Source organism: Varanus komodoensis, unplaced genomic scaffold (assembly GCF_004798865.1).
Source record: "Varanus komodoensis strain SLA01 unplaced genomic scaffold, ASM479886v1 scaffold1, whole genome shotgun sequence".
In the NCBI taxonomy this organism is placed as follows: Eukaryota; Metazoa; Chordata; class Lepidosauria; order Squamata; family Varanidae; genus Varanus; species Varanus komodoensis.
In genome coordinates this window covers 85,749,195-85,975,180 of record NW_025335268.1, presented here as the reverse complement: position 1 = coordinate 85,975,180, position 225,986 = coordinate 85,749,195, and the positions used below count along the sequence as shown (strand labels likewise).

At 43.2% G+C, this 225,986-nt stretch overlaps 1 protein-coding gene and 1 pseudogene across 3 annotated transcripts; both read right to left on the bottom strand.

Moving 5' to 3' along the window:
- Positions 1-34,320: 34,320 nt before the first annotated feature.
- LOC123033296 lies at positions 34,321-35,108 on the bottom strand (annotated as a pseudogene).
- Positions 35,109-76,077: 40,969 nt separating this feature from the next.
- ATP10A (ATPase phospholipid transporting 10A (putative)) lies at positions 76,078-212,968 on the bottom strand. Of its 3 annotated transcripts, none has more exons than XM_044433342.1 (21): positions 212,109-212,968; positions 152,072-152,276; positions 130,783-130,868; positions 124,884-124,990; positions 124,654-124,785; positions 122,868-123,001; positions 120,171-120,423; positions 109,906-110,123; positions 106,605-106,799; positions 104,082-104,643; positions 101,007-101,110; positions 100,331-100,457; positions 95,635-95,819; positions 93,954-94,269; positions 91,813-91,889; positions 87,472-87,597; positions 85,083-85,283; positions 82,823-82,903; positions 81,475-81,579; positions 79,946-80,133; positions 76,078-78,759 (listed from the first exon to the last, which is right to left on the bottom strand). In XM_044433342.1, the coding sequence occupies exons 1-21, from the start codon at positions 212,546-212,548 to the stop codon at positions 78,048-78,050; spliced, it is 4,554 nt and encodes a 1,517-aa protein (XP_044289277.1). In that variant the 5' UTR covers positions 212,549-212,968; the 3' UTR covers positions 76,078-78,047. The 3 variants fall into 3 exon arrangements, 1 of the variants encoding a protein (XP_044289277.1); XR_006415045.1 differs by lacking the exon at positions 76,078-78,759 and adding an exon at positions 82,161-82,228 and having other exon boundaries at positions 80,110-80,133; XR_006415044.1 differs by lacking the exon at positions 76,078-78,759 and having other exon boundaries at positions 80,092-80,133; positions 81,475-82,228.
- Positions 212,969-225,986: the final 13,018 nt, after the last annotated feature.

Below are 225,986 nucleotides of genomic sequence, written 5' to 3'. Positions count from 1 at the left end.
AATTCTCCAAATTGCATGAGAATCCTTCCTGCCCATGACAAACATTGGTTTCAATTACTTTGAAGTGAAATAGACCTAGGATATCTCTAAACACAGCCTTAAAATGGAATTCCAAATGCTGGAGACAGACTTGGTCATGCGTCAGTCCCATAGATGTTAGAGTCTACTCTAAGCACAATATAGCTGGATCTAGAGCCAAATATTTGATGGAGTTATTGTTCTTTGGTTTTTGTTCCTTGTAAGCCATCCAGAGACTTTTAGTAATGGGTCGGCATATAAAAACTTTAAATAAATTAATTATTTGAACTGTACCCCACCTTTTACCACAAAGTAAAAATAAAAATAAAGCATGACTTGCAAGGTTGCTTATATACAGGACATCTACAGCAGAAATTGCCCAGTACCAGTAAGTCTGAAGTCAGGAAGAATTCACCCAATAACTGATGTGGAGGCAGGAATCAGGTGCAGTCCATGCAATCAATAGATGCTCCATGAGGAGTCAGATACTGAAGCACTATCGGAATTATGGGTAGTGCAAGGATCATAGTGCCAAGACCAGCTCTCAGGCCACCACTTGCTCTGAAAAATACTATATTTTGAATGAACCCTCCTAGCTTTATACGAATTCTATTTCCCATCCCAATCTCTGCCTCCTCACTGAGTAGTTAGAATCATGGAGGAGTGTCCTAGACTGACCAAAGTCTTGCACTCCATTGTCACTCTGTAGTTTCCTGATGGGTTTTTTGTGAAATGCGGAAGAATATTAAGAAACTCGTGTGCAGTTCCTCAGCGGAGGGAGGGGTCAAGACTGGCAGGGGGCAGGGTTTAGGGTTATGCTTGAAGGTTCAGAAGGGTTAGGAGGGCTGCCCTGGGTCCTGGCTGCTATCATCCAAGGGGTCTCTTCAGCACTTCGTGGTTCTTTGCTGTATGCAGCTAGTATGATGCAAGGGCTATAATGGTACGGCCTGATTATTATCAAACAAGGGTGATTCTGTTGAGTGATTAGCAACTCATATTTGCAGAGATACTGTGCATAAATGTATAACTCTATTATCTGACCGTATTTGGCTAGTGGAGGGAAAGCTACCTTGAGAATCACTTAATAACATGAGGGCTTATCTACATAAGGTGCTTAATCTGCTGCTTTGCTGAGGTGTCATCTTCCATTTTCTTTGTGAGAAGGAAAATGTGTCCTTTGTATTTGTATTTTTCTGCCTTGCTATGTATTCTGCTAACCAAGCACAAGGTGGCACCATGCTAAAACCTCACTCAGATTTCTGACATCTCAGAAGGCATTTGTGCCAATGTGTTGTAGTTTAAAATTAGACTTTGGTCACTCTAAAAAAACACACTGAAGAGGCAGGAAAAGATGGGATAGACTCTAGAGGATGACAACACCATGAAAAGGCCCCACACACTTCCGTGAGTGAGGGCAGAGAAATGTAGAAAAGCCCATAATGGAAGTTGCAGACAACTTTTGGAATACTTGCAAACACTTTATGAAAACCATGTTGGTTCTCCTAGAAGTTATCTGTCAGTAGAAAAAAATATGGGAAAAGCTGGGATGACCATCATGTGAATCCAAGTATTATTTTACCAAGGATCTCCACATATTCATGGACATAACTTTAATTTGAGTCGTTGAAGTTTGATGACTGGAAGCACCATTTGTGAATAGAGACAACAGAAAAACCCTTTCATCTGAGGAAATAAAAGCATTGTCTGTATGCTGGAATGTGATGGTTGAACTTATCTAATCTAATATCTATCTAATTAGATAGATATCCTATCTATCTAATTAGATATCCAACCTATCTAATATCTAATTATCATGAATCAGTACCAGAATGTGGTCCTAATAATCAGTGAAGGAGATCCAAGGGCAAGTCTCTTCATATGGTGTATGTAGTGCCAATTAAGTGATTCAGTAGCATTATGGTTGTGATCCATGTTAAAGATTATATGAATAGTGTACCAGGCAACTCAAAAAGCTGCCTGGTTTTAGGAGGGATGGAATACATTTCATTTAGAGGAATACATTTTTCCCCATATGCAATGTAATGGGTTTGGAGAATGAAATACTTAAGAGGTCGATATCGTGATAGTGCACTACATCATTTCCATAGGCTTTAAATTCTCACCAAATCCTGCATAAGGCTTTCATTGAATAAAGTTCACTATTTCTTATACACTCACTGCTCTCTGCTTCACCAAAGGTCATTAAAAAGTGCCTTCCATACTTTGCAAAATGCAGATCTGACATACTCAAAGGAGTATTTCTGCTCTAAGGGTTTAACTGTAATTGGAATATACCATGGTGACTCAATTAAGCTCAGGGGAGACTGTAGCTGGAGAGATGAATTTGTCAGAGTTTAGGAGGGTAAATTAGGCCAGATGCAGGTCTGGAAAAGACAGAAACATGACATGTCTTCTTTTTAGGCTAGTAATCCGATGTTCAGATACTAAGAAGAAAGTCTGACAGATTAAACACAGCGGGAATTACTTTAGAGTAAACATGCATATGATTGGACTGTGCAGTTACATATAAAGATGATCATACATAGCCACAAACATCAAGTCAGGGCCAAACTAGATCTGATATTAAAACAGTCAATTTATTTCACATGCACTTAAAGCAAACAATAATAGCAAGGGGTGCAGGTGGGGAAGCGGCAAATCAGTTTTGGAATTATAGCACTGAGTGGAGAAGGGTTGGAGGAATTAATCCTTTCTTTTCCTGACCAAAAAATGGTCCTGAGAAGCTCCCAGTTGCATGGGGAAGGTTGTGCTTTCAGAGGAGGGTTTTCCACCAGGATTACAGCAGAGTAGGAAAGGGTTGAACGCCACCTCTCCAGCAGCTTCATTTTTGGAAATTAGGCATCCACCCCAGCGGCTGCCAGGTGCATTTTTAAAAAATGTGCACATTCATGCAAAGACGAATCTAATGTCACAGCAGCTCTTTTCGTCCCCAGGGAAGGAATGATACAAGCGTTGTGCAAATGCCATAGGCAAAGTGAGAATCCAAGGCTGATGTCCCCTCTATGTACTGCATAACATGAGGCCATTTGGATGCAAGGTAATCTGTAGAGAAGTGGGCTGGCCCTAAGACTTTGGACCTACCTCAGAGCCTTGGAGAAGCTCCCCCGCCCGCACCAGCTTGAGACGCAGGCAGCTTAATTCCTCAAAAATGGTGCAGAATGAATGCTTTTATGCCACCGAAGGCACAATCCTGTACATGCTTAAAGAGGACAGAGCCCTACACGCCTACATGCTCCAGTCAGCCTGGATGGCTGAGGCACGCTGGCCGTTACTTGCAGGACCCTTTTCTGTCTGAACATGCATAGAGTGGTTCCAAGAAAATGCTTTGTCCCCTGGACACCTCCCACCCACAGCACCCTCCATCCTAGCCAATGCCACACTTGACAAAATAACGTTTTAAGCTGCGTCTTGGCTCTCTCCTCTCCTGTAGGGAGCGATGTCAACAGAAGCATTCAGTCATGCAGTTTCATTGTCCAAGCAACGCAGTGAACGTAAATTCAGTAATACCAGCAGTCTTGCCAGACCCAGTAAAGACAGGAGGATGTGTGTGTAACAGAGACAGCCTTCCCACACCAGTGGCATAAGGGTATTTTGTTTCTTTCTCACACATCCAAACATGGCTATTTCTGCAGAAACAGGGAACATTTTGCTTCCTGTGGCTTGGCTGACATCATGGGACAGGCCTCCTGATGTCATCGGATCCCCAGTTGAAATGGTGGCTTCATTCTCAGTCAGGGAGCCTGCATTGCTCCACATTAACAGGGTGAAGCCAGTTCCCGGTCGAGCTAGAGGAGCTCTGAGAAGAGCCCATGTGAAACAAAGCCCACGGAGGGTTTGCCTCTCCGTCAGCTTCATCATGGCGGGAACTCAATGGAGGAGTGAAGTGGACTCAGCCACCGTTGCCCCTTCGTCCCCTCTCCATTCTGAGGAGCCAGGTCTTTGGGGTGGGGAAGGTCATTGCCTGAGGCTCCGTGGAGCACTCGTGCTGGCCCAGCAGGCCAAATTTTGCCCCAGTGCCCAGGCTCTCTTCTCTAAAATAAAAGCTTATGGCTCAATATATTGTGCTGTAATCCGTATCTCATCTCGACAGGTTGTTAGCATCACACATATTAACAGTAAAAAAAAATCCTATGCTGGTTGGCAGATTTTTTAAAATATTCCTTTTGCACATGCTCAGCGAGAGGATTTTAAAAGCTCTTGCTCAAGGACACAGAGAGCATTGGACAAAAGGAACAAAACGCTGGATTTGCTTGGGTGAATTCCCACATGCCTTTCCAAGTGCTTTACTGATCAGTGAAAACGTTAGTTAATGTTAGTTAATGCATATTACCATTGATCAGCAGCTATACTTAAATAGAAGGAATATCACCATACTCCTCTTAGTTCCCCCATGAATAGCATATGCCACAGTGGGGTGGCAGGGCGCAAGGAAAGGGATGCTTCTGTGCCCCCTGGCAAAGCTCCTGTGGCCCCCTCTCAGCCTCAGCCCCTCTCACATTCCGGCATTTTCTCCCCACTCACCCAGCACCATTTCTTTCTTTGTTTTCCTCACTCTTCCTGGTTTCCTAGGAAATGAATGCAGTTTTGGGCAAAGGTCCTCCCAATTTTTCCATCCCTCTCTGAGCTGAATGAAATTGATAAAATTGGGTAATAGCTCTGTTAGTTTCACCAAAGGCCCTGTCCCAGTCCCTTGGGAAACTGACAAGGCTGGGAAGAAGCACTGTTAATTTTACCAGTGTTTATTTTTCTCCTTTGAAATGACGCACATATGTCAGTACCCAAGCTGATGTAGACTTTAAGAACAGTAATTCTTACTCCAAAGTGAAGCGAAGCACAAATTGTATGAGGCATTGATGAAACTGACGAGGTTTTCACATGACCATAACAATTTGTGGGAGTGTTGAATTGCTCCAGGAAGCTATGCCCATTGCCAGTGAAGTAGCAGAGCAAGGGGTCCTAGGGTTTCCAGGATCTTGCAAGGGGCCTTCAGAACCAAACTGCAATTGCTATGATAGCTTGGAGAGGAGGAAAACAAGTTTTCCCAGAGACAATATAGTATTGTTATAATATAAAGTAGGGCCAGGCCTATCATGAGGCAAGGTAAGGTGACCACCTCAGGCAGCAATGTTGGGGGTCGGTACCAAGGTGTTAGGGGACACAACTTCCATGCCCTGCACTGCCTATTTTAGGGGATGGAACTGTCCCATCATCAGAGTGGAAGAAAGAGTCAGCTGCTAGTCCAGCTGGCTTTTGCACATTGAATGGCATGGGTTCCATCATCCTTCTCTCAGGCAGCAACCTGTCTAGAGTGGTTCCTGATTTAAAGTATTTAGGGGTAGGCAATCAAGACCCATTAGTTTTACAGAAGACCTTCTCCTAGGAGATGAAAATTCCTTGAACTGGTTTGTTGCTGCAACCAAGACAGCTGCCTACCATTTTGGAGTCTCCTGGGGAGTGTGACTAGGATGAACACCTGTACTTCAAAACGTGCCACTGCGCCTCTGTATATCTCTCACTAGTGGACAAAGAGACATGCCTTGATGCAGTGAGGAGGGGAAAATGAAGGAAAAGCTATTCTCAGACATATGCAACTCAGTGGGGAAAATGCAGGCAGAGATCTAAAGGTGTAGTTCAATCAGAAATGTTCAAGTGTCACAAAAATGCAAGGGGTTGACATGTAATTGCACAGCCACCTTCCTACAGGCCCTTAAATTGATTTAAAAATCTGATAGAAGTGCATTTAAGACTATGTTTCTTCCCTTCATGCATGTGGAGCAGCAGAAGGAAAGGAACTTTAAGTGGCATGTGGAAAATTGGCTTTATTTCAAATGTTTGGATAAGGGGAGAACTCTAAGCAAAGTTACAAAGCACACAGATGTAACAGATCAATGTGCAGCACAGAAATATATATATTAAAAAGGATCTAAAAATTAACTTTTATTACTGGGTTGTAATCCTGCACCTGGTCATGGGGGTTAAGCCTAATTGACTTCAGCAGAACTAAGTATGTCTTCCTGAGCACAAAATTAAATCCTTAGCTCCCAAATTATTAAAATTAGCATTTAAAAATATGTTGATGTGAAAGTGTTACCCGAAATTTTGCACCTGCATCTAGAAGCAGCTGTATCCCAGCAGTGGAATGGTAATTATGCAAACAAAATTCTAATGAAGCAGATGCTTTTTAATCTCTCTTCCACCCCCAGAATGAGAAAAGCACATTTGTATTTGTTCAAAAATTAGCAAACATTGGCACCATCCTTCGAATGACAACCATTTCAGGTATAAATCCATTGCTTTTTTGAACAATGGTTGTGAAACAGGCAGAACAACCATGCTACTGCCCACACAATGAAGCACAGTAAAATATACAAACCCAATTTGCATATAGCAACTACCAAGAGTTTGGAATGAATATGGGTTGTCATTGCGTGTGGGTTGTTGTTGCATGTGAACTCTGTGCTGTAGTGTGACAATGGGTTGTTAACTATGAACAATGAGTTGTGAACTCTGGATTTTTCTTGGTTAACAATCGATAGTTAAATCATAGTAGAGGATTTGCATATAACACTCCAGTATTCAATCCATGATTCAAAGATGACTCATACTCCACCTTTACTCTGACTGTTGGGACATGGGAACCAGGCCATAGGACAGATGTATAATAGTCATAGAATCACAGGATGGTAGAGTGGGAAGGGGCCATGAAGGCCATTGAGTCTAACCTCCTGCAGCTGCAGGATACCAAGTTACACCGTCCCACTCAGATGGCCATCCATTTTCTTTCTGGATGTCTCTAGTGTGGGACAGCTGGCTCCACTGTTGTACTGCTGCGACAGTGAGGAAACGTTTCCTGATATCTAGCCTGAATTTGGGTTGTTGCAGCTTGAATTCATTATTCCATGTTCTGCACTCTGGTATCAGTGAGAAGAGATCTTGACCTTCCTCTTTGACAGCCTTTGAGGTACTTATAGAGGAATATCATGTCCCCCCACCCAGTCTTCTTTTCTCGAGGCTGAACATGCCCAGTTCTCTGTCTCTCATCATAGGGCAGTGTTTCCAAACCCTGGACCATTTTTGTTGCCCTCCTCTGGACCCTTTCTAATTTACCTGCATCTTTCTTAAATCTTGGTGTCCAGAACTGAACACAGTATTCCAGGTGAGGTCTGACTAGTGAGGAGTATAGAGGAACTACTACTTCTCATGATTTGGAAGAAATACTTCTGTTAATGCAAAATAGCATTTGCCCTTTTGGTGACTGCATCGCATTGTTTGATGACAACATCACATCTCATGTTTAGCCTATTGTCCATAATTACTGCCAGATCTTTTTCTTTTTCAGTTCTGTTTAGCCACATATTCCCCATCTTGTATCGATGCCTTTGGTTTCTTTTTTCAAGGTGGGGAACTTGGCACTTTTCCTTATTGAATCTCATTCTTTGGCTTTCAGTACAGTGTTTAAATTTATCAAGATCGCATGGATATTCATTCTGTCTTCTATGGTGCTTTCTACTCCACCCAGTTTTGTATCATCTGCAAATCTGATTATCTTTCCACTGAGCATTCCACTGGACCCTCTTTTCAGGTTGTTTGAGTCTTGCACTATTAAGCCAGTTGAGCCACTGGCTAATTAACAGTGCAATCCTGTTCTGTCCTCTAGAATAAGATAGCAGCAACCAGCACAGTCTTGACTCCCAGATCCAGTGGGTGGTTGAGGATTAGAAACATAGAAACAGAACAAGTCAGAAGGGGCCTCCCGGGCCACCTAGTCTGACCCCCAGCTCCAGCCAGCTCCGCTCAAGACATGCCCACCATGTGCATGTCCAGCCTATCTTTGAACACCCTCACCGATGGGGCCTCAACAACCTCCCGTGGAAGCCCATTCCACACCCTCGGGGTCCTAACTGTCAGGGAGTGCTTCCTGGCATCTAAATGGAACCAGGATCCCTGAGCTTTGCTCCATTGGAGCGTGTCCTGCCTTCCCCTGCAGGGGAGAACAGGTCTCTACCCATCTCCGTGTGACATCCCCTCACATACCTGTATGTCACCAACATATCCCCTCTGAGTCTCCTCTTCTCCAGGCTGAAGAGACCCAGTTCCCTCAGTCTCGCCTCATACCCCATCCCCTGCAAACCGGCCACCAACCTTGTGGCCCTATGCTGCACTGACTCTAACCTGGCTATATCCTTTCTGTAATGAGAGGCCCAAAACTGAGCACAGTACTCCAGTTGCGGGCACACCAGAGTCGTATAGAATGATAGTAATACTTCTCTCGATCTAGAAGCCACACTTCTGGCTATGCAACCAAGGGTGGCGTTCACCCTCTTGACCACCGCATCACACTGCTGACTCATGTTTAGCTTGCAGTCAACCAGTACCGCGAGGTCCCTTTCACAAGTGCTGCTCTCCAGCCACTTGTCCCCTAACCTGTACTTATGACACCTATTCCTATGCCCCAAGTGCAAGACCTTGCACTTATCCACATTGAACACCATCCTGTTGTCTCCTGCCCACTTCCATAGTCTGTTCAGATCCTTTTGGATCTGGAGTACCTGCTCCTCAGTTATGGCCACTACTCCAATTTTAGTATTGTCTGCGAATTTGATGAGCAGACTGTTCACCCCTTCTTCCATGTCATTTATGAAAAGATTAAACAGAGCCCTGGGGGACCCCGCTTGTCACTGGCTGCCATCTCAATGATTTGCTACTAATGGTCACCCTCTGCTTTCAGTCAGTCAACCATGCCCTAATCCACCGGACAGTGCTTTGGTGTATCCCAGAACTCCTCAGTTTCTCCACCAGGATATCATGGGGCACTTTGTCAAAGGCCTTGCTGAAATCCAGGTATACCACATCCACTGCATCCCCTCCATCTAGCCATCTAGAACTCCACAAGGTTTTTCTGGAAGGGCCTGTTTTTGCAGAAGCTGTGTTGTGTGGCTGTCAGCCTCCCTTCCCTATCTAGCATCACTAGATCTCTCTGTTTTATGAGCCTTTCCATTGTTTTTCCTACAATAGACATAAGGCAACATGTCTGTAATTCCCCATGTCCCTTCTACTACCATTTTTGAAAATTGGGACCACTGACGCCACCCTCCAGTCCTCTGGAACTTTACCAGTTCTCCACGAGGCCTCAAAAATGGAGGCCAGCGGGCATGAGAGAACCCCTGTCAACTCTCTAAGTAGTCTCAGGTGTAGCCTTCAGGGCCTGGCACCTTTGTAATGTCCAATGCCCTGAGGAGCCCCTTGACTTCAAGGGGGGGTGACTCTAATCTGTGCCCCTAAGGCCCAGTCTCAACTAATCTATGCGGATCTCCCCTGTCCAGAGGCACAGAGGCAAAATAGTCATTTAACATCTGTGCCTGTTCCCTCATATCAGTCACTGGATTTCCTTCCTCCTTATTTAGTGGTCCCACCACTTGTCTCCCTTTCCTCTTCCTATTTACATGCTGAAAGAAGCCCTTTTTGTTGCTCTTGATATTCTTGGCAAGTCTCAGCTCATAATCAGCCTTAGTCTTGCGAAGAATCCTTCTGCAACAGGCTTTCTCCTCCCGGTATACCCTTTTGTCTATTTGCCCCAGTACCCATTTCCTATGGTGGTTCCTCTTTCATCTAATCCCTCTAACCACCTCCTTTCGCATCCATGGCGGCACTCTCCTCCACCTCCCCACCTTACTAACTAGAGGTATCGTCAAGGCTTGAGCCTCCAAAACCTCCCCTTTGAGTGCCATCCACCCCTCCTCAACTCACTAACCTTCCAGTAACCTATCCCAGGAGACTTTCCCCAGTCTGGCCTTCAGTTGGCCAAAGTTGGCCCTCCTGAAGCCCCAGCTTCTAGTGCTCGACCTGCTGCACGTCCCCAGTCCCGTGATCTCAAAGTAAAGGATGGAGTGATCACTCGCATCCAGAACTCCCCTAACCTAACTCCCCTAACTTCATCTATCAGCTCCTCTCTATTGGTCAAGACCAAGTCAAGGATGTTCAAGGATGTTCCACCCCTTCGTCGCCTCTTGGACACTCTGTGTGAAAAACCCTCCCTCTATAGCTTCTAGGAAGCAACGTGACCTGGCTGTCACCACTGAGTGAGTCTCCCAACTAATATCTGGGAGATTGAAATCTCCCATAATTACTGTGTCTCTCCCCTGAGATATCCTTAGAATCTTGTCAGTCAGGACATCATCCAGTGTCTCAAGTTGACCTGGAGGGTGATAACATACCCCCATTGTCAGGTCACTTTCTCTGTCAAAATCCCTAAGTTTCACCCAGACGGCCTCTGCTGAATCCCCATCTGTGCTGCATTCTATCTCACTGCATCCTACCCCTTCCCTGATGTATAAAGCCATGCCCCCACCCCTCTTTCCCTTCCTGTCCTTTCTAAAAAGATGATACCCCTCTATGTTCACATTCCAGTCTTACCTTTTATCCCACCAAGTTTTTGTGATTCCCTCCAGATCATACTCTCCTATTCCCAGGACAGCTTCAAGCTCTTTCTGCTTATTACCCATGCTCCTAGCATTGGTGTACACGCACCTCAACTTCTTTCCACCACTTCCTTTCCTTGGAGTTCCCAGCCTCCTCCTTCCTCCCATTCTCCCTGATACCTAGCCCCTCTCTGTAGGAGTCCTGTCAGTCCCTTCAGTGCCTCTAAAACCCTGCTCCCAGAGCCGTGATCCTCTCCCCACACTTGCCCAGTGCAGACACGTTTCTGGGGGTCCTGAACCCACCCACCCCGGCTCAGTTTAAAGTCTTCCGGATGAAGCTCGCTAGAGCATCTCCAAAGGACCTTTTCCCTATCATCGTGAGGTACAACCCATCCCTTGCCAGAAGTCCATGGGCAAGAAAGCAGGTCCGTGGTCGAGGAACCCAACACGTTCCTTCTGGCACCACACCCTAAGCCAGTCGTTCACCTCGGAGACCCTCCTGTCCCTTCCTGGCCCAAAAAAACCCTGGACTGGTAAGATCAATGAGAAGGCCACTTGGGCCTTTAGCTCCCGGAGTTTCTTCCCCAAGACCTCGAAGTCCCTGGTGATCCCGACCACACCCTGCCTGGCTACGTCGTTTGTGCCCACATTGATCATCAGGAGCAACTGGTGACCCCCAGAGCGAACAAGACACTCCACTCTGTCCTTCACATGCCGGATGTGTGCACCTGGCAGGCAGCAATCCTCCCTTGTCTCCAGGTTGGGGCGGCACACCGCTGCCTCAGTGCCCCTCAGCAGGGAGTCCCCAACAACAATCGCCTGCCACTGTGTCTTCCTGGTGGTGGTGGGTGGCCGTGCCCTGGCCCTCACCTCTCCTGCAGCGGCCCCCTTGCCGCTTGTGGTCCCAGGCTGGGGGTCCTGCTGGTCCCCTGAGGCCTCATCAGCCCCAGCCTCCCCAAGTGGAGAGAACCTGTTTCCCAGCTCCAGATTGGTGCCAGGAGGAGGAGGAGGCCGTGCTGGCCTCCTCCTCCTGTGAGTGACATGCCTCCATGTGTCCCCGGCTGCTCCTCCCATGGCCTCTCCCTCAACCCTCTGTCCGGAGGGGTCTGCTCCCGAGGGGCCTGGAGAGCTCTCTCGGCCCTCAGGCACCTCAACTCCTCCTCTAGCAGGACCACCAGCTTGCACCAAAGGCGAGTGTATCCCTGCCACTCCTGGGAGAGAAGGGAGAACATGTTGCAGCTGTTGCAGCAGACAACAACACCCGTGACTCCCATCAAGGCCATCTTCTGTTCTGCCATTTGGATCCCTTCCAAGACCCTACCTTGACCCCCCCCACCTTGTCTGCCCTGCAGTACCTTGCACTCGCCCAGTTCTCCCAGACAAAAACCCACCCACACACACACAAGGATAAAATAAAATATAAATTGCAGGAAAAGCAAAACAAAGCAAAGCAAAAACAAACAAAGAAAGAAAAACAAAGCAATAAAGCAAAAGACAAAATCCTCAGCCTCCCTGGGAAGGCCTCAGCTAAGGAACGCAGACAAGGGACGACGCCAAGAGGCCAGAGCCAAAAGGGCTGGCAGTGGCAAAGCGCAGCCTTATTAGTCCCTCAGGCTGATGGCCCCGCCTGTCTGCTTCCTCCTGGCCCCTCTAGCCTCTCTGGCCCCGCCCCCTTCCTCTCCGCTGCTCCTGGCCCTCTGCTCCCCTGCCCAGCTCCTACCTTGCCTTCGCCAGTCCCCTGGCCGCGCAGCCCTCTCTCCCAGCCTCTGCTGCTCTGCCAAGAGGCAAGAGCCAAAAGGGGTGGCAGTGGCTGAGCGCGGCCTTATCAGTCCCTCAGGCCGGTGGCCCCACCTGTCCGCTTCCTCCTGGCCCCTCTAGCCTCTCTGGCCCCGCCCCCTTCCTCTCCGCTGCTCCTGGCCCTCTGCTCCCCTGCCCAGCTCCTCCCTTGCCAGTCCCCCGGCCACTCAGCACTCTCTCCCAGCCCGTGCCTCTGCTGCTCTGCCAAGAGGGTGCAGAGGTGTCTCTTTGCTTGGGCCGGGGCATCTGTTGGTGGTGATACATCCATGGGAAGCTCCCCAAGCCTCTACTTGCCAGGCCCTGAAGTGAGCCAGGAAGCTACGATGGGCTTTGAAAGAAGGCAGTGAAAGAAAGAATCCCCTTGTTATCTCTGATCTCAGACTGAAGATAGCAAAAGGTCTCCCCCATGTTGCTCCACCTTGCAGTGGAATCCCCTTGTCATCTCCCCTCACAGATCACAGATAGCACGAGGCTTTGGCGAATGGCTCATATTCTGCTTTCAGGACCTGCATTGAGTAAGCTCTGCTAGTTCTTCAGCCTCTCCCACATGGAGAAGCTGTGGGGCAGGAAAGGTGGCATCATTATGGCATCACGATGTCGACGGCAGCCAACTCCAGTGGCCAACGCCGCCCACCGGCCCAGGTGATCGGGTGCGCGCGGTGTGTGACGGGGCGGGACTCGGAGGTGCCCTGCGGACACAAAGCAGCGGCCGCGGCCAGGGCCGGCGGCCGAAGGGTGGCGGCCGAAGGGTGGCAACCAAAGGGGGTCACCGCCATTTGGGTACCGTTCGGGGGATGAGAGGGGGGCTGGGCTGGCCAAGGACTCTTGTTGAAATAGGCTTGCCTACTGCTGAATCTTAGGGAAGGGGAAGGATTCCCCCCCCCCTTTCTTTTTCTTTTTATCGTTCTTTTTTTCCTCCTCCTTCGACCTACTTTATAATTTTACCCTGCTTTAATCAGTGCTTTGAGTCATCCCTGGCCATGTCGACGTTTATATATCCTGGGGAACACATGGGTGCTGCTATTGGCGTGGTCACGGGCAATGGTCGTTACAGCAATAGGGGCTTAATGTGTCCACGTAGAAGAAGGCTGGACAGATGGCTGACACCTATCCCTCCTTCTGGTTCTGCCCCCAACCAGAGGGCGCCAGGTAGCCTTGTCAACCACCCCTCGGGCCTGACGGTGCTGCTGCTCAATGCCAGGTCGGTCAATAATAAATCTTCCCTCATCCATGACTTGATTGTGGATGAGGGGGCCGACCTGGCTTGCATAATGGAGACCTGGGCGGGAGAGGGAGGGGATGTTGCCCTCTCCCAATTGTGCCCGCCCGGGTATCTGGTTCAACACTGTTCACGCCCAGAAGGGAGGGGAGGGGGAGTCGCGTTGGTTTACTGAGCCTCCATCTCTCTCACGGGTCTTCCGGTCCCTTCGAGACCAGGGCTGGAGTGCCTCTACTTGGTGTTGGGCGAACGAGACAGATTGGGGATTCTATTGGTGTACCGTGCACCCTTCTGCCCAGCAGTCTCCCTATCTGAACTAACAGAGACCGTCTCGGACCTGGTGTTGAGGACCCCCAGGATGTTGGTCCTGGGGGACTTCAATCTCCATGCCGAGTCTGGACTGACCGGGGCGGCTCAGGACTTCATGGCCTCTATGACGGCCATGGGCCTGTCTCAACACGTCATCGGCCCGACCCATGAACGTGGACACACTCTGGACCTGGTATTCACGACGGGGCAGGAAGAGGATGACCTGAGGGTGAGGAACTTATGTTTGACTCCCCTGTCATGGTCAGATAACCTCCTGGTGAGGTTTGTGCTCGAGAGCGGCCTCTCCCTCTATAAGAGTGCGGACCCGATTGTATGGGCCCGCCCCCAGAGCCGGATGGATCCGGATGGATCCGGATGGATTCCTGAAGGCCCTGGGGGAGTTTCCGGCTGACAAGACTGGTGCTCCTGTCGAGGCTCTGGTCGAACTGTGGAACGGAGAGATGACCAGGGCTGTGGACACGATCGCTCCCAAGCGTCCTCTCCCACCGGGCAGAGTCCACTCTTCCCCTTGGTATACACCTGAATTGCGGGCGATGAAGCAGGTTGGGAGACAACTAGAGTGTAGGTGGAGGAAATCACGGGATGAATCTGACCGAACACACTTGAGAGCCCACTATCAGGCCTATGCTGTGGTGGTGAAGGCGGCGAAAAAGAAGTTTTTTTCCGCTTCCATTGCCTCCTCACAATGCCGTCCGGTGGAGTTTTTCGAGTGGTACAAGGCCTGGTTCGCCCAGGTCCTAAGGAAGATCCGATGCCACCCTCAAAGGCCCGCTGACGACTTTGCCAGGCATTTCAGGGAGAAAATCGCTCAGATTCGTCACGAGCTGGACTCCACTAATGAATCAGAGGTCTCTGGGGAGACACCAATGCTACCGTCTGGTCCAAAATTATTGGAGGAATTTCAATTATTGCGGCCCGATGATGTGGACAAGGTGCTTGGACGAGTACGTCCCACCACTTGCCTATTGGATCCTTGCCCGTCTTGGTTAATAAATAACTCCAAGCACGGGATTGGGACCTGGATTTTGGAAGTGGTTAACGCTTCTCTGAGGGAGGGTCGAGTGCCTGCCCCTTTAAAGGAGGCGGTAATACGACCGGTCCTGAAGAAAGCATCACTGGATCCAGAGATGGCCACTAACTATAGACCTGTGGCCAACATCCCGTTTCTGGGCAAGGTGTTGGAGCGAGTGGTGGCGGGACAACTCCAAGCACTCTTGGATGAAACTGATTATCTGGATCCTTTTCAGTCCGGCTTCAGACCTGGGTACAGTACTGAATCTGCCTTGGTCGCCCTGTACGATGACCTGTGCAGGGAGAAGGACAGGGGGAGTGCATCCCTGTTGGTTCTTCTGGACCTCTCGGCGGCTTTCGATACCATCAACCATGGTATCCTTCTGGATAGGCTAGCGGGATTGGGGGTTGGAGGCACTGCTTTGCAGTGGTTCCGCTCCTATCTCAACGGTCGATTCCAGAAGGTAGTGCTGGGGGACCATGTCTCTACGTCATGGCAGCTATGCCATGGAGTACCACAGGGCTCCATTCTATCCCCTCTGCTATTTAACATCTACATGAAACTGTTGGGAGAGGTCATCAGGAGGTGTGGGCTGCGGAATCATCAATACGCTGATGATACCCAGCTTTACCTCTCGTTCTCCACTAATCCAGGTGAGGCAGTAGCTGTGCTGAACCGGTGCTTGGCCGAGGTAAGGGAATGGATGAGGGCCAATAAACTGAAACTCAACCCAGACAAGACGGAGGTCCTGTTGGTTGGTGGATCGGGCTTCGGAGAGGGTGGATTTGACCTGGTCTTGAATGGTGCAACACTCCCTCTTAGGGACAAGGTCCGCAGCTTAGGAGTACTCCTCGATCCGGAGCTTTCTTTGGAAGCTCAGGTGACAGCGGTGGCGAAGAGTGCCTTACTTCAGCTTCGGCTGATTAATCAGCTGCGCCCCTACCTGGAGTACAACTGCCTGGCGACGGTGACACATGCGCTGGTGACTTCCCGCCTAGACTTTTGTAACGCGCTTTACGTGGGGCTTCCCCTGAAGATGGTCCGAACACTTCAATTGGTGCAAAATAGAGCTGCCGGGTTGCTGATGGGGACGGGGCGTTATGCTCACATGACTCCAGTCCTCCGTCAGCTTCACTGGCTGCCCATTGAAGCCCGGGCCCAATTCAAGGTGTTGATTATGACCTATAAAGCCCTAAACAGCTTGGGTCCTGGCTACCTGAATGAGCGCTTACGTCCATATATGCCCGACCGCCCTTTGAGATCTGCAGGAGAGTCCCTTCTCCGGGAACCCTCCATGAAAGAAATTAGGAGAGTAAGTACTCGGAGGAGGGCTTTCTCTGCGGTGGCGCCCAACCTATGGAATTCACTCCCCAAAGAGGTCCGCCTGGCACCGTCGTTACTGGTTTTTTGGCGCCAGGTAAAGACCTTTTTATTTAAACATCATTTTAATTGTTAAAACATATGATCTGGCCAGGGCAACTTCTTCTTCCTTCTCTTTTCTCTTCCTATATTATTTATTTACTTATTTTATACTGATAATTTTAATTTTATATTATTATGTTTGTAACTCAGTGTATTTTCTGTATTTTTGTATTTAATGGTAATTTATTATGTTCTATTGTATTTCAATGTATTTTATTGTGTTGTAAGCCGCCCCGAGGTTTCGGCAAGGGGCGGCACAGAAATGTTACAATAATAATAAAAATAATAATAATTATGCCACAGGCTTCTCCAATGGCTCCTGATGAGTTTTAAATATTTGGGTAGAACATCTAGAGAAAGGGGAACTCTTTTGTAAAGTGAACTGCCGCCTCATTGGCCACTAGTCATCTTGCTGATACAGGAAAGAGCTATGAGGACATCTTTGAAGGTCAGGCATGGTTCTTGTGGTAAAGGAAGCATGAGAAAGCATGACATCAGAAATCTGAAGTTTTGAGATCTAAGACGGGGTGGGCAAATTGTTGCTCTGCAGTTACAACTTGTTGCAACTTTCATTATTCCCCTTCCGTATGCTGGCTGGGGCTGGTGGGAGTTGTAGTCCAACAATTTCTGGAGAGCCAGTGGTTGTGATGGAAATATAATGCTTAAATGGAATTCAGATAGAGGGACATGTATTACTTTGTTTCTGTTCCTTTAAACACTCAATAGAGGATAATGTGCAGGTGGATTTTGAACTGGCTCCATTTAAAAACATTTCATTTTAGCTGACGTCAGGTCACATGGATGTTCTGAATGCAGTTGTGTGTCACTCAAACACACAAGTAAATATTTGAGACCATCATGAACATTTGAAAACAGTGTCAATGCAGTGTGAGTGTTAGACTGGGACTCAGGAGATCCATTTGGCTATGAAACTCACTAAATGACTTCCAGCTAATGACAGACTCAGCCTAACCAATCTAACAAGGCTGTTGTGAATGTAAAATGGGAAGGAAGACCGTGCAGACCATTCCTTGCAAGAATTTAAAAAAGAGAGATAGAAACATACTAATAAAATGAATAAGTGTCTTAAATGGATGAAGACTTTTTAAAAGTATTGATTTAGAATGTGAGAAATTAGCAGCCATGCATTCCATCCACATCAGCTTTCAGCTTCCCATTATCCTTCTGGCACTCAGAAATAATTCCCCTACTTCTCTATTGTTGCTTCTCCATTGTCAACCATTACCCCGCTAATTAATAGGGCAATGCTTGTGAAACTATAGCATAAACAAAGTTTCCAAAATATGACTAAACGGAACTTGGTCCATGTATCTGGAATTTGTCAGCTATTGTCAGGCAGTGGACAAGCATTTAATCAGCTTAAACATAACACACCCAAATAAACGATGAACAAGTCTAATGATCAGCTGGCATTCTGTGAACGGCAGACAGCTCAGGATGCTTTTGCTTAGCACAGTGCCTTCACAGCTGTAGCTCTTCTTTCTGTCCAGCCACCAGTATACTGTCCTTGCAGCATGCAGAAACTGCACGTTTGCACACATCAGTTTGATTTTTATCCCTGATGCTAAGTTGTTTTCCCCTCAGCCAGATGATAAATTGGTCCATTGAACTTGGTAGACTCTCAGTCCACTTGGAAGCACTTGGGCAGCAGCAGAGAATGTGGCAGGGGGAAAAGATGACACAACTGGGACAGTGGAAAGATGGAGGAGGGGCAGTGAAAGATGTGCCTGAATGGGGTACATTTTGCTCTTTTGCCACAGACTTGAACTGGGAGCACTGCTGGGCAAGTACCAAATCCAGTGAGACATGGCATTAGAACTCTCTGCAAGTAGGAGACAGATATTTTTTGTTTGAACATCATCAACTAATATTATATATTATAATAATATATAACAATGCTATATATATATATATATATATATATATATATATATATATATATATATATAAATAAAATGAAGTATCGCCTACTATTATTAAATAACAGGGATGGGGAAAATGTGGTAGATACTGTTGGATTCCCATTCTCTTTCACCCTTTTCTCTGCTGGCTAGGGCTGATGTAAGTGTAAGATCAGCAGCATCTCAAGAACTACGTATAAAGCTCTAAAGGGTTTAAGGTCTGGATATCTGAAGGAACATCTCTTTCCATATACAGCTGTCCGATCCTTCCTTGAGATCATCTGCTGAGGTCCTTCTCTGGGAGCTGTCTTTGAAAGAGATCAGAAGAGTGGCTACATGCAGAAGGGCTTTCTCACCAGTAATGCCCCGGTTATGGGATCTGTTTCCCAGTATTGTGATTTGTTTCTTCACATATGAATTATCCTTTATGGTGACCCAGAATGGCTGTGCAATTTGAGACCTACAAACTAGACTCAGAAATAAACTGTGCTTTGGATCTTGTCATTGGGTGGCAGAGTATATAATTAACCCAACAAGCTACAGGAGGATATTATTTTCAAATGGGAGAGTGTCTTGTATATGAAATAATCACACTCATTTTGTATTCTTCCATTCATCTATTACATTTCTATGCTGCCCAAAAGCCAACACGCTTTGGACAGACCACATTATGATAAAACCCAATATAAAAGCTTAAACATACAAAAATTTAAATCTATTTCAAATAGTTAAAAGTAATCAGCAATAAAACTACCAGGACCTGATAGAAAATCTAATATTGAAAAGCACCATAATATGCCATCAAATGACAGGAAATAGAAGCAAGTCTTAACTGGGTGCTGAAAAGATGACAGTCTTGGCTCCAAGTTGAACTTACTGGGGAGAGCTCCTACAACCAAGTTACGACTAAGAAGGTCCTTCAAGGAGGCACTTGGAGAGGTGTCTCGGATATTGATTGTAGCATACAGACACGTCCATACTAGCCAAGGCATCCATCGGCTATTCATCATGCAGAGAATGATGCATGATTGCAATACTAGCCACTTATTTCAGTAGCCTCAGAACTATATTGCAGTTACATGAAAGACGAAATAGCTACAGCGTGTGCATATTTGAAAGCCTGCTCTTTTTATTCTACATATTCTCTTTTCTAGGCAATCCAATATAGTGGGAAGTCATCAAAAACATCAGCCCAGGCCAATGCCCTGAGGACAGTGCCAACTAAAGGTTGTGGCTCAGTGTTACAAATAAAGAGAATCTTTCTCTTAGTTACCATAAAGCTAAGAAAACCATCCACTGGCTGAAGAGTTTCAAAACAGCTTCCTTGAATAAACAGTTTTTGCACATAGATCCTCCTGAAAGGTTGGCAACCCTGTTCCTAGCATAATGCAGTGTTCTTTTTTATTATTGCATTTATACTGTGTCTTTTTTCCTTCCCGCAAGGAGCCCCAGGCAGTTCACATGGTTTTCCTTCTCTCCAGTTTATCTTCACAACAACCCTGTGAGGTGGGTTAGGCTTTGGTTAGACTGGCCCAGAGACACTCAGGGAGCTTCATAGCCAAGCAGCAACTAAAACCTGAATCTCCCAAGTCCCAGACCAGTACTCTATTTGCAACAGCACACTGGTGTTACCTGGATGTGGTCCTCTTCCCATTTAGATTTGTGAGCCAGCCAGAGTGGTGGTGTGGGGACCTCAGCATGGTGCTATTGACTGTGCCTGGGAGCTACTGGGTTCTTTGTGCCATCCCTTTGGCAGAACCTGCCTGGCCACTGGCAGTGTCCCTGCCTTTGGATGAATTTGTGTAGCACAGATTCTGTTGAGAACCAGGCATGCATTCTGCTCATGTTGACATCCAGCAAGAAAATAGAGAGAAAGCAAGTTGAAACCATAAAGTCCAGTTCAGAGCAGAGAGCTGCAGTGGGAATAGCTCAGTCCTTAGCCAGATGGGCCCCAGGATTGGCACAAACGGAGCGCTCAGGAAGGACACTGAATGGACTTAGAAGGAACCATTTGGCAAACCCTTGAAATAACGCATCACAGGACCAGTCCTGCCACATTTTGATGCCCTCAGGCCGGGAAGAGGAACAAGACGACTGCCAAGAGGGAAGCCTATTGCACGGGCACTCACTCATTCCAGCAGAGTGTAGTTATGCACAAATGGAAAAGGAAGCGTTTACATATGTGGCAGGATGGGAGAGATTCCATCAACATGTCAGTGGCAGAACAGCAAGCAGATTGAAGGCAGCATTCCTGACTTGGTCGGAAATTAAAGCCAACGATCTGGACGGATGATGCACCCATATAAATGAAGCAGCAAAATAATATTCTTTCCTTTTGAATTAGAAACAAGGGGCAGTCTGCTTCAAAAGAGGGGCATCATAGATGGAACTCTTCAAGAAGGCATTCTCTCCACACTGCTCTAGAGCAAGTGCTGGGAAGCCAAATAAATGTTGTTGCTATTACAAGACAAGATGGTGTCCGTCTATTTGTGAACTAGAGACAGAGCACAATGCCCAGTCAGGCACTGAGTTATGAGAGATTAATTTCATGGCTGCCTGAGGCCCAGTGATGAGTGGCCGCCAGCTCCCATGCTACTTGCTCCGCTCTAGGCAAACCCATTCAGGGTGAGGGGCTCCATGGCGGCTGTGGATCTTGTGGGACCCCCCTCCCCCCGCTCTGCAGGAGATGGAGTGATCGTGGCAATGATGGCTGGGACTCAGGTGAGGTGGCATCAACCGGGGCTCTGCTGGGACAGCCTGGCCGGAGGGCAGCTTCTCATCTTCATTGCTGCATTGTGCTCTGTTATGATTTCCACTGTACAAACTGGAAGAAGACTTGTTTCTGCGTACGAGTTTTTTCGCTATATATTTGATGCCAAGACAGCAGGCACTTGACTCAAAGGACTTGGAAAGGGTTTGCATAGGCCTTGGCAGGAATTGTACAGAGAAGGGCTTTTACAAAGTAAAAGCATAGCTTTAATCATCTGGGGAACTCTAGTCAGACCCCGTCTGTGTCACTTTCCATTTTTAAAACTGCTTCATTAATGTACACTGCATTATCTCTAATTAATTTAGTTGCATATTCAACTCTGGTTGCATAAGGCAAAGTGGTATTGTGCAAATGAAAGAGTAAAGCAGTGGTAGATTTCAGACTAATGCATATCATTCTACTGCTGAGCATCTGGGGGGGGGTCTGCATATATTTTGGTTTGGTATTCTCAAGGGATTGCGCAATGTTTCCTCAAAACATGTACTTTCTATTGGTGAACAGAAGAAGGTGAACTTCAAAAGGAGCTTGACATTCAGTGCAAAGACATGGGTATCCTCCTACATTTTGTTTTCTATATTTTATTTCCTCAATTTCACTAAGCCACACTGAGCTGAGCCCAATACTAAATTGTTAAATATGTTTCAGTTATTTCATTAGAAGATTATATTTCATTTTGGCATGATGCAGCAGACCTACCTTTAAGTCCTACTGATGTGAATGGAAGAGTTAGCTTCCACTCAAAAGAATGAATTTCAAGGGTAATAATCAATTCAAGTTGTGGAATAAGTTGCAACAACCCAGGTTCAGGCTGGACTTCAGAAAAAGCTTCCTCACTGTCAGAGCAATATGACAGCGGAGCTAGCTGCCTAGCGAGATGGTGGGCTCTCCCACACTAGAGGCATTCAGGAAGAAACTGGACAGCCATCTGAGTGGGATTGTGTAACTCGGTGTCCTGCAACAGCAGTGGGCTGGACCCAGTGGGCTTCATGGCCCCTTCCAACTCTATTACTCTATGATTCTGGTTCTATGAGTCTAAGGCACCCAACTTCACATGGACCATGTAACACACTCCATCATTTCCCATGATAATGATTTTGACTGTCTTAGAAAGGATGCTTACTTCCTCTCTGTGAAGGAACCCTTCATGGCAGTTTGCCTTATCTGGAGCTAGGGCCAGTCCAAGTTCTTTTGCTGCCAGAGGAAAGGACAAGTTGACACCAATCCTCCATTCAACATAAGGAAGCCAACTGGACTGGCAGGTGAAGCTTTCAATGCTGGCAACAGGACAAAATCCTCCATTGCAACTGAAGAACGCAGGCCAGCTTAGGAGGCAGAGGGCAGACTCTGTCCTCCATCTCTCTGCTTCTCCCGGCCCCTTGCCCCCTTCCTGCCACTCGAGCTGACTGCCTCAGTCTGCCTGGGCTATATGGAAGCAATGGTTATTTTATATAACCTATCACGTTTGCAAAAAGTGATGGAACAAACGTAGGAAAGGAATACTTATTGATGCTTTGTGAGGGGGATAAACTACCTGCAGATCCAACTAGATGTCCTTTCTCCCCATGTTATTTTCCATTGCATGAATATGATACTAAAAATAGGGTGTTGCTTTGTTGTATTTTTAAAATCATTGATACGCATCTTCAGGGACAGGGCACTATGGAATATGTTAAGGAGCTTCACTTTTTCCAAACTAAATAACGGCATTCCTTTTACTCTGGTTCTGATCATAAGTTAAGACTGATTCATAACTCGGCCAGATGTTTACTGGGCTCTACCAAAATGGCTGTGCATCACTGTGCCTATTACAGCTTTGCTTCCCTTCACATCTGATTGAGTTGAAGACGGATTGTTCAAGCTTCCTGCTGTTCTGGAAAGGCATGAATGCCCATGTCCTGGATTTCTTCTGCCTGACTCAGCATCATGTCATGCCCTTTTGTGACAGAGTTTACTGAACAACCGTGGGAAGACAGAAAGTGGAAAGACCTTTTCGCCTGGTGATGACAGAACTTGTCTTCCTTCCAGGAGCCAGAAGTCATTGCTTTTCCTTTGCCCTATACAAATGTAAACATAGGCAGAAATAGAAAGGTGGTGGGTAGCAGGCAGGGATGGCTGCAGACATTTTGCTCCTTCAGGCAAAGGACAAGATGCAAATGGAATCAGACTTTGCTGCAGTGCTCATAGATTCATAGAATAATAGGACAGTAGAGTTGGAAGTGGCCAGAATGCCACTGGGTCCAACCCGCTGCTTGGAGCTGGACTCCAAGTTAATCCATCCCTCTCAGATGTCTGTCCAGTTGCATCTTGAATGCCTCTACTGTGGGAGAGCCAACAACCGCCCTACGTAATTGGTTCCTTTTTTGCACTGCTGTAACAGTCAGGAATTTTTCCTGATATCTGGTTGGAATCTGGCTTTCTGTATCTTGAGTCCCATTATTCTGTGTCCTACACTCTGGGATGATCTAGAAGAGGTCCTGCCCTTCCTCTTTGTGACAGCCTTTCAAGCACTTGTCGAGTGCTATTAAATCTCTCCTCAGTCTTCTCCTCAAAACGCTAAATATGCACTGTTTTTCCGATCTTTCCTCATAAGGCTTTGCTTACAGTCCCTGAATGATCCTGGTTGCCCTCCTCTGACCCCTTTCCAGCTTGTCTACATCTTTCTTAAACTATGCTGTCCAGAACTGGAAACAGTACTCCAGACAAGGGGAACTAGTACTTTATGGGCTTGGAAATGATTCTTCTATTAATGCAGCCTAAAATAGCATTTGCTCTTTTTGCAACCACATCACATTGTTGACTCATATTCAGCTTGGGATCTACAACAGTTACAAGATCCTTTTCACTTGCATTATTGTTGAGCCGAGTTTAAGGATGCATTTGGTTTATTTTTCCTAGGTGCAGAACTTGGCATTTACCCTGATTGAATTTGTGTCATCTGCAAATCTAATAATTGTTCCTTGTACTTCTTCATCCAAATCATTAAAGGAAATGTTGAAGAGCACTGGGCCCAGGACTGACCCCTTGTTAAATTTCCCCAGTTTGAGAAGGTACCATTGATCAGCTCTCTTTCAGTCTGATTCTGTAGCTAACTGTAGATTCACCTGATAGTTGTTCCATCTAGCCCACTTTTTGCTGTTTTGCTTATCAGGGTGTCATGGGGCACTTTGTCAAAAGCTTTGCTGAAGTCAAGACAGGTTACGTCCACAGCATTTGCACAGTCCACTGGGGAGGTTAGCCAATCAAAAATTCAAATCAGATTAATCTGGCAGGATTTGTTCTTGAGAAATTCATGCTGGCTTCTAGTAATCACATCATTGTTTTCCAGGTTTATGCAGAATGACTGAAAATTTTGCTCCAGAATTTTCTCAGCGATTGATGTCAGACAGACTGGTCTGTAGTTCCTGGGTTCTTCTTTTTCCTTTTTTAAAGATAGGAATAGTGTTAGCCCTTCTCCAGTCATCTGGCACTTCCCCTGTCCTCCATTATTTCTCAAAGATAACAGACATGGGTTCTCAGAGTTCTTTTGCCAGCTCCTTTGTGACTCTAGGATAGAGTTTATCAGGCCCTGGAAATTTGAACTCATTCAACCCAGTTAGATGATCCTTGACCACTTGCCTGTCAACCTTGAGCCGCCATCCTGCTTCTTCAGGTTGTAATTCCCCTTTATCAGGAAGGTGATAGATCTCCTTTTGGGAGAAGAATCAAGCACTTCTGCCTTTTCTTTGTCATCTGTTATAATTTACTATCCACATTAAGTAGGTGAGCCCACATTTCTTTCCTCTGTCTTTTATTTTGGAGATCTCAGAAAAAGAATTTTTTGTTGCTTTTAGCATTCCTCACTTGTCTCAATTCATTCCCACCTTTAGCCTTCCTGATGCCCTTCCTGCAATTCTGTGCTATCTGCCTGTATTCTTCCTTTGTAGCTTGGTCTTCCTCCACTTCCTATAAATGTCCTTTTTTTGTTTTCAGATAAACTTAAAGCTTTTTGTGAAGCCACATGGGCGTCTTCTGTTGTTTTCTATCATTTTTCCTTGTTGCAATTGTTTGTCATTATGCCTTTAGAGTTTCCTTTTTCAAAAAACCTTCCAACCTATCTTGGACTCCTTTTCTCATTAGAGTCGCTTGCCATGGGACTTTATTTATCACAGTTCTGGATTTATTAAAGTTTTCTTTCCTGAAATCCAAGGTACATGTTTGGCTACATTTGGCTTTTGCTTCCTTTAGTACCAAGAATCCAAGTATGGATTTCCCCCAGAGTTCCTGTAGCTGCCACTCTGCCCACTGGCTCTTCTCTGTTGGTTAGTGTCAAGTCAGTCAAGAATAATCATTCCTCTTGTTGCTTCCTGCACTTTTTGTTGGAGGAAGGTATCAGAAACACATGCTAGGAATCTCTTGGAGAGGCTGTGTTTGGCAGAATTTGTCTCCCAACAGATATTGGGGAAATTGAAGTCTCCCATAAAAACGACAGCTTGCCTCCTTGAAACACTGGCAATTTGCTTTTCAAAAGTTTTGTCCTCATCTTCTCCTTGACTGGGTGGTTGGTAATAGACTCCAACCACTGCGTTGCTTTTATTCCTCCATTTATTGCTCCATTTATACCAATCAAGATGCTCTTGAGGGGAGTACCAAGCTCATCCTCCTGTATTTCTGTGTAGAAATATGTATCTTTAACATATAGTGCAACTCTACTTCTCTACTTCTGTTCTTCTTGAACAGGTTATATCCTTCAGTTGTTGAATTCCAGCCATGGGAGTCATCCCACCAAGTTTCAGTTATATCTATCAGGTCATATTCTCCCTCCTGTATTAAGAGTTCATGTTCATGTTGTTTGTTTCCTATATTCTGGGCATTTGTATATAGACATTGAAAACCACATTTCTTTCCCTGTCTATTCTTCTGCCAAGAACTGAAAGGACTGAAGAGAAAACTATTTGGGTCCCAAAGTTCTTGATTTTGCTTCCTAAAGCTTCAAAGCCTGACATGATTTCTTCAAAGCTTTGCTTGGCAGTATTATTTATTCCTACATGTACAGAAGGGAAGGGATACATATCAATAACAAGGAATAACGTACGGGCAATCTTTCAGTTACATCACTAATCTGTCCTTCAGGGAGACAGCATACCTGAGGAGCCCAGGGGTCATCCTGACATACACATATTTCCATCCCATGAAACAGGAAGTTTCCCACAACTAACACCCTCCTCTCCTTGTTCTTGTAAGCCTTGGTATCATTCCTACTACTTGGTTGACCTTTAGCCTCTTGTTCAGTGTTGCATGGGACGATGAAAGGGGTTTGAGGATTCCACTACTTCCACTGGTGCAGAGTGTCTTTTGGTTCTTCCAGCTGTTCTGTACTTGTCACCCTTTTCCAGGGAGTTTCCTCCTCATTTTCCCTTCCCTGTTCTGCCTCAGCTTGCCGTTGCACTTCTAGCTTCTGTACTACTCCTAGCTGTTCCAGTTCCACCACTCTGTCTAAAAAGTCTTCATCTTCTTTTATGACCTTGAGCACTTGCAACTCCCCTTTTCTTCTGACAGGGTATTAGCTTGCACTTGTTGCATGTGTAGGCCATGTTGACCTTAGACAGGAAAACAAACATTGAGCAGATGTTGCAAGTCATCACCACTGGGGAGTTTCTCAGTCCATTCTTTCTGCTACATTTCTTGACTCCATCTTGTTGGGCCTGTTGTAACAACCAGGGCTTCCTGTCTTCTCCAAAGATCAACAATGCAGTCCTACCAGTGTATGGGAATACATTATAAGGAAGAAAGCAAAGAGGAAAAACAAAGGGGAAGAAAAGAAGAAGAAAAGTTAGAGACCACCCCGTTGACCTCCCCTGCTGAACTCCACCACCAAACTCCTGTTTGCTCTCCCTGGTCATTTGCTCTGATCGCTCACTCCATGGGAGCTTGGCTGCTTGTATCCCAGAGTCCCTAGATCAGCTGGGGCAGCTTCCTCTGAGCTTCTCAGCTAGGAGTCAGGAACCAATTGATTCTCCCCACCCACACAGCTCCTAATATTAATCAGGCCACTGCCTTTCATTTGCAGCTCTCAGGTCATGCCCTCTTCAGTTGTAGCTATCAGGAGCACATGGTCTCCTGGAAGAGACTCTTGCTGGGCTAGTCCAGGGCCCTGTGCCCTTTGCCTCAGCCTTTGTCCCCCCTTTCACTACAACTCTTGTTTGCTCTCCCTTGCTGCTCGCTCTGGTCACTCACTCCCTGGGAACTTGGCCGCTTGTATCCCAGAGTCCCTGGACCAGCTGGGGCAGCTTCCTCTGATCTGCTCCTGTGTCACTTGCTGCATGGGAAATCACAGGAATATACTGGGTATGTACCTGAATATGGAATCCATCCAACCACACCGCCTTACTTTTAGTGGCATATGTGTTCAGATACATCTCCGCCACATCACCATTCACATTTTGGTAATATGAATAACTAAAGAGGCATCAGGATAAATGTGCCCCATGGTTATATTTTTATGATACTGTAACTGCTCACTTCTAGCCCTGAAAAATGAAGAGACAAGGGAGAATATACATAGTCCCATGGTGCAGGAGTTGCAAAAGGGCTTTTACAGAGAACAGAGCTCTTACAGGAACCCATATTCAGGAATGGATTGGCTGCACTATGCTATGGTGGCGCATTCAGCTGAAGGCAATGCTAAGGCGATGGCCATATCAGGCACATCAAAGAGACATCGTGAAAATGGCTGTCTGAACCAGTTTGCTTCTGACCTCTCACTTGCAGGTTGCTTGACTTGGGGGAGAAATAGAACATTATGGGAAATGTCCTTGCTCAAATGTGGGAGGGAACTGTGTGAGCTTTGCTGAGCTCTGCAGATGGAGGAAAGCGTTCACATTGAATAAGACTGCAATCCTGCATCCAGAGCCTTCCGCAGACCTGCCAAATTTCACACATTCCAGGGCCCTGTGTTCTTATGGGTGCGTAGGGGCACTTTCTCAACCTACCCCTGACACCCGTGCACTGACACCTGTGACTTAGGACAGGTGTTGTGAGGCCTCTCCCAACAAATGCCGTGGATTTTGAAGCCTTCTGCTGACCTGCCATATTGGACTTGTCGTAGGCTTGTGCTGCCCTTGTCTATCTTCTCAGCAACAACCTGTTTCTTTGTTTCTGAAAATGTTTGTGCTGCTTTTCACTGAACAAAGGTATATGCCTAAAGCAATAATACAAAATGTGAAATGTGAGATATAGTACCTGTGACATGAAAAAGCTTCTTTGTGCATCTCATGGCTGAGGTTAAGTATCATGAGTTTATTGAACAGAACTATATCAGATTGCTTTGAGATTTCCACACTAATGATGAGGGTTGGAGCCAAACTTATCATTCTTAGAATAGATCACTGGAATCAATAGGACTTAAGTTATGCTTAAAGTCAGCCCCATTAATTTCAATGGCTCTGCTTGAAGTCTGACTAAGTCTGGATCCAACCCCCAAGTCCAGTTGACCTGAGTTATAAACCTCATCACCAGATGTGTATGTATGCAAGAATGAAGGTACAGAGTCCTTCCAGTGTACCAGGCAATGGGAATCTGCAGGCACCTGCTGATTTCCATTGTATGCCACTAAAAACATTTGTTGCATTTGTTTAAATGACAGTGTCAGAATATACTGGGCATCTGTGGAACAGAGTGTCTCTTGCAGTAGATCAGGATGGACAACCTACAGCCTTCCAGGTGCTTTGGCTTATAAATCCAATCTGTCCTAGCCAACATAGCCAATGGCGAAGAATCATGGAAGCTGTAGACCAAAACATCTGGAAGGTTACAAGTTGCCCACTCCTGCTCTAAAAAGAGAGCATTCCACCATTTGGGCATCCCAGCAGAAATGGCTACTGACAGCTCCCTTCTAAAATTACTTGAAATTGCTCATTTATTGCTGTTGCTGCTGTCAATGACTACCCTTCCTCAACCTTGTACCCTGCAGATGTTTAGACTGCATCTTGCATCACTCCAGAGCACTGACCACATTATCTGGGGCTGATGGACACTGTAGTCCAAAACATCTGAGGAGCACCATATAGAAAAGGGCTGACACTGAGCCCATTCGAAATGAATTTTGTTGGATTTCTGTTTTATCATTTTAAAGAGAGGAGCTGTGTGTTGCCATCACCTCAGGTGCCTTTGGGCAAAAAATGCAACTTAAAATAAATAAATGAATGAACGAGAGGCGACAACTCTAGGTGAGAGTTAATTATTTGGGGAGGCCGAGACTTCCCGAGGTGCCCATAAATGTGCTGTTTGCAGAACCTAAAACAATTCTGTTAAAATGCAGTAGCCTAGCAGTAAATGTCCCAAAGGGAAACAATCTAACCACATTTTCCATTTTTGCTACCTCTTCAGCTTTTCTCCTAGGCATCAGCTGACAACGTGCAAGTTGGGTCTGCTGAGCATCTGTGTCTGGAGATTCTCTCTACTGCATCTTATATCAGTATTTTTCCCAGCCTCTGAAATGTCTACAAGTTCTCATTGACCCAGGTTCCTTGGAGAAACAGCCTGATATTATTTTCCTATCTAAAGGGAGGCAAGTGGACCCTTAAAAAAAGGGAATACCAACACAATGAAATATTAGGAGACAGGAGAGCAGCTCTGAGACAGTAATCACACAATGCCTTTATCACTAAAACATTAGATTTTAAAATATAGCAAAACTAAAATACTGTGACAATAGCAAAAAGGTACCACACACTTTCTTCTACTGATAGATCTAGCATAATATTACTAGTTTGATCCAAATAGTCTGTAAATGTTAGTCTGTTTTGTATAATGTAAGTTTTGTAAAAGAAATAATCTTTTTAACACATCTGATGCTCTATCAGGTCACTGATCCATCTAAATTTTAGTGCCTGGCATTGACTCATGGAGCAAAGATTGTACTTCAGTGGTGTATTCTACTCATTGTTGGTTTTTGTAATCTCAGACTTGGTTTGGGACATCACAGTTCACTGAGTCCTAATTTGATACTGTAATTTTTATGGCTCTGGTTCATAGCTATGATTATATAGTGTTCTTATAATGGTTTTTGTAATATTTTATTTCATCATCATCATTTAATGTGTAATTTTATTTTATTTCTTTTATAGAAGCTGCTCTGGCAGGGCATTTGCCCTAAAAGGAAGCTGATCACTGTTTTTAATTTATTAATTAAGCATCCCTGGAAAGGCAAACCAGATCAGCTGCTTCTTGATAATAAAGCTTCATTTACTGCTTTGGCTGGGACAACTTGCTGGAAATATGTGATCAGTGGAAAACATGTAGCATCTTTCCAACTCCAGCTAGGATTAGTGTCTAGGTTTGCTCCTGATGTGAACATTTATATTTCCATCTTAGAACTAAATTACATATTGAACTAAATCACACACTTAGATCTAAAGAACACACTGGTTTCAGGGAACATGATTAAATATAGGTTGAAAGTGGGTTGTCATTGAACCATAGGATTTTAAAGAAACATGTGTTGAGATGGGTTGAAACATGGGTTATCATGTTGTCAAAACATAGCCAATATAACAAACCATGGTGAACAAGCAACAGTTCACAACCCAGCAATGTACCATGGATTGTTTGTGGTTGATAAACCATGGCTTTTTAGTGAAGCTGAGTTCAGATAACATGATTTATCATGCTTTCTCATGTTGTCTGAACCCAATCATTACATTAAATGTTTCTTTGTATTCCTATATATTCTTTTCTTTTCCTTTTTAAGCAGATGCAGGGGAAAACTTCCAGATCGAGGCCAGAACTTGCATAGAGGAGGGTCAGTGCTTTCCTCCATGCCATGGTTCTAAAGAAAATCCGGTGCCTCCTACATGCAAACATACACCATTAATCAAAATGCTATTTTCCCTGAGAACAAATCTTCCACTGCCATAAATAGTACCCTGTCTCCAAGACTAAGCAATTTCAGGGGTGTTAAAGTGTTCTAGTATTGTAAGCCTCCCAGGGAACCTTTGGGTTATGGGGTGGCATAGAAATGGAATTGATCGATTGATTGAATGGTGTTGGACTGGGATCCGGGAGATCTGGGTTCCAGCCCCTACTTGACCACGAAGCTCATTTGGGCCAATCACTATACGTCTGCCTAACTCATTCTGGAAATCCACATTTGTCAATCCCCCAGGAGGCAGCTGGCCAGATATGCAAATACCCTGTGAAATGACCACCACATGATGTCCTTATGGGGCTTTAGATGTGTAAGTGAAAGGAGCTAATGTTGCTCCTAAGGGTGACTTCACACACTTTTTCCTTGATAATAGCAGCTATCATTTAATAACACAAGTGTCTGAGATTTAACACAGCTCTTTGCAGACTTGTCTTTGCAGACATTTGTGCAACCATAGAAACCAAAGCTCCTAGGAGATTGCTAACCAACAAGCCTCTCATGGATGGGCTATCACTCTACTGAACATACACACTGGCTGTTTCTAAGGAAATCTTTAAAAATACTCTCAGTGGAAACACTTCACTTCCTTGCACACATCCATCCCTCTTTTTTATTTTATTGCTATGATGATTTTTTATTATTTTTTAAATTCACTGCTCTTGCTGCTTATTTCCCACCGGAGTCCATAATCTTCTCCCCTAGAAAGGCAATATAATTGGTTGCCATGGAAGTGATTACAATGTAAAAATGAAGTGATCATTAATAACCAGTGTAAGGAGATTACATAATAGCATTTGTTAAAATACGCATCAGTTTAATAATACCTTTATGGGGAGAATATCCTTGTGGTGAACAAGGAAAGAAGAGTAAGCAGATTCTCAGGTAAATCTCACGTTATACGGTTTGTGTTACTGTGTTATGGAGGGAGAAGTGACAAAGGTGGACACGGCAAACCAGACAATATTTGATTCGACACAGGGGCAGAAGCATCCTGTCATGTGTAAAATTCAAATGCACCGTATAGCAGCTATTTTCTATACCCCTAAACCTCTTCTATACACAATCCTAGGTATCTCTAGAAGGAAGTCATATTGTACTAAATTGTGCTTACAAGCAGAGCATGTTTGTCAGATCGCAGCATAAGGTGATTTCCACTAGATTCAACATACCTGTCTGCTGCTCCCGCATCTCTTGCGTTCACACATCTTGAGTGTCTTCTGCTTGACAGGACACTTCACACAGCATACAGCAACAAACATGGCTTTTATTTTGTGCGCTTGGCCGGAAGCTGCTGCGACCCCAGTCCCTTGACAACTGTATCTGCGTGGAAGCCATGATCACTGCTGTTGCTGAGGACTTGGGTGCACAGGTTGTAACGTTTTGTAGCATTATAATTGCTCATGTTGCCTGTTATATAATTGTGAACAGGAAAATATACATTTTGTGATATTGTGTTTTGTGATGTTCATTAACAGGTTTCTAAGTAAATAAATAACCCCACAAAACCTGTCAGAGTTACACTAACAGTCAGGCAAACTTCTTGAGGTCAAGATTCCCTGACAGAGGCAGCCAACAAAGAGAGTGGGGGAAGGCCGGAGCTTCCAAACAGTTGCTCCTTCCCTGGACATTTTTCAGATGCAGCAGTTTGGGGTAATTGAAATAGGGCAACATGCTGCAGACTTGGGTGACACATTGAGCTGCAGGAACATTAAATCTGGGAGCCGTACATATTGCGGGAGCACTGACTTTGATGATTTGTGGCATTTAATGCTTTTGGTTTCATTACTTCATCTGTGCAAACCTCATAAAGCAAATGTATCAGCAGCACTTTAATTGTTGATGTACAAAAAGATGGCAGGCTGAACAATGATCCTTATTTCTGAATGCGCCGCGTGAGCCTGCAAGAGACCCTGTCGTGTCTACTATTAAAAGCTCTTTATCCATTTTCATAAATCTATGCCAGAAGACGTGTAATTTTCGACTGCAGAGCCTGTTCTGTGAAATTAATCGCTATTGGAGAAGAGTGTCTTTTAAAAACATCGAGAAGATATCCATCTAAAGTAAACCAATATAGCAGTCGTTTTATTCAGATGGCCTCAACGATGCTAAGAAATGAATTAATAAATTGTGCGTATTTGTCCCACTGCATTTCTAAGGACCTTTGATCTTTTAGCATTATTTTTGCTATACTAACATATAGATTCAATTTTAACCATTTAAGTCAGAACGTGGAAACTTTGGGAGGCTGGGGGCTATTTTTATTCTTTAGATGCCCCTCCACTATGAGCAGCACTCCACAGTGCACTTGGACAAAATCAACTATTTGCCCTAACAATGTGGCAGCAAACTGCTAAAGAGCACCAAAGGGTTTGTATATACAAATCGGACCATTTTAGCACTCTGTAGTACTAAAGCTGCAATTTTGTGATTGGAAGAAGAAAAAAAAACTTGATGCTGCTGCTGAATTTGACAACACTGGCGGAGGAGGCACTGAGTGGGGAAGAAAGGGGATTGTGGGCTGCATGTGGCCCGGTTCTGCTTTCAATGTACACCTGTACTTTGACTCAGGTTGACCCAGACAAGCTGGACATGTCACATCTGACTCAAAGCTCTGGAGGAGCAATACATCTCTACAGATCAACAGAGCCACTCTTCAGATTCCTTGGTAGCTGGATCATGAGCCATGTGTCCCAGACACATGAATACACCAGATGGATCTGTAGAACTTAACTGAGTGGAAGCCAATTGATTTCAATGGAAGGCCAGTAACCAACTAGGAGAAAGTGCTAGATTGACCCTTCCAGAAAGAAGCAGGCTTTCTCCCCCTTGTGAGGCTATCTGTACAATAGAGTCTCTTCCCACCTCCAACACACACGCATGCGCGCACACACGGTGCTGTCAACATCTACCCTGCCTAGAAGTCCTTGGAGTTCTGCAGTGCTGCTCCATGAGGGGAGCCACTGAACTGCATGTTGCCAAATTTGTCTGGAACCATTCAGTGAGCTCAGACCTTGACTGAGCCCACCCACCTGGTCAGCGTTTTATTATTATTATTTTTATTGTTTTTATTAATTTCTATACCACCCATCAGCAAAGCTCTCTGGGCAGTTCACAACATGATATAATGACAACAAAATACAACACAACAGCATTTAAAACATTTAAACATTCATTAAAATAGCATTAAAATACATTAATTACAATGAAAAAGACCCAGACAAGGAAATAAAAAGGCACCTGGATAAACCCATCAGACCCCTAGATATCCAAGGAGATCTTTAAAGGCTTCCACAAAGAACTCGGTGCTGATAAGATGGCAGATTTGGCACCAGGAGGGCCATGGCAGGAAGGTTGTTCCAAACATGTAGGGCCACCACAGAAAAGGCCCTCCCCCTAGTTGCCAGCCTCCCATTTTGGTCTGCAGCCTGAAGCACCCTTGAAAATCCTGCCTGAACAGGTTTCATTTGAATTTGACATAAAAAAAAAAAAAGATCATGGAAAAACAATAGCCACATTTTTTGTCATATGCTGTTTGTCCAAGCATGGAAGGGGCTTAAGTGCCTGGTATATAGGAAGTTCCTGGATGGTTTTAGCGAAATGGGGTGGTGAAAGAATTTGGAGGATGGCTTGCATGGCTTTGGAGGTATCAGGTGTCTTTCCCACCAGACTGTACTCTCTGTAGCAGGACTGTCCAGTGCTCTGGATCTTCCTACAGGACCTTCTGCATCTTGAACTGGGGATGAACAGGCATGAACAAGAGGTAATAGACAGTTCTTTTGGAAGCCACATTGATCCCACATCTGTTTCAGGATGACATCCAATGGGTTGAGCCTTTGCCATCCTGTATGTAGGCAAGATACAGAGGGGCCTTGCCATCTTCCAAGTGAAGGCAGCCAGTCCTGTTGTTTTAGGAGTTCAGACTGGGCTACTTGTGTGCATTGCTGATGATCAGTCCCAAGGTGTCCTCCCTGTCATTGGTTACAACCATAGCTTAGTGAGGGGCAGAGGATGGGCAATAGCAAAAATGCTCTAATGGGACTTGTCCAGAAAATGAGACAGCAACCACTGATCGTGCAACACTGCATACAGCAGGGCTTTTGAAGGTGAACATGTCTTCTAACTGGCATCTCCCCCCCATAATTATACTCCATAATTCTCATGTAATCCAGTATCCCCCCAGGCTTGTGATCTGACAGCCTGGTGGAACAAACAGACTAAAAACGTGCAATGCTTGCTTTGGGCATCCTGTAAGCTGGCCTGGTTGCTACTGGCCATGTTTCCGGAGGAGGGACTCCTATTGCTCAACTCAGAGTTTGAATCCTCCTGAACAAGAAGGACTATGACAGAGCTACCTCTTCCAGTTAGACTTGCTTAAACAACAGGAGCTTCCTGAGCTCTGGCATGTTCTTGTATCCTCCTATAATGGTTCTGACTTCTGGCTCACTCTTCAGTGCCGTCTCCTGGTTGACTTCCAGTCTTAACTTTCGTTCTGGTCCAGACTTTCAACTTGCTTCAGGATTCTGCCTTCTGCTGGGTAGAAAAAAACAATTTATGGAAAATAAACCTGTATTTTATCAAAAGCAATAAAACAAAAGAGATGATAAATCTCTTTTGTTATCCCAACAGGCTTCTACTTCCTGCCTATATCTGAGTCCACAGGGTTGTATATTTTCTAGTGCCAAGAAGAATTCATGTAAGTTTACACTCAGTATAGTTGCTTTATCAATAGATACTCACAGATAATATTTTAAACTTTTATTAACACCAGCCAACTGTATTTACAACAATTCTAGGAAGAAATGGATACCCTGGTTCTTGTTGAGCCATCTAACAGCACCTTCCTAAGCAGTTCAGCGAAATGAGATGTTGTTTTTCATCACCTGCCCATGATTTATTAGTGTCACAGCAATCCATATGTTTTTAATCTCACCAGAGCCTAACAGCAGCTGCAAAGCTATTCCGTACTCAACAGTTTACTCCTTATGGTGAAGGCCTCCTGGATTCCCATGCACCGTCCACTCTGCCCTGCTGCTATTCTAAGGGCCATTCTGCTGTTTGGCCATATGCAGCGTTGCCTCTGGGGACGCCTTTAAAACTGAATCTGCACTAAATCTCACACCAAAAGAATAATTTGAGGAGAGGCAGTGGTGGTCTGTGGTTTATAAAGTCCATGCCGGCTGGGGAATCCAGAAGTTGTAGGATAAGTTTTTTCTGTCTGAACATGCAAACGATTGCACTAATCTATAAGGGTCTTCACTGCACAAACCTCTGGTACACAGACGTGGCTCTGGATCAAAGGGCTGCAGCAACTCTGTTATGAGGAAAGGTTGCAACAGGTAAGGTTGTTTAGCATAGGAAAAAAGGCATGTATGGGGAGGCATGATACAGGTACACAAAATTATGCAGAGTGTAGAGAAACTGGATAGGGAAACATTTTTCTCCCACTCCCATATCACTAATGCCTGGTGACATCCCATGAAGCTGACTGGTGGGAGATTGATGACTGATAAAGGAAGTTAAATTATGGAATTCGATGTAGCGAGGGCCACCAATTTTGAAGGAGATTGGACACATTCATGGAGAAGAAGGCTAACCATAGCTACTAGTTGGAAAGGCTGTATGCTACCTCCAGCTCAGAGGCAGTATGTCTATGTGCCACGCTTGCTGGGTACTGTTGCACTCAACTCCTGATTGTGAGATCCCATTGACACTTGGTCGGCCACTGTGTGAATATAATGGTAGACTAGATAGACCATTGGTTGGATCCAGCAGGGCTCTTCTTCTGTTCTTGCCAGGACCACAGTGAATGATGCCTCTGTAGCACAGCCAAAATATGCGATCAATCTTGTTTGTGCATGCGGGAGCCGATCTGGCCTCTTCACCATCTGATAAGTTGTCTGGTGGCTCCCTTCCAGCCTGCTAGCTTTCTGTGCTTCAGTTTCAGGTTGATTCTGGAAGCAATTAGAGTTAATCCTATTAGACAAGCTACATGGCAGATTTGGGAGTGAACAAGGAGATTGCTTGGTGCTTGCTCTAAATTATCTATTTCCCTTGCAGCTTAGACTATCACTTATCTGCTTTTAAACCTTAATGCCATTCTCACGTGTTTATTGAGGCTTTTAAATAAGAAAAAAAATGCAAGTTCTATTGATACTAATATCTTTATTTCCACTTCTCCTTGCTGTAAATTACTGCTCACCCTGCCTACCCCAAAAGGAAGCTGTTCTTATAAAAAGAGCCTGGGACTCTTTGTGTGACCTTGTCAGTGCACACAGTTCTATTTTAAAAGGACTGCAATTTTGAGCAATCATTTTCCTTTGAGTAATCCCCCTGCCACGTAACTGCATTGACCACGGGGTGACCCAGTACAATCGAAAGCACAGTTCCTGTCCCTGCATTTAGTGGGGCACAGAACCCCTTTCAGACAGAGGGCCAAGTGCCATTTTGCAGTAGCTGCCAAGTGCTACATTCCAAAAGCAGGCAGGACAAACTGGAAAACATTCAAAGGAGGGCAACAGGGTTGATCCAGGGACTGGAAAGAAAGCCCTAAGACCTAGGCGTGTTTAGCTTTGAGAGGATAAGGCTGAGGGCAGATATGATAGCCCTTGCAAGTACTTGAACACCTGTTGCACAGAGGAGGGCCAGGATCTCCTCTCATTCACCGCAGAGTGCAGGGCATGGAATATGGGCTCAAGTTGCAGAAAGCCAGATCCTGACTGGACATCAGGAAAAACATCTTGAGTGTTAGAACAGTACAGCATTGGAACCAGTTGCCTAGGGAAGTTGTGGGCTCTCCCACGCTGGAGGTGCTTAAGAGATGTTTTAACTTGGAGTCCTGCACTGAGCAGGGGGTTAGATTTGATGGCCTTATAGGCCCCTTCCAGCTTTACTGTTCTGGGATGGAACAGAAGAGAGAAGAGGGGGTGCTGATGACAAAAGGGATCAGGGTACAGTTACTAAAAAAACCAGCCTATTTTGCCTTAAAGCTCTTATCGCCAGTAACTAAGCCTCAAGGGAGCAATTTCATCTTTTTACAAAGCGGGAAAGGGAACTGCACAAAAGTCAGGGTACACAGGAGGGCATAGGAGAGGGGCATGGCCTTCTGGGAGGCCACGAGGGCTGGATTGGGTCTTCAGGTGTGCTGGGTTTCATCCTTTGGCCTGAGGTTTTCCATTTCTGCTGTATTAATTTGCAAAGTGAAATGTCAGCAGGCATAGCTTTTGTCATCTTTGCAAGTCTTTGCATAACAGGACAAGGCATGTTTACCAAAGTTCCTTCATTCAAGTTGGTCACCATTTGGTCATGGTTAAATATATGATCTTCTTCCTCTTTTTGCTGTTGGAAAGATCTAACTTGTAAATAAAGAGCACCATAACTTTCATCTCATTGTAATTTGATTTTCAAGACTAGTTTCGAGTGCTTCTGTGAGAGGCACAAAAAAGGGGGACTTCCTGAGCCCCTGGCAGATGACTTGATGACATCATTGTCATAGTCATATTTGTACTCCATTCTGCCATGGAAGAAGCACATTCAAGGTGGCTTACTGCAACATCAGAAAAGTTTATACAAGATAGAGTGGTGATCCAAGACCATTCATTAACAAAGTCAACATAATTTAAAAAGTCACATAAACATTAACAGGCCAATGAGATTATTTTGTATTAATACATGGCTGGTGAATTCTATTTATTATTTTTTGTCAGTGAGGGGGAGTCACAAGCCTTTCAGGCTTGTGCTAACTATCCTGCTCGTGCATCAGACAATATTTCTAAATATCACAGGTCTATGCACATCGACGCCGAAGGAAGCTCCATTAAATTCAGTGGCGCTCCCTCCCAGGTACGTTAATGTAAGATGGCCATCTTCTTCAATGTGTAGACTGTCCTCCATCCACAGAACTCAGCAAAGCACAGACAGTTCCCCATCACATTTTATCTTCACAACAGTCCTGCGAAGTAGGTGAGGCTAAGAAATGAGGAGTGGCCCATAGTTACCCAGAAAACTTTACTGATCAGGGATTGGAACTCAGGTGCCCTCGGTCACTCTGTCTTTTAGCCATGTAATGGATAGCGCTATTAGTTAGCATTTATGAAAATAGTGGTATTCCTTATCTTTACCTCCATGCGCTTCATGTAGAAAAGAAAGAACAAAGCAATTGTTAGCATTCTGGCAAAGATAAATGTTTTCACTGACCAAAGTCATCCAGTAGAAAATTACTGAGGATCATATCCCTTTTGACCATAATAAGACAAACCCAAAATGAGAGCAAATACATATTCTACTGTGAATGCTTTTTTTGAGCTTCAGAAAGATCTACAAAAATTCTTAAATTAAATATAATAAAATATAAATAAATTAAATATAATTTAATTCTTAAATTAAATATAATAAAATAAAAAAAATAAATACCAGTGTGGCGGCGGGAGGGGTGTGTGTGGAATAGTACTCTGTGGCTAGGCAGATATTTTTTGGAATGATGCCTCCTCTCTTCCATCATAGCTTCACATTATGTTTTGAAAAATAGATTGTACTGTTGCAGCCTTCAAGCAATAAGGCAACCGTCTGTTTTTGCCGAGTGCTAAAAAAGGTACCCTTCAACAGAGGCTAGAAAAAGGCTGCTCTTTGAGCATGCAGGTGAAACAATGCCAACTTTTATTTGTAAAACCAACTTACCAAGATACAAAGAAGATGACGAGTGGTCCACTAGGAAATACACTGATGCAAAAGTGAAGTCAAAATCCTAGCACGTGGTGTGCTCTTTTTGTGCAAAATCTTGAAAAACCAATAAGGTGAACCTTATATGACAGGTGACAGATCACCTAACACATCGCACAGATTGCTAACTCACAAATACATATTTGAGTAGAAAGGTCTCCTGTGCGCTGCAGTTTTCTCATGAAGGATTGTCCGAGATCTGTTGGCTGAAGTGCACTTTGTTCAAAGTGGCTGTGAGGAGATTTCACAGCCAACAGGTCCACAGCCAGCAAAGGGCCCAGCCTTTCATTCCACTGAGCAAGGAAGAGAGATTCATAAAGCCCCATCTGAAGTTGCCTGATCATTGTCTGCAGAAGATGTCGAGAAAAGGTCCTTTCCAATGAATCTTTGCCCGCTTACAAGGGTTTGCAAGGTGGGCTTCCCCCCGCTGTCCTGCTGTCATATATTGTCTGTCTGCCTGTCTTTCTATTTAGTAGTTTATTTCTATGTCGTTAGTAGTTAAAGCACAGTCCTCCTGGGAAAGATCTCTCATGAGAAGCTAGTGGGAGCCAAATCAGATATTACTTTAAATATACATCCAGCAGCTATAGTAGCTTCATATTTACATTAGAGAAGGCACAGTTGTACCATTCTGGATCAGAAGCCCTGCATGGGGATAGAGTTTTTTAAAAAATCTGGATCTGCCCCTCACTCTACCTACTCTAGAGTAAAAGCAAGAAAAGGAGACTAAGTCAGATGTTTAAAATAACATTTGTTTTGGTCTTGGTTCTCAGAGATAGAAAGGAGTTTTATGGAGAAGTGCAATGTATCATTGATCTAAAATGGAACAGGTTGAGGAGTTTACTGCTATGGGAATAATAGTGATAGTAAACATAAGCCCTGCAGAGTTGCGTTGTCTACCTGAGGGTCAAACTAGAGGTTAAGGTGGCACGAACAGAGCTGGCTCGACCAGTTGGTGGAGTGCCTCCGACAGCCGCTGCTGTGGGGCAGAAGCAGCAGTGCGCAAGGGCAGAGCCACCTCCACCCACAAGCTAGCCTGAGGGTGAAGTCGGGCACACCGGCTCTTGACAGTCAACCGAGAAAGCTGCCGTGCATGGAATGGAGTGGGCATGATCTTGCCCTTGTCCAGGGCCAGTCCTGGGCACAATCCAGTCTATGCTGTGCCAAAGTCATTAGAACTGGGGTCAGCTTGAAACAAGGGCAAAAGGGAACAATTAACCTGTAGTTCCCTAATATTTCTGCCCCACTCCCTGGAGGATAAGTCCACTGATCTAGAGAAGCAGCCAGGAATTTCGGAGCAAATCAGGACCATGGACAGTTCACTGTGCATAGAATACTGTGTTAGCCTGACTACAAGGTTCACAAGACATTGTGTGACTTATGGATAGGTAGAGATAAGCATAACACTTTACAGGGTTTCATCCTTAGCTATGAGGTGCAAAAAGAGAAGCACCACTTGGGAACATCAGGGACATCCAGTGCAATGTGGTCACAATGGCACTGGAGAAGACACAATAGATTTTCACTATCTTGACTGTATTTTCAATAGTAAGGAAGAGAGTCCTGTACACTGCCATATTGGACCAGCATGATAGCCCTGCTTGGGCATGTCTCCAGAAATGACTATGATCTGCAATGTCTCTTTCTCCTTGGACCCATCCCCTCTGTTGCATCCCCATCAGAAAGCCCATGGCCTTACCCATATCGGTGGAGAGAGGCCTGCAGTAAGGACTTAGAACTTAGCTTCAAGTTTCTGAGGGTGCTAAGGAAAGATCCCCTCAATGGACCACCACTTTTAGAGAATAAACCATCTCGCTGGCATGCTCACGAGCTTCTTTTCTTCCTCGGGAATGCCTTACCTTTCTGCAGGGCAGAGTGGAGCAATCCAAGTGAATGTCATTTAACTGATATGTGATATGAAAACATCCAGGCCCTAGCAATCTTTCATCTGTCCAGAAGATGGCAGAATCTGCCTCTAGTTTAATCAGATATTAACACAATTTCATGCTAATTAAAGCAATAGCAATATGTTTTTAACTGTCACTCTGGTATTAACTGTGCATGATAGAAGTAGTAAGATGTATCAGAAAGTTTAGATAAACCTTTGCAGGAAAGAATAAGGGAAAGCACTCCTGGTATTAGGACTGCTGCATCAGCAGATACGTCAGGAGCCCCCAACACTTTTCTGTCAGTGGACTCACCTGAAATTTTGAGAATGGGTTGTGGGCACCTAAAACATGGCTGCCAGGATGGTTGCTGTCTCATTTACAAAATGGCTACGATGCTGGGTATGCCCAGGCACAAAACACCTATTTCCCAGGAGGCAAAGTGCTCAGGCTAAAGAAAAGTACGTTGTGCAAGACCTAAGTGCAAGAAAGAGGTGGACTGGTGAGGGAGTCTCAGTTCCAAAGCACAAAACTACTATGAGGAGTCCACAGTTTTGCTGCTGCAACACCCATTTTACAGAAGACAAACTGATGAGGCACAGAGACAAGTAGCTCTACCAAGAAACTGAGTACAAAACAAAGGAGCAGTCTGTGCCAATACCAAATCACACATTTGGTCCGAAAAAGCACATGAGATTATTCATTTTGTAAAAGATGATTTGGTGATGCTCTCTCTCTCTCTCTTTCTCTGTCTGTCTTTAGTGTGCATGCACGCACACACACATGCAGAGAGAGAGAGAGAGGGGGAGAGAGAGAGAGAGAGAGAGAGAGAGAGAGAGAGAGAGACCCAGGGAAAACAACTCATACCCCCAGCATGGAATGCAGCTTCCCATCATTTTATTTTTCTATTGATGACTCTGGGTCCCATGTGGAAATAAAGATGGCACAGTGCTAGAGATCAGTGCATCATTCTGCATGCTGGCTTCTCAGTACATTTTTCATTGATTTAACATAGTTGAAAAGTTATACTGTGTGTATAAAAATCAGGAGAGGGAGGGTGCCCTGTAAAGGGTTCAGATGTACACACACTCCTTATGTATGTCAAAATGCCTTTGTGGAGGGAAAAGGCTTTGACTGCCAGTCAACTGCCTCCAAGGGAGGTAGTTCAGCTTCTGCAGGGGAAAGAGGCCACAGAAAGGGCACTGCATGCTATTTTCTGGTCCAGGAAGAGAGATGTATTTCCCTTCTTGATGTACTTCTACAGAAGGCTTTCTGTTGACCATTTATATTAGCAGCTAAGCAGCCTTCCTTAGAAAGCTGCCATATGGTTTTCTCATTCACGATTCCTAAGAAACTGCATAAGCCTTGGGCATCCATGGCTGCCTTTTTTCTAGTCATAAGCATGCTTGCTTGTCTGCCGAAACGGATGAACAGAATTTTGCAACACAGACACTAGCAAATCCAAAATGGGAGCAGTTTCATGTTGTTCAGACAGTGAAATCTTGGAAGAAGTGCCAGATTTTAAAAGTACATGCAGAAACTTAACCGTCTGTTTGAAGAACAAATAGTCTCTAGTAATTCCAAAACCATTAAACATACCAGGGCATATCTACACTGCTTGAATAGTCATCACCCTTTCCTGGACAGGCGTGCTGGATCTTAGGGCTGTGGGCCACATCCAGCCCAGTGGGTATCCCTACTCAACCATCTGGGATTTCCAAAAAGCATCTGCCTCCTTCCCCTCCACTGTGGATGTTTTGGTCATTTCCTGCTTTTGCATGATTTTTCTCCCCACTTCTAAAGGGTTGACATCCTTCTCCAAAGACTCAATTACTAGCAGTACGAGCTTTATGCTAAGCACACTGGTAGTGTTGATAATTTGGGACCTGCCACTTTTGCTTTTGGCCTTTCCTACCACTGGAATGCACCCCATACTTTTCCCAAGTCATTTTTACAGGAGTTTCCACACTCTTGCCTTAGGGAAACAGTGGTTCTGCGCAGGCTAGTCAGCACGCAAACCAAACTATGGTTCCCAGCATCATCAGAGCAAAGGTATGTCAGCTGAACAGGCATTACGCGTTGGTGGCTGAGCTTGGATTATTATTTAGTTTAAAGGGGAGAGGTACAGTATTTGTAGATAAGCCTCATAGAACCATAGGCTCATAGAAGAGTAGAGTTGGAAGGGGCCAAGAAGGCCATCAGGTCCAACCCCCTGCTGGTGCAGGTCACCAAGTTACACCATCCCACTCAGATGGCTGTCCAGTTTTGCCTTGAATGTCTCTAGTGTGGGGGAGCCCACCACCTCTCTGGGCAGCTGGTTCCACTGTCGCATTGCTCCTCCACCTGGAGCGCAGCAGTTCTGTTGGATTACAATTTCCATCATCCCATATTATGGCCATGATGGGTGGGGAGTGGTAGCCTAATAAATTTCAGGGATGTGATGTTGGGGAAGACTGTGCTCTAGGGTTGCCACCTTTGAGACTAGAGGATTCAGAGGTGGGGGGACAATGGACAGAGGCTGCACGAAGAGCCATTGCACGGGCAGCACTGGGTGTCCAACTGCAAAGTGTGACTGCCATGGAGACGCCTGTGTGTTCCATGAGGAGGCAGGAGTGCGCCACAGGGGATGCATGGCCTAGCAGTAAGGCTGTTTCACACAAAGCATTTTACGTCACTCAGCAGCTCATCCTGTGGCACACACCTGTGTCAGCAGAAAAAAGGCACATTCATTGAAAACTTAGGGGGCATGGAAGTGCAAAGTGCGCTGTGTGATCTTTGAGGGTGGCTGTTTTGCATATGCCAGTTGCCACTTCATGCGCCTGTCATGGAGTGTGGGGCAAGCACACACTCACCTGTGGGCTCTGTAACCAGTAGAATGAATTCTAGAGACTAGAAAGGCAGGGCCATGTAAGTGTCATGTACCTTCCATTCTTGTTTCTGGATCACAGAAACCAGGAAGAAGCAAATTCATTTATTTATCTGATTTCTAACCCATCCTTTCTTTTTAAGAAGTCAAAGCAGCTTGCACTGCTCTCCTCCTCCTGCTGTTCTCAATCTTATTGCCACAACAACAACAACCCGGTGAGGTAGGTTGGGCTGAGAGTCTGTGAGTGGCCCAAAACCACCCAGTTGGCTCCATGGCCAGTTGCTGCCCTATGGCTGTGCCACAGGGCTGCTCTGAATGCATGCAATTAGCACTGGCAGGAGCTCGGTGCAAATCCCACGTTGGTCCCAGGATGTGAGCGCATTGATGGTGACTCCTGAGAAGTTGTCTCGGTGGGCAGGCATTATGACATCACTGCTTATTGAGATGGCTACTCCAGTCCCCTTCTCAGCTGTTTCACATGGGGATGGGGATTCCCAAGTTGAAAAATGTGTGCCTTTTTGTCAGAGGAAAATCCCACATTTGCATTTCATCTGTTAATTAAAGGCCAGATTTATGGTTGGCTTCATTTCAGATAGGATACTAAATATGCACACAAACACACACACAGCAGTAGAGGAAGAAGTTGAGTCTGAAAACATCTGCAGCAAATTAGAAAAGGCAGAGAATGTGTGCAGTATCAAGAAGGAGTTGGCATGTTCCAGGATGAGCCTAGAACAGGGGTGGGGATTCTGTGCCCTCCAGATGTTGGACTCCAGTTCCCTTTAGCCCACGCCAGTACGCCCACTGTGCAGGGAACAGGCAAGCTGGAGACCACAACCTCTGCACTCCTGCAGCTTGCCTCATGCTAGCCGAGAAGAAAAGACTAGAGCTGAGTATATTGGTTTGTGTAGTCTCACGTAGCAGTCAACCTGATGTAGGTATGGACACAATAGTAGCTTGGAACAGCTGACAGGAAAAAGAAAAATCCCTTTGAGAATGAGGTGCCTTCATGAAGCAGAGTGAATCTAATCCCACCCTGGTCTGGATAATGGCACCCGATGGTTTGCTTAAGAGAACCTTCTCCAAGCTGGTGCCTCTAGATAGGTTAGATTTCACATTCCCAGCCAGTTATGGTCCAACACATCTGGAGGGGACTAGATTGGGGCAGGATGGCTGAAGAGACCAGAGAGATAGAGAGAGGGAATGGCAGCATGGGTATCTCCATCTCTGCCTCTGGTGGCATGCATGCCCTTGGAAGCAAACTGCAGAAGAAGATATTCTGCCTCAGCTTGTTGTACTAAATTGTTCAGTGACCCCAAGTTCTTCAATACTCTTTCGGCCATAGCTGGAAACTGCCTCATTCAGCTATTCAGCTTTCTGCTTCTGAGGGCTTTTGTTTATTTTTGCTGTTATCAGCTGTATGTATATGTTCAAAGAAAACAATGACACCCCCATTGTGTTTTTGCTTACTTGAACAGTTTTATGGAGACACTTACAAATTTGTCCCAGAAAAAAAGTTCAAGTAACCTTGCTCTATCAAGTCAGTTAAAGGATTACAAATATGCACTGGTATGAGCAGACTACATGATGAATGATTGGTGTTTGCCGACATTAAATCTAAGTTTTCGTCTAAATATTAGGACATGCTGAGAAGAAGCTTTTCCCTCTGCCTTCCTTGGTACAGAGCTAGTTGGGTCAATACCTATCTGCACCCCATTTGATTTTGAAGAACTGAAGTGGGTCAAGAAGAATGTTTCCTGATTGCTAAGCTATGTCCATGTTCAAATCTGATTAAATAGCAGATTATCAGGGGGCTGCAGCTTTAACATGAAACATGTGATGGCTAAGTGTTCAGGTCCTTCTAAAGAGTCAGAACCTGGGATAAATCCCCCATTCATCCAATGCATGGGCCAGCTCTGTAAAAATGGATTTCATTCAGTTAAGGAATTTTGCAGTGCTAAGTAAATTCACCTGGGCTAGTCAAGTTAGTCATGAAGAAAAGTCTTGGGCTAAGAAACAAGGGAAGATATTTAAAACACTTTGTAGTTGTCAGCAAAGGACAATTGGCAGCTCATTTTACAGGAATAAGGAAAAGGGAATGTTGACTTAATTTGGTTGCTTTGTATGCATTTGTTGATCTTTTCTCCTTTGGAAATTTTAAATTTTAAAATTGATTAAAAAAGAATAGTGTATCTGTTTAATGAGCTCAGGATCCTAACGTCTCCAACAGTGGAGTGATGCTGTACATGTAAGAGTGGCCGGAGCTGTTATACTATGTCAGAACATCATCTGTCAGGATATCACCAACATCATGGGTGACTTTCCAAGGTCTTCCAACGAGAGAGTCTTTAACAGGATACATCACAGACTGTACCTAGGCCATGGTGCATGCAAAACACCTGCCCATGTTTGTTTGCTCATTACATTTCTATACTGCTTGATAGCTAAAACTCTTTTGATGGTCCACAGCCATTAAAACCATAAAAACAACCTAATAAACTATGATATTCAAGTTTTAAATTTTGAAATAAAAATTAAAGCCAAAACAAAACCTAGCAGCTGCACAAAGATTTAAAAAGCACTGACAGGTTCAACAGTGAACAGAAACTGAAAGACTAAAATGCCTGGGAAAATAAGGTCTTTGTTGGATATGGAGTCATGGCCAGTGCAGGCAGAAAAATGCTGGCCTGATAGGATCCTACCATGGCAGTCCTACTGTCTGGTTTTGGGCCAGCTGAAGCTTGGGCTGTTTTCCAAAGGGGTCTCACATATCCCACACTACTCTAATACAAGCTCAGAGAACGGTGGGTCAGCTGTCTGTGTCTGGTGGAGGAGGTAAACCAGATGCAGTTTTGGCCCAGCACCGCTTTTGCTCACCCGCTAGGCTGGACGACAGGACACAGTTCCAGGGCCCTGCAGTCTGGGAAGGCCTCGAGATGATCCTCCTACAGGTGATGCCACAAGCAGGACAGATTGCTCCTTCTCCTCCCTTCCCCCTGCCCAAGGGAAGTGCTGCAGCCACAGCTGCTGTTAGAGGCTGCAGCCATGCCATGAACCATTTAAATGGCTCACAGTGCTTGACGAACAGTGAGGCAGCCATTAGCATGGCCTTTGTGTGTGTGTGCCTGGGGAGGGGGCACCGACCGTGAGAAAATTGGGGCAACAGGAAGTCCAGCCTTCTGCCACTTCAGCTCCCGTCATTGGCTGCATACCTGCAAAAGCGACACCTGCTTGGTTAGTTCACTACCAAGCAACCTTGTATACGAATATGTTATAATTTAAAATGGTGAGTCTTGGGGCTGTGGCCTGGTCAGTCTTTTGGCAAGGGCAGAGCACGTGGAGTAGGAGCCACCCCTAGTAGATAACCTCCCCCCCAAAGAACTCCCCTAAACAGCCCCAAGCCAGCAGCAGAGCAGCAGGGAGAGGGTGACCAGGAACTCTCCTGGCCCCTCAGACCTGGTGGTGCTTCTGCTTTTACCGCTTGCCTGCCTCTGCATTTATATTCATCAGTGGGGACAGTTTGAAGTGATTGCTATGAAGATCATGGACTACAGGTAGATTACTGGATTCCTTCCTGAATATACTTGTGCCTGCTGGATTTTTCAAAGATAATCTGAAAGTCAAGTTTGACATGGAAACGCAAGGCCTCTGCACTATTTTGATGAAATAGGAAAAAAGGAAAGATGAAATGGCACGCTCTTGCCCTGTAATGGTTTGGACTCAGCAACTGCATAACATCCTGTTCCACAGCAGACCCCATAACCCCTACAAGACTGCGCCTAGGCCATGGTGCGTGCAAAGCACCTACCCATGTTCGTTTGCTCATTACATTTCTATACTGCTTGATAGCCAAAACTCTTTGGATGGTCCACAACCATTAAAACCAAGCTCAAGTGAAGGGCAGGAGGTTGGACCCTCTTTGAAGTAGCACCAGTATACAGCAGCTTCAGCACCCTGGACAGAGGCAGAGGTGCCGCCGCCGCCGGGCTTATATCAGCACCATGGAGAGAAACCCTGTAACTAAGTTACTCCAGCACTAGCCTAGAGTCAGACAGATCTTCTGGGACTTCCATATCCTTAGGTGCTGCATCTGTTTGTTGTTGTTTTTTTGGGTGTTTTTGATATAAAGAAAAAGTGCTCTTTCCTGAAGTTGTTGGCTTCTTCTAGAAGATGAGGGGCTGTGGAGTGAGGAGCTGGTTTTAGAATGTGCCTCAGGACCTCCCTCCTCACTTGGGGAATCTGAAGAACTCTCATTAGTATCAAAGAGCAATTATGCCTCTTGGGGATTCAGTAGACAGCATGCTGGAATCATGGTGGAGAGCTCCACCTGAGAAGGTCCAGGAACTGATTCTCAGTCCTCAGAGTCACTGTTACCAGAAACCTCCTGGACAATGACACAGCAGGGTATCCAGGGCATGCCCACCCCTCAAGAGATATCTGGAGAGAGATAAGCTAAAACTTAGCAGAACCTGAACTCTGTATCCTGACTTCTTCGTGTGTACATGTGGGAGTCTGACAATGGAATCAGCTGATCAGGAGGGAGAGTTCCACCTGGAGAACCTGATGGTTGCTTCTGTAAGCTGTAAAGGCAAAGTGAAGCAGTATTTGCCCTCTTCCACTACTGCTACTTCCTGCTTTCCTTCAGGTGGGGGCGCTAAAGCAGGATGTGCTTTGAAACCTTTAAAAACACAACTTAAGGCCTCCTCCTCTCCTTTTCATCTTGCCTTGTGAGGTGGGTAGCAGTGAGCTTCATCAGTGACTGGAGGCTTGAACCCGGGTCTCTACCATCTCCAGCCAATATGCTAATCATTACTCCACACCGACTTTCTTCTTGTGCTCCTTCTCCTTCATCTCATTTCCTGCTCCTCTTCTTTCTCATCCAAATTAGATAATGCTCTTCACAGTCATTTCCTTTTAATCCTTAGGGTTTTTTTCCTGGGCTTTACTGCAAAACCATTTAGTTTCCAGGCTTCTCACTGCAACATTACACGGTGTGAAGCATTTGTCTGCCCTGGGCTTTGGCCAAGAAAATCCATGACGACAGAAGCTGACAGCCTCTCGAGGATGCAATGAATTCTGCAGGCCGATTGCCTGCCTGCCTGCCAACCACATCCAGCACTGCCGCTGCAGTCACATTCCCTCTTTAATTATGAGCATCAGTGTGAAAACTCTTTGGGGACGTCTTCAGAATCTGATTACATCTCAAAATGAATCTGGTGTCAGGGGGATCTCAGTGCTGGCTTTGCCAGCCCTTTCATTTTGTCCTAGATAGCCACGATTGCAAAAAGTGACACATTAATATCAAATAAAATAGTTTCCCCCAAACTCAAGTGGGTAACTGCATGCCTCTGCTCTCCCTAGCCATGGCAGAGTAAGAGAACAGTAGCAGAGCCAGAAGTCAAAAACTCTGAGAGCAGTAAAGGGATCTTTGTTTTAAAGTTCCCAGGGGTGAACTACACAAACACCTCAAGGTGAAAGGCCGTCTTTTGCTGCAACAGCAGAGGACTCAGCAAAGTAGGTTGCTTGCCGTGTCCACGCATTCCCGAGTGGTGTTTTATGAGTTAATAATGCAGGTACCAACTGGGAAAGCAGTGAGGTCAAAGCATTAGGATTTTTTTTCTCATTACAACAGAAATGAGTTGTTATTGAATTAGAATAAAGATTACAACAATGTACTTTAAAGATTAAGGATGCTTATGGTTGTCTTTATCGAAGACAAGGCTGCAGAAGTTCTTTTAGCTTGACAGCCTAATTCCATTTTGGAGAAGATCTTTAGGGCCAGATTCCCATAGTAGGCAGGTTCAAAAGCAAAAATAAAAGGTGGGACCAAAAAACAAGAACAAAATCATCCCCCTAAAATACCAGCGAATTTTAACCTCAAGCTCTCATCCAAGCCTGGGGAGAGGCATTTCAGCTGTTTAGAATGGGGGCAAAGACTGCACAAAAGCTGGGAAATTTCCAGCTGATTGGTGCTTAAGGAAAAGGAGGTGGGGTAAGGATAAGGGGGTGTGGCCTCCTGGTGTAGCCTGGAGGATCATTCTGGCACGGGCAGAGGGCCAGATTTGATCCCCAGGTTACAGGTTTTCCATTACATTCCCCTTTCTCATTTTTATATTGGCAGGCCCTATAAAATTCTGCTCAGGCTTAAGAAATTAATGGTCCCATCTTACGCCTATCTCAGAAAAGCTTCATAACTTTTAAATTGCCATATAATGTTATACCAACCTTTCATAGATGCTAGAACAGTGTTGCAGGGCCATAGGTCTATTAAAATTCCAAAATATTCACAGGATGTTTGGAAAATAATGGTTGAACACAAACCGTCTGAATAATTCAGCATTTTTACTATGACATCAAAAAGTTGGTTGGACATCAAGAACTAGCAGTGAAATTCCAACCACTGATCTGGGATGGCAGGAAGCAGGCAACTCAAGTCTGGTAGGTCACCCATTTTACAGAAAGAGAACTGAGACTTGAGAAGATCAAGTTTGTTTTGTATGGCCAACACTCACCGGATGACTAACATTTCATGCAATGTTAGTGTATACAACAAAGATGGTTTAAAGATAGATTTCTTAGCATTTTTTCAGAAAAATGATATCATACATATATAATTCAAGATATACAGGACTGTAATATGTGAACTATTTACTTGAAGCTTTCAATATCATAATTTCATGTTTCATTCTTATTACTGGTTTAAAATTCTGACCTAATGTTTAGTACCATTTTCTGCTTATAGAAACACAGGGTATTGAAGTTACAGTGGCAATGAAACATGTTTGTTTCCTAATCGCCATAATAGCTCCACCACCATGAAGCACCATGGGCAGCTCAAAGCTCAAAATAAAAGATGCAATGGATAAGTAGCCTTACTGAGGTATAGGATTCAGCAGATTGCCCTGGCAGTAGGGTCTCTGTGTGTGATCCTTCCATGTACCTTCTAAGCAACAACAGTCCACTGCTTTGACCAAATGGAGAATGCACATTTTGCCCAGGTTAGGTCCCCTTTCCGTTAAAACTAACCAAATAATGAAATCAAATAGATTTTGTTTGTAAGTGTTATTCTAAGGGAGATCCAAGGAATGTCTCACCCTGCTCTGTTTTCAGGTCAAGTTTTAATTATTTTCCACTTGCAAGTGACTATGTCCCCAGTTTAACTGTGGGTTGTTGCCTTTTCTTTTTTAAGCTCTTGAATTATTCGTACAAATAGAACAAGTCACAAAAGATGCTCCTGCTGGGGTTATAAATGAAAGCTTTCTTCTCATTGCTAGAGGCAGCTCTCCCTCCCTCACTTTCCAAGGCTTGTGTAACCTCAAAGCTCTGATTCAACTTGTTTGTCCTCGGAGGAGTTGATTACGAACTGCCAGCAGGTTGCTTGTTACTGTTTGCAACAAGGAAGGCTGCCTTTCTGAAGAAATTCTAGACCACAGCTGGAGAACTCTGTGCATTTCCTCTCCGTGTGATTTTGTCTTCTCTTCCATTCTCTCTTTTTCCTGATCTGGATGTGTTTTATTGACATGATACCATCTGTATGCTTATTATGATGACACTGTGTGCTGAGCTAAACACTCCCAGCAATGGTTAAGAGTTGGAATAAAGCCAAATGCCTTTCATTTCGTTTGAGGGGGAGAAGGAGGTTTGATCCTTCAAATTACATTGTTACTTGGAGAAATGCTGGAGAATTTCTTAAGTAAACCAAGCTAATTCACCCTTCCTGAACTAATGCATGGTTCAAAAATGAAGTTATTTTTACCAACCCTGCAGTAGTCCAAATGTTGCATTTCCTTGTGCAGTTCTCCAAAGATTTTAGGAAAAATGTGTACAAATATATTTTAGGGAGAAATGCCTCTCATTAAACAAACATCTTAGAGTATTTAGTATATTTATACTCTGTCTTTTCTTCCCCTATGAGGAACCCAAAACAGTTGATATAATACTCCTCCTCTGCCTTTTAGTTCGTAACAACTCGTGAGGCAGGTTGGGCTGAGAGTCAGTGGCCCAGTGGGCTTCACGGCCAAACGGGGACTAGAACTTTGTTCTCTGGGGCCCTGCTCCAACCTCCTACCACTCCACCACAGAAGCTGTTCACTGAAATGGGGACTTCATTGCAGGAGACCGGACTAAGTGGAGTTATGATTGCAGCCACGCACACTTACATGGGTGGGATATAAATGGACCATTCATCTGTTCTCCATTTCCCCATGTAGCTAAAAATTACAGGCACCATGTAGAACAGACCACTTCAAGCAGATTTAAAAAAACAACAACAACAGAGTAGATTTGTAGAGAGCAATTTATTCCCCTCAAGCTTTATCCCCCATTTCTGCCCTTTCTAGCCAGAAACCTTCCATTCTCCCTGTTCTGATGATCCTTCACGCTTGCAGTGAATGAAGCAGGGAGGAGCATGATGGTGGCGCCCAAGTCCCACCCGCAAGGCGTGCATTTTCCTCTTTTGCTTGTAGACACGGGCAGTGTGCCTGTGCTTGCACAACCAGAGTCAGGCTGTTTAACTGTTGAATTTTAACGCCAGGAAGCCAAGAACCAAGCAGCTGTTAGTAGGAAGGGATGGACCCTAGCTACTCAGGGAACCCTGGAGTAGAAGGAACCCAGGTGAAACACATTTACTCTGAGCACTGAGTGCCAGGAACCCTGCTTTAAACAATGCCAAGGCTCACTGGCGAGCTTACTTTCCCTAGGGCTACCTCATGCCCTACAACTATGGCACGGACAGCCCTGGGAAGATGTGTGCGGAAGACGGCATCCTGGATGAAGCCCGGCAGCCTGGGCCTTCATGAATCTCCAAGACTGTGCAAGACGGGCTGGTTGGGGTAGGCCCATAAGGTGCTCCTGGGCCTGGAGAGTCGCTTGGTTCAGATACACATGCTGGTGCCCAGCTTCTGGTTCCCCTGTGACTACTCTCTGTGGCTCTGGCCTCACTTACAATCATTCCAGGAAGGGAAGCAGGAATATTTCCGTCACTGGCTGAGCGGTTCTTACCCTGCCACAACGGTCCCCAATATTTTTGAACCTGTGTGCACGCTGGGGAATTTGAGAAACTGCCATGGACACAGCCACAGAATGCTTACTCAGTGAATTTCTGCTTTGACATCTATCTGCTGTAGCTATGGAACTTAACTTGTGTCTTCTAAAGCAATCTCATTTGTTGCATGTCTGCTGGATACTGCTGTGTTTCTTTAATAAAGGATTGAGGGATTCAGAAATTCAGAAAAAAGACCAAGAACACCAGCATAGTTGACTAGGCCAGGCTGGTAACTGTAGGGCTCATTTTGATATCTAAACATGCATAGGATTGTGTCCTAAATCTGCAAAACACCATTAGGAGTGACAAAGGTGATGTCTTGGTATCTCGGCTGGGGAGAAAGAAAGGAAGGATGGAAGCCAGCAAGGAAGCTGCTCCAGTGAACAGCCTGTGGGATTTAGTTGCTGGTTCTTTACTGCCCTAAAAGGGGAAGACTTTTGAGGTTGTGTCCTTGTGGCAGAACCAAAGGATACATTTTCCCTCTGTTTTCATAGCTGAAAACTTGACCACCAATTTTTGGTGAGTCACTGCTTCAGCACAGCAGATTGTGGGTTGCTGTTGGCTTGTTATACTGAGGATTCACAATTAGAAATGGGAGGTAGACTATTAAAATGATGAATATAAGGTCAGTGTTTATGTGGGAGTGGGGAAAATGCAGCGTAAACAAGGAATGGTGCTCATGAAAAAGGCGAACAATTTTGTTGCCTTTGCACCAAATGTCCTCAAATTCATTTGACTGTCAAGACACAGAAGGTTGCATTTTAATGGTGGCTTTCATTTAAGGAAATTGGGTAATATAGAATTCTGTCAGCTGTTTGGTTCGGCTCCTGTTAAAAGCTCAGTGCAAAAGGAAGGAAGGAAGGAAGGAAGGAAGGAAGAAGTTACTCATTTAAAGTGACCTTTCTAAGACAAAAAAAAAAAAAAACTTTGCACAATTAGTAGCAAATTCAGTTACTTTGTGAGAAAATTCCTTGCTTTTATTCTTAAGGTGCCCACTTCAATTATGCTGCTGCTGTTGTTCCTGAGAAGGCATCTGAGTATTCACAAGATGTTTTGGAAGTCCACCTTCAGAGGGGGAAATATGACTGGATCTTTCCCTCCCAGTTTCTGTGGGGATGGTTTTTACCTTTCTGACTTCGGAGCACTCTGACACTGCCAGAGACAAAAAGGTAGCAATTCGGGGCCATGGCATGGGCAGAACAAGGGAAGGTCACAAAATCCTTCTACTCTCCAATACGCTTCCAAAATGGGGGGACATTTACAGCAGCTCGTAACAGGTGTAGATAATTTCTCTCCCTTTGCAAGCAATATAGCTTATAAATAGAGAAGTAGGGGAGGAAGTGGGAGGAAAAAACAAAACAAAATAAAACTTAGCCGAACACTTCTCTTCTTTCAGCAGAGCTTTGGATACCTTGGAGGGAAGCTCACTTACACTACTAAAAGGACAATTCATAGTGAAGCAAAATGTAAACAAAGCTTTTCTCCTCCTCACAGTGACAACTAGTAAATGTTGATATTTGTGGAAGTGCAAGAATCAAAGTTAAATACTAATTTACCCCACTGGTATTCTTCAGAATTACATTGAACTGATAAAAGTTCATATTTACAATATGAACTAACATTTTACTCTCAGCTCACTCTGAGACTCTCTTCTGGGACCTGTGAGGCTATAGCTTTGGAGCTTTGATGCTTACTTGAAAGCAATATCCCTATTTACCATAGGGAAAACAGACCATATAATCATTTGCTGTAGTAGCATTCTGTTTTATTCTGCCAGATGGGTATTTTTTAACCACACACCATCAGTTACAAAGGTGGAGTAGATTGTACATCTAGGTCCACCTTATCTTGCAAAAGGATGAGAGTCATACTAGAGTGTTGACTCCCAAATAGATCTGACATGAGGATTAAAGAATCAGTGGCAGCCACTCATGATGGTCAGGTGAAAGCTGCAGATCCGAGGTACCAACTGCCAGGAAACAGCTGTGGGAGAGACTAGTTGCCCTTCCATCTTGTAGAGATGGAGAAACATGTCACCTTCAGTTCCTCTACATTTCTCATTTTTTCAGTTTGAAGTTTTAAAGAAGATTGCTTTGATATTTGTACACTTTTGGGGGCATATTTCTCCTGCTATCTGTAGATGGCAAGTGATTCTGCTTAAGATACACATATCTTTGCAAGTCATTTTCCTGATACAGTGCATTTAAAGAATATATACATCATTTCTTTGCACTTCCTTTTAATATACACATCTCTGTACACATTCATGACTGGACAACTCAGTTGCAAAATCTGGAAAGGAAGCAGTTTGAAAGATAACTGAATTCCAGTTTCCACAGTGAAGTGCCAAATTAGGTAACAACATATTCCTAGCCTATGTGTACTGGTTGACCATTGTGGGAAACAGGAAGCTGGATGAGTTAGGTCATGGCCCTGCTCCAACAGGGCTCTTTCTATGTTCTTAGAGACACATCCCAAGACCTATTGGCCAAGGTTATGGCAGCTAGATAGTGTCCAGAGCACATAAACACCTCTTGAACATTTATCTCTCAGGGCCACGAAGCTAAATGTGTGAAGTGCCTTCAGCAAGAAGTACGATGTTTCTGTTTTGCCAGATAATGGGCACGCTCCCACTAATGTTAAGCACTTTAACAATTTCAGTGGGCATTAAGTGCCTGCTTAGATCTGTTCCATTCAAACAAATAGGATTTCAAACAGCTCAGTTTTGACTGGATCATGCCCAGAAGGTTAATGTGAAAGGCAATGAGCCAGGCCTGGAACAAAGTGGGTGAGCGAAGTCGCACAATTTTTGCTGCAGTGTGAACCACTTTTGCCTTGGATGCAGGTGGGGGAGAGATTTCTCTCAGTTTGCCTTCAAAGAGGAGAGAGGGTGGTCCCAAAGCAAACAAGCATGCAGCAATTGTTCTGCAAACGAGCAGTTCGGCAGGAGCCTTGCAGGATCAAACTGCTGAGCTGCAGAAACATTTGCCCGAGTGAATTTTTTCTTCCGTAGCAGCTGGGCTTGAGGCTCCCATTTTCAAGGTGGGAAAGCCAAGACAATTCTGTGCTTCCTGGAGATTTTACACTTGACTTCCACGTCTGGACATGCTTGTAAGCAAGCAAACAAGATGGAAACATTCTTGTATAGCTCAGCATGAATAAGTGGCAGAAGGAAAAGACCTACTGAATCTGACAGGGCTTGCTGTGCTCACATTTGGATATGAGAGTGAACCCGAGACATCCTGACTGAAATATCTCTGTTGACATAAAGAAAACTAGGCATGGATGCAATTTTTCTTTTCTTCTGAAAATGAACACAAAACGAATACAACTAATAAGGCAGTGCCAGGGACTGGAGAAGCCTCTGCGAAGTCCTCCATTCCCATGTGTTTGGTAGCTGACACTTTATAGCACTATCAGTTAATTACTCCCTTAATCTATAACAACCGGTTCCTACTATTCAAAGCACTGGCTGTTTCTGAAATAATGCGCTAGTTGCTGTGGACTGAGTGAGAACTCACAGCAACCAGCTGTTTAGGTGGAAGAGACAGGCAGGATATTGCAAATGGCTGAATGGAGGCAGGATTTTCCATTACGTACATGCAGGTTTTCTTTTGTGCTACTGCTATATGTACACAAACGTGTTTTCCAGGTTTTTGAGTTAGTTCAACAAGATGAGACATTCAGGTAAGCTAGAGAAGGTTGCGAGAGACGGGTAGAATCAGCTGTCAAAAACAGGTTTGTTCTCTGGAATATAAAAGGCTCGGTGCATTTCATCACATGATGCGATATGAACTCATGTAACTTTGCAGATTCCTTATCTTGTTTTTACAGGGTGTGCCAGTATCAGCTGCCCAGAATGTCTGGTTGCTCTCACTCCCTTCCCAGAGCCAGGTTAGTGAAGGCTGCCCTGGACAGCTTAGCAGAAACAATTGCAGGTGATGTGGGCTGGGATCACAGCTTCTCTTGCTGTACTTTCTACAGCGAGTCAGTTAAGCAGCCTGGCTCCAAAAGAGTAGAGGGCAAGATCCCAGCTTGGCATGGCTGGAAGAGTACATGCGCTGGCATGGCCTGTGACTGCAGATGTATGAGAAAGCCATTTAGGCTCCTTTTGATCAGGATTTTCCTTCCAGACCAAACATGGGCTCACATGCAATCTGTGGGCACAATCCATCCATTTCCAAACTTCTAGTGTGATTCACAGGAATCCGCTCTAAAAACCAACCAAACAAAAAAGCATATGACAGCATGTGTATTTTTTGAAAGCAACATGCACTAAAAAGCATACTTCTGAAAATGGCTCACAAATAGACCTTAATCATAATGGGCATTTACCTCACTTTCAATTAATTAAATTGGAATTTTTGAATCCTTATTTTAGAAATACATCACAGATGTTCACCAAACCAGTGAAAAGGTGATCCCCACAGCACATCATTTTATTTTCAACACTAGGCAAACTCACAAAAGGAGAAATGTAAGTTATATTTTTGTAGGTCCAAACATGGATGAATGAGTCTGTTTATTTTGGGAATGAATTGTTCTCACATATTTACTGATAAACACATTCCATTCTATTTCTGCATTAATGTGTGACACACACAAATGCACACTCATGAAAATTCATATTTAAATACATACTACTGCATGCACCCTCTCTCAAAATACTAAATGCATTTGAGGGCAAATGCAATTCAACATGACTCTGATTTTCTTTTCTTTTAGCTGAGGACTCTATTGTGACATTTAGAGAGGTGTGAAATCCAGTGGATAGCCACATGCCAGTCCTTCCATTAGGCCAAGAAATATAAATTAGTTTGTATAAAGATTCACAAAAACTGAATATCTGAAGCACCTATATGCACAATAGATGTAAATAGAGAACTTCACACGTCAACGCCAAAACATTTTAATCTGCTAAAGCTCAGCTGCTTTTTTGCTGGATTTATCTGAAACTTGCCCAGAGTATATCCTTTCCAAGCAGATTCTCTTTGCCAGAGTTCATAACAGTAGGACAAACTGGCTTGATTTGATGAAGAACAGAATTCTTCACTCTTTAAATAGTAGAACAGAGGGTAAAACAGATGCCTTTTTGGCTATGGTTCTTGCTAAATATGTAAAGTCCATCATTATAGGTAGCAGTTGGCTGTGGATCCTATACAGTTTCCATTGCCCTTGTTTGTCCCAGTGAAATTTGAATTTGGTAGTTGCAAAAAATCTGCAAAAACCAGGGGAAAAACCAGTCACTTGGGTGCTACAGGGCACGAAGTGCATCAAATTTAGCTTGCAAACAAGCTAAATTTGATTCTTTCGCAGACTGAGATACTTCACATCTGAATTTTTTTGGCAAACCATGAATTTCTCCCCTGTTCTAAAGATTCTTTAGCATTCATGAGGACCAGTCTGCCTTGCAAGGAGGAATCTTTTGCCACCACTGTAAAAAAAAAAAATCCCTTATGATTGAAGGCATCTAAGAAGCCCTAAAGACCCATCTTTTACCAGCTGCTTTATCCTAAATAGGGGATTTCTTTAGAGTACTGTAGACACAGTGCAGTCAGAATTTAGAATTATTTATCCGATTTTAGAATTCTTTCTGGAAGAATGTTGTTAGTGGTGTTATTGCTGGTTCTTGTTCATGATGGTGTATTATGATTTCAAGTGCATATAGTCAAGGCTATGGTTTTCCCAGTTGCAATGTATGGCAGTGAAAGCTGGACCATAAGGAAGGCTGAGTGCCGAAGGGTTGAGGCCTTTGAATTGTGGTGCTGGAGGAGACTCCTGCAAGTCCCTTGGACCACAAGGCGATCAAACTGGTCAATCCTAGAGGAGATCAACCCTGACTGCTCTTTAGAAGGCCAGATCCTGAAGATGAAACTCAAATACTTTGGCCACCTAACGAGAAGGAAGGACTCCCTGGAGAAGAGCCTGATGCTGGGAACAATAGATGGCAGAAGAAGAAGGGGACGGCAGAGAATGAGGTGGCTGGATGGAGTCACTGAAGCAGTTGGTGTGAGCTTGAGTGGACTCCAGGGGATGGTGGAGGACAGGAAGGCCTGGAGGAATGTTGTCCATGGGGTTGCGATGGGTCGGACACGACTTCGCGACTAACAGCAACAACAGCATGATTTCAAAGTTGTTACTGATGTTATATTCTGCATTTATATTTATATTATATTTATGGGTTGTGCGAATTTGACCCTAACAAGCAGCATGAAATACTTAGAAACAGTTCTCCAGGCTCTACAGTAGCTAGAGAAGAAAACTTTCATTCTGTAAGCACAGATCTCTATTCCTGGATCCAACCCAAAATTCCCGCACAGCTCAATTAAGGCTGCAATCCTATGCCCAGTTTCTTCTGAATGCAATGGAATTAATTTTTGTCCTATATGTCCTATATGTAGGACTATAAATGGGTGAAGGTAGAATGGAAGTCACAAAGCCCATCTTTCCATATGTGTTTTTGTCAATGTTTTGTTGAAGTATCATCTTGTATGATGATTTCAACTTCATCTCCCGAGTTTTAACTGATAGAGGAAAAATTTTCCATTTTCCTAGACTATTCCATAATCAGACTGTGAGGTGCTACAGTGGAGCCGAATGTCTGCCTACTAGCTAGTAGCTTAGTGTTAAAATGTTAGGGTAAGCTTCATATGTTTAGTGTGAGAGGGACAGATGTTCTTTTTCCACACTGGTCTAGTTATCAAGCTTTCTTGGGATGAATGAATATAACATTTCATTTATCCTGTGTGTGTGAAAGTACTTTGGCTGTTCTGGGTTACTTGCACTAGTTTCCTACTTTTAGGGAGAATATAAAGATTCTAAGGAATAGAGTCTCTGTGACTACAGCTGTACCAAATTTCCAGGGCTTTGGCTTCTTGGAATACTGTATCCCAGTGATGGCAAAACTTTTAGAGACCGAGTGCCCAAACCCACTTATTTTTCGCAAAGTGCCAACACTACAATAAAACCTGATAACTGAGGTTTTATTTTAGAAAAAAAACTCACAGCTAGTCAAAGCAAATATAAATATATATCTTTGACAGCACACTGACCGGCCATGCAGAAGCTCAGACGAGTTGCAGCGAATGAGTCGCGGCTGGTGATGTCATCACCTGGTGCTGCTACCCCTTTCTGAGCATGCACATGGCCTCTATGTGCACTGTTATCCGAAGCTCAGCTGCTTGGGCGATGCTGGGGCTACTTGACTCGCGCGCCAACAGAGAGGGCTCTGCATGCCCACTGTGGCATATGTGCCATAGGTTCGCCTAACCCTACCCTGATCCACTCTCCTAACCCTAATATAGGGGTAAATTTCCATTGAAAATAGGGCGATTTTGAACAAGCGTTTCTTGAGTAGCTTTTTCTGCACTGCTCATCATTTCTGCCCATTCCTAACACATTCCAACCATCACAATCATGCAAGGACACCTCATTTTTCTAACCCTAACCCTTCCCTGGTGCACACCCCTAACTCTAATATAACGGTAATATAGTGTTGAAAAGAGGGCGATTTTGAAAAAGCCTTCCTTGAGTAGCTTTCTCTGCACTGCTCGTCATTTCTGCCCATTCTAAACACATTCCAACCATCACAAATATGCCAGGACACCTCATTTTTGTAAGCCGAACTCTACCCTGGTGCACTCCCCTAACCCTAATATAGGGGTAAAATACCATTGAAAGGAGCGATTTTGAAAAAGCCTTCCTTGAGTAGCTTTTTCTGCACTGCTCATCATTTCTGCCCATTCCTAACACATTCCAACCATCAAAACCATACCAGGACACCTCGTTTTTCTAACCATAACCCTACCTTGGCGCACACCCTTACCCCTAATATACGGCAAAAGTACCATTAAAATGTGTGCGATTTTGAAAAAGCCTTCCTTGAGTAGTTTTTTCTGCACAGCTCATCATTTCTGTCCATTCTAAACACATTCCAACCATCAAAATCATGCCAGGACACCTCATTTTGCCAACCCTAACCCTACCCTGGTGCACACCCCTAACCCAGTGATGGTGAACCTTTTAGAGACCGAGTGCCCAAACTGCAACCCCAAACCCGCTTATTTATCGCAAAGTGCCAAATCTGCAAGAAAACATGAAAACTGAGGTTTTAGTTCAGAAAAAACAAATCACAGCCAGCCCAAGCAAATATATGCATATCCTTGGTATCACACTGACCAGTCATGCAAAGCTCAGATGAATCACGGCTAATGATTTGTGGCTTGTGGCGTCATCGCCTGGCACCACTACTCCTTTCCGAGCATTGCGTGGCCCCTGTGTGCGCTGTTATCCAATGCCTGGCTGCTGGGGTGATGCTGGGGTGACTTGGCTTGCATGCCAAGAGGGCTCTGTGTGCCCGCTGTGGCACACATGCCATGAGTTCATCACCACTGCTCTAGCCATTGCAATGATTCTGTGAGAAAGCACCTCAAGGTTTCTCAAGGAGTTTTAAATATATAAGGCCACAATAGAATCCTTTTGCTAGGCAGAGTAGTAAAAACAATGTTTTCTGTTGGATATTTTCAAACTCCCCATTCTTCTCTGAGGAATGAATAGATTTTGATACACTAATGCTGTCAGCAACCAGTAGGCTGAGACCTAGCAAAGTCTGGGGTCAGCATGGAATTTCTCAATCCCTGTAAAATTTGTGTGAGTCAAAAGCAGAGGCCATGAATCATTTCCACAAAGGAATACAAACTATGAATCCTTCAGTTAGCTGGGAAACTGCTGGAAGGATTGGAGGATGATAGGCCTGGAGACTACCTTTTAACTTGGAAGTATATTTTCAGGTTGTCTGGATGCTAATTGCAGTGTGTTATTGTTGCAGAAAGCTATCTGTTCATGCTCAAAGGCATCAACCTACTTTTAGCTCCTGGATGAAACCTTGTTCAAGGACAAGTCAACTAAATGGAGTTAATTTAACTCCCACATGTTGGAGGTAAATATCATAGAATTTATGAAGGGTGTTTATGAACAGTAAATGTTATACATTGCACTGCTTTGGTGACAAAAAGACATGGACTTTCTGGGTTTGATCCAAAATCTATGAGAAGAATGGTTTTGCTGATGCAAAGTTACTCCACTTGTTTTAGAAGACATGCTCCCTTCCACACACCACAGCTCACCCCATTGAACGGGGTCTCCTGATCCTCTGTGCATAATTTTTGGGGGGCTGAAGAGGTACTCTGAGAAGGAGGGAGAGAAATCCACTTGAATATAAATCTGGATCCGACCATCTGGGTGTGCATAAAAGGAACACAGGTGTACACCCAGCACACATGTGGAGTGGGAACCCACAGGCACAGATTCAAACCTTGAATAATCTATAATGTCAACAGGTAGCGAGTGCAAGTCTGTATTTGCTCAGTTGATAAAACAAGGAAATATGCAGCATCAGCAAGGCAGCCTGTCATGAACACCTTTTTGTGGAAAGAGCTTTCTAACATACCTGAGAAGAAATTGCTCCTGTGTGGCCTGTGAAGTTTTTTTTTCCCTAACAAAGACACTGGTTTAAGATATTGGAATGGTCTCAAATGTGTATCTTCACCTCGATCTAAAGTCACACTGCTTTCAATGGGTTTTACTTCCAAGTAAATCTAAATAGGACTGCAATTACACATTGTTTTGTAAGAAGAACACTGCTGTTAGTGCAACTAAATTTGGCTTGCTTGTGCTGAGGGCATTTGGGCTGACACTACTGCAGATAAAGCAAACTTCATGGTCATCCTTGCCCTTAAGCAAGGAGTTTGCTTTATGCTAGATAAGCCAGTTCAAAACCATGTTTAATGTTTGTAGGAGATGATCCTTTCCGGGAGTCAAAGAGATGTCAAAGGAGCAAATAATGAAAAACACACTCTTTCGTCTCTATTCCATTAACACAGAGTCTCAGTTTGAAGAATCATAGGAACTAAAGAACAAAAGTTCTTTATTTTTTTAAATCTTGTCTTTTTCTACCAAAAAATGGTTATGCCATGGAATTACAGAGCCCTGCAATCCTACTAGCCAAACCTGTTCTTGGTGGTGGGAATCCAGAAAGACATTTGTTTTCTGCAACAGATGGCTTCTAGCTTCTGCTTGAAGATCAGACACAGGTTCGAGCCCACCACCCTTGTGCCATTGTCAAACCAGCTTCTTACCATCAAGACACTTCTCCCCACATTCAACTGCCCCCCCCCCCCGACTCAACTTAAGCCAGTTAGATCTACTTCTGTTTCCTGGGGCAGCAGACAACAAATCTGTACTTTTTTCTCCATGACAGCCTTTCATCAACATTGCAAACAGTGTGTTGAACACGGCTCAATTCCTGAACCTCTTGGAGTCTTAAAAATGGCCAGCAAATGTGCAAGCAATAAATTATCAACAGAAATATAAGGCCGCAAGAAAGATACCTGTATAGCCACATATTCCTGTCTTCTTTCAATGTTGTTTATAACTACGGGACAGAGCTCCTTTCATCTTGAGAATCAAATTCCACTTTGGAGAAACTCTTGAGGTCACATTCCAGCAGTATGTGGGGCAAAAGGCTAAAGGGGCAGGCCTAACACATCAGTGTAAGTTAGCTTTACGTTCTGGATACCATCAGCCAAGCCCAAGAAGAGGCATTTCAGCCACTTAGAATAGGGAAGCTGCTGCACAAATGCCAGGAAATTGCCAAATGGTCCACAGTTGGGAAAGGTGGATATCAACGGGGGAAATCTGCAGGGCATGGTGGGAGCCAGAGATTTGGCCTTTGGGTGTGAGGCTCTTGATCTAAGAAGGACCTTGGCAGGGTTTGGTGGGGAATCTGCTGAGGATCCATACCTCAGTAGGAGCCCACCGACAGGATCCCCTTGGACTTATTCCTCCTGCTCAATGTTGCAGCCTGCTAACTCACCTGCCTCTCATTCTGGATGCAGAACTGATGGTGATTAGGAAGAGGAGCAGGAGATGCTACTGCTCCTTGCTCACTGGCTGGACATCTTGGTCAGGCATGCCTTTCAAACAAGCAAGTGGTATTCATGAAGAGGGAGAGGAACGTTAACCACTGGAGGCAGTGGCAGCAAGAAGGTAGACTCAGTGAGGGAGGAAGTCCATTGAGGGTGGTTTGCTCAAGGACCCTCAAAGATCTTGAGCTGACACTGGAGACTGGATGGGTGGAGTGGGACTTTTTTCAACCCCATTGAAGCAAATGGTAGTCCATGAAAATGTATGCCAGAATAAATGGGTTAGTCTTTTAGATGTTACATGACTCTGCTTTGGTTTGGTTTTTTGCACCAGACTAATGGTTACCCTTCTATACATTGTTTCTGTGGGAAGAATATTCCAAAATCTAGGTGCCACTCAAAAAATGGGGAGGATTTCTGCTGGAGCATTGGGTGATGAGCATATGGGAGTATGTGGTTGAAGACCTGGCCTTACACGTCAGCAGCTGCAAACTCATTCCTGCCTAAAAGCCAACTGGAAGCCAGTGCAGTTCTTTGTAAGCCCAGGTGCAATGTGTCCATTGCCAGTGTGGTGTTGTGCTTCTCATAGGCTCGGCCAAAGATGCTGGATTACAATTCCCATTATCTCTGTCAGTTTGGAAGGCATTGGGTTGAAGCCTGGTATAGCATGTGTGGACTAGGATAGGGAAGACCTAGGGTTCAAAACTCTGCCCAGCCATAAAGCTCTCTTGAACCAGCCACTGTCTCTGAAACTGAGCTACCTTGCTAGATTGTGGTGGGAATAAAATGACAAGGGAGAACTAGAAACGGTGATACAAAATGACATCAAATATTGCAGCAAGTTATCATGACTTGTTTCCAAGCCATTTTTGAAGGCTAGCTGTAGTTCTTCCAAACAGATTTCAAAAGCATTGTGGTCCTAAATAAAACATTTTCCTGCTGGCACTCACATTTTATGATGACTAGCTCAGGCTTGCTGGCTAGCAGTTGAAAAGGCAAGTATGGACCTGAAAAGACAATCTGAACATGAAATGCCTGAACATTTGTGAACTGCTCCAAAGTGTCAACAGGGGGAGCTCATTAACTGTTCCAAATATGATGCCCGGCTGTTCCTTCTCTTCTTGGATGTTGCTGCTGTGAATCTAACTTGTTTTATTTGTCTTGGATCATTCTGGCTGTTGTTCAAGCATATGTTGAAATGTGCTGTTTATATCCCTGTGCAAATGTAGAAAAGTGCAAAGGAACCTCCCTACTCATCCTGGAATAGAAATGTGAATTCCCGCTCAGCTTTTGATGTTCACTCCCAGACTTTGTACAATCTAATTTAGAAATGTTTTAATAAATAAATAAATTTAATCAGCTTGGAGACTTTCTTTCAAAACAAAAAGTCTGTGACAGACAAACTCTGTCAGGGTACCATGTCAGGAGACCCTCCAAAAAAAGAGAAAACTGGAATTTGGTCCATTGGTGGTCCAAGCAGCCCTTTATTACTAGAAACCATTTCATAATAGTTGGCAAATGCATCCATGGGGACTTCATTTCTCACAATCTGATTACGTCAAAAGGGATCAAAGGGTACTTCAACACCAGTCATTTTTCTCTCATGTTTTGTCCTCTCATCCTTTCTGGAGGTCCCAGAGAATATGGGATTTGACCCTAAGAGGTTTTCTTGAAGAGAAAGAAGCCCGTGAAAGAAGACTCTGTCCTCCATCCATGCTCCCTTTTGCCTCTGCAAGCTGTTGGAGGGCAAAGCAGGTTCTGTTTGGCTTTCCCCTCCTCCAGCAGCCCTTTGTGCCTCATTTGGCATTGTGCAGCTCCCTTGCAACTATCCAAGGAGGCTTTTTGGGGGTGGAGAAGGAGGGAAGGGGTAGTGCTTCTCTGTCAGCTTCTTTCTGTTCGCTTACCTTAGAATTAGAACTTTCTCTGATTCCCAAGTTCTTTCAGACCTGATTTATGGTGAATTTTTTGCGGGGGTGTGGTAAAATGTCACCACGACTCAGTTCTTCCTCACGCAGACAAAGTGCCATTAAGGTGCTTCAGGACTCTTGGACTTTGAAATGAAAAGTAGCTCTGCCTTTTGCACATCCTGTGGCTGATTTAATTATAACAGTGATACGGGGATCTGAGCACCCCAAAGAGGACTCTCTCTCGCTCTCTCTCTCATTCTTTCTCTGTATATGTGTGTGTGTGTGTGTGTGAGAGAGAGAGAGCGAGCGAGCGAGCGAGATAGGAGAGTGTGTAGGGGGAAACAGAAAACCAAAAGACTCTCTGGAAAATGGAGAAATAAAAACAAACAAAGAAACAAACAGGGACTTGAGCTAAATGCATTAAAAAGCTGCACCGCCTTTTACCTCCAGAGCTGGCAATTTTTCACTTGCAAGTTAAATAAATCATGAGCTTCATTCTCCACTGTCTTGTTCCTGGTGTACGCCAATGTCATGTAGGCTTAAAGTCCTGCCAAGTGAGAATAACACAATTTGTCAACCATTTTACGGAGCTGTAAACAAGTGTATCAGATGGAGTTGAGAAGTGAAACCTATCAAATGCCCCCATGTGGGAGTGTAAATGTCTACAGAAGGCATCCAGGTTCCTTCTTCGGCATGGATATCTTGCGTGGTTACCTGCAAGAACTTACATTCAAGGAAATAGATGCACCACATAGATCTAGCCCCACCCCTGCCCCGCACCTTTTACACAGCCTTTACCAGCTGCATGGTTTTATTTATTAACTTATTCAATTTATAGCCTGCCTTTTTTCTTTTCTTTAAAAGAACTCAAAATGACTTCCATCATTCTCCTCCTGCTCCTCTCCATCTTTTCCCCACTACAACCCTGTGAGGTAGGTTGGACTGAGAGTCTGGGGCTGGCCGAAAGTCACCAGGTTGGCTCCATTTATTTAATTATTTGACGCACAGCAAACAGTGATAAATCTGCCTAAAATCAAGTTTGCTTTTTTTCTTCTCACTTCTTCAGCCCCTTTTCCTTCTTGGTATCATGAATTCTAAATCATAAACCAGGGGTCAGGGACAGTGCTGTTTGATTGATTGTACGTAAGCCAGTCCAGGATAAGTTTTGGCAGAAGGACGGGTTGAAATACGTTTCAGACAAACCACATGGATTGCTACCAATCCTTATAAGTAGTTGCGCTAATGTCAAATTGGAGTCAAAGAACTTTAGACTACTTTTTTACCTCTTGATTGGACTAGTAAATTTTATTATGTTGGTTCTGTATCTTCCATTGCTCTCTATCTCTCTATTTTGCTACATATAGATTTTGTAGTTCATCTTTCATAAATCACTTCTCTTTTACTATAAGTCACCATACAACATTTGGCTAGTGGGCAGCATATACATGTAATTAACTAAATAAATCCACTTTCATTGGAGGAGAAGACCATTTTCTGGCCTCTTGCCCTGTCTACCTTCTACAGCACGGGTAGGTAAGTTGTAGTATTCCAGGCATTCTTAGACTTCAACTTCCATCAAGTTTTCCCATTGGGCATGCAGGCTGGGGCTGATGGGAGTTATCTCCCACCACCCACTTATATAACCATCTCTCTTACACAGCCATAGCTTGTGCTGGCACAACTTCAAACCTGGCCCACTCTTGTTTCTGAGTCTAAAGTCAACAGAGGCTTGTGGCAGGTTCAGCTGTTCACCTGCAATATTTACTTCAGTGACCTTGGGGGGCTGATACTCATTACTGTGGCTGGCAGCTAATAATGGATTGCAGGAGAACTTACTGTTAGACTGTGCCTAGTATGTTTCAGAGAGTGAACAGTGCCTAAATCTGGAAGTGAGGCCTCTGTAGTGTTGACTTAGCTGGCATTCCATATTCAAAACCAAAATGGTGGAAAGACTGTAAGTTGGAAGCAGCTGCTGGTGCATACAAGTGGAGGTTGGGGTGCTGCCATCTGGTTTTCAGAATGACATCTAGTTGGATACTGTGACCAGAAAAGGTCGTTGCTCTGATCCATCATGGAACAGACGTATTAATGTTCTGAACCGTGTGTGGTTTTTCCCACTTTGCATACTTCGTTCGACATTTTGTGCTACATTCTGCAATTCATCCCGTCAAGGAAAATACAAGGAGATATGTCAGACACTGAAACCCTGGAAAAATCCTCCAGCCACTCTTGTGGTGTCAGTAGACATTTGTCACAAGCGTTCAAGCATTTATTTCCAACAACAGCAATGGAAATCTTGCTGTCTTTTCTAAATTAAAGCTGAGATTTCCAGGAAGCAGAATTCTACGTTCAGTATGTCCCATTCTGTAGGGTTCCGGTGCTCCTGAGAAACAATGGTTAACCTACAGGTTGATCTCTTCATCTCCCGCATTGAATCTAAAGTGTACCATCTAGTACTTTTATGTCTATTGTCATCACATGCATTATAAGATTAATTACCTGTCAGCTTTTGTAATTGCCGTGTAGATTTCTTGCTAATGGCATCGCCAGAATCGAACAAAATGAAAACTCAGCATCGCTGAAGTTGGTGGGAGTTTTGCCACAGTTTTCTACTAAACCAGGGCTCCAAACTCAAGTAGTTAATCATGCTGTCTGCCGCAAGTGCGCAGCATGGACAGACAGAAGTCTCCTGAATTCTCCACTCATTTCTGGGAGTGGGGAAAGCTCATTGCAGTCGTAAAAGGGCTAATAATCATCCAATAATAAGAGTTCCATCTTCCATTAATGTCTTATCTAATGCACGTAAATCAAATGACTCACACGAAGTTCAGCCATCACCACAAATGGGTGTTAAAGGCCCAGATATTCCTTTTGTTGCAATGCATGTCACGAATATATCATCTCACTGGCAGTAATTGTGTTCAGTTTAGGAAAAAAACTGTACTGCAAAGGTGTGAGTCCTCATTTTTTGTTTCCATGGATATATCCTTTGCTTTAGTTGCTCTTATATGGAAGAGCAGTCTCCTGGCATCCTTGTTCTGAAAAGTGTAGCAGCCTGCAGGTAGGAAAGTGAGGAACGTCCCATCTTGAACAATAGCAGTACTGTATACTGTGCAAATCTCACCTTCAGTTTTGCATGGGTATTTATATTTGCATGAATTTATATTTGCAGACACAGATGCTATCTGGAAAGAACGTGGTGTGCAAGATGCAATGCCTGTCCCTTTTTTTGCTGCTCAGAAATTGCAGGTTGAAAAGGACTGAGGTCCCACCTGCTTTTGAGTGTGCTAAGGGGCATACATAACTCTAGATGGTTGTGCCCATCAAATTTGATGAGAGGCATTTGATTTTAGTTCTTTGGAAGCAGTCCCTGAGAATCTGAGACGTTTGCAGTGCTAGTTTAGGGGAAGTTGCCACATATCGAGTCAACCACTGGTCTGTCTAGCTCACATTCTGACTGGCAGCAAGTAGCTTCCCAGGGTTGCACGTGTGGGTCTGTTTGAGCCTCGCTGAAAGATGCCATGGATCTAACCTGGGACTTTTTCCTTGCCTCATGCACAGAATTTGACTGAGGCTGTAGTGTCTGGACGTCAGTATCTTCAGTGCACAGACCTTCTGCGTTTTCCCAGTACTTCATCAGTCTTTTATCTTTCCAGAGAAAGAAATTATGGACATGGATTAAAAGACAGATTTGTTTCTAATTAGTAGCTAGGAGCCTTCTTTCTGGAATCATCTGTGATAAAGAAGCAAAATACCTTTTTACCTGTACACATTTTAAAAACCTCATATCTACTCTTCTCTGATTGATTACTTCTCCATTTTCTTCCTCAATGGCCAAGTAGCCTCGCCTACAATTTGGACAAAGTAAGTATTTCAAAACTAATGGAGGGACCCATGAAGTTTGGTAGAAGACCAAGCAATGATGTATCTGGCAAATTTATTGTGGTGCTACTGTGCATCACACATTGGTGGTAAGAGGGATTAGATGCAAGAGGAACCTCCGTAGGAAATGGGTACTGCGGCAAATAGACAAAAGGGTATACAGGGAGGAGGAGGCCCGTTGCAGAAGGATTCTTTGCAAGGCTAAGGATGATTACGAGCTGAGACTTGCCACGAATATCAAGAGCAACAAAAAGGGCTTCTTTCAGCATGTAAATAGGAAGAGGAAGGGGAGACAAGTGGTGGGACCACTAAATAAGGAGGAAGGAGATCCAGTGACTGATGTGAGGGAACAGGCACAGATGCTAAATGACTATTTTGCCTCTGTGTTCTCCCCAAAGAAGGATGGGGGAGATCTGCATGGGAGATTAGATTAGGCCGGGGATTTAGGGGCACAGATTAGAGTAACCCCCTAGAAGTCAAGTAGCTCCTCAAAGGCACCAGGCCCTGACGGGTTACACCCGAGAGTACTTCAAGAGTACTGGAATGTACTTCCCAGAGAGGTACGCCTGGCACCAAGTTTATACTCTTTTCAGCGCCAGGCCAAAAACTTTTTATTTAAACATTATCTTAAAATTTAACAGCTTTTAAGTTTAGTCGCTCTGTTTGTTTTGTGATTTATTGTTTTGCTCTATTCTATGATTTATTGAAATTGTAGTTTTGTTTTTAAATATTGTAAGCTGTCCTGAGATCTTGTATAATAGGACTGCATACAAAAACTTTTAATACATAAATAATAAATAAGAGTTGGCAGGGGTTCTCTCATGCCTGCTGGCCTCCAGTTTTGAGGCCTCGTGGAGAACAGGTGAAGTTCCAGAGGACTGGAGGGTGGTGTCAGTGGTCCTGATTTTCAAAAAGGGTAGTAGAAGGGACATGGGGAATTACAGACCTGTTAGCCTTATGTCCATTGTAGGAAAAACAATGGAAAGGCTCATAATAGAGAGAGATCTAGTGATGCTAGATAGGGAAGGGAGGCTGACAGCCACACAACACAGCTTCCGCAAAAACAGGTCCTGCCAGACAAACCTTGTGGAATTCTATGGCAAGGTTTCGAGATGGCTAGACGGAGGGGATGCAGTGGATGTGGTTTACCTGGATTTCAGCAAGGCCTTTGACTAAGTGCCCCATGATATCCTGGTGGAGAAACTGAGGAGTTTTGGGATACACCAAAGCAGATTAATCCAGTAGATTAATCCGGTAGATTAGGGCATTGTTGACTGACTGAAAGCAGAGGGTAACCATTAGTGGGGAATCATCAGGATGGTGGCCAGGGACAAGTGGAGTCCTCCAGGGCTCTGTCTTGGGGTCAATCCTGTTTAATCTTTTCATTAATGACATGGAAGAAGGGGTGAACAGTCTGCTGATCAAATCTATGGACAATACTAAAACGGGGGCAGTGGCCACAACTGAGGAGCAGGTACTCCAGATCCAGAGTCCAGAAGGATCTGGACAGACTATGGAAGTGGGCAGGAGACAACAGGATGGCGTTCAATGTGGATAAGTGCAAGGTCTTGCACTTGGGGCATAGGAATGAGTGTCATAATTACAGGTTAGGGGACAAGTGGCTGGAGAGCAGCACTTGTGAAAGGGATCTTGGGGTACTGGTGGACTGCAGGTTAAACATGAGTCAGCAGTGTGATGCAGTGGTCAAGAGGGTGAACGCCACCCTTGGTTGCATAGTCAGAAATGTGGCTTCTCGATCAAGAGAGGTATTACTACCACTCTATATGACGCTGGTGCGCCTGCAACTGGAGCATTGTGTTCAGTTCTGGGCCCCTCATTACAGGAAGGATATAGCCAGATTAGAGTCAGTGCAGTGTAGGGCCACAAGGATGGTGACCGAATTGCAGGGAAAGCCGTATGAGGGGAGACTGAGGGAACTGGGTCTTTTCAGCCTGGAGGAGACTCCGAGGTGTTTTAGGTTTACATTTTTGTAAATTGCTTTCATTATTTGATAGAAATGAAATGAAATAAATAGTAGAAATAATTATGAAAATTATCATCATCATCATCATCAACAACAACAAATTTCAGACAGTTTTGGGTTCTTTAGAAGACTCTGAAAGCCAGAGTTGCTAGATACTAGCAGCAAACTGACATTTTGTAGATATTTTGGAACCATGCTGGTTCTCCCCATTCTATGATAACAATACTTTAAACATTTATCCAGTTCTAAGAATAGGATACATGGAAGCTTAAATCAGTCTCATGTAAAAGGGCTGGTGATTGTTGCAATGATTTTTAATTAAGCTAAAATTTCCACTGCTTACTGCACAGGAGGAGAATATTTCCAGTCCTGTCTTGAAGAGCAGACATTTTGGTCACCTAAACCACTGAACTCTTATTGGAACATCTGGAGGAAAACCAAGAGGTAATTTTTAAAAAACTGGAGAGAATATTGTGGGGTGTGGTGGGAGAAGAGGATAGAATTGACTTAGGTTTACTTTACACATTGAACCAGTTCTTAGTTCACAGAACCTGGCTTCAATGTTGCAAATTACCTTGTACTCTCATGGCGGAAATCCTGATGGAACAATAGGTGCCAACAAGGCCAATGCCTGTGGCCAGTGCTTGCTTGTTTTTCCTGCAGCAGTTCAGGCTCTGCTTTCCCCCTCCTGTCTAACACATTCACCTCACTTTGAAAGCAGCGTGGATTCTTGCCCCTCTCAGTTTGAGGCAAGCAACTGGTACTTTTATTGTTAAGGTGAAGCACTTTTTTGTTTAGACAAATAACTGATTCATTTTGTTACCCACAAAAAACTTAAAATAAGAATGTCAGTATCTTTTTGTGCACTTAAAGACGTTATTTTGGATTAGGGGAAGGGTAGGGAGTAATTTTATGAGTGTCATATGCCAGTTAACCTGCTATACAATCAGCTGGGAAGGATTCCTGATTGGTACAGGGGCTACCCAATCAGTAAGCCATGGGACCAGCTTCTGCATCTGCTGGTTGCCCCGGAGTTCAGTGCTCTTGAGAGGAGACTGTGATTATACAAATGGTTTTCTACTCAAAATATGGACATCTTTATATACCCTGTTGTATTGTAGATGAACTCCCTTCCTCTTCTCCTCACTTATAAGTTTTCCACATGCAGAAGTTGCATGTTGGGGGAAGATGCCTTCCAGCCCCACTCTGGATATTTGTACCTTCAGAAGACTGCCAGAAAGGACAGCATGCGTTTATTTATTTATTAAAAAATTTCTATGCCACCCCATTCACCGAAGCCTCGGGGTGGCTTGCAAAACATCAGTTAAAATATAAAACACTAAAAATATAGAACACATTAACATTATAAAAAAAGTATAGATACTTTTAGTCTTGCCAAACAATGAATAACCTGCTCAATACATGGGAAGTCCTGCAGGGGCAACAGGTACATGGATGCTGGGGAAACGTCCAATCTTTCCACCTGAATATGGTATATATACATGGAAGGTAATGATTAAGGGAGCAGTGTGGTTCATGTGAAGAGCTGAAGGGAGGATCAAAGAAACGAAGGATATGGAGGATTGTAGGAGGAACTGGGCAGGATGAAACAACAAAAGCTGGTATGCAGCCAGCAGCATCAACTCCCCCCTGCTTGAGAAGCAGGATCTGCAACCTCTGGCCCTCTAGTTGCTGATCCACTGCAACTCCCGTCATACCTACCCAGCATAGCCAATGGTAAAGAACAACGGCAGTTGAAGTCCAGCAACATCTGGAGCACTGCCAGTTGTCCACCTCTGCTGTAGGACTATGGGACAAGCCACAGAAAACAGTGCATATTAACTATGCTGACCTGATAGGGCAAGATTATCCTGAAGCATTAGAATCAGTTTATACTAGAAATGAATGGGAAACGCTGCATTCTTCCAATGAATATATTGCAAGACAAGGGTCAAAAATCCAGGTTAAAAGCGGATCCATGGTTAGTCTAATGGTCGTTCTTCATGTCTGCATCTCGTCAGAGCCTGAAAAATGCATGCTTTCAAGCTCAGCTGTACAGACAACTGCGTTGGGAGAGCGGCAGGACACCTGGCACCTAACCAAGCCCCTGAGGCTTCAGGGCCCACATGGCTTGTCAGAGCACATTCTGCCGCTGCTGCACTGGATGTGCAACCCTTAAAAGACATCAGCAGGAATTTTGCCATAACTTACCGTGACCCTGAGCTGGGATCCAGTGGGGGCCGGCTGAAGTTACATTTTACTAACCAAGATGTTCTAGATGCAATTGAAGTTTGACAACGCATTTTCTTCCACAGGTCTGATCTCCTCCTGGTCTTACTTTCAAATGATTGGGTTTTCCCCCCTCTAGGTTCATCCAATCTGCAACATTGACCTCTTCTGACTATGGAAAATGCCAGATTGTTCCTTGATGATACCATGAAGAATCTATTTCTGGATCTCCCCTGTATTTTACTTTTGCATAAACGTATAGAAAATTTGTTATGACACTGCAATTCCATGCGTACTTACCTGTCTCTAAGCTCCACCGAACAGTGAAACTTCTAAGTAAACATGTATATGGTTGCACTGCCACTGCTCTTTGCAAAAGAAAACATTGTTTTGTTTAGGCTTTTGTTCTAAAACTGTTATTATTGGTCTAAAGGACTGGACTAGTTCATTGTGAACCTCTGAAATGTTATGACTCAAACATAATTCCTAGAAGAGATAGAACAGAAATAGAAAAGAAGAAATATCCATCCATATCCACAGCTAGTATTATGGAAACCTGGCTAGTATGGCATTTCCCAGGTGCGTTCACCAGGTTTCACGGTGTACACTAAGGCAAAGTGGTGTTAACGTCACTGACTAATGCATAGCATTTTTGCTATGGTCCGCTCGCTCTATTTCTCCATTGTATTTAATATCCACATGAAATGGCTCAGTGAGGTCATCTGGGGATTTGGAGCAAGGTGCCACCAGTATGTTGACCACATCCCATGCTGTTTCTCATTAGCATCTGTTAGATGATGCAGTGGGAGTGCTACACTGGAGTAAGAGAATAGTAATTGGGTGGACAAGTGCCAATACTTGACAATCCATTCCAACAAGTTGGCAGTGCTGTTGGTGTTTGGCCTGTCATATGAAGGAGGTGGTGCTTAGTTACTGCACTCCCCACCTGTGCAGCCTCCAGATATTTTGGCCTACAAGTTCCATCAGCCCTAGTAAGCATAGTCAGTGGTGCAGGATGATAGGATTTGTAGACAAAAGCACCCCCATGCTGTTAGGTTTGCAGCGTGGAGGTGCTCATGGATCCAGGCTGCATTGGAAACCAAAGTGAGCCTTGCAGCTAGGAGCTCCTTCCACCAGCTTAGGCTCGCACACCAACTCTGGTCCCACCCGGGTGGAAATAGCCTGGGCACGGCAACACATGCACTGGTTAACTTCCAAAGTGGGCCACTGCAGTATGTTGAATCTAGGACTGCTTTGAAGACAGATCAGAAGCTGCAGTTAGTCCGAATCCAGACATTAGGCTGCTAAATGAGGCAGGATCCCATATTGCCAATAGTAAAAGAGCCCGTTGGCTCCTGGTATGTTTCTAACTCAGCTCCAGGGACTGAGCTTGGGACATGCTTACTTTTTGGATTGTCTTGCCCAGCATTAAGTCCACGCAATCACTGAGTCTTCATCTGTGGCTTTGCTGAGAGAGTCAATCCGCGGTGACAGGTAGCAGGGCTTTTTCAGTTGTGGCATAATATCTCTGGAATGAATACTTCAGGCAGGTTCCCCGGGTACTTATGCTGCTAACTTTCTGATGCCAGGCAAAAGCTCTGATGTTTTATTTAATTTTAGTTCTTTTAAGACCCTGTAAACATTTTGGTTGATCCACATCTTGTTGCAGATTGGTTGTGTTTTATCTGATATCTTGTTTTGTTATTGTTAAAAACGGATAGACTAAATGTTTTTTTTCTCACTGCTAGCCACCTTGGGCACGTTCACACCAAAGATGTCAGAGGTTAAATTCATACATGCATAAGTTTGCTAAGAAAGTCAGTAATTTTATTTATTCATATACCCAAAGCAGTGACAAGATATCCAAACCAGTGACAAGATGCCCCAAAGGAGAACCACTAAACTTGACATGAACTTCAGTTGATCTTGAGTGACATGACAATCTGGTCTGTTTGGCTTAACTTGTGACTGTGCATTCACATGTGCATGCCACTGCTAAATGAGCGTGAACATGCATGTGTGAACCAGACCTACCATGGTTACAGAGAACGCATGCTTTTGGCTCTCCTCCTTTATTAAGATTTATAGGTTCAAGAGTCCTTCTGAAGCTGCCCTTTGGGCCACGGGTAGTGTTGCTCCATTATCTAAGGGATCTCGAAAGGAACACCTTCTTCCATGTATCTCTACCAAACCACTCAGGTCATCAATGGAGGCCCTTCTTTGTTAACCCCCCATATTAATGATGTGAGTGGGGAGTTAGTGAAAGAAAAGGCCTGTCTCTGTCATCACACCTCACTTTTGGAATTCCCTTCCAAAGGAGGTGGGACCGGCACCATTATCTTGCTTTCAGTGCCAAATTAAGACTTTTTAGCTTAGTATTTGTTTTTAGAATATGATTTATTGGTCTTGCTGCTAGTTTATTGTCTTGTTGATTATACCACGCTTATCCTCCTGTTGTATTTATATAGCATTTTTATTGTATTATGATTGATGATTCTAGTTATTATTGTTATCTATTTTATCTGTACCAGTGTGAGCCACCCAGAGCTCCCTCTGGCTATGAGGCGGCATTCAATTGCAATAATAATACATATATAAATTAAGTTCTTTTGTGGCCCCATCCCATGTCGCTGCCATAAGATTAGGAGGGCACTATGGTTGGGTTGCTCTTGCATCACTGTTATTCCCTGCAATACTAGGCTATGCTGGCGTGGGAAGCACACTGTTGTCCCTTCCAAGAAATTTCACCTGTTCTATCAGAGCCACCACCCGGCACCTGTAAGGTACGGATTGGCCCTTAATGGCACAATGAATCTCTCTCTTGCTTTAATGGTCTCCCTGTTCGCCGAACACACTGCAACTTCTTTCACTGCAAATGATGGCATGAGCTGTGCCTTCACTGATGCCAGACAGGATAACATTTGCAATATAGGTCTTCACTTATTTGTGTTTTTCACAATACATAAACTGCTATGGTTAAAATATAAAAATAAAACGTGTGTAAAACGTCAGCATCATTTCTATGACAATGGAACTCAATTTCACAGCGTGCTTTGTTTCTGAAGGACAGCCTAACCATCTGCTTCCAAGCACGTGTTGCAACTTCCCCTCCTCTGGCAGCTCTCCCCACCAAAGAACCTAATGAGGACTCAGGGCATATCATTAAGCACAGGGGAACGGCTGCCTTCCCCCAGATGATGGTTGAACCAACAGGTCTCCCATCACTCCAGCAACCTGGTAAAGGCGCTTCTAACAGAACAGCAGCAAAATGAAGACAAAAATCATGAGTAGCAGTACCCAATTCTGCCAACCATGCTGCTGATCGACCTCTTGTGCAAGTGAGATCTAGTCCTCACACAGGAGAAAACTAGCGGATCCAAAAGCATCCCTGGAAAGAAACAGAAATGCATGTTGGCAGACTGGACAGGTCAGTGGAACTGCCTTCCACAAGCTTTGCTGATCTACTCTGTCCTGGAAATGAGCACTATTGTTTCAGGTTGCTTTTAGAAATGCTAACTCACTCCCCAATGTGCCAGCAGCTAAGTCTCACTAATGTGCAGGTATGTTGGATACTGCCCATTGCATCTGTGTAAAATGAGATGAAAAATACACACACATATATGCACTTTTTATTTGTATTTAAAGCTCTTATTTTTGACATATTGTGCTTAAACTTTATTTTAAAATAAAACTATGTACCTTGATTTCCTGTCTCATCTTGGAAACAGAGCAACTCTATATTCTTTGTGCAAATAGAAAACATGCGCTATTATGGCCGCATCATAAAAAAGTTGTGTCAAGCGATTCGGTTCTTAAGCAGCTACCTGCAGAATTTTCCATCTGCTGCTGAGAAGAGCTTGTGTTCTGCTGCTCTGCTGAGCTTCTGAGGTCCTGAGTACTGCGGCTGCACAGAACTGTACTGTCTTGCCTGACATTGTGTAAACGGCATGATAACCGGGGCACATCACTTCCAGTGCCATTGAACAGTGGAGTTGATGTGATCCAGTTCAACAGGCTGGAGCTGGATGGGTCTCCCATTGGTTTCCACTGGAATGTTTCATCCATTAAGGTTGGCTCTGGCTCCAGAGAGTCTTTGAGAAAACCCACAGGTGTTTCCTCTTGAGCATGAGCCTCTGAGAAATGCCCATTCCCCTCACATATCTGAGCACCAAGAGGAGGGTCAGGATTAGTATAACCTGTTGTAGTCTTTGGTGGCTGAAAGAGTTCATTTCCTGGCTGAAATACTTCAGTGGGCCCGTGTCGAGATAACTCTGCGGTGCTGTTTCGCAGCGCCCCTGGTGAATCACTAGCCGTAGAATTTGGGCTTTCTGGAGAATAAAGGGCACACGGGTATTGATGGAGGTCAGCATCCTTCTGGCGGTTCCATCGGTTAAGAAGCAGATTGCGCGTGTCTGGAGACATCCTTGACAACTGGCGCCCAAGCTGAAGCTGGCTTGGAAAAAGTGTCCCTTGAAGAGTCCGGTATAGAAATCTGCTCGGGGCAGGTCAAAGAGGAGTAAGTCAAAGAATTCAAACAAAGCACACCAAAAGAACACTGCATCAATTGCCTGAATAGCGCAGGAAGGATGATTTGCCAGAATGGCATGCACTAAAAGGGTTCATGGTGGCAGGAATCCAACTCAAACTTTCTGGTGTTCCCATCATCATCTCCCTTGCTATTGATGATGCTCATTAGTGTTTTTTTAGCTGCTTATAAAAGGTTTTGCATCCACAGCACCTCTGCACATTTTCCATCAGATAAGAGCATAATTAATATGGTTTGTTGCAGGTTGCATAATATCTGATTTTGGCCCTGTGCAAATGAGGCACACAGAAATTAGTGCATAGCCTTACGCATGACCATCATGTGTTCAAGATCGATTTGCATGTCTGTGCATGCAGACTCCCAGTGTACAATCTGGTATCAGGCAAAAATGGGACATGTAGGCCATAGTGCCTGTGCCTGCTTAAATGTATGCACATAGACTCTGGGGCAACAAAACCTTGAATCCATGGAGTTCGTTGTTGGGAGGCAGCGGTCTGTGCCGGCCCCATGTTTTTAAGGACCGTCAGACAAGACACCCACAATGGGGCTCCATTTACTCTGCCTTCTCAGCATGACAGTCACTGCTTGCCCTCTGTTTCACCAGTCCCATACTCCGCTTGCTTGAAAGCAGGGAGCCAGTGAGCAGGTGGGCAGTGCCATCAAGGAGTCCCCTCTGTCACCTGGACCAGAGGGAGAGGCAAGGCAACAAGGGAGAGAGGTTGTGACGGCAGAGAGGAGCAGCTACAGCAGGCTCCTGAGGGGCGTGGGCCATCAGCAAGAACCCAACCATGCCTACACGTGATCCTGGCTGTTCCAGCAGGCACGACCCCCCGATCCCTCCCCATGTGGGCATTCCCCTACCACATGGCTGTCTGCACAGGCTTCCATAGGTTTCTATCCTGTTCACACATTTGTTTTACTGTGATCAACTTGCTATGCATTTCATATCTGTGTGACGGGTAGTGGCTTAAAATTAAAATGATTGGTTCATTTGGACTAGTCAACTCTATGACATATTTCGATGATTTCACCTTATGCCTAATTACTTACTAATATTTCCAGTGTCTTTGCAATAGAATGAAAACTAAAAAGATTCACTAACTAATATACAGGAGTAAAATTAATACTCTACCTGGGAAGCAAAGCTACTGCAGGTGTTATGAGACAAGACAGATAAAACATAGGCTCCTTCATCAGCTTTTCCATAATCCAGTAGGGATTGGATGGATGATAACATACTGGGCAAGATGCGTTGTAAACGAGAGCCACAATGAAGAATAAAGCAATGCTAAAGACACAAGATGACAAGTGGAGCCACGTCTGAAAGAAACATACCCAAAATTAATTTGCAATTCAGGTACCTTCTGGGAAGCAGCAACATGGCCATGGGGTTTGACAATGTAGGGAAATGAAATCTCCGGCAACCTTTTTGCTACATATGTGGGGAAATCTGAAAACACTGAGTAGAGGATCAGTGTAAAAGGGCACTGATGTGTAACCAATGTTATTTAATGTAAGTCTCGTTCATTTCAATGGGTCTGCTTTAAGAAGGGATAAGACTGGCTACAACTCCTTGCTAGATGGGGTGGATCTGCTGAGATGGCTTTACAGGCAGAACTGAATCAGTCAAATGATGTTGCCCCAGTGCACAGTCCCATCATGGGGGAATGAATGTGCCAGGCACTGAAGCCACACGATTCCGCTGCAGAAAAGAAAATATTCTTCCCCGAGGAAATGGAAACTTGAGCCCCATTCTGCTGTAGCATGCCACTTGTACTGGTTCCACAGGCACCTATTAAATGGCACCTGAGACACCAGAGCAGAGCTTTAGCAGTGGGCAAACTCACGTCAGCCTGAACTGCACTAAAAATAACCATTATAAACAGCTTTGTAGAACACTACCTGCTTTTCTTGAGAGTTATCAATTTACACTTTCATTGTATTAACTTCCATTTTCATCTACTGTGATTGGGATTTAGTAACAGTGAAAGTGTTTTGTAGGTTAAGGGATAGGTAGCAGAGACAATGTTAAAAAGGCTTTGCAAAGGGCACAGCTGAGAGTTTGCCAGTGCTCAGTGACACAACCTCAGTGACGGCACATTACCTTTCTCCAAAGGATCCCAACAGCTATCTGGAGGCTTCAAAATCCCCCTTTGGGATGGATGCTTAGCTCTGCCTGAGCAGTAATTCGCCTCCAGGACTTGGACAAACAACAGACTTGTATTAAAAGCATAGTCTGTGCATGTCAAACCTTATTCGACACTCTGAGCTCTCTGATTCCTATTGCACCCCCCATGAGGAAGTAGACAAATTCATGCTCCGTGTCCAGTAATTATGATGTCTTGCAACACCTCCACATAAGTCCCTCCTCAGCCTACTAGCACAATTTTTGAATTGTGCCCTTTATTTTCACAATTACTTTGCTCCTTCCTTGTCTTCTGTTCCTAACCCCCCCCCCCAAAAAAAAAAAGCCTTGGAAAGCTGTGCAATCCATTTGTTGAGTGCACTTTTACAACATGCACATAAAGCAGACTTTCCCTGGGAGCAAGCTGGCCAAACCTCCTAGCATCCCCGGATGAAGGAAGGAACCAGAACAAGCAAGAAGACACTGGGAGATGTACAGCAGGATAGACAGAAGGAACTGCCTTGCAGCCAACTTACCCAAGTTTTGGTTTCAATAGCTAAATGCAAGATTATGGTGAAGAGAGCTATTGTGGTGATAGGGGTTCCCCATGAGAATATATCCACGTCTGAATCGTAGTATGTCTGAGAACATGAAATGGGCATTAAGCAATTGTGGTCTTTTAAAATATCAAACACAGAAATGGAAGGCTAGCATATTTGAAAACTTCAAATCTGGCCTCGTAACCAAGGACGTTTATCTAAATCCCAACTCATGATGAAGGCCCTGTGTGAGTTTCAAAATATGGATTTGACATATTGAGGAAAATACTAAAAATATTCTAAGTGCAAACCCATAAAACAGAATATATGAACTGGTCAAAACATGGAAGTCCAGCTGAGGATACTTAAAAAATGCTAGTTCTGGATTACCCTTGCTGAAGCCCTTTTTGTTCTGGGATTACTTACTGGGACGAATAGAAACGATGATCATGCCCAGCTAGTCAGAAACCATGATTTAAAGAGGAATTTGGAATATATTAATTCATCCTATTGCTATTTCCTCATGCCCGTCAAAGCAGAACTGCCATAACTAGAACTGAGAAAAAAATTATTGGAAGCCATTTCTTTATAAACCTTCAGAGATGTTTCTATCACCTGCATGAGAAAAAGTCAGCAGAACTGTCTTTGAATATTTACAAAGAAATATTTCTTGATGTGCTCACCAAAATGCTAAATGCTAGGCCCAGGCGTGGTAGACAATCGAAAATGGTGGCCAGGCTACCAACCCTTGCTGTACCAACAGCAACACATTGACAACAGCCAGAGGAAAAAAAAGAAAAAACTCTGTTACTGTCACTGCTCACCTCCATTTAAAAAAAAATATTGAAGAATTTCTTCTTCCAGAGAAATGGTCCCCTGCTGCCCATAAATAGGTGGGAGACCTTCACCTATTCTGTGCTGGCCATTTGCAGAGTTCTAACTGCACAGAGCTTTACAACTGCTTGCCACCAGCTCCCTGAAGATTCCCCCACCGGTCTCACTCGTATACTACTCTGAAGAATCATCACTAGCATTTTATGTCACAAAGCCTTGTCCTTGCTGCTTGGAACAGAGAACATGTGACCCCCACTGTGTGATTCACAGGAAATGGCTTTCATTTACAGGCACCAGCCCTTGTTTCATATTTATAATTAGCCCTGTGATAGCTTAGGATCTCTGTTTGCACCAAGAGCCTCAGGGCGGTCAAGTTGTATGTTTAGAAGCTACACACTTGCATCTCTTGTTTTGCCTACAACCTGTTTGCAAATAATGGTTTCTTTCCCTCTGATTAGTGAGCAGAAGAAGAAAGGCTCAACTCTCCGTGTGCTTAGAAATGAGCACTTACAAAGTAAGGAATGAAGAAGCAAACCAGGCTTTGGTAGAAAGCATCGATCATGTTCATCCAAAACATATGTGGCTTGTATTCCTGCAAGACAGCAACACAGACAGGTTCATATTGGACAAGCTGATTCTCATAAGAAACATCAGCTGCTAAAAGGTGCCAAGTGAGTAGCCCATATTTTGGGGTTTCGGTCTCAACTAGGTCCATCTAGACTGGGGTGCAGAACTTCAAGCCCAAGGGATGAGTCTGGCCCGGGGTTCCAAACTGGCCCTCTGGGATTCCTTAGATAGCCCCCTCCCCTAATCATCGATGGCTTAGTGGCTTGCTGGCTTTTATGCAGTATGTTTTCCATTCTGAAAAGGCTGATTTACTTGCTTGGTAAATCAAGTAAATTTAGTGATAGTAAAATACACTGCGAAGTTTGGCATTTTGGCTCTGCCTCTTTTACTCCCAGAGAAGTTTTTTGAGCTCAGACTAAGATATGAGCTTCTGGGTCTTATAAAGTTCACCTAAAAGTGAGCTTCAAATGCCGCTCTGGCTCAGAATCTAAACCCATGGGCAGTTCCAATCCCTTCAATCCAGCCCAGCAACTTCCAATGCCTCCCACCTCCTCCACCCTTTCCGTATCAGCACAACTTCTACAATCTGACATATGTTGAATAGTCTCCTTACACTTGCAACCTTGCCCACTTCCCCAGGGAAGCCCTTGAAAAAATGTTTTCCGAAGGCTGCCTGGCTACCTCCTTCCTGGCCCCTGCTAACGATCACACTGCTCTTGTGTCAGGCATGGTGCCACCACCCCTGACCCCAACTGAGACGCTGTGTGGAAAGGGAAAGCTTTTCTGAGCCAATCTGTCATGGACTGGGAAGGAGCCTTAGCTCCAACCTGACCTCCGGAGTCCTGAGTATGGACCGAATCCTCAGACTGTAATTATGGACAATAACACCAATTTGTCAAATGAAATCCAGACAAAGTTAGTTGAATGTAGTTTCCACTGAAATTAGTGGGATAAAACAGTGCTGATTTATTCCCAATGATTTCTTAGTCTGTATCCACACCATGATCTTTAAAGAAGAATCTCACAGATATGGGAGCAGAGAGCATTCATGATCCTTCATTTGGGTTTGCTTTTCAAGTCTAATACTGTATCTTGTTCCCAATCTAACTTAAGTCCTTAGGATTCCTCTTCATAGGAACCATGAGGTATAATATTTTATCCTTCCCTGTGTTCTTACAGCCATTCCTGGAAAATGTCATTCAGGACTCTAAATCAAGGATCTACTGATAGCCACAATGGCACTTGAAAAAAATATGTATCCAGTTTAATGTTTTCCATTCTTTAATATGGTTTTGTACAAAATGCATATAACTTTCTAGCACGTATATGCAGGGTTCAACAAAAGGGGACCAAGTATTGATTTGAAGTTGGCATCTTTATGTCATCCATTCATATAGTGAAAACAGAGTAAGATCCTCAATCTATTGCATTCTAGGAAGTGACTATTCCAATTTTTTTGTATCAATCTTTTAGCTATCAAAAGGACGCAGAGAAGTTATTTCCTCTTCCATTTGTTAGTTTCCATGAAGCAGGTAAATAATTTAAAAGAGTGTGCACATCACTGAATATTAAAGACTGCTCCAGTGCAAAATTTATCTGTGTAATAATTTCCTCCTAAAAAAGAAGCAACAAATGGGCATTGCCAAAATGAGTATTTCAAACAATTATTAGCTGTACTGCACTGCCAACCATTAAGTGCATCAGACAATCCTTTAATAAAGAGAAGGAGCAGTGTCCGGTAGACATGAAACAAAAGACACAACTCAAATAAGACACAATTTAAGATCCACAGACATAGCAGATAAATAGCAAAGCAGAAATCCACTGATTAGGCATTTTGTGATGCCTAATCAATGCCTGACTGCCCACAGCAGTTTCTCAAATTTCCCAGTGTGCTCATGTGTCCAAAAAAGTTGCAGGGGATACAGTTCAGCCAATGGCAGGCAGGGACATTCTTGTCCTCCTTCCTGGAATGATTTTAGAGTCACAGGGAAGCTGTTAGCTGGGCCCCAGGATACGGGAACCACTGCTTTAAATGGAAAACCTTCTGCGCCCTGCACATACTTCAAGGATTTTTCCAAAACTGTATTAGCAACACTGGGGGCTGATAATTTGAAAAAGTTTTAGTTAAGTGTCAGTCCATCAGCTTCAACCTCACATTGCAGGACATGAAAATACAGAGAAAAGGTAAGGGTTTTTTTTACCTCCATATTCTGGCCACTTGTGTAGAGCTGAGGCACAGCAATTAATATATCAGCAGGTACATCTTGATCAAGCACTCCAACAATTAATTGGGGAATGGATGAGAACAATAAGTTAAAGAAGATCAGGTACCACTGATCAATCATTGATGAACCAGAAAACCCACAGTAAAACTGGTACCAGAAAAGAAGGGCCACGAACATCTTGAAAAAGAAAAAGAGCAACGCATTAACCTTTGATATTTGCAAGCATCACACAACCCTGTAAAACAGGGATAAGTCATCTTCTTTTTCATATACATTATTTGTTTGGCTGTCAGAAAATCCTTTTTGGCTGTCAGAGGATTAGGTCCTGAAACTCCAGTTCCAGGCTTTTTTCTGAACCAAAGAAGGACCAATTTCACAATAGATAAGGGGAAAACTATGCATACAAATATAATTTCTTTATCATCTGCTACATCTGTAAGCTAGTATGATTTCATGCAGAAAAGCAGTGTACCAAAGGTTATCTATAAACAGTAGAAATCTACTTTTGCCCCAGCCAGTACAGACAATGGTAGCAATGTTGTGACTTGTGGTCTAACACATCTGGAGGGCACAGGCTGCAGATATCTGCTATACACACAATTTATGTAGCCTGAAGTGCCTGTTCCTGCCTCATCTTGGAAGCTAAGCTGGGTCAGGCCTGGTCAGAGGTGGGATGGGTGACTTAAGTGTAAGTTTCTATGATTATTGCTGTAAACTGCCCAGAGAGCTTTGGCTATGGGTAGTATAATAATAATAATACAAATCAGGGGTTTTAATAATAAAACTTAAGGGTGCACTAGGATTATCACATAATGACTGTGAATAAAATAAAAATGTTGGGTTTGTTGTGCTACAGGTTTGTTGGTCACATTGTATATTCCTGCTCCTCACTGAGCCTCAGTGGTCGCACTTGTCCTTTTCTGATGTACAATTTCATGGGAGGTTGCCCCAGTGTATGCCCATAGAAAGCTTCAGGTAGGAGTGAGCGGCTCTCCTCTACGCTGTCATTTTGCATCTGCTTTTGCCCTAAGCTGTAAAACAGTGATTAGTTCTAGCTGATAGACCCCAAGGCTTAAGAGAAGTAAACGATGCAAGCCAACCCTGCTCAATAAAGTATTCTTAAGTAGCACATCTTATTCTTGTTATCAAATTTACACATACTGATTCTTCTGCACATGATTCCTGTCACACAGCAGGGTCTGCTATTCTTGTAAATGCCAGCCATCTGCATTTTAACAAGTGTTGCCAGATAAAATCTCTTAAAATAAGGGGTAATGTGGAACTATAGCATCTGTTCCACAGAATGGTTCAGAGCCGTGTTTCTGAAACAAGGAGCACCTACAGTATCTAAAGGCCTGCAGCCAAGGTTTTGCTGATAAAAGCCCACACACAACAAATACTCCCCAGTTGATAAGCCCCAGGAAAGGATACTGCCGTCATGCTGCTGTCTCTCTTCTGACCCGGATTCCCAATTCTATTGTTGTCCATCTCCCATCCCAACAACCTAGTTCCCAATCCCATTCTTTCCCCCACCACATCTTTCATCTCTCACCTGTATTGATGCACATGTATTGCCTTTCTGTTTCTTTGTCAAGCTGTCTCTCCTACCTGATGCACGCATACTTGTTCCAAGATCTGGCATTACTTTTGAGTGCTCATATGTCAGGTGTATTCAGCTAATACATTAGTGGTGTCCATTTCAGAAGACTAAAAACTTGGCTTCACATTGCTATTTGCATGTTCAAGAACCCTCACGTGAGAATCCCAAGTAGAAGGGTGCATGAAGCATCTACTTAAAATTTATCTACATATATCCTTCCTGTTCAATTCATGCATGCATTGCTAATAAAACATTTTTAATGGAAAGTGATGGGACACGTAACTCGGATATCTGGGTCCAAACTATTTAGGGTACCACATTTCAGGACCACATAAGAAAATGTTACAGTCTTAGAACACCACAGGAAATCACTATAGACTCTGGAACACCAAAATGGAATATTCCTGACTGCCCTCCCCTTATCTTGGCAGAGCACTGTGGTCTGCAGCAGCTTCTGCCTCTGAAGCATCCTGAAAGGCAGTCCTGCAAGTTGTGCATTCAAGGTTCAGGAGGCATGGAGCATGGTTACCAAGTCAAACCCAAAGGGAAAACATCACCGCCTTCTCAGCAGGTAAAATCAGTGAAAGGAATTCCTTAGGACAATCCAGAGACGCAGATGGCTACATAGCTATCATATACTTGCAATATTATTACGTTGCTTAAATTGTTGGATTTTGTAGATTTTAATTATATTGTGTAAACCGTTTGGAGAGCATTATGCTAATCAAACAGTAAATCAATGTTTTAAATAAATACAATACTCACTGCATTTTTGTAGAAGAAATATAGCACCATGTTGGCAAGCCGGGAGTAACACCAATGGCCATGCACAAGCAAGAGTTTCTCCAAATAACGGAACTTTGGGATTGCAAAGTCACTTGCCATCACAGCCTGCAATGCCAGAAGTTGAAATAACAACAACAGAAAATAATTTTGGGTTGTAATTACGGAAATTGCTTCTCTTTTTCATTAGACAATTGAAATAGTTTCTGGATATCATTGGGCTAACACTGATAGAAACTAGAGACCACATCTTCCTAAAGGGATAGGATACCAGCTGAGCTGCTTGCCAAAGGAGTCAAGAGAACAATGGCTGATTCAGATATACATGGCCCTCATTTGGTACCCTGTCACTTGATGACTTATTTGTTTAATGACTTGCACAGTGGAAACGCCTTTACTGAGAAATATAGCTGATGTTGCATGTTATAGGATGAACATTTCTGTCTGAATCACTGGCACCTTATTTTCCAGTGCTTCCCATTTTGTTCAATAGAATAGCTGGGTTAACACGAAAGGAGGACACCCAGGTATCCTGTAAAAGCATCTAGCATAAGTGGTTTGCCATCTACACCACTGTGGTCTAATTTACAAATCAATGAAAGTTTCTCAAAGAAAATGGTTTGACAATCTCTGGATCTCTGTCCTTCACTCTCTCCTACACAGTCCAGTAACATGGATAGGCTTCTTATTGATCAATATGATAGAAGGCAGAAGAGTGGGATGTTGGAAAAGATGACTTCTTTTATGATTTATGGGATTCTGACACTTAAGAGCATGATGGCAGGCAGGGCATCTCTTCTGACGCAGCGCTCCAGTCTAAGGAAGGATATCAATACATTCTCATTTCCATATGTGAACATTTGAATCATGGATATTGACAATGTTATATGAATTATTTAAGGAGATATAATAGCATAATATCTCAGAGACAATTTATGGTGCATGCAGTACCAGACAACTAAGTTTTTTGTATGCAGATGGGAAGCAGAACAAGGTTGCTTCCACTTCAGTAGTCATAAGGCCACTTCACCCATTTTATTTTGTTCCCTTGCAACCTCATTGATTTTATTTTTAATCTGCCTGTTGTGAGCATGTCTGTCCCCTGTACCCTTACCAGCAGATCACAACGAAAGGCTTCTAAAATACGGTCCTTTATTAGGTTAAGCTGGTTTTGCAATACAGAGTGAGTAATAATAAGATTGTAAACAAGTAGCATCTATCAAAGTAGTGCTTCTTTGAATGACGGGGTTAGCTCTTGCCCATGTCAGGAGTTGATTTCAAATAGAATCCTCCTCCATTTCCAATAGGGCCTGGCTGTACCCTCCTGGAGGTTAGTGGTGCTTGAGGACCAGATGGCAAGAATACCAGACATCACTTAATTAGTTTGTTTGTTTGGCTTAACGGCAAAGCACTAGGTTGATGAGCTCATGCTGCTGACCCTCCTTGTGCTACAGTGTCTCCTCCCAAACTAGAGGTGGACTGGTTCTCAGCAGCCATTTGGCTAATCTCACTCATTAATGCTGGCATTTCAGTAACACAATCCCTGCTCTTCTTCCAGCCCATTTTCAGAGTCTGAACTGTGAAAGAAGCAAACCCAGCCCTTGGGCCACCCAATAACAAATGTCCTTTGGGCAGATTACAAAGGATTAAAACAATACAACACAATTCAAATGGTAAGAAAACTAAAATATGACATAGTATGTACGAATGTGTTATATGTTTCCACAGGAATGCAATCATGAAAGATGCATTTACAAATGTGTGTATGATACAGTAATTGGAACCAAGGTGCTGGGATTGGCCACACTGTCTAATGACATGAGAAGGCCATGGTGGATTGGACCAGGGTGGGTCTAATCAGAACTCTTTCATACAGTGGCCAACCAGCTGCCCTCAGGAAACCCACAAGCAAGACATGAGTGCAACTGTGCCCATGTTCCTGAGAACCTGCTGTATGTAGGCATACTGCCTTTCATGCAGCACACAGCGAGCACGACTAAACCACCGATAAGCCAATTTGCCAATCATCTTTTAAAGCTAGGCAAACTGATAGCAATGTGAGGAGCTCTCTTGGATGAGACTGATTATCTGGACCCATTTCAGTCCGGCTTCAGAACCGGGTACAGTACTGAATCTGCCTTGGTCACCCTGTATGATGACCTGTGCAGGGAGAAAGATGGGGGGGTGCGTCCCTGTTGGTTCTCCTGGACCTCTCAGCGGCTTTCGATACCATCGACCATGGTATCCTTCTGGATAGGCTTGCGGGATTGGGGGTTGGAGGCACTGCTTTGCAGTGGTTCCGCTCCTATCTCAATGGCCGGTTCCAGAAGGTGGTGCTGGGGGACTATGGCTCTGCGCCATGGCAGTTATGCCATGGAGTTCCTCAGGGGTCCATTTTGTCCCCCTTGCTATTCAACATCTACATGAAACCGCTGGGAGAGGTCATCCGGAGGTGTGGGCTGCGGAATCATCAGTACGCTGATGATACCCAGCTTTACCTCTCTTTTTCAACCAATCTAGGTGAGGCAGTGCCTGTATTGAACTGGTGCCTGGCTGAGGTAATGGCTGGATGAGGCCCAGTAAACTGAAGCTCAAACCAGACAAGACGGACGTCCTGTTGGTGGGTGGTTTGAATTCCTGGGTAGGTGACTTGGATCTTGTCCTGAATGGGGTTGCACTCCCTCTTAGGGACAGGGTCCGCAGCTTGGGAATGCTCCTCGACCCGGAGCTGACTTTGGAAGCACAAGTGACTGCGGTGGCAAGGAGTGCTTTCCATCAGCTTCGGTTGATCCATCAGCTGCATCCCTACCTGGAGGACGACTGCCTAGCGACATTGACACATGCACTGGTTACTTCCCGGTTGGATTTCTGTAACGTGCTCTACGTGGGGCTGCCCTTGAAGACAGTCCGGATACTTCAGACGGTGCAAAATAGAGCAGCCAGGTAGCTGACGAGGACTGGGCATTATTCTCATACAACCTCAGTCCTCTACCAGCTTCACTGGCTTCCCATCGAAGTCCAGGCTCAATTCAAGATGTCAGTAATCACTTATAAAGCCCTTAACGGCTCGGGACCGGATACCTGAAGGAACGCCTGCGGCCATATTTGACCTCCCACCCCTTGAGATGGGCAGCAGAGGCTCTCCTCCAAGAGCCTTCTGTAAGAGATATCAGGAAGCAAAGCACCCGGAGGAGGGCTTCCTCTGCGGTGGCGCCCCATCTGTGGAATGCGCTCCCCAGAGAGGTCCGCCTGGCACCGTCGTTATTTGTTTTTCGGCACCAGGCCAAGACCTTTTTATTCTAACAGTATTTTAATAATCTTTAATATTTATAGATTTTAATTGTGCTGCCAGTGTGTTTCCAGGTTTTAACTTTAATTGTTTTATTTATTTATTGCTGTGAGCCGTCCTGAGGCTATATAGCAAGGGGACGGCATATAAAAACTTTAAATAAATAAATAGCTAGCTAGCTATCACAAACGGATGGTATCTTGTGGTAGTGAATTCCATACTTTATCTATCAGCTGTTTGCTTTTACCAGTACGGCTTTGGCACCACTGCGCGTACTGTTAGCACTAAGCTTTTGTCAAGGTGCTGCCTTCCTGCACTCCTGCATCAGTGTTCCAGCACACAACAATATGCCCCTGAATCTGGAGAGATGCAACTGCCGAGGCAGGGCAGGATTCTTAAAACATCCCTGTGATGAAGTGGGAAACCAGAGCATAGGCTGTGTAGCCTATGTTAGCCTCCTGCCCTGGTCTTTGTAGACTGGTGGGAGACAGTAGAGGCTGAAGCACATCTGAATACTGGGCATCAGACATAATGAAACAATGCAATTCCTACAATTGCAGCCATCTGCATGTACTCTTAGCTGCTCAAACTAACACTTCCTTCTGTTGTACTGAAAGATAACCTTAAGATTGTTGGAACACAGCCAGAGGTTAATGAAAAAAGAAATGTTCCAGGTACATGGTAGTTGTTAATAAAGTAACATTACATGGCTACTTTAAAATTATTTTGTATATTATAAGACATGACATTTAAAGAGCTATTTAACATTTTATAAGGAACGGAATTTTAGGAGAAATATCCTTATTATTAAACATATGACTAATAAATGGTTCTTCCAGAAGAGCCCCACTAAAGTAATCTTTGCAAAGCCCAGCTGGTCCACCTTGAGGCAGTTTGCAACATCTCTGAAATCTGCGGTGGCTGTCATAAAGCAGGTTGCTGCAGCTTCCCGGGAAACAAGATGCAAGTGGACATATGGAAAACATATGGAACTAATTTTATCCCGGGGTTGCGTTCTGGTAAGCATACGTTACCTGCATGCCTTCTGGACCTGAGATCCCCACACCAACATCGGCGACTTGGATCATACTGACATCATTAGCTCCATCACCTGAAGACAATGGAAAATAAATCATTTGCAATTAATTCAAGCAAAGATGGCAAACAGCAGTTTAAGAAGCCAAAGAGAACCAAGAGGGAGAGAAGGTGCCATGAATGTGATATTTAGCAATGAAAAGGCTAATAGTCAAATTACAGTTTCAAAAGCCAATTTGACATGTTTACTTATATGGACTTAGACTCCATGTCAAGACAAATTATTTGCAGAATGTGAAGATTAGTATATGTAGAACCATGAAACGTAGACTAGAACACTGCAGCTTAACCTCTTCACCATAGCAAATGTGTCATCTCTTATTGGGGGCGGGGGAGGGGAAGAGAATGAAAGAATTTTGGAAACATTTCTCCTGCATGGCAACTGCTAAACTGGAAGTACAAAAGAGGGAAAATATCAGAAAGGTGTGTGTTCTGTACATTGATATGGAACATAAATGTGGGAAATGAGTTACTGCAAATTGAATCCTGGTAATCTCTGCTTTTCTTTGAAAGGCAAAGCTAGATTCTATTTCTCTTTGTTTGTCCCCTTTAGCTACTTTTGGGAGCATCGTTTCATACAGTTTTAACACAGCTGCACAGAAGGAAACAACAGACTAACCTGAGTAGGAGAAGTCTTTTGTGTGTGCACATGCGTTCATGTTTATAAATGCTACTTTCAATTATTATTATTATGGGGGAAAGTTATATACTACCTTCCCCATCATCATGTATGTGGGGTAGATACTCAAATCGTTATCTGTAATCAGTCAAGTTGAGTCTAATTGTTCAGGCAGAAGAACACCAAGAATAATACACAACAAAAAGAGGCTATACTGAGCCGTATCTTTGAACAGTCTATCAAAGCAGTTGGTCAGTCCTCTTCTCATTGCTCTAATGCACCGCTGCTGAATTTAAGGGTTCATCTTTCAATAGCAATCATAATTTTTATCTATGCACAATCATCATATGCCTGAAAGGATACTTTTCCACAAGGAAAAAAATGAGGAAAGAAAACACACACAAAATCAATTTTCTTTGTTTCCTCTCTAAAGCTAACTTTGTGAGAAAGATAGCATCCTTCTCCTCAGAATCCAGATTCTCATTGTATTTAATTATGTAATTCTCAGTGCTCAGCTTATGAAGTGAAAGTACAATTTCTGCTAATGGCTTTTGTCAGAGGATGATGGAATTTATGCGATGGGAGTCACAGAGATGAGTTGTTCAGCAAGAATTCCTTTGCACAGCGTATTCTGCTTTGATCACATAGGTCAAAATTAAATGATAATCAAAACAAAAGTAAGAGAAACTATTTCCACGTTGCATAAAATGCGGTGAGCCTCTCTTCTTTTAACCTAGACAATGCAATACATATATGATAAATTCTTTGCTATTTCACCCATCCTCAAAAGCAATTATTGGATTGGATCTGGATGAACCTATAATTCAGGTAAACCCATTGATCTGAATGACTCTAATCCACATTTTTAAACCAAGATTAGAGAAGAAATGCATGTGAAAATGGGGTGGACATCTCAAAACTCCAGACTTCTGTAATATCACAGTAGTTATCGGCTAGTCTCAAATAGTTCAGCATTTATCTAAACCAAGTCTGTCCGTTTCTCAAGTTTCCTTCTTTGGTTGTAGGGGTGGGAGGGGGGAGATTGACAAATACGTGTTTGCCCCTCATAAATCAGCATGGTCAACCTCAATTTGTTTGTCATCTTTTCATAATTTTCATCATGGCAAGTGCCCTAGCAGCTTTTTTTTGTCATATTCTTCCACTTTTAAATTTACTCTGAAATGCAATCATGTTTTAAAAAAATAATTTCTAGTCTTTATACTGGTATGGATTTCTAGTCCATACTAGTATGAAGGCTCAAGTTAGGTGTTAATGCATTTTAAACAATCCAACAGTGAAGAATAGCTTTTTAAATGAGTAAAACAAGTAAAATGCAGAAATGTAAAAAAGTAAGGCTTACATAAATAGCTATTAAATGCAGGAGCAACACCTCTATCTGAAAAACAAAACAAAAGTCTGTTCTTTGGATTTGCTCTAATGTGAACCAACTATTTAACTTGCCTATTGCCATGGTCATTGTATTGAGTTTATTTCTGACCAGTTTCACGACCATCCCCTTCTGAATTGGAGTAGAGCGGCAACACAGCACAGAACGACATCTTCTAGCTAATGAAAGGAATTTATCTTCTAGGGCTTGGTCTAGGGCATAAGCCAATGTCCTTCCATCAACCACTAAGCCCAAGGTGGGATGTACTGAAGATGATGGCACATAGAGTGGAGTAAACTTTGCTCTCGGAGTAGATTTTTTCACCATGTTATTTGAAAATTTAGACTTGACACAGTGCAGGTGTTGGTCCAGCAATGTGGCACACATTTCCTAGAATAAAGAAAGCAATAAATAGAAAAATACAATGTAAACAATAGGAAAATACAATAGCAATGACAGTGTAGCTGAAGTATTGTTTTAACATTCTGCTGTATTCCATTCTATTTATTTGAGCCATTTCTATCCTGCCTTTATTTATTTATTTATTTATTTATTTATTTAAAACGTTTGTATGCTGTCTCTTATGCATGGCATCTCAGGACGGCTTACAATCATTAAAACAACCACAATAAAACAGGAATTAACTGTTTAAATAGGAATCCCTTTAAATAGGAAGTAACCCAAGGAACTTGCAGACAGTGGGTTGTAGAGTCCACAAACTCTAGGATTCAATAAACGTGCTTACTCTTTAAGGGGCCACAAGATTCTTTGTTGTTGTTTCTATGTTGCAACCGATCAGCACCCCTATACCTCTACAGGGCTTAGAGACACAGATAAACATAACAATGACTATTTCTATGGTGGTTCAGGGTAATACTGAATGTGTTTGACAGGACCATGTTCCCTGGAACTGAGACTTCAAGGAGAACTCAGATGCAAAAGAGTAATAGGTCACCTAACTTCCTTGGGAACCCTTGACATCTGCTTCTGTATTGTCCCAACCTGAACACCAAGCTCCCTCATTATGTAACTCTTCAGATGACTTCCCTGAATAATCTCCTGTAGGAGCACAAGACTGTAGAAACAGATATGGGCTCTATAAGAATTGTAGTTCTATAGATCCGGCAGTTCTGAAAGACCAGGCTCTGTCAGCCTTCTGAAGGCCTCAGCTGATTGCAGTCCTTTGGTGGGACCACAGATCCTTACAGATCAGTCCAGCCAGCATTTCCTGTACTGTGCTATACAAGATGTGACCCTGACTGCTGACTTCTGTGATGGGACTCAGAACTGACAGTCTGCACTGAATGGTAGTCTATTTTCCCAGGGTTTCATACCCAGTCAAGGTATATAGTAGGCATAACCAGCACAGCATGTTCCACAAAGAAAAAGATGGCTCTAGGAAAGAAATATTGAAAGGCTAATGGAAGAAGCATTAGAACTTCCATATACAAGCCCATCCAGTCCATAGTTACACATTAAAGTGCATAGGCCTTCTCAGTGTTCCACCTGCATAACTTGTGATCCACCAAGCTGGACAGCCCACCTGTCAAAAAGGGTAGCTTGACAGATGTTGGACAATGGTCCTCAACACAGCCAGGCATTTTTCTATCATCAGGCAGAAAATGGGTTCATGTTTTAGTAGCTTGCTAAACCTCAAACATCATAGCAGCAGCAATATATATGGCTGACAGGCTGTGTCTAGCCTTGGTCCCGCCAGATTGACAGGCCTCTTCTTTCAAGATAGAGCCATCATACCGGTGAATCAGCATTTAAGGTGATGATTTCCTCATCATGATCCAACAGCTTGCAAGCATAAGCAATATTTATGGCCGTCTCTTGTTTATCTCCAGTCAGAACCCATATCTGGAGCCCAGCCTTACGCAAGTTGGCAATGGTTTCTGGGACACCATCCTGCAAACGATCCTCAATGCCAGTTGCACCTGCCACGCAAAGAGAAGAACACAGAATATTAAATAGTTTATCTTATGTAAGTAAGAGAAGACAACCCAAACAAAAGGAAACATTGCAGTTCCTTCTGGTAATGAATGGATACAGAGTAGACAATTCTGACTGCAGAACTAAGAGTTGTTAGATTAGGAGAGCTGGTGTGGTGGTTCGAGAGTTGGACTGGGAACATGAGCGATCCAGGCTCGAGGTCCCACTGAACCATGAAGCTCTCTGGGTGATTTTGGGCCAGTCACTGCTCTCAGTCTATACTACCTGTTGTGATGATAAAGCGGAGCTGTGTAAGCCAACTTGGGTTCCACGCAAGAAGAAAAAAGGTGGGATATAAATGCAATATGATGATGATGTAGTTGAACTCAGACAGACTGGAACTTTGTAGACAAAAGTGCTCTAACATGTACCCATCGCACACAGAACATGTATCCGGAGGAGGGCAGTGAAGCCAGGGACCAAGCCCTGTCTCAAGCCACCTTGAGACCTCATTAGTAGGTGGCATAGAAATGGAATTATAAATAAATAAATGCAAATATGTGAGGGGACTCAAACCAATAGCACTTATTAGAGGAGCTGTTAATTTCTTGCACTGGTAGCAGGTTGGCAAAGATGGCCTTTAATGCTGTCTGTAAGAATGGGAGCAAACTACAAGCCATAACCTAGCTAGGGGTCTGGATCTGGGCTGCCAAAGTGATGGATTTTACTTTGTCTCAAGCTGAAGGCAGCAGATTGATGCAGACTGTGCTCTGTGTGGAAGAGCAGCACTGTCAGGAGAACAATTCTAGTAAAACAAGCACAGACTGCCAAGCAAATGAGTCTTGCTCTTGAGAAAAATAGACCGGCCACTTGCAGTTTTGAGTACATTCCCCAAAGGTAATGAACTAGATAAAGAAGGACAATGCTGCTTGGGACAAATTCTGGCATTACCTTTCCATGCTTATTCAAGGCTTATCAGCTGGGCAGTGAGCGACTCTAGTTAGTCCTGTGTCTGAGGCTGATGTCTACAGGGGAATTTGCTAAGGGCAGATTTCTGAAACATCTTCACATTGCCTGGATGTGCACAGTCAACCATTTCTCTCTCCCTCACCAGCATGCAAGAAAAAGCAGGGAAAAATAACATGGGAATCTGTCTGTGGAAGCAGCAGCCTTGAGTGGCTTCTAGGAACTTGCAGAAGAAACCTTTCTTCTCTGGGCTGCTTTTGCAGTAGGGTGTTTTGCTTTGTTTTTAACAGTTAACCATATTCTAAGTCCTTTCATTACTGAATAGGTTGCTCAGGGCTTAACTGGCAAAACAGACGGTTACATTATGACAGGAGTCTGTTTTCATTTATCCAGCTGCATTCAAGTAAACTTTCAACTCATTAAACTTCATACAAAGTCAATAGCGGTGGGCAGATTTTTCTTTGAAATGAGGGTTTATGGTCCCAGTTGTTGGGGCCAACAGAAAGAACAGTTCAAAGAAGAACAGATATTTGTGATTTGATTGAACGTGACAGGGTGGGACTCAGGCACTATTGCCTCCATCGGGCTGGGGAGATTTCAGGCTCGCCAGATCTGCTTTGTTACTGTTACGCTGAGACTGTTCACAAAGCTTCTCCGCTGACCTCGATGCAGGTCACAGCAGATGCTTTTGGAGTTGCTCAATCTGTTGAGGTGACTGGGAGAGTATATGTTTATTTGTGGTATTTACGGGTCACCTTTTAAGGTACATGCCCTCACAAGGCAGCTTCCATAGAGTAAGACCATATGCAAAATCAGAATTAGAAACACCATCAATCTATACAATCAGTCCATCATCTAAACAACAGCATCTAATAAGCCTAGCAGCAATAAAACATCAAGTTGGTAAAATATAAAACGGTGGGCATTTTTTGTAATAGATGGTGGTACTTGTGAACCTCTAGAAGCCTCTTAGTCTTCCTGTTGACCAAATGGTCTGCGCCCTGGTGTGCATATGCACAAAATACACAACAGGGTAAAGTTTTCTTTTAAAATATTTATTCTTGGGAGTAACTGGCTGCCAACAAATCGTTCCAGAGGGCATACCTGAGCAGTCCTCTGTTGGCCCTTTTATACATTGATCATGAAGGGGTTACACGTAATACAGTTAACCCTTTCTAGTAGGTTATAGAAGTAAAAAGTTACAACGGCGTGCTCCTTCCTGCCTGTATACCAAAGCAGAAAGATGCTAGGAAGGAGGGGAGACGGATGGGGTGGGTTGATGCGAACTGCCCTTAGTCTGTGCTGCGGTTATCTGTCACGAGTCAAGTGGACCTCTCTGGAATGGTGCCTGGTTAAGTTCAGCTACATTTCAAGTGCATACATGCTGATTTCTAGAAAAGAGGGTTCTTCTAGCTACGTGTCAATGATTGCATGGTTTTACCAATGAAAGTGATACCGATGGATCTGTACATCATTCCTGTCCTCAATATGTTGGTCTTTAGGAAACAATGCCCTTGGAATATCTTTTGAATTTTTCTTCCCAGCAATGAGAACTGGAAACTTGCTAAGTACCATTCTGGAGCATTCTGGAGACTATATATAACAAATGGGTCTGTAATATGCATTTTGTGCAATAATAATTTATCTGAATGGGTCTGAAACCTAGTTCTGGTTAAAGTCCTGTGTAGTAGTTACTTAGAGATATTCTGAAGTGGAAGAAAGAAACGATAGCTTTGATTGTTGTTTGATGGGGCCTGGGTCATGGAAATGCAATTCTGTTTAGCTAGGAATTCTAGTTAGATGGAAAAGAACAGTAAGGGAATGGCAGTTAAGATATGATAGTTGAGAGTTTGAATGTGAAGAGAGAGGAAGAGAGTATCCCGACTGGTGTGAGGTGTTTTAGGACAAAAGCTTAGGAGGAAGGGAATAGCTATTATTTCTCTGTGGGAGGACCTTAGGTAGTTAGTGATGATCACAAGCCTATGATCTTGCCAGTGGAAGGTTAAATAAGAGGCAGTAAGAACCCAGATAATCCATCCAAGCAGCCAACAGGAGGCACTTGGATGTCAGTGAAAGATTTTACCTTGAAGCTGGACCTGATTTTAAGGGTATTTAGCTGGGGTGGAGGTTTACAGTATTTGGCTTGAGGTAAAAGAAGTTCCTAGCAGCATCAGTGTTGCTTGGGTCCTAAAGAATTGTCACTAAGCACTCTTTTGAAAATGCCAAAGTAAATATTTGTAATCCCTTATGTGCAAAATACCCATTGTTTAATTGTTCAACTTGTCTTAAGTGCGTGAATCTCATATACCAGCTACTAGGAGCATTCAGAGTATTCTAAGAGAATTGGCAGCAACAGGAAAAGGTGGAATGTACAGAATGATGTAAAGATCAAAAGGTAGAATCTTCATTGGGTAAATCATGCAATTACTGACATATAACCAGGTCTGAAAAAAAGCCTCTTTTCTAGAAATCAGCAAGTGTGCATTCTTAAAATGTAGCTGACCAGAGAAAGCTAGTTGGCCCTTGACAGATAACAGCTGCTCAAACAAAGGGCAACTCACACTGGCCCACACCACCTACTCCTCATCTATGTAATAACACCCCATCCTCCCCTATCCTTAGGCGCATCTTCTTTGGTATGCAAGTGGGAAAGATCAAGCCACTGTAACTTTTTACTCTGTAACCTATCAGAAAGTGTTAACTGTGTTATGTATAACCCTGTAATGATAAATGTATACAAGGGTCAACTGAGGACTGCTCAGGGGCGCCATCTGGAACAATTCATTGGCAGCCAGTATAATAAATCCCTTAAAAAACCCCTCCCCTGTTATGTATTTTGGGCATGCGCACACCAGGGCATGGACCCCTTGGTCAACACCAAGTTTCAGTGGCAGAGGGTTTCTTAGGCTAAGAAATTTAAGTGTTCACTGTAAACAGGAAACCCCAGAGCTGGGACTACTCTGTGAATGAGCAGTTTTCCCAAAGGGTGCAGCAGTGATGGGGAGTGGAAATCACCCATAAGCACAAGGAGGGAAGGAGAACCCGAATAGCAGAGTATCCATACAACTTCCTGGGCATGCTTCCTGGTTGCAACTAAGTCCAGAAATTAATTGTCATATGGAAAAAAGTGCTTCTAAAGCCTCAGGCCTTCTCTACATGAGGTATTTATTGTGCTTTTGTAATATCTCACTCTCAGAAGTTTGCAGGGCCTTTTAATGACACTGTTATCCACCAGCACCTCTCCCATATTGTCTAGCCTGTTTTGCAGGTTTTTTAGAGCCAGGAAAGTCTGGCACTACATTTTAAATCATAGCAAACTGGAACAACCCTTGTGTATTGTTGCAAGTCTGCTGTGCATAGAGCCATATCACAGAGCCATTTTTTGGTTGGTTTAGAAAAGCAAGCCCCTGGAAAAAAGGAACCTGTTTTAAGGACACATTTTTCCTCCTTCAGCGAAAATGGAAGAAACCCCAGTAAAGCAGTGGGTTAAATCCCTTATGCAGAGAAGACTCATTTTCATTGGGAGCATACCCCTCTCCTTTGACGTTACCTAGCAGATGCAGATCAGTCTCTAAACGAGTTGCCGACTGGAACAGCAGCTCTTCCCGGTTCTCAATAGAAGACTCTGCTTCAATGTGGCTTTTTAACCAGCAAGAATACTCCTCCTTGCTCAGCACCTGTTGCAAAATACAAGTAAGAAGGGGAAGTGATGCCGCGGATGCACTCTGATGCTTGGCCACTCACCATGATGGTCCCCAGAGCCACACCTATGAAATGCAGGTAGCAGGCTGCATTCATATCAATAAGCCCGTGGTTGCAGCGATCATTTCCACCAGGAGTTGCTCTGCTGTAAAACCAAAAGGTCTGAATTACCTGTTCAGATCAAGCCACCTCAAAATGGTTTGCATCAGAAGAGGAACAACTCAGAACACTTCCTGCCTGGAAGCAGCTTCTTAGGACTGCAGCTTTGCTCAGAGGGAACAAGGATGGGACCTTGTGTGTATGACGGGGGCAGGCAGATGACATCACCATCCCTGCTCATCAAAAAGTCCTAGTGCTTTTACCATGAGAGAGAACACATGGGCCACAGTCCAGAAGAGCTTGCCTAAAGAAAGCCCATTGATTTTGCTGGGCTTATACCACACTGGGTTTTTGCCCAAGTATTTGTGCTGCATAAATCAACTAAAACAAAAACCCGTAAAAGTGAAAGAGCGGCAGGTGCTTACTTTCTTCGCGATGCACAAAGTCCTCAATCCATCAGCAGCATAAAGATTAAGAAAATTCTGAGTTTTGCTTCGGATTTTCTTTTGATGCTTGTTTCTTGGGTCATCTGGATACAATTCAACGAAAATGAAATGAAAATAATTCAAGAGTCTTGGCATGAATAGTGCTTTCTCCTTCCTTATGGCTGGATATAAAGCTTTAAAAACATTACCTTTCAGTAGTGTTACTGTCCCAAAGGAAACCCAAAGCTTTCTGCTCAAAAGAAATATTTTGTGCATGCCATTTTTTCTCTCCCTTTTTAACTTGCCATAGACGCTTATATAACATTTTTGTATTCAGTGGCTTACACTGATGGAGTTACAGTTGCATCCTCTACTTAGGGAGTGTGACAAGCCCGTCCTACTTTATCAGATACATACTGCTGAATTTCACTGAGGCAGCTCCCTGTGGATGGCTCAAACAGGCAAGACAAAGGTGGAACACAGATTGTTTGTCCCAGATGCCGGCAACACCACCTACGTCTTGATCTAATTCTGTGCATGTCTAGCTTCCTTTGATTGACTCACCCTTAGTGGGGCTTGTATTCAGTTTGTTTCAAGGGCTTTTTGGTTTGTTTAAAGGGCTTTTTGGTTTGTTTTTAAAGGAAAAGTGGGGAGAGGAAAGGGCCATAGCTCCGTTGGATAGAGCACATATTCTGCACGCGGAAGGTTCCCATTTAATTCCTGGACACTCTTAAGGAAAGCTCAGAAATTGCTGTAGACAATACAGGGCTAGAAGGACTGGTGGTTCGGCTCAGCATGAGGCAGCTTCCAATGTTCCTAAGAGATTGCATGAGAGGCAACTGTGTCTTATGTGCCAAACCACTGGGAATTCCCCATCATAAGGTGGCAGCAACACAGCCCTGCCTAGCTTGGAAAGGCTGCTTTCTTGGACATTTAATATTTATGCTAGATTGCATTTTCCTGTATTTATACTTAGGTTAAAAATGTACCTGTAACTTAGTGATCCAGTTGGAATCACTGAAAGATACAGGGGAATAAAAGGGATAATTATCTGTCTTAACCTAGAAAGTGGCTTTTCCCAGCATGCTCAAGTCTATGCCAGATACCACATTCATTTCTGGTGCAATGAATGCAGGGATATGCCTAATACATATTTCATATAATATTTATAAAAAGCCTTGATTATAAACATTGTTTATAGCTGCTTTGGCACCACACGTTTCTCTTCTAACTGGAAGGAAAACAAGCACTCCAAGGTATTTTTATTTTAAAAGATTATGTGACCTAAGTAATGTTATCAGATGGTAAAACTTATTTTCTGCTGGTAGAATGACAAACAATTCTTAATTCTGTGGTCCTGTTTCAATTTAATGTTGTTGAAGGAGAAAGGGGGTTAAAAGCCTTATGTTTGCAACTTTTTATATTTCATTAAACAAACACTGCAGAACCAAAATCTTTCAAGGTGATTTGCTCCAGCATTTTCCAGTAATTCTAAAGTAATCATGATAAGACATTTATGCTGAATCGGACATTTGCAGTAAACCACACAATTAAATTTCATGGATCCACAAAATGCAAATGTGTAAAAAAAATCCAATTTGACTAGCAAACCTGCAATACAATATTCATTTCAGCTCCATATTTTATTAGTGATGCTAAATAACTATTCACAGAACACCACATTTTTATTGATTAGCAGATATTTCTCTTCTCAAATGCTGAACAATAATTTCAACAAATTGGGGGGGGGGAATTAGATACTTACTCCTCCCCCTTCAAAAATGGTACTGTGTGTTTAAAAGATGCAGTAATTCAAAATCACTTCTGGCTCATGGCACATCCATACATCTTTGAGATTCTTTTGCTCTATATTTGAAGAATTCAAATAACTTTTAGCCAGGTTCAGGTCCATAAATGAAACGGGGATATTTGAAGGTTGGGGATAGTGTGGGTGGGAGTGCTCCCATCTGGACAGACACCCTTTCCTGGCACTGCCCCATTCCACAGCCCCCACCCCAAAACTCATTGTCTGATTTCATGGCTTTTATACAACATGTTACCCATTCTGAAAGGCTGAAATGCCTTCTCTTAATGCACAGTTATGAGCAATAAGAGTTTTAAGCTAAAACAGGGTGGGACTGTTTTTATCACTCCCCTTTTCCTTTGGCTCCACCCACTACTGAGCACTCTGTCAAACTGGAATTTGGAATTGGGCTCTTGGGCTGAAAGCGTTTCAGCAGCCACACCCTTGCTTTGTATGCTGGCATGAAGTGTTTGATAGCCACCAAACAAAGTTAAAAGTGAATGTGGCTATCCTCCACAGCTCAGCTCTGGGAATCTTGTTCTCAATGAATTTACAAGGGGGAATAAGGTGCCCTCATATTCCTAACATCTTGATGTATCTCAACTAGTAATTAATTATGCTAAAGAAGACGTAAGCAACCAATAAGCTGTGCTGAGCAGTTCTCACAAAGGTGCTTCATTGAAATCCATCTTCACAAACTGGGTGCATGAAGGGCCCACCCCAAGGGATCAGAAAACTCTACTGGCACCAGACTGAGTGTACATCAATTCACTACAAGTCCCACTGAAAGCAGTACTTTGAGAGGGAGAGTCACTATTAGCCTTAAGAGTCATGTGTAGAATGGAACTGTTGTTGTCTGAATGTACTGTAACCTGAAGAAATGGCCACAAAATGTGGCAAACCAAGGGAGAGCTGTAGTGAAGAATGCTTAGTGCCCCCAATATTAAAAGGAATGTTAACTGAAATGGAGAGATGAAAGAAGATACTCAACAATGAGTACTTGGAAAGAATGCTTACAGAACTGATCCATTTATTTATATTGATCAGGCAAAGAGCCTGCTTTTAGAAGCTGCTCCTGAAAAATCAAAATGACAGAAAATGCTGTGAGTTTCTTAACATTAGCAAGAACTTACAAATCTATCAAGGTGGTTGTTGAGAAAGTTGAACTTAAGTTGTTTATTTTTACTTTATGCTGGAATATCAAAGGAGAGTTAATACCTGAACAGAGAGAGTTAAGACCGGAGAGAAAGTTATCAAGAGAGAGTCAATACCTGAAGAACAGGGCAGAAGAAGATCCATGATAACTGAATCCGCTCCTTTAGTGTAAACGTTAATTTCATCTGTGAGAGGATGCCTCACTACCACTGACATTCTCTTTCGGATGGAGTCAAAGCCCAGAATGTGCAAGAGTTCAAAAGTTAGTCTCCCCAGATGAGGCAGCTCTACTGACACTTGGTCAGGCAACCTACCAACCAAAGCACAGCCATAGGCTCTTGCTGCATAGACAAGGGCAGCCTCATCCGGGCTCTCAGCCTCATAACGTAGCTCACCCTCGCCTGGCCCATTCCCTGATGTCCATTTGGACTGCTGGGAAGCATAGCCATTGTTATTCATCTGGGAAGAATTAGCCAGCTTTTCTTCTAGTTTCAGTAAAGTGCTCTCTGTTGACACTGATGAAATGATGCTAGAACCAACTCGGTGCATTGACTTGCTGGTGGCCAGGCTTGATGAGCTGCTGTTGTTAGACCCAGAGGTCAGGCGGCTTGGGGTAAATCTCCGAATGAAGTCCTCGATGGTCTTTACTGGAGACTTCAGTTCAAATCTGATTCTGACCTTGAGATATAAAGATTGACCACCAAGAAAGGAGTCAGGTGAGATATCTGGCATGCATCTATCTGACAGCACAAGTTAGGAGGACAAAGCACTGCAAATGTTCACTGCATTAATTCAGAACTTAGAAAACATTTTGAAAAACAGAAAACAGCACAAAAGCTTATTCGCAGGCAGGGAATGGCAAGCTATTCTGGCTCACAGGCCTTGCCAATCTGGCCTGTGGTTCCTTCAAGGGTCATCTAGTGTAGCCCCAAGATTCCTCCAGATGTGTTCTCCAGAATCCTCCTGGAGGAATCTCCAGTGCTGTCTCTGATCAAAACTGAGACAGAGGGGTGAAGATATACCCAGGGACAGCAAAGGGTACACAGCCTTATGATGCCTTTTCAGTGTTAGGGATCAAGGCCCTTCCGCTAACAGGAGAGAAGATCCATGATCTTCTCTTCATGAAAGAACTGTTTTCAGTTTAACAGAAAAGCAATGGACAAAATGATCCCAAACCCAGATAAATTCTACCATCTTAAGACCACACAGGCTCTTTATTTTTTTAAAAAAAGACTGAGTGTTTTCTGTCTTAGTAATTTATATAATACAGATTATATAATACATTATACAATGAGGGGTGAAATATAATTTTTACCCCTTATGTCAAGATTTTGTGGACCCAAGCCATCACATTTTCCCATGTTTTACTTTACGGTACACCAGACATGGTCAGGCATTCATACTTCCTTAATAAACCTATCACACCTTTCCTAAAATAGAAAGCAGATCACAACAGTAAATCATTCGAATGTACACACCTCATTCTTCCTGCTGTGGGACATTCTTTAAGTGTGCATGCACATATTTTCTCCAAGAGAACTCTGTCACCTCAGCCAGTGAATGTTGGACTTGACTTTAAGTGCATCAAGAATTCAATGAGGCAGAGCCATTTCTAGGATATGTGTGTTTGAGATTAGAGGAGTCAGAAGGGGAGTAAGGGACCATTTCAATTCTATTGTGATTATATAAAAAAGCACAATTCTGTCAAGTTGCATCTGTTCTTGCAATACCCAACTTAGATTGCAGGGACAGAAAGAAACCTTTAGTATTTTAATTGTTCTTTCCCACATGTGGCCTTTAAATAAGATGTGATATGCATTAAATATTATCTCCTTTCTCTCTATGCAAATTCCTTCTGATAATGAAATACTACTTAGTCCTTATTCCAATAGTAATACTAATGAAATATCATGAAATAGGTTTTTAGAGCTCCAGTTGTGTCCAGTTCCTGGTATAACATTTGAGGAGGATGTTGGCAAAATGAAACATGCCCAGAGGAGGGCAACAAAGCTGATCCTTTAAAGAAAGTTTAAAGAAGTTGGGTACGTTTGGTCTGAAGGAGATTATTAAGAGGTGATATGATAATCATCTTTGACTATCAGAAGGACTAAACACAGAAGATGGATCAAATTTGTTTTCTGTTGTCCCAGGGTGGTGGACCTGAACCAATGGGTTCAAATTAGAAGTATTGGGAACAACCTCTGGACAGTATGGGCTATATGACTGCAGAACAGACTAAACTCTGAAATACTGCACTCTTCTTTGAGAGATGCTTTTGAGCAGAAGCTGGATAGCCACCTATCAGGGATGATGCAGTAGTGGATTTCCTGCAGTGACAAGAGGTTGGCTAGCTAAATGACCTTCGAGTTATCTTCCAACTCTGTGATTCTAAATAGCTTTTTTTTGCAATTAAATGTAATGAGATTAAGACTGGAATCCTATGTAGACTTACTTGGAAGGAAACCCCATGGAACCTGCAAGCCTTAATTAGTAAAAAGGCTCTGAAGAACACGGTCAAGATCGGTCTGTATTCTCACTTGACTTATGCCTCACTGGTTCTGCCAGTGGCTGGTAAAGAAGCACCAGACTGGACTGCACAGTTCTGAGACTTTCCTGACATGGTCGCTCACCTGACCTACCTTCTGCCGTGGCTGATTGGGAGATGTAACTACCACTGTGTTGCAAACTGTCAAGGCAATGAAAAAGTCGAAGATGTCTGAAAGTTCAGGAGAGAGCTGGGATAAGGGTTGGTCGTGGCTCCTCATGATCTCCAGGTAGTTTGCACATTCATTTACTTTCTGCAGCAAATTAGGATCAGGCGTGATATCTTTTTCCTAGAATCAAAAGGCAGGCAAAGTGAATCATTTGCAGGTCGATGCACTCGTATAGCACCTTTCAAAGTCTTCGGGCTGAGCTTGTTTTGCAGATGTGCTTCATCAAGCGTATCTTTGATAATCCCATCTGTGTCTTCAAGCTAACCCACTTTCTCTCACCCCAAAGAACATCACGATCTAAGACTTGTGCTTACAAATAGCATTTTCTAGTCTGCTGCAGGAAGGGTGGGATTATCTTTCCTTGGTTGGCAAACACTTCTGAACAAGGTAATGACTGTTTCTCTGTAACTTGCCATGGTTAATATGACACCTAGGAGTTAGCAGAAAACAGCAACATTAGACCATGTATCTGCCAGGCATGTTAAGAGAAGTAGCTGGCTCTGAAAGCTCTTTCAGTTCAGGGGCTGAATTCAGCTCTGAAGAAAATCTCAGGGATCATATGCCAGCGGCACACTGGGCCAACTATAAAAGGGGTCAGATCAGAAGTACAAATACCAACAAAATTGAGCTTTAAGCTCTTACTGCTAGTAACTAATCCTTAGGCTTAGCTCCCCTTTTAACATTTGAAAGTGGAGGGAATGCATAAAAACTGGGAAACTACCCAATGATGGGTGTGCTTGGCACAGTCTTTGAGGGAATTTCAGAGACCTGTATTGGTCTCTGAGCTTGAGGCTGCTCACCCATGGGCTAAGGCTATGGGCCTCATGCAAAGATGTTCCTTTTCCCCAAATAACCTGTAATAATATGCAGAAGCTTGCAGTAGTGCAGTGTGGTGTAATGGTTAGTGTGTTGATCTGAGCCTTGGGAGATATAGCTCTACTTTCCCCTTGGCCATGAAGCTCACTGGGTGACTTTGGACCAGTCACTGACTCTCAGCCTAACCTTCCTCACAGGGTTGTTGTGTGGATAAAATGGAAAGGAGGAAGACTGTGTAAGAGCACTTGGGTTTCTTGCCGGAAAAATGTGGGGTATCACTAATGCAATGCAATGCAATGCAATGCAATGCAATGCAATGCAGTCTGAAGTTGTACTCAAGGCTACCTAGGCAAGCAGTACATCATAAAGCAAAGCAGGTTCTGTGTTCCATCATATCATGCTACAAGTAGTGGGATAGGATGAGGTAGGCAGCAAGATTGAAAAGAAATACACCCTGATCAGATACATTCCCTGAGTTTTGCTTACCTTATCCTTCCCTTCCCTTCCCTTTTCAAACAGATGTGTTTGGATTAGATACAGCAATGCATTGGGGGGTGCTGGAAGGTCACTAGCAAAATTTAAGATAGCTTGTTACAGTGCTTTGCAACCAATTCTGGAACCTTTCTCCTTAACATCTGGCTTTCTTTCCTTTTTCAAAATATACTGTATCCAATCCAATGAAAATAAATCTGTTGAAGAATGTGCTAGGTACATATTTAAAAGTAACTCTTTTAGAAACATACCAAACTTAACTAGCAATATGAATGTTACAAGATGGAGTTTTCTAACCTATTTAAATGACGAGCCAAACACTGTTGTGTGAGACCATCCCAAAACAAACTTGCTGTCTCACTATCATATATTTTGTCAGTCATTCTGATTCTTCCGCACTCTGTGTTTTCATTAGCCAATCCAAATTCACAGGTGATTTGCTCTCTGTCCTTGGGGTAGTGACTAGCCTTCTGGGCCTAGATGAGGGAGATGAATGGGAAAGGAGAGGCATTTCACCAGTCCTGAGGTCCCATTCCACGAAGGTGGCTCTTCTCTCAGCTGTCCCTACCACCAACAGGGGGAGGAGGGCCAAGGTACCAGGACTGCTAAAGACTTAGTCCCACCTCCTCCCTCCCTATTTCTTTTTCTTGTATAGAATGCCCTTTTAGACTATAAGCCTGCGGGCAGGGACTGTCTTCGTTTATTGATGATTTGTGAGGCATTCCAGAAGTGCTCTTGTCTGGGGTAAGGTTGGCCAAGCAATCTTCTGATGGCAGAATAAAGAGTCAGTTCAGAAACAGACTCAATACAGAAAGGGCTTTCTTCTGTCCAGAAATCCTCTTAAAAATAGAATATTTTAAATACTTGAAACTGTGTTCTTAGGTACTGGAAGCAGTGTAAGGTTGCTGAAACTGGCATCTTTTCATGATGAACAGAAACTGAGAAAGTTTACTGAGCATGTGGCAAGCTAGTATCTGTGAGTCATGGATCACATATGGCTGAGTAAATCATAAACTGTACACTCCTTATCTAGAATTATTTTTTACAGTTTTAATCCAGCTTGTTTATTATAGTTTTAATATACCTTATAACAAAAGTTATCTGAGCAGATTAAGAATTGTTAAAGGACAAAACTGCAATAAAAACAGTTCAAGTGCAATGAAAATAATTAAATGACTAAAACCCAGTTGTTGTTGTTGTTAGTTGTGAAGTCATGTCCAACCCATCGCAACCCCATGGACAACATTCCTCCAGGCCTTCCTGCCCTCCACCATCCCCCTCCACCTGCCCTCACACCAACTGCCTCAGTGACTCCATCCAGCCACCTCATCCTCTGCTGTCCCCTTCTTCTTTTGCCATCTATTGTTCCCAACATTAGCCTCTTCTCCAGGGAGTCCTTCCTTCTCATTAGGTGGCCAAAGTATTAGGTGGCCAAAAATCCAGTACAAAACAACAAACAGCACAGCAATAGATAAAGACATATAAGAACAGAAACTGGGTTTTTAAAATGTCTGGGAGAAATAAGAAAATATATAGCAATGTGGGCACCAGGTGAGCCTACTTAGGGAGAACATTTCATAAGTGGGATGCCAAAACCAAGAAGCCTCTCTCTGTTCTAGCCTCTTGTCTAGCTTCCTTTGGTGGCAGCATCTAAAAACGCCTCCAAAGATGACCTTTGGATCCATACAGGAAGAGATTATAATTACCCACTATTATTATGATTATAATAAACAGTGCATTAAATATGGATTATGATTATAAAATCATAAACACAAGAAGATATGGGGACATTAAAATGCTGATTCATTGGGAAGGCATCCATTTCAACAAAGAGAGTATCAGTTACTTGTGTTCTGCCTTTCTTGGCCCCTTCCAACTCCATTCTTCCATGATTCTATGATACTACGACCCTACTTACCATTGGGCTACTGAAAGCCGTGTGTTTTGAAAGGATGCTTGCCCTTTTGGCCTCCACTCTGCTCCCAGTACGCCTATGAGATTTGGTGCTCTGGTTCCTGTGGATGACTTTAACACTCTGATGACTGCAAATACTGTCCCTTTGAGACAATGTCCCTGCTTTAGGGGAAACCTCCTCATCTTCAGAATCAGCTTCCTGGTACATAGCTATACGTTTTGCTACATGTGTGTGCAGAAGAAAAGCAAAATATAAGATGAAATTGAAGAGAACAGATAAAAATGCATTGAGTAACACTGTAAACTTCATCAACAGCTAAGCTTTAGCCAGGACATGGTGTGGTTTGTTGAAATCAGACTTGCATTGTATCCCAAATACATACTCATGTCTGGTTCAGAACACCCACCTTGAGATACACACACTCAAAACATGCCTATATGGCTTTTTGTTAAGTCAAAATTCTTGTTGTTGTTGTTGTTTAGTCACAAAGTCATGCCCGACCCATCATGACCCCATGGACAACATTCCTCCAGGCTCTCCTGTCCTCCACCATCCCTCATAGTCCACCCAAGCTCACAAATGCTTAGTAAAAAAGCAGCTCCTTTTACATGGTACAGAAGAATTCTCCACTAACACCCCCTCAGCCAACTCTTGGCATTATCCATCATGAAAACAAGCCCACGGCCAATGACTAATGACATGAAAGATGTCAAGCAGAGCTTCAGAATGGGCACTACTAGTAGGACTAACTAAAGGAGGGAATTGCAGGGAGACCAGCCAGATCAGCCAAGGAAATCTGCTTTCACTAATCGGCTGCATCTGGTCATATGATGCTTCTTACAGGGTTTCCAGGCTAGGCTTCCTTACAGGTCCATGGCAGAGGGTGCCAGAATGTAGATGTTTTGGACCAACTTCCCAGAAGACCCTGCCAGCATGGTTGATAGTCAGGAAAGCTAGAAGCCAAAGGTAGTAGCAGATCTACCTTCCGCTCATCCCTAGTGTAAGGCAGAAAGAGAACATTTATCTTCACTTGCATCCTTCCTTTAGCTTCACTGAAATCAAGCCCAACATGGCTTCTTCTAAGTCCTATGCAAATGCATCTTCCTATGTTGTCTAAATTTTATTATAGTGCAGAGAATGGAGAATGAACAATTTGGGCATTAGAATGTAACGCAGATAAGTCTTAATTTAACATCAACATTTAATAACTAATACAGACAAAATAGTTATTTAATTCAGTACATGGCTTCCCTCATTTTCTGGCTCAATGTGACAAGGCTATTACATGCTGAAATAGCTCATAAAACCCAATGAAGCCCATTAGAAAACTCCCTTTGCAGAACACCTCTCCCTAAAGCCAGCTATATTATCTGCAGTTTGGTCTGCAAAGACAAAAAAGAGGTGAAAAGTCTTCTAAGATTATTAAAAACAAATACACAAAACATAATAAAAGCAACCCACAAGGAAAGGTTGGAACCTTTGCCAAGTATTTTGTATACAGGATATTAAATTAAAATTAGCTGTGAATGAGGGAATGGTAGGTCAGAGTGCAATAAATACTAAACTCCAAATAGCTATGAATAATTATTTTTTTTAAAAAGTGACTCTACAAAGGCTCTTAGAAAAGCTCATTAAGGACTAAAATAGCTTTAGCTTGGTAGTTATCTATTTATGGACTGTCCTACCAATGGTCAGAGCATTAAAAGACTTTTCATAGCAAGCCATTTGAAATCTCATTTCTATAGGCTACTGTGTAACTGCAAAGCAGTCCAGATAAAATTCAAGCAAACTGATCTGCACCAGAGTATGATATTTGAAATCTAATCTCTAAGGTGAATGATGGTAGCTCATTTGTATTTTTTTGTGTAAGTGAAACTGCTGCATTATATTTTCAGGAAGCTACAGTTGGTTTATATGATGTACTGCAAACAAATTTGTGCTCAGTAGCATAACTGCAATTATTAAAGCCAGTAATTGTGTAGCTGCTAGAGTATATACGGGCGCACAGAACCATGTTTCTGCAGTCCTTGAGCTTTTTGTGTGTGTATTTCAGATTTGGGATAGATGGGAAGGGGCTTGCCTGTTAATCAAGACAGGGTTTTCCCTGGGTCCTATTTAAAAGCATAATAGTAATTTTCTAGGACTGGCTATAGGTCTCATAAGGCAGGAGAGGAATGGTTTAAACTAGTGGGATCTACCCATCAACAGAAGCTTGGGGTAAAATATGTCTACTTAGAATTAGAAGGCCAGGGAATGAATGGAATCTAAGAACTGAATGAAGTTCACCGTCTTTCCACACATACATCCCCTTCTGGTTATGCCAGGATTTCTTCATTTCAGGAATTGGGGGAGCCATTTTGTTGCTGCATTGGTAAGTAACTGGGCCTCAGAAAACCTTGCCAATCTACAACTCATTCTGAGATCTGCAGTAGATCTGGATCTACTCTCTACTCATTCCTAGTTTAGGAAACAACAGGATGGTCTAGACTGTGAGTTGTGGAGCAGGGGTGAACAGAAGGTAGAAGTCCAGATGTTTTGGATTTCAACTCCCCAAAGCCCTTGCTAACATGGCAAATGTCAAGAATGCTGGGACTTGAAGTCAGGAACATCTAAGGTTCTACTTTCTGACCACTCCCTACAACCCGAGAACAAAGCTTGCAATCTGACTTGAGTTGGAATGGAGAGCTCAAGTTTTGCTGATTCCCTAGTTTCAAGGAACACACGGAGGGAAAAAGCTATGTTGAAAAGGCCCAACTTAGAACTCAAAGAAGATCAGTAAGGAGAAACTTAGAACTCAAAGAAGATCAGTAAGGAGAAAGCCATACTGTTGCAGTTTTACACGATTCACACTCTCTGGCTTGAACATGGGATATAAGATACAAAAAACCTAAGCGCAAGCTGCTGAATATACTTCTTGGTATGTGAACCACACTTTAAGCTTGGAAATATTGCTGACTTCAGTGACAGTCTGCATCTCATTCCATGTTCAAACTAGAATGTGTGAACTGTGTGCAATTCTGATAAAAATAAACCGAAACAAATTTCTCATATATTCCTACTTCAAGCAGTTACCTCCTCCCTTGCTCATTTAAATGCCACTCCCTTCGCTGCTTGCTTGCCACTCATGCCGACAACATCTGCCCACATGAGCCCTGGTCAGGCACTCTTCTCTTCACACAATGAAAAGGCAAGTGGGGATGTGCTAGCTCACTCTACCTCCTGTCATGTCCCCATCAACATCCCCACTACCCTCCATGTGCTGGAGGGAAAACATCTGGGGCAGGAGGACTGCTGCACTTCTGAATTGCCTCTGCACAATTAGGATTCCAATCATGGTGCAGGAAGCCGAAAGAAGTACCAAGTGCCTGCTGATCCTCACGCTTCTTGTTGTTGTGAGAAGAAAAATGCCTGACTGTTACTGACAGTGGGGTTCCCTAGGACATCCATGATAATAAAGAGGGGGCCTCACTAGCCCCCTCACTAGCCCAGTGGTACATCACCACAGGAAGATGCAAACATTCTCCAGAGCAGCACGGAAGTAACCGTGATGGTGGCAACCAGGCCTATCTAGGTAATGGGTACATTGGGCTAGAATCTACATAACAAGGCTGAAAGGGGCCTACCGTACACCCTTCACTTCTTTTTTGTCCTGTGCTTTTGTCCAGAAGGCTTTGCTCCCTGCTGGTTTCTGAGGCTGTATCCATTTCCCTTTTCAGTCCCCTGCTCCTGAAACAGTATGTGAGCCTTTCCTGTTTTCTCCTTCAGGAATTGCATGCTTGCCTTTAAGTAATACATGCTGAATTTGCACAATTGCATCTATGGGTCTATATATCAACCAATAGATTCTATGCACACTGCTGAAAGAAAGAACACACATTCACACAAAAGCAAGCAGGAAAAAGGGGATGAAGGATTCAAAGGGGCTGTAGATTAATTGACTTCTAGAAATGCAGAGAAAACAGGTCCTGGGTTTCTTTTGTTAATAAAAAAGATTAGCAATACGCTTAAATGCAAGATTGCTCATTCAGCAACAGCAATAACAATGGTGAGAGCCAATGCAGTGCAGTAGTTATTGCATTGGACTTGGACCAGGAAATCCAGGTACTAGTCTTCACTTGGCCATGAAGCCCATTTGGGTAAGTTAACTGTTGATTGTCCTAATCTATCTGACATGGTTTTTGTGAAGATAAGAAACATTTAAGCTGGCCTGCATTCCCTGCAGGGAAAAAATGTGGAATATGAATAGAATCATAATACTACTAATACTAAATTTTTAAAAGGGTGACAAAACGTTGCACTCCCAGTAAAGAAGGAAGGGTTAGATACTGGCCACAAAGGAAAAAAGGATGAGATTTGTTTTGCATGATCTGCATGAAATAGAGACTGTGTGGCCTGCTAGAGTGTTGGACTAGAAACCTGGGAGATCTTGGTTCTAGTCCCTGGTTGGCCACAAAGTTCACTCAGTGACTCTCGGACAGTCACAGGCTCTCAGCCCAAGCTACTTCTTAGGATTGTTGCTGTGAAGATAACATGGAGTGAAGGAAGACTAGGTAAGCTGCCTTCACAAGAGGAGAAAAGGCAGGATATAAATGTAATATAAGCATCATCATCATCTCAGAATGAGGTGTGCAATTTTGCAGTAGAAAACCTACTGAAAGAAATGGTGACAGCTCAGGACGTGATGCAGGTTAACTCATGCTTACAAAAAGATCCTATTATCGTACTGCGTTAAAAATTCATTGTGTAATCAAGTTGTCCAACTGCTCTCTGCAGTCTGTTGGCTAGAAAATGAAAAGAAAACGATCCAACTCAGAATTCTTTTGCAAGTACATGTCATCTAAAGCAGCTCTGTGGCTTTAATGCATGTTGCAAAAACTTAAATGATCCAGTACTGCTTTAAGTAATCTAAGTAGAACCAAATCTGTGTATGCTTGAAGAAGCCTTGGTGTGCAGAGGCCTTTACAATTAATTGCATTGGACTGTGTAATAAAAATGTTGCACAACTATCTAAAGACAGAATTTTATCTTCAGCAGAAGAAATTCATTCACTCATTCTGTTTCCTTTAAATAGCATAAATCATTCACAGTAGCTTACACTAGGTATTACCTAATTCCGCTAAAGGTCTATCTTGTCAGATGGGAGATCAGTTGCCGAGTTTCCCAAAGCAGTCACACATAAAGGATTGGCTCAGGGCAGAGGCAATGGGGCAGAATTCCCCAACATGGTGCCCTTCATCCCTTTTGGAATTCAACTCTGATCCGCATCAGCCAGCATGGCCAAAGTTTGGGAATGCTGCAGTCGAAAGTATTTGGAGAGGATTTTGGAGAAGGGATTTGTGTGGGGAAAGGTTTTGATAGGAGAAATGATGTAGGGGGGGTTTAAATAAAGCTCTGCTAGAGTTACTGCCTTGTGCCAACCTCCCACCGCCCTCCCCCCATGCAACACAGACGGCTGGAGCCACAAGTTGTCCGCCAGTGACCTAACAGGATAACAATGACTGTTGTTGACTGTGATGTCAACAGTCTAACAGGATGAGACACAGTGCCTCTCCGGGCTGCTTTCCTACAGTCTCTACCTATTCCCCACACCCAGATCCTTCAGTGCTGCTTCTCCTCTGGCTCATGCAGTCGGTGATCAGGCTGCACTGAGACGCCAGGCAGGAAAGAGACCCGAGTGTGCTAACGCCAGACCCTGTTCCCAGCTTGGCATGTTGCATCAGGTGACCACCGAGGAATCGTGAAAGAAGAGGAAGTGCTTCATCACAAAAGAGAATAAATGAGGGACAGATATTTGCATGAGATATGCATATGCTAATTTATAACAGGCAGGTGCAAATTTAGAAACAATGGTTATAGTTTGAAAAACAGTACAGTGCAGCTCAGTATAGTGTGGAAGACTGTGATCGGGAGGGCTGCTGGCCAAGCACTCACAGATTAAAGCTGGAATGGGCCACTACACCCCTTCAAGCAGAGTGGCCCTCAGGTAGAGGAAAGTCCTCCGGCACCCTCTCCAGCAGAGGACTGCCTTCTAAAAAGAGAGAATCTATGGCTACCCTGAAATGCTGCTGTTTATCCCTCCTGTGGCATCTTGTGGGAGCTCAGCATCTTTGTGCTTGGATGGCAGGAATGAGAAATCAGAAGTGAGAAAGACAAGGAGAACTAGGGTTTTTTGGGGTGCGCGTGATACCCTATCTTCATGTCCGGGGCATTTAGGATGCCTTAGAAATGGCAAAAGATCTGCACAAGGAACTTGGAATGTGACCTCCTCACTACCTGCCCATCCCATCTTTCTCCACCCCGCAAATCTTTTCTATGAACCTTATATTCCATAAGATGGTATGGTGGGCCTGCTGCCAGTGTCAACAGATCTGCTCCTTGGTTCTTGATGTTTTTGGACTTTCCCCAAACAGAGGGTTATTTATGCAGAGCAAAAAGGCATGTGCCTTTCAGAAACAGAAAAAGTAACAGGGAACAAAGTTCATTTACACAGATGACTATTATGCAACATTAGTATGTATATATCTGTATACATGGAAGCAGTGGGAGGGAGATAATTTAGGATGTGAGTTTAAGTTAACATAAGGAAATCCAGGGCAGGAAATTACTTGCGGCCTCTTGAGTCTGCCCAAAAGTCTTCATTAGAAGGCTGGGCAGGGCAGTATGGGAGGGCAGCCGCTGAGGTAGGGAGGAAATGCTTCAAACTGGGCGCCAATCCCAAGATAAATTAATTTAAGCAGGTTCACAGATATTTCCTATCCCTTCTTACTCCCTGCAGCCCTCACCCCATTTTGTTCTGGAGGACCCTCAAACCTCTTGAGAAGCTTATCAGTGGTCACGGGGGTAGGGATGGGGATGGGGGCTTTCCTTCTGAGAACTTTCATAGCTTATCTTGAGATCCAAAAGCCTCACCTTTGTCTGTTGGATTAGTATGAAATGAGGTAAATGGGTTTTTAGAAGGGCATTAAGACCTCGCATTGTGAATTGGAGGGGCTTCATGTATAATGCGGCTGTTTATCTGCCAATATGCTAAAAAAAACCTGACCAATGTTGACGAAGCCCCTGAACCGTGTACCCACCACACATTCTACTTGCTCACTAATATCAGCTGTTGTGGTCTCAGCACCAAAGAACATGCTAAGAGCATGCTTTGTTCATAAAAGATTATAAACAAATGTGGCTGTATCAAGGCGATGGATATTTTGTTTTTAGGTATACATACACTATGAAGTTAAAAACTAGAGATGGACAAATCAGAAAGGCTGGAGCTTCTTGATGTTCTCCATGTTCTACCTTGAAGCTCAGTCTACCCTATTCTTGTTCTGAAATGAAGACTTGCTTCCTTCTTTTTGAATGGGAAAAGTGTGCATTTAGGCATGCATTTTTAAAGTGTACACTCAAATGCTTTCCTCCCATTGCAAAGTATGGAAAGCACAACTCCTTTGCTGCACATTTTAGAAGTGCTCCTTTCCCCCCTGCTCCTGTTGCTCTGCTGGGTGAAAAAAATCATACTGATATAATGGGTTGTTTTTCTGCTGCTCTACAACTGTTGGCCTTACCTTATGGAACCCAGTGCCAGCATCCAGCATGGGGAGACAAATGCTCAGAACTACTGAAGCTGGTCTTTCTTCTTAATTATTTTAAAAGCTCCTGCCTGTCTGCCTGCCTGCCTGTCTTTAATGGCTTGTGGCTTGAAGAGAAGTATCAGGCAAGGCAGTTGCAGTCAACATCTCATTGCTTTTGGGTTCAGGGTGCTGATGGCTCAGATGCCTCACCTTGAATTTTTCCATGGAGTGCCAGGTAGTGCACCTGCAACATTTCCTGCTGATCCCTGCGGCTGCATGCCCCATCCTACCATCTCCAGTAAGCTTGCAGAAGGCCTACTGGAGTCCTCTAGGTGGTGCTAGCTGGGAAGCGGGCAAAGCAACAGTACCCGGGGCTCCCTGAAACCTGCACTGGCCTTGACTGTAATAGTGCAGTACTGGATTCGTTAGATGCTGGTTAACGACTGACAGCATGTCATTTAAATGTTTTGTTTTATGTTTGCCCAGACTTAGGACTGTGCTGTAGGTCATAAAGGGACCAGCAGAAATAGAGGATTATTTCATAAAGGTCTAAGAATACAATTTTTATCTGCAGACTTGCAGGTTTACAAACATGAACAACAAACCAGCGTATGCTGTGATGCCAAGTCCACACACAGTCTGCTGGTTCCTACCAGGGAAAGGCTCTGTGCGCCTATAATGCACTTTGATTTTTCTGGATGGCTCTGCCTACATCAGAACTCTTCAGTGGAGCTTAAGGCCATGCTTGGTCTTTAAATTTCTAGGTATGGCTCTGTCCAGGTATGCACTTATAGCAGTTTTGGACAGCTATGGTCCACAACTTGGTAACTGATAAAGTAGAGACACCATAGTTTTATACAATGAATAATGGAGGGAGAGGCTTAGATCACCACTATCTCCCTCTAGAAATAAGTATGTGTTCACATAAGCCTTTGCATTTTATATACTAGACCACTAGATCTATTTGGTACTGCCTCCTGTTAGATATACCCAAATTTTAGCACAACATATTGTTGCTCACTGCTTTCATTTGCAAATTTGCAGGTTTACAGATATAAATTACATTGTTTAGACCTCTCTGGAATAATCTTCTACTTTCACTGGCTGATTTATCCCAATTCCTTCATTACATTTGGTTGCTTTGTTGGGATAATTGCCCTGTTGGTTTGTTTCAGACAGGACTGTGTAACTTTAAATTGGCTGGAAGGAAGCTGTGAGAAAATTAACATGAAATCTCAAAGAGCCTTGCTGACTCACCACATTGTAAAATATAGTAGACAGCTCTGCCCAGACTTCAGTGAGTCTATAGAAAGGGCATGCCAGGAGTGATTTTGTTTTGCTTTGCTAGGGCAAGGATTAAGGATATGGGCACTCCAAGTGGAGACCGTTAAGAACCCTTTCTTGCTCTGTGTGCATTCATGGTGAAAACCATAATAGTATGAGTGTAGACTTCTGCTTTGGGCAACTTTCTTTTGGAGGCTTTCATGCTGTATGCCTGCTGTTCAGTGCTCTGCAGTGAAGACAATAAAATTAGAGAGGAGTGTGATCACACTCTTGCAAGCATGCTGTGATTTTAGCTTCTGGAGAGGGTGCTGGGAGCATTATCAGGGAAAGGTGACTCTGAAGGTAGAACCCAAACAAAGGCCACAAACAAGGCTGTGGTTAAAGTCTGGGTTGGGTAAAGGACTACTGAACCATGCCACATAAGATGGCAACCAAAATGCTCCCTGGTGCCCTCCAGATGTTTTGGACTTCAACTCCCACCAGCTCCCATGAGGCATGGCCAGTGGTCTCAGGAATATTGGGAGCTCTAGTCCTAAACATTTGGGATTGGGAGAGTCCTGTGCTCCAAGAATTCCAAGACTGTGTAACCATGCGATTATTCCAAGGGCTGGTTAGACTCTTAAGATGGATCGGTCTGAGGTTCTGAATAGAGAGAAGATGGTGCCATCTGGTACCAAACCAGATCCATCCAAGTCAGTCCATCTAAGCCCGTCTTGCCGACTCTGCCTCACAGTGGTGTTCCCAAGCCTCAGGGAGAGGTGCCCAGTGGCTCAGCTTCCTGAGATACTAATAACAGAACCAGGAGCCTGATGCATGCCAAGCAGTCAGTCTACCACCGAAATGGTCACGTACTAACTACTGATGTCCATCAGCTCTTCCAACAGATTTCCATGGAATCAACCAAGTAGAGGCTGAGCTTTATTATCAGCATGCCTCCTCCTTGCATTCATGTTAGCATGGCGGGAATCACTGGAAGTGTTGGGTAATATTTCTCAGCATATCACACTGCAAAAACTCAGGCCAAGGAACAAAATCTGGCCCTCTTGGGGCCCCAGTTCACTCCCTTTCTTTAACCAGTGATTGCCTGCTGGTTTTCTGGTGTTCTCACACTATTCTAAAAGCTTGAAATGCCTCTTCTGAGGGTTGGTTAATGCCAGTAATGGCTTGAAGCTAAAATTCGCTGGTACTTTTGGATTTTGGGTCCATCCACTTTGCACTCAGCCTCACCTTCCCCTGCAATACAGCTCCTGAAGGCAATTCCTGAAATGGAATATGGGTTGCATGCTGAAAGAGGTTCAACAGCCTTGGCTTACATGGTGGATGCCTTTCCCTTTGTTTACACTTCTAAAATAACTTGTTCGACTTTTAAGAGGAACGTGAATGTCAGAGGCATGAAATTAAATGAAAAGGTATTATACCTACCATTAGCATCATGGGAATATTCTATGCCAGAAACAGTGCATCTGCGGAAAACCATTTTATTCTCAGTAAGAGTCCCAGTCTTGTCTGAAAATATATACTGAATCTGCCCTAAATCTTCTGTGATGTTCAAAGCTCGACACTGGAGCTGGAGGTCTGTCTCTTCATCAAATAAATCCTTATCTTGATGAATAAAAAACACTTGGCACACTTTAACGACTTCAATGGAGACATACAAAGAAATTGGAATGAGGACCTGAAATGCATAAAAATGCAGGGTCATTAACAGAAAAATGGCAAAGGTGGTAGAAAAGATGTGTAATTGAATCAATTGCAGCATTGTACCGTACCTTTTTAGAATTTATATAGCCTGACTTAAAGCCAACATTGTAAAGTTATTAGAAGATCTGCAAAGGTTTACTGTGACAGATTAGGAAAGCCTATGGAGCAGTTGTAGAGTTGATATCCATAATTATGCCGGGTGGTATTATTATCAAAGCTTGGAGAGAAGCAAATGTTTTCAGGATAATAAGATGAGCTTGAAAGAAGCTAGGAAAAGAAGAAGGAAAAGGTTGTAAGGGGTGGAGGGAGTGGGGAAAGAGAGAGTGCAGTCAGAATCATGCCAGCACAAAAGATTTTGCAAAAGGAAAAATTCTGAATTAACAGTCCTCAAATTTTATCTGTATACATAAGGCTTCTAAATTAGCTCTCCAACCAGAATTGAATGAAGGAGACATAGTTTAGTTCTCTGCAGAAAGCAATCTTTGCAGCAGTGTGTTTTGTGCAAATGAACAACACTTTTCGTAATTGCTGAGAAAAGTGTTGCAGTCAGAGATCTTTTTCCAGAGATTTTCTTTTTAGCAATTTCCCAATGGATTTTTTTAACCCAACAAAAGGCTTTATTCACAGTGGAGGGCAATTTTTTCTTCTGAATGCATTCTTTCCCCCAAGTACAGAGAAGTTCTAAGTAGAGAAGTTCTTCTGGAGGGGGCCAGGCCTGCCAGCAAACTGTGATGCGCTTGCAGCTAAGTGATGAAGGGAAGGCCAGAAACAAGTGGTGCTGCAGGTGCTCCTCAGCCCTTGGCTAGTGGGAGCTTCTACTCCTCAAGGCAAGCATCAAGGGAAAATAATGGCTGGTAAAACCTTCAGAAATGGATGAAGTTGCAGCTGATACATCCAGTGGTTCAGCTAAGGCTGGAGTTCAGAGGCAAGGTCTGGGGCTTCCAAATGACTACTTAGGAAATGGCAAGTGATGGGGCTTGTGTGGGCACCTGGGCATACAGGAATCCAAGGCAGCTGCAGCTGGTGCTGGTTGCCAAAACCACCCTTCCTTCCTTATTTTTGCAAACATTTTATATGTAGGGCCCGCTGACATGTACATGCTCATAGTTGCTAATTTTCTTAGTTTTACTTAAAAAAATATATTATCCTCTCCCGCAACAACGTGGTGCTAATCCCAAGTAATTACATGTAGTATTAGCACAGCAGATTCAAACTCCATTTTCTCTCTGTACTCAGAATGGGATAATTTTGCATTTAAAATGCAAAACTGCACATTCACAGAGCATTTCTTCTTTTATCATGGTGAGTAAACGGCTTGGCCTTTTTTTCTGCTCTCACTGTTTAGGAATTGGAAACAATTGTGGACATGGAATGGGATGGGATGCGGGACAGAAATGCATCCTTGCCAAGTGAAAGCCTCTTCGAGGCTGTCTAACCAGGGCTCTCTGACCTATCCAGGACCTAAAATTACCTAGACGCTCCTTCTCATCTTATACACCACAAGGATGGCAAGGGGTGATATGCAGTCTTTGGAATAAATATCTGTTCCCATCACTACAGAGCTCCATTCCTCTACCATCTCACTGATGTCAAACGGAGACTGTGCTCTCAGAAAAGACTCTGCCTTCTTAATACCGAAGAATCTTAAGAAGGCATGAGCTGTGCTGGATCAGACTAAAGGCCCATGTACATTCTGTTCACACAATGGCCAACCTCCTTGCAAAAGAAAACTCCCAACTGGGCAACAGAACCCTCTTACTCAAGTTCTCCCACAACTGGTGCACACAGGCAGAGTGCCTCCCACACTGGAGGCAGCATGATGCCATCAGGAGCAGCAGCCACTAACAGCTTCTCCTCCATCAAGTGGTCCAGTCCCAGTTTAAAGTCATCCAGTTGGTGGCCATCTCTTGGGGCAACAAAGTCCACACTTCGACTATGCCATGGATCAAGCAGTGCTGCCAGAATGCAGGGATCTGGGCAGCCTCTCCGTTCTTGGAGGTCACTGCTATGAGGACAGTGTGGCCCGTGGCTACTTCCTCATCTGTGGATGGACGTGTGCATGTGAGAACCAAGCATTCTTGCATGTCACCCTAGGAGGGCCAACAGTAGAAATAACCCGAGTGCAGCTTAGAGAACTAGTGAGTCTGCCATGGCGCTTATTTGCTTCCGCCCAAGGTGAGACTTCAAACATTTCCAAGACTGGGTATCTTTGCCTCCTCAGCTTCAGCATTTAGTTTTTACATAAACAAAAATGGGAAATCCACTGGTGAGGACCACAAAGCTCAAAGGGACTTGTGTTCAAGGATGGGGCTACAGGATTGTGACCTGATTTGCCAACACTGAGAAAGACGATGTTTTTCGCACGGTGAATTAGCAGAAACAAGTCAAATCTATCTGAATAATACATTGCATGGTTACCTGGAAAACTATTATCATTGTCAAAAATAAATAAAATGCAGCTTGAAATGGAGACCAGTATTTTCCACTGGGACCTGGGACATCAAAGACAGCCTTCTTTTTGTCGTCGTATTGCCAGACCCAGATTCCATGACCTGCCAGACAGGTGGGAGAGATGGAAATAAAAATTAAACATCAAGTGGAAAAGTCAACATAGTTAATGCTGTGTGCTATTTCGGGGAACAGGCCTTTCTTGAAAAAGGATGCTTTTCTGGCCATGAGTGCACACACTGACATAAAAAAAATAAAAACCTCAAGCTTGAAAATGCTCAGGACTCAGAAAATTACTGGAATCCAATTTTATTCATTCATTCAGGGCAAAATTTCCTCCTGGCTTTTCCCCACTCATCAAACAAGCTGGGTTGTCAACAAAATGTAAATACTTTAAAATAATTTCTAAAATACATATACAATGTCCAAGTGCAAAAATAAAAACAGCACCAGTTTAAAAGTTCAGCACATCACTTGTAGTAAAAGGAAGTTCTCTACAACAGAATCCCAGCCACCCATCTGTGCTGGGCCTATTTTCATATGGAGTTATGCCATTCAGGTGAGGTGTGTATTGGAACATTGCATGCAAACAGGTGTGGATCATCATGTAGCCCAGGGATAGGTAACTAAATGGGGTCTTGAATTATCCCTAACTAAGACTTCTATAGGCTGAATGGCCCCTTGGTACCACTGGGTTCCTGGGCAATGTACCACGTGGCCAGGCAATTCTCAGGACCCTACTTTGCTGCCCAGGGGCTACCCTGAAGGATGGCACAGTGTGAAGCCACTGTAACTGAGCTGGTGCAGCTGGAGAGCCTTTGCTATGTGCTGGATTCTCCCAATGGGGAGAAGCAAAGCCATATTTAGGACCAGAGGGCAGGGAGGGAAAGGAGTAAGCCAACCACTGGCTCAGCTGGGGATGCTTCATTGTTACCGCCAAGCTGTGACTGGAGGTAACAGCAGGGCCTTGCAGGAATCCAAGGCAGCTCCAAAGGCTGGCTGTTGCCCTCCTTTCTTGTAAGCTGATGGGTGTCCTTCCTCTTGGAGCCATCACAGTGAAGCAGGCAGTTCTCATGTGATTGGATGTAAAGGAACTACCTCCCCCATTATCCCTCAGGCTTTGGGGATATCAAGAGAAAGGGGAGAAAAGGGAGAAACAACCCTCCCCTAATCCTGTTTTTTCTTATAGCGTTGTTGTCTACATCACTTACACTGCTTGGAAGGACTAAATGTTTGTGGGAATGGAGTACTACTGGGGAGGGTTTTTGGATGACTGTGAGTAGGATAGGTGGGAGAGGAAAGAGAGAAAGAGAAACAAATTATTCCTTGACTTGGATTTTAATCTGAACTACAGATGAATTTCAGAGCTTTAAAAAGCTCGCCTTCCATTTCAAAAGGGCTTTTATTGGCCCCCAGATTTTGTTTCTGAGTCTGTTTCAGTTCAGAGGAGAACTTTCCCATCATCTCTATATTTTCAGGAAGCATTTTAGGTGCTGTTCTTCTTAATGCAACTCTGTGATCCGGTTCAAGCAGTTGGTGCAGGATTTATAGCATAAATTTAAAATCTTGGGTTTTACTGTAAAACGTTTGAGAATTGTGATTCCTGGTGCTTTTATTATGTAATATATGACTTTGGCGGGTATCCCGTGTTCATTCCAATAGGAAAATCAAGATAACTATTTATCTGTAATTGCTTATTATCATTTCCCTGAGTTCAATATTTTATGCATTGTAACCAAAAAATAAGGGAACTTACAAATAGCTGAAAGCAAACACATCGTGATAAGTATGAGGACACACCAGAGCACACTGACATTCATTTGCCTTTCAAGCTTACTACGCTTGTAACGCGGTCCACTGTTATTTAGCAAGGCTTTGGTCTCATGTCCTGCCAAAGGAATTGGACATATGATCGTAGGCACAGAGCAGGAGGCAATCAAAAGAATTTTAATGTAAAAGCAAAAAAGCAAAGTAGCCACTCCCTACCTGCATAGATTACTATTCCTGAGACTTCTTCTGTGTTCCTAACAGTACATCCCCTTAACAGAAGATTTTCTTTATACAGTGCAACCTTTTTCCCATTTTTATGCATGCTGCAATAGAACAAGAGACAACACTTCTTTGTAAATAGCTGTCATTAATGACGTGCGTCGTTACATTTTCCAGACAAGACAGAAACAGTAAACTTGGCAGCTTTGTGGTCATCTGCAAAATAATCCTGGGAAATATGGTTCATCAACAGAGCTTCACAACTATTGGCATGGAAGTCTTTTTGCTGCTGTGAATCTGAAACTTGGAGAACATTTTGTAGTTTCAAAACTATGGTGCTAAAATTTAGATTTGGGAAGATGATTTCTTTTAACTATTTTCAGCATAATATCAGTACTGCTGCATACCGTTTATTTATGTATTTAAAAAGTGACTTCTTTATCATGTTTGGTGGAAGAAGTCTCCCAGGCTGCTGGAGAGAGCAAATCCCTTGGTCCTTGGCCAAGCATCCCAGAGCACAGAGGCTGGCTCAGATTTCCCTCCCCAAGGCTGGAGATGGTGCTCTGGCCTGGCAAAGGACAGCTGCAGAGTTCTCCTCTCCCACGCACAGCCAGCATGGCGAGAACGGCACCAGCTGCCTTTGCAAGTCTGGAAGCTCCACCTTGGAGAGGGAGAGTTCTGGCAGAGAGGAGAGAGACACAAGAGGCTTGGAGACAACGAATCCTGAGCCTCCTTTCCTTGGGCTCCGGAGCATCTGCTCTAGATGGACTGAAAAGCATGTTTAGGACCAGAGGGCAGGGAGGGGAAGATCACCCACCCTACTCTTCCCGCAATGCTGGCTTCAGCCCAACGGGAAGCTTAGATAAAAGAGGCAATCCAAGCAAATAGACTGAACCATATAATCCAGATATCTTTCAACAGGCCAATATAACCAAGTCATAAGATGCTAGGAGTTGAAATAAAGCAAACGGCCGGAGGAACAGATGCATCTTAGTTGTCTACCTTAAAAACTTTAGGCAGGCAGCTGATCTGACCCTGCTCAGCGATTCCACATTTGGGGTGCAGCAAGTAGGAATTCCCTACAAAGGCCATGGAAAGAAAAAGTACTTTTCCTTCAACCAAACCACCCTCTCCACACGTACAAAAGACTTTTTTTGACTTTCTAAAAGGCAAAAATGCTGACATATTATATAGACTACTTCAGCCTGAGGGGGGAAAACTGTGAACGGGGCATAGCTAGAAGCTTAGAAGTCTAGGAGAAGGGATATATGGGTATAAAATTAACATTACTTTAAAACATAGAACAAAGAGCGTGATTGAAGGAGGAGAAAAACCCAGTTACAAATGCTATTTATTTCTTTATAATTTATGTTGTAAGCAATTTGAACACTGTAACTCCTTCTACACTACAGTATCCATATACTGTATGCAGTGTACAGAGAGCTTCGTCTATGGGCAGTATAGAGATGTAGTAAATAATATTAAAACATTACATTTATATCTTGCCTAGCTTCCTATTGTAAGGAGCACAAGAAAACTTACAAGGCTCTCTTCTGTACTTTACCCTCACAACAATAAGCCTGTGAGGTAGGTTAGGCTGAGAGTGGATGACTATCCCAAGCAGGGACTAAAATCCAGACCTTCTAAGTCTTGGTCTAACAACCTTACCCACTGCATCACACCAGCTGCCCTATGAATTTCAAGGGTTATCAGCTGCTGACTGGCCTTGCCAACCAAACTACTTGAATAGCAGTTGGGGGCTCCGGATCCTTTGGCTGGACATGTGTTATCTTTCACAGAGAGGTGCAAGATAGAGGTTCTCACAGGGGTGATGTGCTCTCTTTCACACGGGAGGATCCTCTATTTGAAGGGCTCCCAGAGAACTGCCATCTGTTTGGAGGGTGTCCTCTATTTCAAGGGGGGGGGGGTGGTCCATGCAAAGAGTCCATGAGAAGAGTACACAGGGAGGAACCTAGACATTGTCCATCAGTACCTAGCACCTGGGCAGCAGACTGAGCCGGCACACACCAGGCTGGGATGCTTTGCATTTGCACTTAAATTCTAACAGTCATGTCCATATTTGCATATATGGCTACAAATTAGCATATCTAAAGGTTATGCACACTGGCATCCTATTTAGTACTCTTTTCCTGGTGATTCACAAATGGGGTCTGATGCACACAGCTTTCTCATCCTGAACCTGGCCCTCTCCTCGCAAAAGCCTACTTGCGGTGGGAATTTTGCCAGATTAGCTGCAGGGAACTCCTACATGCAGAGCAGGATGTAGAGAAAGCTGTGGGGAAGATAAGACCGGTGCCTGGATCGTGCTCTGCAATTTCATTATGTTCTGCCCGACAATATTATTCCCTGTTCTTAAAAATATTTAATTTAAACACACGCACAGTTGGAAAACAGTGATTCTATTCTGGTGAGGTCACTGTAAAATCTGTAGTTACTGATGTGAATTCTTGCCTAAAATACAGTATTTGGTTTGAAAGGCATCTTTTACATGGCTCATAAACTTTTTTACTATGATGACTGGACATCCTGGTTTTCTCAGGAACTGCCCTGAGGAGAATAAAAGATTAAGATATTGAAAATCTACCAGTGAGTGGAATCTGTCATTGCCAAAAATGACTGAAAGCTAAGGGCAGCATAGCATACACAAGGAAAACAGCACAGAATGAATGAAAGGCTGAAAGTAAATGAAATTACAGATTCCTGTGTGAGGGCTACTTGTTATCCATCTCTATTTTGTCAAATGACAAAGGAGAAAACTTGATTTGTAAGAGTATACTGCAGCAAAGGAAACAATAATGTTGTTGATGGTGATAGCAGCAGTGGTAATACTAACAACAATTCCAAATGGGATAAACCAGCATTTTTTTGTATGACAAGGCAAATGTCATAAATCCTTAAGCCAACCATGCATTTCACATAGTGTACTTCAATTCTTGGAAGAGGAGGATTCCATTATTACTGATTATTAGGTAAGCACTTGCTACTTGCTGTGCAGCAATACAACAAAATAACTTCTGGGAAGAGGCTGAAATACTTTAGCTACACTATCCATATATATCATGCCTTCTGTAGGCCTTCCAGTGGACATATTAATTTACAATCCTTATGTTTCTCACCAGCAAACTAAATGTAGTTGCCAAACTATTATTCCCATTTCACGGATAAGGGAACTGAGGCTGAAAAACAATCCTGAAGGTAATCATGTGGGCAGCGAGGTTTTTTATATGTGTGGTGCCAAAATTAAAAAATAAGCTTCTCAGCTAGATAGTGTTGTTAAGCATTGGCAAAGATGATTTTATGTCGGGGATAGGGAATAAATTGCCTGAAATTGTGTCTTCCTCTTCCACAGTGTATGGAGGGAAGCATGGAACAGACAAAGAAGACTGAACAGAATGTCTGAAGAGAAGCAGTTTGTACTACAACTTCTTGTTGCTTCGTGTATGTCATACTTGGCAATGCCTTTCTGATTATCAGCTGCTACCAGGTTAAGTTATGAAAAGTACTTTGACATTGTAAAGATGAACTCAGTGTATTTTGGCGTGAAGTGTCACAAAGAACCGCTTACTCAGGAGATGCAGCAACTCATTTTCCAAAAATCCAAAACAAGCTTGCCTTTTTCTTCCTGTGTTTATCTGTGCAGCTCTACTGGATAACATGGGTTAAGACAGCTCCCATTCCCAGAAAGACTGCTGCCCAAATGTTCAACAGTGGAACGGACACAACAGTGAGGGAAAGGATGGAAGGAAAGGAATGTCTCTTTTGGACTATCGTGAACCAATCTGTACTTCTCCAAGCTGGTGCCTCACAGTTGTAACTTCAATTTCCACAAGCCATTCCAAGGCTGCATGGCCTAAAGCCATAGGAACATATCTGCATAGCACCAGGTTGGGGAAGGTGAGACTAGCTCTTCTATTAATTTAAATATTGCAATAGACATGTTACATAACATACTTGATTATAGGATTCAATAAAATGCTGAGATCACAGCAGGCAGAGGAACAACCAAGGACTCAAAATTCTGCTTATGGGAGGCAAAAGGTATCATTGTCCGAAATCTCAGGGAAGCGTCAGTAACAGAAGAGTCAGGCTGCTGCTGGTGAGCCCAATGTCCTGAACGCTTGACTGGCAGAGTTTGGGGTTTGCCCCTATGCTTCTGTTGCTCAGTACCAAGATGGCAGATATCACTGCACTGTGTTTATGGTAACGGTCATTTGCCAGATAAGTTACAGGAGCAGGGAAAAAAGGCTAAGATGGAAGCTGGATCATCGTCAGTTGAAAACTTCTCAGGCAATCAACATTCTGCTTTCAAATTTCCAGTAGTTATTTCTTCATTTTTAACTGTACTACTTCCAGCAAGGAAGCACAAAGATTACTCTTAGACAATGTGAATTCTTGCCACAACAGTAGCACATGTTAATGGTTACAAGGTTGGCTAACATGGTTATTTACTATTCTGTCAGTAACAGACATGCATTCAAGTATGCATTTCCATATATGCTTTTGGATAATATTCAGAAAATTATCAAGGCCATTCAATACCAAATAACATATACATTTCCCTGGATAACTTAGCAGGAATGCTATGCTAACATTCGCTCATCACTAAGGTATGTGTGTGTTTAACTTAAAAGCATTGCTTTCTGTTTGGCTAAAATGCCATGCATCAGTCTATCATACAGAAATCCGTCAGCCCCAGCTGATATGATGTTATCAAGAAAAGAACTAAACTGCCAAATGCTCCCACATATGTGTTGTCTTTAACTTGAGAAAATCACAATGCCGTGAAACATAATAGATGCTGTCTTTATGTCTTTCTCTGTAATTTGCTGCTTTGTTTCTTTGTTTCTGTCTCTGAGACATAAGGCTGCTTGAGCTAAAGTAATTTCCCTTTGTTTGAAGGCCAAACTACACATGATATTAAATGTAACTTGGCGTTGAAAATATAAGTTTTGAAAAATGCAAATAGTGTTAATTTCAATCAACCCTCTCCTCCAACTAAATAGTAGTTGGGTTCACATGTCACAACAAGCAATTCTGTGTGGTTTCCATGGTGCATGGTTTTTTGCCTTGTTGTGCCTGACGGACAATTAAGTGCTTTTGATGCTAGCAGGTTTTCCCCCATTCTTGCTCAGTCCTTCCATTGTTGGCACATAAGACACCATGTCTGAAATTCAGTCCGACACCGGAGCAAGCTCCTGCGTCAGTGGAAGCTCTTCACAGGAGAATCGGTGACAGAAACATGGAAACCAGGATTCCAGGTTCAGATGATCAGAATAACCATGGTAAAGTATGGAGTCCACAGAGCAGATGGTTGTTGCTTATTGTGGTTTCAAAAAACTAACCTATCTTGCTGAAATACCATGAAAAGGTTCGGATGACACAACAGAACATCCTGGCAAGAAACCACCAGGACAACTTGACCTGTCATGCAAACCCATGCAATATGTCATGTGTGCCTAGTGCAGCTCTTTCCAATACAGAAGGCAGTAAATATGTGGAATAGCCTCCTAGGAGCAGTTTGCCTGGCACCTTCATTACAGAATTTTTGGTGCCAGGTGAACACAGTATTATTTTCCAGACTTTTAATAATTGATTTTTACAGCATCCAGTTTAAAAATGGATTCTTAATGCCATTTTATTATTTTAATTCACCATGTTTTAACTCCCAGCTGTTATATAGCTATTTTTATACTGCTGTACTGGTTTTACTTATTTTATTGTTATATTGTTGTGTAAACCACAAAGAGAGTCCTTTGGAGGACTGCTAATGTGATGCACAAGGTTAATAATAAAGTAAATACAATTAAATATGTAGGGAAATTGCACTTAACACAGGTAGATCAACATAGCTGATTAAACTGTAGGATATACTCACATGAAGCCTCGAAACCTACTTAGGTCATTATTTGGTTCTTCACATTCAATGATGCTAGTAAACTTCAATGGATCAAATTCAGAATCCTGGGATAAAGAAAATAAGAGAATTAAACCAATTGCAGAAAGATTACCCCTGACAAATCCTGTAGTTTCTTTTCTTGAGGCTGCTATCCACAAATAGCAAACAAGATTGTCAGATCTGGCAGTCTATTTTGGACCCAAGCAGAAAGCTCTAGACTCCAAAATAGGCTCAGAAATTATGCCCAAAGGGCCCCACTGTGATCTGCAGACCCCTTTGAGCATTCCAGGACATTGTTAGGAATCTGAAAGATGCCAGAATATTCCTGGCAGCCAACCTGGACAAACTGGAACTCTTTGCTGCCCCTTCTTCCTTGAGCTTATCAAGAAGGTGGTGGCAAGTTGTTAGAATGTGGTGGACTGCACTTCATGAGACCTACATGCCATGTGTGAGTTACTCAAGGATAGTATCCAGTACCCAGGGCAGTATCCATGCTCTGCTAGCAAGAAATGACAACTAGTACAGCAGGATGCTAGGGCTTCATTGGGCAACTGGAAATTTGTCCAAACTAGGGCTTCTGGAATAGATCAAGTCAGTGGAACTTCTTCCTGTTAGAGTCAGTGCAGCGTAGGGCCACAAGGTTGGTGGCCGGTTTGCAGGGGATGCCGTATGAGGCGAGACTGAGGGAACTGTGTCTCTTCAGCCTGGAGAAGAGGAGACTCAGAGGGGATATGTTGGCAACATACAGGTATGTGAGGGGATGTCACATGGAGATGGGTAGAGACCTGTTCTCCCCTGCAGAGGAAGGCAGGATGCGCTCCAACGGAGCAAAGCTCAGGGAGCCAAGGTTCCATTTGGATGCCAGGAAGCACTTCCTGACAGTTAGGACCCCAAGGGTGTGGAATGGGCTTCCACGAGAGGTCGTTGAGGCCCCATCGGTGCGGGTGTTCAAGGATAGGCTGGACGTCCACATGGTGGGCATGTCGTGAGCAGAGCCGGCTGGAGCCAAGGGTCAGACTAGATGGACCGGAAGACCCCTTCTGACTCGCTCTGTTTCTATGTTTCCAAGTTCAAAGGCAGGGGGTGACAATCAGGGAAGGGCTATTACCCCCGCATACTGGTTGCAGACTGCCCATATATATTGCCTCCACCAGAAGACAGAGAAGGAGGTTATTCAGGTTCAACAGGTAGTATAGCAAACTTTCCAAGTGTCCACAAGTCGGGATACTGCCATCTCAAGGTCTTGTGTTATCTTCAAGCTTGTTTGGAGGTACACCAGAGGTACCTACCTTGGAGCTGCTTTCCCCAGTCTTTATGCAAATAAGGGCTGCTTTTGCTGAAAGAAAAAGCCTTACTAAAACATCCTTTCCCCCCCATCAGTGTCTTGCCTGAAGCCCCGACAGAGGCAGCTCCTCACGAGGAAGTCTTGTGCTTGGGACCCTGTACCCGAATGTCAACCCCACAACCTAGCTTGGGGGTGGCTGAGCAGATAGCTGTACCTCAACCTGACCCTCCGCCCATTGAGCAAACACCCGAGCCTACATCAAAGCTAGAGAGCCCCAAGGGAAAAGACACTATGAGTTCTGTGCAGAGAGAGTTTGAGCAGACTGCCCCACCCCTTCCTGACGCTGAGCTTCCTGAGCACGACGCAGGAGATGAAGGGGCCGTGATAGACTTTTCCCTAGCAACCCATCAGAGAATTCTGAGGAGGTGGGAACAAAGGCAAGCCTTGTTACCCGTCAGAGAAGAAAGGCAGGGCAAGATAGCTAGTCCCACTATAGCTAGTCCCAAGATAGCTAGGCTAGAGACTTCACTAAAGGATTAGCATCTGCATTGCAAAGACCTCAATAGTAGAGCTTATCTGTAGAGTTGTAAATCTCGTAGATAAGTAGCAATAAAGACTTTAGTTTTATTGCTTGTGAACCTGTGGATTGTTCATACTGTTTATACTTTGAGCCCCATCTCAACAATCTGCCAGGGAAGGGGATGGACAGAGCCAGTGTGCACTGGCAACTTCTGAAACAAGGGAGAGAAGAATTTTCTGAAGTCCATGGCAAGAGGCATTGTTAGTTGTTCTCGGCCTGGGCAGAGGAATTGATGTGCTGCTTGTCCAAGCAACTCCCGAGGCCCATGGAGTATATATCTTGGCCTATTCAGGAAACCAATGAGGTCCCAGAAAGGGGGAGAATAAGCTTTCTTTCGCTCGTCTATAGTCTGTGTTCATACTTCATTATTGCAATAAATACGCTGTATATTGGTTTTGGCACAGGCGGTTTCGTTTCTTCGAATGTATCCTCAAATCTAAAGTGACCAGGACCTGGTGTTATAATACCCTGGGCATCTGGTTGGCTGCTGTGGGAAAGTGGCTGCTGAGCCACATGGGCTGTGGTCCGATCCAGCACAGCTGGCCCTCTTTTGTTCTTCCCATGTTTATACTGCTTCCCCAGGGAAACAGGATCATAAAAATATCAGCAACAATAATGTACCTGCAACAATGGATAACAGCCAAAGCTGCCTGGGCACTGGTAGGACCCACTGCTGATATAACGGAAAGTGAACACTTCCTGAAGCAACATGGAAATATGCTGAAATGAGCCAGGGAAGGCCATAGAAGGGAGCTCTGTTAACCTGTCCTGCTCTGGAAACAGGGATTTCAATTCATTTCTGGAACTGCTTGAGAAAATACTAGTTAGATGTGGGTCCTGTTGATGGCGTGAGATAACTGGAGGTCCAGGGCTGTACTGGATGCTGTCCAATGTGAAAACAGATTGAATACAACAATAACATAGTATACTAAATAAGGTGGAATACGGAGTATCCTGTGCAAAGATCAGCCTGTACAGAACTTTGATCTCTCTTAGAGCTACTTTTACAATAAAAGTAGAAGCAGGTTTATTTATTCATTTTAAATAGCCTTTGCTTTTATCTTTGTAACCTGTGATACAGATCTTGAAAAATATTCATGTTGTAGGGTGAGGCCAATGGCACTTCCCCATTGGGAGTTGAGCAAATGAGAAATTAGACATGATATGCATGATATGGTGGAAGCAGAAAAATGCTATAATTTGAAAAAGCAACCACTTCTACAATTAGAAAAAAAATGTAACCCTGCTTCCTGCCACCAACCCACATTTGGGTTTGTGGAAAAATGCTCTGGCATGTTGAAAATACTAAAAATTATCATTAGCAGGTTTCAAATGTTTCAAGTTCAAGTAAAGCCACCCGGCAATCTGGGCAAAAATAAATCAATACATTGTCTATTAGGGGAATGGTAATACAAGTCTTCTGAAAATATAATCAGGATTTCTTAATTGCTTCATGCTAGCTCAGATAAATTAATCCTGTACAGTAAATTAGGCACATATAGTAGAATGCTTCTTTCCTAATTAACATTTAAAATTCTTCTTGATTCCCTAACTAATTAGGCTCAAGCTGGCACTTGCACTGTCTGCATATATTGAACATTTACCCACTATTATGAGGCTTTATCATTGGACTTCCATGGCAGAGCAAATGCCTCTTTTGTTTAGACATGGAAATTTAAATGCTACATTCTTTCAGCAACAATTGCACTAATTAAGAGCCTTTCCACATGATCAGGTTTGTCGAGGGAGGAGGAATTGGTGTTCTGTGGTGGATGGGCAGTTATTTCACACAGTTCTTATATCCATCATGAAAGTTACACATTTTCTCACAATGGCATTTTCCCAAAAACTCCCAGCACAACTTGATACTTCCCATAGATCGAACTTTTTTTTCTTCCCGGCTAGGGCTAGACGACTCAGTCTCCCTTCACTACAATTTATTTATAGATCCCTTTGGCTGTTTTTCTGTATAAATACCAACATTGGTACTCCACCTGTGTATAGCCATAATTTGATAGCACACTACTCAGGATTAATCTCTGGTTGTGTCAATATAAAAACTGCAACATTTTTCTTTACATTTGCTTTCAGCTCAGCAGAAACTCAGTGTACTTTGCTGAAGATTAAAGTTAGACCCTGAGAAGTTTGCCCAACTTCTCCTTTGGGTGTCCCTTTTGATGCTGTTTATCATAACAGCCTTTTTAATTCTTGGCTAATTCACTGATACGTCATGTTAAAGTGCTTTTTAAGTCTGTGATACCTTTTGGAAATGCAATGTGATTGATTTGGGTTTTATTTTAACTTCTCTGATTCCATTTACTATTTTGTTGTTCTGCTTTTCTATTTGTTGGATATGAATTGTTGGATTTTCTCTGTTTTATTGTGCATTATTCTGAGTTCTGCTTGCTATAGGATAGGTTTCAGAAATAATAGACCGTTGTTGCTTTGGCCCAATACTTCTGCATACAACCTGAAATTGACTTGATACACCACAGAACCCAACCCAGTGAGTCTGCAAGTGTCCTTGATCTTAGGATTCTGATTTTTCTCCACTCTTACAAAGCAACATGGCTTTGCTTTAGAGTTCTATGCCTCTGAAAGACTGCAACACTTCACGCTCTCAAGTATGCATTGGTAAACTCCCAATATATATTACTAGGTGTAGAAAGCCAAGAACTGTTACTATATTTGGATATCTATGAAGACCACTGGATCACACAACTGCAATTCAGAAATTGATCAGGAATACAGGTGGAGGCAAATTCAGTAATTCTGACTTGCAATTCACAAAAGCATTCCTTGCAACTGCTGCACAGAATCTACTTGTGCAAGTGCCTAGGTATTTTTTAGATACCAAGCTGGTTCGCAAGAAAGTAAAAACCAGTGTGAGTTATCACTCGCAGCAGCTTGTTGTGATGATCAAATCTGCTGCTGTTTCCATAGGATGACATTTTTCAGGAAGAAGCCATTCTAAGAGCCCCATGGCTTGTTGCTGCATTGTTTGTTCTTGTTTCAACCATTCCACATGGATGAGAGGGTGGGGTTGTCAGCAGGGAAGCAGGAGAAAAGAAGGCTTTCATCCCCTTCCTAAATCATCATGGTCCCAAACTGGGGAGAAGCACACTTACTCAGATATAAGTCCATTCTGCACATATCTATAGCTGCACTAGAAAGGAGAATGTGCTGTGAGGAACCACCAAGGAGGCTTTTTTATTTCAAAAAGGAAAATCAAAAAGCATTCCCAGGCATCTTGTCCTGAAAAATAACCCATCCCCTCTACTATGAAACTACATGCACATACATGTATCTCAATGCATGTGCTTCACAAGGCAAGGAAATGAGTGTGGGGAGAGAGAATCTCATCACTGGAGGAGGATAGTGGATTCATAGATTCATAGAGCAGTAGGGTTGGATGGAGCCAAGAAGGCCACTGCTGGTGCAGAACACCGGGTCACGCCATCCCACTCAGATGATGGTCCGGTTTTGCCTAGAATGTGAAGCCGGGCCACAAAGACCCCTGGATACATGCAGGGAAAGGGAAATAGGAGTACATTGGAAAGAAGCCACAATGAGCCTCAGAAAAGCTGATGGCCAGACAGCACCATCATTTGTTAGCAGCAAGGCAATCGACTTGTGGTGGCCTCTTTTCAGTGTCACCTACTGCAGTGTGTGAAATAGCCCATTATTTCTTCCAAAAGTAGCAATGAGGGCTATGGTTTCCTTTCCCCCTATATAGCTGCAACATTTTCTGAAGCTGACATGTTGGATTTTTGCAGGTTTCCTGATTGGTCCACCATGTGCACATCCAATTTGGTTAGTTAAAAAAGTAACCAGAAAAACTTGAGAAAAAGAGCAAGCTCTGAACTTCTGCACTAGGCTTCAGTGCACCTGCGATGGGAAGCACTGGCTCCGTGGAAGACTGATAGAATATTCTGATTCTTTTAATAGCTGCTTCTCTGCTGCACACATCCCTCTGTGACCCCACCCCATCTTTACGCTGATGCTGGAGCTGATCTCTGAACTTATAGTTCTGTCCTCTTTTTGAATGTGTGACTACTGTGCAAATCTTGACTGAAGCCAGCTAGATGTATGACTTATCATTTTATGATTTTCTGAAGAGGGGCCAAAGCTTAAAACTAATGAACAAAGAATGAGAAGTGACTTTTCCACTTAGGGAATTTCATTCATTTTGTGTCAAGGTAAATGGATGAAAAAGGATGGAAAAGGTCTGCAATGTTCATGATGAACTTATTTCCCATACCAATGTATCTTTTTTTAGTCTGAAATTTGATCCTCTTCCTTAGAATAAACTGGTAAAATCATATTTGAAACATTGTGTCACACTGTTCTCTATAGCACTTTCAGGTGGGTAAAGCTTACTACAGCAATTCTCACTCATCCCTGGAATAACCTTGTGCAGTAAAACATTAATATTCCTATTTTATACATGATAAAGAAATGTCACTAACTGGACATTTTGGAGGGCTGTCATTCATAGGGTTGCCACAAGTTGGAGATGAGTTGATGGCACATAATGACAACAAAAGATGATAAAGAAAAGTCAAGGGTGTGTGACCAGCCCAAGCCTCCAAAGAATATTTATGGTTTGGAGATTCTAGCTCCCTCTGGTTCAAGTCTGAGTGGATGCTAAAGTATATTCACTCCCAATCAGAGCGGCTCTCAACATACTGCATTACCATGTGAAAAATATAAACACAGAAATCTGTATATGCAAACTCCAAACTATAAAGCGGAAATTGGAATTTCATGCTCTCTGTGTGTCTTTCTCTTTGCTTGGAAAAATGTTCTTTTGCTGGGTGCCAGTGTTCTGAAAACGGTCATTAAAAGTATTTGAGGATTTATTTTCACAGGATTTATTATCATAAATTCTCATGTCCCCACAATAATTTTTATGTATGGCTGTCTATGCACAGTGAATGGTAGGCAACGAACAGCCTATTGGGTCACATATGGTAAGAAATAAATACTTCTGAGGGAAGGGGAACAACCTATGGAGCAGCACTGGAGCGCCAAATGGTCAAAGTTAGTATATTTACAAGTGATTTTGGCTCTTATAGTGCTAGGTGGAAGGGCAGGACTAGAACCAATGGACAGAAATAGCAAGGAAGCAGATTTTGGCTGAACATTAGAATAATGGAATGCGCTCCCCAGAGAGGTCCGGCCGGCGCCGTCGTTATTTGTTTTTCGGCACCAGGCTAAGACCTTTTTATTTAAAACTTATTTTAATTGTTAAATTATTGAATTAATTAGGATTTTAAAATTTTTAGCCGAGAATGCACCGGGGTCTTTTAAACGTTTTTTTATTGTTATATTATTATTATTTATGTATGTATTTATGTATTCTTTGTGAGCCGCCCTGAGGCTTTGTTGCGATGGGGGCGGCATACAAATGTTTTAAATAAATAAATAAATGCCCCAAAAGGTCAACAGTGGCTTGGGTGGTGTTGGGGTCTCCTTTGTTAGTGGATGGACATCTGCCAGGGATCCATAAAGAGCTTCAGTTATTGGGAGATACAGAGATCAGAAATGAAATGAGGAGAAGGAGGTGGTAGAAAGGCTATATTACAGTTTCTGTCTTTGGAGTGGATGACTTCATAAATTCCATCCAGTTCTACAATTCTATGATTCTGTGACGGTTTCATCTGTATTAGGGCAAGGCAGTGCCTGAGTTAGCAGCAGCTGCTTTATCTCATCTTAGCTTTCATTCAGCACTTTTTAAAAAGGAAAAATGTAATGTCTTAATACCTCTGACAAATGTTTAGGAGGAAATCCTAGAGACAGCAGAGAGACCTCCTGCTGAAGGCCAAGCTAATCAAACAAAAGCTCCTTACGACTGCTGAACTCAGCAAACAGAGGCTGATCTCAGTGCCGGGTAAATATATTAAGTTCTGCACCAAAAGTAAGTTTATGAACACATTTCCTTTCTCCCAGGAACATATGCCAACAAAGGGCAAATCTCTTATATATATTGGCTTGATATCCAGATATAAAGTCTTTCTTACTGAAGAAAGCTGTCAAGGTCTGAGGGAAAGTAATTTCATCGGATTCACTTATCAGCACCACAAAATGTACTTTAAAAAAAAAACCCCTGACTGCTGCGTAATTGTCAAATATCTACTATCTGGGAATAAAAGCTGTGCTTTCTCCTCAGTTTTGTCAATTATACATTTATGATCTGTTACAATTGCCTTAAAACCTGTCAGCCAAGCAATGCTAGAAGAGGAAATCCAATTGCAAGAGTGATTCAGGGAAGGGAAGGGACGGGAAGGGACGGGACGGGACGGGAAGGGAAGGGACGGGAAGGGAAGGGAAGGGATAAAATGAGCAAAAGCTCTGCCATAATATGGCTAAAGGCCAGACAGTGTAAGAACAGCTTTAGATTTCAGGTGGGATTCCTGATCTGCTCAGGAAACAAGGTTGCCAGTCTTGCTCCCTATTTCTCTGCCTTAGAAAAGCTAAAGTTTGCCCATCCTGCTCTGGTACATTCCTAGGTATGCTAATTGTTTGCCTGTCCTGAAGGTTCTTCTTTTTGTGCTGTGTGTCTTAATCCATTCAACCATATTGTTTTACTCTCATGTACCTTAAGCAAATTGCCTACATGATCCTCCACCCTTCCCCAAACTCAGCATGTCACGAATAGATCATAAAAGCATCTTTTACAGACTCCATCTGTGTAGCCCCTTTGGAGGCTGCCTACATGCGGCATGCATTTCCTGTATATCTAAATAAACTGTAAATGTTCTTTTGATAGTACCTCCGGCAGACTCCCACTTGTCAAAAGGAAAGGGAATCCCCTTCGCCAAACCCCCCAAAACACCCTATTGTAATTTTATTTCCACCTTGATCCTTTCTTTGTGAAATGAAAGTGCTGCTGCAGGCTGTTTGGATACACTACTGACATTGTTGGCAGAAGATTTCTTATTCCTCAATGAGTGAGCAAATACATGTACCAGGTGCTGGCCATGACTGCTTTGCAAGCACAAATGAAAGTTCACACTGATCAAAGTGATGTTGTTCTTTGGGTTTGTCATCGTACTTCAGCAAGCAAGACTCCTGCTGTGTCAATTTTCTTGTGTATTAACAGCTAGCAAATACATGTTTGAAAAGGTGTTGCTAAAGGGAAGGTAGCCAAAGACAAGTTATTAAAAAGCTGGTTTTCAAACATCTAATTCTTCCTTTGAATACATCACAATCCAGGGAAAATTCAGTGTATCTCATCACTTCTTCCCATCCCTCGTTCTTCCCCTTGTGCATTCAGCTTTGACGCTTGAGGTGAATGCAGCTCCAGAGTCTTCTAAGCCATACAATTCTCTGCCAATTTTATTATAGGTATTTGCTTTGCTTGTGGGGAACACTTCCCACTCCAATAAGTACTATGGTTTAGTGGCCTATATTTGCATGTGCTGCTGCTGTAAGGTAGCAAGGTCTACAGCAAGGGTGGGAAAACTTAGGCTCAGGTAGGCCAAATTCAGCCACCTAGCAAACAAATCTTGCCTTCTCATGGTCCAGGATGGTCGAACTCTCATTCCCTGAACCACCATTTGTTTGGTGGTTTCCCAGCTGTTACACATTTTCCCTGCCCTTAAACATAAAAAGTTGAAATTCCTCTCCTAAGCCTTGGATACTGATAGCAAGAGTTTGAACTAAAAAGTGCTGGTATTTTGGGCCTTCGGCCTTGCTCACTGCCTGAATTTGGTCCTTGGGCTGAAATAGGCTCTTCACCTCGGTCTATAGGATGATGTACAGTATATAGGTCCTACATCCTGTCCACAGCAGAAGAATGACTCTTCTTTTGTGCAGTGGTGAGATAGAAGGTACAGATGTTAAGCAGCTGTGCAGCAGTACGGGTGGTTGCTTCTGCCAACAAATGAGCCTGGGATCGCGGCTCAGTACAAAAGCCTATGAGCTGATAGTTCAAGGAGGTGGCATATAAGCTTGGGTGATAATACAGTTGTTGCTGTTACGTGACGTCAAGTTGTCTTTGACTTATGGCCACCCTATGAATGAAAGCCCTACAAAATGTCCTATCCAAGAAAGCCCTGCTAAGCTCTTGTATATGATAATGCATTTAGGGTACAAGAAATTGGGAGGGTGCATACCAGTGGGGGCAATTCTGGACACACTGAAGAGTTTCATTCAGTTGTATTACATCATCATTTTAGTTCGGAAAATAAGATTTAGTGCTTTTTAGGACTTCGAGCCTTCAGTTGCTTATTTTATTTCAGTCTGATGCTGTTTTAACATATTTTAATAGTTTTTATTTTTATACATTATGGTTTTAACTCCTCCTCCCGCTCCCATACACTGCACAGAGGACTTATTTTTGACGGGCAGAACAAAAGTGCTGTTAATAAAACAAAATAAAGCTGTGCAGTGGAAATTCTGCAACAAATCTGGGTACTGATTGACATTCTGGGCTGTTTTATTTCAACAGATGAGTGAACAGAGTCGCAGCCTGTCCAGTTTTATCAGATATATCTTGGCTGCTGAGGCCTGAAAGTTTGGACAAGGATGTCACTTCTTGGATGGATCTGTAGGCTCAACATTTGCATATGTTAGCTCTAATCGCACTGAGGAAGCAGAGATTGACTGGCTGTTTCCAGCTGGTGGTAAATCTAGCTTACCGGAGGAAGTAGGCACTGTTGCTATAAACTTGGTGGCTCTAAGGCTTTTCCCTGAAAATGTCAGCCTTGGGTACAGACAGCTGTAATAATTTTGACATGCAGACAATATTCCTTTCCTCAGCAAAGTAGTCAAGCAGGTACGTGCAGAGCAACTCCGAGATCTCTTGGATGAGACCCCTTATCTGCTGCGAAATCTTACTCTGGGTGATCCATTTAAAGATATGATATGTGGATTAGTGTGTGGGAAGAAACATGCAAGCCGGGGCATCCATACCAATGGAATTTTTACCTGTGATTTATCTTGCTCAAACTGGAGGAGAGAAATCAAGGGAGTGAAAATTCATCGGATGGGGTTTCATGTGACCTACTTCACAAAAGACAATCCTCTATCTGAACTGCTGTCAGGAGGCACTTTTATTTGAAGGCATCCATTATCTGAAGGGGGATGTGGTTTAAGGGTAAAGAATCGTAAGGAGGGAGAGCTGGGCAGGTCCTTGAAGTTGCACATTAGCAGTGCGTAGCTGAATAGCAAATGAACAGGTATGTAGCGCATGGGCTCACAGTCTTTCCCACTGTGGCAAGATGGATTGTATTGCTATTTAAATTTTAGCCATTACGAGTATTTCTAAATGTGTCTCTATACCAATAAAATCAGCACATGCACATTTGATGAGAATCCACATCCTGTTATGTCTTCTGTTCTATATTTCTACTTTTCCGGCCACCTTATCACAGGATCAGATGTTGGCACAGGCACCGTGGTGTATATATTTGTCCTTCCACACGCAACGATCACTGGGGTTACTTAGGGCAATTTTTAAAAATAAGAAGCAGGGCACAATGTTCCTTGGTGTCACGCTCTCCTCCCTGAATGGTTACGCAACTTTCCTTGAATGGAGCTCACATCATATTCCCCGTTTTCTTCACCATAAAGAAGGAAGTCCAGGAAAAAGGGCTCAGTGTATTTCCAGAATTCCAGAGCAGGCTCTCTGGCTGCCACACCTTCCGTAATTGCTTATGGAATGTTTTATGTGAGCTGGAAATATTTTGTCAGCCATGCCGTGAGGAGCAGCACAGCCGATCTATTCCCTGCTTGCTCAAGTCAGGTTTTGTAAGAATGATTTATAGTGTTTTGCAAACTTTAACCTATACTGGTGGAAGATATTTACATCCTCAATTCTCCAGGGTATACACAAAACAGAGATATCACAACATTCTTAATAGTGTACTCTGATCCAGGCCTGCACACCCCAGCACTGCTGAAATTCCAATGACTTCCCAGGGAAGTATATGGGCCACTGCTGGTGTGTCTGCATGTGACCCCCTTCTGAAGACTGCCGACAAGGGGACAACTTTTGCAGCTATTGGCCTGTTTAAAAGCATTTACTGAGAAACTCCAGAACATATTTCTACAGGAAAGGTGTATACTAAATTTGAAAGGCTGCTTGGGGAAGTTCCCACAACTCTCCACAACTGGCTGCAACCTGTGGCTTCCCAATACCTTGGAGTGGTCAGCATAGGCTTGGAACTGCACTGCTGCATTAAAATCTGTGTGTCCCTTTTTGCAACTATATAGATTTCTGTGACCATCTATGCATTTTTCAAGCAATAAAACTTGGTTATGCTTACTTTTGTCAATATACACATTTTTATGTGCACATTTTTGTGTGCAGCGCATGTGGATTTTTTTTCTTTTTGCAAATTGCATCACAATTTTCAGGAATGTATGAGTTTTAATAGCCAACTGCATTCTGGAATATGTCTGGGTTCAGGAAGTGTGGATTTGGAAAGTCGGCATTGAAATGTAAAGTAACAAATGTCTCGCTCCTCTCTAATCCTAGAGCCCTGGGTATGGCTCAATAGGGTACTTATCTCTCCACTGACACAAGTGTCTCTCCTGTGGGCTGTAGTTATGCAGAAAAGTAATCCATGCTTGCCTCTTATTTATTCATTTAATTTGAATCCCGGCTTTCCACTGAGAAAATGGCAGCTTTTGTCATGCTAGAGCCCACTGTGCACAGCAGGGCATCATGCATACACTACTGGAATTCTGTGAATGGGAGAGCAAGCAACACCAGATACTCTCCCACACATGAGAGCACCCGTCCTGGTGAAGTCTCTGCAATCCTGATTTGCAGCTGCCACTGGAAGGAGCACAAGTTCCTCGCTTCTTCTCTGACATTTCCACCATAATCACAGGGATGTAACTAGCAGTGCAGTGGTTTCAGCGGAAAGAGAAGAGGCTTCTGCTCTCTCAAACAGTCTCTGGCTGGAGTCCCTCCACTTAGGGGAAAGCTTTGCATGAATAAAAGAACGCTACAGCACTTTGATTCTGCTTATAACAGGTTCACAGTCTACCTTGCCTAAACAAATCTCCTTTGAACTTGTTCCCTACCTGCTATTCTATAAATAACTTGTTCACATTCTTTAGCGGTCTGTGATTCATTAGAATTCATTCTCAAGTTCCCAGAACATTCATCAACTTACTCAATTCATTTCACAGACTTCCCACAACTTCTAACTTTAGACTTGGGTCCTTAGACTTTCCTTCAGTACAGAGAAATTCCTGCAGATTGTGAGTTTCTGATTCCAACATGATTCAAAGGCAAAGCTCAACCACAGTTAATGATGTACATCTTGGCCTTGTGCACTTCCATACTTCCCTGGACATTCCTGCCTTGCGACAGCTGCAAGGAGACATTTGGAAGATTTTACTTCCATTTGGACTAAACTTTGGCTTCTCATGTCTTTTGAATCTGACAAACTGTAATTAGTCTTATCTATAGTTAGTGGCAGTGATCCAACTTCAAACCAAGTTTGAATCCAAACCATGAAGTTGGATTCTTCCTGTATCACATCACTCTATCTAGACAGGACTGGAAAAGGATAACATGGAAAGAGGACAGAGATTGAAGGCCTTAAAAATGGAGTGGGAGAACATGGGAAAAATGGATAAAAAACCCCAATTTCTTCCTAGGAATTGTTGGAAAAAAAGGAGGAGGACAAGAGAGTGTATTTCTAAAAATAATTCTAGGCCTTCTTCTATCCAGGAGCAGAGAATATATACACTACCACTGAGCTTCCTAGGAAGAGTAGTCTAAATAATAGCATTATTTATTCCTAAGAAGTAACTTCTTAATAGTCGAGCCAACAGAAACTTATGCAAGATCAGAAGATTCAGTTAGTGATCACATTGTCTCTTGTCTACAGTTAAAAGCATTTCAAGCAAAGAATACCAGGGTACACACATATACGCAAAAAAAAAATATGCTTGCTGACATTTTATATTAAAGCTTTTTGCACATTTTGTTCTGTGTTTTTGGAAATCACAAAACTGGGAAAGGTTACATAAAACTCCACATAAATAAAAAGCGATATTAGCAGACTGAGTCATCTTGCACACACTGCCAAATGGGATCCATCTCCAAGAAACAAACCAGCATTTAAAAAGAAACCAGGCAATCACAATGTTAAAAAAAGGAAAGGAAATATTCACACATTTAAACTCAGAAGTCCATTCCTTTGTATGATGGATTTTAGATGAAACATTTAAGCGAAGGCTTTGGGTAAAACATATCTTAGAATTCTGATAAGTCACACTCTGTGACTTGCCTTCTGCTGTTGCTGCTTTTATGCAGAGCAAATTTGTCAGACTGGCTAATAAGCATTATTCAAAGGCATGCTAAAGCATGGTCTTGAACCAAAGATATATATACACATGCATTACTCAAAGTTGAAATCTGTGCTTCCATCCAAAAGTGCCCAGCACAAAAAGTGGAAAGGCAATTATGTTCATTATGCAGCAAGTGCCTGCAATTTGACTCCCTCCCATTTGCAGCCCCTGTATCACATGTCATCCTTGTCCTCCCCAGTCCCCAGGGACAATTTTGGGCAGTAGTATGGCTAGAAGGAAGGGTCAGGAAAGCCCACTCAAGATTTTTATGACCCAGGCCTTAAGATCCAGTACAGAAATTCATGACACCGTTTCATTAAAAAATACCACCCGTGCACACACTCACACATACCATTACATTTTTAGCCATCACTGCCTGCAGATATATCCCTGGAGAAACATATGGATAATGCCAAGTGAAATCCCAGGCATCAGTGTGGTGTGGACAGAAATCAAGATGGTTTGTGTGTAAACTATTAATTAAGCCACACAACACTTTGTTTTACTCCCCTGCTTGTACATGTGGATGTTTGCATTTGTATTTAGAAATATATATTGACAGGCAGTGTGGTGTAGTGGTTGGAGTGTTGGACCAGAATTTGGGAGATCCCAGTTCAGTCCCCATTCAGTTATTCAGCGCACTGGGTGACTTTGAGCCAGTCACTGACTCTCAGTTCAGCCTACTACACAGGGGTGTTGTGACATGAAAATGCAGAGGATAAGGACCATTCATGCTGCCATGGGTTCCTTGCAAGAGGAAAGAAAAAATGGAATATAAATGTAATCAGTGAATCAGAGAAGGGGGAAACAGGGCATTCAATATTCAGACAGAGGACTTCTGCAGCAGCTTTTTTTAACCTCCTCATGGCAAGCAAAACAAATAACAGTAAAATAGGCAAACATCAGTATGTTTTCTTATTTTATAAATTTGCAATGTTTAGATCTTATTGGTGCCACATTTGTTTTAAACACAGTTTCAGCCCTCCAAATCTATGCAGTCCGATTATAAGTGGAGGTGCATTAGGACCTCCTGGTTATCTAGACATTTCCTTCCACAAAACAGTGAAAGACTATATCGTGTTCAACAGGCCATTACAAGTCCAAGATGGCACCTAATGCCAGTCCTTCATGATGAAAGCAAAGTACGCAATGCATAGTAATGGAGAAAGACAGCCCTACCCCTAATTCTGCTTTTATTATTTCAGCTCTGAGTTGTTCTTTCAGTGAAATTTATTTGTTTCATTTCATTATTTCATGTTTGTACTTTTATACGGACTAATAGCTGAGGCTCTCTGAGCTGTTAACACACATAAACACACAACAAACTTTATTTGTTTGCACCCATTGGCTGTGGGTGCAACTCTGTAGACAAGAGCTTCTGTAGGGCAGAGTGAGCAATTTGTGGCCCTCCTGATGCTTTGGGCTACAACTCCCATCAGTCCTAGTCGGCACAGACCTGCAGGCAAAGGGCCACAATGAACCAGCCAGAGAGAAATGACATCTTAAAGAACATCTTCTGCCTTACTATTTATCTAGATTGCTGAGAGCAGGCATTTAACAGAACCTTCTCCAAGCTGGTGCCTGACAAGATGTGTTAGACTGCAATGCCCATCATCCCCAGCCATCATGCCCAATGCTGAGAGTTGTCACCTAATGCATCTGGAGCCACGAGGAGGCTAAGAGGAACCATTGCGCTTCATGAAGAGGTACTCTGGATGCCTTTGCAGGGCCTAGGACCTTTTTGTGTGCCTGCAAAGGACTGCAATTAAAGACTGTTCCGTATCAAGATCTCTTCGCTCCTTGAGATGTGACGCATTTTCTTCTGTCAGCTGACTTTCATGTAAGAGTGATTTCCAGTAAACCTCTCTTTTAGCTACTAAAACTGAAGTGGTATAGTCCTTATAAGAGAACTACTTATAGCATGTGAACTCAGACGCAATGCAAAACAATGAATGGAGCAGTTGTATATCATAGCATTATTTTATTAAGTGGTTTTGGTGTTTATAGATTTTTAAAAAGTTTTTAAACAGTCCAAATTCTAAGAGCTGATCTTGTTCTAGTTAAATGAAGCTATTCTAAACATTCTCTTTTGTAAATACATTGAAAAAGGGCCGCTTGTTAATAGAGCAACAGTTATTGGTGCTGGTTCGTTGCCTTTGTTTGCCCAAAAAAATTCTTGGCAAGGCAAAGGGAACGATTCATATAACATAGAAGCATAGAAACAGAATGAGTCAGAAGGGGTCTCCTGGGCCATCTAGTCTGACCCCCGGCTCCAGCCGGCTCCGCTCACGACATGCCCACCATGTGCATATGCTCAGCTATCCAGCAACAATCTCTCTAATATTGACTGGACTACAGTCAATTCTTTAACCTGCAATTATGTACATTAGTTCCCTTCACCCCATGCCCTGGGCCACCCGAAATGCTTTGCCTGAGCAATCTTTTATTTGCTTGAATGAGCCTCAGGACAAAGTGGTAGATAATATTTATACATTAAAAGGGGATTGCTTCAGAGCCTGGAGCTCTGGCACTACAGTTTATGAAATTAAAGCAGTGCATGGATGGCATCAGCGGCTTCTTTCACTGCTTGACTATCAACACGGGACAAGTAATTACAGACAGCGCATATGCTTCTATATTTATTAGCAACTCAGCAATGGAGTGTAACAACTGAGTCCCCAGGATTCCACAAAGAAATCAACAAAATCAAGGGCAGGCTAGACAAAAAAAGAACACAACGCTATAAAAGAAAACTATAAAAGAATTTTGAAATCTCATCATTTCCAGTCATGGACTGTGCTGTCTAGGACTGATGAAAGTTGTGGTCTAAAGTATCTGGAAGGAACAGGTTAGGGAAGCTAGTCTATTTTTGGTCTATTTACCAGTTATGGCTGAAAAGAATGAATCTTCAAGTAAACCCAGCACAGAGGTACCTTGGCTCACGAATGCCTCAGTTACGACCAAATCGGGTTGCAAACAGAAATGTCTGAAAAATTTTGCCTCAGGTCGCAAACTCCGCATTGGGTGACAATTGTGATCGCACCCGTCTCCCCCCCCCCCGCCGAGTGCCTGCGATCACGCCCATCTCTACCCCCAGTGCCTGTCTATGGCCATGATCGCAGTCATGCTCGTGCAGGGAACACGGGTGCGATCGTGGTCATGCTGCGGGGGGCGGGGAGGGGAGATGGCCGCGATCTTTGTTGTTCCTTGTCACTTTGCTTCAAATGTTTGTGATTAAAAAAAAATTGTTACACAACGGATTAACCTTATTTACATTGAACCTTATGGGAAAATTTGACTGGGCTCATGACCAGTTTGGGTCATGACCAGAGTCCTGGAACGGATAAAGTTTGTGAGCCAAGGTACCACTGTAATTGTTTTTACAGCAAAGAAATAAATGCTGATTAGCCTGACTTTTGGGGGACTGGGTTGATTTTGGTTCTTTACTTTCTGATTTTTTTGCTTGGTGACTCCTTGCAGCTGCAAAGCGTTCTTGGTAAGACAGATTTTGGACCAGCTGAAATTTCCAAAAGGAAAAGCCCACATAGCATCTATGTGAGATGTAATGAAGAACATTCTACAGGAGGCATTTATCATTCACTCATCACTCTCTCTCACAGTTGTTCATGGGTTTTTAGACGATGTCATGACCCTCTAGTTTAGCTTCTGTGACTGCCCATCAATTTTGGTGAGTTCCAAGATTAGTATATGCAACGTTAGGCAAACTGGGTAATTTTTGCGGTCTTATTTGGTCATTGATTTCCTCTTTTGGGTTCTTTTTCTTTTTTGGTTTTTGTTTTTTGGCACTGAGTAATGGGCTACTCCAGTAGTTATAGGGAGAAACAAATGTCAGGTAGTGCATAAAGAAGGAAGGGCAAGAGCAAATTTATTAATCACTTCTTAAATTGTGCCAGAGAAAAAGCCAATCAAATATTTACAAGGGGAAAGTTCCACACATGAAGAATTGGTGTGTGTGTGTGTGTGTGAGAGAGAGCAAGAGAGCGAGAGCGAGCAAGCAAGAGTGACTGCACAGTGAGGAGATGGATGATGGTGACCCCCCCTCTCCCCAGTAAACAAAGTAGAGGAGAACCTTGTCAGCTGCCTGGAACTTCTTACAAGAGGAAGAAAGGAAGGGTGCAATGATAATGCACTAAGAATGAACTGGAGGCAGCTTGGCCCTGGAGAATTAAAGAAGACTACCAGATAATTGACAAAGGATAAGGAGTCACCCAAAATGCACTTATACATAAGGAGACTTGGGGTCTAAGTAAGAAAACAGAACACCTGCTGTTACAGCTCTCTCCTCTCCTCTCTTCTCCTTGCAGATAAGGGACAAGGGACCTGAGAATCAAATCTAATCTCAGCTTCAGTGTACAAGTTATGTCTTTGGTGATTTGGAAAAGGGTGAACAAAAGCTATTGTCTGCTAGACCTGTTCCCTTTTTGTCTTTTAATAGCTAGGACAGCCTTCTCCAACTCAAAGTCCTCCTGATGCATTGGGTGATAGTATAGCTCCCAGTATCACCCAGCAAGCTACAGGATGCTAGTAGTTGTGGTCCAGCTCATCTGAAGGATACTGATGCAAAATTTGGGATGCAAAATGTAAGATGTGTATTTATGGCTGTATCATAATCTAAACTGCCTAATGGTGCTGATCATCTGGTGATGGGTTTTCTAGCCTGTTGACCTTAGGACTTGGCATTTATTTATTTATCTTTTTAAAGTCTTTATATACCATTCTATAGTAGAAACTCTCAGTACAGTATTACATTTCAAAAATCAGCAGACAAATTGGTTGGCGTTTGAAAATGCCCACTCTGAGGGAAGACGTTCTTCTGAAGAAAATGAATCATGTGATTGATGAAGGGTGTGAATGATGAATGAAGTGACATCGGTACTCGGTGTCAGACTGCTGTAGACCGAGGCTGCCTGGCTTTGCTCCATCCCCAAGGGAGAGGAAAGAGCCCCAGAAACTATGCCACCATGACAGATTTCTGACTGGGGGAGGAAAAATGCCCCCTGGTGTGCCAGGTTCTTTTCAAGAGGGGCTGCTTTATAGCCAGTTGGTTTCCTTCTCCAAAGGTTTCTTTCCAAGCACACATACACAATCACCAGAGCTTTATTTTTCATCACTCATATTTATACTGTCATAAATCATCAGTAATACATGGTTGGTTTTTATCTTCAGTAATTTTCTTTCAGTTAGCATTTGCCCAGTAACTACCAAACGACCAGACATTGTTTTATTGATGAGAGCGCAATCTGGTATTGGCACAGATAGTATTTATAGTAGCTTGTTTTTAAAATGACTAATTAATTAATTCCTCATTCCCCTAACCATATTATTTATTAATGTCAAGTACGTTTAAGATCAGTCATCCCACTCTACAATCCAAGGTTACAATATTTTAGATTTAACCCTTTCAAATTAACTGGAACAAACTGGCTGTTTTAATGTAATTCTAACCCCTTTCAAGGTTGGAAACTGTTTCCCCAAATATATATTGTCAGATTTGTACTCTCTAGGCTCTTCAAGCCCTACTTAGTAACCGGGTTATGGAATCATCTTTTCTTTCATAAAAACATCACATAAAACAGTTAATGGTTACCATTTCCTAAGCACTTGGGCTATTGAAATAAATATATCTTTGTAACAAAGTGCTGCTGCTTTTAAAAAGAATTATTCTAAAAATAACACTGTCCATTTTGACAAAACATATGACCAAACATGATTGCTGCAAAGAGAAAAGGACACTGTGCTAAATATTCTTTTGTTTTCTTTAGAAACCACATTCCTGACCATCGCCCCACCTTCCTCACTCTGGCAAACTCTACACGTGTTGGACTCCAACATGGACCATCCAAAGGTCATACATCGTATGAGCTGCCATTCAAAACCAGCCAGATGGTACCAGGTTGGAGGAGACTAGTCTAATCAGTCATTTTAGACAGATTAGACTAATCTAGCAGAAAACAGCTACCTTGGTATGAGAGACCAATTGGAAAAAGGAAAGGGTCCTGCAAATTCAAAGCATCCATGCACAGAGCAGGCAGCCCACTGCATCCCAGCATGAGTCAATGCCCTCAGCTTGCTTCTTCCCAATCAGGGAGCTTGCTATGATGCCTGTCCTGCTGACAGCAGGTAGTTCGTGCATGTTCTAAAACAGGCACGGGCAAACTGCAAGTTTGCAGTTGTTGCTGGGCTACAGGATTCATCAGCACCAGCCAGCATGGCAAATGTTCAGGGGTGATGGAAAATGGAGTCCAGCAACATCCAGATAGCAGAGATTCCCACCCCTGCTGCAAAAACCAAGTCCCATCTGATGGAAAAGGAAAGGTGCTGCTTCCATTTACATTTTTGGGGAAAGTGTGTCTTTGCTTGAAAAGCTTGGGAATGCTGGTCTAAAGGAAAATCTTTCCTGGGTCTCTTAGACCAGTGCGGGACAATTAGGGCCATAATCCTGTAACCAATTACTTGAGCGTGAACCCTATTTAACTCGGTGGGAGCTATTTCTGAGTGAGCGGGCAGAGGGCTGCATGGCACATATTGGGGAGTCATAAAGCTCAGAACTTGGATGGCTTCAATATTTTAAGAGTGCCTGGATTGACGCTCTGCTTCCCCTGCAGGTGGGCAGCAAGTTGGACTACCACCCCATTGGTGGCCATTGGCAGCACCATTTTTGTTCTGGTTCCTTAGCACACAAATACTGTGGTTGCCCTCCTGTCTTGGGCTCAGCATGGTTAGGACTTGATGACTGTTGGGCTGGCATAGTAACAGTTCATCTCTGCCCCAGTGTGTGGGGCTCTCCAGATGTTGTGGATACAACTCCTATAATTCCTCTTCCTTGATCAAGATGTCTAGGGCTGATGGGAGTTGTAGTCCAAAATATCTGTCAGGCAGCAGGTTGTCTAGTTCTGGTATATGTGTCAGCCTGTCACTGCCATCAGTCTTGGGTGTCACTAAAGATATCCTGGAAATTATGAATCTGAAGGATTCAACTTGCTAGAATAAACTGATGCTCTTTCAGTTGCATAACACTCCATGTGCCTTGAAAAAAAGCAAAGAAGAGAAACATACTAACTTACCAGCTCTAAAAATCCTCTCACCACTTGTCTCTGTTTCAAGTTGGTCTCTCCATCCAGATTAGCAGTTTCGATGTGGCACAGGCCGTCAGGGTCACTCGAGGAAAGCAGCAGTATATCCGCAGGTATGATTTCATTACAGCGGAGCTGAATGAAGTCTCCAACCTTGACTTCTTTCCAGTATCTGGTGATGTATTTCCCCTCAATCCTGGTGAAGAAATGTTTATAGGAAATATATTAATATGAGTCCGTGGGCATATAAAATGGCTGGGAATAGAGTATTGCATCAGAATTGCATTGAGCTTGTGGCGGCAACGCTCCAACTCCAGTTAGTTCATGGAAATTCCACCCTTCAAGCAACTTCCCCTTCCTCTTTGAGAAGGGGAAGTTGTCACTTTGGCTGGAATTACAACTTCACCAAGGCATTATCGGGGAGGAAGCTCCCTGGGGCAAGGAAGGTTGGTGCTGGTTCCAAGGAGAATATGCACCTAATGTGCACAATGCAGAGAGATGAAGGGAAGGGCAAGGCTGGCTGAAGCAGTGAGAAACAAGAATAAGAAGGACGGGCGAGAAAGGAGGAAAATATACCTGAAGAAGAACTGAAGCTGAAGAACATCTGCAGATGGAAAGATATGGAAACAAGGACCATAAATCTAGTTGCCATATGTAGACTTTGAGAGACCTCCATTGTTTTTAAGAAACCGCACAAAAGGGAGAAGTCTGCTGCTATGGCTGCATTATTGTGAGCAAAAATCCTAAAGCACAATGAAGGACACACTGATTTGAACTACCTAAGCCAGTTCTTTTGCTTTAGGCTGCTAGTTCTGATTTACCTGACCACAGCACATTCTCATCACACAGCTGCCACTGAGGAAGTCACATGGGGTGTGGAATATCATAAAGCAGCTTTAAAAAAATCCCTGACCCTGCTCATTTCTTGTGTGAGTTGTGACACCTTGACAAGTTAAGGAACTTGTCATAACATGGAGTTTTATGGATTAGAATCCACCTCACCAGTCTATGGGTATATATACGAAGGGGCACGAACAGTTAGCAGTAAGCTCAGTTAGGGTGCCACACACCCTAACAATTACATGGAAGCTTAAAATGTACACACAATTGTTTCAGTGATCATCTTCAAAAGTACTAATGATAACACAACAGTCTTGCACTGTGTCAGGTTTGGGCTGTACCCAGAAACCAGTGCTGAAGAACAATGAGGAGCAGGGGATGAACCAGGAGGCAGGATCAGAAACACATGATCAGGATCAGAAACGTGATCAGGATGAATCAGGACAGAGGATCAGAAAGCACTCAGAAAAACCTTGTAGTCCATGCAAAGCACCAGTGAAACAGGAGTCAGAGGCCAGCCTAAGCAGACAAAGTCAGTTCAGAACTAGAAAGTTCTCTAGGAGGTTGCTACTGCATGGCTCATTGCATGTGACAGTGGTCAGTGGTTCCTGGCACGCTGCTCCATTCACCACTTGCCTTCTCTCTCATTCTTTGATACTTGATGGCTTATTCCTACAACAATTCGCCTCCTTCTGTCCCCTGAGACAGATACGCTAAACATTTGGGCTGAAAGCAAATAGATATATGCTAGTAGGCCTATGTTGCTACAAGGGCCATGTTCCTGAAGCATTGAAAGCTAAAATGCTATAATAACTGTGTCCTAAAATGCATTTCCAAAGAAATATATGGCACTAGTAATGTGTTGGAGGCTAGTCCTTCCCTCTCTCCCTCTCCTTCCAAGCAGACCAGGTCAAGAGGCTTCTAACTACAGTCTTTCTTTTGTCAATACTGGCCAGTTACACTGACTTTGTGCTACAAAAGGAGTATTGCAGAAGTCATTAACAAAAGGCACCAGCAAAGTTCGAATACCACCTATTAGCAAAAGAAGGCGCAGGCTGAAAAGCTGATTCCAAACTGAATCCTTCTCTCCCCTTCCCAAATAATAGGAGGTAACTCCACCTCCAGAGTGGTTCCCACTGCTTGTGGGCCAGACTGGGGGAACAATGGCGGCTACTCAACTAGTCTGTTCTTTGGCTCTGATGTGACAGTAGGACTGATGAATCACATCCATCCCTTTCTGGATCTGCCTGGCTTATCTTGGAGAATGCTGTCCTTGGCATTTCAGCGAAGAATTCTAGCCCTGCATGTTCTCGTTCTGATTCAGATTGTGGTAAGAACCTTGGAACGCTCTATTTTTGGGGAAGTGGGCCCAGTACCACCATAATGCAAGGCACAACATGGCTGTGCTGACTAAAGTATCAAAGATTACAACTTGGGGCAAACAGTATTTTCAAGGAGCAGATTCCATAGGTGGGGTACCATTTTTCTGCCTTCAATCTAGGGTGGCCACTAACTCACTGCAAAAGAGAGGACACCAATTTCTAGAACATATGCATGTGCCAATTTAAATGCACAGGTGCAAATTTAGAAGCAGCATTGATAATTTAAATAAAGATGCATTTCAGCATTCTGGAGAAGAGAGCCAGGTGAGCTCAGTCTGATGACCAGGTGCTCAATGTTGATGGGCAACTTCAAGAACACTCCCCATTCACCTTCTTATGGTTCCTTATGTTTAACCTGGACAGCCGTTCCACCAGGTGACCTTCAGGTAGAGGGCTGTTCTCTGCCAACAATCCAAAACAAAAACCTGTCCCTGATAAAGTAGGGCACCTGGAAATCTGACCTTGTTATTATTAGGGTTTTTTAAATGCCCAGCTCTGCTGCACCACCACAGAGTTTTTCCCACTCCTCTTTTACAGCTGCTTAGGGTGGGACTATTCACAAAGCGGATAAAATCAGCGAGTCATGAAGGGGCATTTTGACTTGGTACAAAAATGTCTGAAAGGCGAAGACTGGTATAGGTGCAGTAAGGAGACAGGTTTCCTGAATTGATTTATATATACATATTTTTCTGCAAGTACATAGGAGAGACTGATTTATGAAGGAGATGTGAGGAACCAAGACATAAATTTTCAGTACAGTGCCCTGACCAATTTCTGCCAACAAGAAGGAGTTTGTGTGATTCTGTGTGTGGTTGGAAGAAATAGCTGTTCCATACAAGAAAAAACATGGAATGCAGTGTTAGGCATAGGATTCCATTGAGAAGCTTGGCTTTCATTTTTAAAAAGCTAGAATGTAGCCCTTATGGCTGCAGATACATAGCTAATCCCAGAAACCAGAGGGATAGCTGAGTAAGAATTCAAATGATCAAGGGGGAAGTTTAAAGTGTCTGACAGGGCTATTACGCAGAATGAAAATTATGCAGAGATGCCAAGCACCTGATATCCATTACAAAATCTCTACGAGAAAGGCATCATTTTTCCTTGTGCACCATTTGTTTACCTCAGAAAAGAATTCTGAATTATTTTTTTTCCTGAAGCACAAATTATATTACGAAATTACTATAAGCACATACAAGGGGAATTATTGTAAGATGAAAAATAGGAATTATCATTATTGCATGCCAAACCTAAGGCTGAAATGCCATTGATCTCCACTGGACTAACAGATAAATAGGCACACAAACAGGGCTGCAGAAAGGCCTCACTAAATTTTAATTCAGGAGTAGGCAACCTAGCGCTTTTCAAATATTCTGAACTGCAATTCCCATAACTCCCAGTCATCTGGCATGCTTATGGGTATTGTAGTCCAAAACTCCTGAAGGACACCAGGTTGCCCACACTTGCATTTAGTTCATTTCTTCAGAAAGGAGACAGTCTAAGTTAAACTGCAAAATTAACACTTATCAAGAAGTTCACTTTTATCACCTGAGGCTTGAATTGAGCTTGCAGGTATGTCTCATACCACAAGCACTAACATCTCAATGCCACGATGTGTATCAACACAACTTTGAACGGTCAGGGTAACTACGGGACATACACCACAATTTTAAGATAGTTATTACTGTCTATGTCTGGGTCCCCAGAAGAGATCACATCCTTTCCCAACCGCCAAGCCTTTTGCGGTTTTCCATTTTCCTACATCTTCCCCTGCATTCAAGGACAAAATGCTTGCTGGACATGCAGATGTTTACGGCTTAGTTACCTGTAGTGAGAGCTACAAGCTAATACATGCGAGTATCTTTTGGGTCTCTGGCTTCACCCAACAGTGGAACCAGCTGCCTGTAGAGGTGGTGGGCTATCCCGCACTAGAGAGACAGCCATCTGAATGGGATGGTGTAAATTGGTAACCTGTACCAGCAGGGGGTTGGACCTGATGGCCTTCTTGGCCCCTTCCAACTCTACTCTTCCATGATTCCATGAACACTGGAATGTAGCCCGTGTCAACTGGGAATGGGATTTGACCTCCCGGCTGAAAGGGGCTCTGCACCCTTCCTTCTGCTCATGCAAAGGCCTATTTAGAAAGGGACTGGAATGAGTGCAAGAGGAAAAGTGGCAGTTTAGCCCAGCCCCTTTCCCTCATCACATCTGCTGCCCTGCACATCTGTCTGAAGAGGAGCCACCTCTCACCCATGGAGAGGCTTCCTGGGAGCCAGAACACACATGCTCCTCCACACGCACCGATTTCAACCTCTTTCTGAACGACCAAATAAGACTAAAACCCATCCACACAAGACAAAATTTCAGTCATCTGATGACTTAGACTTGGTTCCACAAATGTTTGTGCCACTATAGATTTGTTCGTCTCTCAAGTGCGGCAATGCTCTGCCATTTCGGGTTCAACAGACTGACGTTGCTCCCTCCCTCGATGGCTGAGGGATGAAAGGCGTTGCCGGCAAACACAATGGTGGGGGCATCCAGTTGAGCCAAACTGAACCCCAACTTTCCCCATCTCAGCAGTGGTTCGGAAATAATTATCCCTCCATCTACACGGGCAAATATCAGGATCAGGTGACTGTGTCTCATTGGAGTCCTGATGGTGCAACACTTCCTGCCTTGTGGCATGATCAGGGACAGACTGGATCAGAGAAATTTAGACTGAAGGGAAACAACATAACAACACACATTCACTGACTACAAGCAAGTTCCATGGTAAACATCTGTACTGAAATACGGTTTTTCAAAGTTCCACCATAAAATAGCTGCATTCCTACTCCTTCTTTAAAGACTATGAATTAATAACACTCCTTACATGATAAAATCTCAATGTGAAATGAAGATGATGCAGCTGAAAATGTACCCTGAAAAATGCAATTGAGCGTAAACCCAGAGCCGCCATGGGCATTCTGTTAAAAATGCAGACACAGATCTGATGTGGGAAAAAGCCTTTTCTTAAGCCTTTTATGTTACTTTCACAACTGCTAAGGAATTCATCGTTTCTGCACAGCCTTTGAAAATTGTATACTTTAAGAGTATTAAAGCATCATCGCATGCCACTTAGTTTTTCTGATTCTGGATAACAGTTGCACCTGTTCCTTGGCCAAAATGGGAACACTTAAACTTGTCTCTGCAAAAAGCTGTTTTTCGTAGAGTTCTGCTCAGCTTTTCCAAATGGCCAAGCTGGCATTTTTGCTGCAAATGAGGACTTAGGTGAAATAAGGAAAAAGCCTGGCTTTGGATCTACGGCTCTTAGATATGACTTCCTCAGAAGAAAGGGAAGAAAACTTAAGAGTTTGTTTGGTTTTTTTTCGAAGTAGGCAGATCTGACCTTGAGTACCCTTTATAGAAACTGAAAGGAGAAATGCACACTGCTGTGGAGGGATACAGGAGAAATTTATCACCAAAGAGAAGGGTTAGTATGGGTGGTTACAGCAAGCAGGTTTGGTGTAGGTTAGTTGTGCAAGCAACTATGCACTATGGGAGAGAGATCTAGTTGCAAGATCCTCTGCACAAACCTTGCCTTTCGTGCCAGAGCTGATGGCCCTGACCCAGGCCGGTGCAGAAAATTCTGAAATTGGTGCTGGCAGTGCCTTCCGTCTCCGGTTTTATAAGCCCATTTAAAACATTTTTGTTGTTCTTGCATGATTTAGTATGCCATGGGAATCACAGGCGCTTTCACTCTCTCCGTATAATGATTTTATTCAGTAACTATTGTATTAAAAAGGAAATTGCAAGGGGAAATCTGGAGCCAACTTTGTCAAAATAAGAACTGCACAATCAGATTCAGAGCAGGACTGAAGCTAACTAGCAAAAGTGCTGCTTGGGCTATGAATACTTTCCCTGTGAGCACCCCAGATCGTTTGGCTAGGCTGTGTAGGGAACAGAAAGCTGGACCAGGCAGACCTCTGGCCTGGTCCAGCAGGACTTGTTTTTATGTTCTTATGAATAACACATGGCAGCTTCAAGTTTCGGAGACAATACTTCTGCATGGATTGAAACATGTCTGAGGTAGGAGACGAGGGAAGAGAGGAAAGATTACAGCCATTTAGCATGCAGCTGCATTGTCTTACTCATAGTAATGTGCTTCTAATGGCAATCAAAAGAACAGCACATGGACACATGCCCACCATCCCCAAGCTATGAATATAGGCATATGGTATGTGGAGGCAGTCACTGTTAATCAAACCTTCCAAAGATCAGTTATGCAACTGGCCTACTTGTACATGATACCCGTTCCAGGGTGATATAACTCAAGAAACAGACCTGAATCACATGCACATCTGGAGTGCCAGCTCACAGCAGGCAGCCTTTGCAATTAGTAGATGTTCACGAGCACTAAGACATACAAGGGTGCGAGTTTCCACTTGCTGTTGAGTGCATAGAGTAGGGAGAAATGCATTTCGGTACATTTTCTAACAGAATTTTACCTAGTTTACACCTTTTGGACTGAAGATAGACTTTGATACAATCTGCAACCAAGGTTTGTACATTTATGAGCTTCCAAAGGGACTCATGGACCAAAAAGGGGCTTGGCAACATGTGTATATTTGAAAAATAGCACACGTTTGGAAAATATACACAAATATGGTTTATCACTGCGGTAGGAATGTGTACATTTCAAAGATGCACACAAGAGAGGCTTACATTTGGGAAACATACACATGCAAGCCTTGCAATCTGATACGGACTCAGGTCAGAATGAGCTCTAAGATGGAAGTCAGAGAACTTTGGCAAACTGCTAATTTTTAAATCCAAATGTAAACTGTGCCCGCCCAGGTATCTGGTCCAGCACCGACCATGCCTGGAGGGGAGGGGAGGGGGGTCGCTTTAGTTTATCGAATCTCTTTTTCCCTCACGGTGCTTCCTGTCCTCTCGAGGCCGGGTCTAGAGTGCCTCTACTTGGTGTTGGGCGACCGAGACAGACTGGGGAGTCTGTTGGTGTACCGTGCACCCTTCTGCCCAGCAGTCTCCCTATCTGAGCTGACAGAGACCGTCTCGGACCTGGTGTTGAGGACCCCCAGGATGTTGGTCCTGGGGGACTTCAATCTCCATGCCGAGACTGTTCTGACTGGGGTGGCTCAGGACTTCATGGCTTCCATAGCGGCCATGAGGCTGTCTCAACACGTCATTGGCCCAACCTATGAACGTGGACACACTCTGGATCTGGTTTTCTCGACGGGGCAGGAAGAGGGGGATCTGAGGGTGAGGAATTTATGTCTGACTCCCCTGTCATGGTCAGATCACTTGGGGGACGTCTAGAGTGTAGGTGGAGGAAAACACGGGATGAATCTGACCGAACACACTTGAGAGCTCATTATCGAGCCTATGCTGTGGTGCTGAGGGCGGTGAAAAAGAAATTCTTCTCTGCTTCCATTGCCTCCTCACAATGCCATCCAGCGGAGCTTTTTCGGGTGGAACAAGGGCTGGTTCATCCTGGCCCTAAGAGAGACCCTGTCCCGCCCTCGACGGCCCGCTGTGACAACTTTGCCAAGCATTTTAAGGAGAAAATCACTCAGATTCGTCACGAGCTGGACTCCACTAGTGATTCAGAGTCTTCAGGGGAGGTGCCAATGTTGCCGTCTGGTCCAAAATTGATGGACGAGTTTCAGTTATTGCAGCCTGATGATGTGGACAAGGTTCTTGGACAAGTACGCCCTACCACCTGCTTATTGGACCCTTGCCTATCTTGGCTACTTAACAAAGCCAAGCACGGGATAGGGGCCTGGATCCTGGAGGTTGTCAATGCCTCTCTGAGGGATGGCTGGGTACGTGCCCCTTTAAAGGAGGCAGTAGTCCGACCAGTCCTAAAGAAGGCATTCCTAGATCCAGAGATGGCCACCAATTATAGCCCAGTGGCCAACATCTCATTTCTGGGCAAGGTGTTAGAGCAGTTGGTGGCAGGACAACTCCAAGCACTCTTGGATGAGACTGATTGTCTGGACCCATTTCAGTCCACCTTCAGACCCGGTTATGGTACTGAATCTGCCTTGGTCGCCCTGTACGATGACCTATGCAGGGAGAAAGACAGGGGGAGTGCGTCCCTGTTGGTCCTCCTGGACCTCTCAGTGGCTTTCGATACCATCGACAATGGTATCCTTCTGGAGAGGTTAGAGGGATTGGGGGTAGGAGGCACTGCTTTGCAGTGGTTCCGCTCGTATCTCAATGGCCATTTCCAGAAGGTGGTGCTGGGGGACTATGGCTCTGCACCATGGCAGCTATGCCATGGAGTTCGGCAGGGATCCATTTTGTCCCCTATGCTATTTAACATCTACATGAAACCGCTGGGAGAGGTCATTAGGAGGTGTGGGCTGCGGAATCATCAGTACGCTGATGATACCCAGCTCTACCTCTCTTTTTCAACCAATCCAGGTGAGGCAGTGGCTGTACTGAACCGGTGCCTGGCCGAGGTTATGGGCTGGATGAGGGCCAATAAACTGAAGCTCAATCCAGACAAGACGGAGGTCCTGTTGGTAGGTGGGTCGGGCTTTGGGGTGGGGGACCTTGACCTTGTCCTGAATGGGGTTGCACTCCCTCTTAAGGACAGGGTCCGCAGCTTGGGAGTGCTCCTTGATCCAGAGTTATCTTGGAAGCTCAAGTAACAGCGGTGGCAAGGAGCGCTTTCCTTCAGCTTCAGCTGATCCATCAGCTGCGTCCCTACCTGGAGAACGATTGCCTGGTGACAGTGACACACACATTCGTTACTTCCTGATTAGACTTCTGTAATGCGCTCTACGTGGGGCTGCCCTTGAAGACGGTCCAGATACTTCAGATGGTGCAAAATAGAGCTGCCAGGTTGCTGATGGGGACTGGGCGTTGTGCTCACATAACTCCAGTCCTCCGTCAGCTTCACTGGCTCCCCATTGAAGTTCGGGCCCAATTCAAGGTGCTGGTTATTACCTTTAAAGCCCTTAACGGCTTGGGACCTGGTTACCTAAAGAAGCGCTTACGTCCATATATGCCCTCCTGCCCCTTGAGATCGGCGGCAGAGGCCCTTCTCTGGGAACTCTCCGTGAAAGATATTAGGAGGGTGAGTACCCAGAGGAGGGCTTTCTCTGCAGTGGCGCCCAACTTATGGAAGGCGCTCCCCAGAGAGGTCTGCCTGGCTCCGTCGTTATTTGCTTTTCGGCGCCAGGCCAAGACCTTTTTATTTAAATGTTATTTTAACTGTTAACTTTATTTATTGATTTAAAAAAATATTGCCATAATGTCTCCAATATTTTATGTAATTGTATCATTTATGTTTATTTATGTTTGGAAGCCGCCCCGAGGCTTATGTGAATGGGGCGGCATATAAGTTCTCCAAACAAACAAACAAACAAACAAACAAACAGAGCGGCCCAGCGTTAGACTGTGGCCTGTCTAGTCAAGAAGGACATATTTAATACCTCATTCTATGTTAACCCCCCACAACAAACGTTGCTTCTGGGGTGAGTTTACAACTCCAGAAGAAAGTACCTGACGCTATGCACATACAAGTACCTTTGTCTAGCTGTAATTTTCTGTCAAAACTCTGCAATCAGCCTTTAGCTCTTAAGAATGGCTTTCAGCTATTAGCAAGTATAGGTTGCTAAATAAAAATAAAAATCATAGCATGGTTTTTCCTCATTGAATTTTCTTTCTTTTTACAGGAGACTTAGAATTGTATCTTTAAAATGGGACCATGATGATCTGAATTGAACCTTTCTTCATCCCTTTTTTTGCGGGGGGGGGGGAGAATGTATGTTTGGGGTCACAAAGTCATCCTACTCAGGTATTCCTTTGACACTTCCAGGGTTGCCCCAGACATTTTTCTTCTCTCGTGCTCCTTCTGGATATATAAACTGTAAAAGCTTGGTAGCTGAAATTTGGAGACATTTGAAACCAGGCATTCTGTGACCTTATCGTGAAATATGAGCAGATAGGATGACTCATGTGTAAATTACAATACAGAATGTGCACCTGGGATACTAAAGTCACCCAAGAATGCAGCATGAAGATTAAACACCTTCAAAGTAGTTTGCTCTGAGAACTTTTTAAGGGGCAAGGTCTAAAGCCCTAAAATAAATATAATCCACAGAATGAACCACCTCAATTAAGGCAGTTCTGCAGACAGCATCAAACACCTTTTCTGAGTTCAGGCAGGTGAAGAAAAATCACGAAGAATATGGCTGCTTTGAGTCAAGGTCCTTTAAATGAGAATTTGTTGATCCATGGGCAGCCGGAAGCTGAGTTCAAACAAGATTCCACATCACACTGAATAGCATGCTATTATTTATCCATGCAGCAAAGTGAGTGAGGGATGTCAGAGGAGGAAGAAGTACATGCTCCTCCTATTCAATGGTTTCACCCTAACTCACCAACCATCGTATTTTGAAAATGTTACCTAATGACAAAGCAGGAAAAGCACAATAGGAGCTGCTTTGGCTTCCTGGGACAGACTGGAGATGCCAGGCTGTGTTGGAGGCAGAGAGGTCCCCAGACGCTGCCTAGCTCTCCCTCTTCTTCTCGCCTCATGATCAGCTCCTAGGCAAGGCTCTCCATGGACCTTCAGCAAACCAGGCAGATTTCTCCATTCCGCTCGGACAGGGTAAAATAGTTTGTTCTCCTGCACAGCCACATTCACTCAGCTTAGTTCTGGAAGTGCATGCATATGATCAGGAGGTTTGTTAACACAAACAGAAATTCAACCCTCCTGAGAAACGCGAGCCTCCTCAATGTGTAAATGACTGGAGGAGCCACTGTTTATCATAAACACACATTCTGGAGCTGGGAGAAGGCTGCCTGCAGGCATCTTTCTGGGAAGTGCGGTGGAGAGTGACTGCCAGTCGAAGGAGAATTTAAAACACACAGTCAGAGCTGCTGAAAGGGTTCCCAGCTGCTCCTCTCTTGGTAGCCCTTCCAAGTTGGCAGACCCTTAATACAAAGTTACAGAGGGAAGGACAACAGGAAATGGTGGGGCATCATGGAGCACATCCTCAGCGGAGCACTCCTTCTGCCAGGTGTTTAAACAGTGGCTTTACTTGTTCACATATCACTGCCCCCCCCCCGCCCTGCCCCGGGGAAAGGGGGCTGGAGATAAGAAAGAGGAGAACAGTGTGACTACAAAAGTGACCACAGCATTTGAAACTTTTCAGCTTGGAGAGAAGGCAAGTGAGGGGAGACAAAACTATGCATGGTGTAGAAAAAGTGGGCAGAGAGGTGTTCTTCCTTTTTCAGAAGCTGGAGTCATCTTAGGCAACTGAGCAGCTGGAAATTCAAGATGACTGAAAGGAAGTCTTTCTTCACACAGCAACAAATCTAAGATCACAAATTGCAATGATGTGCATAAACTCGACTGGCTTTACAAGGGGCATTCCCGGCCCTCTCTCTTGCGATCCTGATTCCCTTATGACTCAGTGTGGACAACAGGAAGAAGATGCCATGAGGGGAAGGCATGTCGTTAGTGGAGCCAGCTGGAGCCGGGGGTCAGACTAGATGGCCAGGGAGGCCTCTTCCGATTTGCTCAGTTTCTATGTTACTAAGATGCACAGGTGAATGTTGCAGTATGGCTCCTGCAGCATTGCAGTCTGCATAAATACTTCATTAATTTGCACTCAGCAACTTCATCAGGCACTGTCAGCTATTTCATTCTTTTAAATATTACATCCTTAGCTGCATGCGGCACATAGCAATATCCTTCCTCCACGTTGACTTTCTAAACTCCTACATGTTCGGCAGCTGTCGTGATCAGGCACTGCTCCCAGCAGGAAGAACAGGGATGCTTTCACAACATGAAAATGGGAAAGTGTTCTAAGGAGGAACAAATCAAAGCACTGCCTTTCACAGCAGGAGGAAGACATGCAATTATTCATCGCTTGTGGTCTCTTCAGAGAAGCACGTGGTGACAAACACACATTGTCACATGAAGTGGAGTCATAACCAAACCTGGGTAACCAGCCCAAGTACCTGTATAAAAGGAGTGTGGAAACTTGCGGTGCAAGGACCAAGTTCCACTCTGGGAAAGTGCTCTGCCTGGGGCTGGGGCCAGGGCCAAAGGCCAAGTATATCCTAAGGCGGACTGGGTGGGGTCAACATGTCATTCACACTGAACTGCAGCCTACTAGGAAGTAGGCAGGGCAAGCCTTTGCTTGCCTGTTCAGAGGCCTGCATTATTTGCCAATAGTATTTCAAATACCAAGACACTGCATGTTTACTCAAAAGAAAGCATGAGCAGCATGGGGGCTCATATATATCCTATGCATCCTATACATCTCTTCTCTGAAGTAAGCAGGACGTGATAATTCTAACACCTGTCATTAACAGAGTTCCCTAATTTTTCACTATGTCTTTTGTACGTTTTGTAACAGCCTATGGCTAAATACACTAAAATCTCACCTGACTTAACCAATAGCTTAGCAGCACTTTCAAAGGCCAGTCCAAATGCCAAACTTCTACCTGTGTACTCAGAAGTAAGACAAGCCTCAGAAGTAAAGGGGCTTAGATTACTCAGCATTTTCCTTCCCAGGACACAGACCCTCTCCCTTGCAAGGAAACCATAATTAAATTAACCACAGTTTAAGTTTCAGAATCAAAGTTTAAATTGGAAGCAAAAGCTTTCACACTCTCCTCAGAGGGAGGACCATCCAAGGGTACCATTGCACATGCAGTGATAAACCATTCTTTAACATGATGCCTGAGCTGGACCACTTTATGTATGCAAGGATTGTGTGCGCAAGTATATAATGCATAGGTACAAGTTTCAGTGAGAGAGGACTTGAAGCATAAGTATGCGTTTGCCACCATTTGTAACTCTGCATTTGTAATCTGTGAAACAGCACACATACCGATCAGCTATTTCTTCTGAAGTTTTTCTTCAGAAGCCTCAGCTGGCAAGGAAAGTTTTGCTTCTGTTCAGGAGCCTTTTATAAAATTCCTTTCATTTGTATTAGTGCTATAGTTGAGGAATTGCCTGTTCACTGTTTCTGAGGGGAGCGGTGCTATGTTTGGTTTCTCCCAGTCTTCTTTCTGTGAAAGAACTCTAGCCACCAAAGGCCTTTGAGAGGTTTTAAATAACAAGACAGCAGTTAAACGAGAGGGAAGCTCCAATGAGAGACAGAAAACACACAACTGGGAATTTTTCCTAGCTTTAAAATTTTCTGGAAATGTTATTATTCTCTCTCTCTCTCTCAACAGAAATATCCTAAAGGGATCCAACTCTGTTTCATGTGTTGTGGAGTAGTTATCACCCATGTAAGAAAAACTGCTGGGGAAAACATAGGATTTTCAGCTGCACATTCTTTCTCAGATACATGCTAGCCACCTTAATCTGGAATATCTGGTGTCAGGTGAATGCTGAAAATCTCCCTAAGAGGGAAAAAGCAGTCATAGTCCAACCCAAGTCCCACAGCTGTAATTAGCTCCAGCAGGAAACTTGCCATGGTACCACTCTGGCATCAGCGTAGGAGAGAAAGGTTAATTTTTTTCTCTCTTGTGCCTGCTGTAACCCCAATGAAAATTGCTCCCCTTGCACTCAATATTTTAACCACACACATGTGCACGTGTGCACACACAGAGAGGCACACACACAATACCCAATGGCATGTTTAGTATCACATCTACTTCAACTTCAACCCTTGGTCTCAAGCGTGCTCTTCATATCAGACACTTCCTTGTGAAAGCAACTAGCCTTGCTTTCTACACTGCGTGTGAAAAGTTATCCCATATACATAAAAAGCATGGGACCATAGAAACAAGGGGGTATGTTCTAGCCATTAACTTTTGTCCTGGATGACTGAACTAATTGACTCTATTGTGAGGCTCTCCCCACTGGCTTTCATCACTCATTTATAAGTGAAGATGCACACATCCTTTAGAACTAAGAACATTTTAAATGACTAACTAGGAATTCTGTATTTGCACCCCCAAATCCTTCTCTGCAGCATTTGGACTAGAAAATTATTTTCTTTAAAATAGAGGCAAAATAATGGGGTTTGTTTCTGAGTAGAGGTATGTAGGTTTGTGCTATGAGACTCCCAAATCCCTGCCAGTCCCTGCAGAGAGGTACCAATAGATACTTCTCACTACCCATCTGAAGAACCATAAAAAACAAAGTTCTGATTTCGCTTTACTCATGGACTTTGCTCTTTTAAACTCTGTAGATCTCTCAAGAGCCAACTCTCGAGACCTGGAAAAAAAATAAAAAATAATTTGACCATCCTTAGCAACTCATAGGCAGTTATTAGGAAAACACTTAAACATATAGGCACATGCTCGGCAAATCTTAAATGGCATGTAGAATAGTCCTACACCCTTCAAAATCAAAGTGTAAGTAAGTTCCTGAACTCCACCTAACTGCTGCCTGTTTGGTAGCATCTGAAGCAACACAGCCTTGATTCAAAAGAGGCAAAATGCTTTGTTCTCCTCCCCAAGGGAAGCATATAATGGTCTCCAGAAATTAAAACTGCGGCCAGAAAAGCAACCTCTAAAGAATGGAGGGGTGTGTGTGCAAAAAGTAAAAACAATAAGGGCATTACTTGAAACAGTTCCCATCTTGATCTTAAACAAATCAGATCAAATAAAATAATGGAAAAGGATCAAGCAAAATGCTGCAATCCCAGACTTACTTGGAAGCACGTTCCATGTAAATGAGTGGGGCTTACTGATGCAACATCCCAAATCGTTAAGATTTAGATGGCAATCGAAAAGTGGGTGATAATCTAAAGATGGGGATAATCATCTAAAGCCCTTGAAATTATCATTGCTGCAGATAGTGATAACAAATATGACCACAATGATAATAAAGAAGAACCCGGCCTATATTTTTGAAATACAGAAAAGCACACTGAGGGTTGAGGTCAGGGATGCATTCAATGTATCTGAAGTTTTAATCAAGGTCATTTTTGAATACACATGATTCTGTAGTCCCCATCATTATTCCAACATACAAAGATCTCTCTTCATTGTAGAAGATACCTCACAATAAAGCAACACTTCAACAAACTTTTGTTCAGTTCAGGTCTTCGTAAAAGGGGGAGGGAAATCTAATGTTAAAAAATGTATGTTTACATCTGTGGTCAAAATCACTGGTCTCTTTCCTTTATCCTGGTTGAGTTTAGCAATTGGCTAGATCTTCTCAGCTCAAACAAGTACCTCCAGAATAAGGCATTTTTCTGCCAAATCAGAAATACGTAACTATTCTCCAAAACCCCTACCTTGCCCGTATGCTGGCACTTCAGTTGTGATGGGAGATGAGGGCAAGGACAGGAAAGAGAGGAGTTCTTTCCCTGCTTGGGAGCTGGCAAATAGTATTTTCCCATGAGATACTGCACCATTTTCAATGAGGTAAATGGGGTAAGGTGCACATATTGGGTTGAAGGATGTCAGCCACATAAGTGGGGAAAAGGGAATTTGGGTAGTGGCAGGGGACTGGCTGGAAGGGAAATTCTCCTCCAGCTTGAACTAAAATCTGAGCTCAGTGCCAAAACATTTGCCTAAAGCAGAGGTTTCACCCACCGGTCTGCAGACAGGTGCCAGTTCCTGGGAGATCTCCTGCTGGTCTGTGGGGAGAGCACATCCTGCTCACTGCAGATTGGTGCAGGGGCTGGCTGTGTTCCACCACCTCTTCCTCAGTTGGCATCTTTTGTTGGCATCTTTTTGTTGCTTGGTTTCTTGCTGTTTTGGAGAATTTTCATTTTTTTAGTATGGTGTTTGGAAATGAATACACAGAATATGGTATTATGTACATGGTGCTTTTCGCTTCTGTCTCAGAGGTCCCCGAGGTGGTTTTCCTATTTTTGTCAGTCCCCAACTGTGGAAAGGTTTATTTATTTATTTATTTATTTATTTTTAAAAAGCTTTTCTATCCCATCCCCTACAGGAACATCTTGGGACATTGAAAACCACTGGCCTGAGGTTCAAGGAAATCGGTGTGACTCAACACAATCTACAACCACAAAGGTCATTTTCCCTCCCAATATGACACACAGAACCATTTTGTGGTAAAAATATTCCTTGCAGTTTATAACCATTTCTTAGACAAAAATGACCCCATAAATGCCTTCTGACTCCCAATTAGTTATAAATAAATACAATAACATCTGACCCAATAGAGATTCATGGATGCTCCATTGTTCACTCCCCACAATGTGAAAATTGCCCTTGGGACTTCTTTAGTATCCAGAGACCTGAAACAACATCTTTAAAGTGCTGAGAAACTCTCACTTTTCACATTGGAATCAATCTACAAGAATACCTGAATAAATACTTAGAGGTGATTATAATATGTTCATTATGTGAACCTCAATATGTTTAAAAAGGTCCAGAGTCCAAGTCTGATGAGGACATACTACTGAGCAAAATAGCAAGTCTCTGGATATTTAAGAAATCACGCACATAAAAAGTAAACTCTAGGCAATTTTCATCATTTCAAGTCTATTCTTCCATTCTAAAATAAAGTATAATGTGCTCTGAATCTATGATGCACCAATAATGCCTGAATTAGTTTCTAATCAGATAAAGACTTGCAAGAGAAATGTGTGTTTTGAATGTCAGAACCCACCAAAGAAGTTACTGAGTCAATTTCTCGTATCAATATTAAAATGGGAGTAGCTTAAAGAAATAGCTTTTTATTGTTGAGAAAGATGTCGGTATGAACAGTTTGCAGGGGGGGGGAGATAAGTACTTCAATGTTAATTTGCATTTAACCTCTCAAGTGAACAAGGTGTACATAGAAATAAGGCTTTAATACACTATCAAAAGTCTTTCTGAAGCTCTGAAAGTGCTAGTTCTCCTTTTGTAAAGTCAGCGCACTTGAATGCATTCTGTCCATTTTCATCCAAGAAAACTGGGTAACTCTGTTTTGAAGCATTTTAAAGTTTTCTGTTATCTTTTTCTGTGGTAGTGGTGATGCGTATGGAATAAGACAGAAAATTAATCCACCTGTCCAGGATGAAGTATAAGAATCGCTCATTCTTGCAATATGCAAGACAACTAAAAAGGATGGGCTGGGAGTGGATGTGCAGGTTGTCTGCCAAGAGAGTCACTGAGCAGAAACAAAGCCCTTGGAAAAAGAACTCTGAGTGGTGCAAAAAGAAAAAAGCAGACACAACTGAAAAAGAAAATATCCAAAGCAACTTCTAATATTATTTACTGCAGAACACACTGATTTCTTGGTGTCACCCTTTAACTTTTTTTTTAATCTAGAGAAACATTTCTGAATCCTTCACCCCATTCTCCAGGCTCAGTGCTAGGCAGCAGACAACTGCTAGCAGGAGAGTGTAAGAAAACAACAGCAAGGGTGTTCGCAGGTGAGTTTTATCACATCATTGTACTGCCTCATTCAGAAATGTTATTGTGTGTGGGGAGTTCAGAACGTTTCTTCCCGCTTTTTCCTTGACACAGAAAATTCATTATGGAAAAAAAGATGGAATCACTGCATGATCACAGTGCTAGGAATCCTTTGTCTGGAAATACTACTCTGTTATAAGAGCCAACTGACATTTTGGCCTCATTTAAACAATAATGCTAAGCAACACCGTGGGTTGTTGAATCTTCGGCTGTCATGCTATGTGAATACAGCTGCACTAACAACCCATGTTTTGTTAACGTGGAACAATCCAAAAAGCAAACCTATGTTTTGCTGTTAGATCGTGAATCTGGGGATGTTTAAACCATGACTTTTCATTACATATACAACCATATTTTTGGACTGCTTCATTGGGCTATACGGAATGGGTGGAATGCAGGGAACCAACAACCTAGGGATTGTAAAACAAACCACAGATACCACATGAACAGTTTGAGCACTTGCAGACAAACCTTGGCTACAGCAACAAACCATGGATTAGGTAAATCATGGGTTACCATTATGTGAGAACCAAGTCTTTAAGTGGTTGAAGACACTCTCTAGATAATACTTTGAGAAACTCTGATAACCAGGAGACTGCATCTCTTTTCAATGGGTCTTAAGCTTCACTGGGTTGAACCTTGCTAATCACAAGCACCTTGTTCAACACACATAAAGATACCTAAGTCACGCTATTAGCTAAAGATAGCTAAGTCATGAGGTGATCTATTCCGCTAGTCAAATCAAGCCTGCTTTCTAAGTGTGGTTAGTTTCTCAACATTCAGCCCCAAGCCCAGTTGTTAAATTAAGCCTAAGATTGAACTGGCCTAAGATTGAAGGGAAGGCACGACGTAGGGCATGTAGCTTCCGGAGCATGCCCACACATTTTCTCGGACATCATGAGCAATCCATGAGCCTCTTAATACATGTTATTTTCCGAACATAACAAAGTGAGTTCAAATGCATAAATAATATTAAAAAGAATCTTCTTCCATTTTCTCCAAAATTTTTATTTCTCCCCACAGCACTCCCTGGGGGAGGGATCACACATTTCCTGTTTTAACATTTTTCTGAAATGTTACCGCTCTAACTGTATCAGATGGTAATAGAAAAGAACACACATGTAGGAACGTTTGCACATGCACAGCTCATCCCATGGCATGTTCTACATGAAAGTTGAACTCTGACCCCTGAGCCTTGCTGCATATAAATATCTATGCTCTGTGACAGACAGGCGACCAAGCCTTTGCCTCTTGGACCGGTTACCTGCATCCAGAGATCAGTATCCTCCAATGAAATTAATGGCAACTCACAACATGCAGCAGACATCTGTAAGCAAAGTTGAGTGGATCTGGTCGGGGAAATTATAGGGTCTTTCAAATATAAATGTCCTAGGTTAGGGATCCCCAGTCTTTTTAGGTTAGTGGGTATAATTGGTATTTTGAGAGAATGATGGGGTGCTGCCCATGCACAAAATCTTTGCCAGAGTTGGGTGCAAAACACTCATTGCACTAAGCTGGTTGGTGAGACAAAAAGAAAAGAAACTTGCCCAAGAACCTAAGTACAAGGCAGAGGTACTAAAATGCAAAATACTTTTTAAAATAAAGATGGTGCTAGAGCTGGAGGGCAGCCCTTCACCCACAGCATCTGACTTTTTTAAAAGTAAACATCTTAAAATTTAAAATACAAATCATGAGGGTAGGGAGACATTCTGCCCCCCGTGAGGATTGCCTACCATGTTTCTAATCTGGGAGCCTCCCTAGTGAGTTATTTTTTCCTTCCTAATTGCCCTGCAGCAAATCCCAAACAGGCTGCCCAAAAGGATGCTACACTGGACTCAAGCTATGCAATTCCAACAAGCAAGCCCTAGTCAAGGAACTGGGATACAGGGGAAACACCTGGATAAGCAAGTGTTGATACCCTTTGCTCTTAGCTTACAGCAAAGTCTCAGTTTACTATGATCCTTCTCAGCATTACCCCACCCTTCTTCATACCAGACTACTCTCCTTTGTACCCCTAGAAGCAACAACTCATGCTGTGCAAAGCATCCACCACCTGAGTATTAGATTATTGAGCAAGGTCCATTGAATAAGCGAAAGCTACAAGGCATGTTCAGATGATCTTGGCAACTGGTAAAGGCTAGAAACTTGATTTTTAGGGTGAAAATGTCCTATCATACATTCCAGTCTACATAAGCAGTGATGTTACATAGGTAGCACCACAATAGGTAGCTTTCTATAAGGCCCGGTTATGTATTTAAGGCTCCAATCTTACACATGCCCGGGAGTAAGGTTCAATTAGAGTTACATCTGAGCAGACAAGGTAAAACGGCAGCTGAAGGCTACAATCCTGTGTCAGGTTAGTAGGGAACAAGACCCATTATACTCAGTAGGACTTCCTTCTTAGCAGACATGCATACAATTGCTCTGTAAATCTCTTTGCTGTATCCAAGAATCATGTTCTAGGAACGAATAAAACAACTGAAAAGACAGCAAAGAGTTTTCAAACCTTCCTTGCAACTCACATGCTAAAAAAGTGAAAGGCCTCCCCCGACAAGAGAATCTGTACTATTTAGTTCAAAGCTTTAAATATACAGTAACAGTGACTTGTAAAAGTGTATATGCAATTTCTCTCCTCCAGATTTAATGGCTGTCATAGGGTTATGGTGCCCGTCCTTAACTTTATGGATCACCGCTTGTCCTGATACTGCAAGAATACTAATGTGCAGAAAAGTAAATGGCCTCTAGCTACGTGCTGGCACCAAGAGCAGCAGAAAAGTTTGAAGCTGTTTTTCACAGAAAAATGTTTCAGTGGGGAGAAAAGACAAGGACTCGCTATTGAAAGATGGAACTACGTATTACCTCAGCAAAAGTGTGTCCCCAGACTCACATTTGCTGAGGTAGCATGAGTGTAAAGGTGGTTGAAGAACATTTGTAGAGAAAAATCAGTGTGTGTGCAGAGAAAGGATTCAGAACAGACTTCTCCCACCTGGTGACCTCCAGGTGTTTAGACTAGAACTCCTGGTATTCTTGACCATTACCCATTTTGGCTAGGGCTGATGGCAAGTGACGCAAATAAATGGCAAAGAAAAGGCTAAACACTTTTCCTACTCCTGCATTACCATTCAGATGTGAGCGCAAGAAATGGTAATTCATATTGCAGTAAGCTGATCTGCCCATAAGCTGGTGTAAAATCCAACATTCTTGACTGGGGGAGTATTGCCGAAACTTTGCCCCATACATGGCAATCCTCACTCGCATGTGGAAAGACATCCAGTTTGGCCATTCAGATATTAATGCACTCCCACTCCCATCAGCTCAAGGCTGAACGTCTTGAAGGCCGCAGATTAATTCATGGGATACCTGAGTGAGATGTCTGGTTCATCATTTTACTTCCTGCTGCCTGCTCTTCTGTCTGCTGGTTGCCTTCTTGTATCCTGATATTCCCTTTGCCCATTCATAAAATGGCTGCAACTCTACATGACAATTCCTTTCATTTTCCAGAAGCCAATCTGATGACATTAAAAGAAAAAGAGCACTACCTGGAATTGAAGTGCGAGGCAGAATGGGGTAAGAGGTCCAAATTAAAAAACAAATCAATCAAACAAAACAGACTTTCCCCTTCCAATAAAGATGGCACTGAATGGCAGCACTTCACTTCATAGCAAGCCAGCCCTCAGGTTAAATAAAACAAAATTGGTCTACTTAAAAAACAACATAAACATGGGAATCTCGAGGGAGCCTGGTGGGTGTCAAGAGAACGGTCCATATACACCTTGGAGTCCACAGGTACCACACCGGAGATTTTATTTTATTTATTTATTAAAACATGTCTATGCCGCCCCTTGCCGAGGCCTCGGGGCGGCTTACAACATCCCAGGGTTTTTGGAATTTCTTGTCCATTTTGTTGCATCTGCTTTTGCTTCTGTCTGTCTTTGTTGGCTACAGTCCAGCACTGACAGGTGGTGAGCACTGACTTGAAAGAAGTGGCATGTGACAAAAAGGTATACAACTCCTTCCTTGGAAGGCCACCAATACTACCAGCTCCCCAGCCCCAACTTTTCGGTAGTCTACCCTGAAAGACGGCCTAAAAGCATTTCAAAGGAATAAGAACAAATGTAGGGCAGTCATTAGTAGAGACAATAATAAATGGCTCTGTGCACAATAAAGTAATGGCATTACCAAGGCAAGGAAACACAACCACCACAAACCACAAAGACAAGGATTTACCACGAATGCAATCTTTCTTCCTTTTGTTGCGCAGATAAATATTCAAGCAATAGCTTTCTTGCCAAAGTGTGTCATCAATTGCATATGAAAATCTATGCCATGATCGCCTAGAAATTTAACTTTTCTCAGCCTTCCTATACATAGGATGGACAGTAGGCACTAGGATTATAGGTTGGCATGGAGTCACACCATTGGTCCATCCAGCTACACTGAAGCTGCTTAAAAGCCCCCTTTCTTTCTCTGCTCCCACCTGTTTCACCAAATCTTCAACATTTGTAGCTGAAAGTGCAATACCTCAACACTTGCCCCATACTTTGGACCCACTAGGTCATCAGTTATGACATGTTTGAGGTGGGTGGGGTAGAGAACACTATTTAGACCAAGGATCCCTGGATTCCTTTCCCACAGAGTATCCTCTGTTAGTTCTCTGTTCCTACTTCAGACTTGGGCAGCCACACTGGACTTCTTGTTCTAGTTTCTCTTCCATTTCTAAGACAGGAGGTTTTTTCCTACTTCATGGGTGTACTGGCTAAGAAATAACAAGTGCAAGATTCATAAAGAAGGAAGGAAGCAGATTTTACTCCAAATATAGCAGTGTCGGTTATTCCAGCCCTTTCGCTTTTAATATTTGGATTACCTGTTCCTTCTCTCATTTTTATACCTTTTTCTCACTGATTCTTATGCATGAACATCAATGCATGGCAAGTGCTGCCAATTCAAGCAAGCTGTCAGTTCATACATACATATCCCTAAGTAGGTCTCTTGTCACTGGTTTAATCACGACTTGGCAGCATGCAGTCTAAATACAGAAAAAGAAATTAGCCAATCGTTTCTTTAAACAATCTAAGCCTGAAATCATCCTCATATCACCATTATCATCATAAGGGCAATAAGTCCCATAAGTTCACTATGTATTCCATGAAAAAAACTTGCTTCTGTCTGTCCTGACCCTAGCGTAAATTAGATTTGAAGAGTTACCATTCTTAGGGGAGTAGACGAAACACACACACTTTGCTTTTTAAAGTTTTACGAAACTATAGCACTTTTTGTCATGGGTGCACAGAAAGGCCCAAACAAGCATATCCTACTGTGTGTGGACAAGAAAGGAAAGGGAACAAAACCACTTCTGCAACTGGGTATCCAGACCTAAGTGACTTTTGATTCAGCACAGCAATAGCTGCTGTTACTGCAGCAGTAAGTCCAAGTACCTGAGTCCAGTGTTTTGAATAGTGGAGTCAGAAGTAGGCATGTGTGTCATCATTAAACGTACATGAGAAAGGGAGAAAAAAAGAAAAGGGCTTGCCATTCACTTTACCATTATTCATAAAACTAAGAAAACTTTGTGTTCTGTAGTCAGACAATGTATTTTGAGATGTTAATGGCAGAAGCACTTGCTCTCAGTATCAGTTTTTCCACTGTAAACATTAGTCCAAGTTGTGTTGAAACGGAAAAATTGCTCTGGACAGAGTCTTGGCTCTGTCTTTAAAAAAAAATCTTTCTCATACATTCTAATTTTATGATACTTCTGTGGAACAAGGATAGCTTTAGAACAGGATCTGCATATGTCTGAGCTAAGCGTTTGCAGCCTTATGATAAAAATGTGAGTTTTGCCCATGTGTTTGTGAGATTAATGTTTTCAGGGGTTTAGGAAACTATCTTAATATTTTGTTTAGTCATGGAGAATTTATGTGCATTCTTAACATGCCAGAACAGTGGTCCAAAGTGACAGCTGGATTAGATGGTTAAAATTAAAAACAAGCCAAAAAGCATGAAGGTGGCTTTGCCTTCTGACAGGCAGTCCAATCATCACACTTCAGGGCAACATAAGCCATTTCCGCTTCTATAGTTGACAGAATCTATATGCAGTGGTTTCAGCATCTGCTTGTGTGGTTTGAATTATACTTCAAGCTATAAATATTATCAGTAATCATCACACCCAGAACACATCTTGCAAAGGATTGGATCCAAGCTTGCACAATCATATGCTGAATGGCCATCCACCTGACCACACTTGAATGGTGTTATGGGGGAACATGACAAGGCTGGCGTTGCTTCTCTGTTCTTCGTTGTACTGAGAGCTGGAATGCTGCAAAGTACAGAAGCTGCAAAGTACATGCATGCACACCACATCCTAGTGGTAAGATGTTCCAGAGGTTCCAGTCTTTACTTGGAATACTGTTTCCTTAGAACAAGGATGGATAGAAAGTAGATCTCCAGCCATGCAATGCCTAGCACTGCCGACCATTTGGGTTTCTAGGGGATGAAGTTCAAAGCATCTGGAGAGACACCTTCTGCCCACCCCTGCTTTTGGGGAGGGTTACTGAAGAGCTACAGTGACATAAGGTCTGTGACATAAGGTCTATTCCCCCGCTTTTAAAAGCTGAGCATGAAGTGAGGATCATAGCATGACAAAGCCAGTCTTTTCCAGAAATGGGGAAAAGTGCCAGGAAAAGATACAGGGCAGCAGAGGAAAAGAAGTGCTTCAGACAATGCAGCATGACCTTGCACACTGTTGGTCCTACTTGTGATCTCATGGGGAGTGCGCCAGTGTGTGCCGAAAAAGTGTGAATTGCAAGAGAGATGCTTCTGGTATGAACTCCTCTCTCTCTCTCTCTCTCTCTCTCTCTCTCTCTCTCTCTCTCTCTCTCTCTCCCCCCCTCTCTCTCTTGATCTCTTTCTCACCCACACTACACACAAAGACAGCCAACCATGACAACAATAAAGAAATAAACAAATAACTCTGAAACCATAGATTAATAATAGCTGTATTAGGACCAACCAGCATTCTACAAAAGGATCATATGAGCTTTTGAGTTCTTCGAAACTCTTCCACCAATCCAGAAAGTACAAAAAGTTGGGGTTGGCCAGATGTTGTGGCCATAAAACCTGCAGTTTAGCTAGGCCCAGCTTCAAACAAAGACTTTCATGAACATCCTGATATTCGATTAAGCCTTCCTTACTCCAAAAAAAAAACAAAAAAAAACAAAAAAACAAAAAAACCTGTTCCTCTTCCTATATCTACTACTATGGGATCGAGGCTATCTTGAACAAGAGCACTGGATGAAACAATTTAGTCGAGAACAATCTGAGACACTGTAGAAACAGGGCAAATGCCCCAAAGAAAGGAAGGTTCTACTTGACGCACAGATATTTTGGAGTAAATTTCCAAGTTCCAAGCAAACTGGTCTGGAGCAATTTTGAAAAGATATGGGAAGTATATGAAAATGCACTGATTGCCAGAGAATCAGCTTGTCTAGCAACTGTGGTTGATTTTATCCACACCATTAATGGATGCACGGACAAAACATGGGAATTACTGTGGGTAAAATGCAGTGTGCAGTGGGCCTGAAAACAAGAAACATGCTTGCTTCTCACATTAGAATGTACATCAAAGGAAAGGGCAACTGTGTCAGGTTTTCATTATTCCAGTTTCATTTACACTCATTAATATTTTGAAAAATGTATTGACCTGTGTGCTTTTTATTTATGTGTGTGTGTGTTTAAACTATTAATGTTTACTATCATTTTAACTTAGCTGAAATTTTTTAATTACTTTTGGTCACCTTAAGCACCAACTCGCATTTGTGTACCCTGCGCAACCTACACAGCTTGAGACCCGCAAATTAACTCACCCCTGGTGTAGAGACAGCCTCTTGTCCTATGAGAGTCTGCTGTAAAAGGCTGACTCCTTGGAAGGATTCAGTCCCATTAATCAGATAAAAAACACTGCCACCAAGAAGAGAAATTCACAGGTAAGGACAGAATTTCCCATTGCTGGAACAGCAAAGTTTATTTTGACTTGGTTTTCTTGGTCCCAAATATCTCTGCTGAGAAGCTCTAAAGGGAGTCTGCCTGTACTAATTATGGCCATTTGGTCAAGGTGAATGAAAATAAGCCCTTGGAAGTATGTGGCTGGGTAGTGCAAACTTTCAGTTGCCACCATCCTCTTGGGTTGGTTTACAGCCATTTCTATTAAATGTGAAAAACATCCTGTTCCCAACCAATGGCATGCAGCTTGCCTCATATTTCAAATTTATAGAAGATAAATTGGCAAGCGAGGATCTTCAAAAGTGTTACTTTTTTTCTTCATGAGGGTTATTCTATACATAATTTCAAAACAAGATGTTAAATGTGGAGCTGGCTGACAGAAGACCTCAGTTGTAAAGAACTGCCTGGGGGAATTGCTACGGTAAGTCTGAGCTCCACAGGAGTGCTGACTCTGTGCAGCTATTCTCTCCGAGAACTGTGACCTTTTGGCAATCAAGTTGTGTCCCCAATGTCTTGCTGTACATTTGGAAAGATCTGCTAGGAGGATAAATGAGTTTAATGAGCAGTTTTACTTTACGAAGATCGTGGCAGCTGCTGCACTTGAGGTTGCCTAATTTCTAAGGTTCTCTTCCTTGGAACTACAGTGGAGGTTTTCTTTTTCTTTTTTTTTTTAAAGAAAAAGAAAAAAAGTTAATTACAGGCTGGGTGAGAATGGCAAATGTGGCTCAACATATAAAAAGTAGCTTGGCTGTTAAATAAATCATCTTTCTATCAATGCCCTATTTTCAGAAATATGTACAAGCAGTTTTATGCTCCTTCCTTGCTGATTGCATTCTTGTTCACTGTTTGCATGAGCTGCTGCTGTGGAAGTCTTGTTAATTTATTTTAGCACTGCATAGCTACCTTGCAATCTAGAAAACCAACTTCCACAGTCTAGACCAAATTTATCAGGTGCTCTTAGGATGTAACTGTGCAGACTCTAATCAATTAATTATTTAAAAAGGCCAGAATTTTGCTTTTGAAAAACATGGCCCCAGATTCACCATTCTAAGTGGACATGTCTATAAAACTGATGAAGATTTAGTATAAAACAGTTAAGGAACAACCCCAAAATGATATAATTGCAATAATGTAGCACAGGATAATGGTTATTGCAAAACCACCCTGAGGGCTCATGCAAGCTGGGTGGTATACAAACCTAACAACGAGATGAGTAAAGAAACTATAGGTTGCATCCAATGGTGCCCAGGTGCCAGCAGAATGAACATGGATTGCAGAACAGATTTCTACTCCTCCCAGCAGTCCCATGTGTGTTCCCAAATATGCTCCGAAGGTTGAAGGGCCCTCTAAAGCAGATTTGGAAAGGTAGATGAGGAAGGGAACATCTCATTGCATGAGCAGATGACTGCTTACATGTTACTGGAGGCAGCCAATGTGACAAAAGCACCCATCAGAATACAGCCTAAAAATTAGAAAGTTTAACTATCTGTGCCATATAAAAGTCCAGTTTCCCTGTTTATTTTCCATGAAAGACTTGAGTGTGATCCAGCCACTATAAAGCACTTTCAGGTACTTTAATCTCAGCTCCTGTGCTCAACTCTCCCAAGAACTCAAGGGGGCCTAAAAGAGCCCAACTTCCACAAGATCATGCCCAATAAGGGCATATTGTCAAGACAGTCTCATACAAAACCAGGAAGTAGATATCAGTGTTTTATAACAAACACATTTTAAGAAAGTTGCATTTGTTTATGTGGTTTAGCATGTAGGTTTGTATGATTCTGCATAATCATCTGGAGGAAACACTGATAGAAATAAATACCCTTGCACTACAAAGAAATTTCTGCTTTGTCTCCACCAAAAGAGGAATGTCCAACATTCAGAACTGTTGTTGCAATAGACTTTGCTAACAACATCAAAGCAGCTTAATCTATTGATAAACAGTCTGTTACTAGCACAAAACAAGATAACATTTTCTCCCTCAAAAAAAAAAAAAAAAAAGAAGAAGAAGAAGAAGAAGAAGAAGAAGAAGAAAAGGGGGACATGAGGTGAAAGCACTCCAGATTTCAGTACCATAATGTCTTATGTTTGCTTTGTTGCTGCTGATAAGACAAGGAAAAGGTGTGTTTCAATTTCAAGTCCACTGGCAATTAAAGATCAATTTTTGCTTCTGAAATGATTAAAGACAGAGTTGTACAATAAACAATCCACCAAACCCAGAACATCCCATCAACCATGAAGTGGAATCCTCCAAGAGCTCATGAAAACGCCCTGATTTTGCTGCTACCCTGGGATGCTGCCTTTTCCAAATGATGGCAATCGGCTTGGAAGCAAGCTTGTGCGTCACAGGCAGATTTTGGCCAAGAGCAACTTTTAAGGTGATCTTATTAAAAATCAATATGAAAAATAATTTCCATAATGTATCCTCACACAGAGCCTCGTACAGCTAAATACCACACACTGCTATGAATACTCTGTGCCCTGAGGCTGGCTAGCGTGAACTATAAATCTAAAAACAAAAAAGGCATTTCCTTCAGATGGAAACACTGAAATGAAGAATGAGGCCTAGTAATAGAATTTGAGTTTATATGTTTGTGTTCTCAGCTCAGTTCTTCTCACCATTTATCTCCTTAAATGTGTATTGAAGGCTTTTAGGATATCTTGAAAAATTATTGACTGTATTCTTCATTTCTATATAGGGAGGCACCTTTGGGGTGTGTGTGTACATGTCTTTGCTAGCTGTCAATGGAGTTCCCAAGCCTTTTCAAGTAAAAAGCTTCCTTGAGCATTTTGGACCTGCTAGTTATTTGAAAAGACAATGTGATTATGTAAAGGAATGGAGAAAGACATTACCTGGGAGTTCCCCCATTCATTTTCCTGAAACATGGACAGGTTATGGTTGCACTGACAGTAGAACTGTAGTTCTTGAAAAATTTGCAAAATAACTTAAATCAGGTCTAAGACAAAAAGATTTTGAGGGGCACATGTGCATGCAGGGGGAGACTTTTGCAAAAACATTCCCTTCCCCCAAGAAAAAGCTGTCCATTTTGGAAATCTTCCAAGCAGTAATACAAACAGAGTAAATATCATAGAATAATAAAATAGTAGAGCTGGAAGGGGCCATGAAGGCCAGTGGGTTCAGCCTCCTGCTGTTGCAGGACACCAAGTTACACCATCCCACACAGATGGCTGTCCAGTTTCTTTCTGAATGTCTGTAGTGTGGGAGAACCCACAAGCTCTCTAGGCAGCTGGCTCCACTCTTGTATTGCTCTGACAGTGAGGAAGCTTTTCCTGATGTCCAGCCTGAATCTGGATTGTTACGACTTGAGTTGATTTTTCCACGTCCTACACTCTGGCATCAGTGAGAAGAGATCTTGACCATCCTCTTTGTGACAGCCTTGGAGGTACTTAAAGAGGGATATCATGTCCCCCTCAGTCTTCTCTTCTCAAGGCTGAGCATGCCCAGTTCTCTCAGTCTTTCCTCATAGCGCAGGGTTTTCAAACCCTGGATCATTATTTTTGCCCTCCTCTAGACCCTTTCTAATTTTTTACATCTTTCTTAAATCTTGCTGCCCAGAACTGGACACAGTATTCCAGGTGAGGTCTGACTAGTGAGGAGTATAGAGGAACTACTACTTCTCATGATTTGGAAGTATTCTAGTAAGGCATCCCAAAAGATTATTTGCTGTTTTGGCGGCTGCATCACATTTTTTGCTCATATTTAGCCTGTTGTCCACAAGTACTCCAAGGTCTTTTTTTTCAGTTTGGATTTGAATATGTTTGAACTTTGGGAAATTTGATCAGCCTGCATAAAACAGAGCACATATCCAATAGCCTGTCTCCTCACAAGGCACGTTTCATTCTCCTTGCCTCCATAGTATAGGGTTTCAAATTAAGTGACCCAATGCACACTTTGTTTAAGAAATTCATTGTTGACTATTTAGCAATATGCATTGCAGGGGTTGAGCCCAATCCTCACACAGCAGGCTAAAACTTCTCGCTCCATACTGCATCTTTAAAGAAAAATGCTCTTTAGGCCTGAGTCTCATTTCAGGGATGAGTTCCCACTGATGCCACTTGAGCATAGCACAGAAAGATAGGTGTTGTCATATTTCTCTCGCTCATACAAACAGGAAAGTCACTGGAACACCACCTGCCTTCAGTGTCAATCCTACAAAGTCATTAATTATGATGTATTGTTGGAATGTGACCTCACTCACTACAGGAACCCTGTGCTAAAACTTCCAGATCAGCCATACTGGGGCAAGCTGTCACTAGGGGTGACCAAAAGACTATTCTCTGCAATGCTGAACAAGTCAGCTGGTGGCCACAACCTGAATACCTTGTTACTGCTCTCTTCTCTAAGTTGCTCTTGAACCTAAGGATCTTAAGTCTTGTTCCTGGCTTGTGCTAGATCCACAAATGAACAGATTAAATGCTACCAAGAAGTAAGAACAACCAAGGTGGACCACATTAAACTTTCCTATTGAACTTAGCAGTTGTTGGCATTGTCCTCTCTTGAAACCTGAGGCTGGACTGTACCACTTCAGATGAGCAAGTTCTTGAACCCAGACTGCCCTATGAGAGCAAATCCTTGTCTCCAGAATACTAATGTGCCATGGGAGAGGCTTCTTACCCACTATCTTCCCTAGCAGCTACGTAGTTTTCTACATGACAGAATCCTTTTGAATGGGAACAACATGCAGTTATTTCACCTACAGCCTGGAAAGGTATGGTCCGGGTTACCAACTCAGTGAGACCAGACCTTTCTCTACTAGAAGCCAAATACACCCAGACAAACAGAAAAGTAGGGCAAGATAGCAATCTCTTGCTGTTTATCCCACAAATAGTATAGCACCCTTGCACCACAAAGAAGCAACTGTTTCCTTACATCACAAATTAGGACACTGTGGTTTGCATGAGCTTGTTCCAGATCATACTGTGGTTGGTAGCTTATGACTCTATCATGTGCTTTGGCCACCAGGATAACCTTGCTTTCTAAAACTGCAAACCTTTCCAATTACCCAGGAATAAGCACTACTGAACTCCACAGGACTTTCTTCCAGGTAAACATGAGGAGAACAGGGCTGCTGGGGAGCAAGGAATCATTAGCTTAGCTTAACAGTAAGCTAGAATTACATGAAATAATAAATATAAAACTTAAAATTAGATCACTTTTCATTATGTACTTTAAATCACAGTTAAATGTGTTTCCTTAGTGTGGAAAGGTTTTGGATTCTCTCAAGTCTGAATTTGAGACAGGCTGCAACTTTGCTTTTCTGGGCAGAGTGTAGAGCTACATCCCAGAATAGAGACTTAGCTGGAAATAAGCTCCATTAAGCAGAGTCAGCCTTGCTGCTAAGTAAATAGACATATGACTGAGCCATAAGCCCCACTGAACGCAGTGGGCACACTCACACCCACCATGGCAACAAGCCACACCAGGGTGGTTGTTGGGCAAACAACCAATGGTGCACCTGACAGACATTTGGGCTCATGGCGTGTCTTCTCCCCACCATGACAGCAAACCTGCTTCACTCGCTGTGGCTTTGCTTTAACTTTTGTTTTTTGGCCGGGGGAGGGGGGATTGCAGTCTGTTCTGTTAGCCACTGACAGGCTCTTTAAAGTGCATGAGTGGCATATCAGAAGGAATCTCAGTGGTTGGCAAGCTATTTTTTCAACTGCACACACAAATGCTTTCGCTCTGTATTATTTTTTTGCCACACTTTTAAACGTTTTTCTTAAAATAAACCAAATACAATAAAAAAGAAAAGTATATAGATTCTGGATTGCGCTGAAATGGACAGACTGACTTTGTCTCTGAAGGAGAAAAAGAGGATATATACTTCTGTCAAACTTGGAACCCTTTTTATCATTGGCTAGAGAAATGGGACTATGCGTGGATCTGAATGTGATTGCTATTAAAAAAAGGTGGGGGGGCTGACCCAGCAGGTTTGATGGTTCTGATGATTGATTTTTTTTCAGTTTCTTTTTTTTAGTGTGTAGAAACTAATAATAAAATTTACTAAAAAAAAGAAAAGAAAAAGAAAAGTATATGTAAAATAAAGTAAAATAGAATAAAGCTGCCAAGGGATTTTAAACTAGTATAATCGATACATTCAAGTCCACAAATTTATCTTTCTGTCATTCAGCACTCTATGGGAGTTCAGAAAAGAAGTTATTCTTCTGTACACCAACAAATTTTCCAATTGCTTTAAGTCAATTATAGATCTTCAACTATTTTTTTTAAAGAACTCCCTTTTACATCCCATTATTTGTACTGGATATAATAGAATTTCCATTTGTCATTAAATTCTTCAACCGGTCTTCTATTTACATAATTTGCTAATTTTGCCACACCTGAGCAACTGTGCAGGTGCACAATTCTACAAGGGAAGAAATCATGCCCTGGCACACACCCAAAGAAGCACCAAAACAGGGCTTGTCCACATTTTGATTTCTTTTGACAGCTGTCAAAAGATCTTTGACAGCTGTCAAAAGATGAACTATCCAGAGAAAGCCAAGTTATGAGAGTTCTTTGATCATGAAAAGTGGCAGGTGAGCTTTATATCCCCCTCACAGTGAGATCCACACCTTTTTCTTTTTCATGCTAACTGCCCTTAGGCTCCTGAGTGTTTTGCACTTTTCCCTGAGACTCCAGCTGCTTGGGAAAGTGCAAATGTACAGCTCATTCCCCTTTCTAGGAGAAAGGACATTTAACAACTAGCTGTCAAAACTCTGAGTCCCTTCTGAAAGTGGGGATAGGCAGGGCAATGGGTGGTTTTTGACTGGGGCTAAAATGCAACTAATTTTTCTTTTGAAAATAAAACAAAGTCATTTGAACATACTGCATGCATATTTTTTGAAAACATATTTTGCCAAGGATAGCCTCTCCAATGTGCAGCTTGGGTACTCTGAAGAGACGGTCAGTGGCTGTGAAGCCACACTTTGCAATCTCATTCCTGCCCAAACTGCACATTAAATGGACAAAAAAGCTACAGGGAGCAAAAGGAATGATGATTGTAGTGGAGGAAACCCAGCCAGTGTCAGTCATCCCATCAGGCAAACTTGGCAAAAGTGGCAAGTGGGGTTTGGCACTCTTGCCAAGAAACTCACTCGCAGCTTCCCAGAATGGGGTTTGTTGCCCAGGTCTGGATGACACGATAACATATGCTAGGTACCCCAACTACAAGATATTGGATTGTTGACCTTCCCTGGAGAAAGTAGTATGGGTTCACACCACACAACATCAGGCAATACAACAATTCAGCAAGGTTGTCACACATAATGGGTTGTTTTGTCACACAAACCTACTCAGTGGGACTTTAACTTAAGGACTCATAGGTTTGGTTGGTTTATATTAGTCTACTTTCCAGTTTGAAAGATTAATTTCTAAAGAAGGTAATAAGCCATAATCAAACAACAATTCCTTAAGAAAGGAATCCTCAAAGACTATCAGCTGAGTTTTAAAAAGGGTTTAAAAATAATACATAGGATAAAAATACACACTATTTTTTGTTATTTGCTAATGGCAGCAGAATCAAACCATCCTGGGCACTTCTGGGCACTGAACCGTCAGTGAAAATGCTTGATCCGATTGCCGAAAATGTATAAGTGAGGGCAACATGAATTATTCCTGGAAACAGACAGGAAACCCATAAGCAGCCATACTATTTCAACCTAGGCAGGTGATGCTTGTGGTGATTAGTAGAGCAAACCACATTCTGTACTGAAAGCAAGCCTCTGTATTTCCTCCAAGTCCATCCCACATTCAGTACACTGCAAAATTCACTCTGGTTGTTATCAGATCATGAGCAATTGAGGATTTTACTGCATGTTCCCCTTTGTCAGAGAAGATCTAAGCCTTGCCTCAGTTTTACGAAAGCCGTTTTTTCCAGTTTTATAACAGATTGTTTTTGTATGTTTGTTTGTTTGTTTTTTGAGATCTCAAATGTTATGCCAATCAGCCATTTCTATAAAAGTGACAAAACAACAGCCTATTTCAGCTGGTTTGCATTTATTGGTCAAGGACCATTAGGAAGGAAAAGAACAAGACTCCAAATGTTTGTGCGATATTCTGAGTTACAGTTCTGCACTTCTGCCCTCATATGTACTGTTTATAAACTTTTCAAATATGGAAAAAAGGTTTGCACAGCAGGCATGTGTATAAAGAATGTGTACACACAATTAAATATAATATTCACAAAAAGCATATATACAAAGAAAGATTAAGCCAATTTATTTCATTATATGCAGGTTCCAATTTACTTTTACTATAAAATAGTACCGTCACAGGTTTGCATTAACGCCCATTACTTCTGTATTACAGAATATATAGTAATTTGTCTGCAAATTGGATTCTCGTGTTATTAGAAGCAACCTAGTATCTATCAGAGCACCATCTCAATTTGCTTAATCCCAGTAAAGAGATGCCTGCTATACTGTTTCTGCAATGGACTATTGTTAGGTGTGTGGCAAACCTCCCTGGGGAAGAAGTTGCATAAATATAGAATTAAAAACCATATGTTCCTTATAGTGAATGTTCAAGATTTGGTGAATGCTAATAATTCCAAATGATTGTGTTACTGCCTAAATATGCTTACTTCCCTGCTTTACAGGCATATGCCAGCAGCATATGACAATTGTATTTGGGTGGATCTCTGGGTTTTCAGAATGTGGGAATGCCAACATTTACCAGAGTTTGACTATAGGCTCCATCATGACTAAATATGGCAAAACAGATCTCAGGATGGGACTCAGCAAGGGATGGGAAAGTTAATTGCTGGTAAATGGATATTAACCAGAGCTTAGGGAAAGTTACATTACTGTGCATTCTAAACCAACCAATGCAAGGATAGTCTCTTGCTCTTCATTAAAACACTCCAGTTTGAGCCAACACAGGCTGTTGTCAGACCCAAATCTGGAATGTTGGGGAGAAGAGAGAGGGCATATAATTAATGAGTGTTTATTTTCAAGAAGTGTGGCTAAGATTGTAGCTTTAAGCTGCCATTTAAAACAATTAAGAAGCCATCATTCTTGCAGATCTTCCAAAAACAATATTTTGCCCTCCCCATAATTAAAAGTGCTGCTTTTGGAATGTTCTTAAAGTGAAATATACACACAGAAAGAAAAAAAAATAAACACCCATGTTTTCCACTGTCTTTCAAAGCTGTCCCACCTAGTTTGCCTGGTATGCTCACCTTATTGCCTGATGTGGAAATCTAAAATATGACATTCTAGCCTTCTCTACATGAGGCATTTATTCCGTGGCTCCTTTTCCCAATGGCATCATCGTCCAGGACATCTCCTGTGCTTTTCAGCTCAAGTTTTGTAGCTTGCTGAAGAGTAAATTTCAAATCCAGAACAAATGGCATTTAAGTCTCCTTTACTGTTGCAATTCCATATACTGCAGCCATACCATAATGTCACCTGGTGATTGGTTAATGGAATATCTGGAAAGGCAAAGATAACCCCGGGGACGCAGGGGGGTGGGGGGATTCAACAAATGCAGTATAACAATTCTTCCTCCTGCAAAGAAAACGGAAAAAGCTGCAGTAGAGGGTTAAATGCCTTATGTAGAGAAACCCTTCATGGGAAAAGTTGGGCACTGTTTTTCAAAAATTCACATGCATTCTGACCAAAGTCATGAAAGTAAATTTTTGAAACCTTTGTGAGTCTCATTCAGCATTAAAGAAATAGCAGAATCCTAAGCTGGTACAACTTCAGCCCTCAAGGGTTATATGCACATGTCTTCAGTTTTAATGCTTCCCGTTTGTAAAAACACATGCACTCACTGAGTACTCCCAGGAAGTAAGGAAATTGTGCATGAGGAAGAAAAAAGTTTAGCTCTTGCTGTGCTAGCACTTTGCTTCTACTTCCAGAAAATGCTTTTATGTAGGAGAGCATTCAAAAGGAATTGACAGCATTACACATAGCCACATGGTAAGCCGATAAAACTGTGCCAAAATTCATGCCAAACTGTAAAGAGAATTTTACCACTTCTTTGTTTCTGACTTTCTGATTAATTTGAAGTAGACACATGGTAAAGATATAGCCGTGTGACAGGAGGTTGCAGGTGGCTATATTTCCACACTGTGGTGAGTTGCTACCTCACCAACAGTTTTTTAAGTTCAGCCACAGTACCAATCGGAGAGCTTCTGCATTGCGCATTAACTGACCCTGCAAAGGCTTCAGAGGTTCTGCCTGTTTCACTGTTGGAACCTTGCAGAACCTTCCTCAGCTGGGGCTGGATCTCTGAACTAAAGTCCTGCGCACTGTAGCCCAGGGGACGCAAATGACCATCCAGAGGGCAGTAGGTGACTGGGCCAGTGCCAGGCGGTTGGTATGGGCATGCCGAGATGCTTACCACAGCATCCTTTATTTTTAAATATTGCTGTGTTAAGAAGCAGACAACTAGGCCGGCACACAGGTGTAGATGCTCATTTCACTGTTTTAACTTGAAACTATATTATCTTTTTCTGTGACAAGATGGTGCCTTAAAATGCAAAACTGCACAAGCTCAGAGTATATCTTTTGTTTTAAATCAGGACTTGCAAAAAAGGTTGTGGTTGGTTTGTTGATTTTTGTGCTTTTACATGTCTGGACATGCCAGAAATGTAAAAGCAGTTGAGAGACTGTAGGATGGCAGGAATGAAAAAGAGAGAGAGAGAGAGAGAAATGCTGAGTTGTAACATACATCACTAACCAAAACACCCCTGCAGGCTTCTCTATATGAAAGCTTTAACATGCTGTATCACTGAGACTTCTTTTTTCCATTTTTGTTGTGGGAGCAAAAATGCATCCTTTAAACAGGACTTTTTTTCCCTGGGAGTTTATATTTCTCTGCTTTCCTATTAACCAACCACAAGGTGGAACTGTGATATTGCGGCAGTATAGCAGATTGGTAACTTTTCATTAGACTTTTGTGCTGGTCTGAATTTAATACCAGACTGACCTTGGTCTAAAAAAAAACAAAGAAAGAAAGAAAAACCATGAAAATGCTTGGAAAACACAGGAGAGGCCCTGGAAGATGCAAACTTTATGAAAAGGCTCTGGAAATTTCCTGAGAGAGTGCAAAACAAATGCTTTCTGTGGAGAAGCGCTCTGTCCTTATCCAGCTGCCCCCCTGTTGGCAGAACTAGGATCACGCCCTTGGTCTGTAATAAACCAAGCATTGTTCTGGCCTCAGTCCTCCCTTATTAAAAGCAGATCTGTGTGAAGGAGCAGCGCTTTCTGAGTGATGCTCTGACCAACCCAGCAATTATTTTGCCTCCCCCTCTTCGGAGAGTTTATTTTGTAGGAGTGTAGAAACCTCTTTAGAGACTTAAAAATGGAATTTGGGCGAAAATAAAAACTTTTCAGAGGCTAACAGAAAGCATAGCCAGGAGAAATTATTATGGCTAAAAGAAAGGTCTCCCTGCTTGAAAAGAGGAATTGCCAGGGATACAAACAAAGTTTAAACAACTGCATAGAAGCCTGCCAGATTCAAAAAGGAAAAAAAAAAACAAAAAACAACAACCCTCTTTCCAACTTGGAAGCAACAGAACCGGGATACGATTTGATTATCTGACAACCAAGTAAAGATAATAAACATTCTAGAAACCAGGTACAAAAAGAACGCAGTGGTAGATTCTGAAACTGAGCAAAACTTTTTCAAGCTACCAGAACAATACTGAGGATTTTGTGGGCACAAATGTCCATATGTTTCCAAAGGGGTAAACCCTGTGATGAAACTCTTATTTTCTTCCATTGTGTTAACAAAGAGAGACGCTTACAGAACTCTTATTTAGACTGCAATCATATAAGTCCCAACTGCTCCCCTCATGATGCCACTCACACCTTCTCTGCTAGTTACTGATCTCCGGATGGTAGCCTAATACGCCCCCACAGAGCTTCTAGATTTCAATGGCTGGGTTCAGACTACATAGTAACCTACACTCAGAGGCCGAGTATAGGTTGAGTGTGGTTCGCCGCTGAATCATGAGGTGTTATTGAAATATGAATTACCATGTTGCCTTGACCCAGCTATAGTAACAAGTCAGGGCTACAAACAACCCATGAAGAGAATCCATGGTTTGCTCAAGTAGGGAACTTGTACCCCAAGTTTGGTTGAAAGTCAAAGAAGGAGCAGGGGGAGAAGTTTTGAAGTTGCCTGTCAAAACTTAGCAGCTGTAGAGCAAACTGACCACAGAAGAGATGCAGCGTATTTCTATGTCATATTTATTTCTGAAGTGGCAGCTATTAATGTGAGTTGTCATGGGCAGGTCTCTCTCACTCTTCTTACTTCTTTGGCAGACTTGGATGAAACCTTAGAAGTGCAGTCCTTTATTTCAGCCCTACAAGTTACAAAACAGCATGAATCAAAGCAACGATCTCTTTGAGATGTGGGAGTAACTTCTGTCCATGGAAAGAAGTACATCCAACTGAAACATCCCTCCTTCCCTTCCTTACGGAAAAGGTTCGGTCTCCACCTTCAGGGTGGCTTCTGCTACTTGAGGCCTTGACAGCAGGAACACAGGGCACTTCAGAATTGTGAAGTAATTGTTCACAATTGTTTGGCTTGCTTTGTTTGTTGTCACCTTACAGGGTCAAGGAACCCCATCCCCTCCATCTCACCCCCATCCAGTTCTGAAATGTCCTTCCACTTTTCCAAGGTGGGCTGGTTCTCATGCTCAGTCTGAGCATCTTCACTTGCTGCAAAGTTATCTGCCCACCTCTGTTCCTCCATCTTCTCTGAATCAGAAAAATCCACCTGGGGTGATTGTAGCTTGAGCTGCCCCCCTTTCTACATACGTTTGCAAATATGCAAAGATTATGCAAATTAGTACCCTCTTTTCAGGGGTGATAACTCCTCTATTTTGGCAATATGTGACTACCCCACAGGCTGCAGCACATGGCTGGCAGTCTGCGTTCACTTTGGTGAGTAGTAAATTCCACCGGCTCACTCTACAATCTGCTCTGTTCTTTGCCAAGCAGAATGATAAACTGTTCTGTAGTTTCCTGCTACAGAAAGCGGCATAAAGGGTTGCTCAAATGGTTTAGCAGTTTCAGATAGATAGCAATCTGATTAAAAACTTCTGGCATTTGTATCTTCTCGAAGATATCAGCCCTTCTTGTTCACAGCCCTCTTAACCAAAGTCTGTGGCTAGGGGCTCTTGCACCTTTTCTACTGAAGATAGTTTCTTCCTTCTGAATACTTGCTTTCTGTAGCATTCTTTTCTCTTATTGCTGACTTTCCTTCCAGGCCCTGAAAAATACTGTCCTCTCTCAGCCCTTAAGAGATGCCATTTCTTTAAGAGAAGTAATATGCATGATTATGCCATCTTTCTTGCATCTTGAAGCTGCAGGGAGGAAATCTGCCTACAAAAAATAAAACCATTCTGTTCAAGTGCTGGGGGCATGCAGGTCTTGCAGACATACAAGAGAGAAAGCCAGAACATTATGGAAAATAAACTTCACTCCTATCTTTTATGAAACTGGAAAAAGCTGGGTTCGAGGTGATAAAAGAGTTAAAAATGCAGTCTTAATTTAAAAAAAAAAAAAAAGAAATTCCATTTTCCCTCCACTGCTAAGGAAGTCAGTTCATACCCCATCGCACCTTCACCCCAGCCTTTCAGAGATCTAGCCAGAAGGAATACAAGTTGGTAAAAATGACAAGGTGAGCAATGAAGCTGCTGAAGTAATACTGGAAGGGAAAGAAAAATAGACCATGCATGCAAAAGAGCTTTATGAAACACGGCAACCTTATGAACCACAAAATCTGACTGAATACCTGATGAAATCGCTGCACTGTAATTATATTAATACCTTAGCTGGGCAGATTGGATTTTGTACAGCTTGTTTTGGTTTCAAAATGTTTATCATCCAATGTGCACATTTGGGTTAAAATTCTCACACTCCAGGGAGTCTGCAGTGAGATTATAAAGCACATTTGTAGAATATGTTTCTGGAAAATGTGGCTACTGAATTCTTTTTCAGACACCTGAATAAGCTAACTATTCCCTTTAGCATTTTCAGAGTCACTCATGCTTTTACTCACCAAAGTATGCTTACGCCTGGTTCAAGAAAGCTTTCATGTTGAGTAAAAACCCTAAAAGGCAAAAGTCTATCAAGCTTGTAAATATTCCCAATTAGAAATATTCTAATTACAATAACAACATGTATGAGGTGGGTCTTCCCACAAGTTCCATGAACAAATTCCCTTGGATGCTTATGGACTAGAGAGTTACAAAGTCCACCAGATATTGCTGGAATCACTAAACTGAAGAGAGGCTTTTGAGCCATCTAGTTGAAATTCCTGTATGATGCAGTTAAACCTGAACTGGGGCAAGCCCAACAGATGGCTCTCCAGCATCTGCTAGAAGACAGCCAGAGTGGAAGAGCCTTCCACCACTCTGGATAACTGGTTCCCTTCGCAACCTCCTCCTGTCATCAAAAGGACTCTTCTAATGGTCAACCAAAGTCAACTTTCCTGTACCTCAGTCCCCTTAAACTGGTCCTGCCCTTTGGAGCAGCAGAGAAAAAGTATTGGCACTCCTCTATGTGACAGCCCTTGAAGGATATGATGAATGAGATCATGACCTCATTCAGTCTTCATTTTCCAGTTTAAACTTATTATGTTCCTTTTACCTTTCCTCAGAGGACTTATTTTCCATACCCCTGTCCATCTCCATTGCCCTCTTCTGAACCTGTTCCAATTTGCCTCTGTCTATATCCTTCAGGCTCAGTAAAGGTAAAGGTAAAGATAAAGAATTCCCTATGACATTAAAGTCCAGTCATGTCTGACTCTTGGGGGCGGTGCTCATCTCTGTTTCCTGGCTGAGGGAGGCAGCGTTTGTCCGCAGACAGCCTCCATGGCTATGTGGCTGGCATGACTAAACACCGAAGTGCACGGAACACTGTTACCTTCCCACCGAAGGGGTACCTTTTTGTCTACTTGCATTTGTATGCTTTCGAACGGCACGGTTGGCAGGAGCTGGGACAAAGCACGGGAGCTCACCCTGTCTGCGGATTCAAACTGTTGACCTTTCACTCAACCAGCCCAGCGGCTCAGTGGTTTAAACCACTGCACCACCCGCAGTCCCTTCAGGCTCAGTACCCAGAGCCAATTGTCCAGCCAGGTATTCTCATCATTTACCTGTACATCTGACTGTTTTTAATGACTGTTTTTCCTAAATGCAGAACTCCACATTCATCACCGTATAATTTCCTTGTGTTAGTTCTGCTCAGCTTTCCATTCTAGAATGAAGAATGAATGAGTCTCCTCTTAAAAGGGCAGAAAAGATTCAGCAAGTTCCAGCAAACCACCTGAGGGTTCAGTCTCTAGCCAGGGGTTTCCTGCCTGTGCTGACTGCCCAAAATGCAGTCCAGCGATGCAAGAACCACTGGCACACTTTGCAGGTGGTACAACCATGCCATTTTGTTCCTACAATGCATAATTTCTGGGAATTTCCCCTACCCACCCAAAATTAGACTTCCAGAGGGAGGCATGGAAAAGTCTCACCAAATGGTTTGATCAGAACTGACACAACACAGACAACACTGGGGTCAATTTGGCATTGTCTCATTTTTAAAATACATTGTGATGAAACAGAGAAAATTAACAAATCATTTTTGAATTTAAATTTCCCTATATCTGGGCTCATTCACTCCCCTCCCAGTTCACACACTGAAGGTTGGAGGGACTGCAACACCCACCTTTCCAATTTACTTTACATGGTGCTTTAATTTGTACGAATAAAAATGCAAAAGAAACAGATGAAAATATATTAGCCAGAATGCACAGTCCTTGCCATGCAACTGTCCACTATTTCTCTTAATGATAACTTTTGCAGCTGTGTCAGTTGTGTCCAACTGCTCCAATAGCCTGTCTCCATGTGTACCTCTGATATTTCTTATTGGAAGCTTCCTCAGTGTCTCAAACCCAGAACATCCAGGACTGCAGTGCTCCTCTTTCTTCCTGACATTTTTTCTTCTTGCAGGCTTCACTCGTCCCCTGACAATGTTACCATCTACCCTGTGGAACAGGCAAATAGTCTTGGCTTTATCTTTGACTCCCCGCTGCTAAATTATGCCACTTTTTCTCTTTACAATAAAAACACTGCCCTTGGTCTTTGTCCACATGGCTCTGGTCCATGCTCTGGTCATCTTCTCCCGGGCTTTCTATTATCTTATCTTGGTCTTCTCATGATTCTCTAGCACCCTGCTGACAAAGTCACCTCTCTCATCACTCTGGTTTTGCAACACCCCTCCTTCAATCCCTTCTTGTCTGTCCCAGATCCAGCACCAGCCACTTGCCTTCAAAGCCTTCCATGGCTTCAAACCTACCTGCACATCTCTCCAGTCTTATATCCAGATACATTCTTGCCTGTGATCTTTACTCCTACAGCTTCACCACTGAAAGGACGCCTGCTCCTTCAAAAGACTCCAATACCTTCCCCCTATTGCCTTCTATACTTTGAACTGATTCCCAGAACATTTGTGCAATGCAACTGCTCTTATTTTCCACCTTTTCCATGAAGTCTTTGATTCAACTGTCCAGTCCCTATGCCTCACTGCAAATGAGCCCATAATGAAGCCCAAACGTGCATTACCAAAATAGCTGGATATTGTTTTTAACTCTTCACTTTCCTCTGTTGTTCTTCTGTGTCAAAATTCTTATCAAAAGATGCTTGGCGCAGAGATCTGTCTCCTGTTTTCCATAAAATGCTATGCACAAATATCACAAGCATTTCCATGCTGAACAACATTAAATAAACAGATGAGATACCACTGAATACAGCTGCCTGACTGATATCTATAAAGAAACAAGAAAGATCTGCCCAAGACTACAACCCACCACATTCCTAACCATTGGCCATGTAGACAGACAGCTTTTGTTGTGAGCCGCCCTGAGTATGCAAAGGATGACATAGAAATGTTTTAAATAAATAAATCCCCCAACCCTGAAGGACAGCAGATGGGGAAAGGTTGATATAGAGCAGGAGTGGGCAGAAGGTAGATCTCCAGATGGCTTCAACTTCAACTCCCAGTAGCTCCTAACAGGATGGTCAGTATTCAGGAATGCTGGGAATTGAAGACCAAGCCTTCTGGAAATGTACTTTCTGCTCACCCATGGTCTAGAGGGCTATGGAAACTATGTAAGACATAGTTAGACATCCTCAGCTGCTCCTAAAGTAACTCTCTCTTTTTCTCTATGTGACATGTGACTTCTAGAAACTTATCTCAGAGACCAAAGGAAAAATCTCAATGTTTGATCTAGTTAACAAAACTTCCAAGCACAACTAAATGTTGTCTCAAAGCACTTAACAATCCATGTCCATTTTCTCAAGCTTTTAATCTCTGTTTGGATTTTAATTGCTACTGAACATGTTTTAGTTGCTGTTTTTCACAGTTCTTTAATACAGAAAGGACTATTGTTGTTTTATTGTCACCCTGTAAACTGACCTAAGTTTTTTTCCCCAATGAGCAGAAGGGTGTGGCACAAAAATGCTCAGGAAAAATAAAGCAAACCTCTCCTAAAATCAAAACACTGGTTAGGAGGCAAACTTTGAATAGTCAGAAATAGCACATTAAATAGAACTGCTTTAGAAATATATTATTTTCCAATATTTAGGTCAGATTGATGTGGAAGGATCCTATAAGTTCCTCACCACAAAAAGAGGACCTCTGTCGAGTAGCATTGGACCTGAGAACCAAGGCAGGGAAGATGGAGTTGGGTGAGCACACCACACCCTCTGGTCCAGGTTCACAACCATCAATCTTGACAACAGCTAGGCAGAGGCTCTGCTTACCCATGAAACTCCATGTCATGACTGAGGTTCCTTCTTTGTGCATTCAAAGCCACAGACTATTTCCTTGCAAAGCATTCTTTATTGACCAAAAGCACGAAACATCCAGAATGAATCTCTGCGCATGCACAGAGTGGTTTGTTGAACTCAATCTAGTATTCACTTCCAGGAGCCCTCCTTATGAGCATGCCTGGGGCCCATCCCTTCAGAAAGGGCTGTCTGAAAATGAGCATGCCTCTGAGCTGCATGCTGATCCTCTAATCGGGCTGCTCTCCTTGGCTGGCAATGCACCATGGATCTAGATCCAGGGCTGCCTTGTCTGTGTCTAAGACTCTCCCCAGCTCCAAGTCCCTTCATGCCAACTGTACATCTTGGTTATTCCCAGGGACTACCTGCCTACCTGTAGAGTCTGGCTTTGAGATAAGCATCTCCACTTCTCTCATCTCAGTGCCTCTGGATGGCCCAAATTCCCTGCCCCTCCATTCCTCTCTCCCTTCTCCTTCTGCCTCTGATTCTTCTCAAGCCCAGCCAGCAACCCATGAGAATGTGCATCCAAAGCAGCCATCTTGCTCATCCCCAACATTCCTCTTTACTGTTCCCAAAGCTGCTTTTATTTCCTTCTCTTTAGCCAACAATGAGTTAGCTTTGGAGTCTCCTGAACATCATCTTATGATGTACCAGTGCCTACTTTATTTCAGGCAGTCTGTCTCTGGCCTCCTTGGGTTCCTCCTCCATACTCCTCTCATACAGGGTGCTCTGAGGACCAGAGCCAAGAAAACAGTAGCCCTTTTCTCAGGGATGTGTCTGAGATGCCGTTTCATCACAGTTCTTTGGGTACACGTGACTTCAACCAGTTTCCCATTTCTCAGAGTTCTACAGCTCTTTCAGTTAAGCAGAAACAGGTGCTGAAATTTATAGTCAATAACTACTGCCATCTGCACTCTTGTGGTTGCGTACAATAATTACTTGCGTGCACAGCCTAGAGCGTGGTCTTCCAGAATGAGGTACATATCTGATACTGCTAGGCACGCAGCAACAGAAATCCGCAGCAGCAGCACCAGAACAGGAGTTCAGGATTTCAGAAGCCCCGGGTTCCCCCCTGCAGCACAAGCAGGAAGGGCCCTGAGCACAGTAATAGTCATGCAAATTACCATCTGAAGAATCCCAAGACCCAGAAGACAATTAAGCCCATTGTCTAAGATTACTTAATTGTAATTGTCCCTAATTGGAAATGTGTTAGCATTCTGTGATCAAAGGAAGGTGAAAACCAAAAGTGTGACAAGGGAACTTGAATGCAATGATGCAGCATTTTTATTTATTTTGACTGATTTTTGAGAGCAAAGCAAATAGCGGTTGCTCCTAACACATTATCACCTTCATCTGTGATATAGCAAATATATTTAGCAATAATATCCATCTGCCAAATATGAACCTCTTAAGATAAAGAAGTCACTGAAGATCTTTCAACGGAGAAAATTCTACTGTTCTTTTCCTGAAACAGGACTCATGCTATTAGCCTAGGTAGCCATAACAAAAACACATCCAATTCTATTTATTCTGTTATTATTTTAGAATAAGGAAACATGAACCTACATCAGGCAAGGGCTGGTACACCTCCCAGCCAAGCCCATGGGCAGTGTTACTGTAAGGGAAAACAGTCAGGCAGTAAAGAAATGTTATTAAAGTTTCCCAGAGGAACACTGTTCTTTCCCATCTATAGTTACTATTAATAAAATAGTGGTATTACAGTAACTGTTTATATATAGTACTCTTAGCATGCAAAGTGTTCTGAAATTTTGATCTTCTTTGACCTCATCATAACTGTATGAAGTAAATCAGGGCTGGTGCCTGCAGCTGGTTATGCCGAGAAGCTACTTGAGGCCCAAGAACTGCCAAGTAACCCACCATCATGGGCGTTTACAGAATTCATGCCAACTGCATTTGAGTACTCTCCCTCCAATGTTAGCTACTAAATCTTACAACTATCTTCTTGTTCTGGGTCTCACCCCTAGCAGGAGCAGGTAGGAGCTGCAGGGAACTCCAGAAGGTCTACCATTCCTCATCATTTTGGGCTGAGCCTGTTATCCTTCTAATTTTACTGGTAGCTGCATGAAGTTGAAGGATTCTTCAGATACCTATGGCTACCCTACGCACAGTCCAAATGTTAATCAGTGGCATCTTACAGTGGCAAGAAGCATCATAGTCAGTCTACCTATTACATCTGCTCATACTTTTCTTCTTTATTAATGTAATAGCTCAGCCTTTACCAATCTGCTTCCCTCCAGGAAGACAGGAATGGTAGAAGGGTTACTGGTTGCAGAGGCTCTTGTCTGTGCAAGGAAAGGCCAATAATTTTGAGCCTGCTAATCTTTAGAGTATACCATACTATAGCTGGTGCACAAGCATGAACTTATCATCATGGGTGATGCAATATCAGAACTAAGCATATGGTTCATTTCATTTATTCCATTTCTACGCCATTCAACAGCCAAAGTTCACCAGACACATTACAAATGTTGAATTCCATCCTGTCAGAGTAAGTTCATCTCTTTTGTACCCTTTGCAGCGAAAACATATTTACATAGAAGAGGAGAACCAGATGGTGAGTGTAAGTTTAGTCCCTTCCCTTGTAAACCATGATACTGCTAAGTCCTAGTCCAAAGCCCTGTCTCAGAAGCAACACACACTGCCTCCCATTACATTTTGTTGTCATACTTCCAAAATAACCAGAATTAAATATATTGACACCACTGACACTCTGTAAATGGACCTGTGGACCCTTGGCTAATCTGCCCCAAACATTATGAGGCAACCTATATCACAAAGTCCATTATAGCATTTATGGAACAATCTCTTGACAGGGTTTACTTGGGTTTCAATGGCTTTTGAGGACACTGCAAACATTTTCATGATGCTTGTAAGAGTATGGAAAATATTTTGAGATGAGGTTTCAGTCAATGCCTTTGAAAGCTGTGCATTGAAAAAGCCATAAATGTGTTATTTATTGAAGCCTAAGTAGCTTACTGTAAACCTTACTGTTGTCTCACACCTTAGACCAGTATCTATCCATCCCTGCCCAAGTCCAGTAAAAGGCAGTAAACTTTTACTCTTATTTACCATTAAGGTAAATAATGAATTTCTGCTAATGCACAGTTCATCAGGATAACTATGAAATGCTGCCAGGGCTGAACTTGCCTCTCTAAGTGTTCATTGGCACAGCAGCCTTAATTTTTAATCTTTGAAACCACACAAAATTCCTCACAGAGCTGCTAGTTACAAAACACACCTTAGGACAGACATAAACACAATGCCCCCCCTGCTCACAATTCAGTCTGTAACGCTTTCCCTCACACAGTATTCTTCTGCTCACATTCTGGTACCCATCATCTTACACAAACCTGCTCTCTATGAGGTTATTAAAGCATACAAGAACCCTGACATTCAGAAGTGATTGTCCTGTTTGGTTTTGTGGAATCAATCAGAGTCTAAAACAGAGTTGAGAAAACCACACCGCCTTTAACTAGGAAAACACATAGCCATGAAAATATGTACTTGTTTGTTTTTCCCAGCAATGCTAATATAATGGTTTAGGGCGGAGGTGAGGGAATTTAGATTGGGAAATTTATGTAGGAGGAAAAGGCTAACAGCCCTTCCCTCAGTACCACTGCTCCAATCCAAAATCAGAGTCCCCCACCCCGTGGGAGATCTAGTCACAGATCTCCACTGCTCCATCCGTTTTGGTCCTCAATCAGTCATTCCAATGTGCTCACTGATTTCAGGATAAGCAGAGAGCAAAATGTTCAAGGGAGACAAGACGGCAAATTCAGAGGTTAAAAATTACTGGAAATTACAAACGTCAGGCTTACAAACATGAAACATAAGTTGCTGATGTGCAGCATTATGAGAAATACTCAGCTGCCGCCTAAATCCCTCCTAATTGTACTCTTTCTCCTGCCTTTCTGTAGTACGATTTTATACCATTTCTTGGTTTCATTCAGCGGTCCCAACTGCACCGTATCACCAGCTGCTGAACCATGTCACATGCAGCCAACCAGCCATGTTTAGTGATCTCAACATGAGCTGCATTCAGCTGGATGGGACACAAGATAGACATGCCCATTTTAATGGCTGCTGCTGTAGCAGTGCGGTCAATACCATCCTGGCACAATGCTTCGGCTGGTCATCAAGACTTGCTCTCACAGCCTTTAGAGAGCTGATGTAACTTGGTTAAGAGCAACACTGGAAGGCAGCATGAAACCCAGTGCTTCCAACCTGTCACCACAAACTACAGTCCTATGAGCATACAGAGGCTGCATTTGGACAAACATCAGCGTAATAACCCAAGAATGGAGCAAGCTGCATGCCAGGAAGTCAGAGTGAAACCACAGTTTCCCATTATGCCTGAATCAGAAAACTATGGTTAATGGCTTCCAGCAAGCCAAAATATCAAGTAGCAGTTTGAGTTGGGTTCCATAGCCTGCTTCTTCGGAAGCCACTATTATTACCTGTTTTAGACAGAACAGGAAGCTATGGTTAATTGCACTGTACTAGTTTGGTTCCCTAAACTGTTTATGCAAAAGGAGGAGTGAAACAGCTGTTTGTAAAATTTTATCTTGCTTTATTAAGCCAAAATATGCTGCCTTGGAATCCATTTAAATAATGGGCAGTTTAGCCATTTTTATTTTATATTAAAATATAAAATAAATATTAATTGTTCAAATGCAGCCAAAATTTGCCATGCAAAGAGAAGCAAACAGCCTCCTATCGTTCTGTTAATTCCACCTATTTAAAATCTGTTCTGGCACAGAAATCAGAGAGAGGAAAGCACTTTCTGAGCTTTTTTCCCTCTCTGCTCTGAGACTGCCAGGCAAACAGAATTGCTAGCCTGAATCCTGAAAAAGGTCAACCTTTTGAAGGCTTGCCCTAGGCTAGCATTGTGCCACTGTGGCAGTGCATTTGTAACCTAAACCACTTCTTTGGAGTGGAAGAAAGCCCAATGCCTGCCTTGTTGAATCAGAAAGAGATCCATCTCAGTCCAGTTTCCAAGAGGAGCCAAATCAATGTCTTTAGGAAGCTCCAACACAGGGCATAAAACGCAATACAGCATGCAGTTAGCACACTCCTGCTCTAAGCACTTCTTAAGTAGCATTCATTAAACACATGTGACAAAGCAGTGTAACTCACGAAAATTTAAACCTAGCAGGCTCTGCATTCTCACAGGGTGGTTCCCAATGGCTTAGGCACCCAACAAGGCCCACCATGGCTAGAACTGAGCCACTGTTGAAATTTCTCGTAATATCACAGAGCGATGCTATGTTGGTGGCATCGTGCAAATGCAAGAATGTGACCTGTCCTTTGATGCTTTTTGTGAGTATGAACAGGAAATATAGAGGAGAGCGGGTGATAAGGCAGGCAGACATATTTTGCTGCATTTAAGCTTGGCACTAATTCCTGGTATCCTAGGACAGCTGCCAAGGCCCACCAGGGCATACCAGCCCTCCTACCTAATCCCTGTTCTCACCACTATATAAACCGGATGGAGCCCACCAGTGACCACATCAGAGGTCATTCCTCTGAGTGCCCCCCACTCAAATTTAGAGCCCATCCCTAAACTTAACAAACACAAATAGCTTCCAAACAGCCCTCGACTTTCCAACAGTAAGACTGAAAGAAACCATATGTGAAGTTTTTAAAAAAGCAAGAAAAGTTTGAACTGCAAGTGAACAACAGCTGCTGCCCTTATTTTAGATGTGATTGCTGCTGCATTGCATCATCTTTCACAGCACTTTCGTCCTGATCCTCCTGCCAAGTTTAGTCCCTCTGAATTTTAGATTTACACTGCAGCAATACCTGCATTGTTTTACAGGGGAAGGGGAAGAAAGGATTGCAGGCTTGCTCCAGTTCAAATACACCTGGAATATTCTAAGAACTTGTCCAGCTATCCTCAAACATCCCTTACTGCAGACACCATTCCTGTCTATATAATACTAATGAGGTACCACTGCAAGCAGGCACTGTGACTGCCAGCTTTGTATTTCTTCCTCTTCTTACACTTCTGAGCAAGAGCGTGTAATTCTTAAGAAACAAGTGAGTCAAGCTGTTATCTTACATGTGAGTAAGCCTAGGTAAAGCATGTAACTGATCTATCTACTGGAGAACAGTGCCCATGGATGTTATTTATTAGGAATGTGAAGAAGAATATTCTGTGTGCTACTTGGGAGCAAGACACTGGAAAGGTTTGAGTTTCTCCCCTTGGCATGCTGCAGGAGATCTGAACTAGCTGTTCTGTCAGTACTACAATTTGAAGTGATGTTTCTCAAAAGTGCAAGCATACAGAATGTACAGGCCGCCACGTCACAGGCAGACATGCACAGGGGCTTGCTATGAGCTAGACTGTGCCTCTGCTTCTGCAGTCTGAGGCAGCTGCAAATCAGAACGTGTCCCTGAGGCATTAGTGGGTTTAAAGTGTTTCAATCAAAAACAAAAAACACAACCAAAATAAAAGAGAAACATTCGCAACAGAAACAAAAAAAGGGAAGGAGAATATCAACAACAGAAACAGTTTGCGACACCATTAATTAAAACAAAACTTATGCCACTTCTATGTCATATATATATAATAACGTAAAGAGTCCATATATAAAAATAAGTATCCAGATAAAACTGACAACTATAAGATCTATATTCAAATCTAGGTGTCCTACAGCACAGTCTTCTATTCTGGAGAGTAGGCAGGAGACATTCCTGTATTTGAAGAGGTTTCCAGACCAAGTCCGGTTTAAGTCAAAGAAAGATAAGAAGGGAGAATGGGGACAGGCCTTGACGATGTCCCACGACACTTCATATCTGGACTGCAGAAACAGTGGGCACACAGGTCGCAGAAAAGCAGGTTGCTTACCTGTAACTGATGTTCTTCGAGTGGCCATCTGTGCAGTCACACATATGGGCGCTGCGCCTGCGCAGTGCCTTTGGCCGGATGATTGCCAGCTAATGGTTTTTGGGGGGAAGCTCCGCTCCCCCTCCCCGCCGTGGCCTATAAAGAGCGGAGCGTCCGCCATTTTGTTCAGTCTTTGCGACCGCGCAGCACCCATATGTGTGATACACAGAGGCCACAACGAAGAATAATTCTTCTCCATTATGGTGAGATGCACAGTGTTTCTATTTAGATCACTGTTCTCCCACCACCCTAAAGTCACACCTACACATTTGCATGCAGAGATTTTCTGAGAGGCTGTCCACCTTTTTTAGTAATGTGGCCACCCTAAGTGGACCACATTCAGCTCTGCAGATCACAAACTTTACAGAAGCATTAAAATGCAAGATAGGTCCTGGCCCAGCAGTATAGAAGAAGAGACACCGGAGCTGCTCTCTAACATCCACCTTTGCCACCAAGTTACTTTGCATATTTTTCTTAGGCCAGCGGGCTTCACATCTTCATCTCAAGTCACATCCAGGCACTCTGTGGAGTCCAATGAATGGCTGCTAATGGGGAGTTAGGTCACACTATCTTTTTGTCCTCTGTGGTTATCTGATTTAAAAGGGCTGCACCTGGCACTTACTGGAAGTGTTGTGGAGAAAGGCAGTTTTTTTTCCCTCTCTGAATATCACCTTTTTGCATAGCACATCAGACTGCCATGCAATTTCTGGCCTGTGTACCAGTTTCAGGTTTGCCCCAGCTGACAGGAATGTCTGAGAGCACCCAAAGGAGAGCTTCCTATCCATTTGCTGTTTTTGATACAGTCCACAAATTAACTGCCAGCACACACAGCTTGTATGTCTAGCATACAGCAGAATAGGTGGTTTTATAGCTGACTGAATGTATTGTCATGTTTTTATTGCTACATTTACGGTTTTTTTCATTCTATTGTATTTTATGTTCACCATTTTGATACTTTTGTGGAAAGTGGTATATCAGTCTAAATAATACATAAATCAGATAAGCACTTGAAGCATATGGGGCAGAGTTGTTTTCTGCTGTTTCAGATGGAAGGATGAGAACCAATGGGCAAAAGTGTACCCATGTAAATCCAAAATCTGCAAAAAGGAAGCAGATTTTAGGCACTTTTGGAAAGACTTTCTTCCAAAGAGGTGTAGAATTTTTGAGCCTGAGGACTGAATTACAGTTCAGAAAAGCTCTTGCATTCCAGGATTGGGCTGGGCTGAAGACAAAAGTGGATGGGACAAAATACACAAAATATCAGTACATTTTAGCTTAAGGCTCTTATTGCCAGGAGCCAAGCCTTAGGAGATGCACTTACAGAATCACAGAATAGTAGAGCTGGAAGTGGCCAAGAAGGCCATTGGGTCCAAGCCCCTGCTCAGTGCAGGACACCAATTTATACCATCCCACTCAGATGGCTGTCCAGTTTCTTTTGAAATGTCTCTAGTGTGGGAGAGCCCACCACCTCTCTAAGCAGCTGGTTCCACTGTCGTATGACACTGACAGTGAGGAAGCTTTTCCTGATGTCCAGCCTGAACCTGGGTTGTTGCAACTTGAACTGATTATTCCATGTCCTACACTTTGGCATCAGCAAGAAGAGATCTCGACCTTCCTCTTTGTGATAACCTCTGAGGTACTTATAGAGGAATATCACATCCCCCCACAGTCTTCTCTTCTCAAGGCTGAACATGCCCAGCTTTCTCAATCTCTCCTCATAGCGCAGTGTTTTCAAACCCTGGATCATTTTGTTGCCCTCCTCTGGACCCTTTCTAATTTCTCTGCATCTTATATTCCATGCTAGTAGAATTGGAAAAATACAGAAAAGCTGGAAAACCATCTTACACTCAATATTATTGTTAGTAGTAGTATATTGGAGTTAATCCCCCCTTTTTTCCTCCTCTGAGGAATCCAAGGTGGCATACAAAGCTCTGTTTCATCCTCACAATAACAACCCTGTGGGGTAGATTAGGCTGAGAGTGACTGACTGGCCCAAAGTCACTCAGTGAGCTTCATGGCCAGGTGTGGACTAGAACCTGGTTTCTTGGGTCCCCAGTACAACACTCTAGCTACCATGACACATCACAGTTGGGAGAAAGGAGAGGGGCCGGAGGAAGGGGTTACTGCTTTCTAAGAAACCCTGGAGGGCTAGATCTGGTACCCAGCCCAAGAGCTCTCCTCCCATGATCTAAAAATGCAAGCTATTCAACAGTGGAACAGACTGCCCTGGAAGGTAGAGGGTCTCCTTTACTGGAGGTATTTAAGCAACAGCTGTGAAAGATGTTGGACTTGTGCCTTGCTCTAAGCAGGGTGTTGAACCTAATGACCTCCAAGAACTCTTCCAGAAAGAGGATACTACTACTTGAGATTTATTTAATTTATTAGCAACAATTATATTCTCCATCTGCACAGTTACATTAATTCATGCCTTCCAAGTCCGAAACCTAATGAAAAGTCAGCATGTTACACCAGGCAACTAGTTCAAACAACCTAAGAGGGCAACCAAGGCTTTTTGGAAACATCAGAAGCTCAATTAGTCCAAATGCTGCTTACAAAGGTGTTATTCAAACACAGGGTTACTTGGAGGTCAAACAACGTGCTTAGATAACAAGATGTTTCAGATAGCTGGATTAAGTTAATAGGGGCTGTGCTGTATCTTCAAATAAACTTTATGTTCTAGTTGAGGAGCTCTAGGGATTACTTGTCAAACCCTTTCTTTCTACTAGGTTGGTAAGAATTTTCCATTTACAAAAGGTTACCAGATTGATCTCTATACATCCAACTGCAATAGCCAGACTTAAAAATGCTGAGGTAATTGAGGGAAGAGCAAATTATTGTGTTATTGTTATTAAGAATAATGCCTACACCTATGAACAAACTTTAAATAAATTTTAAGCCACACCACAACGAGGCAACATACAATCCTCAAAAGCCAATTCAAACAACAGGCATGCAATGCTAAGGACTGATTCCAGAACCAAAGACCGTGGTCTCTGTCTACTGGGGAAACTTTATACCAGCAATACTGCCAGCTTTACACATAGTAAGATCAGCACATCATGCCTTTGACACATGTGTTTGAGAGATGAGCTTATCATCAGTGACTCCATACTCACAGCAGGACTGTGTCAGACTGGCAAGGATGCAACTGGAAGCCCAGGCTAAATTGCCCATTCCTGTTTCAGATTATTTTTGCAAAGCTTCAATATTCAAAACTGGGCAGAGATTTTTTTTTAATTTATACAATTTCACTTGAGAAACTTCTTTAAAGCTAATGCGGCAGGAGAAAAGTCCAATAAATAATAAAATGGATAGGCACCCAGAGCCCAATGATCTAGAGTCTTCTTTCCCAAAATCTCTAGGTCTAGGAACCTTATGCCAGTATCCCAGGTAACATAAAAAAATCCTACATATTCGATTCTATATATTCTTCTCAATTGTTGGAAAGAAGGATCTACTCCTCCTCAACGCAAGAGGAATCCATGATATAGCTCTTTTCCTGCTATCTCTACCTTTGTATTTTCTCATTATTTTAAGACCTAATTTTTATTTTAATCAGGCTTTTATTATAAATGTGATGCAGTGCTTTTGCTGTTGGACCGTCCTGAGATGTTTATGTACAAGACAGGATACAAAAGTTTTAAATAAATAAAAGCATGGGAAAGTTTGTTCTCTGTTTCTAGTTCTAAGTCCTATATGCATATATACAGAAGTACTGTATCCCCAGGGCCCCTCCCATTTTTTGCCTCCATCAAAGAGAGAATCCACTGACTACAAAAGAGCACAAATGGGGGTAGGACAGAAAGACACTAAGCAACACTTTAGTGCTTGTTCGGGTAGTACTGGTTTTCTTTCAGCAACAATTAAAATAACTAGCCAAATATCAGAAGGCATCATCTGTTGGCAGATCTTAAAAGCCTAGCTCTGTTGACACTGCTGCTTTAAGTCTCATTTTTGGAACTTCAATGAGGGCAGGCAGCTACCACTGTAACTGTCCACAACGCCATGCAACCAGATGATTTCATTGCAAGGCATTGCGGACAGCAGCCACCCAGCATTCATATGAACCCTGCTACTTTCATCTGCCTCTGGCAGTTCGTCCAGCCACTTGCTCCTGCCTTTAGGCAGAGGTGAATAAAAAGTGAGACTTCTTGTTGATAGGAGAAATAGACCCCATGCCAAGGAGCTCCATAAACACAGATCCGACACCGATTGATAGAAGCATCAAAGCGAAGGCTTTGCTCCTTTAAATACCCTTCCCACCTGCAAAAAGTTGGGCTTCTGGGAAGTCAGTCAAAAATGGAATTCCCCCACCTCATTTGGAAGGGATTATGCCACTAGTTATTTAAGGCATTAAGGCATGTGATGTTAACTGCACTCATCTATCCGATACTGGTACAAAGGATTCTGCTGTTTTGGTTGCCCTGTTTACCTAATGCACCACCTAAAATTAATCTCTGGTTTTGCTAAGCATCGTGTTTCTCTTCTGCCCTTTGCCTCTTCAGGAACCAGAGTGTTTTGCTAGAGCAAGATACAGATCTGAGTTACAGCCATCCTTCATGTGTTGGAAATGGGGGTCAGCCCTAACCCTACCCTCCAATTCTAGTTGCTATCTGATACCTACAATATTTCCCAGTGACTCATTCATTCAGTCTGCAATATCTGTCTTGAATGTCAGCTCACGCTGCAGCTCTCATGGCCACAGTATTTGGCCTAAGCTTTTATTTGTAGAGTGCAAGGACTTACCTCCACCCACTGTTTTTGTATGATCCTGTCTAATTGAAGTGTTTTGCAGAAATCAGAACAAGTGCTTGCATGCTTTTTTGCAGCATATCATTGATCCTAATGAAAATATTGTTCACTTGCAAAGTACTCTTAGTGGCACCCATTCTTGCTAAAAGAAAATAACCATAGGTACAATTAACATGATAGCTACCAGTGACAGTTTCTTACGAACACCCTAAGCACTACAGCTGGAGAGGCGCCAAAAAGCCAGTTTTAAAGTATTATGGCTCACCTGCAGACGGAAATCATTGCTTGCCCCACTCTTATCCCTTTTTGAGCTCTTCCAACACTTACCAGAAGACATTCATGTGAAACCATGAAATTAACTATGAGATTTTCTGGGAACTTAAAATTCAGTCTATAGTTAAGAGCTTACTTGGATTATCTCCTTCCTTGCATTGCCAGACTCGGAGACTGACTGGGAGGTGTTCTCAGGGGAGGGGGAGAGGCCAATCATTTGGGTTTGTGAAAAGCAATGGTACTTGGAAATGTACAGATGTGGCCCTTACTCACACAAACATTTTGATATGTCTGGCAACTACAGCCAAAACCTGCACTGTCCAAACCTCCAACTTTATTGACTAAAAGGCCAGCAAGATGTGATACAACACACTACCGCTATTTCTTAATTCACTGCTCTAATCAGATGAGTCAGATGATCAGGCAAGCTCCAGGGGAAAGATTATCATTTTCCTCCACTCAAGGTTTCTGACTTTCAGTTCCTTCATTCTCACTCCTAACTTCAAGTCCTGCCCATCACTCCTTACCACTCTCACATGTTACTTCTGGCAAAAATTCAGTATGTCCTGTGATATCTGCAGACGAACTCAAGAATATACAGCCAACTGATGTAAAACAGTATTCCCAGATCCTTATACAATGATAGACAACTGCACCATTTAACATGGGCACACTGCTTTCTTTTATTGCTTAGTGCCTGGCATTTTAAAATGTATCATTCCATTCCTCAAAAAGTCAGTGTAGGTTCCCAACTTATTACAGAATGTGTCTTCCTTAGCTTTCCCCCCGTTGTCCATGAAACTCGCTCCTGTATGCTGCACTAGTGTTGGAACGACAGGTCCTCTCCTTAGGACAGCTATCATCACTCAATAAGAAATTCGTGAAAACATCGAGGAAGTTTCTGTTGCACATTTCAGATGCCAAAAGAGCTTACCGTAGTTTGTTTCCTTCTATGCAAGAAGAGAAATGGAACCTCCCTGTTGAAATAGCATTGCCCTGCCACCACCAGCTGGTATACTTAGCTCCCTTTCTGAACTGCTTTGCTAGTGGAGCAGATTTCTGGAGTGTTGAGAAATCACTAAGCTCCCCAAGGACAAAACAGAGAGGAAAAAAAGTCAATCAGCTTTTGTGGTTCAGACTTGACTTTGAAATCAAGGTTCGGGATTGAGCCATGAGAATGGAGGAGCCCTCATTTTTCCCTCACTCTTGGTCAGGTCATGGATGCTGGATTGTTGGACAAGAACAGGGAAGTTTCACATCCTTTGTCACTATGAAGTTATATTTATTTACTGATATTTATGAATGGCTTGCATTAAAAAGAAAATTCTAAGCAATATATGAGCAACAAACTATCAGACTATAGTAAAATACTGTATGGACCTTAGAAAACAGTATGACAAGGACAAGATCACCATTCTAGGAAAGTTTAATTGAACAAGTTATGTTTCCAACAGGTGCCAAAAATCAGTAAGGATGGCGGCTGCTTAATTTCAGTGCTGAAGAGTTCCAGAGAGTGAAGTACAAGATTCCAAAAGCCCTATTCTGAGCCATCATGGACCTGATCTCGAACATCTTAGGCACCACCAGAATTATGCCTGATAAGTGTAGCAACCAAGAGAAGAGGCAGGTGATCTTCCAAGCATCTGGGGCCTGAGTTGTTCCAGGCTGTGAAAATAAATTCCGACTGCATTAATTGGTAGCATACAGACAGTGCATGCAGTTTTCTCGGCACAGATATAATGCGCTGGTGATAAGCTGGTCATATTTTCAGTCTGTTGGTGGCACTCTGTACCAGCTACTGCTTCCAGATCAACCTTAAGGCCAGCCCCATAGGAAGCACATTATAGCTGAGCAGTTTTGAGGTTATCAGCACATTAACCGCAGTGGTCAAATTACTCCTGTTCAGAAATTGTCATAGCTTCTGTCTGTCTGTCTGTCTGTCTGATCTCTTCCAAGAACTGAGGATCTCAGGGTGGTTAACAAAAATCAACACGCACACATATAAATTAACTTAAAACCACAAAACCACAATAGCAATCACAATTGAGTCAGCATAGAAGCACAGCAGCGGTTCAAAATAAAATGCTATTAAAGTTTAAAAATTAAACTGTTAAAATGCTGGGAGAGTAAAAAGGTCTTCACCTGGCATACAAGTGAAAGAATACACAGAAGGTGCCAGGTGCACCTCTTTAAGGAGCTCATTTCACAACTGGGGTACCACAACCAAAAGCCCCTCCTCCTGGTTGCCACCTGCCTCATTTCTTTTGGGGGTGACCCCCAGAGAAGGACACACATGATTACTTCAGGGTCCAGGAAGGTACATGTGGGACAAGGTGATTCTTTGGATAAGCTGTTTTGTTGCAGTAGCTCATGGAGGGAGTTTGAAAATATCAGGCAGGGGGCAGGAAGAGACACATTTGTGTGAACTGGACAAGTGTGTCAGCAATGGCCACTGGCAGTCAGAGATTCTGTAAGGAACGTGATTAACCGGGGGATTTAAAAGGTCTATGAGAAGTCTGCTGGAGTTGGTTAAGAGCATGAGATAGTTGGTAGCAGGGAGCTGGAGTTAAGAACATGCACATGACTGGCCCTGCGGGATCACACCAAGTGTCCATCTGGTCCACGCAGTGGCCAAACAGCTGCCCAGGAGATCCCACATGCAGGATGAGTGCAACAGCCCAGGATGAGTGCGACAGCTCCTACTGCCCAAGTTCCCCAGCAATAGAAGTCCATAGGCTTTGATCAAAAGTGTATTTATCCTAATGCTACACCTCAGTTGCTTAGGGTTTGCATACGCTCAGCCATCTCTCCATGCCTGCAAGCCAGTGATGAATTGCAGTGACGTTTCCATGAACGCTGGTCAAATGCTATGGACAGAACTTTCACATCCTCTCAAAGTATACTTGCAATCCTGGCTTATATGGAGTGCTGAAACCACAGTTTCCTGATTCAGACACCACAACAAACTGGGAAGTTTTCTGTTAAGCCAGGGCAGAAGGGCAGGAAAGGGCAGAGGAAATGAACACAGCACACATGACCCAACAAACCGTGGTTGGTTAGGCCAGGAATGTGATTTTTGCCTGCGCTTTCCAATGAGGTCCACACGTCTGCCTTCAAGTCATTAAGTGGAGAGACCCTAAAAGATTTCTATGCACATGTAAATGAAACGGTAAAGAGTCAAACACCACAAAACTTCACTAATTCACCCATCTCTAATGCACACACCCCATAATTGAAAAACAGGAATTCTCTTCCTTTTCTGTCTGGTCAGCAAAGATCTCACTGCATACTGTTCTAATGAAGCTTCAAATTACATGGCCAGAACTACTGTACTGCTATAAATATAACCATTTTCTGCACTGAAGTAATCTTAAAGATGTATGAATGAAATCACGCATTGCATATTCAGAAACAGTTAATCTCATATTACATGAGACTGAACTGACAAGCAATCTCATACTACTTCACACATTCCAATAATTTAGTAGCGGGGTAATTGGTTAGGTCATTAAAAAAGTTAACTAAATACTGTTAAGGAAATCACATACACATAACTTTAGAAGTCCATGATGGATGGAAAATTGATTTTTCCCATGTCCAAAATGAGTAGGGAAAGTATTTTAGGGACATTAAGAGATTAAAAAAAAGGGGAAAAACTGAGTAAAGATGCACAATGAGAAAGGGCAATCAAGGACATGTTTGGGAGGAGGCACAACCGACTACTGCATTCAGTTAAAAGGACTTGTGCATACGAAATAACTCACAGGATGTCAGTCCAAGTCCAAACACTTTAACAGTGAAATTGGAAGCATCTACTCAGGAGCAAATTTCAAAGTGCTCAATGGGGCTCGCATCATAGAAAATGGGCCCAAGATCACACTGTAGTTGTCAACTCACCCTGATGGTCAAACACCTCAAGTGTTCAATTAAAACCAAATATAATCAAGGAAAATCCGGATTATTTTATATAAAGTGAGCTCATGCACACAAAACTAAATGCAAGTGGAATGGGCAAAATGAGAATTAAAAAATAATGCAAAGAAAGGAAAATGAAGCAGAGCCTGGCAGTCTGGGCAAGAACAGTAATATAGTAGAATACCTCCAGTATATTTATTTATTTAAAATGTTTGTATACCGTTCATCAGGAACTGCTACCTGATGAACGGTATACAAACATTTTAAGTTCCCTGAAACAGTTCACAACACTTTTAAAACATACAAAGCACCTTGTTTTCATTACTGTGAGAGAAAGGGGAAATTGGAAGGGGATAGGATGTCCCAGATGCCTGCATGCTGCAGTAGATGATTAGCTGAACTACCCAGAGGGGCCAACTGGGCTGGGCTTCAAGGCCCAAATCCAGGACCCAAACTGGAAGAATGAGCAGAAGGGCCTCCAAATACAGCACAGCAGGCTTATAGTATTTGAGCGGAGCTGAAGTACACGCTACCATCTAAGGGCAGTGCATATGACCAGAGTCTAGCTCAGGGCAATTGTATTTAGAGCAAAAGAAAGAGCTACTCTTAACCGGTAGCAAAAGCACGGGATGCCATGTTTTCTCAAGCTCTCCTGTGCGGCGGCCTCTCTGCTCCTGGCTTGGCCAAGAGGCCCCAGCAAAACATCCCACTGCTTTTGATCTGCCTTTCATTTGACACGCCACTGCCATCATCAGGAGAGCACGGAGTGCCCAGAATGCTTCCATTACCTGCAGTAGACCAAGCACTCCATGTGGTTGATCTCCTGGTCCGAACGGTACCTGCTGTAGTCTTCCCACAAGTCCTTGACAGCGGTGACTGCCAGGATGAAAAGCACGGGCGCCAGTGCCAGCTCGGGCTGGAAGGCATTGACGGCGGGCACGAAGTTGAGCAGGGCGATGAAGACGAAGTAAACATTGGCGAGGCGATGGAACTGCTCAAAGAGGTTCTTGGGCAGGAAAGACACGGCGGTGTATTTGGTGGTTTTCAGCCTATTGTCCGCGGGAGGAGGGACGTTCTGCGTGTCGGGCCTGGGTAGCAGCAGGTTGGAGCACACAGTCCGAGCCTTGCCTGCCTCTTTCTTCCTCCTCCTCCTCCTCCTCCTCCTCCTCCTCTCTTTTTCTTCCTTCTGCTCCTGAGGAAACCCCCCTCCATCTCCACCGCCGCTCATTGCCTTCTGCCCCCAAATGCACACAGGAGACAGGAAACCAAGGTTAGCAGGTCTTCTCGCGCACTCCCAAGCACTTCTCGCTCCCTCCCTCTTCGCTTGGCACTATGTGATCATCCTTTGAGTATCAGTCACACCCTGGCGTTTTCTTTCGTTTCCCCCTGAGTGAGGGAACGAGGGAGGTGTGACCCCTCCCGGCTCGGAAACCCTCCCTCTAGAAAAGTTTGTTTCGCGCCAGGAGTTCTCTTTCTGCTTTTCCCGCTCCTCCAAGTTTAGGAGGAAGGTCTCCGCTCCCTGCGCCAAACTTTCTCCGGCGCTTTCTCCTTCCCACCGCCAGCCGAACGAATGACTGGCCCCGCTGTCTGCAGCTCGCAGGCGCCCGGGAATCGCACAGAGTCAGCCTTGTCTCTGTACGTCATTTCTCGCTCGCCCGTTTCCGCTCCACCGCGAAGAACAGGGGGCTCTGCTACGGTGGGGCAGGGCAGGAAAGAGGAGCGCGGTGGAACGAATGACACTCACGCCGTGGCATGCGGGGGCGGCCTCGGAAACTCCCTCCGAGGGAAGGCGGGAGGCCGGTTTGGCGGCGGGCGCGGAACTACCCCGAGGAAGCACCGCGGGGAACGTGGCAGCCAAGTGAGGGACGAAGCTGGGGCGAGGGCCCGTGAAGGCGCGCACACACACACACACACACACGCACACACACGCACGTGCGAGGCGATCGGATGCCCCGGGAAGCACTCCGAGGCGATTCCCCCGCCGTCCGACGGGGGAATGTCAGCTACGCCCGCGTGGATGGGGCTTGCCTCTCCTAGCGGATTGAGCTGATTGCCGCCTCTGCTACGAGGCAGCGCCAAAGCGGTTTGCTAATTTGGCAGAGGGCACAAATGGAGGAGAAGGGAAGAAAAGTTTCTTTTCTCCCCCACCCCCGTCAAGCGAGGTGAAATAAAAACAGAGGCAAGGAACCTGTCTGCTGATGACATCCATTCACTTTTCAATCACGGTACTTGGTGATTTCCCTCTCCCGCCCCACTTACAAAAGCGTTTCTACACCTTGCGCTCCCGAAAGTTCCTCCCGCGGAGTGATGTCAACGGAAGCACGCCTCTGCTGAGCACCCGAGGAGAGGCTCGCTCGCCTCGTAGTAAAAAGAAGAACCGCCATTCAAACAGGCGGGACAGAAGCGGCAGTCGAATTCAGCAAATGCACCGAGCCGAGCCGAGCACGGGCGTCGGGGAGCAGTCAGCAGCGGGAGATCGGGACCGAAGCCGTTTGCTGGACAGTCCTTGGCCTGTTGACCCAGAAACAAGCTCCATTGTGTTCACCGGGGCTCGCTCTGGAGTCACTGCGCATCGGATCTCAGCTCTTCTATGTATGAACGGGCTGAAGGACTGTAGACTTTATTAATGTAACTCGATCTAGGGGTGAGAGGGAAAAGGAATACACATAATGTTAAGTGTATGTTTTCAAATGTTGTTTTTGTTTCTTTAATTTGCAATAAAGGAAACATTAAAAAAAACCCTCTAACACCTACAGGCAAAATGTCTAGAAATCATTCGTTATTGTCAGGGGTGCTGCCATGGAATTAAAAGTACCAGGGACCCAGGCCCATGAGACACAAATCTCAGTCAAATTTGCATCCACATATGCAAATATAGGAATACAGATATAGAAATGCTTATTAATTTATCTGCAATGCTCAGGAGGCAATGCTAGTGCATTAATTTCTCACCCATATGATCTCAAAATAATGTTAATTTGCACCCTGCTCCCAAATCATCTTGAATGGGGGGGAGGGGTTCTAGGCACAGTTACATCGATATTTATTGGGTAGGGCTCCTGTGCATAAGAGAAGAGGGCAGTTAATGCATTCATCTTCAGCTGCAGTTTCCCTGGAGTATTGCCCTTTCCATGGCAATCAGAAGAGAACTCTTATGTCTTTTTAGACATAAATAATCAGGAGAGAACTCTTATGTGAGAGTCTGCATAAATATGCATTCATATGGTTGCACCCTAAGTTAGCAAACACCAATAGGCACTTTGGGAGGAAAAAAGGAGCATATCTTCTGTCAAAGAAAAAATGACAGCCCCTTCCTGGAAGTCGGAGCTCCTTGGAACACTCCATGGTCCCCTCTCCCCATACCTGCCTAGACAATTTTGCGAATTTCCCTTAAAAGTGAAAAACAGCCATTTTAGATATTTTTTTCTACAGAATAGCCATTTTGAGGGTGCAAATGGCCGTTTTCTTTCTTGTTGGTTGTAATCCCTCCATGCACAGCTGTCAGGAGTGGGTTTCGAGCATGGGTTATGGCAGAACAGCCATATTGCATATTTCCCCCTAGAACAGCCACGTTGAGGGTGCCAGCCACTCTGGGATGCGCACTCAGCCTGGCACATCCAATTGCTCTGGCCCAATCTTGTGGGTAAGGCCATAGGACTGGGACTCTGGCGAAATGGAGTCCCCACTCAGCCATGGAGCCAGCTGGGTGACTTTGGGTACATCACAGACTCTCAGGCCAAACAACCTTACAGGGTTATTGTTGTGAGGATAAGACTGAGAGCAGGAGGACGAAAATGATGAAAGCCACCTTGAGTTCTTTAAAAAAGAAAAAGGCAGGATATAAATCTAATAAATAGAGAAATGTGGCCCAGGGTATTGGTCCCCTGGGAGGTGGAACTTTTTTGTACATGTTGTGTTTGTTTGTTTTAACAAATGTATGCCCCCTCTTCCTCTTTTGTGCTGTGGGGAACCAGTTTGGACCCCTTGGATTCAGGGTCAGGGCTGCAAGGGCCCAGGCCTTGCAACACCTCTGCCTCAAACAAAGTAAGTTCCCACAAGTTGTGTGTTAATCAAGTGAAGTTTATGCACAAGGATTAATAACTACCCCCTGGGGCCATTTGCTTCACAATATAGAGGGATCAATGTGTGTTTGCCGCAGGAAGCTCAGAGCTTCAGTCTGCTGCTGTTACAAGATTCAAATCACACACAAAGCAAACTGCCCTGGAGACCAATTATAACACATCACCTAATGCTGACATGCCACATAATAGCTTTATCAACAGTTATTCTTTAAGGCACAACGAGTTGGCAACCTCGTGCATTCATGCTCTCTCCAATGCTCTGTCCCATGAGCGGCACCTCTAGAGGTAGCATGCTGAACATGCACCATGGGCAGAGGCTCTCTGCCCCAAGCCAAAGTTCTCTGCTTGTATTTCTGCCTGCAACGCTGCTGCCAAGTTCGCATTCAAGTTCGCATTGCAATTGCCGCATTGAAATGGAAGCAGCTTCCTAGCCTTTTCCATGGAAGTACTGCTGCTCACAAAGGAATCAGCCAAGCAGATTGTGGGTTTTGGTTTTGGTCAAGTTTATGGGCTTGTGGAAGAGAACAAAGGGTGCATGAAGGCAGATGTGTGTACAGATCAGATCCAACATGCATCAGTCCTGAAATGACATATCCCAGTTTTTCTCCTAGCAAATGCCACTGATACCCCAGATTACTGTGAAGAAAATATTCAGCATACTGCATATGGGTATCAAGTGTATGAATATTGAATATGATATGCATTGTATAAAATGAATACAATATATGAGATGGCAGTGATTATCCTGTGTGGTATACTAGGAAAATGCGGGGGACTAGCTAGTGGTGGTCCCACTTTCCATACTGTTTGCATATTTGCCTTGGGACACCTGAATAGACCTTCAATCTGCTGCCATTGTGCTCAGTCTGCACAAGTGTCAATAAGGCCAGTATTACAAAAGCTTTGTAAGATTTCCGTCCATGATGCTGCCTCTGGAACTAGTCACAGCTTGGCACTCACCATTATGTCTAACAACATTTCTTCATCCATTAAGAATGCCTCTTCCCATACATGCCTACCCAGACACTGAAGTCGTTGTTTGAGGTCCTTCTCAGAGAGCCATCTTCAAAGGAAATAAAGACGGGGAAGGGCCTTTTTGGCAGTGGCACCCCAATTATGGGATCAGCTACCCAAGGAGGTGCACCTGCTTGCCCACCTGCTCTTTATTCTTTCCAGGCCCTAGTAAAAACCTTTTTATTCAACCAATATTGCAACAGTTAATAATTTTAATTCTCTTTTTAAAAAATCTATTTTGTCTATATTACATGTTACTGTATTTTACTGCTGCTGTACCCTGGACTAATTTGAGCATTACTGTTGTGGGTTTACTGTGTCCCTAGTGTCACTAATTTAACATTGCTTTTATACTGATGTATATCTTTTATTTTAATATATTTTTCTTTATTAGTGTATTTTCATTATGTAAACCTTCCTGGAGTGTTAGTCAGTGATCCAAGGCTTACGATTAACCAGGAGTGGCCATATTGATGGGCTGGCTTCCTTGAAAGTTCTGCATAATCCTCTTCTGTTTGAAACTACTGCTGAGGACTTTTGCAAGAATCATCAAGAACGCAATCTGGTTAGCAAGCTTGTTTCTTTATTGCTTAGCATTAGTGACTTTCCATATCCCAGTTTCAGTCTAGAAGAATCAACCCGTGCCACCTTAGATTATCTTCCCAGTTTCAATATAAGAAACTTTTGTCTTTCCCTTATATCTAGAAACCACCCACATATTACTCTGTGCCTAAACGCTTCATGTGTTAACCATGCTAATAGCAGTGGTTAGTGAAAGCTTTAAAAAATCTGAAGTTGAGTCATGGCTTCTAGTACAAGTAGTACATTGCAAGGAACAAACGAGGGAAACTCACCATGGTTCTACAGAAACACATGACTGCATTTTCCTGCTAAACCAAGACCCAGATGTCTTGTTTTCTGTTGGAACAGATTAAGGTGGAGTGGACAGGGAAAATCTCATAACCCTCATGCATTAAGAGTCAGACTGCACGGTTTACCCTTTCGCTGCATATTTGATGAGTATTGGAATGGCAAACATCATACGAACAGCCAGTGTGGTCTAAAGTACTGGACTAAGACTTGGGATAGTCAAGTTCTAGTCCTCACTGAACCATGAAGTGCACTGGGTAGCTCTGGGTCAGTCACTGCCTCTCACCCAACCTACCTCTGAGGATAAATGGAGAGAAGCAGTAGCATAAGAACCTCCTGGAGTTCCTCACAGGAGCTAAAATGGCCCAAACATCAACAACATAGACATGGACATGCTAACGTATGCAGACAGAGCTTATTTTTCATGCAACGGAGCAAGCATGGCCATTGGCCATAACCCCCCTGCCCTGCTGCACCTGCTGGAGTTCTCGCTTCTGTTCTAGTATTAAATGTGCAGAGATCTGCCATCTTTTAAATTTGGCCTAAATAGCGGGCTTGGGGGGACCCCGATGTTTTCAGACGTGCAAAGATATGTAGGGCCCCCTCCAAACAGCTCTATGAGGACGAAACATGCTCAAGAGTCCTAGAATGCTGGCTGGCATTTGGAAGGGAAAATCAAAGGGGACGTATCCAGGAAGATAGTACAACTGGCTCTCTGAACTCTGGATATGAACATTCCATGCTATGACGTTTTGTTGCAGGTCTCGCTTGTCCAGGCTCCCGTTCTCTAATACGAAGTGTACTGATGCTTCCATTAGCTATGAACAATTGTAGCACCTTTGGCATGTTTATTGAGAACAAATAAGCCCCACCCAATGGGGCTTCCTACTCCCTGTTAAGAGTGCATAAAATTGCAGGGTTAAGAAAGAAATGACAGTTTAAGGAAATAAATCAAATGTCTGAATCCATGTCTTCTTTAATCAGAAGTCTCTATTCATACCTCAACTGAGGCTGCACAGAATCTTTGCTCTTCAGCTTTTCTTTTAAAGGTAGCTACGTATCATGTGTGACGCGTTCTGAATACGGAATGAAATCTAAACCATTCTTTGCTAAACCAGACCATTTAATAGTCTCTCAAAAGATGAATTTAGCAGGTTGTCAGTTTTGCTTTCGGAAGTATTACAAAACGGTACATAGAGGACATGGCAAGGGAAGGGTCCCTTCACTACATTACAGTGTCAGGCTTGGTGAAATCTCCATGCAGAACGAATCAGGCTCAGTTTTTAGGACTGTGAAAGTTTAGTACCTACTAAACTTTGTTTGACTTACATGCTGACTTGCATGCACCTTCAAAGGAATGGAGTTGGGCATACATCTTCACCCTAAGCAGCACTTAGCATCTATGTTCTCGCTCCAAGCAAAGCTACTCAGATCAGTTTGTCTCGCTTTCATCCTGGGCCTTTCCTCCACTGAGCAGATATGACATACGTGCTCTGGAATAGCATTACGGCCCTCCTGGATTGTCATGCCAGCAGATGCTGGAATCGGCTTTCAGGCACTGTGCCTTCATTTCTGTTCAGCATTGCCTGCAGCATTATGCTGCCTGGCGTCTTCTGTGAAAGGTTTTTGCTGAAGTGTCCTTACTACTACTGTCACTGTTGCATCCTCGTAGCCTTCTTATAGGATACCTTACACACACACACACACTGGCATCTTCAGCATCCCTGTGAGGTAGCTAAGGCTCATTGTAAAAGATTTCCTCAAATGTCATATATGAAAACTGTGAAACTTTGTTTTATTTTTTATTTCAGTTGTTTTTGGTTTTGTTTTTGAACTATCAATTTCAAAAAATAAAGCAGCTGAGATGTGGTGATGGCCCAAAGTTGCCCAAGGAGCTTCTCCAAAACCATCATACAAATTCCCTCAGGGAATTCCCTGTTTTTCTAACTGTGGAAACCAGAAGGCAAAGTGCGTTCCCACAGATGTTTTGCCCTTTGTGTCCTGTGAGCCCTCACCATTAGTTACCAGCTAAAATGCCTGGTGGGCCAGAGACTCTAATGTGTGATTAATTTGTATTATTGCAGATATGTAATACTTGGAATCGGCAGCCGAATAGTTTTCTTCTAAAAGTTTGTGTCACACTATTTTGTTCCGGTGAATTAACCCAATGGCATATTTGAGATGGACATGACACACCGTGGATAGAGGTAAGGTGAGGAGGTGGTAACAGAACATGATGATACTCATTTGCAAACCATGGGTGTGCCATCATAAAGCAAAGAGAAGAGATGGAGACATGTGGCAAGCCAGCCCCTGGCCTCCTCCTTTAATGGTCCCAGCCAGGATGGCCTTCTTGGAATTTCTCCAAAGACTTGGCAGTCCTGGATGACCTGACCACACCTTGAGTGTGAGATCTGAAGATGGGAAGCCTGAAGAAGAGATGCCTATGCATGCAGTTTCTCTAATCTGAATCAACTCAGACCTCCATGCTGCTATTAAATCTACTGGAGGTAAGCTCTGTGTGTGTGTGTGATCTAAGCACAATACAATTACCTGTCTCTTTTCTACAGCAGACCTAATAGAGGTTTTAAGGGAAGCTCTTTCGACTGAGAAAAGAGTTAAAGTCCCCTGAGCTGGGGCTATTGCTCCAATCATCACAGGGAGCTTGGGGCAGGAATGTGTGTACCGGTTGTATCCAATGCCACTAAAGGTGATGAATTGTAGGAATTACCTGTTAGCCCTGGACAACAGGCTGGACAGGAATACATACAAGTCACCTGGTCACATTCGTTCACACCATGGTTTCATGAACTATATTTCTGTATAAATTATTGCAATAATACCTAAGTTTATATTTATTCACACAAATTAGCATGTATGGGAGTTATGCAAGACACAAGTCTCCTTTTTTGGTGATTCCTAAGTGGCCAACCTACTCCATGCAGATAAATTCAGCAGCAGGTGCATGTTTAAACTGGGCACAATTTGTGGTGAAGCTTAATCTTCTGCATATTTACTCAGATGTAAGCCCAGTTTGAACATGGGCCTTACTTCTAGTTCAGTGTACAACATGCTTAGAATTGCAGCCAGAAGCACACAGCTCACAACTGCACAAGACAGATGCAACAAAGCAGCTAAGATTGTTTTATGGATTTTAAACTGTAATAAAGTCACATACATCTAATTTACTTTTGGTTTTAACCTTGGGGCTCTGAGCTGCACAGTAAATCTCTCCCTTTTTCAGGATCTTTAGAGGCCCTGTAGACAGCTCAATTATCATACCCACCACAGATCTGTTATGTACCACAGCACAGTTTGTTTCAAGCACAAAAGGAACAGTCCACTTAACCATGTTAATTTATAGCCAGGATCCCTGGAGCCACTTGCAGGACCAGCTACGAATTTATCAGTGTAAATAAGCTTTTGCTGACTGTTCAAATCCAATGGAAATAAAACCACTAGTGGACATTTTAAATCTTAAATCCCAGTCACTTCCTACAGCAAAGTTACATAACAGAACCCCACAGTTTATGGTTACTTTAGAAAAACTTCAGATGCTTATAATTTTGTGGGGAGGGGATGGGGACAGGAGTGTCAGCATCTGTACTTCCTAGTTGTTGGTGTGGGGTTTTTTGTTTTGTTTTGGTGTTTGTGTGTTTGTTTGGTTTTTACAGGAATGCATTTCTGGGTTGAGTTATCCTTACAGTACCTGAAATGGGGGATCATGTGAGCTGGAAGAAGTTTATAGCAAATGGACTTTCTCTTTTTTCTTGCAAATTCACACTTGCAATAGTTGATTACCCACTGCAAGCTTGCCAAAGAATATGTCCTCTTGAACAAAGGCTTGGGTTCCTGATTACATGGGGAACCACTATTGGTCCCTACACCAGGCCATGAGATCTGAAGGGGAAGATATGTTGCAAGCCAAAGTGCCTTCTTGGACATTGCTTAGTGTGCACAGGCTTGGAGGCTCAGTCGCATCCATCCTTGCAGGGAGGAAGGAAGCAGAGTTAAAACAGGTGGAGCAGAGGGTCGACTTCTAGGGATAGTTTATTTATTTATTTTTTAAAACATTTTTATGCCGCCCCATTCACCGAAGCCTCGGGGCGGCTTACAACAATAAATAAAACCACATAAATTAAAATATACATATTAAGATAGTAATAATTAGGATATAAGACAAGGCCTCCAGAGAACCAGCCACTGCGTTTCTGGACACATGATCTCTCCTGTCCTCCTGATTCCGTGCAACACCAGCTTCTCTCTCTCTCTCTCTCTCTCTCTCTCTCTCTTTTGTTTGTTTGTAGAAATCACACAACGGGAACATTTATGACTGTTATGTCAATTTCACTATCTTGTTATAGAAAAATAAGAAATGTGCATTTGGGAAATGTGAATGTTCTTCATAATACGACAGTGTTCCTTATCTACAGGTTTGAACAACTGAAGCTTCCTAGAGGCTGATGTTCATTGTAGTCCTTTTTCTGGCTCTCTTCCCCCGCCCCCCACCTCCAATTTAGGAAACTAGTAACAAAAATGATGTGGTTAAATGGCTACCATTACTGCTGTTGCTTACCAGTACTATTGTAAGTTCACAACCTTCTACATTTCCAGATATCACCTACTGCCTTCCTAAATGAAGCCTCTGGGAAGTGTGTATGTTATGTAAGTACCGATCTATATTTAAATAGCTAAGGAGAAGAATGAATGAAAACTTTGCACCATGACCTTCATGGAGTTCCTGATGAGAAAGCTCTCCTTGTGGGACCAAACTCACACGAGATCCATCTCCTTCCAAGATCCAGTTTTGGGTGCTAATCCTAGTGGTGCTGTGTTGACCCTAGTGGCGGGGTGTGGGGGAAATCACAGAACAAGTTGCAGCCCAGTGGGTTCAGCTATCTGGTGGAGCAGCCGACTCTTCTGCTTTACATGCTTGCTTTGGTCAGTCAAATGTGGTGAAATCATTACATTTCTATCAGAATGATAGTCATCCTTTCGGCATTGGTGTCTATGGCTACAACCCAGTTTTCCCCCCTTTAAGAGATGTATTTCCTCTCTTTGGCAGAGTGTTAGTGGCCATCATAGCTGGAGCAGATGCTGGCAAGAGGGAGAAAGGCTCTGAGTGGAAGTAGTTAGAGGCGTGGAAGGAAACAGGCCTACAAGAATGCAGGTGCTGCATAACGTGAGGACTGAGCCGGGCTTCTCCAACCTGCGGTCATCCAGCTGGCAGATGGCACTGTAGCTCCTTCCTGGAAATAAACTGAAATAGATCAAGAGACTTGTCTCAACCCTAGCCTCACCTGATGCTCTATTTGTTCAGCTAAGCTGGGGCCATGAATTTCTGTGATATGGAAGTGCCCAAGTCCCATCAGACCTGATATACCAGTTCTTGAGTGGATGATTCAGGTTGATCACCTTGCCCTATGAGGATGATGTTCTATGGTACAGATTTCCTGTGTCACCTGCCTCATCTCACAGACTTCTGTGAACCTGTGTGACATTGTGCCAGTGTGGTGCAGTGGTTAAGAGCATGGGACTGGGACGCAGATGACCTGGGGTCTAGTCCCCACTCAGCCATGGAGCCAACTGGGTGACTTTGGGCCATTCACAGACTCTCAGCCCAACCTACCTCATAGGGTTGTTGTGGGGATAAGATGGAGGAGGAGATATAAGCTGCCTTGAGCCCTTTGTAAGAAAAAGGCAGGATATAAACTGAAAAATAAATAAATAAATAAATAAAATTATCCTTTCCTAGCTTGGCGCCCTTTGCATGTGCTGAAGCACAACTTCCAGCCAACCAGAGTTACCAGTTGGCAACCATGGCAAGCAAGGTTGGCTTTCATCCCTGCATTGTATGAAGTTTGCATTCTGGCACATTGAGGGCTGCATGTTTGTATGAGAAAAGTTCACTTTATGTCCTTTCAAGCATCTCAGGGGAAGCACAACCATGACATGAAAACTGCCAGAAATTGGTGGCATCTAAGCAAGACTGTGTCAAGAGACTTACAATGCCTAGTTCAAGTTCCCATGTCTAGCTCAATATTAAAACAATGCTTTTGTTCTAAAAGGCGCTGCCGATGGCCACATCTGGACAGCACCAAATGAGGGAAGGCAGGCCTGGAAGATCCAGTACAGATGATTGTGAATTTCATCTTCTGCTTTCAAGTTTCTCGAAAGTCAGTGGATTCTCTGACACACATCTTGTTACCATTTCAAGCCCACATAACTGCATTGGTTTGGCAGAGGACAGCAGTGTGGTATAAGTAGCCCATGACTTTCTGATATTTACAGACTCACCACACAAGCTATTTGCCTTTAATTGCCATGGCTACATTCAACACCAGATGCTTCTTGTTATGTTTCTGTTCCAGTTCACTATGGCTAGCCCATTAATTAGTGCAACGGTTTCTTCCGTGTCATTTTCTTTCACCATACAGGGTGAGATAAATAATTTTTATAGCTGGAAATATTCACACACTGTTTAGACATAGCCTTCTTTTGCCTGCACTCTGAAGTGCCAGAGTGCGTTCTACCTCCGGACTGTACCATCTCATGCTCACATAATTTTGCTGCTTGTTTCAGTTGTGCCTCAGTAAGAGTTATATCTAGTCATTTATTTATGAAATTGCCATCCCATTTCTCAGCCAAAAGGTTCCTAGAGCAGCTTGCAAATAATCAGTAAACAAGGCAGTTCCTGCCCCATGATTACACAAAATGGCACGGCACATAAAGAAAAGGCATAGAAAGGGCAGACGGAAAAATGTGGTCACTTGGCAGGCTGGTGGAGTGGCCCTGCTCCCATCTCGTCCCCTGGCATGGCTGCTGCTGATGACCAGTTAACACCACCCCACGGATGGAAGAGCTTCTGTCCACAGATTAGAGCAGAATGAGTTCACCTTGTTACGGGACAGGGAGCCAGGGTGAGGGTGGATAGTTTCTCCTCCTACTGGGCCACTGCTTTGTGTAGGTTTACCAGGAAAATAATTCCTTATAGGCTGCCAACAGATTCAGATGGACATCCAGACACTCCCTGCTGCTTGGGGTGTTTATGAGCAATTTTCTCCCTTTAGCCCAGACCTAGGGGGAAAAAAGACAGAGAAGGAAGGTGATTCAGACTTTCCTTCCTGAAGCCCAGAAACAGAGAGCTTACCAAAACACTTAAAACAGAAGTGGTAAATTTGTAACCACACAGTCCACACAAAGGGCAGAGTTTCTCAGTGAGAAATCCCTTTTAAAACAACACAGCCGAATCTCCAATATAGAAAGGATGGTCTGACTTCTGGTTGGATGGTTTATGGGAATAAAAGCCAGTGCTTTGCAGAGACCAGATCGTCGGTCAGTCCAGCACTGTGGTAGCTTGCATTTCCATCAAACTGGAAAATCCCCGCATGGCTGGATCCACCTTCCTGGCCATACAGTTGGCCCATTCAAGAAACAGGATTAAGGTTTTGCCTGTATTTTGGAGGACAAAAAAGTTAGATGAGGCCAATTAAAATTATGCAGTTTGCCTAGAAGGATACTGACTAGCTGCACTAGGGAGCACAGTGGATTTATATTAGAAGCAGGGGTTGCCACATCACTCCGCCTCTGTAACCCCCTGAACTTCCTCAGGCTTTGCTCCAGAGGAAGGCTGCAGCGGAGAGGAGAGGAGAAGAGAGGAGAGACTCTTTCCATGGAAGGAAGTCTGTTTGCATGACATTGGCTGTAGTCCTAAGTATCTATGTAGTTACGTTTGAAAAATATGTGTTTCTGGGATTTTTTAAAGCTTCTCCAAGCATACATGATGATATTGCATCTAATTTAATTTGGAAAAGCATACACTGTTCAAGTGAATCTTAAGACAGAGATTACTGTATCAATCACTTCAGTGTCATTAATATGACTGGCATTTCAAGATGATTCTTTGTGGTTATTTGCAAACCTGTCTCTAATTTTAAGCTTGTGAATAGATTTTGTAAAAAGCTGTTATTGCAGTAACCCAGAATACTGTGAAAGCTTTCTTTATATACTTTCTCTGGTAAAACAAAAGGAAAAAAACCTAGAACTCGCCCAAAAAACAAAACAGAACCCTTGATGAATTTTGGTTTCTTACAATTTTTCATGCACACACAGAGGACTGAGGTCCTTTTTCTTCTTTGGGTATCCATGTGAGCCAGTGAATTAGGGCAACACCAGTAAAACAGTGGTAATGTAGACCATGATATATCACAAGAATTTCAAGTCACAGCAGCAGTGGTGTATTTGGTTTCACTGAAAATTATCTCTAATTCATTGTACACGATGTTCCCCTCCACAATGATCACTCTTACATCAAAGTAAGTGGAGAGAAGAGAAAGGCTGAGAGAGAAGACGTACGTTCTTTCATTGGCACCACTGCTTTTTCCACCAAAGCTGCATGAAATGATAAAGGCTTGAACGGAAGCTAGTCTGTGTTTCAGTTGATATTAATAAAGGCAGCTTACGGTGGAAGCTGGAAACCTATATAATCCTGATGCATATGCCCATGTTGGATACATAGGAGAACCTACCTATATGCAACCCACGAGTTTGTTGACATTCTCCTAATGCCACCTTGAAACTCTTTCCACTTCACAGGGAGGCAGGGGCTGATGAGGCCTCGGGGGACCAGCAGGACCCCCAGCCTGGGACCACAAGTGGCGAGGGGGCCGCTGCAGGAGGGACCAGGCCAGGGCACGACCA

Bases quoted from the DNA above. Each gene is read 5' to 3' on its own strand.
- ATP10A (XM_044433342.1), bottom strand. From the start codon at position 212,548: ATGAGCGGCGGTGGAGATGGAGGGGGGTTTCCTCAGGAGCAGAAGGAA. The intron at 123,002-124,653 runs GTAAGTTCCCTT...CCTGTCTGGCAG, and splicing joins GTGTTTGCTTTCAGCTATTT to GTCATGGAATCTGGGTCTGG. The intron at 95,820-100,330 runs GTAACGTCAAAG...TTTGCGTGGCAG, and splicing joins GACTGATCTGCATCTGCTAG to GTGCAACTGGCATTGAGGAT.